This window comes from Sesamum indicum, linkage group LG6 (assembly GCF_026168435.1).
Source record: "Sesamum indicum cultivar Baizhima isolate 11 linkage group LG6, ASM2616843v1, whole genome shotgun sequence".
Taxonomy (NCBI): Eukaryota; Viridiplantae; Streptophyta; class Magnoliopsida; order Lamiales; family Pedaliaceae; genus Sesamum; species Sesamum indicum.
The window spans coordinates 26,479,848-26,750,997 of NC_142662.1; the positions used below are offsets into that span (position 1 = coordinate 26,479,848).

General features: G+C 36.2%; 45 protein-coding genes, 1 long non-coding RNA gene, 3 other non-coding genes and 1 pseudogene across 84 annotated transcripts in view; 23 read left to right on the forward strand and 27 right to left on the reverse strand.

Annotated features, from left to right (window-relative positions):
* Positions 1–916: 916 nt before the first annotated feature.
* Positions 917–3,039, reverse strand: LOC105163249 (small nuclear ribonucleoprotein SmD1a). 2 transcript variants are annotated; one of them, XM_011081530.3, is made up of 4 exons: positions 2,884–3,039; positions 2,716–2,792; positions 1,299–1,490; positions 917–1,208 (listed from the first exon to the last, which is right to left on the reverse strand). In XM_011081530.3, the coding sequence occupies exons 1-4, from the start codon at positions 2,895–2,897 to the stop codon at positions 1,147–1,149; spliced, it is 345 nt and encodes a 114-aa protein (XP_011079832.1). In that variant the 5' UTR covers positions 2,898–3,039; the 3' UTR covers positions 917–1,146. The 2 variants fall into 2 exon arrangements, with proteins under 2 accessions (XP_011079832.1, XP_011079833.1); XM_011081531.3 differs by having other exon boundaries at positions 2,889–3,017.
* A 1,304-nt stretch (positions 3,040–4,343) lies between these two features.
* On the forward strand, positions 4,344–5,662 carry LOC105163248 (putative aspartic proteinase GIP1). The gene has a single exon (XM_011081528.3). It carries the CDS (start codon positions 4,392–4,394, stop codon positions 5,589–5,591), a length of 1,200 nt encoding a protein of 399 aa, XP_011079830.1. The 5' UTR covers positions 4,344–4,391; the 3' UTR covers positions 5,592–5,662.
* A 1,060-nt stretch (positions 5,663–6,722) lies between these two features.
* LOC105163246 (Phenazine biosynthesis PhzC/PhzF protein) lies at positions 6,723–9,132 on the reverse strand. The gene is made up of 6 exons (XM_011081526.3): positions 8,902–9,132; positions 8,601–8,810; positions 7,772–8,080; positions 7,398–7,559; positions 7,099–7,182; positions 6,723–7,013 (listed from the first exon to the last, which is right to left on the reverse strand). The coding sequence occupies exons 1-6, from the start codon at positions 8,929–8,931 to the stop codon at positions 6,906–6,908; spliced, it is 903 nt and encodes a 300-aa protein (XP_011079828.1). The 5' UTR covers positions 8,932–9,132; the 3' UTR covers positions 6,723–6,905.
* Positions 9,133–11,326: 2,194 nt separating this feature from the next.
* On the reverse strand, positions 11,327–14,409 carry LOC148787966 (R3H domain protein). Its single transcript, XM_011081527.3, has 7 exons — positions 14,119–14,409; positions 13,912–13,982; positions 13,338–13,446; positions 12,963–13,045; positions 12,499–12,657; positions 11,946–12,047; positions 11,327–11,742 (listed from the first exon to the last, which is right to left on the reverse strand). Exons 1-7 carry the CDS (start codon positions 14,189–14,191, stop codon positions 11,590–11,592), a joined length of 750 nt encoding a protein of 249 aa, XP_011079829.1. The 5' UTR covers positions 14,192–14,409; the 3' UTR covers positions 11,327–11,589.
* Positions 14,410–15,439: 1,030 nt separating this feature from the next.
* Positions 15,440–21,703, forward strand: LOC105163244 (uncharacterized). 6 transcript variants are annotated; one of them, XM_020694548.2, is made up of 9 exons: positions 15,440–15,601; positions 16,621–16,939; positions 17,141–17,194; positions 17,304–17,432; positions 17,592–17,657; positions 18,092–18,157; positions 18,638–18,697; positions 18,807–18,990; positions 21,331–21,703. In XM_020694548.2, exons 2-9 carry the CDS (start codon positions 16,637–16,639, stop codon positions 21,357–21,359), a joined length of 891 nt encoding a protein of 296 aa, XP_020550207.1. In that variant the 5' UTR covers positions 15,440–15,601; positions 16,621–16,636; the 3' UTR covers positions 21,360–21,703. The 6 variants fall into 6 exon arrangements, with proteins under 6 accessions (XP_020550207.1, XP_011079827.1, XP_088737774.1 ...); XM_011081525.3 differs by having other exon boundaries at positions 16,742–16,939; XM_011081523.3 differs by lacking the exon at positions 15,440–15,601 and adding an exon at positions 15,620–16,267.
* Positions 21,704–24,288: 2,585 nt separating this feature from the next.
* Positions 24,289–25,957, forward strand: IPT3 (isopentenyltransferase 3). Its single transcript, XM_011081522.3, has one exon. The coding sequence runs from the start codon at positions 24,771–24,773 to the stop codon at positions 25,722–25,724; it is 954 nt and encodes a 317-aa protein (XP_011079824.1). The 5' UTR covers positions 24,289–24,770; the 3' UTR covers positions 25,725–25,957.
* Positions 25,958–27,706: 1,749 nt separating this feature from the next.
* LOC105163241 (Tetratricopeptide repeat (TPR)-like superfamily protein) lies at positions 27,707–28,459 on the reverse strand. The gene has a single exon (XM_011081519.3). The coding sequence runs from the start codon at positions 28,457–28,459 to the stop codon at positions 27,929–27,931; it is 531 nt and encodes a 176-aa protein (XP_011079821.1). The 3' UTR covers positions 27,707–27,928.
* Positions 28,460–29,452: 993 nt separating this feature from the next.
* On the reverse strand, positions 29,453–30,786 carry LOC105163242 (Ubiquitin carboxyl-terminal hydrolase family protein). Its single transcript, XM_011081520.3, has one exon. It carries the CDS (start codon positions 30,686–30,688, stop codon positions 29,453–29,455), a length of 1,236 nt encoding a protein of 411 aa, XP_011079822.1. The 5' UTR covers positions 30,689–30,786.
* Positions 30,787–32,787: 2,001 nt separating this feature from the next.
* LOC105163240 (DUF21 domain-containing protein At4g14240) lies at positions 32,788–37,674 on the forward strand. 5 transcript variants are annotated; one of them, XM_011081517.3, is made up of 14 exons: positions 32,788–33,045; positions 33,411–33,579; positions 33,727–33,803; positions 34,139–34,222; positions 34,300–34,413; positions 34,704–34,787; positions 34,996–35,067; positions 35,587–35,654; positions 36,076–36,163; positions 36,263–36,336; positions 36,420–36,762; positions 36,942–36,988; positions 37,097–37,181; positions 37,333–37,674. In XM_011081517.3, the coding sequence occupies exons 2-14, from the start codon at positions 33,486–33,488 to the stop codon at positions 37,402–37,404; spliced, it is 1,302 nt and encodes a 433-aa protein (XP_011079819.3). In that variant the 5' UTR covers positions 32,788–33,045; positions 33,411–33,485; the 3' UTR covers positions 37,405–37,674. The 5 variants fall into 5 exon arrangements, with proteins under 5 accessions (XP_011079819.3, XP_088737409.1, XP_088737412.1 ...); XM_088881283.1 differs by having other exon boundaries at positions 32,905–33,045; positions 33,222–33,579; XM_088881286.1 differs by having other exon boundaries at positions 32,905–33,045; positions 33,273–33,579.
* Positions 37,675–38,750: 1,076 nt separating this feature from the next.
* LOC105163239 (uncharacterized) lies at positions 38,751–43,602 on the forward strand. The gene is made up of 9 exons (XR_016065839.1): positions 38,751–38,916; positions 39,252–39,302; positions 39,602–39,761; positions 39,888–40,726; positions 41,106–41,279; positions 41,348–41,464; positions 42,114–42,293; positions 42,489–42,535; positions 43,019–43,602. It is a non-coding gene; the product is annotated as an uncharacterized LOC105163239 (transcript).
* An 855-nt stretch (positions 43,603–44,457) lies between these two features.
* On the reverse strand, positions 44,458–45,046 carry RTFL14 (ROTUNDIFOLIA like 14). The gene has a single exon (XM_088881287.1). The coding sequence runs from the start codon at positions 44,975–44,977 to the stop codon at positions 44,831–44,833; it is 147 nt and encodes a 48-aa protein (XP_088737413.1). The 5' UTR covers positions 44,978–45,046; the 3' UTR covers positions 44,458–44,830.
* Positions 45,047–47,399: 2,353 nt separating this feature from the next.
* LOC105163237 (putative glutathione peroxidase 4) lies at positions 47,400–50,987 on the reverse strand. The gene is made up of 6 exons (XM_011081513.3): positions 50,699–50,987; positions 50,521–50,597; positions 50,324–50,385; positions 49,975–50,093; positions 48,091–48,258; positions 47,400–47,889 (listed from the first exon to the last, which is right to left on the reverse strand). The coding sequence occupies exons 1-6, from the start codon at positions 50,750–50,752 to the stop codon at positions 47,857–47,859; spliced, it is 513 nt and encodes a 170-aa protein (XP_011079815.1). The 5' UTR covers positions 50,753–50,987; the 3' UTR covers positions 47,400–47,856.
* Positions 50,988–52,188: 1,201 nt separating this feature from the next.
* LOC105163360 (Tudor/PWWP/MBT domain-containing protein) lies at positions 52,189–63,347 on the reverse strand. Of its 2 annotated transcripts, none has more exons than XM_088881282.1 (12): positions 62,917–63,347; positions 60,440–60,516; positions 56,964–58,958; positions 56,392–56,848; positions 55,920–56,028; positions 55,676–55,785; positions 55,379–55,563; positions 54,796–55,264; positions 54,224–54,659; positions 53,937–54,116; positions 52,726–52,777; positions 52,189–52,640 (listed from the first exon to the last, which is right to left on the reverse strand). In XM_088881282.1, exons 1-11 carry the CDS (start codon positions 63,037–63,039, stop codon positions 52,752–52,754), a joined length of 4,167 nt encoding a protein of 1,388 aa, XP_088737408.1. In that variant the 5' UTR covers positions 63,040–63,347; the 3' UTR covers positions 52,189–52,640; positions 52,726–52,751. The 2 variants fall into 2 exon arrangements, with proteins under 2 accessions (XP_088737408.1, XP_011079974.2); XM_011081672.3 differs by having other exon boundaries at positions 54,224–54,680; positions 62,917–63,346.
* A 2,578-nt stretch (positions 63,348–65,925) lies between these two features.
* EDL3 (EID1-like 3) lies at positions 65,926–67,094 on the forward strand. Its single transcript, XM_011081512.3, has one exon. It carries the CDS (start codon positions 65,950–65,952, stop codon positions 66,826–66,828), a length of 879 nt encoding a protein of 292 aa, XP_011079814.3. The 5' UTR covers positions 65,926–65,949; the 3' UTR covers positions 66,829–67,094.
* Positions 67,095–69,060: 1,966 nt separating this feature from the next.
* On the forward strand, positions 69,061–78,282 carry LOC105163234 (ERD (early-responsive to dehydration stress) family protein). Of its 5 annotated transcripts, XM_011081502.3 has the most exons (14): positions 69,067–69,231; positions 71,571–71,791; positions 72,402–72,601; positions 72,758–73,097; positions 73,243–73,392; positions 74,043–74,178; positions 74,303–74,404; positions 74,585–74,704; positions 74,891–74,971; positions 75,187–75,527; positions 76,096–76,341; positions 76,848–77,172; positions 77,344–77,577; positions 77,819–78,282. In XM_011081502.3, exons 4-14 carry the CDS (start codon positions 72,784–72,786, stop codon positions 78,065–78,067), a joined length of 2,298 nt encoding a protein of 765 aa, XP_011079804.1. In that variant the 5' UTR covers positions 69,067–69,231; positions 71,571–71,791; positions 72,402–72,601; positions 72,758–72,783; the 3' UTR covers positions 78,068–78,282. The 5 variants fall into 5 exon arrangements, with proteins under 5 accessions (XP_088737685.1, XP_088737683.1, XP_011079804.1 ...); XM_088881557.1 differs by having other exon boundaries at positions 69,066–69,231; positions 72,402–73,097; XM_020694668.2 differs by lacking the exon at positions 71,571–71,791.
* On the reverse strand, positions 77,724–81,772 carry PAC (pale cress protein (PAC)). Of its 7 annotated transcripts, none has more exons than XR_016065915.1 (8): positions 81,357–81,772; positions 81,184–81,251; positions 80,845–81,039; positions 80,034–80,120; positions 79,703–79,753; positions 79,283–79,462; positions 78,584–78,892; positions 77,724–78,111 (listed from the first exon to the last, which is right to left on the reverse strand). XR_016065915.1 is itself a non-coding variant. In XM_020694669.2 (7 exons), exons 1-7 carry the CDS (start codon positions 81,457–81,459, stop codon positions 78,662–78,664), a joined length of 915 nt encoding a protein of 304 aa, XP_020550328.1. In that variant the 5' UTR covers positions 81,460–81,771; the 3' UTR covers positions 78,491–78,661. The 7 variants fall into 7 exon arrangements, 1 of the variants encoding a protein (XP_020550328.1); XR_016065912.1 differs by having other exon boundaries at positions 78,558–78,892; positions 81,357–81,771; XR_016065914.1 differs by having other exon boundaries at positions 78,545–78,892; positions 81,357–81,771.
* A 252-nt stretch (positions 81,773–82,024) lies between these two features.
* Positions 82,025–91,819, reverse strand: LOC105163233 (mediator of RNA polymerase II transcription subunit 33A). 2 transcript variants are annotated; one of them, XM_011081501.3, is made up of 12 exons: positions 91,318–91,819; positions 90,952–91,062; positions 88,936–89,283; positions 88,443–88,753; positions 88,280–88,371; positions 87,474–87,834; positions 86,839–87,049; positions 85,940–86,054; positions 85,532–85,693; positions 84,514–85,177; positions 83,754–83,960; positions 82,025–83,364 (listed from the first exon to the last, which is right to left on the reverse strand). In XM_011081501.3, exons 1-12 carry the CDS (start codon positions 91,593–91,595, stop codon positions 82,244–82,246), a joined length of 3,981 nt encoding a protein of 1,326 aa, XP_011079803.1. In that variant the 5' UTR covers positions 91,596–91,819; the 3' UTR covers positions 82,025–82,243. The 2 variants fall into 2 exon arrangements, with proteins under 2 accessions (XP_011079803.1, XP_088737682.1); XM_088881556.1 differs by lacking the exons at positions 90,952–91,062; positions 91,318–91,819 and adding an exon at positions 90,306–90,397.
* Positions 91,820–92,660: 841 nt separating this feature from the next.
* Positions 92,661–95,036, reverse strand: LOC105163359 (Exonuclease family protein). 4 transcript variants are annotated; one of them, XM_088881561.1, is made up of 6 exons: positions 94,894–95,036; positions 94,698–94,755; positions 94,321–94,547; positions 94,020–94,226; positions 93,468–93,548; positions 92,661–93,191 (listed from the first exon to the last, which is right to left on the reverse strand). In XM_088881561.1, the coding sequence occupies exons 1-6, from the start codon at positions 94,902–94,904 to the stop codon at positions 92,933–92,935; spliced, it is 843 nt and encodes a 280-aa protein (XP_088737687.1). In that variant the 5' UTR covers positions 94,905–95,036; the 3' UTR covers positions 92,661–92,932. The 4 variants fall into 4 exon arrangements, with proteins under 4 accessions (XP_088737687.1, XP_088737686.1, XP_088737688.1 ...); XM_088881560.1 differs by having other exon boundaries at positions 94,321–94,755; XM_088881562.1 differs by lacking the exon at positions 94,894–95,036 and having other exon boundaries at positions 94,664–94,889.
* Positions 95,037–95,613: 577 nt separating this feature from the next.
* Positions 95,614–96,480, reverse strand: LOC148787968 (uncharacterized). The gene is made up of 2 exons (XR_016065917.1): positions 96,195–96,480; positions 95,614–95,756 (listed from the first exon to the last, which is right to left on the reverse strand). It is a non-coding gene; the product is annotated as an uncharacterized LOC148787968 (long non-coding RNA).
* A 1,806-nt stretch (positions 96,481–98,286) lies between these two features.
* On the reverse strand, positions 98,287–100,183 carry LSM2 (Small nuclear ribonucleoprotein family protein). The gene is made up of 3 exons (XM_011081500.3): positions 100,024–100,183; positions 99,770–99,928; positions 98,287–98,696 (listed from the first exon to the last, which is right to left on the reverse strand). The coding sequence occupies exons 1-3, from the start codon at positions 100,024–100,026 to the stop codon at positions 98,577–98,579; spliced, it is 282 nt and encodes a 93-aa protein (XP_011079802.1). The 5' UTR covers positions 100,027–100,183; the 3' UTR covers positions 98,287–98,576.
* A 108-nt stretch (positions 100,184–100,291) lies between these two features.
* TRNAT-AGU (transfer RNA threonine (anticodon AGU)) lies at positions 100,292–100,365 on the forward strand. Its single transcript has one exon. It is a non-coding gene; the product is annotated as a tRNA-Thr (tRNA).
* A 704-nt stretch (positions 100,366–101,069) lies between these two features.
* LOC105163230 (BTB/POZ and MATH domain-containing protein 2) lies at positions 101,070–106,715 on the reverse strand. Its single transcript, XM_011081499.3, has 4 exons — positions 105,920–106,715; positions 104,529–104,877; positions 102,169–102,445; positions 101,070–101,564 (listed from the first exon to the last, which is right to left on the reverse strand). Exons 1-4 carry the CDS (start codon positions 106,345–106,347, stop codon positions 101,386–101,388), a joined length of 1,233 nt encoding a protein of 410 aa, XP_011079801.1. The 5' UTR covers positions 106,348–106,715; the 3' UTR covers positions 101,070–101,385.
* A 1,563-nt stretch (positions 106,716–108,278) lies between these two features.
* Positions 108,279–114,281, reverse strand: LOC105163229 (GTP binding Elongation factor Tu family protein). The gene is made up of 12 exons (XM_011081498.3): positions 113,976–114,281; positions 113,618–113,693; positions 113,375–113,467; positions 113,212–113,286; positions 111,971–112,075; positions 111,797–111,887; positions 111,504–111,709; positions 109,846–109,929; positions 109,597–109,659; positions 109,453–109,515; positions 108,861–109,101; positions 108,279–108,551 (listed from the first exon to the last, which is right to left on the reverse strand). Exons 1-12 carry the CDS (start codon positions 114,155–114,157, stop codon positions 108,481–108,483), a joined length of 1,350 nt encoding a protein of 449 aa, XP_011079800.1. The 5' UTR covers positions 114,158–114,281; the 3' UTR covers positions 108,279–108,480.
* Positions 114,282–114,498: 217 nt separating this feature from the next.
* On the forward strand, positions 114,499–118,827 carry DAL1 (E3 Ubiquitin ligase family protein). The gene is made up of 11 exons (XM_011081497.3): positions 114,499–114,915; positions 115,035–115,087; positions 115,968–116,092; positions 116,183–116,278; positions 116,472–116,609; positions 116,724–116,789; positions 117,406–117,518; positions 117,667–117,777; positions 117,870–117,913; positions 118,015–118,123; positions 118,398–118,827. The coding sequence occupies exons 1-11, from the start codon at positions 114,842–114,844 to the stop codon at positions 118,498–118,500; spliced, it is 1,032 nt and encodes a 343-aa protein (XP_011079799.1). The 5' UTR covers positions 114,499–114,841; the 3' UTR covers positions 118,501–118,827.
* A 12,982-nt stretch (positions 118,828–131,809) lies between these two features.
* LOC105163227 (RNA demethylase ALKBH10B) lies at positions 131,810–136,655 on the forward strand. The gene is made up of 7 exons (XM_011081496.3): positions 131,810–132,633; positions 134,441–134,571; positions 134,655–134,772; positions 135,118–135,234; positions 135,375–135,490; positions 135,609–135,763; positions 135,840–136,655. Exons 1-7 carry the CDS (start codon positions 132,096–132,098, stop codon positions 136,297–136,299), a joined length of 1,635 nt encoding a protein of 544 aa, XP_011079798.1. The 5' UTR covers positions 131,810–132,095; the 3' UTR covers positions 136,300–136,655.
* A 699-nt stretch (positions 136,656–137,354) lies between these two features.
* LOC105163226 (uncharacterized) lies at positions 137,355–139,200 on the reverse strand. The gene has a single exon (XM_011081495.3). It carries the CDS (start codon positions 139,094–139,096, stop codon positions 137,714–137,716), a length of 1,383 nt encoding a protein of 460 aa, XP_011079797.1. The 5' UTR covers positions 139,097–139,200; the 3' UTR covers positions 137,355–137,713.
* A 2,187-nt stretch (positions 139,201–141,387) lies between these two features.
* Positions 141,388–143,092, reverse strand: LOC105163225 (putative galacturonosyltransferase-like 4). The gene has a single exon (XM_011081494.3). It carries the CDS (start codon positions 143,015–143,017, stop codon positions 141,941–141,943), a length of 1,077 nt encoding a protein of 358 aa, XP_011079796.1. The 5' UTR covers positions 143,018–143,092; the 3' UTR covers positions 141,388–141,940.
* A 1,312-nt stretch (positions 143,093–144,404) lies between these two features.
* On the forward strand, positions 144,405–147,356 carry RRP4 (ribosomal RNA processing 4). Its single transcript, XM_011081492.3, has 7 exons — positions 144,405–144,660; positions 144,749–144,850; positions 144,952–144,997; positions 145,288–145,377; positions 146,094–146,159; positions 146,315–146,383; positions 146,575–147,356. The coding sequence occupies exons 1-7, from the start codon at positions 144,506–144,508 to the stop codon at positions 147,028–147,030; spliced, it is 984 nt and encodes a 327-aa protein (XP_011079794.1). The 5' UTR covers positions 144,405–144,505; the 3' UTR covers positions 147,031–147,356.
* On the reverse strand, positions 147,187–148,846 carry LOC105163223 (auxin-binding protein T85-like). Its single transcript, XM_011081491.3, has 5 exons — positions 148,680–148,846; positions 148,496–148,602; positions 147,803–148,009; positions 147,577–147,644; positions 147,187–147,487 (listed from the first exon to the last, which is right to left on the reverse strand). Exons 1-5 carry the CDS (start codon positions 148,756–148,758, stop codon positions 147,379–147,381), a joined length of 570 nt encoding a protein of 189 aa, XP_011079793.1. The 5' UTR covers positions 148,759–148,846; the 3' UTR covers positions 147,187–147,378.
* Positions 148,847–150,529: 1,683 nt separating this feature from the next.
* LOC105163221 (auxin-binding protein T92) lies at positions 150,530–153,036 on the reverse strand. Of its 3 annotated transcripts, none has more exons than XR_016066180.1 (6): positions 152,572–153,036; positions 152,074–152,180; positions 151,579–151,782; positions 151,362–151,429; positions 151,090–151,255; positions 150,530–150,910 (listed from the first exon to the last, which is right to left on the reverse strand). XR_016066180.1 is itself a non-coding variant. In XM_011081488.3 (5 exons), exons 1-5 carry the CDS (start codon positions 152,648–152,650, stop codon positions 151,147–151,149), a joined length of 567 nt encoding a protein of 188 aa, XP_011079790.2. In that variant the 5' UTR covers positions 152,651–153,036; the 3' UTR covers positions 150,530–151,146. The 3 variants fall into 3 exon arrangements, 1 of the variants encoding a protein (XP_011079790.2); XR_847893.3 differs by having other exon boundaries at positions 151,059–151,255; XM_011081488.3 differs by having other exon boundaries at positions 150,530–151,255.
* Positions 153,037–153,399: 363 nt separating this feature from the next.
* On the reverse strand, positions 153,400–155,895 carry RPH1 (resistance to phytophthora 1). Its single transcript, XM_011081490.3, has 4 exons — positions 155,513–155,895; positions 154,441–154,651; positions 153,845–154,014; positions 153,400–153,750 (listed from the first exon to the last, which is right to left on the reverse strand). The coding sequence occupies exons 1-4, from the start codon at positions 155,792–155,794 to the stop codon at positions 153,724–153,726; spliced, it is 690 nt and encodes a 229-aa protein (XP_011079792.1). The 5' UTR covers positions 155,795–155,895; the 3' UTR covers positions 153,400–153,723.
* A 2,782-nt stretch (positions 155,896–158,677) lies between these two features.
* LOC105163220 (piezo-type mechanosensitive ion channel component) lies at positions 158,678–176,146 on the forward strand. 2 transcript variants are annotated; one of them, XM_020694359.2, is made up of 21 exons: positions 158,678–159,385; positions 159,880–159,960; positions 160,181–160,340; positions 161,072–161,250; positions 161,877–162,033; positions 162,168–162,354; positions 164,448–164,563; positions 166,207–166,291; positions 166,433–166,648; positions 166,734–166,911; positions 167,505–167,633; positions 167,787–167,960; positions 168,090–168,323; positions 168,606–170,144; positions 170,741–173,214; positions 173,414–173,809; positions 174,064–174,222; positions 174,493–174,999; positions 175,213–175,354; positions 175,443–175,587; positions 175,755–176,146. In XM_020694359.2, exons 1-21 carry the CDS (start codon positions 159,337–159,339, stop codon positions 175,888–175,890), a joined length of 7,443 nt encoding a protein of 2,480 aa, XP_020550018.1. In that variant the 5' UTR covers positions 158,678–159,336; the 3' UTR covers positions 175,891–176,146. The 2 variants fall into 2 exon arrangements, with proteins under 2 accessions (XP_020550018.1, XP_020550019.1); XM_020694360.2 differs by lacking the exons at positions 158,678–159,385; positions 159,880–159,960; positions 160,181–160,340; ... (5 more) ...; positions 166,433–166,648; positions 166,734–166,911 and adding an exon at positions 166,951–167,267.
* A 449-nt stretch (positions 176,147–176,595) lies between these two features.
* Positions 176,596–180,201, reverse strand: EMB2804 (tubulin folding cofactor B). Of its 2 annotated transcripts, none has more exons than XM_011081483.3 (8): positions 179,934–180,201; positions 179,553–179,704; positions 179,180–179,298; positions 178,751–178,809; positions 178,383–178,442; positions 177,775–177,908; positions 177,143–177,212; positions 176,596–176,917 (listed from the first exon to the last, which is right to left on the reverse strand). In XM_011081483.3, exons 1-8 carry the CDS (start codon positions 180,033–180,035, stop codon positions 176,870–176,872), a joined length of 744 nt encoding a protein of 247 aa, XP_011079785.1. In that variant the 5' UTR covers positions 180,036–180,201; the 3' UTR covers positions 176,596–176,869. The 2 variants fall into 2 exon arrangements, with proteins under 2 accessions (XP_011079785.1, XP_011079787.1); XM_011081485.3 differs by having other exon boundaries at positions 178,383–178,424; positions 179,934–180,199.
* Positions 180,202–180,729: 528 nt separating this feature from the next.
* Positions 180,730–183,602, forward strand: LOC105163358 (PRKR-interacting protein). Its single transcript, XM_011081670.3, has 2 exons — positions 180,730–181,161; positions 182,987–183,602. The coding sequence occupies exons 1-2, from the start codon at positions 180,898–180,900 to the stop codon at positions 183,251–183,253; spliced, it is 531 nt and encodes a 176-aa protein (XP_011079972.2). The 5' UTR covers positions 180,730–180,897; the 3' UTR covers positions 183,254–183,602.
* A 386-nt stretch (positions 183,603–183,988) lies between these two features.
* LOC105163357 (reticulon-like protein B11) lies at positions 183,989–187,135 on the forward strand. Its single transcript, XM_011081669.3, has 6 exons — positions 183,989–184,254; positions 184,487–184,667; positions 184,942–185,083; positions 185,175–185,244; positions 185,323–185,499; positions 186,633–187,135. Exons 1-5 carry the CDS (start codon positions 184,203–184,205, stop codon positions 185,466–185,468), a joined length of 591 nt encoding a protein of 196 aa, XP_011079971.2. The 5' UTR covers positions 183,989–184,202; the 3' UTR covers positions 185,469–185,499; positions 186,633–187,135.
* Positions 187,136–187,335: 200 nt separating this feature from the next.
* LOC105163218 (methyl-CpG-binding domain-containing protein 4) lies at positions 187,336–188,629 on the reverse strand. Its single transcript, XM_011081482.3, has 2 exons — positions 188,465–188,629; positions 187,336–187,950 (listed from the first exon to the last, which is right to left on the reverse strand). The coding sequence occupies exons 1-2, from the start codon at positions 188,489–188,491 to the stop codon at positions 187,495–187,497; spliced, it is 483 nt and encodes a 160-aa protein (XP_011079784.1). The 5' UTR covers positions 188,492–188,629; the 3' UTR covers positions 187,336–187,494.
* Positions 188,630–192,028: 3,399 nt separating this feature from the next.
* Positions 192,029–193,377, reverse strand: LOC105163217 (methyl-CpG-binding domain-containing protein 4). Its single transcript, XM_011081481.3, has 2 exons — positions 193,212–193,377; positions 192,029–192,640 (listed from the first exon to the last, which is right to left on the reverse strand). The coding sequence occupies exons 1-2, from the start codon at positions 193,335–193,337 to the stop codon at positions 192,167–192,169; spliced, it is 600 nt and encodes a 199-aa protein (XP_011079783.1). The 5' UTR covers positions 193,338–193,377; the 3' UTR covers positions 192,029–192,166.
* A 781-nt stretch (positions 193,378–194,158) lies between these two features.
* On the forward strand, positions 194,159–194,240 carry TRNAS-UGA (transfer RNA serine (anticodon UGA)). The gene has a single exon. It is a non-coding gene; the product is annotated as a tRNA-Ser (tRNA).
* A 5,047-nt stretch (positions 194,241–199,287) lies between these two features.
* Positions 199,288–202,118, forward strand: LOC105163215 (DNAse I-like superfamily protein). Its single transcript, XM_011081480.3, has 4 exons — positions 199,288–200,444; positions 201,025–201,232; positions 201,326–201,455; positions 201,559–202,118. The coding sequence occupies exons 1-4, from the start codon at positions 199,576–199,578 to the stop codon at positions 201,822–201,824; spliced, it is 1,473 nt and encodes a 490-aa protein (XP_011079782.1). The 5' UTR covers positions 199,288–199,575; the 3' UTR covers positions 201,825–202,118.
* A 129-nt stretch (positions 202,119–202,247) lies between these two features.
* LOC105163213 (putative indole-3-acetic acid-amido synthetase GH3.6) lies at positions 202,248–204,998 on the forward strand. Its single transcript, XM_011081478.3, has 3 exons — positions 202,248–202,974; positions 203,352–203,459; positions 203,552–204,998. The coding sequence occupies exons 1-3, from the start codon at positions 202,682–202,684 to the stop codon at positions 204,879–204,881; spliced, it is 1,731 nt and encodes a 576-aa protein (XP_011079780.1). The 5' UTR covers positions 202,248–202,681; the 3' UTR covers positions 204,882–204,998.
* A 7-nt stretch (positions 204,999–205,005) lies between these two features.
* Positions 205,006–209,085, reverse strand: LOC105163214 (Major facilitator superfamily protein). 2 transcript variants are annotated; one of them, XM_020694253.2, is made up of 19 exons: positions 208,804–209,085; positions 208,329–208,564; positions 208,182–208,244; positions 207,874–207,963; positions 207,715–207,774; positions 207,563–207,628; positions 207,419–207,484; positions 207,196–207,271; positions 207,013–207,077; positions 206,836–206,928; positions 206,673–206,753; positions 206,488–206,572; positions 206,332–206,375; positions 206,175–206,237; positions 206,021–206,080; positions 205,891–205,944; positions 205,701–205,760; positions 205,505–205,619; positions 205,006–205,336 (listed from the first exon to the last, which is right to left on the reverse strand). In XM_020694253.2, the coding sequence occupies exons 2-19, from the start codon at positions 208,524–208,526 to the stop codon at positions 205,218–205,220; spliced, it is 1,458 nt and encodes a 485-aa protein (XP_020549912.1). In that variant the 5' UTR covers positions 208,527–208,564; positions 208,804–209,085; the 3' UTR covers positions 205,006–205,217. The 2 variants fall into 2 exon arrangements, with proteins under 2 accessions (XP_020549912.1, XP_011079781.1); XM_011081479.3 differs by having other exon boundaries at positions 208,793–209,085.
* Positions 209,086–211,966: 2,881 nt separating this feature from the next.
* RKF3 (receptor-like kinase in in flowers 3) lies at positions 211,967–214,357 on the reverse strand. Its single transcript, XM_011081477.3, has one exon. It carries the CDS (start codon positions 214,089–214,091, stop codon positions 212,199–212,201), a length of 1,893 nt encoding a protein of 630 aa, XP_011079779.1. The 5' UTR covers positions 214,092–214,357; the 3' UTR covers positions 211,967–212,198.
* Positions 214,358–218,240: 3,883 nt separating this feature from the next.
* On the forward strand, positions 218,241–221,553 carry LOC105163211 (receptor-like cytosolic serine/threonine-protein kinase RBK2). Of its 3 annotated transcripts, none has more exons than XM_011081474.3 (8): positions 218,241–218,795; positions 219,250–219,642; positions 219,740–219,991; positions 220,088–220,242; positions 220,469–220,548; positions 220,650–220,785; positions 220,885–221,034; positions 221,218–221,553. In XM_011081474.3, the coding sequence occupies exons 2-8, from the start codon at positions 219,267–219,269 to the stop codon at positions 221,392–221,394; spliced, it is 1,326 nt and encodes a 441-aa protein (XP_011079776.1). In that variant the 5' UTR covers positions 218,241–218,795; positions 219,250–219,266; the 3' UTR covers positions 221,395–221,553. The 3 variants fall into 3 exon arrangements, with proteins under 3 accessions (XP_011079776.1, XP_011079777.1, XP_020549858.1); XM_011081475.3 differs by lacking the exon at positions 218,241–218,795 and adding an exon at positions 218,816–218,892; XM_020694199.2 differs by lacking the exon at positions 218,241–218,795 and adding an exon at positions 218,899–219,004.
* A 979-nt stretch (positions 221,554–222,532) lies between these two features.
* Positions 222,533–229,486, forward strand: LOC105163210 (autophagy-related protein 18g). Of its 3 annotated transcripts, XM_088882295.1 has the most exons (10): positions 222,919–223,049; positions 223,800–223,961; positions 224,614–225,063; positions 225,636–226,052; positions 226,146–226,385; positions 226,494–227,309; positions 227,381–227,538; positions 228,093–228,226; positions 228,528–228,986; positions 229,112–229,486. In XM_088882295.1, the coding sequence occupies exons 3-10, from the start codon at positions 224,776–224,778 to the stop codon at positions 229,114–229,116; spliced, it is 2,517 nt and encodes an 838-aa protein (XP_088738421.1). In that variant the 5' UTR covers positions 222,919–223,049; positions 223,800–223,961; positions 224,614–224,775; the 3' UTR covers positions 229,117–229,486. The 3 variants fall into 3 exon arrangements, 2 of the variants coding, with proteins under 2 accessions (XP_011079775.2, XP_088738421.1); XR_016066258.1 differs by lacking the exons at positions 223,800–223,961; positions 229,112–229,486 and adding an exon at positions 227,780–227,919 and having other exon boundaries at positions 222,533–223,049; positions 228,528–228,542; XM_011081473.3 differs by lacking the exon at positions 223,800–223,961 and having other exon boundaries at positions 222,539–223,049.
* Positions 229,487–234,329: 4,843 nt separating this feature from the next.
* Positions 234,330–236,668, forward strand: LOC105163209 (uncharacterized). The gene has a single exon (XM_088881710.1). The coding sequence runs from the start codon at positions 234,689–234,691 to the stop codon at positions 235,880–235,882; it is 1,194 nt and encodes a 397-aa protein (XP_088737836.1). The 5' UTR covers positions 234,330–234,688; the 3' UTR covers positions 235,883–236,668.
* A 762-nt stretch (positions 236,669–237,430) lies between these two features.
* On the reverse strand, positions 237,431–241,268 carry LOC105163208 (transducin family protein / WD-40 repeat family protein). Of its 2 annotated transcripts, none has more exons than XM_011081470.3 (10): positions 241,074–241,268; positions 239,841–240,377; positions 239,537–239,656; positions 239,311–239,388; positions 238,884–239,060; positions 238,729–238,806; positions 238,387–238,562; positions 238,126–238,284; positions 237,967–238,027; positions 237,431–237,847 (listed from the first exon to the last, which is right to left on the reverse strand). In XM_011081470.3, exons 2-10 carry the CDS (start codon positions 240,267–240,269, stop codon positions 237,656–237,658), a joined length of 1,470 nt encoding a protein of 489 aa, XP_011079772.1. In that variant the 5' UTR covers positions 240,270–240,377; positions 241,074–241,268; the 3' UTR covers positions 237,431–237,655. The 2 variants fall into 2 exon arrangements, with proteins under 2 accessions (XP_011079772.1, XP_088737835.1); XM_088881709.1 differs by lacking the exon at positions 241,074–241,268 and adding an exon at positions 240,897–241,043.
* Positions 241,269–245,932: 4,664 nt separating this feature from the next.
* LOC105163207 (gibberellin receptor GID1B) lies at positions 245,933–248,069 on the reverse strand. The gene is made up of 2 exons (XM_011081469.3): positions 247,666–248,069; positions 245,933–247,130 (listed from the first exon to the last, which is right to left on the reverse strand). The coding sequence occupies exons 1-2, from the start codon at positions 247,702–247,704 to the stop codon at positions 246,138–246,140; spliced, it is 1,032 nt and encodes a 343-aa protein (XP_011079771.1). The 5' UTR covers positions 247,705–248,069; the 3' UTR covers positions 245,933–246,137.
* A 16,418-nt stretch (positions 248,070–264,487) lies between these two features.
* LOC105163356 (protein VAPYRIN-LIKE pseudogene) lies at positions 264,488–266,273 on the forward strand (annotated as a pseudogene).
* Positions 266,274–268,899: 2,626 nt separating this feature from the next.
* LOC105163206 (histone H2AX) lies at positions 268,900–269,659 on the forward strand. Its single transcript, XM_011081468.3, has 2 exons — positions 268,900–269,184; positions 269,271–269,659. Exons 1-2 carry the CDS (start codon positions 268,981–268,983, stop codon positions 269,496–269,498), a joined length of 432 nt encoding a protein of 143 aa, XP_011079770.1. The 5' UTR covers positions 268,900–268,980; the 3' UTR covers positions 269,499–269,659.
* Positions 269,660–270,843: 1,184 nt separating this feature from the next.
* LOC105163205 (histone H2AX) overlaps positions 270,844–271,150 on the forward strand; it is an 826-nt gene continuing 519 nt past the window's right edge. Inside the window, exon 1 of the mRNA XM_011081467.3 lies at positions 270,844–271,144. Within this exon, the coding sequence (XP_011079769.1) occupies positions 270,941–271,144 (204 nt within the window). The 5' untranslated portion in view covers positions 270,844–270,940. The remainder of the gene's footprint in view (positions 271,145–271,150) is intronic.

The following is a 271,150-nucleotide window of genomic DNA, read 5'->3' on the forward strand; positions in this document are numbered from 1 at the left end:
ATTTTATTTTCATGTGAATTTTTTTTAATTTATTTATAGTTATATCGATATATTAATTAAATTAAAAATATTATAATTTATTATCAATTATTTTAATATATTCATATATAAATTGAATTGATATAATATATAATTATATATATATAATTTAGTTTTGAGGATGTTGTCTTTACTTTCATCTTCTGTAACTATCTCAGTATCTTGAAAAAATAAATATTTTTCAATTATTACTCAGGTTTTGCTGATGTATCGAAATGAGGAGTTGAATAAATTGCTTCGATCCATATATCATCTTCTGGGGAGAATGGTTTCGTGAAACTCGATGTAAGTTTCAAGTTAATAAAACAAGCAACTTCTGATTAATTATTTTTGGGATTTTAAAAGGAAAAGGAAAGAAAGCTAAAAATTCGCAGAAAATCATATAGAGAAACAAGCCTTATCCGAAGGATAAAGAGCCCTCATTAATGACTTGCCTATACTATCTTCAATTCGATAAGCAAATACACCATAGAAAATGACTAGGCTGCCCCCCGTGACAAAACATGGATATGACTCTATGATGGAGCCACATACCAAATCCTTATTTCATGTCAAAGCAACTTTACATATTTGCTAGACATGTTGTGCCTTCAGGAAACCAGAATACCACAAGGAATTGAACTTTTTATAGAGATTGCTCCCTTGTATCATCTAATTAGAACTTTTCAGGTATGAAATTGAAGAAGCAGCATGCTGAAATTCACCAAGCACTGCAATTATTAGGCAAAATGCAGCCCTGTCTTTGGGGCGTCGAGGGAAAATTAAACTTGGCTGTCTATTATGATGAGGTTTCAACAGCCATGGTCATACTAGAGTCATCCGAAGAAATGTTTTTAAAGGAAAAAAGTTCACCTCTAAGGTCGATATGGCATGTAGATAGTGATAAGATCATCATATATTGAACCCACAAGACATGCAAAAGTACAAAATAGACCGTGTGAATTGAGCGGAACCTCACAAAAGTTACTAAACTTCCAATGATCTTTACCTGTAAACATTCCACGGATCAATACTCAGGTACCCGTACTGCTAGCTAGGAACATGCAATTCTTCAATACAGATGTTTACATGACAAATGCTACAAAAATGATATGATTGCAGCAAAATCTAGCGGCCTCTACCACGTCCACGCCCACGACCACGGCCCCTGCCACGCCCCAGAGGTCTCCCTGAAAAGGTAGATGATAGAACATCAGACACCAGGGGAGGTGAACATGAACATGAATCATAAACAAACCTAGAAGCAACTATGGTCATACCTGCAGTTGGCTTCTTGGGCTTGACTCTAGGTGTCTCTTCCACCAGCAATGTCTCAAGATTTAAGCTGTCAGGAAGGATGTAATAACGAATATTATTACCCCTTACACTCAAATGATCCATAGTCACTGGATTCTTTCCCTTCAAGATAAGCTTTACAGTCTTCAAATGCGTGTTCATGCTGATATCAACACCTATAAAAAGGAACAGAAATACAATCAGACTGCAATAAATATCCAGAATCATAGTTGTTAATAGCGCACGGCGAGGGCGCAAGCATTTTTATAGTACGGAATACATGTACTGAATAAATATATATTTCATACATCAATATATATTCACATCAATAATGCATAAATAAGTAAATATAAACACTAGAACTAATTTTAATGATAATACCATAAAAGAAATTTGCAAAATAAATAAGTCTTAGGAAAAATATAGGATTTCAAAACTTCAAAACATGCAAGATGATTAAACAAATCCTACATAATCATTATAAAACAAACACAAATCCAAATCTTCCCTAATCTCTAATTTCACTCATTTTTGCAAGATATTTTGATTGTTTTTATTTTATTTTTAATAAATTTACACTGGGCTTCGTCCACTTTTTTTTAGGCTCCATCCCTGAGGCGCTATATGTATAATGGCATCGCCATAAGCAACTCAGAGCCATTTTACAAAATGGCTCTGAGCCTGCGCAATGTGTGCGCCATGGCGGGCCGTTAATAACTATGTCTACAATATTTTTAACCAGATAAGCCAATTGCTTTAGGGTGGAAGATCAGTTTTATCATGTCTCCAATAATTATATTAAAATTATGTTTGATCTCGCTATGATCAACAATGAAATTTCCATGAGAACCTGGACTCATCTTACTAGAAAAAACCTAGTCCAACAGGAAACATTGTGTACAGCAAACGGGAAAGTGCTTTAGATAAGAATTAGAAACTAACGATACTTATGTTGTCTGAAAGCATAATCATAACACTAGTATCTTTCCCATGAACGAACTAGTCCACACATATTTCTGGAAAAACTAGAAACTAGCAATAGTGATATTGTTTGAAAGCAAAATCATAATCAGAACAAATGCTTGTCTAGCTTGCAGAATTCATTTATCAACATGAACCAACCAAAGATCTCACAATGAAGCAGGAATTCGCCCAACTCTAGTTCCAACTGGACTTGAAGGAATTTCTGAATCATCAAATTTTATTGACTTGCTCCAATTAAAAAATACTGCCCTTACTATATTCATTTGCAACAACAACCACAGTGCACAACCAATTCCTCTTCTCTCCATTTCCACATCTAATGCCGATAACGACAGTTAAAAAACTCACAATCGCACATAAAATTCCCCGAAAGATACAACAATAATCGATAATCGAGGTCTGGAGGAAGAGAAGAACCTGTAATGGTGCCGTGTACAACGGTGCCGTTCTTGAGCTCAATCGACACAGTCTCATTGTTCAATTTCATCAAAAACCTGATCAAAGTAAAATATCAAAAGACACATCAAAACATATTAGAATAAAAATGAAGCGGAATCAAAAGAACGTACTGAAGAGAAGACAAACCTTACGAGCTTCATTTTGGCGAGCGAGGGGCAGACGAGAGGAGAGCTAGGGTTTTGTACAAGCAACAACAAAACAACGCGAGGGAGAGCCTTCTGAAGGAGGAGAGGGTTTTAGCCTTTTAGGCTTCCAGCGACCAACTACTAAATTACCGACGACCACGACGGCGTCGTATTTTCGCTCCTGAAAACTTTTGGGCCTCCATCTCACGAATACTCCTCAATGGGCTGCCCCTCCTAATCCTAAGATATCAACCCCTTAAATTAAACCATTGAAAAGAATCATTGATGTTCGGCCCAATAAAAATAAAACACTAAAAAGCCCTTCAACATCTTTTTATTGGAATATTTACACCCATAATTTATAATTTATTTATACAAATCATTCATATTTTTTACAAATATTATAGAAATCACCCATAACAGAAAAAAAAAATAAAAAATAGTTTGTGTAATATTATTGATATTTTTTGTGGGTGTATGTATAATTTTTCAAAAGATACGAATAATTTGTGTAAATAGACTATAAATCCGATGAGAGGGTAAATAAATCCTAGTTGATCTAAAACACATATATATTCTAGTTTGCTTGCATTTTTATTTGAATCGGGTAAATCATAGTTAAGTCGGACCATACAATTGGCATTAAATTAGCAGAGCTCATACCACAGATCATAGTGACATAAATAGCCAAAAAATGAACCACTATAATAATAATAATCAACAGCGTATATACAAATTAAGTATAATTCAGTTTCTACACTAGCTAGCTTTTTTGGTCGGACCAAACACGCTGATATAACCATTGACACCCTATTTCATAGGCTTACCGAATAATATTCCTTAACCTAGGTGTTTCAGCACATGATACTAGCTATATAAATCCCGACATCATAATTTTAAGGCTTTATATTTGGATGAAATAACAATATTCTTGACATGTTTGTGGTACCTTGGAGAATATATAGTAAATTCTGTCATCCTTAATTCGTGCAAGAAAAATAGCCCAAATTTAAGGATGTACTTCCAAAATCAATGATGCCATCAGATTTGCCACAGCCCGATGAACCAATAGTAGCCACACCAACCGGGCATTCATCGGATCATCATCGTCCTAACCTCGCAGGTTGCGATTCCCCGCAAGCCAACAAGACCCCAAACTCACGCCTTCGTCCTCTTATCACCCGCTTACCTCACTCGGATATACTCTCTCTATTTATCTTCTATTTCATTCAATTTATGCATGTTACATTACGTACATAAAGCTGATGACATGTAATTTATTTTAAAGATAATTATGTATATATATATATATGATGTGTATGTTGAGTGAAATAGAGAATAGAATAGATTTTATAATAGAAAATTCAATTCGCTAGTCTATTACACCGACTTATACTTTCTTGACGTGTGGATGATCCACGTGTCTTCATTTATTGCATGCATGCTCCATGCTATTAACATCTATCCTCATGCAAACTCCTTACACTCTTCTGCAATATCATTCGAGACATGTCGACTTTCGTTCTCTTCTGTCTTCTTTCTCTCTTCTTTGGAGTTGCATTTCCAGCCTTCTTAGCACCCATTACGACAGACTTGCCCAGTAAAAAGTACATGCTGAGAATTTACCTAAAAACCCCTCCACAGCCCGCAAATTTACTTCTTGACATCAGCGCTTCCTTCAGTACTTTAGTCTACTGTAGTCACAGCCATTACAGCTCCTTCGGCTCCACTTCATGCAAACTTAGGTCTGCTTCTCCCGGTCCGGTTTGTTCCAGTGACTCGCTTTCTATGCCCGTAACCGACGGCCGGAATCCGGGTCAACTTGGTGAGATTCCGGGGTTCATATTTGCATGTGGCAAAAGGTCTTTACGCAAAGGCCTTGTTAAGGGTGCTGCCGGTTTAGCCGGTCTGGGCCGGTCTAATTTGTCGATCCCGGCGCAAGTCAGCAGTTTTTCCTCTGAGAACTTGGTGTTTGCGCTTTGCTTGTCCGGTTCACCCTCGGCTCCTGGGGTGGCGTTTTTCGGTTCAGGTGGCCCGTATTACTTTCTTCCCGAAATTGACCTCTCAAAATTCCTTAATTACACCCCACTCCTGTCGGATCCAGCTGGTAGTGGGAGCACGGTAATAAATTACTCCAACCCCTCGAACGAGTATTTTATTGGTTTGACGGCAATAAAAGTCAACGGGAAGGCCGTGAAGTTCAATCAGACGCTTCTGAGCATTGATGAGAAGGGATTTGGTGGGACCAAGTTGAGCACGGTAACTCCATACACCTCGCTGCACTCTACAATTTACCGGGCATTGACTGAGGCGTTTGTCAATGAATCAGCTGCGCTCAATCTCACTATAACACAACCTGTAAAGCCATTCAACGTTTGCTACAATGCGGATGAGGTTATGAGTACGCGCATAGGACCGGCAGTTCCCACCGTGGATTTTGTGCTGCAAGATGATGATGTGATTTGGAGAATTTTTGGGTGGAATTCAATGTTCAGAATCTTTCGTGATGGTGTGGATCTCTACTGTTTGGGATTTTTGGATGGTGGGCCTAACCCAAGATCGTCGATCGTGATTGGAGGGCACCAAATGGACGATAACTTGTTACAATTTGATCTGCAGTCCAACAGGCTAGGGTTTAGTTCTTCCCTTTTAGTACATGGTACGATGTGCGCTAACTTTAATTTTACAACCAACAATAACTTGAGATAGGTGAGAAGCAAAGCGTTTGTAATGATTGTGACATCCTAAATTCATGCTGATAAATAAAGTCGTGTTAAGTATCTGTAAGCTCCCATCTAATTATTGTTTAGGTTGAACAATTCAATCTACTAAGTTAAATCGGTGGAGTTATCAACTATGGGAATCTAATTGGACAAAAACTCAAAATGTCTATTTTGTCCGGATTTTAGCATGGCAAATTATCAATTCCCTTCATGTGCATTAATGAGCTAAAGTCATATTTGTAGTTAGATCATTTTACATGTGTATCATTATTTTGTGACACAGTAAATACATGATTAATTTTTATATAATCAACATAGTCAATCTAAGTAAACTAACTACAACTAATTCCGGATTTCTATATTACACATTTTAATTTTGATTTAATCTATAGCCTATTTATTCCACAATACAAAATAAACGGGTTTTGATAGCTATTATAATTGTCATTAATATTTAAAAATAATTTTTCCTATTGCTTGGGATTGAATTTATCTGATGATATCTATGTCTTCTTCTCTTTGAATTTGAATTTGCATGTCATGTCCTTTCAGCATAATTCATCAAAGAATACTCATTTGTATGTTAGAGCAATCTTTTTAGGTGTTGTTTACATGGAAGGACCGGGCTTCATACAATCTTTTAAGTTGTCGTTTACAAACAAGGATCGGGCTTTCTTCGTCACCCATCCTCTGCCTTTTTCTACAAAATTGATAGAAAAGTCACAAGTGCTATGATTTGCATTAGGTTGAACTTGTTTACCGTAAAAAATAAATTATATTGGGCTCTCTTTAAATTTTATTATAATACGAATGCTCTTTTAAAATTAACGATTATTTATTAATATCCCGTACAATCGATAGTCATGAGATATATTTGTTAAACGATTATTAATTTTAAAGAGATATTTATAATTTTTCAAATATCGATATAAAATATTTGCAATTATAACAAACTTAAGGAAAACTCCCTGTATTTTATCCTTAGTTAAAAGTATTCTTCTACAGTAATTTGCACTTGTCACCCTGAACAATGAGAAATAACAAAGTGCCCCTTGAAATTGGTAAATTGCATAAAATCCCCTATCTTATTTTGATGAGGTTGCCAAGACAACGAATGTGCTTGCTTGCCAAATTTTCATATAAAAACCTCGAAATGCCAATACATGTCATCCAAAGCTGTGCATATATAAGCCAAATTGTACAGTACATTGCATGGAATTGCATAAAAACCATTATTCAGAAATCATGTTATGTCATTAGACATTTGAAGCAGTTCATCCACTTGAAAGTTCTCTTTGATTTACACCAGAAGAGAACCCTCCATCACCGCCACTGCTGTGCCTCGAAGCAACACTCTTTGATTCTTCTCGTCAAGATGCAGATGTAGCACGCCACTTCTCGGCGATGCCTAATTCGAATGCATGAAATAAGCAGCTTTAGCACATCAAATCTGAATGTGCAAGAATGTGTAGTCACAGAGAGAATGTGTTTACTTGATATGCGATAAAGTCAGATTTCCCGAGCTTCTTGCTCCAGTAGGGCGCTAAGGCACAATGTGCACTTCCGCATACAGGATCCTAAACATGCAAAAATGGTGGCATATTATTCCTGAATTATTATTGTAGTCTGTACATATGAAATTGCAGCCCTCAGGGTCAGGTTAACAAGAGTAACATCATGGACTCGAGACAGTTCAAATATCTATATCATTGTATTGTGCTTTATTTTGGGCGTTCATACTCAATGTACATGGAAGGAGATAAGATATTTTCAAAAGATTACAGCATATTACCTCGTTAATCCCCAGTTTTGGGCAGAAAAAACGACTGAAAAAATCAAATCCTGAGCCCGCAGGAGCAAGTCCAGTAATGATAATTCCTCTGCCAGGACACTTTTGTATCTCATCAAAATTGGGCTCAAATTCGGCAACTGCCTCCCCAGATGGCAGCATAACCTGCCCAAATCATAGCATATGCATATCACTTTTTGCCAAAAAAGTTTTTTCACCTCTGTAGTGCAAGAACGTAGACCTTCATTGAGCAAGTTAACTTTTAATATAAAAGAAGATCCACTTCCATACTAAGTAGCTCTTACAAATAAGTAGCATAAATTAGCTATTGTTGCAAGAACGAGAACATCAATGTAACAACAAAGTGGAATACGCACAATGAGATCGCCGTCTGTAGTCGTGATCTCATTTACAGAAGCACCGCCCAAACTTTTAGAAATAGCTGAAACATCTCCAGGGCCATTGTACTGTGTTACTGGAACAACTGGAAAATCCAGTTCAATGAGGAAGCTGTCAGGTGCGTTACCATTCAGCGAGTTGGGCAAATCTAACACTTTGGTCTCAGGTACCCTTTTCGCCGTCAGAATCCCCGAGAGTGTCAGGAACTCAATTGTATCAGATTTCACCAAATTATACGCGAAGAGAAAGTGAGATGCAGCTAAAGTTGCATGTCCACAAAGTTTGACCTACAAATGAACATCAAACTCATCCATCTGCTTGCATTGACATTTTTAATCAAACATGAAGAATTACCAGAGGAAACAGGCACCCATAGTTTAAACTAGTTTCTAGCATGCAATCAAAACAAAAGAATTCAGACATTGGAACTGAAAATTGTCATTTTCCGGTACAATATAATTGAACATCAACCCACCATTTAAGGAAACTTAAACTGAATCCAAGACAGGGTCGTGTGTGGTTCTTGACAATTGACATCAGCTTTGGAGCATTTTTAACCAACTAAAAAACCAGATCAAGAATGTCTTCAATAGGTAAAGAGAGTGAGCAAAACTGAACTGGCCCAACATCATTTGATCACCAGTATATGGGCTATCAAGAGTAATTCACATAAACCCATTCTCAATGCACTATACCTCATCAAAAGCTATAAAAATAGAATTAAATTATAATAAAGTATTGAATTGTCAAATGACCATCACGATATGCTCAATCTGGAAGAATGAAGTGAAATAGTTAAGAGTGTACCTCAGCTACAGGAGTAAACCAGCGAAGTCGGAACCTGGGGACAGAACCGGTCAGGGACTCAGCCGAGTCGGACAACCGAGTCAAGTAGCAAGTTTCCGATATATTGAACTCACGCGCCACCAATTGCATCCACTCCTCGTCTCGCTCCTCCTCCAGCAGGCACACCGCCGCCGGGTTCCCCTTGTACGCCGAGTCAGTAAATGCATCAACCTGAGTTTATTCCATTTACAGATCAAACCCATTACAAAATCAAACATGCTATTGCGTGTGGATGAGCAGAAACAAATAAAAATCCACTCACGACGCAGTATCTGACGGGTTTCTTGGCCATGGTGAACTGCGCAGAGGAAATCAACAACAGCAAGACTACTGATGATAACTTCCCCGACTTTCAACAATCAGCTACTGCCCATTTTCGTAAACGAAGAATCCGATTATCAAATAAGATTATGCAGAGAAGTACTGGAAAATTGCTACCTGCCTCCAACTTGCTTGTTTGACCCGTTTTGGCGGATAGTCGTCGCCGCCTCAAATTGCAATGATTGGTTAAGAATTTCAAATGTGGAGATGAGGGTCCCCGGGCCGTAATTTGGATATTTTGGGTATTGGGCTTTGGCCCAGGCCTCAGAGTTGGAGGTAAATGGATATGGGCCAGAATATGCCAGTTCACCTTCGGCCCAAAGTAGATTATCAATAAACACGATTTTTTTTTAATAAATAAATATATAGTTGTCTGAAATATTTGCCAATCAAATTTAGTTTATACCCCTTAATCACTTTTCTCAAAACCCAAAGCAAAGACAGTAGGTCCCCAACGAGCAGTCCAACAGGATTGAGCTTAATGGCCCATCAACAAGATATTGTACCATTATTTTCGTACTTCCATTAACTTGATTCGCCCAAAAATAAATTCAATATAATAGGATGATTGATCAAAAAAATAAGGACTCACGGCATACATACTCCCAGCATCTTGAGGCATATCATACTAAAAAATCTAAAACAAACTCAGACTGAATCGGCAGCGGCTTGACCTAATTTTGCAGAACTTGAGTTGATTGAGAATAACTCACTCAAACGGTTATATCGTTGTCCAAATAAGTCTAAATCTCAAACTATTATTTTTTAGTTGGCTAACACACGTATTTTTAAAATGGTGTATCATATGTTGCAGCTAACTTTTGAAGTTTGCACCCCATTGACCTATAAGTAGAGTCCATACCCGTGATTTGTGGCACTCACCTTACAAATTTTTATTCTATTGTTTTAATTCGGATAGATAAAAAAAAAAAAATTAAATCCAATTATTTCAAGGGTCATATTTTTTTTAAAAAAAAAAATAGTAACTTAAAAAATATCTATAAATTTAAAGGAGGAATGAGCCTTCCATCACAGAAACAGCTTTTCCCCGGATCAACACTCTTTGATTCTTCTCATCCAAATCACTAACAATTTATATATAAATTGTCATGTTATGATGAGTAACGTACAATAAAATCTCTATAAATTAATAACCTTGGAACCATGAAATTTTATTAATTTAGAGAGATATTAATTTATCGATAAATTAATATTTTATTAATTAAAAGAGAGACCTTTTAAATTCAGCAAATTTAGTACATATGTATTGAAAATAAATGAATTCATATATGCTTCATTGATTATATTCATGCATCAATCAATTTTTTATAACTAATTAAATATATTCATGTATAATATCAATTTACTATATACAATTAACTATTATATTCATAGACACATGTATCAATTCATTGAAATTACTTATATACATGTTTACAGTAATTCGTTGCACTTAAATAACTATTATAACCAATTAAATATATTCATGCATGATGAATGAAACATATATTACATAAATCTCTATAGGATAATAAAATAATTTATAACACCCAACCATGTCTCATCATCTAAAAGGCATAGCAAAATCATCCATGAATGATTAAATGCGTAAAGCATTACAGACTTCATATTTTAGTAAATTACCTTAATATTTATAATTGTAATATTTATGAATTATTAATTTAGAGTTTTAATGGGACCTAATATTTATAAAGGAATTTTCCAAAAAATTATTATTTTATTATCTTATCGAATTTGATGATTTTTTACAAAGGCTCAAGTCAGGACCGGAAGATTTTATTATTTTAGAGAGTTTATTAATTTATAAAGGTTTTACTGTATTTATTATATTTATATAACAGTATTCGAGATTGATTTAGCTAAAAGAAACAGGAAGATGACCTCATCGCCATCACGAGTGGAGTATTTCACAAGCTTTCTGCCCATATCTGTGTAAGAATTATAGTGTGATTGATCTTTCGAAAGGCAGACAGACAAGGTTGCCCTATATTATGGATAGATTTCACCTCGTCCGACGTATTGAACACAGACAAAACTAACAATACGTACCACAAAGATAACTTCTCTTCACCCCCTGAGATCTCCATTCGACGCACACACATGTATATATTTTGTTTTTAAAATAAAATACATAATGACATTCTTATACGCATGAAATAATATTTCGGATGTACTATAAAATGAAATGAAATTTACAATAAAAAATCCAATCCAGTTTTTGCCTTCGACAAAAGATATTTGGTTATAGGATCTCGATCTCTAGTCTTCATTAAAGTGAATTACCCAACATAATTTGTAGTTAATTACTAATCAAAGCTTGGTTAAGAGAACTACACATTGTTCCATGCACCAAAGATGTCTCAACCTTATGATATAAGATACAACAAGACCCTGAAATCCAACAATTTTTACAGACACATAACCTGAATTACACTAGGATTACAAGGAATTCTTGGTCACTGAGCAATTATTAGAGTGATTAAATGATGGGAGTAACGAGTCATTACATCCTAGTAAAACCTAATCAAATGTAAAAATAGCACAGGTTGGTTGATTGGTTTGTTGGTTTTATAGTACAGATGATTGAAGGAAACAATGGCAGCATCAGTCACCAGAACCCTTCTTTTGCCATCTTCAGGAAGTTGGAGAGCGTGATGTTGGGGAGATCTGCGGAAACCGACTGTTTCTTCTTTATCCTTGTCATCTTTGAGGACTCACTGCCTTGCGTCTCTGTAACTGTGGTCGACACCAAATTATAGAACTGTCCAAAGGCAATTATGTCAGAAAAACGGGAACAAATCTTGGTTTCGAGAAATTTCACTCTAATTACACGACTTTGCAAGATTCAAGATAATTTGACATAAAATCATATCCGCAGCCAAGATTCTAGATATACAGAGAGTTATACATTGGAAATGCGGGCGTGGAAATCAATGAAAGTGAAAATAAAATCGAAAGATGTACTTCGCAAACACCGTGTAGTAGTAGGCGATGGAAAGGATCTTGAACGTGTAGCACCAGAACATCTCTGTTGCCGCTGTCCTTGACAAAAGCTCGGATGCATTCCTGAAAGCGATTATTGCAATTAGTTGCAGCAGGTGGAGGGAATAGAATTCATAAGCCAGGAAAAGAAAAATCCATAAATATGATAAAAGCTTGATGGATGGTTAGTTCATCTGCCTGAAGGGCATAAGGAAATATGAGGCTAAGTAGGATAAAATTACCGCTGTGAGAATATGAGATGTCATGGAGTAGTATAAAAGATCGGCTGCTGAAATACGAGACTAAGTACTATATTTTATTTGAACAGAAGAACAGTATTTATATGCATATTTGAATTGTAGTAAAGATTCCATGAAAATAAGTAGGAGAAGTTGAAGGTAAAATCATCAACTTCTGCATGTGCAATTACGCTATGATAAATACGACCCTAGTCCAAATTTTTTGGTGTAAAAAGTACTCTCTGGTTAAATAATAGGAAGTGAATATATGATTTTATCAAGCAAATCTCAAATACCTCGTATCCATTGATCAAGTCTGAAAGATAGCATCGACGAAGTGCCTCTCTAGTTCTACTATCTACCCGGTGCCAAGCAGTAAGTGTAGCGACTTTGTCAGCATCTAGCCGGTCTCTCCGCTTTGCCGACGAGCTTTCAAGGGATTTCATGATAGATGCCTACCAGAGCAGGAAATCACAAAGAGTTGGAGCATGTAGAGGATAATAGTCGGATACTAAAAGCAATATGTCACGATTCGGACAGAGAAGCACAGCATAATGACAGAAATCAAAACAACAAATAGAACACTCGATTTCTCTATCTCATGCTCAGCAAATAACAAATCATGACTTTTAAAATTCCCGATGTGGGACACATACATTGCAGATAGAAAGAGCTTAAAACTGGCCAAAATTAGGCTCTCTTTCTTTTTCAATATATAACAAATGCATCCCATTTGATAATGTAAATAAAAGCAGAGAACCTCCTTATCCATGTCTATATTTCTGAAATTATCCCACTCCCCCACATTTGTCATGCAAAACGGTGAAGGAGGCACATCATCACCTGCAAAATCAAATGATTGAAATCATCAAATTTAGCATATACCAAGCATCTGGGATGCTTGGACATTCATTTGCCCAGGGTAAATGCGTGAAGTGGGCACCATTTCAAAGGCACACAAACAAAGAAATCCTCTATGACCACATCGTCATGGCATGAATTTCAATCATGTAGAACTTAAGCATTTCTGTTATCTTTAACAACCTAATGATATACGGAGATAAAGATGCTTATCAACTTAGACGGTGTTTGATTTTAAAGGCAGTTTACAACTTTTTTCCAAGAACAAACTTACCCCAAGGTGGTGGAGCAAACAATCCTCTAATTTCGTCAGCATTCAAACGAGGAACAAGCTCCATCAGCAAACGATCATTTAACCATCTCCGCGATCTTCTGTTGCTAACCTACAGCGAGGATTGAGCATCAGCCCACTAGTTGCAAAACATTACATCCAAGTGCTCTTGGGCATGTGACGTAACATACCAGAAACATCGATTGCTGCGATTGTAAGTATCTTCTACTTTAAAAATTTTCACAGCCACCTTTGATATTACAAGGTACTAAAGTTTGCTTACTACCCTCTAAAGAGCTAAACTACAACAAGAATAAGATCCAATTTGCTCTATTAATGATTCATTATACTCCACTTTTTAATTCAACTCACTAACGTTGAAATCGAAAAATGAACCTTAACAAGAAACTAGTGCAAGAACACGCTTCATTGAATCAAAATCTGAATATTCATTCAATGTTAGCAAGATTTGACCATTTCAGAGCTGGAGCAAGTTCAATTAGTCAAGATCAAGACTTCATCAAAGAGGGATGCTAAATAATTCATCTCTTTCAATAAAAGAGACATGAGAAATTACTCTTCCAGCCAAGCCCTCAAGAAACTCGATCTTCTTCTCAATTTCCATCCCCCGAGATTTCACATTCCCATCTGCAAACCATATTGGACACAAAAGCCACCGCCTTTAGTAAAAAGAAAAAGAAACAAACACGGCCCAACAGGATTTTTCCTGAGATTAAACCAACAAATCAGCGGAAAGACAAGAAACCCATGGTAAAAATCGAACCTTTGGAATTCTCGAAGAGGGTGGCGTACATAAGAAGATCTTGCTCTGTCTGTAAAATTTCAGGAGTCGCCATGATTGCTCGGGTGGCTATAAGTTTCCTCCCTTCTCAAGGGTATGTTTCGGTTTCTGCTTGTTGAGCTTTTAGAGAGATATGGGAAGCTGGGAAAATCTGTTGAATCTCCGGTAGGAAGGAAATCTTGCAAGTCCTGAGGGGGGCTAATACCAAACACGGCCTTAATAGCAAGATGGAGAAAGAACTAGGAATATGCTTTTTGAGCCATTTGATCCCAAAACAACACATTGTCTCCTTTTTTCTTTAATAATATAATAAAGATTTTATGACGCAAATTATCCCAAAATTGGTGAATTGTGGTGCACAATTTTCTTTTCTATTGCAACTCTTTTCCACTAAATTCTTTAATGAGATTATACTTTAAATTAAAAAAATTGTATCACTTTTTAATATTAAAACGAAAAAATAATCACACCGCAACTTATAAAGTAAACTGACTTCACTTGCGAAAATTTCAAAAATATTTATGGGTCGAACAAAACGAAATCACTTTATAAATAAATTATCATTATATTTATATAAAAATAATTATATCAATTTAAATGAATCTTTAAACTCCGTTTTTTTCCCAAATATAAGTTTATGTGAATTGGCAAAGGGCTACTTCGGAAAAAACAACAGTGAACTGGAAATGGGCTATTAGGCCCAAGTGACTAATTTTGAATGACATTTCTTTTCGGCCCATACGAAGCCCATATGTGTTCAGCCTTTGAACCGAAAACTTAATATAATCAATTTTCACCGAATTTATTAATATTAAGGAAAAAAAATAAAAATTAATATTTATCTTCAATAAACTTAGTACTAATTTAGTGCAGGTTCAACTAATTTTTTCTGATCAAACTACCCATATAAAATATAAGATATACATTCTCATATGTATTAGCATGCGAAAATGTATAATGATAATTTTATTAGAAAAAAATTTGCTTGACCTTTTAAGTTAGTAATAAGGTTACTAGGAGTCAAATGGATTTTTATTTTTTTTTCTAATATCAGCAAATTTGGAGAATTTAAACTACAGGATGAATTTATTTATTAGATAAAACCAAATATATGAATGTTAAATATAATTTTTCAAACCACATATACGTATATTTATGCAAAATCTTAAGAAAAGACATTATAATAAATAATTAATATACAAAGTGTGGGTTGAAAGGGGTAATTTTGTCCATTCATTCAAATCCAACAAGAAGAGCATGAAAACCAGCTGCTGTTCGCCCTCTGCAATGCAATAGTGGCGACTCATTGCACAAACGTACCATGCACTTAAAACCTGTACGCACCCCTGCTCATTTTAGTTAGCTCATATCTCACAGCTCAACACACACACACACACTCTTTTCCTTTTTCTCCTCACGTTCACAGCGTCTCCTCTGTTGAACAAATATCCGAAGAGAAAAACCTGTAAGAATTTCTCCCAGTGTTTCCCCCTCACCGAGGCTGCTTTCCGTGTAACTTGATTTACGCTTATGTTTTATTTGCTCCGGCTAAGACACGGATTTTCTACCTACTTAGCATACAATATGGATGAAATCAAAATTTTAGCGGATTCGGATTAACATCCGCTTGTCTCTGCTTAGTCAATCTTTTCTTTGTTTGACTCGATGGATGGTGTTTTCCTGTTTTTTATTCGTATATTTGATGTTGCTGGGGGATTTCGGATACGGTTTATCCCCTTGCTTTTTTACATTATATGTAGTAATAAACAGGCACGCACACATTTTCTGTTTTTATAAGTTTTTATTGGAGTACGCAAACGGATGATTCTGCGGATCACTATGGGAAAAAGAAAGAAAACTCATTGTGGAAGGTTGAAATGCAGTTCCGCATATATATGAACTGCTTTTACGCACTGATTGCTGATTTTGGTCTGACTATGGGTGATTTAGCTAAATTTATTGTGGTTGTTTAATAAGGGAACATTAGGAGGATATTTACTGTATGGATTTTGTATAATTATCATTTTCTTTCAGTTGACATTCGATTGGTTTTTTGGCTTTTGCTGTACAAAGCAATGGATGTCATGTATGAGCGACATGATCACGGTTATTTGCTTTCTAAGGAATGTCAGTGAGTCAATACCCATCTCTTTAGCTATGTTTCATGGGTTATTATCATCATATCATGGTAAATTAATTTAATTCTCAATTTTAATTTCCCTAATCGATGCTGAGTAGTTGTACAATTCGCGCATAAAGAATCAATTCCGTCAAAGCTGGGTACGAGTTCAATGTTTGCATACCATCTCGCACCCTGTTTGTGCGACAACTTTGTTCTCTTTTTTGGTTCGAATTTTGCCAGACTCCTAGTGATCTGCTTCAAAATTTAATTCATTTTCTGAAATTGGCGATTTGCTTATGAACTTGCTGTTTTATGGATAGAGATTCCAACTGTTATATTGTGTTTGACATTTATCATGGCAGTTCTGAGCCTGATGACATGGAAGGACAGAATTGCGTACATGATTTGCAGTTTTTACCAATGGGTATTAATTGGATAGCAACTAATGCTTCTGGTTTACTTGGCGACTATGATGCAAGCCAGCACTATATCATGAACCCAGGAAGTAACTGGATCCATCCAGAACCTGTTCCTGTTCCCGAATGGATGCATTGCCCACAAACACCTCAAAATTATGTTGACTTTCTGGCTGAGAGGGGGTACACTGAAATCCAGAAACAAATGTCTTACGACATTTCCTCACAAGTACCTAGTTCTAGACTAGCAGATCCTTCTCACTTGGTAAGCCAGCATAACCATCTATACATAATGCTCGGTTACAAATGAGGAATTGGTACCACTGTGAAATAAGAGGATTTTAGAAGTTGTAGTTTTAAAGAAAAAAATCTTAGTTAATTTATTTACTGGCTCCTTATGTGTATATTTATATATGCTGAAAGTAAATCATATATGAGCTGTAATTTATGTACTTTGCTCCAATAGGAAGAATATTTGAGGCCACATAGTGAAGGAAATTTTATCATCACATGCGTCCAGGTGAATTGCTATAAATTTTTCCTACACAAAAAAAAAAAAAAAAACAGAAACCAAAAAATTGCGCTGTCAACTTGTTTCTTCTGGAACTCACATGCAATTGGCCTTGCAGAAACAAGGCTGGACAGAAGACTGTAGCTCTGCTTTTCAAGCTTATTCAAGTTCATGTGCTGCTGAATCAAAATACGCATCCGGAGCCCGTAGAAAAAGATCAAGAGAGAAAGCCTACGCTGCTGATCGTGTATGCATTAGTGCTTCAATCAATTGTATCACTTTCATGGAGTTAATTTACATCAAACAAACATATTAAAACTTGAACTGATTGATCTTTATGCATCCTGCCACTTAAAATGGGATTGTGGCCCAGATCAGCTTCTGATTTTCTGATTCTTCTTTCCAGTGTCGCAGATTGAGAATATCACATTGGCTAGATGCGTTACAGGAATTGGTGCCTCATTCCAAAGAAGTAAGATGGTTATATATATTTAACAAGAACTAATGTTTTTTTCTTTCATAGCTTTTCCTTGTTAGAGGTGAATATAAGTACTTTTATAGATGACCCTAAGCTGCTGGAGTCATAATCCTTCCACTGAAATATCCAGTGCTGTTAAGATAAATACTTTTAACAGCAGATGTGAGTAACTTCTGATTTTTTAACAGATGCCGGATTTAAAAGACCAAGGTTGACAAAATTTTCAGATCTTTATTTTTCTAATGGACCGACAATTTATCATACTTTGTCTTGGGAGGAGGTATCTGCCTACTGATACTTATGGACTACATTGTTCTGCTTCATGGAGACCAATTCTCTCTCCAATCTCCATTGTTATGAATGAAAATTGTAAAGGAATAGTTTGGTAATTTCTGAATTGGTAGCCACTTACAAGTTGTGGCTTGCAGGTTGGTAGAGCAGGTTTGCTGGATGAAGTCATTGACCATGTCCAGTATCTGAAATATAAAGTGAAGGTGAATTTTTATCCTAGTGATAATGTCCTTTCAATTTCGTCTTTTAACTCAAATTTAAAAATGGATCAGAGGAATTTCCTTAAACTGTTAAACTTCTATTCCCTCTACTAGCTTATATTTGGAGAAAAGCTGGTGTATGACATTTTATGGGTGAAACAAAATACCTGCTTACATTTGCTGGGATATTATGACTGATTAGACCTTCTAATGTTCTTCTAGATTATGTGTTTAAGTCAAACAAATGTTCTTCTAGATAATGTGTTTAATCCAAAACACCACATATGACAGCCTTTCACTTGGTGATTCACTTTATTGTTTCAGCTTATTCTCTCTCTTTTTCCTGCATTAGTAACATGTATATAAAATTGGTAATCATGGCTATAAGTCTGAACCAAGTTGTTTGTAAGATGTTGAATATGATTTCCTCAGTTTACTGTTTTTTCTCAAACGGACTCATTTTCCGGGCATTTCACTGTGCAGGATCTGTGCAGAAGCAGGCTAGGTGGTGAATCAACTTCCAATTCTTTTATTTTCCTTGAGGTACTATAAAAACCAGATTGCTTAAAATATATGGAACAATTTCATTTTATCTAAAAGCATTCCCTATTATGCACCCATCATTGACATCAGATGTCTTTGGTTGTCTCAGGGACATGGACATTATCTTGTTCAAGAGCAGATGCTTAATGGGCCTCTGGAAGAGATAATGGGGAAGTTCATTGATGTTTATCCTTCAGCAGCTACTGAATTGTTGCAAAGCAGAGGTCTTATAGTGATGCCTGTGAATTTAGTAGAAGGATTATGTGATCCCATGGAGACACTGGACATCCAAGGTTAGTTTTTTTTTTTGACACCAAAGTCCTGATTTATTGTACTCTTATTTGCTGTCAGTTATTTTTTTAAGACAAAGATCTTCTGATATCTATGTAATGACAAAGTTATAAGGGTGCAGTCTTGATTTTGCAACCAATACATGCTTTGTCTATATGGTCATTTGTTAGTATTCTTCAGTCTTTCCCGGACATCTGCTTTTACTAAAGTTTGTGCCAATTGACAGTTAATATACATGACATCATAGGTTCTTGCACCATCGAGTCTTTGGTTTGATTGACTTAATTATATTGAATCCTGGAATTAACCAATATCTTATGTCTGAATACAGCACATAGATCTTTGATAATGTACACCTCATCCAGGTTTGAATTTGTTATTCTTCTTTTTATCCGAGGTCGTTGTGATGAAGCTGTCATCTGAGATTAAAGATATCCTAATGCAGCTCATCAATACAATGTCGCAGAGTAACTTTTTCCCTAATACAAAAGGTATAGCAAATAGTACCAATATGGGAAAAGTATAAAAGAGGATAAGAAAGGAAAGGATGTATCAAACATAAAAATGATAAAAAAACTCTCCTAACACTTGCATAAAACTGCTACGAAACAAGTTTCCAGAATTTGGTGCAAAAGTGGATCATAGTAACATTATTTTGTTGAGTAAATATTACGTTCTTTATGCAAATGAGGAAACTATCAAAATTATACAAAATGATGATGTAAAACTATGAAAATTGTGGCTCTTGTCTATCAAGCAAACTTGGTCTCAAGCCCAGAGAATATTTGGAAAAGGAAAGCAAATAAATGATGAATGGCCAGTGTCTTCTTCTATTGGGATGCAAATATGTTTTCCCGTATCCAAAACTTTTCTGGCAGTCTTAAGGTGCTTTTGAAGGAAAATGTCGATAATGGAAATATTTGCTACCTCAATTAGCATTCCTTGCTAGAGGAGAGCTGAAATCAAGCCCCATCATGCAATTAAGGTTCACATATGATCGTAAAATTCTGATGTGCTACTTTAGTTTCCTTCTTCACTGATCCTCTTCACCCAATTTCAGTCCTCATTTTCCACATTTCCAGTTTTCCACGTGCATGATTTGACTTCTCTTCATAGGAACACAGCGTCCATGCTCTCTCAAAATCTAATAAATCAGCTACAAAGCATTTCAGCATCCGCTTAGCACGCTCTTGAAAATGTGAAAGTCAAAGGATTTAGTTTGCTAGACAACTTGAATAAAGTTGGCAGTTCACAGATCGATGAAATTGATACAACTTTTAACTAAAACAGTAAATGTTTGGCGCAGTTCTAGAACATCTATTTCCTCCAAAATGTTGATACTTTATGTGATTCTGTGGAGATGCATGCCTTTTCTCCAAGCTTGAGATTTGTGTTTAACTTATATCTATGATATTATTTAGGCATTATTTCTGTTGTGCTGAGATGTTTTCTGCCTTTTATTCTAGCTGGTTATTTCAGCTCTAGAAAGGACTTTGTGGTCCTGAGTATTACTTGGCAATGTCTTTTCTTTTACGTTTGGTTGCTCCATCTGAGTGATGCCTGCTATTGAACAAATAGAACAAGGGACAGTAAACAGCATCCTTCTGGCCTTCTGAAATATCAATGGCCAAAGAACAGATACTTAGAATGAGTAAAGGCAGGGAGATTCTTAAATCATTCTGTGATTAAAAGCTGGGACCAAGTAACCTTTGTCTGACCAACTTTCTGCCTCATTGGCGAAGTTCAGGTGAGGGGTGGTGACTGGCATCTTTTGATGCTAGCATGAGCAGCAAGAACCATAGGATCATACATGATTGTCTGTCATTACACGATGAAAAGTCAAGTAACCATGACTCCGTGCGTGGTCCTGAGCATCAAGCTAGACGGCCAGTTATGGTTATCTAGGAATTACTGGTCAAAACTTGCTGCATACCTTCAAAAGGACCACAACAAGACTGAATTTGATAGTATTGACATTCAACAAGACTTTATTTTTTCTGTAATTTGATGTAAACTATGTAATATGTTTGTCTTGAACTACTACTCCTTTTTCTTTTTTGTTTGGTTGGGGGGTAGGGGGTTTACTTGTTGGCATTTTCATCAGCAAGATCCAAAATGTTATTGTGATCACCTTATTACTCCGTGCAATATTGTAGTACTGTTTTCTATTGATTGACTTCACTTGTGATGATATGCTATAGTCCAAAGCATGCCGCGCTTAACTGGGTTCTGGAGAAGTGATGGACTGGTTTTAAGATATTGGCAGCTTTTATCTATCTAAAAGGATTTAACTGGGACTTCCAACTGATTTCTTTTTACTTCTTTTCTGGGTTTACATGCAGAAAAAGGTGCAGTTCTAATCTCCAAGTGATCATCAAGAAAAATATGGTACGGCGTAATTTTTGGGATATGCACAATTGATGTGATGTTAGTGCACAGATTGCCAACTGATATGACATCACCTTCTCATGAGTCTATTTATGGAGGTAAATCAAGTGGCTTTACTAGTTATTATATCTTTTGGTAGTTGGGTTGATACTGAGTTGCCTTTGGATGTTATAAAGTTGGCACGTTACAATTAGAATTAAACGAGCGCTAAATTGTTCAAACTCAAATATCAAGGATGAACATGATTTTTGACTTTGCCCGTGTTGATCCTATGCATACTGTACGTTGAGATTCTCTAGTTAAAACCTACGTGTCTTCATTGTCTTATATACGGAAGCTATTATCTCTATCATCTACCAGTAATTAGATGAAGATCAAGTGAAACATGGATAGATCAAGTTGACTATGATTTGTTATGCAGGCATGAAAAACAACAGCAAATCTTTCAAATTTGTGTAGTTTTGTTTCCTTTCAAAGTATTGGGATTACACATTCATAAGAGTGGCAATAGGGAACTGTTGCTATTTCATGTATCATCATAATAATTAAGTGATCATGGATGATGTAAGCATGCAGAAACTTGGAATAAGATTCCTTGATGTGATAGGTAAACTATATATTCATAAAAAATGAGAAGGCTTTTCCATGAGCTTGTGCTAAAAGCACGCCTAAAGATTGTTCCAACACATTTGATCCTTTTTCTATCATGCCTTTGCCTGATTTTCAAAATGTATCCAATTTACTATTTGATTTGAATTTCTCTGGATTTCTAATGTTCCAGATAAGGAACTATGTAAATATAGTGCTTAAGTTTGGACTTCCTATTCTAATCAAACAAACATATAAACATATATACGGGTGTTAGTCTACTTTTACAATATTTTTTTAAATTAATTATAACATACTTTTTAAAAAGTTATTGATTTTAAATATATACTGAATTGTTCATTTTCAAATATATGCACCGAAATATTTCATATATGCTCAAGAATGAATCCACTAATATATCTTTTAATTGTAAGGACCCAATTAAAGTTCGTATGTAACTATGTGCCATTTTCTCATTGGTTTTTTCCATGATATCTTAAATCTATTGCTATTACTATGTCAAGATACTAAATTATGCAAGTAAGTTCTGAAAGCATATTAAAATCAAAATATGTCTTGATTGCACTCTTGAATGCTAGAGATCAATCTACATAGAATGTGATAGTCATCACTATCTAATTATTGACATGGTCATGATGATGCATGATGGGAAAATTTATGGTTAGCCTTTTTTGGTTGAGTGGACTGATTCATCATATATAGGACTGTATCACATTGCATTGAAGCAAAAGGCCTATCTGTATAGTTTACTTGTTTATTTTTTTTATTTCTGAAAAAGTAATGATGCACAAGATATAAAAGAATGGACCAAAAAAGAAAACAAAAATGAAGAATGTTGATTCTTTTACCATGATGCAAGCAATTTCAAAGTTTTTGATACGCAGTTACACACATACATACATGTACCATGTCGTATAAAGATGTATACAACATAAGAAATTAGATCTGAATTGTATAATATCTTTTGTTACTCTTGTATCTTCATGTATCATTTTTTTTATGATTCGAAGATATGTATCATATCGTAGAAAGATGTGCGCAATAAAAGATGTTAGATTTGCAATGTGACGGTAGGTTCCTGATGTATTGAGGTTTTTGGAATTTTAGAAGCCAAAATTATTCATCCTTACAACAACTTGCAGTAGGGAATCACAAGTCTACTGGGTTCAAGTAATGTCTAATTTAGATATTCCTTTTCAGCATTATCAGAATAAATCTTTTTCCTTTTCCACGGATAACCTTAGTCAACTTTAAGGTTGAGGGAGAAAAAGGGACCATCAAGGATTCCATTCCATTCCATTATCAGAAATTACTGATCATTACCTTTTTCATCTCATTAAACCTCCAAATTAGTTTTAAGATACTCGAGTCACTGTGAATTAATTGCTCTAATTAAGAAATAGTTATAATTTTAGGAATGTAGATACCATCTTATTATTTTAAGTGAGAATGTTATTTTTTTGAGGAATAAAATGTAATTACATTTTCCAGATTGTGGTGGAAAACTAATTAGTTGGATTGGAGGAAAGCAGAGGTAGTCAAAAACTTCCATTTGGTATTTTATAATGGTGATGGAAGTGCTAAAAACAAATCCACCACCACCTATCTTCTCACAAAGAAAGAAATAGTTACTTACATTATCTTTTTCAATAATTAAGCTGAAAAGTTGATTAATGACCTGTCCCAACCGAAAGAGGAACAGGACATGGAAAAGAGAAGGGAATCAAAAGGACAAAAATGCCAAGACAAAAACTCATGGGATGAGAGTGTTCCTGTTCCATTAATAATACTACTCTCACTTGTACTTGTTGTAAAATGTTATCTCAACCCAACATACAACAGCATGAACTTTTTTCTCAAGAAACGATCAAAAGAGACTAATAATACCTCCACATTCCCATTAATAGATAGCCTATACTAGTATTCTTCCCCTCCTACCAGCCTTTGAAACCCACTCCTGGTTTGACTATATATATAGTTAGTTATATAAAACAAGTAGAATGTCAATGGGTATCTTTATTTGTTAGAAAACTTTCAGTTAGGGTCTAGTCCATGCGATACAAGTTAAACTTATACTTGTCACGTGATTGATATATTAAAATAATTTGTATTGATTGCACTTAATCAAATTCATTTGTAGAAAAATTATTCGTATTTCTTATAGTACTCATTCAATAAACAATGCACCATACTATGTAATTGATATACGTACAAAGATCATCTCATATTGAAGTTATTATTCTCTTGGAAAGAAAAATATAAAGTTTTGTTTTGATGTTAGTATTATTAATTTTGAAAGAAATATTAAGTAAATGGTTTGAGGACCATTTTGGGCAAGTTGGTGAGTTGACTAAGTAGAAAGTGAAGCCAATTGGCAATTGGCCTATTGTAATGTGTCTTCACTCGGAGGATCCCCTCCATAAATACTCGACTCCTATTGTCTCTATTCTTGCCTGCATTCATTCATCAACTCCTCTTACAAGTTACAACACACACTCTCCCCATTTATGCAATACGACTATTTCACTTCTTCTTCTATTCAAATTTCTTTCTTTTTATTACTTTGAATTTTGTATAAGACCATCCTAACACATTCTCCACTTCCCCATCTCATATAAATATACATGTCACAAGCCAGTTTTTCTTTTTATTGAAAATTAATAATTTTCTTGTAAATAAAGCCCATTTCTTTAAATAATCACTTCATTTTCCTTTCCATTTTTGGTTATTTCGCACTAATTCCTGAATTTTATTTTAGATTTAATTTCAGAAATAGAAAAAAAAAATGAAAATGTCACTGTCTATATCCAAACAAATACGACCTTTGTTGCACATTCCAAGCACTACCACGCTCCGTCATGGCCCGCTAAAGGACAAAGTGGTAGTGGTGATGGGCGCCACCGGTACCGGAAAATCCCGCCTCTCCGTCGACCTCGCCACCCGTTTCTCGGCGGAGATAATTAATTCCGATAAAATGCAGGTCTACCATGGCCTCGACATTGTCACCAACAAAATCACCGACGAAGAGCGCTCCGGTGTGCCCCACCATCTCCTCGGCGTCGTTGATCCTGAATCCGACTTCTCCGCCGCAAATTTCCGCACCATGGCTTCTATTACCATGAAATCGATACTTAGCCGCGGGCAGCTTCCAATGATCGTTGGGGGTTCGAATTCGTTCATCGAGGCACTTGTGGACATGAATTTTCGATCCAAGTACGAGTGCTGTTTCCTCTGGGTGGACGTGGCAATGCCTGTACTTGATTCCTTCGTATCTGATCGGGTCGACAAGATGGTGGAGAGGGGAATGGTGGATGAAGTTCGGGAGTTTTACAAGCCAAATGCCGACTATTCGAGGGGGATTCGGAGAGCGATCGGAGTCCCCGAGTTCGACAATTTTTTCCGAGTCGAATCATTTTGCGACGAGGAAACTCGGGCAAGGATTCTGACGGACGCGATAGAATCAGTAAAGATGAACACCAGCATGCTGGCGCGCATCCAACTGGAGAAAATTCACCGGCTGAGGAAAATCAAAGGATGGAGAGTGCACCGCCTTGATGCGACTGATGTGTTCATGAAACGAGGAGGAAAAGCGGAGGCGGCGTGGGAGAAGTTGGTATCGGGGCCTGGCGCGGCCGTAGTGAGCAGATTTTTGTATGATTCGGAGACGGTGATTCGTGGCGGCGTGACGGCGATGAGGGGTACTGTTGCTCCTCCGCTGCTGGCGACAGCATCTCATTAGGCAGCACGGTGTTGGAAGGAAAGTTCAGTATGATTGTCTGTGCTCTCAGTTTTGGGAATATTTCCAATTTTGTCCCGGCCTTCTTCATAGTACCACTTATGAAATAACGGAATTACCCTTATGGATGACCATTTGATTAGAAATATGGTTGTTTCATATGCGCGTGTATTAGATAAACTCCTAAATAAGTATATATTTTTAAGAGTAATAATGAAGCTTAAATTATGTCATTATATTATTTCTTTTATTAAAAAAATAAAGTAATTTTGATCCCGACGACATCCCAAAACTCATAAATTATCACAATACAAAATATAATGAAAAAATTAATTAAAAAAGAAGAAGCAGAATTTGAATAAGAATATATTACAAGGATGATGATAATAAATTTTGTCCTCTTTCTCTCTCCGTACATCCTCGGGGACGGAATTTGGACAAAAAGGGGGAAAACGAAAAAGGTGGAGGGTAATTTGGGAAAACTATTCACTGGAATATAAACAGTATGAGACGTGCGGGAACGTCAGCCCCACATCCATACCCACACCCCATTTAGGTCTCAATCATCACTACAATCACATCAATCATTCCTCCCTCATTTTCACGTTAACAAATAATTTCATATGGACCATATTTTTATTACAACTTTAATTTATGAATTTTTTGAACGTACAACATTATTATTTTCATACAAATAACACCCTATATTCAAATTATTGAGATTGCTTGAGACCACACTTTAATATTTTTATAATGTCTTGATTTAGGAAATTATTGTTTTTGTTCAATTTTATAGGTACTTTTTAGGTTTAAAATGCAAATCAATTTATAAATTAATTTTGTTTTTTTATCTTTTTATTTTTTGATCTGAGATTAATATTGTTATCAATAACCACTATACATAATAACCGTCGTGTTCTCAAGCCCTAATTGATTTTCATGTTTAACAAGTTGTATATTTGAAAATACAAATCTTCATGTCATGTTGTCCCCACATATATAATGAATATATTTTTACACTTAAAATATATTATAAATAAATATTTAAACCAACACATTATATTTCAAAAAAAAAAAAGAAAAGAAAATTTATTTAAGGGTATTACCAACTGACCAAAAACTAATGTAGATGTGTCAAAGGCTATTATTTGTGAATAAAAAAGAGCTTTTTTCTTAATATTACTATTGATTATGTGCAGATAAAACTTAATTCAGCTAACATAACTGAGGCTTCCAAAGTTGTGGGTGGCTGTTGATAGTCAGTAGATTTTAATTAATTTCTGATTTGTGATTAGTTATATTTGATCTTACGATATATTCGATTATTTGAAGAAGAAAAAAAGGAAAGCATGTTTGAGAAGAGTAGATATATATATATATATATATATATGCGGCGAATGGGAAAGCTTTAAAAGGCTGAAGGATTAGTGGCTGCAAATAGAAAGTGGTCAATTATTCCCATTTGTAGATAAGTTTGGAATATAAGCAAACTTGGCCCCAATCACTACTCCCATCTTTGCTAGTCATTTTCACCACCCCGATTCCATTTCTTTTCTTTTTCTTTTTTTTCTCCCGGAAGAAAAAATGAATGATTTTACTATTTATTCTATGAAATAGTATCAATTAATAAAGTCGTCGACTTATTCTAGACAAAAAATAATAATAAATTTTATCGAGAAGAAAACAATTATGAGAATAGATAATATTTATGTATACAAATGGGATTTGAACTGAGAATTTTTATTTGTGACGAGTTTCATCTCAAGGGACTCTGATGAATCGATCTTGTTGCTGAAGGTCATCTATGGTTGTCAATTTTGGAATTTGCATAAATTCTAACAGAGATTTACCCAGACAGACACCCGTTATCCTTGATCATATCAGAGAGATCAAAGAGATGATGGTGATTTTTATGCTCAATCATTTTCTTGATATGTAAAGAGATTGAGAAGATGGGCATATCTTTTCCCAGCAGACCCTTCAAATTCGTACGAAGAGACAGAATTAAATTTTCATAAATAGTAACATTTTAAATACTTAACGGTTTGCGAGTACGAGGTTTTACAATTTCATACGTCAAATACATGAAACGGAGTTTTGCTCTTGCAGAATGAAATGAACGTACTGAAGCTAATACATGCATAATACTAATAACTTGACAGAACTTTAATAGATATGCTCAGATGTGTGCAGCTGAGCAGGGTTAATCAGAGTGGCACCAACCTTGATCCGCAAGTGAAAGTAATATTGCACGTATCATCAACCCCAACAGTGTAATTGTGAACGGGCCTAGTAAGGAATGGAGGCAAGTGCACCAGAAGCTCACAAACGCACACATCGTCAACTTCTTTTAACCACCGACAGCAATCCTCTTCAATAGCTGTTTCTTTGTGCCCATGTCTCGAGTGTCTGTGACTGTGACCGTGACTGTGACCGTGGCCGTGGCCGTGGTCGTGGTCATGGTCGTGGACGTGGAAGTGGACGTGATGGTGGTGGTGGTGTCTCCTGTCATGCCCATTTGGGGATGGAGGAGCAGGCGTTAGTGGGGAATGTGGAGGGACGCGTGCATAAGGCAGCATAGCACAAGCATGATTCACCAATGCCAATTGAGATGCACAAAGAGGCGGAGGATCAACCCGAGGTAGTGGATGGTGTGGGATCCACTTGCTTTCAGCCGTTGGGTACAGTACCAGGAGCATCAGGGTCAGTGCTAACTGGAGTGTAATGGCTCTATCCATGTCCGGTATATCTCTTGGCTAGTCTGCAGAGAAGATGATCATGGAGATACGTTAGCTATTATGATACAGTCTTCCCCCTACTTATAGAATTGTTCATTCACAAGCTTTCCATGTACTTAAATTAGGTATAGTTTCAGGTTGACAAAGCAACTATAACAGAACAACACAAACGAAACAAGCGTGACGACGCATTTTTAGGCATAGAATATTTAACAATGCATCATTCATTCCGTGTGCAATATATAAAAATTAAGTTAGCTACTCGGGTTGGCAATCACCAAATTTGTGGAAGGAGAACTAATAAGTTCCCCAATCAAAAGGACTGCAAAATCTTCAGATCATCACATGACCTCCATTGTAACAAAACTTAGGGAGCAGCAGAGAAAATGTCACCTGGCACCCGAAAGGCATTTCAGTAATCAAGACCTGAGTTATCCCATTGACAATGTGTTGATTTGCAAGCGAATAGATTTTAACCATCAGAATATCATCTCAACATCTTTAGCCAAAACCAAAACACATGGATTACTACAATATCACATGGATCAGATTCAAGAAGTATAACACCATCAACAAACTGATTTGCCAATATGCCACATTACTCATTTACCCAGGACGGGGGTAGGAAATCTTCGAACGTGACTTAATCTCTAAATCCCCTATGACAAACTAATTATTATACTGATTTTAATATTCATTATGAATCACAGCAGTTTTTCCAACCAAAATAGCCAGATGATAGAGGATCCTTTTCCCTTTTAATATGCTAAAGCTTCTCACATTTATGAAACAACTGATAACAAAAATACGCAGGTATTTGCACATCCTGTTCATAACTTGTAAGGCTCCAAAAGAAAGATCCCGCAATTTGTATTATTTTCCATCAATTGTGTTGCAATAACATGGGACTTTCCATTATCCTCATCAAGCAATCCCTTCCCCAGTCAAACCTGCATTGACAAGGAGAAATTTCTTCCCTATGCTTGGCATATTTCAGCAATGTGCATCTTCATATAACTGAATCTGCTCATGATGATTCCATTCTTTGTTCCTTGCTGCCATCAGTTCCATGTCCTTCCGAATCATTTCTCTATGTATTCTCAATTGCTCAGCCCTCTGCCGGTGCCCCTCTTCTAGCATCTCAACAAACTTATCTTTGATCTCAAGAAGTGGATCACGATCAACTAACTCCTCACCCTTATATGCTTCCCTCAATATCGCAGTCCGAATCCCACCCTTCAGCGACATATAAAAGATCCCTGAATGCCTAGTAAATACACTTGTGAATGCATTAGAAAACCTATACTCCTCACAAAATTTGCCCAAGATTGGCACTGGGACCCTCTTATAAATTGAAAGTGAAAGCAGCTCGTGGAAAACTCCCACCATTCTTTTCTCCATCTCCGCAGATGCTTGATCTAAATGAGAAACATCCTCATAAGGAGAAATGTAAGGTAGCTCCATCCAATCCCTAATCCACTCTCTCATTTCCTTCCTGATAAAAAACCCTGGGGGAAGCTTCCAATTGAACCCTGGCCTAACTTTAACCCCCATCAACCTCGATTCCTCCTCTGCCCTCTTCTCAATAACCGACTTGGCAAACTCCTCATTCCAAGTAACCAACTCGAGGAATGACCTTCCCTCTCCGGGTGCCCCATGCAATTTAAAATACTCTGGATACTTGGATACCAGCGTCACCAGAAAATCATTCGGGAAACCAAATTCTCTCTTCACCTCAACCAATTTATCTGCACTAACAACCCTATCCTTCGCCATCATGAGCAATTTACACAATTTCGCCACGATCAACGGCTCGTTTTTCCCATAAATCATCTTCTCTTCTTCCAAAAACCGCTTCAGTCTATCACTAGGACGGAGGAAGGTGACTAAATCGGTTTTGGGCTTAACTCTGTCCATATACGTATCGAACAAACCCGGATTTTGGGCAAGAAAAGTTTGAATTCTAATGTGTAACCGAAGCCGCTTGCGGCGTTTTTCTAGGTACCGAAGCGCGATTATCTGACCTGGCTCATTCGAAACTTCTCTGACGACCCGCGCGCATAGCCGCCATTTTTTATCGTTTTCGATTGATTGATCTAATTTTGGATCCTTTCGCCACACCACTTTTAGACTTGAAATTGAGGCAGTGAATTGGAGTAGAACGCAGAAGGCTGGGTTTTGAGTATTTGGAATTTGGAAGAGGGAGGAAGTCCCGCATTTTGACAGCATTTGGAGATTTTGAGGGATTCGGACTCTAGGGTTTAGGGTTTTGTGAATTCTGCAGAGCTATGATTTGATTTGAGACGGATGAATTATTTGTTCGATACAATGGTGCTTTAAAGAGCGATTTATAATGGCATTTTCCTCAACAACGACTTTAGGAGTGGAACTTATAAAGCTTTTATTTCTTTCATGTGATATTATCAAACAATTTTTTTATTATCAAATAATATTATATTTTTATTTAATATACTGAATTTATATTATCGAAATATTTAATATTCACGATAGTACATGATACAATAAAAAAATTACTCATTCGAAAGGATCAATTTGAGATTTTTGTGCCTAACTTGTCGTAAATTGAAAAAAAAAAAATCATAAAAACGTGTTAGCACTCTGCTCAAATCAATAAACGATGATAAAAATAATTTAGAACTGAAAAAACATAATAGATAGTAGCAATTCAGTGCCATAATGTTTCGAGAAGGAGTGTTTTTGCGTGTATGAGTGTAGAGTTTTACTTTTTACTGAAAGAAGAAGAACCCTTTTTATAGCGGTCACCTTATCGATCGAAAATGTTTGAATAGCCATTAATTGTATTTATGAAATAACTAACTAATTGAAATTTTTATGATGAATAAAAAAGACAAACATTTATACTATTTATTAAGTGTAATTACATTCAATTGGTAAAATATATGTTCATTAAGTTACCCTGAAAAATACTTATTTTTATACAAAATGACATTTTTTTGTGATGTAGGCAAGCGTCCCACTTGGTTGCAAATGAGGAGTTTGAGTGGTTTATAGGTCCCAAGGCCTCCTCTCCTTAGCGAGACGGCTTTTTCAGGACAAATCTGTGAAGCTTCTATGAAATTTATAATGCGGACAATACCTCTGCAGCGATGTATTAGCAAATCACAAACCCCATAATTAGCGTCATTTGCAGAAACGAGGCATTGTGCCCCTCTCAAACTCCTAATCTGCGAGGCCAATAATATATGCAAATGCCCCACATTAATTGTAGATGAAAAGTTTGAGTGGCTTACAACTCTTTTAGTACGTTATTTCCATATATGTTGTAAATAATCCTCCTGATTATACACAATCATACGACAATATTTAGATAATAACAATTCCGTACAAACTTCTATTTTTTAAACAAATTGTGACTATTTTTCCAAAATATTACATAATCAATTCAACTAACACAATAATATTATCTTGTAATAATACATGTTTTTAAATAAACGCTTTGATTATTTTTCTAATAAAGTAAAGTTTAAACTTGAAAAACCATTAAGTGCAGTATGACTAATCAACCAAACACATCTCAGAAGGAAAACAAATCCAAAAAGACAAAAGTCGTTGAGTGCATTTTTTAATAGCCAACAATAGACAAATTAATTACCATAATTTAAAATGATAAATTTAAATAAATAAATTAATATATTAATGGAGCTCGAAGCCAAATTTGTGTCACGTGGGCGGTCTTGCCATCAAGACAAGACAACTTATAAACTTATAAAATATTCAGATGGACTTATAAATTTTTTAAAATATTTTATAAAATATTTAAAATTTTATAAGATGCTACAAATTATTTGACAAAATTTTTAGACACAGAGCTTATGCGCTATTAAAAAAAGTAAGGAGTTATTGACTTATTTATTATATTTTAGTAAGTTATTGATAAATTTTTCACGATTAATATGTTATAAGCTTCGTAATCGTATTCTATTCTAATATTTTATTATTTATTTTAAAAAAAGATATGGCATCTTATAAGATACATGAATTTATAATTTTTTTTTAATAAGTACAATTTTATATTTTAGATAGGGTCTAGATATAATTAACATAATATTTTAAATATTTTTTAAATAAATCAAACAGGCCTTTAATCTTGTATTAGTGAGATTGTGATCCAAGTAGACAATATATTAATGAATTTTGATTTAAAAATAACATGTGGATGTGGGCATGAAATTTAACTTAATTTATTTTATTAAATGGACGAAGTGGTTGTAAAGTCGCTATAAAACAAATGCTGAGGAGCCCAAAAACGTGTCAAATCGAATACCGCGATTTGTAGTATAATCAAAACTGACATTAAAGTATTTACACGTTACAGTTGGAGATTGCCACATTCCCGATTTGGTTCACTGCCTCTGCCTCCCTCCGTCCAACACAACCCACTCGCCGCCGCCTTTCATCACCTCCGCTCCACCGCCTACAGAACACCGTCGCCGCCTTCATTCATCTCCGGCGGCTTGAATATTCCAACCCCGGTCGACCCCGTAGAAGAATTACACCCGTCAAACTCTCGCACTTCAAAACCCAGCCACGTGGCGTCGGAAAAGGTGCCAGCCATCTACTAACAACTCCTCCCTTGTTACACTTCATTCTACCCCCACCCCACCCCACCCCGCCCCGCCTACCCCACCCCTGAATCTGAGTGTGTCTCTTTCTACTAACTCTACTACGTCACCACTTGTTCTCAATCTTTAGATGCATGTATGTTGTACGGTTTTGATAGGAACTAGGAAATAGAGGCTCTCCACTTACCCTTTTTTCTATTGGAAGTAAGTGAAAAAGGGGAGTCAACTGGGAACAGTGCACTCTTCTGCTGCTTTACTGCTGTTTTTTGATGATGGGTTTGAGCATGAATGCGGTGGCTGTGGCTGCGGCTGGGATACTCACGAGGGCTTTCTATGCGGATCCTCAGGACATCGAATTTGGGAATCCATGGTGGTTTGTGTACGCCAGTGTTTCGTGTTTCCTCGTGCTCTTCGCAGGGATCATGTCGGGGCTGACCTTGGGCTTGATGTCCCTGGGACTCGTGGAGCTTGAGATACTTCAGCGAAGCGGCACCTCAACCGAAAAGAAACAAGCCGGTATAGTGAAATACTGCCTTTTCTTTTCATTTTTCGGGGAAAATTGATTTGTGCGTTCACAGTTATTATTGGAAGTCGGAAAAATTTGTTTTGATATGAAAATGGGGATAGTTTGATGCGATTAAGAGATTTGCAAATTTTTTTCAGCAATTATTTTGCCGGTTGTTCAAAAGCAGCATCAACTTCTTGTGACTTTGCTACTATGCAATGCCGCTGCCATGGAGGTTAGTTGCAAATTTCTTTTGGGTTTAGCGCAGAATTATTGGTTGTGCTTTGGATTCATAGAGTTGGACCTGTGGAACTGAAATTGATGAAAAGTCTAATTCGATTAAATAATAGTGTTTTTATCTTCAATTCTTTGGTAAGAAATACTATGTAATTGTAATTTCTGCAATGAAATTTGAAGTGCTGAAAGCTGCGTTTGAGTTCCAGATGTCTTTTCGCTTCATTAGAATAGGTTTCTCTTCAAATTTCTTTTATATCAAGGAATATTAAATTATTCTCATTGCATTTGACTTGATTTAGAAATTTTACTAGCTCGGTCCAATGTTGTCTTCAGGCTCTTCCTATATATCTGGATAAATTGTTCCATCCCGTCGTTGCTGTCATTCTCTCCGTCACTTTTATTCTAGCTTTCGGTGAGGTACACTTAGTTCCTTTTTACGTAATACCCATAATTTTATGAGCCTGAAACTGACTCAAATTCTCGTGATTGAATAGATCATTCCACAAGCAGTATGCTCTAGATATGGGCTGGCCGTGGGTGCAAATTGCGTGTGGCTTGTGCGCATTTTGATGATAGTTTGCTATCCTATTGCTTACCCTATTGGAAAGGTAGATTTTACATCAAATATGCCGTTTACTTGCTCTATCTGCAGCTAATTTCTGTGTTCCGGAATCTGGTAGCTCGATGCACGTGGATTCAATTTTGCTCATGCAAGGAGAAGGATTCAAGTGGTTGAAATCATGATGCATTTACTTAGTATTTATGAATGTGATAAACTTTCACAGAGATACCTTATAGAAATAGGAGTATGATGTGCGATCAAGCTACAGTATTTTTGTTCTGCAGTAAACTGCATTGAAGTTCCATTGCTTGATGTTCAACTTCTTTTATGATTCAGATTCTGGATTGTGTCTTGGGTCACAATGATGCTTTGTTTAGACGACCTCAATTGAAAGCACTTGTATCCATTCATAGCCAGGAGGTACTCCATCTATGTTAAGAGTGAATTAACATATGGTCTGATGCATGCCTTACAATTTATTATCCGGAATTATAATTATAAACCCAAAGTATATTTATTTGGTTCATTAATTGTTTAGTTAACCACATTCCTTGTCTTACTATGTGTTCTTGTGTACATATCTCCTACTTTTAGTGTTCATGTTTTATTTTGGTCAATGTCATCACAGGCAGGTAAAGGTGGTGAACTTACTCATGATGAAGCAACTATCATCAGTGGAGCACTAGATTTGACTGAAAAGGTATGTTCAAGTACAGAAGCATTATTCTGCAGAACTTTTATTCTTCTCTTCTCTTTTCTCTTTGCTGAACTTACCCAGCAATGTTGCCATCTAATTTGACTAGTTAATTGATATTGCAAGCATGTTGCTTTTGCTAGGGGTTAATTGGAAGTAGTTACTCTTTGTTTCATCCCATAATTAGAACTAGGCACTTACTAAATAATATAGTGCAGTGTGATGGAAGATTTTAGTGCCCATTGGTGGGTTTACGTAAAGTTTAAAACACGAATAATCCTAAGTTTTTACCTTCTTCTTTACTTTTTCAACTGCGCTAGTTGTCTTGATTTTTTCCCCTCCCCAAAACCTCCCCAAAGTTGTTCATCCACAGTTTAAGATGCAACGATCAAGATCGAAAACCATCCATAGTTCACATGTTTCAATACATTCCATGAGGGATTATTAATTCACTAATCAATTGTTGTCCTACTGGTTTCATGAAAAACTGTGGAGATAAACTAAGGTTTCTTCAAATATATGCAGACTGCTGAGGAGGCTATGACACCCATTGAATCAACTTTCTCCCTTGATGTCAATTCAAAATTGGATTGGTGAGTATGGTGCTGTTTAGATTTGATTTGGCCTAAGAACAAATCTCTTGATCGCCAAGTATAATGCTTATGCTATGAGACTTAAGAGTTATTGCTCCGCCTCTGCATTATGTACTTTTAACCTATATGGTATTCTTGCAAATGATATCAATGCCAGCTTTTGCTGGAGCTACTTTTCTGTTCTGCAATCAATTTCCGACAGAAATTGAAACTTCTGGATAAGATAAAGCACTTGGCTTTTGAAAGTACCATCACAAGGATTCAACATACCTCGATGGACCTAAGAAATTACTCACTTCCATAGAAATAGTTATGAAGCTTTTAAATGACTATATTTTATTTTCTTTTACTATCTTTATCAGCACAATTAATTATGCTTGGTGGCATAAAGTTACACAGAGATAAATGCCCTAATGTGCAGGGAAGCTATTGGAAAAATCCTTGCTCGCGGTCATAGTCGTATTCCTGTCTATTCAGGAAACCCGAAGAACATTGTTGGACTTCTACTGGTCTGTGTAAAGTTCCTAAAATATCAATCGCCAGAATTATCTTTCAAAGGAATCTGTATGTTTATTCTTCCAAAATATTTTTGGCTTCTTGTTATGTAGGTGAAAAGTCTTCTCACTGTACGGGCAGAAACAGAGACTCCAGTTAGTGCTGTTTCCATACGTAGAATGCCTAGGTATATTCATCTTTCCAAATTATTCTTTCTTACTTTGCCTGATTCATGCACTCCATCACATGAATCAATCCATCATCTTACAGGGTACCAGCAGATATGCCCTTGTATGATATTCTCAACGAGTTTCAGAAGGGAAGCAGTCACATGGCAGCTGTAGTGAAAGTGAGAGAGAAAGAGAAAAAGCTTCTGCCTTCTAATGGTCCTAGGATAGTTGGAGAGAAAATGTTTACTAATGGGGATGCACAATTGAAAATCCCCTTGTTGGACAAGCATGATCGACAACCAAATAGCATCATAATCAACATTGAGAAGTCTCAACAGAATGGTTTTATGACAAACAGTTGGAGCCCTGTAGCAGAGGACATTGAAGATGGAGAAGTTGTCGGCATAATCACCCTGGAAGATGTATTTGAAGAGCTTCTGCAAGTAACTCTTCTTGTTTCAATTTCTTCTTCAAGTTATGATTGCAACTCATAGAAATTCTGATACGAGCTCCGCATTTTCTTCTTGTAAAACTATCTCTATCCAAGGATATTTTTTCCCAACCGAACCCTATCTTCCCCTTTGCCCGTTCATGTTTCTGATGCTGTCTGTCCCTGATACAGGAGGAAATAGTTGACGAGACGGATGTATATATTGATGTACATAAAAGGTGCTGTAAATCTCCTTTGCTTTTTCCTAAGATATTTGCTATCAACCATATCTAAGTTATTATGAAGGACTTTTGTAACAGTGAATTGTCTTATGACTAATATTGCAGAATACGTGTAGTGGCGGCTGCTGCAGCTTCATCTGTTGCTCGAGCACCTTCAACTCGTAGGGCAACTGGTCAAAAGTCATCAGCAGTAAGTTTTTCACAGCACTTGTTCATATTCTTTTTCTTGCCTTCTTGCGACATTATAGCACCTATAATTGCATTGTTGAAAGTCTTCTGCACTCCAAAATGTTGCAAGAACACGTTACTTTTCTGTTCCCATCTTGCTGAAACATTCTCAGGGAGGCCAAGGTAAGCAAGGAGCAACGACAAAGAAGCTGCAGGAAGACGGTATAATTCCCACAAGATCGTAAGAGGGATAATACGTTGGGATCATCTGTATCTTAGTATCTCAGTTTTGAATAGTCATAGTCTCTGTTAACTTCTTCGGTATATGTGCTTCTTCAGATTCTGTATGTATGTAATCAGGGACATCGTGTTTGGTGTGTGGGCTGCAAATATGAAGATTATTTTTCTTTCTTCTTTGCTTTCAACCAATTTGTGTAATAGTAATAGGAAATTGTGTCCATGCGGCGCTTATCCATCATTTATCATACAGTAGGACCTATTGTCCTCTTCAGCTACATACACGATTAATACGGGAAAAACAACACGATAGAGGGTGTTGTATTTTTCGTCTAAATTTAGCACATTTGTCCCATAGAATAAAAAATTTTAGGATTTTTTGTCTCATATGATAAAGATTGTGGCTTATTTAGTCTCATATGATAAAAGAAAGAATTGTAATATTTTTTGTTCCAAATGCCTTGATTTTTTAGTCTATAAGATTAAATGTGTTAAACTCGTAAATTATGGTATTAAAAGTGCAATACTTTCTATGATGTGGGACGAAAAGTAGAATTTTTCCCTACTAACTAATTGATTATTTTTTCGAATTTTGAATAGATATCATGAATCTAGAATTCAACTAGAACGAGTACAATGAATTTTAACATGTAATTGGACAAATATTTGTATGGTTGAGAGTGTATAATATAAAGTATTTCCATAATATTGTTTTTAGTTAAATTATTGTGAATCTTGTCCAATGAAACCAGCCATCAATTTTTATTTGGAGAGGATTAAATTAAATCGTTGGTAAATTGTAACTATAAATTTATGAAAGCACAACAAGGAGTTCCCTAAAATTATAATCAGAATTAATTTTCAGTTTGCTATAACTTCAATCAATTATACTTAGACATCCTCCAACAATTAAAAGTTATATTTTGGTACCCTGAAAGCTTTTAAAATTATGCTTGCACCCGTTTAATAATTTTTGTTGGAGGAAAGTGTAATTTTAAAATTTTTGGTTGGAGGAAAGTGTAATTTTAAAAATTTTTGTTGGAGGAAAGTGTAATTAACCCCAATTCAAAATGAATGGACTTTATAATCCTTCATATAAGCATCCATATTGACGAAAATACCCATCTGGTTTGCGCCATAGGATAGGACTTTACGCGCACTCCGAGTCCTAAGTAATCACAATTTCTTCATCTTCTTCACGCCTATAAGTATTTGTACACAGGAGAAGTCAATCATTTACTTTAATATATGAAGTCAGAATAAGAGGAGAAGTACAACCCAATTAAGCGAGAGGGAGAACAAAAGGCGAGAACAGGGTAAGTAAACATGTGCATACATACAAACATACGTATTATAAACCTGTGACCCATTCGTATTGAAGATTTTGCTGCGCAATTTTGGGTGAAATTCTCCGTCTCTTCCTTCATCTCTCTAGGGTTCTTATTTTCTGCTACTCATCGGCATTGTAATCTCATCAAAATTTCACATACTGATCAATGAAACAAACTCTATTTCCATAGGTTTGTGTTTTTTAGCTGTCCCTTTCTTTTTTATTATTATTTCAATTTTTTTTTATACTGGAAGTAGGCAGAAAGTGGTACTTTTTGTTGTATCCCGGTGCTTATTGGAATTCCGTCGTTTCATATTTCTTTCGATTCGGTTTTTTATTGTTCTCTAATGAAAAGTTGACGCTGTCTGATGCCAGGGTTTTTCAATTGATGCATGCTGTTAGACACTCTGTGCATGTGTATCTCTATTTGATTGCGTATTGTAGTTGGTGTATGAATGAATTTTGAGGAATTCAGTGTGATCGACTGTAAGTTTATTTTTTATTTTTACTTTTTTTTTTTTGCAGAAAATGGGGTTCAATGAAGTGTACAAGTATTTGCAGGAACTTTTCCCGATGGTAATTTCAGACCTTCATTTTCCAGAATGTTGTTTGCAGTAATTCTCATGTAGTTTGGTTGGTGATATTATTAGCACTTAGCGATGGCGCATGTATACAAAATTGTGGTTTGCAGTATGTATGAGTATGCCAAACATTTATTCCTATTAAATTTGTGTTGGATCATGGCTTAACTTTTATTATTTATAACACAGCTGTAGTCAGTGATCCAGAGGCTGAAAGTCTTATGTCATATTATATGAATCTTCTCAATTTGTAACAACTAGTTGGTTTCTTGTTTCTCGGTTCCTTATTCACAGGTTGATCCTCGTGCTATTAGAGCTGTTGCTCTTGAGCACAGCAATGATGCTGCTGCAGCTGTTGTGGCAGTGGTTGAGGAGGTCATCCCTTTCTTTATTCAAAGGTCTAGACCGAGTACTCCTTTGAGTCAGAGTATTTATGCGGGTGAATCCTCTGAAGGTAACAGTTACAATATTCAGATTTTATTTGATTGTTTACATGGTTCTTGCAAAATTATTTAGTATGTTAATATGTCACTTTTTAAGTATTAACTTCCCCAATTGTTTGGATTCTTAACTCAAGCAGCTCCTGTAGTTGTGCCTGTCGAAACTCGAACTGCAGATGCGGCATCTGTTAACACAATGGTCTCAGCTGAAGTGCAAGATGGTTATAATGTCAATACTGGAAATCAACAGTTTTTCAATGATGCTGATGATGAGAATAATGAACCTTTCTATGATACATATGATAGGTGTCATGAAGGAGATGATAATACCAATGAATTGATACTGTCAGAGGTAACTCATGAAAATAGGATCAAGACGAGTGCTGATGTGTTCTCTCAGGATAAACCTGTCATGTTGATAGATAAGAATGCAGTAAATACACTTCAAATTGAAGTATCAGGAGACCCCGGAATAGAGGAGAAAATTTCAGGTAGTAGTTGTCCAGGAAGCAGCATCAAATTTTCATCTGAGAGTAACCCTCATCAAATGCTGACAACAATGCACGATGTGGATATGGGTCTCAATCAGAAAATGAATCTTGTTCAGGAAAGGCAGGACACTTCAGGCCACCTAGAGAGGGATTCTGGAACTGCTACCGATGAAGAAAATAATCTGGACAAGTCTAGTGCAGATGGCAACAACTCTATGGACGAGACCGCTCTCTTAACTGGTTGTGATCTAACTATTACCAGCTTAAAAAGCAGTGCCCAGTTGGTAGAAGTCCCTCACATAGATGAAAGTAATTTAGATAAATTAGAAGTAAGTTTGTTAACTCATACTGCTTCCAAGATGGAAACTGAGAGCAGCATTTTTCGCCATGAAGATGAGCCTGCTTTAAATGCCACCATGTCCCAATCTAGTCAAATCCATAGTATTGATGTCCTTGAGGAAATTATTGGAGATGCAAGAAATAATAAGGTATCAGTAGTTTCAAACTATTATTATTTAGCAATCATCCATGGCAAATGTGTTCTACAGATCTGATGTAACTAGTAAACTGTGTGTGTGGTGGTACCTAACACCAAATGCATAGCTGGTAAATAGTGTCCTGATTGGTCTTTTACATGCTAGTTGGAGTTTGATGTTTAGACATTTTACCAATGATTTTTGTCACTTTGATGATATTTGGATCTCATTGACCGCCAATCTTACTGGGTCTTTTGAGTTCATGTTCACTCAAGTACTGTCTCTCCCAGTTGAAGTACTGTGGATCTAAAAGGAAACAATATTTGGGGTGAACCTTTGCATGCATGTCTTTTAATTTTTTATAATGCCTGACAAATGTAAAATGTTGCAGAAAACATTATTCATGGCAATGGATTCTGTTATCAGCTTGATGAGGGATGTTGAGCTTAAAGAGCAAGCTGCAGAACAAGCCAAAAAGGAAGCTGCAATAGGGGGTACTCATATACTGGATAAGGTTGAAGAGCTTAAACAAATGCTGCCACATGCGAAGGAGGCAAATGACATGGTTTGTCTCCTGTTATAGTATAGCATCCTTTAAGATGATATGGACCAACTTTCCCTTTTTCGTTTCAGCATGCCGGGGAAGTGTATGGCGAAAAGGCTATCCTAGCAACTGAGTTGAGAGAGCTTCAGTCTCGCGTGCTCTCCCTGTCAATTGAAAGGGACAAATCTCTTGCAGTTCTTGATGAGGTTGTTAAAGATATACCCATTTCTGTTCTAACATAAAAAATGCAATATTCTCGCCCAAAACATGTTACACATTGATGAGTTCAATGGGCAGGGTATATGCGATCTCTAAGTAATATCATAATTTGAGTTGTAGCCGTAATGTTCTGTTATTGATAAATTAGTTCTTAATTATTTGGAGCTGATACTTTTCCTTGACATTTTGTTCTCTCGTACCACAGCCACTCTTATTTCTTAATCTTTGTCTCACAAATAAATGAAATAGATAAATACAAACAGGGATAAAACAAATGGAAGATATTGTAGGTTTTCTTTTCCCAAGAAAGGTCGTATCTGCTCTGGTTCATTTTCTACAACTGTATTTTATTCATGTTTTTATCTTATTAAAAGGAATTTTTTTTTGTCAAATTTCACTCGTGTTCTCCTTTTTGTTTTCCTACTGAAGACACATCATCTGATATGTGTCTAGATGATGTACTAATTGCTTTCTGCTTAAGCACTGAGGTTCTTTCTGAATTTCTTTTCAACTATATCTTGGTCCATAGATTCTTTTTGGTTTTAGCCAATCTCAGTAAGCATTGAAATCGAGCTCACCAAGCTTTAAGGTTAATCATCATCACACTTTCTTATTCCTGTAAACATTTTCCTGCAGATGCGTCATACTTTAAAGGTGCGATTAGCTACAGCTGAGAATGCCATAAAATCTGCGGAGCAGGAAAAACTAGAAAAGGAAAAGGTTGCATGCAAAGCACTGGCTGAACAGGAATTAATTATGGAAAAGGTGGTCCAAGAGTCGAGGATCCTGAGAAAACAGGCAGAAGATAATGAAAAAGTAGTACCTCCTTTCTCTTAAGTGGTTTCTATTTCTATTATCTCATGTTGAGCCATCCATTTAACAAGGAATGAAGTTGCTGATTGGGACTTAACTGTGTGCGCGTGTGTGTTCCCTAACCCTACCCCCTTCCTATTTTGGTTGAAAAGTATTTGTAATCGGTTTCTTAACTCTTCTTTTACTGCTGTGTTGCAGTTGCGGGAGTTCCTTGCGGATCGTGGTCATTTTGTGGATATGTTGCAGTAAGTTACAGTATAAGTTTTCTGTACCTTTTTTTCCCTTTTCCTGTTCTTCCCCGAATTGGTTTTGCTTTCCCGTACCAACATCATTTCCTCTCTGAAATATTACATGCTGGTGGATCTTCTGTGGTTTTCTTGCATGTCCAAAACTACTGTTCAATTGCCCCAGAGTTCATAATGTAGCACTTCCTGATATCTTTTCCGGAAAATAGGAAGAAATACTAAAATAAACCACTGAGGCAACTCAGAAGTTTCTCTTTATTTCTGTCACCAGTTTGACATGTCCAAACTCGTCTTTTTTCCTGATCATTATATTCTCTTTGGAAGAATAATTTATTTGGACTTCCACGCCAGTTTTACGGCAACATGCCTAATATTGTGTCGAAGTCATTAGTTTTCATATATCATCATTTTACTACTATGTGCATGTAAAATGCAAGCTGACAAGCATCCTTTTTGTCTATTCTTTCCTGCCTCTTCCGCCAGAGGAGAAATAGCTGTCATATGTCAGGATGTGAGACTGCTAAAGGAGAAATTCGACGAGCACATCCCACTTAGCAAATCACTTTTTTCCAGCCAGACCAGCTTCATTTTAGCTTCTTCCAACACATCATTTAAAAGCCTGAGTCCTGATCAAGTGGAAATAGTACCTGAGAGAGATGATTCATTAGAGATTCAAAAGAAAGAGACCATAAACAGATCTTTGAAGAAGATGCAGCCAGAGAAGAGCACGAGGCACTGGTAGACGATGGATGGGATATTTTTGACAAACGTGAAATTGATGTGTGAGTAGGTGGCATGCCCCAAAAGATTGAAATCAAATTTCATTCCATCGCTTCTACTAGCTTTACTATTCTAACTTCCAGATTTTGTTAATAATATAACCTTTTCATTTATGTCAAATAGAAAGATATTTGCAAATTTAGCTACGTGTGGGACCAAGGGCAGTTTGATATGGATATCAAGAAATCGAACTGGCCAATGATTTGGGGCTTCTATTGTTAGATATGTTTAAGGCTAAAATGTGGCAAGTATCTTAATTTGCTGATATATGTTAGTTGTGTTCAATCTGCTATTAATCTTTGTATCTGGAGAGTTGATGATCCTACATCGAACATGACTTGGAGTCATCGTTAAGGAATCAGCTTTAGTGTCTCAGTTGTTTGCCCTCACCCCCCTGCATAAGGGGTTCTGTTGGTCATAATTAGATGATGTCTCAACACGATTGAACTATGTCGCTGCTGCATGATGAAAATTGCCCACTTCTGAATAATGCAACTAATTCTTTTCATCGGAGCATGCCTGTGGCCAGATTTGCATGAAAACTAGTATGCCATCTCCTACACAATTTTTCCACACTCGTTTCTAGTTTATTGTTGAGATAGAGTCAAGCCAGAAGAACACACATCAAGCATATATGGCACAACCCAATTACAGAAAAATTCCGATCTCTGTATTATTTCCTCAAATCACAGTACCAGAACATGCCTCCACTTGCAAAACCGACATCCCTCATTGCATAGAAATAACAATGAATACGAGTGCCAACAAGTATCCAATGTTCCACACCAGCAACCGCCATGGGTCTGGCCGTTGTCTTCAATTAACTTACCATATTCAGTATTGAAGAGCCCTAACATTTGAAACCAGTGATGACCTATTTAAGTCTCATTTATTCAGACATTATTTCGACTAATGCAAAGTAAACCGAAACAAATAGGATCCTAACCATATACTCAGGAGTTGATCAAAAGTTGAAACATTAATTCAGCGGATTCAGTTATTGCTATTGATGTTAATGCTGTCTGATCTTAAAACTCACATGTAAGAGCGCTGCAGTTTAACGTTAACTTTGTAGTAAAAGAGTTCATGGATTTCAGCTTTCAGAAACAGAAAAACTGGATAACTCATGTACTCACCCAATCTCTTGCAAATGAATCATGGTCTCCTTTCAGATTCTTTACAACATTCATATCTGTTCCATGGGAAGTACAGTCACATTACACCCTTGTCATAGCTAAAGAAAAATACCAAAATGGACTTGGTTTCTTTTACAGCAAAACCCCCTTTCTTAATTTACAGAAACTCCATTTCCAATATGTCTGTCCTAATCTATACTGATCAAGATGATAACATCACCCTTAATTCTAAGTATCAAACAAATAAAAACAAGAGAAAACAGCACTTTCTAGCTACTCTAAGTATTGTGTACTGTGGTGGGATGCAGCTGATCAATCCCACTTGCTGTAGAGCTAGCTACTCAGTATAACAATACATGATCAGTTATTGTAAGAATTCTCAGTCATGCCAGCACAGAAGCAACACAGTACATCTCCATATGATGTAAAGACGCGCCTTCTGCTCCCGGAGTTGTTTCGAACAACGTTGTACAGACCGATGTTTCAAACTCTTTCCGGCGAAAACTGAACTTGCGGCCATGTTCATGTGAACTCAACTTGGGAAGTCTTAGTTTTTTCTATTTTCTTGAAGTGGGAATGATTGTGCTGAGACAAATGTGGATTGGATTTATATATATAGTGGAAGCGAGTAGTGGAGATATGCAAATGGGAATCTTGTGGTGTATGAAAATTGATGGCCCTGTTGTAGGGGCCAAGGCTTATGGTTCATTCACTTCACTGCAAGACATTTAGATGACAAAGCAAAACTTGTAGTCTTGTCTCCTTGCCTACCCTACTTGATAATGACTTATTATCAACTTCTACTCATTTAGGGACATGCTGTTCCCTCTTACATGCCCTTAGATAAGGTTTCCTGTCCGAAACTAATAAATCTACATTATTTGATTATATTCAGGTTTGATTCATTTGAATTCGATTAAAATGCGTACACCTTATTACAATCTCGAGAACACTTGCTTGTTGGAGATATACAAATTATTAAAGTTTTCATCTTTTTGTTTCCATCAAGAAGTGGATATATATATATATAGGTTACTGTTCTTGATTTTTTTTAGGATAAGTTCTGGACATTGCTTGTGTAATAGATTTTTCTTTGATCATTTTGCAGTTGAGAATATAAAGTATATGAATAGGGGAACAACAGGAGGCAAAAAGACAACAGTTGATGGTAGATTTTGAAGATGTAATAGACAAACATGATATTGCATGAGTGAATTGCCTAGACAACGTACGACATCTTCACTTGTATAAGAGGTTAGTGTGTACACAGATGAGGAGACGACCTACACATTTGTTGGAGTTTAATATGGAAATAATTGGCATCATCATACCATAGGCTATTAATATTTTAGTATATAACTCTTAACATATTTGTTCCCTGTTTGTCCCCATACCTATCATTAATTCTACTAGTTTTTTAGGTTCATCATGCAACTAAACTAATCAGTTAGGTCTGAATCATGAATTCTATGACAAAAATATTTGTCCGAAGACGAGGTTGAAAATTTGACCTTACAAGAATATATTTCTTAATAGAATTGACCGATTTCTTACATTCTAAACACTTTTTGAATCATTAATGCAAATGCTGCTACGAAAATTTCTTACTCAAATTAAATTTAATCAAATCACTTTTCATAAACCGAACATCAATCACATAAATTTCATATTATGGCATCAAAACGGAACAAGGTAACATGAAATTTCGGTAGAGCAAAATTCTAACCACAAACTCCATGATAATGGGTCACAGCCCATGAATTGACAAGGAACTATCAATTCTTCTTGCATTTAACACGGCGTGGTCGTCGTGATCACGTGCAATCGATATTAATTGAAACTATGGCCCCAACTCAAATTTTTTCCGACAAGCCGGTCGCTCATCATTGCCGGCGTGACAAACCCTAGTTTGAAGTCATTTAATTGATTTTTTTTCTTTTCAAAAAAGCTTCATGTGTGTCTTCTTCCTTGTGACGAATTAATGGCGACTTGACATGGGCCTGATTTGTGACCCATTTGGTGGACACGTACTTGGCATTGACCCAAGATTTGGGCTAATCTGACTAGGACGTCTCACTTGGGCCGTGGGCCCAATGGGCCCGGATAAGGTAAAGGCCCCACTCCCACGTGATAGCCTATCTCTCTATGTTGAACTAAAGTGAAGCATATGAAGCTTCCTAACCTTATCTCTTTATCTCAATGTCAAATCTCCAATGCTTTAGCATCTATTCAACATAATTATTTATTTTTGTGCCATAACACTTATCATTTTTGTGTTTATTTATTTATTTACATCATACTTATAAGGCTTCAACGTTTATTTTTTATGAGATGCCCATAAGTTATAATTGTATCGGTGCTCGTCTTTTGAAATTCTATTAAATTAACAATTTTAATAATTCTTTTTTCTAAATTCAAATCGAGAGAAAATCGGATGTTGAGTGCATGTACATAATAAGTTGATGGACAAAATGCATATGTATCAATGATACATTTATGTGGATAATGGGAATGAAACAAGTGTGGTGGGGTGTTCCATTGAGAAATTTTAATTCAGATTGAGTTAATGAAACTCAATTTATGGCATATTTATAGTGCGTGTGTGTGCGTGTGTTGGTTTTTAGTTTCCCTATCCTACCCTCCGTTTCTCTATGGATGATACCTTTTTGGTTCCGGATGTCTAATGTGTGTATTGTTTTAAAAATTATGCAAAAATAAAGATAAAAGAATGCTGAAAATTCCATAAAAAATGGGAATAGAGAAAGGTCAGCTCCCATGAAATATGTTCATGCAAATCACTGAATATATATATATATATATACATATATACACCCCCAAACCTATAGAATCATTCATGAAATTGTTGTATAATTATGAGGCCAAGTGAAAATGGTCCAAGAATGGTGACCAGAAATATGAACTAAAATGAAATAATGAAGGTGGGGTAATGACAGAACAGTGGTTTCTTATGATTCAATAGCTACCGTCATAGTATAGTAGCAGAAGAAGCACTGCAAAAGGGATTATAGACAATATCCTTCAGAATTCGACATCATACCAACTATCAACAACCAACGCTACGGTGAATGGTCTTGTACCATCACAATCACTACTGTTTGAACTTAAACTAACTTCAAATACAGACAACAGATTACATAGTGAACCCGAGGAAACGAAGTTCACAAATCTTAAGGAAACAACACATGGTCCACAGCATAGCAGATGATCCGATCCACACCAGGGATATACAACCATGTTTGTATGTCACACTGACGAGGCCAAAAGTAACATAGCCAAATACACATCTAATTTGCTGCATTTCAGAGTTCACAACACGCATGCTTCCATTATGTGGACTATATAAGTTCAGTTTTCTAGTCTACGTCTAAGCTGAACACAAGTCACTCAAGTTTCTCCCAGAGCTTTTCTAATATCGTCCTGCAATCATAAAAGCGAAATAGCATGTGAAACATATGCTCAAAGAGATCCATAAGTGATACTCATGTGCATTTTTAACTTTCCAAGAGGTACTAAAGCAACCTGGTTGAAACACAATATTAATGTAAGTAGATATTACATGAACATGTTTGTCAACAGAAAAGGAGGGGGGTGGGGGGGGGGGGTAAGAGAGAGAGAAACCTCAATTGCCAAAGGTGAGGTGGCCGTTCCATAGCGTTTAATTACATGCCCATGTTTGTCAACTAGAAACTTGGTGAAGTTCCATTTGATGCTAGAACCACAATAACCACCTTTACTTGCTTTAAGGAATTTATAAACTGGTGCTGTATCTGGTCCATTCACTTTTACCTCAACAGTAAAACATTATCAATAAGTAATTGAAAAGTCGGAACAAACAACAAAATTGGGAAAGAGAAACATATATTTGTATGATATACACAATAATAATTTCCACTTTTCCATTGCCAGTATTCCAGCATCATTCTCTATCCAGCACCTTATGTTAGTTTGTCATAGAAAGACCAACACAGGTTTATATTCTAAAACCAACGAAAAGAGGGTTTTTGAACTAAAAGCGAGGGGGGGGGGTGGACCAACCAACAAAAATTAATGAGTAAGGAGCATGAAACTTCTGTTCCCACACTAAAGTTAGAGCAAAATGAGGGTAAATCAAACTAATGGATTGCCTCAAAGATGGATAACTCAAAAAAACTAATAGGAAAATTCCAAATGATTTGGGACAGAGTGAAAACAATTGGTGAAGGCTGCCCCTTGAGCATCCAAATAAAGACCCATAAACATATTTATGAAAACATAGAGCAACTAATCACCACTACTACTACCACCAATAAAGCAGATAGTGGACATCATTATTGGCCAGTCACCAAGTCTGAAAGAAGAAAAGAAGAATTTCCAAAGTGTAAATGGTTGGAAATATTCATTAAGGCAGTTGCTAATATTAAGAAGGTTCTACTCAACATTCAACTACAATAACTGGAAACAGATTATACTAAGATATTAAGCAAGATAAGACCTGTTACAATATTCATTCACACAAAGCAGCATATAATAAGATAAATTTCTTTCACAATTAAATTGTGCATAAAGATTTGAATAATATTCATGTTGCTCTAAGAACAAGTATCATCTGGATACACTTTTTTGCTAATCTGTAGCCCGTAGGCAGAGCGTAGCTGCAATAAAGCCTAACTGAACTTGTGAACATTTTTATTTTTCTAAATCTTCCAGAAAAGGGTTGGCTTGATTTGTGATAACCTGTCTGCATGGGATCCGATAATAGGTTTCAAATTCGAGGACAGAATCAGTTAAATAATGGAACCCGACAATGCTGCCGCATATATTTCACATGCCATTCATCAACACATAGTGAATTTGAACAACTCCTTTAGCCAATCTATAATGTACCTTTTCTCCATATCTAGACCAAACTCCAAAATTTACCTCTTGAACTACTCTACATGACTCTTGGTTGATGTAAAATTTGTTCATCCATAATGCGTTTTAGAGAATGTAGTTTCTGCACTTACTTGAATTAGCTCTAATATTTTCCAGTCTGCGTCACAGATTAATAAGTGTTTGATACACCCCCTATTTACTACTTTATCAGCCGAAATCCTTGCACATGAAGAATTCCTTTGCCTGATAACAACTCCGATATTTTCATGTTGACCAATCTATTTATAGGGGCGTGGAACTATAACTCCATTAGTTTTCTTTCCTTTTACTTCTCGTTGAATAGTACTTCAGTCAGCTCTCAGAAAGTTGGTTGCCTTAATGCTATTCCATTACATCAAACAGCCTTCCAGGGAATCCTTTAATTCAACTTCAAGTATAGCATGGCTAAAATTAAATGATTTTTTTTCCACACAATGGTTCATCAATATAATGGATCAATATTTCGAATAAACAAAGAACTGAGGCAAAGCACAACAGAATAAAACAACAAAAGCATTATCGAGCAACCTCAACATGTCCAATGCTAAATACTTCCAATAAGAAATATTTTTGCAAATCCCAAGAGAGTAACCAAATGAAACTACTTACCTTTTGAAAGATGGGATACTCAGCCTTGAATCGTGTGCAGGCAAATTGTTCTACTTCTTGGCTCGATCGTGGCTCTTGATTCATGAATTGATTGCATGGAAAGGCCAAAATCTCAAAACCTGAGATACAAAATCATATTAGAAATACAAGCACCCATGCAAAATCACTAGCTTCATTTGTAAAGCTCCAAAGACATAATAAAGGAAAACAAAAGTTTCCTTAACTTCAAATCATGGTTACAGGAAGAGAACATCAATGATTAGATATTGAAAGTGCTTCATCGATGAACATACCCTCCAAAAAACAAAAAGATAAATCGCAAGAAGCCAGGTAAAAAGAAGTAACTGACCCTTATCCTTGTACTTAGTGTAAAGTTCAGTCAACTGGGTGTAATTTGAGTTCGTGAACCCGCTGTTCAGCCAATCACACAGACAATCACAACGTGCCCAGATACCAACATACAAAATTCCACCCAGAAAGAAAACCCAACAAAAAAAGAAAAAGAAAAACGCAAAAACACATCAAGAAAGAAAAGAAGGGCCTCACCATTTGGAAGCAACATTAACAACAAGCAAGACCTTCCGTTCATAAATCTTCAGGTTCACGATATTACCTTTGCTGTCCTGTTCGAAATAATTAGAACTTCAGAAAATTTCCATAATTCTTCTTCCATACAGCAAAGGTAAATAATTTTACACCCAACACATACACAGAAAAAACGAACCTTGACGGTGAAATCGTGGAGGGATTTCTGTGGGACTGAAGAAGAAGCACCCATTTAATTCTTTCTACCCTTTTTCCTATCTACGGCGAACAATTCAGTGACCAGGTAATTTTCGCAGCCGAAGTTGACGAATGATAGGTGGTAAAGTGAAAGAGAGGAGTGCAGTTTGAATGAGCGCATGAATAATGTGAAAATCACGTAATGTATATCTCAGGCTTATCATCTTACAACTGCTAATGCTATTCAATTCATCCAACACACGGAAACTCCCTTTTTCTTGTCTTCCTATTGAATGTTGTTTGTATGTTCTTAATGGTTGTAGTCCTACTCTTTGTTCATTATCCTCTTGTTTTTTTAATGATTAATTACGCTTAAAAATGTAAAATTATGTTTTCCTTCTAATAAATTTAAAATTACATTTACACTTTTTTTTTCAAAAATTCATTGTTTACATATGAGATCTTTCGTTAGGGTTTGTATAAACATAAATCTTCAATGTCACCCCTAAATGTTGTCATTTAATAATTTTGTATTTGTAAAAAGAAAATTGTAATGAAGTTAATTTCATGCCATATATATATCATATTTATTTTTTTATAAGTAAAGAAACATATATGAGAATATTAAAGGAGAAGTAAAATTCAAAACTTATATAATTTTTTTATTTATGTTAGTGTTTTTCATCATACCCTAATAAAGAAGACCAGTATAAAAGGAGAATTTTTAAAAGGGATGCTAATGTAATTTCAAAAAATAAATTAGGAAAAAGAAATAAGTCTACATTTTCAAATAAATTCTATGTGTAGTCAATTCCTGTTTTTTTAATAAATTCTAGATAGCAAATTTTTGTATCTCATGTACGGACGCAAATACAACAATTTTGTACGTGGAGAAAACCCCACTTTCAATTGGAACAAATGCTTAATTGTCTAAAAATCCCAATAAATTTTAATCTTTCTTTGCTGGTTTTGGTTGAGCTCGAGTCGATTTATAAAAGATCATTCAATGACCCAAAATTAATAATCAAATTATTATTAATGATACATTATAATAAGTTTGATCAGATTTTATGGCATGCCATCCATATAGTTCTTGTTCAAAAATGCTAATCTATAAATTTACCTGGACAGATATAAGCAACTAGTTCTCTTTTAAAACAAATAAGAGCTTTATGCGTAGTGTACGAGTAATCGGCAAAGTATGAAACTTTAGTGATCTTACGTGGAGGCGGCTGTTCAATTATCTTCGGTCCTGGAAATTATAGCCAAGCGAAAAAACTATAAACCTCAGCATCTCTAGCGAAAAATATATTGAACACAGTTACATGTTCTGGGTAAAGAACTATATCAAAACTTAATCAACCAGTTTAATAGCACTAATTTCAAATTCAGAACTCAAAATCAAGAAGCTCAGTAGTACACACCATCACCATCACTCCCCTCAGCATCATAATTACTAATCACAGGAACATGATAAGTATTGGCAACGTATTTGAGATGCAAATTGAGCATGAATCATTCTGATCGACTGGGGAGGTAGAACTGCTCAAAATGTACAGCTAAGTTAACATTTTTACAATGGAGAGATGGGGCGCGAGCAGATATCACAGATCATTGCCTCAAGATTGATCTCAAATTCTACCAGCCTACAAGTATAAATTGTATGGTTCCGCTCAACAAAATTCAGAGAATTATAATCAATCAATACACAGGAGTTAACAGCCTAGGGGTAACACCGCATCTCCATGCCCAAATGGGACAGCTAATCATCTATTCATTTTGGACAGACGGGACAGCTACATACATATATATACAATCAAGCAAGGAGCATGACGTCCTTCTTCTTTGGCCAGAGCAAGGACAATATCTTTTAAAAGTCCCACAGTAGTCGATTATAAGAAGAAATTTCTCAGACGAGCCATAGCACCAAACAAAAATCCATCCTGTTCAGAGATGCCAAAATAAGCACATAGGGATATGTGATTCAAAAAATAATGGAAACCAAATAGAAAGGGTAGCGAATAATACCAGCTTGAAGCAGCTCCTCAGACAAATCATCTTGGTCTCCAAAAATTAGGACCTGAAACATAAAGCAATTAGAAAAATTCGCCAAAGGGGTAAGGCATCTATTCGTAAGTTTGAACAAACTGGCAACAGTACTTCTATCTGGTCCATCAATGATTGTACAAAACCAGTTACAGTTGAATGATTAGTCCTGCTTCATGGGGAGCTTGGTTCATCCCTCAGCCCAAAGACAAAATTAGAACAACAAACTTAAAATGTTCACCTCTATCAAGGGCAACAGTACTCAAAATAAAATACAGCCATCTCAAAGAAGAGCAAGCATTTATTTGCGAGTCACCTACGTGACACATCATCCATGCAAAAGTGACACCAACATATTCCACAATATTTGAACATAGCTTTGTAGGCCGACTTAATAGTCCAAGGACTCTTTTGGCTATATATATCCAAAAATCAGGTAGATTCTATCCACATCGATGAACTCTACTCAAACTTCATAAGGGAAGAAAACTTCATTGAGGAATGAAGATGGAGTAAGGATGTCAAATCTCAGGTGTACCAACATATATCATCTCTTATAGCAAATGTTAAACGTACATTTTTCCTCTTAGTAATCTTTCAAAGCCATTATACTCCAACTGTCATTCGAGTCATTTAGCTCATGTTCAGTCTATTCATCCACTAGTTCTCATACAACTACATTTACGGCCAACGTCGACCAGTCAACAGGTTCAATCATTTAATTTGCTTACAAAATTAGGTGGGGGTGATGTTGGAGTGGCATTCAAACCTCAATGATTTGTTTATTGCTAAACAGCACATGTACCTTGCAAACAATCATCCCAAATCCTTCATACTGAGTTTCTCAAAAAGTGTTTGGCAAAGTTATAAATGTCATCTACAGAATCCACACCTAATTGATGAAACTTCAGGAATATTAGCAAAGACGAAAATAGATATTCATCGTGATCATAGATGTATGAAAATATCAACATGATAAGCACTAGAGAACTATCCGACATATTGCTTGCTGCAAGAAATGTCAGCAAACTGTATTTCACTACAAGGCTGAAGAAGATTTTTCAATAGAATTCCAAACACAATCATCTCACACATGTTATTCTATTTAAGTAAATCAGATGTAATGAACTCGCAAAAAGTTGGCAAAATCAGATTTACTTTTTCTCAATCCAAGAAAAAGATTGATGGCACACCTCTACTTGCGACAGGAATAGGACCTTCAGAAGGTGGTCTATAGGGATCAAAATGTCTGTGGTTCATGGGCCGTGGAGGGAAATTCCACCTACTATTAGATAATGCTGGCTCATGCAGGCCACTGTACGACATGGGCGCGGGTGCATGTGCTATCCTGTTACCATCTGAATAGCATGGACCTGGGTAAGAAGAGGACAAGAAAGGTTCTGGATAAGCAAGATCCAAATTCAAAAATTAATCAAAATGCCCGAAATGCTAGAATACAAGCAGTAGAAGCCATAGTTACCAGGGGATGGAAATGGAGGCTTCCAGCATTCTCCAATATTGTCGCGTGGGCCATATTTATTTCTATCACGATCCCTGTAAAAGTTTCCGTTTTCTGCATTATGTGCACGGTATCTGTTGAGGTGGGAAGGAGGTGGGATATCTCTCCGCGATTGGATCCGTTGTTCTTGCACATATGAAAATTGATTTGAAGGAGCAGGGTGAGGAGGGCGCAAATGAAAACCCTTGCTGAAAGTATCAGTTGGCTGGATACTATTAGAACCTCGACCAGATAAAAATGAGGTAGGGTGATCACTGAATGAGGAAGCACTATTAGCTTCAGGCATCTGTCTCGGCAGCTTGGCTTCAAAACCCTTGTTGTCATGAACATGTAGATGGCCAGCATCCACGGTTGATGGGTTGACTCTGGACAAAGCAGACTGGTTCACTGCGGATTCCTGCACACTGCTGTTAAATTTCTGCAGCCGCACAAAGATCAAGTAAAACACATATTACTAAAATCTTTGGTAACTTGTTAGTACATGGTAGCAGTATTATAGAGAGGATGGGTATGGAGGAAGGACAAAGACAAACCTGAGAATTCGAATAAGGCTTTGAATTAGGACCATTTGTAACAGAACCAAGCACTGCAGGACAAGCAAATGATGGTGGAAGTGGAGGGGGGGGCGGGGGAGATCTTGACAAAAGAGCAGGTGTCAGTTGTACATCATTCGCATGTTGGGCGGTAAATTGTGCTGCACAATGCCTGTTAGATTGATTATGTAACATTTGTGTTGAATCTGCTCCACCAATATTACTGGTGGATGTAATTTCGACTTCACAACAGGGAGCCACATCCTCCATTTCAAGCTCACCATCTACATCTTCCAAGATATGGCTGCGTTTCCCAACTGCAGGAATCTGAGTCATTTCTCCATCAAGTTTTTCAGTATTATGCTCTGGGGTTACAGCCTCGAAGCTCTCTCCATCAGAATCACTTCCTCCACCGTCATCCCTCAGCATAGGAGGCATACAGAAACCAGGAAGCTGAATGCTCGAATTGCTAAAAGAAAAGGATAAAGCTCATTAGTGGCTGTACAAAGATATACCATCCTACCCAGACGTAAAAACATTTTTAATACAACAGATTCTTCATCTAAACTGAGGCAAGAATTACCTCCCATATTCATCAACCAGCATGCCCTCCATTTCTCTAATAGGATCATCAAAAGCCCTTTCATTTCTCAAGGGTCGACGAGAGCCAGCAGTAGGATATGAACCACAAAGGGCATCAAGCTCCCGAATATGGTGGCGAATTATGGGTTCGGGAAGAATCTTCCTCTCCTGCCAAACTCTCAAAACCTATCAATCAAGCCAGGAAAGAGAACATTATCACCATATATTATGAAACATAGGGATCATGAGCAAGAGAAAGGTCAAAAGTATATATCAAGACAGCGATTGCTCAACTAACTTTCAAACACTGCCTATGATTCTCACGGGAACTACTGCCAGGAGGGGCAGCAGCTAATAGTAAACGGGGCAACAGTGCCTGGATTGCAGAGGGATATACACCAGCATCACCTGAACAAGTAAACATATTCAGCATATAAAATAACGCAAGAAATACATGCTGCAACTGTACAAGAACTCAGGTACAATGCAGGCCACATGAAATAGATTAATTACCATAAGGAAAAAGTTAAATTTTAAGTTACCTTTCATGCCTCGAGAGCACTGAGTGATAGAATCCACAAGGAAAAACAAGTCAACTTTTTTGTGTAAATTTGACTCAATCTCCAAATTACGAGACAGTACTTCCACCACCTAGAGCAAAAAAAATACTAAATTATCACCAACGTGCACTCTATTAATATCCAACTTCATAGCTCTTCATGCATAAATAGTATTGAGATAGAGCATCCTAAAGAGTCGTTAGCTAGAAAACTTCTTGAATAAGGAGATGTGGGAGGAGAATACAATGAAGAGTTCCTACAAAATTAAGCAAGTTTTCCTATGGATCAATCAATAGAGGCCAAGTTGTGAGTTGTGACTAAAACATACAACCAACGAGCAGACAAGAATTAAATTGGAAATCATCCATGTTAAAGCAAAGCATGTGCCACTTTTTTAACTGGTCCCATCAAAATTGGGACCAATAAAATCTTATTATTACGAGGAGAGGTATACCTTGGTTGCTAAACCAAATTTTGCACAGTCAATTGCAATCCGCGTAGCTCGACCAATGCTATCTTTTGTTCTCGTCAATGATCCAATGACAGCCTCAAAGGATGATAAAGAATCTCCTTTTCCGCTAGACTTGCCAACAAGTTTAGCTTTTTCTAAATGGAACTGGACATCAGGACCGCAAGCACTACTATTTTCAAGAGAATGATTATTATCTGATGCAGATATATTGCATATGGAGGAACTGGGAGGAGATTCCCTTGCAACAGAGTCTGGCCCATCAGTCAACGACGAAGACTGAGTGACCGAAACTGCTCTATCATCCATCTGATCATCAGAAACAGAAGTAGAATGAAATAGAGATTGATGATAACAACTATTGAGAGCCTTCAGAGGAGTAACAGAGAGCATATTATTTGAATCCAATGATGCTGGCCTTGCTTCTTCCACAGACTCAGACCTGAAGATATGAACACAGAAAAGCAAAACATGGCACAACAGTTATACATACAATGTTATTTATGGGAAAAGAAACAGAACATAGACTGAGAAATGGTGCATATTCAAAACCTTACCTCTTGCCGTCTTGGTTATCCTCAGCTGATAAAAGATTCTTCATCTTCTGTGTGTCATCACCCTCGCCATCTGCATTGTCAGGCTGGATACCAGTGTTGATATTAGGTGAACCACCAGCAACTTGTTTGATTCTATCTAAATCCATCTGTGAAATTTCATGATCAGATTCCTTATCATTTTTGTTCAACCCTGATTGTTCAGTCGCACAGTGATCAATGGGAGACATTTTCAAACCGAGAGCACTGCTGTCTAAATGAGCCAATCGCTCACCAACATTAAGTGAATCTAGTTTTACATGATGCTCAATTTCTGCAGGGAACTCATTTAATGGGGACATTTTTTGACATTCAGTATCAACACCTTCCACATATTCGAATGAGTCTGCTTTACCACCATCTGATACAAGTTTAATAGTTTTTGCATCATTCTCCAATGTTTCCACATTTGGCATGGCACAGAACACAGAAGCACTCGACACGGAATCACCATTGATCATATTCCCCACAGCTCCTGATCCCAATTCATTAACAGCTTTCTTTTCCACCGACAGCTCAGAGACCTCTGGAATGGAAGAAGGAAAATACTCATTGCTCTGAGTATTCGGAGCTGGTGAACAACTGGATGCTCTTTGACAAACCTCGGCCACATTGGCAGACATGGCCTCCAAGGCCCGATGAAGGCGTTTGGATGGAGGTAAAGCAGCTTCCCCATCCACAAAATTCTTTCTAGCTTCCCAAAAGTGAGGCTTTCGAGCAGGACTTACACGTGATAAGCATCCATGAGTTTGATCTTCTTTAATGGGGGCAGATTTCCCATCAGCAGGAGCATCCACCTCACGGCTCCAGGGCCCAGAGGGCTGCGAAGTAACACTTTCAGGAGCAGCAGACCCTTTCTCCTCTTTATGAAGGAAAGTGATTTCTTCCTCTGCTGTCGGTGATGGTCTGCCCATACGAACTCTGGCTCTTTTGACTAAAGGCAAGTGTTCGTCACCATCATCCTTAACATATCGCTGCGTCAATTTCTCACTAAAACTGGGTGAAGCACACCCAGTTCTGAGCACTTCAGCATCTGAAGTTACTATATTGAGTTCAGCCGCCTCAACAGTATCAGTGTGGTGTCTTTTCCGATTACACTTCCTTTTCTTCTTAAGGATGACAGTGTTAGTCTGAAAGTCCAACCTATGACTTAACTCTGTTTCCTCTTCATCATTTTCAGTGAAAGGCTCCTGCTTGCTAGCCAAGTTGCTGGGTCCATCATTGGTACCAAGCCTATCAGCATCCACTGCCATAATTTCAGGATCACTCTCTTCGATGCTATCATTTGATTCAAGGGCATGTGAGTGGATGCCTTCTTCCTCAGAATCATCAGACGATTTCATAATCCTTTTACTTCGTCTCACAGATCTATCCTGCAATGCATTAGGACCCGAGCGCCTAGAGCTCCTAGTGTTATTAATAGAAGGCAGCACCATACCTCGGGGTCTACTTGCATCTCTCCTAGAAGAACTTTTTGACCTTTGAGCAAGCTTCTTCCTCTTGGAGCCACTTTTTTGTGATCGGGCAACATCAGTTTTGTGTCTTGCCAAATCAGTGGTACACTCAGGTGATCCTGTAAGCACCAAATTAGAAGGTGCCTCCACCAATGGGATCTCCTCATCATGCAAAGCATCTTCAGCTGCTGCAGCTACAGCAACTTCAGTTAGAGAATTCAAATCATTATTGGTCCCCATAGAAAGTGGTTTAACTGTAACTACAGCAGCTTCATCCTTCACAGCTTTAATCAAGGATTCCTCTGAGTTGTTTATATTGGTGATGTTAGTTTCCTCAGTGCCGTTAACCCTACTAACCTGGTCCTGTTCCTTCAACTTCTCGAAGCAATCAATTATCTCCTTTACTGCACGAACAAAATCAGCACCTTTTCCATGGCGTTTCCCCAAGAGAGACACTTTCTTCTCTTCTGTGAATTCTTCTACATCGGCAGGATTACAGAAGGCACTGTACAATAGAAAAAATTCTTAAAGAACAACACAGAGCAGTGTAACATTTGAATGAGAATATCAATACCAACCATGCACTTTAGATGTACCCTTAAACACACACTGCAAATAAACAGCCAGCTAAGCAATAACAAATTTATACATCACTGTTTATTAACGATAGCACATCATCTCTCTGTTTTGGTAGTTAGACTATAGTTACTATAATTAGAGATATGTGACATAATTCAGTAAGTGATGGAGCAAGAGTTCATGCAGTCAACACAACAAGCAGCTAAACTCCTGTAACTTATGAAAAACAGAGAGCTGCTTATTCATGAAAACATTGAGAAGGAATGGAGTTAAACATTACAAAGCAAAAGCAAATAGAAGCTATCAGGAACCTCCTGTTAATATATATATTCCACAGCCAACCAGCAGTGAAAATTTTCCACCCAGAAGAGCAAACTACAACCCATAACCATGCTGCCCTAATATCAGTTCAAGCTCCTCCTAAATTCTAAAAATACTCCAACTCAACACCCTAGTTGGCTGATCTGATTTTCTCAACTGGGGATCTCCTCTTGTTAAGCAATCAACTTATCAATTAAATAAATGGGAAATTTGTATTAGTATTGACGCCACCTGATTAATGACTGACCTCCATTGCTCCACTGTGCAACAGAACTCTCAAACCATAACTCCAGTATAACAATTTCCATACTTGTCAGCGATGTTCAGACATATAACTACTGTGGCTAAGATACTTGAAGAAGACCTCAATAAGAAAGTGCGGCAGCAAATGTGTACAGAAAATAAATTGTATCCAGTCAACTAAAATACATCACCAAAATTGGCTAGTGTATGTAGCAGCAAAATGAAAGAGACAATTAGTTCCCACACCATATGCTAACTAGAAACCAATGATGCGGCGGTCAGTTATTTCAGATTACTCTATTGAGAACCTAGTAAGCTTGATTCACCATACTAAGGTTCATGGTGAAGCTAACCTTTGCAAATTAACAGCTTTTGCCAATATTCAGTTCCACATATCAGAATGCAATTGTTCTGAGCTGCAAATTAATGATTTATACTAAGAATTATCTATAAAACCACTCCCACTGAAAGCAGGGATTTATATAAATAATTGATCAGAAAAACTAAGACTGCCTAACTTCTGAAGCCAGAAGCTTTCCAAGTGCCATTTTAGAATGGAAGTTAAAATATAAGGACAGGGGGATATTTGACGTGCAATCAGTCATGCTACTAACAAGAAAAAAAGTGACTAAATGAAAGTATCTACAAGATACATCAAGTGTATGTCATCAATCAAACATTATACTAGAAATTCAGAAGTCAAGATTTCCAATGATGAAAGAGAAAGATCTTCAACTTAACCGACAATCAAAATTTTGATGAGGAGAACAAATGCGATGAATCAGTCTAAGGGAACCTAAGGCAAAATATTTTGAAAGTAACAACAGAAACACGTGAGCTCACATTTGTTCAGTCCCAAAAAAGTAGACCACTACTTTCTTCCAATCAGCAGGGTAACCCCACTTCTCTGGCTCACTCACCTGCCATGGAGAAAAGAAAGAAACAATACTCAGTAAAACCACTGACCTTTCGAATGCGAAAAGAATCCACTAGCCATGAAAGCTAAAGTCATAATGCATGGAACCACTGAAGAGAATTCTATCTCAGCAAATAGAAACAAATGAATAAAGTGCGACTTATTCTACATAATAACTTCTCAAGGTCTCATGTCGATTCAAGTCACATGTACAGAGGGCCAACAAGCATAATAACTCATACAGTCACAACCCAGTCAAATCCACCACCAACCACCATGAAGCATTCTATTGCTATCACTTCACTAGTTGGTGCAAACAAGTTCCGGAAGTTCATAAAGTGCAGTGATGAGGGAAGATGTGGAAGGTGTACATTCACACAATTTAATTTTAGGGGTTACAGGACTTCGTGATCGCCTGGAAACCGTAGATTCTAGTTTTCGGCAGCATATGAAAGACGTATATGATGTCATGGACACAATTCGTTCTCCATGGTTGTGGATGAAAGACCTTGACTAATATGATGTCATGGAGCAGTGACATCTTTTTATCCATTCTATTGCCTCTTCTCTCATCAAATTCCTCCAACTTTTAAATGCATGATCCAAATCGATCTACTTTTTCATGACCCACAGAACGGAATTTTCTTGAACAGAAAGAAGTATTCATATCCCACTCCGAGCCAAACCATTCATTGTTTTGGTCTCTTTCCTAACTAAACAATATAGTCAGCCAAGTTCCCTTACAAGGAAAAGAAATGGGTGCTTGAGAATAGAATGCATATGATCTATTACAAGTGTTTAATTTCAGAAGAATTCATGCATTGGCCTGTAGCTTGCAAGTCAGGGATGTACAGATTCTCCTAACTTCAAGGAGCTCCAATCCCCCTCTACTCCACTGAGACTTACCTCTGACCAAAATGTGGAATGGTTTTCAGTATTAGAGAATCACAAGGTTTTGAAGAAATACGTGTAAAGTATGGCACGGGCAACCATTTGGTCTCTTACGTGGGGGAACCAAAAAATCTCTTTCAGTTTTGTTTCTTAACATCCCACATCAAATAATCTTCTTGAATCTTTGCAGGCTTAGCAGGGCAATTTTTTTGAAATGGCCACGACCAAACTTGCCTGCAATGCTCTGCTCAAATGATCGTCCATTCCATCATTCCACACTCTAAATACATCTTGACTACCAACCCTCTATTTCCTCAAGACCTTTTAGAACAAATAATGAATAAAAAGTTCCACACTAAAAGCATACTACATCATACAGGAACCTATGTGCAATCCAAAAATGATAATAAACGTCTATGTAAAAAGTCCTGAGATACAATTATTGTTCATATATCCCATCTCACAATTTAGATTCTAATATGTTGAAGCCTGAAGGGTGCGACACGCTAACATTGAGCTCGGACCCCTATAATAGAATGCTCTGGTTTAACGGGATACTTATTGAGAGAATATGCTTCCCTAAATGAAGAAAGAGAGGAGAATCTTCCCATGGTACAAATTGGGCAGTTGCACTAGGAAAGAGAGTTGGGGGGCTTCCTTAAGGTGACAGGACAGGGTTTGAAGAATGTCAATCCAAAAATATATTTGTAACATATTAAGTAGCCAACGCAAGGAAGATAAACGTATAAAGATAAAGAAAATTTGCAACATCTACCTACTTCAAATATCTTATCTGCATATATGCATTTTATTGAAAAAGGCTCACTGGATGCATGTATAAATTCTCTGGTTGGCCTAAAGGATAACGAAAAAAACACCTTTGGAATGACAGAAAGTCTTCACATCCTTAGTGAGGACACATGAATACAAGTTACAGAAGAACCAACTTTCTACTTTGATTACAAGCAATGCTATATCAATCCATTATATTATATGGGATATATATCACCGAAAATGTACCTCTATAATAATATCCACAAGTCCAATACCATCATCAGAATTTTCTAGCACCTCAATCACCAAGAAAGCTAGTTTGTTACGAGATCCATTCTGGACTGTATACATAATAGAGTACAGATATCCCAAAATTTAACTAGTGCCACAATTGTATCAAGAAATTACGCTAGTGCATTCCAACTTCTAAAGAATCCCATACATAACCCCTGCACATTCATTACTGAATCTAATTTTCATTCAGAGCATAAAGTTACTCTTATTATTTCAATTTTAAACAGCATGTTCATGCAGATATAAACTTCAAAAGGGACAAAACACACTTCTGAAGCTACAACTACAATTTTTAAGCCAGATCCATTGATACCAAACAACATATACAGAACATAAGTACAAAACCCAGGAACTGAAAAGCAGTAAAATCCAACTAACCAGTGGAAATAAAATTAAGAAAACTTATCATTGCGCCAAAGAAAAAACAAAAAAGATTGAGACATACTGTCGCAGGCCAGGCCGGAAATCCTTTGACTTTGGCAAGCACAAGATCACCGACCTTCCACTTCCGCCGAGCGGCGGCCGCTGCCGCCGCTCTGTTGGCACCTTTCCTTCGGCTGGGCGCCATTAATACACTACACCAACGAAGAATTCCCAGGCATTGGAAGACAAAATCAAGAAAGAACAAAAACCCTAACACCCTACTAAAAGTGTTTACAAGAAACCCAATTCAAACTACAATTGCCCTGATATAATGGTTTATACAGACTTAAATGAGTAGTTGTACAAAACCCCAAGCCTTATCGACGGATGGGAGAGGAGAAGTGAGGGGGGTTAGTGAAAGAAGGTTGTGGCTGTGGGTGAGTGTTTTGTGGAAGAAAATGTGAGCGAAATAGGAGAAAAACAGATATGAAATGAGTTGGTTTATTTGCAGCAGGGGGGGTGATTCTAACGTGCACCGGTGGCGTGCGGGATAAGGAGCGTCTATAGATACGAATATTGAGCCGAATCACTATTGGGCTGCATAATGGGCTTTCTATACTTGCTACAAAAAGATGGAAATAAAGGAGTTTCGCAGTTGGACTACCCAACTTTTCATATTTGGGCCGGCCCATAAGAGTTTAAGGTACTTGACCCAACTTTTGCATGCATTCTTAAATATATAAAATAAAATCCTAAAATTATTTTTTAAACAATATTATTACCAATAAAGTGGTTCAAATACCATCCACCTGTCCTAAAAACCAAATGTTTGATTCAAACATTCTTTCAGCACGTGCCAATCATCTACGATACCTTAAAATGGCAACTGCCCTATTTTTATTGGACTCAAAATTTATCATATTTTTTTTTTTTTTCAAACTCAAAATCTAATTTTTAATCCAGCATCAGGCATGTCCCGACTCCATACCCAATGGATCTAACACACAAAATCAAATTAATAATTTGTCCGTCTCTTCACTTAATGAATATCATTTTCTAAACAAATAAAATTAGAATTAATAAATTATTAAAAAATACTATTTATGTTGCAAAAATAGATATACAAAATGTTGATTTTCTTCCCCACTTCAAAATTTTACTATATTTTTCTAGAATTTTTTTTCATTATCCAAAATCATGAGATTATTGGGAATTCCTCTTATCATTCAAATATTGTTAGAACCATATATACTTGAAATATCTTATTTTTTAATTTCTTTACATTTCGAATTTTCTTGCACTCAAAAAAAAATAAAAATAAAAATTGTGGACAAAATATTTTGGAATAGGAAAAAATTATAAGAAAAACATCAAGAAACCCTACCTACACTCAACCACGCGTATTCGTCTTCTGTCCCTACCAGAAACCAATGTCAATTCCATAGGAATTAGTGGATTCAAGGTATGCCTTGTCCCAACATATATCGTACAAAGCCCAAACGTCGCAAGCTGTCTGCGAGGGTCTCTTTTGTCTTTTCCATACGAGGAAATTTAATCATTAATCCCTCAGGCTCAGGCAGACATATCTCACATTAACCAGACTATTAATTAAGGAAACCCCACTTTTAATGAACATTGATTTCCCCAAATTAATGATATTAATTGTTTGTTCCTAATTACATCATTAATCACTTTGGGTTATTTCTTTTGTAGGCAGGAGGGATCCAAGGTTTGTTAAATGGGAGGTACACATAATTTGATGTCTTTTTTAATTTATTTTTAATTTGTTTAAGGAAGTGGAAGCGGCTGCGCAAATAAAAAAAAAGAAAAAATCTGTAAAGTATTCCACCCGTCGTATTTCTAATTTAATAATAAAAATTATGTAATGTCTGAATTTATTCGTTTTTTTATATACATGTTTTAATTAATTGTATAATCATAACTTAAGATGCGGCAATGGAAGTAAAATGACACATTTGCTTGTCATGAATCAACTATAACAGCTAAAAGAGTATCTGCAAATACTTATTGAAAATAAATTAAAAGAGTGTTCTTGTTTTATAACTTTCACTTTTAGACAATTTAAATCGAGTTGATTCAGTTCGAAAATTATAAGCAGCTTACTTCCAGACATTCTAAATTCAATTATTTTTTTTTCACTTTTAATTTTATTTTTAAATACTCTCAACAATTATTACTGCTTGTTACAATATTTTTTTTACAACTTATTTTTATTACAAAAGTAGAAAGTTATTGCAGATACTTTTTAATTATTGATGAAAATAAATAGATGAATGATGCTGTTTTCATCTTATCTAAGATTTTTTGTACATTTGTGTGTGTTGTAAATGGAATTAGCGATGAAGGACAAGTAATAAGTGTACTTTAGGGTGAATCATATATAGTGACATGGTTGTGGGAGTGATGATTGTATGTAAATCCAACTGAGATTGATGTTGAAGATAAGTTGGTTAGAATTGGACAAATAGAAAGAGAGAGAGAGAGATTATTAGATTAGTATGGGAAATTAAAAAGAATGATTGTCCGAAAGAAAACTTTCACTTTCAAAATTCCACTTTCATAGATCCTGTCCGATAATTTAAAGTTTAAACCTCCCACCCCCCAATCCCGCGCCCCTCACCATGTGACAACACATGCAAACAGTAGTTTCCCAGTCATCCAAAAAGTCAAACTTTCTACGTGGGCTGCAAATACCTACCCCCACGTGTACCCCCACAATTAGTAGGTAGCACTAAAATTATATAAACCCAGATATTTATTGCTTCCCTTCCTCCTAATCCGCCACGTATTCCTCAGATATTTCGAGCCACGAAAATGATATCTTCTGCCCACCACGTGGCACCCTCTTCCTTCTCATCATTTCCCATCGCCGGGGGCAATTCTTGTTTTTTTCTTACAATCTTTCTCCACTATGTTTTCCTCAGGGCCTCAACGCACCAATCGCCTTCCGGTACGTGTTAGGTTCCCAATGATGAGAACACACGTATCATCTCCTCCTGGGTTTTGTTTGTCACTCATTATTTTCCCTTCTCCACGTGTCCTCCCCTGTTATATAACCCGCGTCGAGTCGACACCGTTTCAACGCCACTGGATAATGTGTCTCAAAATGGGTGAGAGTGAGAGTTCGAGCCAGATGCCCCGGCTCAATGAGTCAGCCGACTCTGGGATACTCAACGAGCGAGTTCTCATCTTGGTTTTTGAGTCTTTGAAATGGGATATCCATACTCTCTGCAGAACGGCGGCGGTCAACCGCCGGCTCCGCGCCCTGGCTAAACGCCTCCTTTGGCGGGAGCTCTGCTTGTACCGCGCGCCGCGGATGATGTCAACTTTGACAGAGGGCTCGCAGAGCAACCGGATGATCGGAGGCTGGAACACGCTGGCCAAGCTATTATTCTTCTGCGGCGGCTGCCAGTCGACTCGGCATTTCAGGCTGAGTCAGCCTTCCCCGGGTCATTTCGTTAAATCGTCCCGGTTTTCCAAGACTTCGGGTCGGAGCTTCCTGGCGAAGAACTGCAGAGGGGATGTCCTGTACGTGAGCGACCCGTGCGAGCACCCGACGGGGGACAAGCAAGACGACGTCGGAATATACAGAGGGGTGTTTCGGGCATTTATGAAGTCGAGGACACGGGACTTTCTGATAAGGAGACAGGTGGAGTTCGAGGCAGGGGTGAAGTGTCCGTACTGCGGCGCCCGCGTGTGGAGCATGACGGCGGCGAGGCTGATTCCCAGGAAGAGCGCGGCTAGGCGGCTGGGGTCCAGCGACGGCGCTCTAGAGTATTTCGTGTGTTTGAACGGGCACCTGCACGGCACGTGCTGGTTGGTACCACTGTCATCCGACGAGGACGCAGAAGACGTCGACGACGAGGATGATGATAGTATTGGTAGCGATGAGGACGACTACGATGACGAGGCTGATGGCGGGTCCGGTAATCACGATGATATCCAGGTTAGAAACGGAAGGATATGTTTTTAGAATCAGAGAGCTTGTGTAGGATAGTTTAATTTGCTGAAATCAATGAACTCATCAAGATTGTCCAGATTAACTTAACGGAGCCGTTAATTGACAGTTCCAAAATCATTGATTATGGAAGAGATTGAGGGTGAAATTAGGAGAAAGTATTTTTGTTGGGACTTAATGTATAATTATAATTGTATGGGAATTAAGTGGGCAGTCGAATGATTGATGAGAGAGCCTCTCTGTTTTTCTTGGACAAGAACTACACAAACTTTCTTTCTTTATTTCTCGAGTACATTATTACATTCCCTCTTCAGAGTTGAGTGTGTGTGAAGATTATTGTAACTTTTTTTAATTATGATTTAGATGTTGCATGCGTTTGCATGCAGCACCGCTGATGATTCATTTTGAATTTTCAGTTATATATTTATTTTTAATTTTCTCACAAATTTATTTCATTCTCTTCTCGTAAATCATAATTACTGCTCTCTTTCTTTTAATTTCCAATATTTTGTTAATATATATATCATGAGACCCTCATAATTCATTTGTTTTAGACTTAGCCAAAATTTACTTTGAGTTATTAGTTGGGATAGCCCACTAAATCACTTTTAATTTTTTATTTGCTTCATTTTGAATCGGCTCGATAATAGTAACTAAAGCTCGTTGTCGTAGTTCATTGCAATTGTATTGTAATCTCAAAGTCATCTATACCGCTTAAATTTCATTGTGTCAAGTAAAGGAGCACATTCTCCTCAAATTTATATCAATTAAGGATGACGTATAGTAGAAAAATATCAAGTAATCAATATTGTATACGTGAGCAATTAGAGATTAGGAGCAGATATGATTGCCGGCATCAATATATATATATATATGTAAAGATATTTGCTGAGTACGAAATTTTTTTAATTAAATTAAATTTTTTTGAACCAAATCAATCAAATGACATCTTATAAGGGTGTATTGCAATTTATCTTCCATATTGAAAATGAGCTTATTACTCCCTATGAAAAAAATATAGCGTAGTTTACTTCTTATATTTTTTAAAATAAAGCAATGAGGGGGTAAATCGCTTCATTTTTAAACTTATTGGGGGTGAATTATTGTATTTTAAAAAATATAAGAAGATAAATTACTATTTATTTTTTCATACGGAGTTAATTTGCTCATTTACGACATTATAAAAAAATTACTTGTATTTTTTTCCATCTTATAAATTTTACATTAATAAATATATTATATTTATTATATAATTGATTTGATGTGATTGAGTTAGAATTTTGTCGATAAAAAAGAGGGAGATGATTGAAAAATGAGTGGGAGAGGGGCAGCTAGCTAGCGTAGTTATTTGTGAATGGGCGTCCATATTCGCACCCAATGTTTGAGTGTTGTGATTTTAATGTGATGGCATGGAAGAGCATCTCGGGGCGGATGCAGATTGCAGGCAGGTTCGCCCAATTGATGCTGCCGTTGCTGTATCTCTCACCCTCTAAATTAATATTATGGATGGATGCCATAAATGAATGGGTTCTGGCCTGGGGATGCATTTTTCCCAATATTCTAACGTCACAATTTTTTATCTACTAGGTTGAGGTTCATGAATTAATTCATTTATTTTAATTTAAGAATAATTATATTTTTTTTATTGAGATTTGATGTAATTATACGTAATTTTTTTTGTAGTTTATAAAATTACATATAGCACCTCTAAAATTTGCTTCCGTTTAACAAATAAGTCCATTCATTAGTCAAATTTCATTAAATTTGCTGAGATTAACAGAAAAAAAGTCTATTGTTATCTTTAATTGACTTATTACTGATTTATTACGTGTCAAATAAATATTTGTAATCAAATTACCTTCATACAACTTCATGCATTAATGCATGGAGGAGGTATATCTTCAACTTGTAATAAGTCAGTAATAAGGCATATCGAGAGTATTACATCCTCTCCTAAGATTTAATGTAATCACACGTAAATTTCCTGTGATTTGAAAGTTACATTTAGTACCCACGAGCAATGTTTTAAAACCCAACTCGAATCGTCCGGTCCAACTGCTCAAACCGCTGACAGGGCTAGAAAACGGGTTGCGCGAAATACAAAAATCGATGGGAGTGAGAAATCGTGTTATTTTGAGAGAACCGTTTGACCCGATGATCGGACCACCAACCAGAGTGATTTTGACCAATTTTAGAAAGATGCTTAAATCTCTATTATCTCCTAATTTTCTTCCCCTTTCTTCAGTTCAGCTTCAGCCAAACACGCTCAAAGCCTCAAAGGCCAAAGTCCAAAGTCGGAAGCTCAATTTTTTCAGTCCATCTCTTCTCGCTTAAGTGCAGCAGCAACGGCGGAAACAACAGTAGTGGCAAAAACAGAAGCAGTGGTGGCGGAACAGCAACAACAACGGATGAGCGGAGGTATAAATCTCTCTTCTTTCTCTTTCTCATCGTTAGTTACTTCAATTATTTTTTGGCAATTTCTACAATCAATTAAGACAAAAACTAGCAAGAATTGTTGATGCAACAAATGCACTAGTAGAAATTTCAACTAAGAAAATAACCAAACCCTAAATATGAAAATGCAGAGAATTAATCCATTTTATGTTGGTTTCTTGCACTTATATTTGATCATATATAGTCGTGGAACGAACATTTTATCCTAATTAACATGACAATTTAATAAATAGAAATTTAAGTTAAAGTTTTATATGGTATTAATTCGATCAAAAACCAAGGATGAATTAATAATGCATGACATATCTATTTTATGTTACTTAATTATAAGCATATATTATTGAAAATATTAATTGCAAAGAGAAAAATACTTAAGAGACAAAATTTTTAAGTAAATTTATATTATTTAATTATTAAAGTTATTTTTATTTATTTTATAATTATTTATTACACATATATGATGTCATCGGTTCAACCATGTTTGGGCCAACGGTTAAACAATGATCCATAACCCACTAAATTTTCAGGGTTTTAAAAAAACATCGCCCATAAGGTCTTCTTCCGTCTAACAAAATGTTTTAATATATCATAAAATATTTAATAATTATATTCAAATACACATAGTATGTGTGCTGTATTATGGTTAAGACAGTACATTAATTATGTTCAAACATTACACGTATTTGGTTTTGTTCAACATTAATTATAGAACGGTATAATAATTTAATATTCCATAAACCGCATTGAGATCCGTGAATTTACACTAATCTTGAGCAACATCTGCTTTACTGATCATCAAATCAACCTAATGTCACACAAAATTGGCACTTTTCAAGAAATTGAATCACTGTACCACGTGTCCGTGTGGTGTTCCCGCGTTTGCTCCAATTCCCACGCACATATTAAGTTGTCCACAAAATTATAAAATTAGTCCTACAATTTAAAATCATTTCAGATTTAATCTCATATTTTATATAATTTTTAATCTAATTTTATATTTTGTTAAAAATTATAAAAAAGAATTTAAGATAATTTATCCCATGTGATATTGCAAATAAATGAATTATTTTCTATAAAAAAGGAGTAGAAATATACCCTCCTGTGTTAATTAAAATAAAGTAATTTATCTCATATCTATAATAGAAAATTGCTTGTATTTTTTCCTTATAAAAAGAGGTAGAAACATTAAAATTAAATAACTCCCTCCCACTAACAGACATTAAAGCTAACTGCTGAACATTTGTTTGACCCACGTACCCGTGATTTTTTCACATGGGTTATTCGTCATTAGTCTTGGCATTTTTTTTTGTAACTTTTACCGAAATATAGGGTTTTATAAAATGTGGGGTTAAATTCAAAATGATTATAAATTGTGGGATTAATTTCGCAATTTTGTTCAATATGCTATTAATTCATGTGGACATGACTGCCCTTTTAGTGAACTGTCAATGGCGGAGACCTCGGAGTTATATATGTCCAAAAATTACAATATGACAGTTGGGATAAGTCGTTGAAGTGGTCGGTTCAAGTTCAACTTTTTTCAATATTATTCCAAATGGAGATGCGCTATTTTACGTATAGCATCTCCTGCATATTCCGCCAATTGTACCCGCCTGCCGTGCTAAAGTTCAAGCACCAATCAATTGCGACAACCCGTATGTGGCTTCCATGTTTTCCATATATATATTATTTTTAGTTAATTATCCTTAAATTCTCTTTAAAAATGTAAAATTAAAAGCACGTACTTAAACACATTATTAATAATATTTTTTATTATTTAAACTTAATAATCCGGTGAATTTGATTGTGCGACCACGTTTTTCCTTCTTATAGTAAAATATAATCTGTTTAATTACACATGATTCAACGTTATTGATGTGGAATTAATTGGTACTGATGTATTGATTGAATTAATATATTATTTAATTTATTAAAATATCGATTTAACTGTTGATTTTCAGTTTCATCTAAAATAAAATAATTGGTAGGACTCAAATTTACTCACGTGAATTAATTAACATTGATGTATTACGCAGTTAATTAAAATATTGAGACAATCGTTAATTACTATTTGTATCTAAAAAGAAGAAAACGTAAGACTAGAATTTACTGACGTGAAATCAATTGAAATTTTTGACCAATTTTGGAATATATTGACCTAAAGGTGACTAATTATGGTAAAAGTTAAATTAAAGGTAAACCGCAAGGAGTCGTTGTAGGTACGCGGGCAAGGTGTCATATAAAATTAAGTGAGGGGTAATTTGGTCATGAGAAGTTTGAAAATTTGCGTGTTCTATCCGTAGGTGCAGTTTAACGTTAACAAAACTGTCATGAAGGGGCAGGGAACTCGCAAACCGAAGAACCCGTTGTCCGCCTCGAGCTTTTTGCCGCTTTCCCACCTCCGCCGCTCACCCCCCAAAAAGTTTCAATTCTGAGATGCCCTAATTCCGCCTCATTCTTGCATTCATCGAATTCAATTCATCGCCGAGGAGATTAGGGGTATGCATCTCGTTTTGCGCCATAGGTAAGAGACAAGAATTCAACTGTTTTGCTGGTTTGAAAAGTAACGGTAACAAGTATTCAAGAACAATAAAAGGGTGTCGTTTTCTTTTTCTTTTTCTTTTTTTTTTTTTGAATCTTTCGATTGTTTCTCGGTTGTTTCTTCGTTAGTTATGTCTTGAATCGGCGGAATTTGGGATAAGAAATTTTGATGTTTTAGGAAATATTTGAAATGATTGAATCCTTTTCGTGTCGTTTTGATTCTTTACCTAGTTTTGGACTGTACTAATACGTGATGATTTTATTGGTTTTGTCGTATTTCTGTTATCAAACATCTGGTTTCTGCTTCTTTGCGTCTTTCGGTCCCTCTGGTTTTCTTTTGGCTTCTTACGAGTCTTGCTTGGGAGACAACGTTGGTGTCAGACGTTAAGAGATAATGCTAGCAGTGTTTATCGATAACAGAGAGATATAGATTGTTGTGTAGTTTATTTCTGCATGCTTCTTTGCGGTATGATTTGTTCTCAGTAACTGTGTGCTGAATAGCACTCTGAGATTTTTGACTCATCCTCGATTCAATTTTATAATTTTGATACTGGAGTTGTTTGAAACGTGAAACCTGATGTTTGATTTTTCAGGTAATATCTGGTCATTAAAGGAGCAGAAATGTTCTAGGATATTCTGCAAGTTTTTGGAGCTCAAGGGGATCATTTAAACTGACTGACTAAACAAGTTCTTCTGCTCAAGGGAAGGCAGCTATAACGAATCGGGGAATTACCCCGATTCCATCAGTTTCAACTGTAGAAGATTATACCTCACTAGTGTGGAAGGTTTCCAAGTATGTATATTGTTTTGGGAGATCACGTAGTAGAATTGAGAGGAGATGTAGACCTTCGCCATCCTTTCTTTAATTCAATTTATGTGCATGCGCAGTTATATTCTCTTAATGTATCAACTTGGGAAGCCAATCTCACTTCTCTTTGTTCCGTCGCAGGTGATAAGTAATCCTCACATAACAATATGGCTAGTATTCAAGATATTAGCACATCGGCAGCTATCAATCTTTTATCTGCATTGGCATTTCTTCTGGCATTTGCATTTTTAAGACTCCAACCAATCAATGATAGAGTATATTTCCCAAAATGGTACAAGAAGGGTATAAGATCGAGCCCAAGGGGTTCTGGACCTATAGTGAACAAGTTCGTTAACTTAGACTACAGAACCTATTTAAAGTTCTGGACTTGGATGCCTGCAGCACTAAGAATGCCAGAGCCTGAGCTGATAGAGCATGCGGGGCTCGATTCTGCTGTGTATATAAGAATTTACCTTCTTGGGTAGGTGCAGAAGGTTTGGGCTTATGGCTTTAGTCTTATCATGTGGAAATTAATTTTTTTAGTGCTTAAACACATATAAAATGTTCTCTTCCTTATATTTCTAAATTCTCATGGGTCACGGTAATAAAAACAATCTGGAATGCAGATTGAAGATCTTTGTCCCTATTGCTCTGCTTGCTTTTGCCGTATTGGTGCCAGTCAATTGGACTGGCCAAACACTAGATGATGTCAAAGATTTAACATACAGCGACATTGACAAGCTCTCGATATCCAATGTTCCTGCAGGATCTTTAAGGTGACGACTAGACCTGTTTGCACCTCTTACAGTGATATTTATGTGAGATCATGGTTTCAGTTCTTACCTTAAAGGAGTCTCCGCACAGCCAAGATGCTCAGAGTACATTAGCAATGCTATTATGGCAAAACATGCATATGAAATAATGAAAATGATTTAATAAATGCCATATTATCATGTTGTGCTTCAACCATTCTGATTGATGACTTACACATCTTTTTTCTAACATCTATAGGATAACCCGCTGACGAAAGTTATTATAATTTATTAAGTTCATCGAAACTCTGTTATTAGAAAGAAATCCAAACTATTATATTTTACCTTTCTGATGTTTGAAATACAGTGTTTTGATTCTATACTGCGTCCTACTGTAGGTCAAGACTTTTGTATCATGAATCGTAAGAAGGGCAGCTGCCTGTTTAGATGCCATGAAAATGTTATAAGTTGGGTCATTGCTAGATACATTTCTTTTCTTAGAAGATGGTACCAGTGCCATCTTATTCATTAGATATAGGACTATGCATCTTTGTAGCTTTAGTAGATTGAAAAGGATGAACAGAATTTATTGGTTTGTTAATGTTTATTTCAGTTTGGATTTATTCTATGTTCTAATCTTTGGTAAAGCATATATTTTTCTAATTTTTATTCAGGTTTATCGCACACATAGTTATGGCATATATAGTCACGTTGTGGACATGCTATGTCCTTTACAAGGAATACGAAATCATAACTAACAAGAGGTTGCACTTCCTAGCCTCTGAAAGTCGTCGTCCAGATCAATTCACTGTGAGTTTGTAAATTATGCAAGCTATTTATGATGTATACTTTTTTTTCTGAGACTAGACTTCATTTTGGCCAAGAAAATTCTATTGTTTTAGCTGTGGGGATGATCATTTGGGTTTCATTTCAGGTCCTTGTGAGAAATGTTCCTCCAGATCTTGATGAGTCAGTTAGCGAGCATGTGGGGCATTTCTTTTGCGTAAACCATCCTAATCACTATCTCATGCATCAGGTTCGCATTTATGTTACTTCAATTATAATATTTGAAGAGTAAAGTCTTCAAATTAATCTTCGTGTGCCGTAAAGGGAAACCAGAAAGGGAACTCGAACTTGCAGATTACTTATAGAAGTTAATCTTGTATTTTGTTCTGAGGTTTTAATTCTACACAGCTCTTCAATAACTGGACTGCAGGTCATATACAATGCAAACAAGCTTGCCAGTTTGGTTGAGAAGAAGAAGAGTTTACTCAACTGGCGAACTTATTATGAAACAAGATATGAAAGAAACCCCAAAAACAGACCAATGACAAAGGTATAGTTAATGTTTTTAGCAATTTTTTTCTGTTTATTTATTTGTTCATTCGGAAATCAAAAGTTTTGACTATGGTTTTGGTTGCTCAGTGGAATGTGCTCATAAATAGTTTACTCAGCTGTTCTTGAATATATCCTCCACATGATTTAGAATAAACTTGTAATCTCATTTTCTTAAAGTTTATAGACAGGTTTTTGGGGCCTTTGCGGAGAATCTGTGGATGCCATTGATTACTACACGGCAGAAATCAAGAAGACAGTTGAAGAAGTAAGACTGCGACACTACATAATATGTAAACTTACTTTGCTTTTTAACTACCCAGATATACCTTCTTTTACACCATGGCCTGTCAATATTGCCTTATTGGTATGATTCAGAAGTTTGGCAGTACATGATTCCCAGGTTTGATGCGCTAGCTGATAACCAATTCCCTTAACCAATGTTTTTCGGCTACTTGACTGAGTTCTTTTCCTGGGGTACAGGAAGCTGCAGAAAGGGAAAAGGTCGTAAGTGACCCAAAGGCCATAGTTCCTGCAGCATTTGTTTCATTTAAGTCCCGTTGGGCAGCAGCTGTTTGCGCTCAAACTCAACAAGCAAGCAATCCAACTATTTGGTTGACAGAATGGGCCCCTGAACCACGTGATGTTTACTGGGATAATCTTGCAATACCCTATGTTGAGCTTAATATAAGAAAACTGCTCATGGGTGTTGCTATGTTCTTTCTCACATTCTTTTTCATGATACCTATTGCATTTGTACAATCCTTGGCAAGTATAGATGGTATCACAAAGGTTCTTCCGTTCCTGAAACCATTGATTCAAATGTAAGCTCATTTCTTTTAAGCATTTCTTTGTGTCAGTTGAATTGTCTTCCTATGAATAGATTTTGAGATGCTGAATTATCATCGTTGCATATCATGCCATTCTTGTCATGTTATTGGATCTCAACATACCAGATTAAACGAGGTTTTAGTTTTGAAGCATTTTCAAACTTGTCCAATGAATCAATTTTCTCAGTATGCCAAATATTGAAGTCATTAGTTAACGGTTAGAAGAAATAAGGTTTATGGTTTTTGTTTCTGTCCTCAAATAATTCCTCAGGATTTATCTAGAAAATTGAGTTCTCGATGACCATGTTCTTGATTTGTGGTTAGCAATGATCTGATATTCTGTAACCACATTCCTTGACATATAAGCCTGTGCACTAAGTTGAGTAAATAAAATGATGCTCCGGATATAGCACGCAAGCCAACTTTTGTATTTGGCACCATACTCGATTTCTTAGTGTACAATGCCGTGTTCTTTAAGCTCATTGGAATCTTTATCTTCTTCTCATTTTACTTGTGCATTTATTTCTTCAACATGTTCTATAATTGAGTTTTTGTTCTTCAGGAAAAAGGTCAAGTCTATTATTCAAGGTTTTCTTCCTGGTATAGCGCTTAAGATCTTTCTGGCGATTCTTCCAACAATTCTCATGATGATGTCCAAAATAGAAGGACTTAGATCTCTTTCATCTCTGGACAGAAGATCAGCTGCAAAATATCATTTGTTTTTACTCATAAATGTCTTCCTTGGAAGTCTCATCACCGGAGCAGCATTCCAGCAGCTCCATAAGTTCCTCAACCAATCCCCATCAGAGTATGTTACTGTTTGCTTCTAGCTTGATTAATTGCTAATATCACATCATTGTTAAGACTCAACAGGCATAACAACAAGAGAGTCTCTCATCTAAGCTTAATTGTATCGTCACCATCCATTTATGATTTCTAACTGAACTTAACAGTTCCTCTGTTTAGTTATGGAGATCTTGTATCCCTTACACAGCGTTGTTCTTCAGTGAAGTTGAATTCAACCTACACGTCGGCCAAAGTTTTGTTTGTTACCTTTACTACCTCTACCACTCATATTTTCCCATCAGTTTTAACTTGATGAGATGTCTGCAACAAAACTTAGCAATCCTGTTCTTCTTGTTTCAAGAACTCTAAAATTCTGTTATCCTTCCTAATTTCCATTGGATACTTAAATCATAGATCATCAAGTCACCAGCTCCCAATTAATACCACACACTAACTATTTGTTTCATGCTTGAAAATACCATGCCTCCCTGATCCGACGTTGATGGTTTAAGTTTTCCTACCTTGCAGGATTCCAATAACAGTGGGTGTTGCCATTCCAATGAAAGGCACTTTCTTTATTACTTATATTATGGTTGATGGTTGGGCGGGGATCGCTGCAGAGATCCTCAGATTGGTTCCTCTAATCCTGTTCCACCTCAAAAATACATTCTTGGTTAAGACAGAACAGGACAGGGATCAGGCAATGGATCCTGGCTGCATAACTTTTGCCTCATCAGAACCTCGCATACAACTATATTTCTTGCTGGGACTTGTTTATGCAGTGGTCACACCATTTGTTTTACCTTTCATCATTATCTTCTTCGCCTTTGCCTATGTGGTCTTTCGCCATCAGGTATGCTCCTAAGGAAGTCTCTGTATGGGGTTCATTTGAAGGAGCCCATTACCGAGCTTAGTCTCCAAACATTATTTGTTCGTGCTTTTATGCATTTTACAGGGCCAACTGCCACTTTTTCTTTCAAGATTAGGTTAGTAATGAGATTTTTTGCATTTACCCCTTCTCCAGATCATCAATGTATATGATCAGAATTATGAGAGTGCGGCTGCATTTTGGCCAGATGTGCATCGTCGTGTCGTTATAGGTCTAGTAATTTCACAATTACTGTTGATGGGACTGCTGAGCACAAAGAGTATAGCAAAATCAACTCCAGTGTTGCTCATACTTCCCGTCTTGACCATCTGGTTTCATCGATTTTGCAAGGGCCGATTTGAGTCAGCCTTTGTTAAGTTCCCACTTCAGGTTAGTGCATGCTGAATTTCTTTTATTTTTCATTGGACTTTATCATGATAAACTACAAGACAACTAGAGATGACAACATGTAGGGTCCGAGGTGGGTTTGCCAAAATTCGGAACCCGATCTGCTAAGAAATTATGCTATATCAGTCTTTTCAATCAGTTGAGATAAACTTTTATATCAGACAACGGAACTACGTTTATGTAAACTTGTGTGGACAATGAGATAAGTTTTGTGACTGAACAGGATGCAGTGGTGAAGGACACATTAGAAAGGGCTACAGAGCCGAACCTAAACTTGAAAGCTTATCTACAGGATGCTTATGTACACCCGGTGTTCAGAACCATTGAGATTGAGAAAGCAGCAGCTGTTGATGAGGAGGAGAACAACCCGCTTGTCGAAACCAAGAGAAATTCGCGCATGAGTAAAAGTGCTTCTACTGCTAGTGGCATCACTCCTGAAGCTGCAACAAAAGATGCCGCTAGACATATATGAGGTTTAACCATGGCACTTTGCTTGTGCTTCCTTATGCCAAGTCCCTGGATTAGAATGTCAATATTAGTGACATGGTATTGGATTATATGTTTCCCAGAAGATTAGACAAAGTCAAGATTGGGAAATACACTAGCTTTCCAATGGTCACTCTGTATTTATGACAATGATAAGGCCTCATGTATAATATATTCTTCCTACACATACTCATTATCTAATCTCTCTCTCTCCCCCCCTGGTGATGTTGGGTGGGTGTTAATTTCCAATTCCTAGGACTAGTTTTCGCTATCCTTCATCCACATGACAAAAGTTCAACATCTCGTTTTCACTTTTCTTCCAAGAGTTTGTAGAAAAAGGAGGTATTTGTGATTTTTCAAACAACAAGGAGATATTCGTAATTATGTCAAATATCAGGGGAGGTCGTAATTTACCCAAAATAGAAAGCCAAAAATGGGAGAAGAGAAGTGAGTATTACGTAACAATAGACACTGACTTGCTACAAGAGCTCCTAAATCTCACAGTAAGCTTTTGTTGGTTCTGGCTGGAAGTTCACCACTCATGGTCATGGACGATGACAGTAATCTCACGAAGCAATGACTACCAGGTCAAATTAATGGTCAGATCCAATAGAGCTTCTACTTGGTGTATGGCCCGTTGTTTCTCCTGCTGTTTTAACCTACTAGCAACTGATTCTGGATCAAGAGCTTGTGTATTTGCTTCGTCTTGCTCAGATCGAATCTCTTGCAGCAGTGCATCGACTTCTCGTACAAAATCTACCCTCAAAAGAACATCATCAGCCTCAATGGTTGGCCTCATTGGTCCTTGCTGCTAAACATAAAGATGGAACAACCAATCATTTAGGAAAATCAAATGAATAGAAAAGATAAACTTCAAAGCAGACTGATGCGCTTACAAAGCATGGAATATGTAAGCACACAAGGAGCAAAAACAAGCATGCAATCCGCAACTAAGGCATGAGGGAATTGGAAGGTTCATTGTAGGGGCTAGGTATTTATTAGAGATTCGTGGATAAATCAGTTTTAGTTACCGTATTATTCCTCTATTTGCCAGTCCAAGGGAAGCAAAAAATATGGCTGAAAGCCTTGACAGATTTGAGAAATTTATAGTCAAAAGCAAGCACAGAAGAAACCTGATAATAGCGCCTCATTGCGTCAGAAAATTCAAAATATAGAGTGATATAGCACATGTGAGTGACACCTTATCAATGTCAAATCCAGGTGGTACAAGAATGCTGAAGGGATCCTCTCTGGGAAAAGTTTCAACCATACGCTTCTTACATGCCTTTAGCCAGCCATCATCGTCAAATCCGTCATGCATATTCAAGAGATCATTAAGCAACCTCATTGCTGGAGTAGCCTCCCGTTTCAATATCTCAGTCTAAAGCATAAAGATGATATAGACAGATTAATACCATACTATATGATAAGGGTAAAAAATTGGCCAAACACCAACAAAATGGTGTCCCATCCAGGAAAAGGATGCAAGTCAAATAATGTAGTATCGGGCCAAATGGCATTACCAGGAAGCAACTGTCATTAGCCTGATATTGAAGTCTTCTATCTAAAAATCAATAACAATGGGAAACATAACAAGCGGACCTTCAGAAATGATGCATACCTCGACCCTCCTGTACAAGAGATCAAGACTTCTAACAGCATCCTTCTCATCCTGAAACAAGTTTTTGTAGATTTAAATTATCATACAGACACAAGAAAAATAACTGAAGAAGGATTAGGAAGCTCAAAAAGGTGTATCCTTGAAATGGTTTAAATGCTTCCGAGAACAAAAGCATGTGTTTGTGCTTCATATAATATTCCAACCTCATCTACTACTATTCATAACTGGAGTGCTCTTTATTGGTATGGCCTTCTTGCAACATGTTAAAAAATAGTGGAACCAATCATTTCCAGATACTAACAGACAACAGAGGCACTGCATGATAACTCACATCATGTCTAGCGAGATCTAGGCGATTCCATATCACCAACAGTACTAGTTCATTCAGTTCACCTTTCTCAGCAGCTTCCTCAATTTTCTGCAGTAAACAGAAAATAACTATGATCCAATATCACTTGAAACTTTAGCTAATATGATGTACTCACCAACAAAAAATATACACGTGTAGGATCAACCAAAATATAACTAATGGGGCTGAGGAATTCTTCTCTGAGGCGGAAAAGCATTAGCAACCGAATATAGAAATATCCATAGTGTCGAAATGGGAACAAAGTAAAGATGGATATGGAAATGAGAATAGGAATAAGGAAAGATGGGAACTGGAGTCTTGAATCTTTGGTTCAGGAAACAAATGGTAAACACAACATAGTAGGTATAGTTTCCTGCTGTAAGACAGAAGAATGAAATAGCATTTGAACTAGAAGTAGCAATTTGAGAGGGTGTAGACGTCCTCTGCATTTGACAACAGCCAAGATGCTAATCCAATGAAAATCACCAAAAGTTATTGATTTGAAGCATAGTGAAGTTCACTGCAACTCAGAATTAACTGGTGTGAAGAGAAACACCGGTAAAGGCACTTCCAATTTATCTGACAGTGGAGTTCAATCCAGCCGTCTTTAGTCTTTTGAGTTAATTCCAGTTCACAAGTTGCGATTCTCTTTAACTGAGATGAGCTTGCATGACTTCTCAGTTTCATTGACTTTGTTTACTTCCAAATAGAACTAGAGGTTTCCTCTTTAATACAGTTATAATTAAGGAAAGCATTCAACATAAATTTGAGCTAAAAAATGATTATAGAATACCTCTTCCACCTCTTCAGCCGATCTTATGAAGCTCGAAACTAATTTTTTGGCTTTGCGAAGCTCTTCATCTGGATAACTTTTCAGTCGCAACCCAATTTCACGGTACTCATCAACCTTTCTTTCCTCTTCCTCATCTTCCTCTTGCCGCCTCCTATGCAATTCCTTTGTCTTTTCCCTCTGCCTTGCTTGCCATTCCTAATCTCAAAAAGAGGTTACATTGGCTCTCAGAGAAAACCATGAAACAAAAACTTAACCACTGCGGCAGAATAACTTCACGAGAACCCACAAAAAGAAATCGCAAGAAGTGAGACTACTAAGTGAGAACACACACATACATACATCATCGTAATATTCTTTCGGAAGTCCGTATAAGTCTCGCTCTTCTATCTTCTTGCATCTAAGCAAAGCTGATATTTGGAAACAACAAGAAAGAAAAAGATGGCATCTTTCTTCAATTTTTGAATAAAGAAACAAACCCAGAAAAACAAAGGGAAAGAAAGAGCTTAGCTTACTCTTGGAAGTAGGTATCGTGGGAAAAGCTTTCTGAAATCCTGATAAGGGTGAGCAGGGCGGGAGAGCGGTGCATGTTAGCAGATAAAAAGCCCTTGTCTCCATTTCTTACCCAAAATTGCGCTATCCTCCTTTTGTCCGGGCCCCGGGGTTTAGCCTACCACTACCACCAGCCTTCTTAAACCCTTCCCAAGTAATCTGCTCTGCCCTCTGCTTCGCATAGTCAACTCTTTCTCCCCTTTTTCTCTACTTTCTCCCCTTTTTCTCTACTCTACTTTCTCCCCTTTTTCTCTACTTTCTCATGCTCAAAGATTCACGGTGCTTTACATCCAACTATTACATAGTTTAAAGAAAATCGATCAAACCAATCACATAAAAAAATATATTAACACTTACTCTAATTAATAAAATTCAACCAAACATAACAATTTTTTCCTAAATTATAAACATTTGAGTTGGAGTGTTTTGTATAAATATTAAAAGGTTTGAAAAATTAATTCACGTCTTAGAAAAAGTTTGAAGTTTGTATGAAAGAATATAAATAGTATTTAATATTATCTTTAGAAATTGTGAAAGTTACTTAAAAATAATTCTTGAAGGGGACAAAAAATTACAAGGACTGTGAAATTATGCCACTACAGGGAAAATACTCAAAGAAAAAAAAAAGGCGGAGCAACAAAAATTGAAATTTATTTGACATGTCAATATCTCCCAGTTCCAGCAGATACTTTTACATTTCAACTAACAGAAAATTCAAATTTTGTTGCTCTAGCTCCTAGTATTCATTAACATCATCTATAGCTAAACTAACTAAAACTTGTGACTAATTTATCTAACCCAAAAAGCAAAAAATCAAAAGAAAAAAATCTAAACAACTATAGGGCAAAATTCAGAATCCAGATTCTATGATCATTTCAGCAGCAGAACCCATAGCACCAATCCCACTTATTCCAAGAAGAGCCAAAGCTAGTTCTTCCTCATTCCATTGTTTCAGTCCCTTGCTAACTCTCTTCAAAACTTCCACATCAACTTCCAGCATCCAACTGGGGGTGCAGCTCACCATCAAACTCAGATAGCCTGTCACATATGCCCTCCAAGTGGCCTTGTTACAGCCAAGCGATATTTTTCCATCGAGGGCACTTGCAAGAAATTCCAAGTGCTTCCCCAGAACCGTGGATCGCCGCTTAGATGCAGGTGAAGCCAAGTCGACTCCCCATGCAAATGTTCCAGAAAATATGGTGAAATATGCGAGCGCATAGCCACCCAGCATTGCAACCATTCCTCCGGATTCTTCTCCTTTGAAGTCTGCCCCATGAACAGATATAAACCACGAGGGTAGCGTTTCTTTAATTAGAGACTGCACTGAAGTCAAACCACCCGTAATCCAAACTAAAGAAGCCCCCAAAGAAGCCGCAATCTTCACTTGACTCATTGCTGCAGATAGAGAAACCTGACCGTACTTCATGTTGTATTTGGTTTTCTTGAGCTTCTCCATTTTGTCTCTGGGCAACCCACTATTTGCAATATCTTTGACAGCATGCATTAGAAGAGATACTATTTCTTCAGTCAAAAACATGACATTTCTGACAGCTCGATGAACTCTTAAGTATAGTATTCCAGGGGCAACAGCTGAAATGCCACCTGCAAAGTGAGAACCAAAGCCGTGACCCAAAAGAGCACCCATGCCGCCGTTGCTTGCAACAGAAGAAGAATTTAACCCAAGGACTGTTGTGAAGCAGACTCTGATGAGTTGAACGACAGCATCATTACTGTGGTGGAACACAGTTTGGGATGCAGAGAACACAATAAAGTCACTCCAACGCTTTACCTTTTGAGCCCACAGAGCAGCTATTACAGGCATACATGGCCAAGGGCAACTTATGCCAAGGTTACTCAAGGCTGGACCAACCAAGTTTAAATAACGGTCAGTATCTCTGTCAAGTTTAAATGTGATTGTCAGACTCACAAGAGCTGCCAATGGTAGTGGAAGTGTCACTGGAGAGTTTCCCCCTACAAGGAAAGCACTTATCAGCATTACAGGGAATCTAGGATTTGCTTTTAGACTAACAAGTTGTTTTCTTTTTGTTTTTTGTAATGAACAAATTCCTCACTCCATAAAGACTCAGGGAGTCTCATGTTCTGCGACATTAATTAGATTCTTACAACATAATAGAAAAGAAAAGTTTTTAACCCCAAATAAATTGCTTTCATGACAAAAATTAGCATCAAACTTTCATGCGATAAGGTTTCATCATGCAACACCTTGTTCTTTGAACTAATTCTGAAATCAAATGTATAATGAGAATTCACCAAACAACAAAGTGCAGCAGAAGGAAGCAGGAGTGTGAGGCAAATAACAGATTTACTTAGGTTGTTAGACACCTATCTGTAAGGCGCACCTATTGGAACACATGGCACATTGACACCGGTGGCAGCTAAAATTTTCTTTATCTGTTGTTCAACCAGGGACAAATTTGCAGCAGGGCTTGGCCAGTCAGTTCCATTCATGAAAGCAGGCTTCCAAAGACCCCGAGTTACTTCTGCTGAAAAGTAACTCATAATAGTCGCCAAAGAAGCAGGAAGAAAATCAGCAAGATCTTTGAGCCCTGGGATAGATAAATCACGGTATTGTCTGTTAATATATTGACAGAATGCACAGTTGGAGAACAACACTATATCACTGAAAATAATAGAAGCAGGTTAAGAAGGTTTCTAATTTTTTTTTTCCTCATTCAACTGTGTATAAGAATTTCTGCCACTGATAAACCTATAACAGATTACTCGATGCGCACATTCACAAATAGATAAAACTACCATAAAAAATTTACATGATCTGACCTAGTGAGATTGTAGATGAGGAATTCCAGAGGTAGTTATACCTAACAGGAATAGCTGAACCTCCTACACTGAAATCAAATGATGCATTCACGCATGCAGCATTCTTGAAGCAAGAAAAACATACATGCATGCTAGTCATAATTGACCTCATGGCAGGCACCAGAATGTGTTTAAAATAAATGCTGTCTCTCGCATGCCCAAGTGCAAATGGATTTGATTAGCGGACTAAAGTATTTCCCAAATACAGCACTATTCATGGACCGAGTATAATTATTCTGAAAAAACCACAAGCACGACTGAATTATAAACATAATGACGAACCGGTGGTCAGTTCACGTGGTGAGAGTCTTCCATGGGCACAGGCAGTAAGGGCAGCATCAAGGACGAAGGGAACAGCCTCGAGAATATCCCAAGCAGGTACCTTAAGACGGAGAGAGGAATCATCGGATCCAGAGACAGAAGAGCTACTGCTTCCAGAAGTTGTAGGAGTCAGCGGTTGACCTCCTTTATTGATTTTTCTGAACATCATGTTCAGGAGTCCCTCAACAATCTGATGAACAGGATTTCCAGGTACCAGGCCGGAAAGAATAGAAACAATACATTCTTGATGCTTCCTGTACCAGCGCTTAAGTTTTGGAAAAGAATCAATGAATACGGGCCTTTTTGGAGAAGGATATGACAATCTTGACTGTCTACTAGTTTTATTTTGACTTTTTGCTGGGTTCTCACGTGAAGCTAACTGGGAATTGTGCACCATTAAGAGGTATTCTGGGGTTAAATGGGATCCCACTGGCGCAATATCTCCACTCACATGTTCCAGAGGTGGCTGATCAAATCTCCACAATTTCAGCAGCAGAGTAAATGCATTTGAAAATACAGCATGGGAAGAAATTTCCTCCCCTGTGTTAAGAGTCCACGACATAGTGGGTGCACAAGAACCAAAGACCTCACAAATTGGCATCAAAGCAGCTGCAAGTTGAGGAACCTGGAAATAGATAAAGCATAGTTGAAGTGTGTAAGCACATGGAAATAATATGAAAGTTTGCACGTCTCCTGTTTACCAATGATGTCCTCATGTTAACTATCACATAAATTGCTGTAGTTACATTTTATTTGTGTAACTACTGAAATAGGATCAAAAGATGGTCCAAAGAAAATATTTGTCAAAGTACTAAAAAGAATACAATATCTTACAGGTCTTGGATTCATTTGGCAACAGGCCCACAACCATAAGTAAAAGAATGTTTCCTAAAGGTCCAATTTATTGTTCTCTGTGTGGTAACAACTTCACAGATATAAAACTAGAAAGTGTAAATCAAATAGATGAAGTTGGACCCACCAGGCCATGCAAGGAAAAAATCTGAACAGAATCAATTGATGATATCCCCACAAGAAGAATATTCAGAAATGGAGCATAACCTATCAAATGGCTCTCACTCCCAGAAAAATCTGTTGGAACAGCTGGTGACAGCAATCTTGTGATCAAAAAGCTTGTATGTTCCTGTAAGCATAGACAAATCGACATTTTATCTTTTTGAAACAGGAACGTAGGAGTTATTAAAAAGAGAAACATTTAAAGAAATCCTGTCCAAAATGATGATCTTTTCTTGGGCTTCTCTTACCCTCCAGTTGAGGATTGTAATGAAAAATTAATAGGGAACCAGCCAAAACAAAAAGCAGCCACAATGCTTTGAACTCGACTAATCTGTATATTATGTCATTTTTTAGACAACGCAAAATTCATTACCTGTATATTCCAACCACGATAAAGAGAAGCCCCACAAAATATTGTAGCAGCAGAAATCTTCTCGTCATCCGTACCGCTGACAGCAATCTCATACATTCTCTCTATCTCTGCTAAGCTTATATCAAATCCACAAGCTCAAACTCAGTTGCCTTACAACTGGGATATATGAGAAAGGAGGATCTGGTACTGGTGAGGTTGAATTATAAAAACACTAACAAGCTCAAGCTTCATGTCTCTTACTAAGATGGGATAATAAATAAACAGCTAAGTCAACAATATAAAGGGCATAGTGTTCAACTGATGACAGTACCATGGTTGACGAATAAAAGGGATGTTTACTTGATCACGCAAACACAAAAAACCCAAAAATAACTCTTGTTCTAACCAATAACATATTATTTTCTTGCCAAGCCTCAGCCAAAACATGATTTAACATAATAGCATAGAAAAGTGCTAAATATCATTTAGTTCGTGTGTGGGTTTGGATTTTAAAGTTCATCTAACAGATACCAGAGTAACAGCTGGGAGTTAATTTGATACCCATCAATGAGGTTGTTTAAGCTACTGGTAAATTGGTCAACATTACTACTGAATTTTCTCCCCAATCCACCAACAAAAATTACCCAGAAAACAAACCCTAAAGGAGAATAAAAGAGTTGCCCATTCCCACTGTTCTTTAAAGTCTTACATGTCCTAATAATTTTGTGATCCCCATATCTGTTTCTCGAAATCCTTTTTCCTTGTAAAACAGGCAACAACATATTCGTGGGCTAAGCAAAACTAGTAAGCTCAACTGAACTCTTTAGAACTTCTTACTTCTTGGGTTGTTTTGCTTCTGAGGTAGTCTACATCAGTTAGCAAACAAAAATGTAACTTCCAAAACTAAAACTACCATATACCTAGTAGCTGGAGTTGACACCAATGCGCTAACCATTGGAGGAGTTAATGGTGACCCTTTCATCAATGATGACCAACCAGGCATTTGCCCAGAAATGTTTCGAGGAATTTGGTTCCATCGACCTTTTACATATCCAGGCCACAAATATGCAGACGTGTCCAAAACATTTCTAGCAATGCAAGCCTCAACAATCAGATGGCGGAGATTTCCAGCTGAAATTGATCATAAAAAAGCCAAGAGCAGTCAATTCACCGTAAGGAGAGATATGAAAGATCAAGAAAGATAAAGAGGTAAAGAGCTAAGTGATCAGAAATAAATCATTGCACGGATATAGCCCCCTGTTTACCATGGAACTGGAAACAAGAGATAGCAAACCCAAAAACAAATTAAAACAAAGAGCGAGTAATATGGACATACAAGAAACAAAGACACAAATAAAGCAAGTTAAAGTCCAGGATGTAAACAGTATAAAAAAGAAAAAGCATTATAAATTGCCTTAGTCAATATACAGACAACCAAAAAGAAAAAAAACATTACAAATAGTGAAATTTTAGAAAATAGCATTCATGACTCATACAAACAATTAAAAAGATGAAATATAATTACATGAAAGCAGGGCATACAAAAAGTACTCACAACAATTCGAGGGCAAGTCATTCAAGCTTATGCCATCAAGGTGCCCATTGCCAACTGTTAGGCCTGAAAGGAACATCATTGCTTTCACAGCAGCTTGATTAGCCAATGAACTTACAGGTGATGGAGCAGTCAATAACCCTTCGAAATCATCCAACCGCTTAAGGCTGGAAACTAGGTCTTCACGACGCTTTCCCATTGACTCAATAGTTTTTCTCTGACTAATAGAGTTTTGTTCTGTTTCACTACTCAATGTAATCTCCTCCTCTTCAACAATATTGACAACTGCAAGTGTTACAACAGACAATAACATGCACAAACAACTATCGATCCGAGGAACTGGACCCTCACTTGAATTCCTCTCCTGAACAGAGGCAAAGGAAAAGTGTTAGCATATTGCGTGTTTTGGTCTAGGGTGAGACAGAGCAAACAGTTTTTGACAATTTTTATTCTTTGTCCTGATAAGAAATACAAAAGTCCAAAAGAGCAAGAGAGAATATGAATCCTTGCTCGCCTATGATTTTTCTAAAGGATAGGAACCAGTATGCTAACACCTTCAATAAGTTTTGTGTTGATTTCCTTTTATGCAGATACAATAATTCATCATTTTCAGTGAATATGAACAGTTTTGAACAGCAAAGCAGGAAGCTGAAAAGTAGCTTCCGATCACTATTTCATGGGAGATCAGTTCAAATCAGCAAATAGAGCTTTACTTGAAACCTAAACAGAAAAATGAGGGCAATTTTGCAAAGATTTAAGACTATAATAGGGAAAGGTACATGTTTCATGTACTTTGGCTTAGCTCTTACCCTCTGAACAAGCCGTAAAGCTGCAGTCCACAAACCAAGAAATGCGTCCTGCCAAGTAGTCTGATTTAGAGCCTGGAGAGACTTCACTAGACCTGCAATACCAATCTGGGTCAATAAATGTATACCCACATTATTAGCTTTTGAACGCTATTAGAAATTGTACCTGTAAGAGTTTCAGCAGCACCAGTAGCCCTCACTTGTGATCCATCAATGGCATCTTCTAAATAAAGATCTATAGGAAGCCAAAGTGCTGAACGAACATGGCATTGACCAGCAGATGACATCGGAGACCTGGCTGTTACTGCATGAAACTGCTGCTGCGAATTTGTTTTACATTCACGAGACAGAACTTGGCGTGTGTTGGATGTCAACTGCAAGAGTGCCTCTGGAGAGATATTCTTCGAGTTTCTTAAAGATGACGAATTTGTGGCCAGCAGTCTCAAGTGCTGAATGAAGCATTCCCATTGCGTCGGCCTGAAAGAAATCAGAGAAATGCATGCTTCAGAGCTAGTATACAACCATGCAGAAGACAACAGCTCCTAGTTATAGGGCATATTAAGAGAAAACCATGCATTATTTGTCATCTGCTCAGATTATTTGGTGCTGAAGGAGTGCAAAAAATTTCCATGGAGAGGAGAAAGAAACAAGAAGCTTACATGTTCCGACGGGCCAAGTAAAGGAGCCGAGAAGTTACTTTGTTTCGAAAAAATTCACCAATTATTTCAATAGCCATTACAGTATTTATCTTACTAAATGCTGCCTGACGTTCTATTCTTTTCCCTTCAAAACCATCAAGATGATCTATTTCCATGTCTTGGCTTCTGATTGGCCACCTCGATTTCTTTTCAGGGGTGAGTTCTAGTAGGCCTTCATCATCCAGTGATGCATCAAGCAGCTCCCATACAATTGCTAGTATAAATTCAACAACAAGTAGCCCTGGTTCAGAGGACTGAATTCCAAATATTTGGTAAAATTGGAGGACATCATTAATGGATTCCATAGTCCTGCAATTCGATGGTTCATGTTATCAATCATAGCAACAGAAACTTGTTCCGATGCCAAAATAGTCAACAATTCAATTCAATAAACAGAATGCAGATACTTTTGTCACTTTCGAACTTCAATATCAGAATTTCCGGTAGAATTACAGTGACTAGAAAGATTATTTTAGAAACTTAATTCTCTAATAGTTGCCAATTAAGGAGACCAAACATTTTTTCTGAACATAAGCTTAGAACTCGACCACTTAGTATATTTTACACATACCCAGAGGATAATAACCATTTAAACAAAATCCAGAAGTTTCTCCAAGGAACGGATTAAAGCAAGAGTCAGGTTCAAGTGCAGTAAGAGTTAATAATAGATAACTTCACCAATTTGGTTGTCATTTTTGCAGCAGGAGAAATATTACAAAAGCATGTGTTTCTGGAGCAACAAAACACTGACTTAGCATTGTCCAACTCTAAGAACCTCATGAATGGCCACTATAGGATTCCATGCTTGCATGTAAATCCGTCATTCAAGGAAATTTACTAGAATTCAAGGAAACAATGTTTTGCTGACTGATCCAAACAGAGTATGAAATAACTAGCTTGGTCACTCAGAAATCAATTGATATAAATACATTGGAAGTTATTCAGACAATTAATTCCATCAATACCACTTAACAACTGGAAGATGCCACACATGAGAAGTTTACGAATGCTCATCCTCATAATAACAATTGGGAATAGATCTTTAGCTTTTCAAGAAGTTAAGGGCCAAAAAAATTGTTTACATTGAAACCCCAACTCCAGAATATTGGATCTTTACCCGTTTCAAAGTATAATCAGGACAAAAGATGCAGATGAGATGGGAAACTCTATATGTAAATAATAAGGAAATGTCAGATCTTAGATTTTCTGGGTAATCTTTTACTGATACTCAATGTAGATTAAAGAAAAAGCATGTGCATTTTTTCAGAAGTTTATGAGGTCAGATGCTCAAATTCACCCCGGGTACAAAAAGTTATACAGCAAATACTCACAGTAAAATGATAGGCACACTTAACATTTTGGAGCTTACGCATACGAGCATGGTGGGACCTTTTTGTCTAGTTCCCATTCCCTGAAAATGGAATTAAGCAAGCTAATGCAACAACCTATCAGGAACATATCTTTTCATATTTGAAGGTGAAGACAGAGCAACATCTACCAGCGAGCAAAGGTGAAAGGAAAGTAACCCAACTGGTAGGGGAAAAAAGGCAGTACAGGCTCCAAATAAATCTCAAATTCATTGACTGCTTTCTTTTGACGATAAAGAAGCCCACAAAACGATGGCTTGCATTCAATAACTACTTGACTTATCCGTCTTCAATCATCAACAAGGCCAAGTAAAAACATGTCCAAATAAGTACTCATGACTTGTGCTTGTATAATCAAGAAAATTCCACTTGATGACTCTTTGTATCATGAACTTCATGTGAAAAGCAATAAACACGTCTACCTTTCATGCATGTTTTAAGCCCATAACAGTATATAATCATTCAACAAGCAATAGTAGAAACAGTGACATAGCATAAGACACACAGAGAGCTCAGAATTTAAATTATCCATTGCTTCAATTATCACCTTCAAACATTTTCAGCAAATCAAAACCCAATAAAATACAGTTTAAAAGCAACAAAATATTACTTGTGATAGTTGGGACCATTGATTAGAGATGGCAGTGAAAAAGCATATCTCTTAAGTAGCTCCATATACAATCTATATGCTGCAGGGTACCTTCTGCGGCTTGGTATAACCCTGCATAATAACAACACGGCAGCTGTCTGAGCTTGTTTATGCATATATCTCCGTGATATACAGTTTTGTGGCATAAAGCATCCTATTAAACTAGTAGCATAACATTATCTAGGGAACTCAGTAGCACTTTCAGTGTACCTAATTGCATTATCAGACAAATATAGCCACAAGGATACAAGCCTACACGCGTTTGTGTATTATAAAAGTTTAACTGAACAGTAGAGGGGAAATGATAAAGAGGACGAAAAGAAATACCTAGTGGAGAGGAGAGCAAGAACAAGCATAGGGGGAACGATGCGAATTGTAAGCGCCTTCTCGAGGAATTTCCACGCGATTGGAAGATTGTTTGACCAGCAAATATGAGAAACGAGAAGCTCGGCAAGCTCGCCAGACGGCATGGAAACGCCCGCGGCAGTGAGGCTGGTGGAGAGCTGCATGGCCCACATGAGGGGGTCGGTGCCCCTCTCCTGTGAGGCCTTGGTCAGCTCCAACACGCCGTCCCAAAGTCGCTGCTTCACCCCCTCCGCCGCCATACGATCTCAAAATCACAATTCCACACCGAGAAATTGCAGGAAATTAGGGCAGAGGCAGATCTCAGTGCATGGAATTTTGGAGGGGGAAGAGAAGATTAAGAAGCTTCTGCTACACCAGTGGGGTGTGTGTGTGTGTAACTTGAAACAGCAGAGAGAGAGAGAGAGAGAGAGAGAGAGAGAGGGAGAAGAAAGCGAGAGGGTAAAAGACCAAAGCAGTCAATGTTGGGGGCGGAGAATATATTCTAATGTTTTCCTAATGTTATTTTTGTCAAATCTTTTACTATTATTATTTTACGTCTCTTTTTTTTTTCTTTTAATTATTATCACAAATACTTCCTAATTGGGATGTTTCCTTTTCAACCCTATTAAACCATACACTGTCCGCCTATTTGGGTGCATTTGCATCCATCAATTTGAATTCCACTTTGACAAGAATCTCTAAATTTTTAACTAAAACAGAATTAATTAATATTCGATAAATATAATTTATAATTTTTCAATTTAAAGAGTTCGTGTCTACAATTATATTAATCTCATTAAAAAATATATTTTTCTGTTTATGTTCTCAACTTCCTATTTTTTCTATTCTTGACTTTTACGTTATTTTTCTTCTCTCATTTTTTTCAATTATTTTTCATAATAAACTTTATATTTTTTAGTTATCTAAACAATATACATTTATAAAAATAATAATTTCAAAAGATATAGAACTAATTGTGAATTCACGTTTGAATGTGCCACACACAATAATATTATATTAACTGTATAATGTGAAATATTCAATATAATAAATTTTCGATGAGATGGTAAACAAAACAAACACCGATGAATAAAAATAAAAATACTATTCGTGATAATGATATCTTTTAGAAAAAAGATACACATACGAATTACACGTGTTTAATACAGGAACTTGCCCAATTTGAATAAAGCTATTCAAATTTAGATATTGCTTGAATTTTAATTTTTGTGGCGACATTATTTTCAGAGTGTTTGTCTTAAGACATATAATTGGAATAAGAAAATGTAACTCTAAATTATGACATTTTATTTTGTATGATCATCTACAGAAAAACAGAAGGATTCATTTCCTCAAATGTCTCATCTCTTTTCTCAAACAATAAATCCAAGCTATTAAGTATGAAAAAAATAATATCTATGTGCAATAATATATGTAAAAGTCCCTGGCAGCAGTGTCTTTTCCTATACATCATGCCAATCCATTCAAAAATTCAAAAAACATAGGGTCCAAACAAAACTTTTGGGGTGCAAAATCATGTCCATATGCAAGCAAACAATTGAATCAAGATATCATTATTAGATAGAGATCCATGCATCTACAATGCTTGCCGTGAATCAAAACACCAGCACCTGTAATTAGATTTTGAGATATTGAAAAGCTCCTCTGGGGTCATATTCTCAATTTCCCTGTAGTTCCATGAATCATGACCACTCGTCAGGCTTCGGGTACTCCGAGCAGCTAATGTGAATTCCATTCCTTTGGATTGGTGTTTTTGGGACCGTATTCTCTTATACAACCTCATTACGGATACGCAATCTTCATATGGATCGTGCATCCCTGTCTGGATATTATACCTGTTATGTCAAGACCCCATGTGAGATAATAGAAATGAACATTTTTCTTTTCTTCTGTTGGGGTGTGAGCATATTTTTTATGGGTTCCTGCCCTTCACTGCATAGTTAACCAGGTAAAGCCATCCCTTGCTCTATATACGATTCAAGGCCTCTTGCAAATTCAATACAATGAGATATATAACCGCTGTCTATGCAACTCTGACTACATTAAACTATATCTCGACATCAGTAAGGAAGACAGAAGACCAAGAATAATCAAGAGAAAAGAGAAGTTACCCAAGATAGGTCTTGATTAGGTATTTGAGCGAGTGGCTCACCAGATTCGTCTTCATTAGAGGAGGGTACTTCGCTGTATCCCTGCAGATTAGTGAAGGTGGAAGAGTTAAAACACATAATGTGTAGTATTTAGCTACATGATATTAAAAACTTTATTTAAATTGAAAAGTTTATTGACTATTGAAGCACATAAACAGATCTTAGTATTCTCCAGCCACATAAGGAGAATGGCTGGCCCCTAATTTACTAGGTCAAAGCAAGAAACATTAGCGGGAACTCTGACAAGTTGCTTTCGGAAAAATTAATCACCAAAGGTATTTGTCCGTTCAGAAACAACTTAGTTCTTTTTTTTACTTTCCTTCATAATTCCTTTCCTTTTTCTGACTGAGTGGCCAAGGATGGTAACTTGCTGCTTAATACAGATTCTTCAGTCACTAAAGGTTGCTCTATATCTTATCTATAATCTTCTACATCTCGCATGGACTATGAATCAATTTCCTTGTACTCCATAAAATGGTAATACAACCTTTAATCGCCACAGAATGAGTTTACCTCAGCAAATGATCAGGATAATTCATTTTTAGGCAATCTAGATCATGCTCAAGGCCATGACCAAGAAGAACTCTAGCTCGTCCACCATTCAAGCGTAATCTCCCAATTGACTCTCCATTATATAGAATCTGCAGAATTTTGTCCTGCACTTCCTTGAGTGGCATGGCATCTCTCAGATGGTCCTCCGTGATACCAGTGACCTCATACCTGAAGCAACGACTCTGTTTAGAACAATGGTCACTAAGCAAGTCATCGATGCCAACAGAAAATTTAAAAGGAAAAATATAGGAAAATCATATACCTATAATTGGTAACAGGAATTTGAGGTAGTACGTAAGTGTAGAAAATCAGTTTCTCATCCTCATCAACGAGGCATACCCTTGCACAGAGATCAAGTGATCCATCACTTCCACCACCAACCATTTCACAGTCCATTGAAACAGCCTCAGGATGATTCCCAATATCATTTTCAAGGTCTACTGGAGGATCGTAAATCTGTGATTCTGGGCAAGGCATCTTGATTGTTCCCTGTATAACAAGGTAAAATGTTGAACTAAGTACGCAAGTACCATGAGGAGGCAGTTTCACATAATAATAACTAGTTGTTATTGTGTACACAGTAAGCAGACATCCCATTAGCTCACGTCGGTGTAAAAGTAGAACTAAGTCCAAACTCACAAGTAGAGCAGGGGCAGGTAGGTAACATATGCTCTGGTGTTCTCTGAGAGAAACTGGGCTGTCAAAAATTCGCAAACAAAGCTTGCAACCTCTTTCAGCAAAAATCTTCGAACAATTTACTTTAGCCAGTGGATGTTACCATAAATAAATATGAAAAAGAAGCATCACGATTAATGATGGCATGTAAAACCTTAACTAGAATAGCATAATTCACCGGTTGTGTGCTCCCTTAGTGATTCAAAGGATTTGCAATGTTTCTGACATACACCGCATTTAGGTTGGTGAACAGAATGATAAGAGGTTTTCATATGCGCAATAAGATGCTCCTTTACTGCTTGAAACATGCTGCACACTTGTGCCTGGAATAAGACAAACATGTAAGCATGGTAGGTAGCTAGGTAATTCCAACAACCAAAAATAACTTGCGCTACATATGTGTTGACAATGGAGTAGATCCATGTAAATATTATGTGCTAAAAATTAGCAAAGGTTCATAACATATCAGTATGAATAAAGAAACCAGCGAGAGATAAACTTAATTTAACAATGTATGGAGACTTTACTAAATATAGAACTAATTATGAGCACGAATCATCGCTAACACACCTCACATGCACATCTCAGTGCATTTATCTGCAAGAGCGTTTGTACACTGCAGAAAGCTGCTCCCATTTCTTTCTTTATATGAGGACAACATCAAAAGCAGGAGGAAATTTATTAGTTTCTGTATTGATCCACTCAGGACTGTCATATCTAGTATCTTAAGCAAGTCTGTCCTACTCGTTTCAAAAGTTTCGGGATATTGAAGTAAGAAAAGAGAAGAACCTACAACTACAAGCCCGAGTGCAATGGCAAAAGAGATGAATTCTGTACTTGATGCATCCTCACAAAGACACAAACAGAAGCACCAGCTTACCTACACCTTTCTCCTCCTCAAGATCAGTCAAGAACTTTTCAGATCTTAGACAAAATGCAATTAGCAAGCAAACTTCCCGCCATTTATCGACATTCAATGCTCTGAACTACCCATGCAACGCTTCGAAGTGAATAATCAATCAGCTGCCGGGAATAAAACCAAAAAGAGTATCTAAGGCATTACATGTGCTGATTATATCCGGTAATCAGTACTCCAACAAGAAATCTAACATAACATCCACTACGATCGAAAATACCAGCATTAACTACTTGTACAAGAAGAGAGATGTCAACACAACAACCGTCCATTCAACAACAAAAGTACATCTGCTCAAGCCTCAAAGCAGTTCTCACATAGACGATTAATTGAGAAACAATTTTCTCAGCAATCAAAAAGCGCCAATCATCAGATAAGTAAAACTGCACACACACACACACACACACACACACACACACACACACAAAAAGAAAACTCCCAACAGCACATTTATATTCTCATTCCAAACATTGCCCTTTCTCCTGATTCATGAAATGATTCTCTCAGCAGTTTAACATAGAGTTTATTCAAAAAAAGCAAGAGACCTCGTCGTCGACGATGTTAGGGTTTTCGGGGGCTCCTCGCCGGAGTTCATGGCCACGCCGAGGCGGAAATTAAGCCGGAAAATGCGGAGGAATTGGTAGCAGGAATTCTTGTCAGGTTTAGAAGCTACGTAGCAACATTTCTCATAAACCCTTTTTCTTTACTTTCACTCCCTTTTCCATTTGTAGGAAAAATGTTTATATTGAACAGTTCAACTTTAGTTAAAAGTCGCTTTTTGGTACCGAATCAAGTCTTGTATCTGTGGAAATATTTTAATCACCTCTACTGGTTTCCGCATATAAATATCGGGATAATTATAGTGTTCTTTTCTCAAATTTTGTATAATTATATTATATTTAGTATTTTTAAATTTATTACTATTTAATAAATAGATCAATCAATCAGTAAATTCCTCAAACTTTGTTTACATTAGCAAATAAAAATAAGTAAATAAAAATTCATATTTACTCTTGATAAACTTTACATGCTTTAATATTGTAAGTCAGACAAATCATTCCCAATTAAACTATCTTTATAAAATTACAAATGTAACTCCTTACATTTATTAGCGTGTAAAGATATATAATATAATTTGATCATAAAAAAATTATATGACCTATAATATAAATTGATGGTAAATATAGACTTTCATTTATTTTTTTTAATAGTAACAAAATTAATAAATTTTAACTAACACAAAAATATTTGCCGAGAGTATTAGATGTAATTTTTTAAATAAAAAAATTATTACTAACACTCATATTCAAAAAATCCATTAATGTATTTGATATACATGAACACTTTTTAAAATTTCTTAAAAAATGAAAAATAATGTATTACTATTTATTTTCTAAATTCAGACAATATAATATTTTATCAAAATTGTACATACAATTCTTGATAAATCAATATACATAAAACTATCTTGCATGCGAGTCATACATTTATATGGTTGTGATTGTTGAGTCAGATGGAGCTTCATCTAATATAGTAATCCCTACCACATAAATCAAGTCACTTTAATATACTTTTTCTATAATATATAAAATTATGAAAATTTTCTTATTCCTATCAATTGGATTCGATTTTTTTATTTTAAATTCTATAGCATTTTTTATTTCATTTGAGATATATTTGTAATTATGACAAATTTTAAAAGAACTGATTCTAAACTAAAATAAATGAGGTAATCTTTTATATAGATGGTTTGTATTAAATATAATAGGACTTGATATAGAAAATTCAATCTGATTTCCCCTCCTTCATCCCTACACTACAATACAACCTCCACCATTCTCATAACCACTAGAACTATAGTTCTAAAATCCGGGCAAATGGCCATATGCACCTGGTGGCAGCTCCTCCACGAACCACCACGGATCATACTGATTCGACATGTGAAGCGGACCACATGAGGGTGGCGGTGGGAAACGCCCAAAAGAACCTACATGCAGGCCACCTATCACGAATGATGGTCGTCCTCCCAACAACAAGAACTTGTGTGGTGCTGAGAATAGTTAGTCTTGCTGTTCCAACGTAAATCTTGACTTCATGCTCAGCATTATGCTCGTTGTTGCTTGTAGGGTTCTTGTTCGAGAACAAGATTTTTGCGTGTTTCCTGTTCTCGCAATTGTCTTTGTGAGTGAAATGGCGACCACTTTGCCTCATACAAGACTCTTTTCTGGTTGATGTTAACTGAATACACCCCTAATTCAGAATCTTGATGCAATCAAAATATATTTGTTTGGTTGAAGAAATCGAGGGCGGTTATCATGTCAAGAATATCACACATTAATTAAATACAAATACATAACTAATTTATACACGTGCCAGCCTGTGTATATTCAAGTATTACACAACGACAATGCAGCATATTTATATGAACCTTTACACGAGTTTCCATTTGGCGGCTAACCAATTCTTCATCATTTCCTTCAATTGTTTTTTGGGAGTGTTAGACATATTCGCTTAATTTATCCTGTGGCTTGTACCACATATCTACTTGTTTCAAGCAAAGCATTCAATAACCTGCTTCACGCCCTCAAATCTCCACACACACACACACACACGCAGTAAATGAAATTTTCCCAGGAGTGCCGTCAAACAATCATATAACCACATAGCCACTCTTCAAGTTTATGGTACACGAGCTTGCAAGAAGAGAGTATACTCTCAACTATATCATAGTCATGCTAACAAATTTCAATATTTAGCGTCTCCATAGCCCCCATCACATTCCTCAATGCTGACTTACTCTACTTTCCAATGATTACCACAACGGCAAGATATTTCAGAATAATACAGAAAAAAAGGTCTCCAAGTTTTCCAATGAAGAGTCTACTACTTCTTCGAATTCATAACATACAGGTTGGAGACACAGAGAACTAACCGCCCCGAGCTTCTCTTCGGGTAGCATCATGAAGCAGTTCAACATCAACTCCCTCAGGTGGCAATTGGACATACCTAACTACGGATCCTCTGATGAAGCAGTTCCGAACTGAAAGCTGCCAGAGTAAAACACAAGTATATTATTGGAGCAGAAAAGTTAGAGCCAAAAAGGGAACCACCAAATGAGATGTCCACGGACACTCAGGTTGATGGAAACAGTAGCCTCTTGTATTGAGAAGAGGTTTATGCATGGGAAAACTAGAATCAGTTGTCAACACTAAAAAGAAGCACCTTGTAAGATCACAGAAGATGCATGGGAATTGAACTATGTTGCTTGTTGCCTGTTGATAGGGGATTGCATAAAAGGCTATGGATGCAAGATTAGAAAAAAGCAACAGTCATTGTCTACTTGATCCCCCAAAGAACAGTATCAACATTAAAAGACTTAAAAATAAAAATGGAAACTTCTCCCTGCCTTAGGAAATGAAATCTACACCAATTGAGTACCACTAATGAAAGCTAAACTTCAATCTAATAAACATGTACTATCTCGCGCCTGGTGAAGAAAAACATGACTTAACATTTCCATTCAATTGAATCGTATTAAATTGAGAAATTGCAGTAAACCTAAATCGTGGTTCTAAAAATGTTCAAATATACAGAGAACTGGCAGCCTCCAATTTGTGGTACAGGTGTTCCAGGATTAGCAGGCTTTCACTTTTTAAGTAGAAATCCTACGTAGGAACGGGTTCTGTAATACTAGTCCACATAAGTACTAAAACTGTTCCAAATGGATATAATCAGTTTTCATGATAACACTCTAGAAGACAAGAAGAAGAAATCGACCATAGCATTACTCATCCAGAAACAAGCTGGGAAATGAAGTTCCGTCTCAGAACCAAATTTCAACATATTCCCATCGCAAGTACCACAATCATCTCCAAAAACATTCCTAAGTCTTAAAGTATGCGTAAATAATTTAAAATCAGGACAGAGATTACATCTAGTTAAAGCCCAGGCCAAAATAGTAGGAAACTCATAAACCCTAGAGTAGATTCTCCTCCGAACGACAGACAAGAACATAAACCGTGAATGTATAAGCCAAAACAACTGAAAATATGAATGTTTTTCAAAACTTAAAACCCTAAACCCTATGAACAGATGGAATTTAGGAAGGGGAAAGTATTACCATATGGGGGTACTTGTCTTGATCGACAACCCTAGTGTTCTCGAGCTTAATGTTGAGATACTGATCCACCGAGTGAAGAGTGCCTCTAATTGCTAAGTCGTTCTTTAATTCCACGGTCACTTCTCTGCCTACCAAATCCTTGAAATACGAGAAGAACAACTGCAACGATGGAGCAAGGAAGCACGAGATTAATGCCAAATCGAAACCACAAACTGAGGGTAACAAGGAAGAGGCATGAGACAATAATCAAGTACCATTTTTTTAGGTGCGAGAAAATGCTTCTGAGATGCTCTCTGTCGATCACTATCAGGATTCAGGAATGGGGGCTGCTGGCGAAAGTGAAAGTGCGAGTGAAGAACCCTTGAAAAATAAGAATTGAGTTTTGCAGAAAGGACCCCCAAAGTTTGCTTGGAACGTGTCTCCTAATCGATATCTTCATAAACTGTTCACTGAATGCAATAAATTACACTTTTGCCCAAGTAGATTCGGTTATGTTATAACTTATCTCAACCCTTTCGGCAAGCTCTTGTAGCTCAGTTGGTTAGAGCACCCGTTTAGTAAGCGGGAGGTCTTGAGTTCGACTCTCAACAAGAGCAAAAGGCGCGTTCATGTAGTGCTACAATAAGAAATAAGAGTACTTTTTAGAAAGCAATTGTTAGTATTTCAGAAAAGACCGGATGGAATGTATTTGATTAATATTTTCTTTATAAATAAATGATTCGACGTGAAAAAAGATTGTAAGATGATGCTAATATGATGTATAAAACAAGTGAAAAAAATGTAATAATCATAATTGATACGATGTGTATATAAAATGTTCATAATTATTCAGATAAAATCTTCAAAACTTTATTTTCTACTCAAAAAATGTTTTTATAAAGGTACTTGAATTTGTCCACTGTTAAAAATTGACATTGTTTATTTTTATATGGCATTTTGATCAATTTGGCTTGGGATTTTGCTCAATAGCTTACAGTTACTGCCGCAGAAGAAAATAGCTACCCAGACAGTGAGGGCAGGAGACCAAAACACGTATCCGCACTTTAGGCAATTAAATCACATGGAAAGAGGAAGGTAAACACTGAAGTTGAAGACCTCAAGTTTACAGCATTAAATACTCATCAATCTTTATCACAATTTCATTTTGTACCAACAACTGAGACGACAACATTTCTTGATATTCTTTGGTAAGTAGATCATTAGAAGATAATATTACAGGATGTCTAATGCGCAGGCATGCCCAAGGCGATGTGGATACCTAGCGAACATATCTTACACCATAAGAATGTGCAAGACTGAATAATTTAAAAGTTCTGAAAGTCTTCTGTTAGCATCCATTACAGACGAAGTTTGTTAACATGTCCTTACGTGAGTTAGGTGAACCATACACAAATTACACTTCCATGGTGAAGTACAGCGAAGGTGTCAAGCACACGCACTAGAAAAGAGCCATTTTTAGCTCACAATAACAAAAGGAAACATAACGATCATTTACAACTGTGTCAAACTAGGTGGGCAGCGGGAAAAATGTTTATATATATATAATAATCCTAAAGAAGGATCTAAGACTATTCTCTTTATCAGCTAATTGGGAGTCAATATTGCTTGTAACACATTCACAGTCTTTGTTTCACACGTCTGCCATTGACATCACTTCCATCTAAGATACCTTCAATTCCTTGCTTGCCAACAGCTATAGAGTGCTCATTGATTCTAGCAACATACTCCAATAATTCGGTCAGGACATGGGGGCAGCTCTCTTTAAGGTATTCGAAACCATCCGTTTGCATGACAGCTGCACAAATTCAACATATCAGTGCCAGTTCACACATGGGGTTGAACAGTCCACTATTCCTTCTCCACCTACAACCCTTGCAACTTCGCACAGAAAAATAGGAGGCAGAAAATTTGTACAGAAGTAACATCATGAAATACTATACATGAATTACAAATCTCAATAAATTGTTTCGTGCATCTAAGGAGTAAGGACAACGGAGCACCCAATAACATATATATGAAGATTATAAGGTCACAGCTATTGCAATTTCGTTTTGCACAAATCACAATCAGATGTGGATTGCAAACAAGAAACGCCTTTGGTTCCTGTGTATTTATTGTGCACTTAGTGAATCGTTTTATATTTACTACTCAGCAAACCCAAGCACTCAAAGGCACGAACCAAGTAAGATGGTTCACAATATACGATTAGAACCCATAACATATCTGGAAAGATGGAAAATAAGCTTAAGAAGCATAAAACCTTGTACCCAAACTTAGTACAATACCACCAACCTAATTAGGACTCTTGGTGCATCCATACCCCAAGCTACTTATAAGAATTCACCTAATTGGTAAAAGATACCGAATGTAACAACTAAAATCAAACATAAAGAAAGTACCTCGGAGATTTTCAGGTTGTGCAACAAACTTGAGACAGACAGATTTCAGCTGGAAACAATGATGCTGTTCCGCTAGTGCTAGTGTTGTTGCAACAGTATTGATAGCAACATCCTCACAGAGGTTAGCCTCACATAGCAATCTGAGCCTATCTAAACCATACCGATCAGCAGCAGCAAGCAAATGCTGAGACATCAAGGTTGAGGCCCATTTTGAGTTGAGTCCAGTAAGCTCTTCCAAGTCAGGTAGTGCATCCCAGTACATAAAATGAAGTAGAGCCTGCAGGGTAAAAAAGACAGCAAAAGAAAGCAATTATTGCAAGCTGAGGTAATTACGAGTGTCAAGATGGCATAATAAATGACTAAAATAAATTGAAGCACAAGATTTGCCAGAAACTTGGCACATGGATCGTAATTCGATGTAATCAAACTGGTGGTCGGAAAAGGTGAAATGTTTCCAGTAGTTTATATACCTAATGAAATAAAGAAACAAGACAAAATGAGGATCCACAGCAACCTATTCGGGATTCTCAAACTTGAAATGAGACTGACAACACAAAGAACATGCACTAGTTACTACCAAATCCCATTAGATTCGTTTTACTTATAAACAAACTGAGAATTCCTTGGCCGGTCGTACAAAAAGATATTTTCAATGCAAAAATGAAATAGAAAACAAAGAAGATAACTGTGCAATGCTAGTGCACATGGATCAGCAGATCCATTTAATTAACACTTGCAAAAAAGGCCACAATCATTCTCTTTACAATTACTGGCTTCCAGAAACTGACTATTGATACTTCATGATGATGACTATTCATTGTCAATCAGAAACTCATCATAATCTATGCTTTGATTTCATTCAACTCATCAGAAGAGACCACAGGGTAAGTATCAATACTCATGGAGAAAACCGTAGTAGTCAATGGCTCATGGCGCACGGCGCGGCGTGCGCCTTTGCTAAGGACGGCACTAATGCACAAAAATAATTGATATTTATATAATTAGTATTTTTCATAGAGAATAATATAAAATAGTATATTTTATTTCTCATAAATGAGAAATAATATTGAAATCAGATTTTTAGTCTAATATTAGAAATTAAATATCATGATATCACCAAACTATTGATCAACACTAGTAGTATAATAATTTCAACAATAATAAACAATTAAATCTTACTACTTTACTAGTAATTACTAATTAAAATAGATAATAAAATATACAAGTAGAAAACAGAGAACAAAGAAAAGAGGAGAAAACGACAGAAACTAAGAGCTCGTTTGGTTGTGTTTCAATGAGATTATTTTCACTTTTCACTATTTGGTAGTTGAGATTTTGTTTGGTCAAGCCATTTTCATTGAGAATGCTTTCCTATTTTAATCTTGAATTTTTTGAAATTATAGGTCACATAGGTTGGTCATACTTGTCTTATCTTATCAGCATGTCTTCTCTTGTTTCAAATCAAATAAAATTGCTTTCTCTCCCAACCATTTTGGTCAACCCTCATAATTAATTTCTGTCACATCAAAAATACATATACCTATATTTTTAATTCTCACACTTATATACCTATATTTGGAAATAACTAATCCAAACATATTCTCAGTTTTAGCACAGAAACCAATAAAGCATTTTTACACAAATACAATTGTTAGAATCTGAAAATGAAAATGAACAACCAAACGGGCTCTAAGTTGTGCAAAGAGAAAACTGAAAAGGAGGTCTGAGATCTGAAAGAAAACGGAATAAGAAGAAAGAAAAAGAGCAGAAAATAAGTGAACATTGCTGGTCCTGAAGGAGAAAGTAATAAGCATGCAGGAGCCAAAGGGTTTTTATTGTTTTTTCCCCATTTTCAAATGGGCCCCGGCCATCTAGCAAAGGAGCCCCTGGCACGTGCCACGGCAACAGCCGAAATGGCGCCCAGGCGCGCGCCAGGGTGAACTCCATCGCCACAGCAGAAGAATGGCGATGAGCTTGCGCCTCTCATGGTGCACGCCATTAACTACTATGGAGAAAACGATAGTCACACAAATTAGACGACAATTTATGAAGATTATGTCTTGATAGATGGCAAATTAAGATGGACCTGAACATGGAAACAAGCATATCTTTGTCTATACATAAGTCACTCTCAAATGTCATTCAACAGTAATTTTTATCTATTCGTGCTGGCATCACTCTTAAGCAGTATATCATGGTTTGAATCAAACGGAGGAGCCAGACAATTAAGAATGCAATACTAAGGCTCTACCTAAAAGAAGTTAGTCTCTCAAAACATAATTAAGAATGCAATACGTAAGCACAAAAGACACCCCTTATTAGAAACGGCAGCCGCGGATGAAGAGAGACTGAGAAAGGACCTTAAACACAGGTGCCTCCATGTCTTCAACCTTTATACACTCTGAATTTTGATCCTTCATTGGACCATATAATTGAGCTCTGAACACAGGAGAACGAGCAGCAAGAACCAATTTATGACCATTAAAGGTTTCTCCATCAACTTCAAAAGTTACATCAGTTCCTTTTCCACTTTCCAGCAGCTGCCCAAAATGCTGACCGATGTCTGATGGGGGCAATGGTATTGAGTAGATCTTAGGCCCCTCTGTGTGAGACCTAACAACACCAACACAGCAATGAACTTGAAGACAATCATCTTTTAGGTAGTCTGATGCCTCCAGAGCAGTTCTTTTGAAAAACCGCTTGTAACCCCTGCGGCCAAAATTAACTTCTACATTATACTGACCATGACCATTTCCTTTTTTTAATTTACACCAACTGTCTTGCAACAAGAAGGTTGAATCACTTCTTTTACTTTATGTATACCACATCAAAAGAAACAAAAATGACAACTGGATCAACTGCATAATCCCATATCATTCTTTCACAAGTTTCAGTAACAAAATCAAATCATATTAACTCTTTACCAAGAAGCCCCATGGTTGTGGCTAATATTTTGAAGAAAACAAAAGAATTGTACTAAACACACCAGTAACTATAAATTGCCTACCCTAATAGCGATAGATCAAAGAAATAATGGAGGCATGCAACCAAAACAAATGCAATCAGGCATCCTCCACCAGTCATTTTCAAATAAAAATAAGTTGAATGCATTAAAAAGTGTCATAAAACCAAGGGACTTCCAATCCAGCATCGTTGAACTAGATGAGTACAGAGAATATAATTATCCTATACTTGTATGTTTACTGATAATACAATCTGGAAGAAAGTCGCAACTCCTTCGATCGCTGTGTTTAGTACTCACCACAATCGAAGTCAAGTCCTCCAAATAAATACTCTGACATGGTGATATATGTCTCACGCCTATTATGTGAAGCTCCTTTAACAATAACCTCTCTAAAAGGCACAAAATCCCCACAAATTGAAACAGCCTATCAAGGCAGGCAAACAGAATTTCATAATATGAACCTAGTTAACCCGTAACAACTAATAACAAACATGGAATACCCATCGTCCAAGCAATACCATCAAATGCTGAACCGAGTAGACTGAAATCCACAGGATAGATGCACTCAACACAAAAGCAGACAGCTAGCATACTTATCTAACAAGCCCACCTCAACTTGACCGCTTACATTTTTTTCCTATATTAATAACTAGGAAAACAAGATTGTTGGCAATTTAATATTAACTGAAATAGCTAAACTAGTCACACTTCATACTTTAAAATATTACACGAACTTGGAAAAAAAATCCAACACAAGACATCAAGAACAAAAGAATGAAAACCGACCACATGCTGCCTCGGTATTTAAGAGTGTAGGGCCCACTCTCCAACGTCCTACCGAAATGGCTATGAACCTTGTGCCTCTCCCTTCCACTCTGATCCAAAAGAGTCAGCTCAAAAAGCGCCCTCACATCCGTGCCCTCACTTGCCAGAGCAATGAAAAGTGAAACATAAGTAGCATTATCCTCCACGCTCTTCCCATCGGGATAAAAATAAATCGCCCACGCATACCCACCAACCATAAATGTATCGGATGCTATGTATTTTCCAATCCCAATACCCTTCGACAAGGAATACCCCGTGATCTTGAAATCGTGAGAGCCATTTACGGTCTCTGTTATCGACGTCGAAGTCGTCACAGCCGGTGAAGACGGCGATGCCGACGACGACGAGGGCTTCGCTGTCTCCTGGTAAACCCTACCCATTCCTACCATCAACGCTATAGACAATCTTAATATCAACAATGAATATCTGTATATGACAGAAAAAGAATCGAATTGGGTTTCTTTGGCTTAAATCAATTATTATATCAAGAATGGAAAATTTGGGCGAATTGAGGTAAGATCTGGCAGGAAAGTTGAACGGATTTAGACTGGGAGTAGACTTAGGGAAATGGATTAGGGTTTTTGATCCGGGGCGATTGCGAGGAAATCTCGGGCGTTCCGTTAGAATAGAAATGGACGAGACAAATTCCTCGATTTCTAGGGTTTCGGGTGGAGCCGACGACGAGGGTCGGAGCTTTTCTAGAGAGAGAAAGAGATGGAGAGTTTCCAGAGAGAGGCTAAAAATATTACTACAACCGCATCATGACCGGTATTTATAGTGGCAGCAAATTATTGCTCTGAGAAATATCACTGTACAAACGCGGTCGTGCACCACAGTCTGCACCCAGTACAAATGGTGCTGTTTCATTGGCAAGTCGACCCCAACTGTGACATTACGGATAGGGCCCACAGAATTAATTTGTGGTGCTCATTTGTTTCGCCAGAGTGTTTGTGTCGAACACGCTCACGCTCTGCCCGTGGAGCGTCGTGCGCGTGAATAGTTGGAGCCCTGAAAGATCCGCTGGCGATTAGGTGACCCAATAATCAGAGGAGTTTCGTGATTTCAAAATTGGCGACTTCAGTTTAAAATTGCTCAAGGTTGAAACACTACTTTAAATAGAAACTACGCTTCAATCCCGCTTTCTTTCCGTATACTTCTGTTTTTTTTTTTTATAAAAAGATAAAGAAAAAAATATGTGCTAAGGTGATAAGTATTTTCTTTTTTCCTTGAAAAAATTTGCACAATGTTATATTATGTAATGTATAATAATAACTAGTTCATACCATGTCAACACAAGTGAGAATTATATAAATTTATGAAATATAAAATAAATAAATAATAAATAATCAGAAATTTAAAAATAATATTATTTATATGTATAGATAATTACATAAGTATATTGAATATAAGAGTATATTTACATTATTTTACTAACCAAGCTTTACCTAAAAAACTGAATGAATATTTTAGATAAAGATAATCAATGGTATATTGCCCAATATTTTGTTTAAATATTATTAAAATATCAAAATAAAACTTAAATTGTATTACTAACTGATTTATCCAAAAAAAACAAATATCTAGTGAATCTTTGAAATAAAGATAAACAGTCATCCATTTATCTAAATTTAAGTAAAAAAAAATTATTTAATAAATTAACCTCACTTGTAATTACAATATATTCATTTCAGGAAAAAAACCAAAAAAAAAACTCAAAAGACGCTTGTGTAAAATGATAAGTTAATCTAAAATCGATCTGTCTGAGTGGATAAATCATACGTTGTGGTTAATGCGATTGAATTTTGTCGAAACGAAAATTGCATTGAACCGTAGAGTTCTCATGCAAGTCACGATAATGCAGATGGAGTGGAAGCTAGTCTTACACTTTGGCCGTGCTTGTTTGCTGAAAGCACAGATGTGAGAATACAAGATAGTGTTGGTTGCTATTTCTTAATCAATTAGCTAGATATCACTACCGGATTTCTCCTGCTGACCCAAGATCTTCGCTTCATGAATTTTCAAATTTACTCATATGAAGACGTTCAGTCGAATGTCGCTATAACCAAAACCAAGTTTCATTATGTAATCGTTTCTTCTTCTTCAGCCTGCTATTCCAATCAACACTAACCAAAAACAGAGTTGCATGTTAACATGAACGATATGACTGCAGATTTCAAGATTATAGCATAGGAGAGCAAAAATATTGTCACGCATGAACATTATAACAACGTAATCAGTACTTGAGGTAACAACCACCACCACGACATTCCAAAATTCTCTTCAATTCCAGTAAACAAAATAGATGTGATGTACATATGAATTATCTGGCATGCCAAAGCAATTAGTAAGATTAAGGAAAAATTTAATTATTGATGATACAGATGAAACCATTTTGCAGCAGTGGCATATATTAGCAATCGACATGCTCAATAACCTGTCTTCCCTGAACAAGAAACTCGTTCATTCTAACCCTCTAGTGAAAAAGGAAAACGGGCAAATTAAAACGCCTGAAATAAATTATCTCAACTCATAACTTTTGAAACTACTCCAGCACCAACAGTTCTGCCACCTTCCCTCAGGGCAAATCTTTGTCCTGCCATTAAGAAAAGAATTGGGTCACAACAGAGGCATCACAATAATACATCTAATCCACAGTTATTAAATTTAGGGTTTGGCAGCTGAAACTAGACGCATCTAATGTATTTCCTTCAGAAAATATATAACCAAATTGTTCACATTTTCCTCAGTGAATAATCGATGGCTAAGTAAACCATTGTAGAGAAAGAAAACCAACCTGCAAGTAATCATAGACGCTAATATACAGACACACGCAAATTGAATGGATCAAAAAACTAAACGCCAAGCAAACATTCCATGGCTAATACAACAAGCTTATACATACCTGCTTCAAGAGGAACTGGGTAAATAAGCTCAAAAACAGCAGTCACATTGTCCCCGGGCATAACCATCTTCACATTTTCAGGCAATTCGACCTTACCAGTAACATCAGCTGTTCTCATGTAAAATTGAGGTCTATAATTTGAGAAGAAAGCGGTATGGCGACCACCTTCCTCTTTTGTGAGGACATATATCTCTGCCTCAAACTTTGTGTATGTTTTTAGAGTACCAGGTTTTGCAATTACCTACAGACAATGATTCACACAATAAATAAATAATAAAAAAATAAATAAGTAAAAGAAGTATTAGATAACTACAGGCAGAATAGAGTTTGCTTTCATTGCTTGGTCCCAAATGGGAGTTTTACCATCCACTGCAAAAGCATTTATGTAATGGATTTTTGAGGATAAGATATCATATATCCAGATAACATATAAATGTTTAAGCACCTTAGTATAAGAGAAGTGGAAATATGAAGACATTGACTCATGAACGGAGAACTTATATAAAGAATAGACTATAGAGAGTAACCAATTAGAGTGACTGGTCACTACAAGTCCCATAAGAAAATAAAGTTGCCAGTCAAAGAGACTTACCATCCCTCGTTGGATCTCATCACGTTTCAAGCCGCGTAGAAGTAGTCCTACATTGTCTCCAGCCTGCCAAAAGGTAAAATTTGAAATAACTAATACATGCAACATGAAATGCATTAGAAAGGCAAGCAGAAACAGAACCCTCACCTGGCCAAAATCCAAAGTCTTCTTGAACATCTCAACACCGGTTACTGTAGTTTTAAGTTTGTTCTGCAGCAGAAAGACATGCCGGCATCATAATCCAGTTCACCGTATGGTGGAATAGCAACATATAACCCAACTCAACTGTATAAGAAGGCCCCAAAGCTTTACATAAAAAATGAAGCAGTAGACTTCCTTGAAAATACAAGAGAAGTGATGGAGCTAGATTAAGGTTTCAAAAAAACTGCTTCTCACCTGTGACAGTCCCAAAATCTCCACTTCTTCCCCTGGTTTAATTACACCCTGTTCTACACGGCCGGTTGCAACAGTTCCACGGCCCTTCAGAATACCCAAAAGAATATCAAACTTACACAAGGTACAGAGTGCTCATTAAAAAAAAAACACACATAAGGAACAAAGAAAACATTGTATTGAGATCTCTGTCCTATGTTTGGTTTTGTGTCTGCACACCTTCACTAGGTGTGCAGTAATTACTTTTGGTTTTTTTTTCTTTCTTCTCTCTTTCTTATTTTTGGATTTCTTTTCTCTCTCTCTCTTCTTTCTTTTCTGTCACTGTCTCTGCAGCTTTTTCTCTTTCTTTTCTTTCTTCTTTCTTCTCTCTCTCCTTTTATTAATTATTTTTTTAAAAATTATTTGTATTATATGTATTATATATTATTTAATATATAATATATGTGAAATGTAATTAATAATTAATACTAAAAAATAATTATTAACTTATGAAACCATTGATATTAAAGATATTTCCTATCAATGCTACTTGGTTAAAATATTTAAAACTTTTCTACCTAACGGAAATATTGTAGCAGTTGCGTACACTACTGACAATGTATCAATATTATATACCTAATTCGTATTTTTATCACTTCAGTTATCTATTAAAATATCAGTTCATATATAAAAATCTAATGAATGTATTTTCAACATGTTATATAGTGCATTTAACGCTTGATTACAAATTTTTTCAACTTAGACCATTTAAATCTTTTGTACTCATAATTTTCCTATTTCAATGAAATATTTGAGAAGTTTGAAAATTGAGGACAATATACCAATAATACATACTTAATTCTAAATTTTTTATTTAAATTTTATATATTATGTTTTTTCATTCCAAAGATAAAGTCTAACAAAATCATTTTGGAGACAATACTACAATGTATTTAATTATGCATTAAAATTATAATTATTATTTAAAATATAAAAAGAAATGTCTCAATAAAAAAAATTACTTAACATAAATATATATTATATTTCACTAACAAACAAAATACTATATACATACACATATATATTACTAAATATAAATATTAAAAAATATGATTTGACAATAAACAGTAACTCTTGTCTCCCAAGTCCCAACATCAAACCTACACCACTTATTTTACAATATTTTATATAATATCAAAACACAAATGCAAACATACCATCTATCTCAAAACACATACTTACTTATCTCTATTTTTTCTCTCTCTATCTCCAAAACACCAAAACAAAAACATTCAAAACATTAATCCAAACATAATGTGTGTTTTTTTGTTGAATAGCTATCATTGAGAAGAGATTTTGCACACAACAAAAACCCCAGAACCTCATCACCATTTGACAAAAGCAACTATCTTCTGAACTTAGGCTATTACAGATCATTCAACATTCCCAAACTTACCAGAAAGGAAAAAAACAAAGATTAACTAATAGCTGAATAAACTAATAACAGAAAACAGCAATATTAGCATGTGATCAGCATACTGACAGTAAATTATCAAAATGTGCAACTCCACTAGCAGCTGAAACTAGGAAATACATAGTGCATGTTTAGTTGAAAAAGACCTTGAAACTTGAGATGGATAGTTCTTGAGTAATGTGAAACATGTACAAAGTGTATCAGTTACCTGAATGGTAAAAACATCTTCAACAGGCATCAAGAAAGGTTTATCAAGTTGCCGTATGGGATCTGGAATATATGTATCTACAGCTTCCATTAATTTTAAAATAGCCTTTTTCCCAATTTCTTCATTTGTACCCTCCAATGCAGACAAAGCTGATCCTCGGACAATCGGAATGTCATCCCCAGGAAACTTATAGAAGTTAAGCAATTCTGCAAGCACGATAAGATGATGCAAATGAATTGCACCTGTCAAAGTGGAGAGTATAAGATTAAGACCATATCCAAAATTTTACTTACCACGTAGCTCCATTTCCACAAGTTCCAGCAGTTCCGGGTCATCAACAGCATCAACTTTATTAAGAAAGCAAACAAGTGATGGCACACCAACCTGCAGTAAGAGTCAAGGTTGATAACCTAAAAAATAGTGAAGGTTCTTTCTGCATAAGTCAAAATTCATGTCAAAGTGAGAACCTGGCGAGCAAGCAAAATGTGTTCCTTAGTTTGTGGCATTGGTCCATCCGGGGCAGATACAACTAGAATACCCCCATCCATTTGAGCAGCTCCAGTAATCATGTTCTGCATTATGGTTAAAGTCATCAGAACGCGAACCAACATCCACAAATAACATGATTAGCACAATTAATAATTACCCTTCTTTAGAAATTGAATTCAGATTTTCCTTGAATAGGCCAATACTAATTCTTTTATACACTAATAGTCAAAGATGCAAACCAATGGACCCATTTCAGAGGTTTTTCTCAAATTGTTCTATCAATTCATCTGTTTCGGTTTTTTGAGAAGATTTGATTACATGAGTTTGTGTTTAAATAGGTGGATTCAAACGTCAAGGCGATGTTAAACATAGAACGAAAAACCACTTCAACTGTAAAACCAAATATGACCAATAAGACCTCAAACAGATTTTGCTATGTCATCAGCTTCAGGTAATTCTCAAAATTGAGCTGGATCTGAAAAAATAACAGCATCCTATTATTCTTGCATCTTGATTATTCAATGTTAACCCTTAAGATTTATATTCTCAGGTTATGTTCATCTCAACAAGCACGGGGTCATCACTTGATTTTGTTTCCCCAACTAACCCCAACTAAAAGAAAAATGCAGCAGTCACAAAGGAACAGGTTCAGCGAAGATTCATGAGGTGTGGGAAACCTTGAGTGATTCTACATTAAGTAGAAAGATTCAAGTTTAGGAAAAACTTGAAAAACACAAAAATCACCACCAATCCAGAACTAAAACTAGCCAGTTTAGTAAGTCAACAAGCTCGCTCCAACAATAGGCCCTGAGGTGCTCAAAAAGATTTTTTGCTTAAGATCTATAACAAAAATAATCAGACAGGCACAATATAAAATCTTGCAGAGCTTTCTTCTTGCTTCTCGTGGTATTTGCATACATTTTTCTTCTTGGGAGCTGGGGGGAGTCAAGCACAAGAGAGCCAAAACCAGTTGAAAGGCACACAAGCTTAAAAGTGGGAAATGAATGAGAAAAACATGTTTCCTGGAAAATGTAATGGAAACTCAGATTGAAGGATGTTTTGTTCTGATACCAAAAGTTATTGAAGCCTTGACTAATAGCCTATTACCATCTTCAGAGCACATTTATTCACTCACTTATAGCAAATAACCAGGAAACAACTATATTGACCAAACAAAATTGATAACTGTAGATTAAAAAAAGTAGATTTTCGATCTCACTTTAACATAATCTGCATGCCCAGGACAATCTACATGAGCATAATGTCTCTTCACAGTTTCGTATTCTACATGTGCCTGCAAATTAACATACACTTTATTATTAAGCATGAAAAGCACTCCAAGTAGAAGAAATACAGGAAGAGCAAATAGAAAAGACTCCAACCGTGGCTATTGTAATCCCTCTCTTCTTCTCTTCAGGTGCTTTATCAATTTCATCAAAGGCAACAGCTTTAGCTTTCCCTTCTTCTGCTAAGACCTTTATTGGAGCAATTTCAGGCGCCAGGCAAGTAAAGTTACATATACAAGATAATAAACGGCACAAAAAAGCAAATGAGAGATATCAATAAAAATCAAGGATGGGAAAACTGTACAAGTACAAAAAACTCCTAACGATTTTCAATCCTACCTTGGTGATTGCTGCAGTTAAGGTGGTCTTCCCATGGTCAACATGGCCAATTGTACCCACATTCACATGAGGTTTTCTGCCATTAAGTAATACATCAGTAAATATATGCAAAGTATCAATTTCCCAAAACTAAAGTCCCAAATTCCAATTTTCAAGCTTTCGTCTATCCAAACGCACACCAGAAATCCAAAACCAAATCGTAATATTAATGCGTATAACATTCACGGAATGCAGAAATCCTCTACATGAATAAATAACCAGAATCATCATCTCAGGGCGCCGTTTAAAACGCCGGAGCAAATGACAGAAACGAATATAAAGAAATGAATACGTCCACAAACAAGAGTACGCGCTTTACGTGCGAGTGAAGGTGGCCATCGATCTCCACCAAGGGTTGGGAGACTGATGTGAAGCGATCGGCGATTCGGATGAAGAGAACGGCGAGGAGACGGCGCATCCTCGGCAGCATGACGAGTAAATTCGTGGCGAAAGAGCGAACAACCGCTTCGAATTCGGGTTCCTGACTGCCGCCGACGCCATTTCAGAGTAACAGAGCGAGACAGTGATCGGGGGCCGGAAGTGGGAAATACTTGGAGAAGAAGAAAGAACAGAGAGCTCAGTTGCAGAGGTTCAGGGTTTTAGGCCAAACCTTGCTAGGGTTTTCTGGATTTCGCCCAAGCTACGACGTCGTTATGCTGCCCGGTTATCAATGGGCTGGGCTGTGTAAGAGTACTTTTCTTTGTAGTTGGGCTTATTGGCCTATGGGCCTTGTAACTGGCCCATATTTAGCTCTGAGAAAGCAGAAGATGTCGCGCTTTTACACCATCGCAAAGAAGTAGCGCTTTTACGTAGAACAATTGGCTCAGCTTCGTCCTGTAGTTTACTCTTGGGATCTGATTCTGTGTTCTCTGTCACTCCACATCCCTTATGCAACCACCTTTTTCCTTCAATCAAACGCCTCTATTTCACCTTCGAGCCCTGATTTTCTTCCCTGTTTTTAATTCCCCTTTCGTGAACTTTTCTGGGTTTCTTATTTGATTTGCTCCTGTAATTCTCAATCCCTAATTCTTCAGCTCTGTTCTCTCTGATACAGTAGGTGAAAAATGGCTGTATTGTTTAGCTTCACGAGAATGCAGAAGAGCTGAAAATTCACTATATGAAAATAGGTATTCGACAGTTAGGGTCTTGTAGTTTTTTCTGTTAAGTTGTTGTGAATCATTGACGATGATTCCAGTTGGTGGAATCACTTGCTGCCTGAGCGCAGCTGCTCTTTATCTTCTCGGAAGGAGCAGCGGAAGGTGAACATAATGTTATTATTCTTTTTCCTTAGTCTTCATCTTTTTTTTGTATACTTTGGGTTTTTTGTGTATAGGGAAACATGTTTGGTTGATTTTTTATTCCTTTTGGGAATGTTTAGGGATGCTGATGTTTTGAAGTCTGTATCTCGAGTTAATCAGTTAAAGGACTTGGGTGAGTGGCAATTTCCTACATTTTATTGTATCTTTTTATAATTATTACCCGTACGTTTTAGTTCTTTAGCAATTCACTTATTAGGTTGAGTTTTACATTTGTAATATGTTTATTTGCATATTCTGATATTCCTGGTGGTTGTTGCCTGGTAAGTTAAAATTGCTCCTGTTTTTGGTCAATTCATATTCCCTTTTAAATTGATTGAGCCCAATTTCATTTTCTGTGTGGTGTTTAATGTATTGCTTCCAAGATTGAGCTTTAGATGCATGAACTATGAAATATGTAGATGAGTGCAAATTTGGTCTAGTTGACTACTTAAAATAGCAAGTACTATGGAGTATTGCAAAACCTTTTGTATAACATTAGCACTCTGTTTGCGGGCAATCGCCAGTGACTAAAATACCAGAGGAACTTCTTACTTTTGTTTGGCCTCAATGGAAAACTTGAAGTAAATGCTTGTTGAAACATGCTTATAGGTAATATTTGCTGATTAATCAGTTTTTTTTTTTTTAATTTGTCATGATATTCAACTAAATTCATGACTTTGTAGTGACTGGGATCTATTCACTAGAATGAAAATGCATTGAAAATCATCTTAGCTGCTTTTCCTTTTCCCTTCTGCTTTTCTCCTCTAAAACCATTGATCTGAAGGAGCGTGATAGATTTTCTGTTCCTTTTAGTTCTTATTTGTGTTTGAGTTTTTTGGGCTCACATTATAGAGTGGTTAGTAGGTAATTACTCTTTTGTGGGATCTGCAACTTTTCATGGCTGATTCTTCTAGGCTATTATGATATGAAATTTTTGGGTATTGTAGAAAATTGAACAAGATGTCATCATATTGTGGCTGCTCTTAAATTTCCTTAAATGCTTCTTTTTTCAGCTCAATTATTGGATGCGGCAAGCAAAGTGTTGCCATTGGTAGTTGCAGTTTCTGGAAGAGTTGGTTCAGATACACCAATTAATTGCGAGTACAGCGGTTTGCGAGGTGTGATTGTGGAGCAAACGGTAATTGGTTTAACATACCGTAAAAATAGTTGGAAATGAGGAAAGTAAACCAGTGAGATCTATTCTAACAAAAGATCCTGATGTTCCCAGGCAGAGCAGCACTTTTTGAAACATAATGATGCAGGATCATGGATACAAGATTCAGCATTGATGCTTTCCATGTGCAAAGAAGTACCCTGGTACCTTGTAAGACCTCCTGCTCTGACTCAACAGGATGCGCTCTGTTACCAATGCACACAAATCTGTTCTTTTGTAACGCACACATTTTTCTAGAAAGTCAAATGGTCAACATGAAATGCGATACTCCTTATGTGATGCACGTCTTACCTTTAGGGTTTTAGAGCTACATGATAACGGGGTGTGCTTCTTGACATACCAGGATGATGGTACTAGTCGTGTTCATGTTGTTGGTGCACGTGGTGCCACAGGTTTGGTACTAACAGTAGGAAGTGAGGTATTTGAGGAGTCAGGACGATCCCTAGTGCGTGGGACACTAGATTATCTTCAAGGCCTAAAGGTTTGGATTATTCTCGCATATTATGTTTTTCTTCTCTGATGTATGTAGTCCACTTTGCCAAACCTGTTGTATCAAGTTCTTCCAAGATCCAATGATGATGTCTTGTTCGTCTAGATGCTTGGAGTCAAGAGAATTGAACGTGTTCTGCCAACTGGTACGCCCTTGACAGTTGTTGGTGAGGTATGATTCTCCAAATGAACCTTTCTTTTTTGTTTCCCCCATTCTCGTCTCCAGCTGTAGATTAAAGAGTCAAAGCGGAACTAGACTGAAATTATTCCTTAATGAAGATACTTCAAACAATGACATTGGCTAGAAATCTGGGTAAAGACAAGGGATTATTTGGATTGTACTGCAACCCTATTTTGTTTATATTGCACTCTCAATTAATAATTCAATAGCATCGGACTATGCCTGGGTTATGCTTTTCTAGTAGGAATATATTCCCTCTAAAAATAGAGTTTGTTAATTTTCTTTTCAATCAACATTCAGCTATAAGTGATCCAGTCATACTCATCAATTATTATTATTATTCTAGTCTTTCATTTGGGATGGGTAGGGGGATGTTTGCGATGAAGAAAGATGGATGCGACCTTTGTTACTATTTTTTCGGGCAATCAAAAGTTGTGGAGTGTAGCTTGTTGATGATAGTTATGTTGATTTTGTGTGTGTGGTTTCCTGACAAAGAGAACATTCCTTAGTTTTACTTGAAAACAAACTTTTGTAGATGTTGGAAAAGTTCCTCCTTTAAAAAGTTGTTTTTTGTGTCGCTAAGTGCATTCTTTTCTTCCCTCATCAGGCTGTTAAGGATGACATTGGATCAATTCGAATTCAGCGACCCCATAAAGGCCCATTTTATGTATCTGACAAAACTATTGATCAGCTGATTGCGAATCTTGGGAAATGGTCAAGGTATATTGCTTGTCTCCTTTGATGTGCTCAATACATATGCACATTGCCTCAAACTGCTGAACTGTGGCGAAATAGAATGTTCTCCATCCTTTTATTACTTGCACGATGTTATGATTTCCATGTACTTGATATGCGTTTGTTCCTTCAGGTTGTACAAGTATGCCTCAATGGGTTTTACAGTGTTTGGAATTTATCTTCTTGCTAAGCATGCAGTCCAATATATCATGGAGAGAAGGCGTCACTGGGAAATGCGAAAGAGGTAACTTTTTATGGGTCATTATTGCCTCCATCTGCCTGAGTGTTCCTTCGTCCTTCTATATACCCTGATCTAATAAATAACTGTGCATGTAGGGTTCTTGCTGCCGCAGCTAAGAAAGCTGGGCAAGAGGAAGGAGGTAACTTGCCAAATGCCTAACTTCTTCTACCCCTATTGCCTGTGCCCCATGTGCCCAGTCATTAATCAAATTCTGCCTGGTCTTTCTGTCATGATTTGCAGGTTTAAATGGCAAAGCGGAGAATAGATCAGAAAGTACCAATAAAGACAGAATGATGCCGGATCTGTGTGTCATATGTTTGGAGCAGGAGTACAATTCAGTTTTTGTCCCGTAAGCCCTTGAATTTTTGCAAAAATTTTTCCATTGATAAATTTGCAAATTGCATAAACCTGCCTGTGAACATAATTTGGAACTTTTAATTAAGTCATCCTGGATCACAATGTGATCCCAGTTTTTGGACTCTAGTCACTCTACCATCAAATTGTGGATCATAAAAGTTGAATTCTAGGACTGAACAAGTTGTCCTCCTACTGAACTCATGAAAACTTTTTTCTCAGTTAAATTGGAAATCAACATTGAAAAAGTGTTATTGATCTACTCTCAGGTGCGGTCATATGTGCTGTTGTATGGCATGCTCTTCACACTTGACGAACTGTCCACTGTGTCGAAGACGGATTGACAAAGTCGTTAAGACTTTCCGGCACTGACATATTTCGGAGTTTGTTTTACCAATAAATGGTACTAAGATGACTGAGATGCTGCTCTGTTTGGCCTCAGGTTAGAGACTGCATTCTTCTCCATAACTGCAGTGGAGAATAATCTGCCAGGAAATTGCACAGCTTATGCGGTTTCCTGTTTCAGGCTATATTCACATATGCTGACTCTGTGTGCTGATCGTCTGTTGTTACTAAGGGACGTTCCTAGTAATTGTAAATAGCTGTGTTTACCTCCTTGTTGTTACTGTATGGTATACATGTATCGTCATGCCAAGAATTCAAGTTTGCATATGAGACATTTGAGAGAATGGCCAAGAATTCATGACTGATCCCAGTAGGACTGTAAGCTGGAAACAGAGTTTGGGGAAAATTGCAAAACTAGTCCCACAGTTTAGGGTCTTTTCATACTTGACCCCACACTTGGAATTTTAAAACTAATCCCTTATTCTGTTAAAAGTTATAAAAGGAGTTGAAAAATGCTGCAAAAAAGACCTCCCATGTTGCAAAAAGTGTCTTTTTTACAGCATTTTTGGATTCTTTTTGCAACTTTTAACAAAATATGGGGTTAATTTTAAAATTTCATAAAGCATACGGGCAAGTATGAAATAATCTTAAATTGTGGGACAAATTTTGTAATTTTACCTCAGAGCGCGCGTGTGTGTTTGTTTCTTTGATGCGTGTGCTGAGGGTAAAATACCAACACAATTGGGATGGTATTCATCCTACTAGGCTGATTTGTTTGATTGTGTACAAATATTTTTTCTTATAAAAAAGAAATATCTCAAACGTATTTACTTATTCATAAGAAAAACATATCAATGAAAAAAGGATGGGGACCTCGAAAAGTTTTCCCCACCTTCGGGTGCTAACAAAAAAAAAAAAAAAACATATCACTGTCACATTTTCTTTTTCTTATTTAATCAATTTTTATACATTATATTAACTATCATTATTATACTTTTATCCTCGACAAATCATATATTAAAAAAAAATTCATTTCAACTAGAATTGATTTCATCTTATCTTTTCTCATTGAGACAAGATGCCAAGCAAATCACATCCACTATCCTGCGAGTTTTTCATATGATACGCTGTCATTTCTTTTCTTGTCTCAGTCGAAAATTGAAGGTGATATAAACACGTTGTGCAGTAATAACATTCGGTCTAACTTCTCCAAGTTGATTCTGAATATGTCTGGTCACCGACTCGCCTATAATTTGCTCTACATGCAGATTCTGTCGGGCAGAGTCTTGAGCCACTTTCAGTTCATCATATGTGGTTTATTATGTGGCGTTAAGGAAACCTCATTATCTTATTGCTCCAGCTTTCTAAGTTTATTTCAGACTCTCTCAGTGGCTACTGCTGCCGCCAAGCCCTACCTCAACATTCTTATTTTGAAACTAAAGCGGAAAGAAGACAAACAACAAAAACAAGAATCTGATACTACTGAAATTTTGGTTTTTATTTATTCGGGTAAATCATCATTACAATTTACAACAACAATCTTAACAACTTATAAAATTCAACCACGAACTACCATTAAATTAGGCAAAATTTCTCCAGATTCTTTTAGTTCAAATCTCCATACTGACAAGAATTATCTTAAAATCTTTCCTCCGAAATGACAGCACTCCACCCCACTCCCACCTCACCCTCTTATTTCTTATTCCATCACGTGATCTATGTTATGCAGAACATTTTTTTAAATTAAATTTGATCGAATCAAATCAATCACATAGCAAGCGTGATATACTAGTTGTATAATTGATCACCTTTCCTAAATTATATATACCAATCATACTGTAAGTGTCTTGTACTTATTATATAATTGATTTAAATCGATTTTAACCTGATTTCAGTTGTGTCATGCTACCTTGACACATTTGGGCTTTCGGTTTTGGTTGATTCTTACAACTAAGAAATGACTGGATCGTAGACTTTGAGGTAAAAATTAAGACTGGAATCTGATTCCTATCCAACACCTTCTTAGTATCATCGACTCCACTGTTTCCTTCGTGGGCAAAAAGTATGTTGCGTTATTTCTGTGATACAATAAGACAGCTACAGATCTTTTCCAATTCTAGTCCCTCACCTCAATTCTTGTTATTACAAAGATTTCCACCCCCTCAAACTTATGTCGGCCCCTATGATTAAGACGGAGTTTAATTTTGAAAACAGAGATTAAGAATCGTTAATTAAAATATTGTGAGTTAAAGTGATATTGAACCATTACTGACATCTACCTCACTTAAAATGTAAACAACAGCAAGTTGTCTGTATTATGTCATGGATGATATATTGCTCGGAGATTTCAAAAAATTAGACATATCAAATATTGATATTCTTTGAACACCTATTGAATATGGGATTTGCTTGTTCGAAAATATATAGTAAAAAAAAAGGACAAAAAATGGATACTTTGTGTCCGACATATTTTAGAACACGAATTGGGCTTCTTTTTTTTAAAAAAAAGAATTAATTTGAAAAACTTTTGTGGCTAAATGAGAATAAGAAAAAGAAAACTTGAGTAGTTCTCGCACGAAACTGAAACATCTTCAATCTCTTTTCTGTTTAATGTTTTCTTGAATCTCTCTTTCATTCCACTTTTATTTGTGGATGAAATTACTGAAGAATCTCTAACCGTTCATAATAATTTTACTAATTTTAATGATTCGAAACTTTTCATTATGCATGTTATTTCAAGATTGGTAGTTATTTTTACTTTTGAAAATTACTTGATTATGTACATTTTTGAAGCCACGATATTTGGTTAAGAACTCAAATATGATTAAGACATACATGCGTCGATCTTTTCCTTCATGACATTATATATTTTTATATTATTAATTTATAATATATATATATATTATACGAAGTCGTGTTAGTGTCGAGCCGTGTCATATTGTAGTATAAGCTTTTGAAAATTTCTGTATGATGAGTACACCAAATGTCATAAAGAGGAATCAAAAGAAGCTCCATTAATGTTCAAAACTACTAAAAAATTACTTCATATGTAGATGGAGGAATCCACAAGTCCATAAGGAACAATTATTAGGTGGAAATTCCCACATAAAGTCGCTCACAAATATCCCTCTTTTTCACATTAATCTCGTGATTAAGCAGCTAATCATCCCTTAATCCCTCCTCCTTAAATTCCCACTGCATGTCTCATCATTTTCTCCTCATCACAACCTCAGCAGCAGCCAACATGGAACGCAATCAAAACACCCCTAACTCCCGAGGTGTGTGCAAGAAAATCTGCAATGCATTCTCCATCTCCCCTTTCAAAGCCAAAATCCACCGCATCTCCCACCATTCCAGCACTAATTCTTCTCATCACCCAATCCCACAACCTCAAATGACCAAACACAGTACCGACAGACCTGTCCCTGATGACCATGCTGTTAGAAGAGACATCCTGATTCTCAATGGTCAGAAGTCTGCATCCAAGACTAAGTCCTCCAACTACGACGATGGAAAGAAAGTGGAAGCAAGCAAGAGCAACGACAAGTTCTCTGATTATATCACGAAGGTGAAGGACAAGATGAGGACGTCGTCGTCGGCCGCATCGTCCAACGTTGCCGCTGCTGCAAGAACTACTACGAGAAGGGACAGTTTCAATGATAAGGTTATGAATTACATTAATCGTGCTAAGATCAAGATTAGGACAACGACAAGTGTGGGTGACGACAACGGGGTTTCCTTCAAGTGAAGAGTACTATGTAAAGTTTAATTTGTATGCATGAATAAACTATGAGTTTGAATTCAGCTTTGAGATGTATACGTTGTTGTTGTGATTGTTTGGTTGATTGAATAAGTACTGAGACAATAGTGTGTATTTGTTTAATGGGAATTTGTTTTTAATGTAAATTTCTCTTGTTTTTTTTTGTCTGTTTAAGGCTACATTTGTTGGAAATTCTTAATTAAATCAAATTAATCATATCACGAGTGTAATACACTTATCATGTAATTGATCACTTTTTTTGAGCTGTAAATCAATCATATTGTAAGTGTATTAATAATACACTTGTCATATATACAATTAATTCAAATCTAGTCAAATTCGATTCAGGTTAGAATTTTCCACATTTGGATAAAGATATCTTGATTGAAGAAAGTATTTGAAATAATAATTTCAAGTGACTTCATATAAAAAATTTAAAAAAATAAAAAATATTTCATACAATATAGTCTAAAAAGACTTGAAAATACTTTCTAATATCAAACGATTACAAGAAACTTTGTATTGCTCGGATGAAATTTCTATTCTTAAATCTATCAAATCAATATTTTGCAATCCAATCGAGCTCAAATGGTCGGACTGTCTGAACCGTTGACTGACTCACAAAAACGGAAAGCTCCAAAATACCTTTTTTATTTTTTGATTTTGCAAGAACCGTTCAACCTATGAATTGAATCAGACAAAACTCTAATTTTAAATCCGCCAATTCCAAACACAAATTGAAATTAGTTTGTCGGCCGAATTGCAGTTCTTCAGTCATAGTGTGGGCCTTCGAGCTTGGGCTTGCAATAAGAAACTGCACACTATGGGTTGGGCTTAGTAGTATCAATTTGGTGTGTTCGGCCCACTTAAATATTAGCCCAAGTCAAATTGCATCTGGACCAAAAATGTCCGAGTATTTAAATTAAGCCCGATTTAGTGAGTTGATTTTTGTACCTAACACGACTCGGAAATTAGCAAAAAATAGGCTCAAACTCAATTTGGTTCCATATTATAATGTTAGTGTTGATTTTACTTACTATTTTGGTATAAATTAATGAATGGAAAATATAAATAAATAAGGAATGTTATTATTTATGACTATTAATATTATTTTTACTTGTGTATACGTATTGATAAAATTTTATTCGATTTTCTCATACACAAGCCAAATTTAGATATTTGATTTTTAATCTTACTCTACTATACGATTCAAAATATTTATATTCGCCCAACATATGAAATTTTAGCCCAAAAAAAAAAAAAAGAATTTATTTCAAGAATGACATGAAATGGTTCTTGATGACAACGTTAATCACGAGAGCCCTTTCCTCTTAACATAAATAATAACATTGTCTCCTCCTATCCCCATCACAACTTCAAAATATTCATCTATCCAAATCCACGACATTGTTTTATATCAAATATTTGCAAACACTTCATTACATATTTTATTTTATTTTTTATGCTTGAATAAAAATTTGGACTTGTTAGTATATATACATACAAAATATCACAAAGTGTACCATCTATATAAATACATTAAAAAAATTTAAATTAATTTATTTTTATTTCAAAGTCTGTTGCATCTCGCCATGTAATGTCATAAAACGACAGCAACTTGCAATGTGGTGGGGGGTTTTTAATTAGGAATCAAGCGGACATGCAATGATGAAAGTTGGAGTTGACTTGTGCCACCTTACAGCCTCAGATTTGAAGTGTGGGGAAAAAACAAATATTTCAACGGTGTCTTAAAGAGTTTTTGAAGAGTAAAGTGCCTTTCAATATGATATAATAAGGAACAGAGTGGTAAGGCTACACGCTTTTCTTGGTTTGTTGCAACAATAATGTAATAAAAAATATTAGAAGCATAAAGTGATTTTTAAATTAATGCTAACTCTATGGTCCACAGATCTCAACAGTCACATTTAATTTAATTTTTTTTTTTTGAAAGATGATGATGACTATGTATTTTTTGTTTTTAAATGTTATATTCGATACTCTGTACATCGAGCATATGGATAAAATATATATTCTATTCGGTACATTCTAAATCTGAATCAATTTATAACATTTACAAGACTCTGTGTAGTGTATTTGTAAAGAATTGAGGTCAATGATCCATCCACCATCAAAATCAAATGATTGGTACATGTAATTCTGTGTTGTCTTTGAGGGAGACCTGTTTTTGTTTTTATTTTTGTTTTTGTTTTAACTTATATGTGTAAGAATGAAAGCAGCTATTTGTCTTATAAAGAAATTGTTGACTAAAAAGAGATGTTAAAAGCTCAATATGTAATATAAAATATATATATATTTTTCACTCACAAACAGTAATTTATGACATTATTGCACTAATTTTTTTCTTGTGTCAATAATATTCTTAATTTTTTTTATATATAATATGTTGATTTATATATTTTAAAATATAAAAATTATTTATTATATGCGAATAATAGGGATGGGATGGGGTTTAGGGGTGGAACTTGGAAGCTGAAACCTTTGTGTTTTGCAAGAGACACTATGTCCTTCAACTACATCATCCTTAAAAAGTCAAAAGTCAATTAATACATCACCATACCAATTAAAAATAAATTAATTAGTAATTTTTTCTAAAAAAATATAATATATTTTAACAACGTATAATGAATTAATACAAAATTAAATAAACATACTTTTAATTTATGATTACAAACATCTCAAACTACTTATTTCTACAACACAACCTGATTAACTCGCTCGGATTTATTCAATCCCAATAAAATAAAAAAAGATTGCGCGATCACCACTTTGATCTCGTAATTTCATTATTAAATGGGATTAATTAAATTTTTAAATCTTTCTTGAATTTTATTTTGATCTCCTTTCACGTGAACTTCATGAGGACTAAAATTGTATATATATCTCCCTTGAATGGGTCCAAAAGCTCCTATGATATATGCAAAATGACCCTTAAACATATTGATTTGTCAGTCGTCTTTTCATGTAATACTAATTAATTAAAACATTTTTAGCTTAATTATTATTCAAATTTATGAGTGCTTTGCACGTACAACAACCATTTAAAATATTTTATCAACTTTATTATAAAATTTATGCCCTAATTAAGTCTAAATATTTTACTTTTTTTCTATAAATATAATCGATGGGTATCAAGGGTTGTGTAATATCATTAAACATACATTAAAACAGCACGTATACGACTCAAACGCAGGGCATCTTTATTGGCCTAATTTCTTACACCTGTGCTTTATTATTACCAACAAATGGTAGAGGCATTTGTGTGTTTGGCTCTTTGAGGTTTCTACGTATCACACATACAGATATTGACAATGACTGCAACTTGGAACTCAATTAATCTTGACTTGTCAAAGAAAAGCAGTTAGTTCAAAAGATGAAAAAGTGTACTATTATTTTAAGCAAAAGCCCATGACATTGCATGACTTCCATGCCACATATCTATATTCATCCTACCTACTTTCATGTATCCGAGTTCTAATTGTTTGACGTGGTTTATGATTATATCAGTACTTTATTACGTAAGATATTGTTCTATTTATTTCCGCATGAGTCTCAAAGGCTCAACTTGAAAAGACCCTTCGCTAAGAAAATGAGATCTTAGGGCCTAAAAGCCACTCAAACTTCTCATTTTCGATCAATATAGGACGTTTTCTTATATTATTAGCCCTCGAAATGAGAGGGTTTGAGATGGGTACATGGCCTCGTCCTTGCAAATGGCGCCAAGTTATGCGCTTTACTACTAGATCGGTGTCCCATGTGCGAGGTATTATCTGATTCGATTTTACATGAGTCTCACAATTTGTTTTGAAAAGACATCTCACTAGGAAGATGATGCATTGGGGCTTATAAACTATATAAACACTTCATCTACAACCAATGTGAGACGTTTGTCTACATTACTGCTAAAGAAAAATAAGATGCCACTCCATTCATGTTCAAATAATGTAAGAATTAATCATTTCATATACATTTATTAAATTTTGGTCATATCATTAAAAAAAAAAAAGAGTATATTTTAAGAATTATTATAAAGATACTTAATGTCAATGTAATTTTTAAACCAAGTATTGTTAATAATGTACAGTAAAACCTACATAGGATTTCAAAGGTGTACACATCACATATCACACGTACACCATATACATTAACGCATGCGAAGACCAATTCCAACTCAAATATTGACATTTTTTATGTGCTGGTGCTGATGCTGATGCTGATGTTACTTATAGCCCTCTTCAATAACATTGAAATTTTAGGAATATTCGATTCAAGATTGACTGGAAACTGAATACTGATTTTGCGTACATAGACCGGTTTGTGGTTTAATTGAAATTTGGTCCTATATTCGACAAAATATTGGAAAAAAACATATCAGCAAATTGTCTCTCATAAATTAAGAACATGCCCATATTGTATAGATTAGTTTTTTTTCAGAGGCAAATTACAGCAATTCTTTTAAAATTTAGTATAATTATAAATTTCTTTTCATTATTTAAAAATTTATTAATACCCTCTCCTGATTTAATAGTTGGCTAAAAATTAACTGAATCCACTTCATCTGTTTTGGTGTTGAACTCACCAAAATGCTCTTAAAGACTGAAAATTAAAACTCGGATGATACACTGCTATTTATGTACTTTAATTTTATAAAAAACATTTCCAACATAGTATTATTGAATTTAATAGAACATGATGCATTAAAGATCATACCTATAATATTATATTAATTATATTTTCTTTTAATTTCTTTAATTTCACTTCAAGGGCTAGATATTTTCATAATTATACTTTGGATTTATAATTCTTAATTAGCAAAGGCAAATAGTTTTTGAAAAAAAAAATCTTGAAATTATCATATTTAAATTTAGGTAGTGGAGGTGATGAAACCACTTGTGTCTCCAACAATTCGGTGCTTTTACCTAAAATGCTAAAAGAGAAGTATCCCATCAAAGAAATTTGGGTGGTCCATATCCCTCCTCGTAAACGATTCTTTAATCTCCACCGTACAAACGCCTCCAAAAGCGAATGCGTAAAGTTGCTAAAAGACAATGGATAGATAAAGGAGAATCACTATCCAAATAGTGAATCAACCTAACAACCATTATCAAACATATATCCAATAATAGTTAAGTAATTTAAAAGAAAAAAATCAAAATATTATTGAAATTATTATTTTTAAATTATATATAATTAAAACGCATATACATGTATTTAAATCTACAAACACCTCCAAAAGACGCGTATTTTTACAGTTAAATATAAATAAATAATATGCATCACTCTTCTCGTCAAATTATTGCTATATGCATTTAGACTGTACGCATCACTACCAAATATTTTCTTCTTCGTCTAAGTAAAAAAGAAAATCGCTTTCTTATGTTTATTCAGTCAAATTATTTCATATAAATAAACTAAAAAAATGTCCTCTCGTATTAAATAGTGACAGGCGGCGTTGTCGTTTTTCAGTTACGTCTTTTATGGAAATATTGTAAAAATACTTAAAATCTTTACCTTTTTCGATCCTTTAATAACATTTGGTGCCCACATCAAATAATTTGCATAGTATTGGAATAGAGGGAGGATATAATTTTCATTACACCAATTTAGGTTGCTCCTTTTTTAGGGAAAAAATTCGAAAAATAATTAGTTTAATATTTTGGAAGAAATTATGGTAATACTTAGGTTGAAGCTTTTGAAATAGCGGCTCTCATGTGCGCTCTAACTTGACTTTATGCCTTAAAAAGGAAACGGAATCCCGCACTTTGGCCTCCGCATCTCACAGCTTTAGCTGCCTACCGCGCCGAGCCGTTGTCTTCAGCTTTTTTCTAAAATAAATGATATTTTCATTATTAAAAAAACAAACAATAATTATTTATTATTATTATTATTATTAGAAAAAATAAATAATTTTCAATGAGCTCTCCTGAAATTTGGCATAATTACAAATACTTTCTTGTAATTTTAGAAAATTACAAATACCTCTTGATTTTAACAGTCGTCTAATTCAAGTTTTTATGTATTTTGTGATGAAATGATCAAAATACACTTGTGGGCTATGTATTATAATTTTACTTATTTTAAAATTTTTTTTGATGGACTAAGTATATAAAATTTTTTAAGTTTATCCACCTCGCTTCATTTTCTTTTATGATATTTCGATTATTTTTTTAAAAAAAATACAATAAGGACGAAACTAACAATTTCAAATCTCCATTCAATAATTATATAATTTTCTTAAATATTGTGTTTGATTATTTAAATAACAAAAATATAATATAATTATATCAAAATTTATAAAAATTCATCGTAATTCACCCTAATAATAATATATAACAATATATGGAATTGTCCCCGTACAATTGTAACAAAAGGAATCTTGTTACACCGTGCTATCTAACCATGAAATATTTCTAATTCAGACAATTAATATTTAAACATGATTGAAATAATAAAAAAATGTGTTACAATTATTAATTATTATCCTAATAATTGGTGGAGAAGAGGTTGGCAACAAGCTTTCCTAATAAAGTTACTTTTACATTTATTCACTTTTAATTATAGTATTCCTTAAAGACAATATTAAATCATTTCATTTTTACTAAAGAAACCACTTTTACTTTAAGGAGAAATTCCATGGAACAAGACAGCAACCCTCTTTTAGCTGCAACACTTATCTCATATACTAAAAAAAATAAAATTAAAAGGTTGGTAATTTTTAGTACCCTTTTCATTTGTTATTATATAATAGATCGAGTTTCATTAGTTAAGTTTTACTGAATTTGTTGATACTATAAAAAAAATAAAAATTAATATTTACCCTTTATTTGACTTATTAAAATGTCAAATAAATATTTTCAATCCAAATTACCATTGTAAGGGTGAAAATATATCTTCTCATATGCATTGGCGTGTGAAAGATGTATAAGGATAGTTCAATTAGAAAAATATTTATTTAACCTGCAAAAGTTAGTAATAAGTCAACCGCGACTGCATATGAATTTTTATTTAATTTTTGAATAGATTGCATAAAAATGAGATGGTAAATTGATACAAAAAAAAGTTTAGATAACAAAGAACTGATCATTATTCAGATGACAAAATATAATTAATTCTTAATTTTTTGCTAATATAATAATACTAGATATAGTTTCTCATATTATAAAAAAGTTATGTATAATTCTATCAAATTTTAGGAAAAAAACAGTGTAATTATTCATATAAATTTTTATTGTATGTTAATTGAAATTTCACAAGTTATATAATTATTTATAATAAGAGTTGGCTCGAAGCCGGCTCCAGAAGCAAACAAAGTGTGGTGGGGGGTTGAAATGATATCCTACGCCAGTGGTGGTGGCGGTATGGAATCGCGTGCATGTGCGTAATGCGCTTGCCTTGGTGGTCACAATTTACCCGAAACGGAGCTAACCACCCAACTTGCCCTGGGGGCCCACTGCTCTCATCAGAGAGAGGCGTGGGCCCCAAATTGGGAACAATACGCGGGGCCCGCCTTGCCTAAGGGTCCGCCTCGTGTGGCGTAGATTACCATATGCCATAACATGCTAAAATACATAGCCCACAACCACAACCTCCATAACTTATAATTTAATAAAAATTATATAATCAATGATACATCTATTGTATGGTTTGTTTAATAATCAACGTAATTAGGGCCTAATTTATGTAATTTACTTATATTTAAAAATATTTACTTTCAATTTTCGTAATCGATCGATAATGAGAAACTACATATATATATATATATTAATAAATGCAATCAATTTTTCTATAATAGGTAGTATGTGTAAAATATTTTTTTAAAATAAAGCAAATTATCTTCAGACAGAGCAGTGATTTGATCAATTTTAAATAGGGCAACCTATTTAAGTAACACAGAAAGTCAAATTGCTTTTTTTTTTTTCTTTTATAAAAGATAATGTATTCATTTACAATATCACAAATATAATAAATTATATTAAATTATATATATATATATATATGTGTGTGTGTGTGTCAACTATGGGATAAAAACTAATTTATGTAGAGTTGCTCCAATATGAATTTGAGGATGACATCGTATTAAATGAGGTGGAATATAGTACATCTATAACTTGTTTTGTTTGCTTTTTCTTTTATTTTTTTGTATCTTTATATTGAATTTGGATAAAGACAAATTCAATTCCAATTGACTTTCTTTATTTTTGGATTTTTGAGGGTTTAATGTTTATATGTATATTGTCATCACGAATTTCAATTTTTATAATTCGTAAATCAATATAATTAATTGTTAGTTATTATAAAAGTATACAATATTTTACAAATCAGTTCAAATCCTTAATTTTATAAAGGAATAATTACACAACTCTTATATGGGGTTTGATATAATTACAAGTGGACCTCCTGTGATTTGAAAAATCAAATCTAATGTCCCTGACATTATTTATGTCTAACAAATAACACGGTATATTTGTAACAATTTATCGAATTTATTAATATTAGTACAAAATTTCAATAAAAATTATATTTATTCATAATTAACTTAGTACTGACTTATTGTAGGTAAAATAATTTTTTTTTTTTTTATCAAACTACTCTTATAAGGGTGGAGATATATAGTGGTCGTTTGGTGAGGAAAAAAAAATATTTAACTTACATAAATTATAATAATAAATTATTGGGAGTAACATAAGGATTTTCATTCAATTATTTTGATAATACTAATAAATTAAAAAATTTCGACTAACGAGAATTTATTTATTAAAACAAAATAATGTTAATGGTATTAAATATTTTTTTAAAAAATTACTTATAATTACATCATGGAGGGCAAGGTAATTATTTTAATTAAAAATTATAAATGTAACCTTAATTTCGTTCTCTCGTTGCATTAAAAGAGTTGATAAGATTCCTCGATAAAAAAGTGCATTAAGTTCAGAAAACCGACTTTAATTTGCCAATGAATGGAAAAGTTACTTCCACGTGGGATTTATCATATCACAAAATATTTTTTTAATTATATCAAAATTTTAATAAATCAAATAATATATCATATATTATTTAAATAAATTTTGAATAAAAAAATAAAATAAGTACATATACGATTCACGAAATTCAAATTCACAACTAAAATTTATTTATAAAACATCGACCTCAACTACCGTACATACTAAAATGTTTTGATAATTCATATGAAATTACAAGGTAATGCAGCGTGAATAGTTGATTTATTTAAGTAGAAGTATTTTGATTATAATCACAAATTATAACACGAGTTTTTGTACATTATTAATATTTTGTTAGGATCGTATTTACATGATCGCGTTTACAGATTCCACAGATTTTATAGTTAACTCGACTATAGCGAAATTAGCATATTTATAGAGAAGGATTAAGTATTAGTTTGATAAAATTAAATTTATAATACAGTCGCGTAAAGTGACGGATATTATATTTTAGTAAATTTTAAATTAACTATTAATTACTGTGCTAGTGATTTTCTTTTCTGCTATATATTGACAAGTCAGCAAGTGTTCCCCACAGGTACGGACATTTCCACCACCACGCTCTCCGAAGCCATATAAATCCACCTATAAAGTATAAACCCCCCACGCCCAAACCCTCGCTTTCATCACCACCCTTTTTCTCCAGTTTAATTTTTTCTGCTCTTTGAAAATCAAAGGGAATTCATTTCCCAGCAAAATTTTCAAGAAGCCTACTACGAAATACGGGCTGACGCCTAACGAATCATCTGATACTGACAAATACAGTTTAAGGGCATTCGAGAAAAGTTGAGAAAAAGGGTCCTTTATCACCTGACAAATTACGTACGCTAACCAGAGTGTTTGGAATGCCGCCGGCGGCCGGCGTATTGCCACAGGGCGATCGGATTCCAATGAAGCCAATGGTGGTGCCAGCGGTGGTGCAACAGCCTCAGCTTCCGATGATGACGGCGGCATCGGAGGCGTTCGCCAAAGACGCCATCATCGCGTGGTTCCGCGGTGAGTTTGCAGCAGCTAACGCCATCATCGATGCACTCTGCTGTCACCTCACGCAGCTGGAGGGTGGAGCCGGGGTGTACGAATCGGCTTTCGCGGCAATTCACCGCCGTAGATTGAACTGGATCCCGATTTTGCAGATGCAGAAGTATTACTCGATTGCTGACGTCACACTGGAGCTCAATAAAGTCGCCGAGAAGAAGAAAGCGGAGAATATTGACGTGGAAGTGAGGAAGATTCAGGAGGTGGTGGACGACGGTGACTGTACGGCGGCGATTAACGACAAAGAGAAACAGAAAGAGAAGAATCTGGAAAGTTCGTTGGAGAATAATGAAAACAGCGGAGGTGAGGTAGTGGATGAAGATTTCACGTCTGAAATTACAGACACAGGTAATTTTTCCAAGCTTTCTTCATTTCTCAATATTCACTACTTCTTTTCTTTTAATTCCATTCTGGTAATAAATTTCATCTATATTTCCATTTGATTTATAATTCATATGTTTGATATGGTTTCTTGAGTTTTTAGATCAAAACTAAATTTGTGATAATCTAAGAACCCCAGAACTGTTTGTTTGGAGGCCTCAAAGATTTCACATAATAAACGTGTTTTACCTTCAGGTATCTTTTCTCTTTGAACGTATTTTTTAATATATTATATTTTAAAGAATAATTAATTTTAAATAAAAACTACCCTCAGTTAAACTTTCATCGCTGATTTTTCATTCTGGAAATCAAATAGATAGAGAGGTATTTGATTTGAAGTTGAACTCGAAAAATTCTAACACCGATCACATTTGGCAAAAGTTGAATCAATTATATGATATTTGCAATGTAATTGTTTGTATGATATATAATTCAAGAGAATAAATAATGCACTCGTATTATGATTTAATTTATTTGATTTGAACAAATTTATTTTGTGTAAAAAGAATTGGTTGAATTCCGAGAAAAAGTGAATTTTCCTCCAGATAGCATTGTGATTTGGACTGGTGTAGACAGTGAGACTTTATGGAAGAATCCAGATGAAATTTCCAGTGCTATCTGGTGGATGTCATTTTTCGCTTAAAATTGATCAGATGCTTTTGAGTAAATGAGTTTTGTGGATTTTTGGGGAGTAAAAGCGGTTGGTATTTCCCCGAGGATTTGATGGACAGTTTTAGGAAATCGAGAAGTTCGTTGAGGGCTGTCAATGCAAATTTGGTTATGGTTTGCAACGTAATTGCGATCTTTGTTAACGGGAAGTCCACCTTGAGATGCGTGAGGTACCAGAGAAAAATCAAAAAATTATAGTTTTGTCCTTGACTTATTTGATGGGGCCGGCGGCGGCTGGTCTCAGCCGTTGATCTTTGACGGACGGCATGGCTGTCCGTCTCTGCTGGGCTTTTTCTCCATATATATCATTGGCCCACCACTGCTCCCTTGACAACTTTTGACTCGGATTTTCAACTCGTTGAGTCAACTCGCCATTGAGTACTCTTTGAAAGGTTGCTTGCTAGTGCTTTCCTTTTTTCTTTTGTCTGGGTATGTTAGTGGCACTCGGTACAACAAAAGTGGTGCCTGCCATCGTATCTTTTTGTTGTTAGCAAAGGCTGAGAATGTTTCCAGCGGTGGTGAAAGGGAAGTGATATATTCTTGTTCTAATTTTTATTCTAGAACTGCAAATTGCAAACCTTTTCTTTTTAGCATTTGAATAAAGAAAATGAGTTTAGGAAATATCTTTTAGGGAGGGAGGAAAAGGACAGAAGAAACTAGCAAACATTTAATGTTTGTGGCAAGTCCGAGGTTCAGTCTTTGCATTGTTCGTTAGTCCCAAGAGAAGTAAATGGTCCTTTAGTTAACACTGAACACTGAACAGCAGTGGCGATCAGTATCTCTGGTTACATTCACTGCTCTGCAAGTGGGCTGCAATTTTTATCTCCTTAATTTCCTAAGAATAGTTCAACTCAGAATGCTGCTAATGACTGCCATTTTTGTCTGTGTAAAAATAAAGATTTATCAACATTATTAAAATGTTTGATCCTTACTGGTTTGGTGATGGTAAAGGTTAAACTTGTACAAGAAAAAAGATACAGTCTTGACTAGGAAGCTTTTGAACTTGAGGAACGACCTTGTCAAATACAAGGAGAGAATTTCTGGGATTTTGTCTAACATTTATATCGGCAATTCGATATTCACACCTGTCTAATATTGAATGTAGGGTCTCAAGAAGTGCAGCCCTTTTCAGAACACATGGACCTATGTTCTAACCACGACCAATGTGAGGCGCGCCGTGAACAGATCAAGATGACAAAAGGGTTCGTAGCTAAGGAGCCAGTAAAAGGGCACATGGTATGCCCTTTGTTGTTTACTATTTTCCGCTTTTATTGTATAGGCAGAAGCATGATTGTTGATGGGAATACGTTGAATGGCAGGTGAATGTTGTTAGAGGTCTTAAGTTGTATGAAGACATATTCACTGATGTTGAGCTCTCTAAATTGAATGACTTTGTGAATGAACTCCAAGTTGCTGGTCGGAATGGTGAACTCTCAGGTGGATCCTGTGATTCGTGATCCTTTTATAGTTAAACTAGTTGTTTCCTTTTGGGCCAGAAGTTTTGAGATTGTAAAGGACATCTTCTGTAGGTTTGCTTGAGCAGGTTTGGGCATTCATTTTTTACTTTTAACGTTAAATACTACCTTATATTGATTGCACAGGGCATCTGCCAACCCCATTATGCCAATAGAAGACTATATGATATTGAATCTTCGTTATCCTATAAACTTTACTAGCTGGGATTTAATTTACACGACCACATCTTTCTTGTAAAAATGTGATTTATTCTGGGACTCTATTCGTGGTACGAAGGTCTAAATTCGTTTTCTCGATTGATTTCAGGGGAAACCTTTATTTTATACAATCAGCAGACAAAAGGAAACAGGAGAGAGTTGGTCCAGCTTGGGGTTCCTATTTTCGGGCACATAAAAGAAGATGAAACAAATAAATTCCAGAAAAGTATGTTTTTTTATAAGTAATCATCAATTTGCATACTTAATTACCCCAACCATGTAAAATTATGCAGATAATTTTTGCTGGTTATGCTTCCATATTTTGACAACAAATGGTTAAAAAACGTTTGGTAATTGCATTTACAGGCTATATTGAGCCAATCCCAGCGCTTCTCCGAGGTGTAATTGACCACTTGATTCAATGGCGTTTGATTCCAGAAAGTAGGAAACCAAACAGCTGCATCATTAACTTTTTCGATGAGGTATATATTGTTGACTTCACTCATTTTCTTTTTATTCAACAATGCAATTCAATTGTCTATTCCTGCATCACATCTCCATGTTAGAAGGGCGTGAACCAAGACAGTGCTTATTATGTAGGGGGAATATTCTCAACCATTTCTTAAACCACCTCACTTGGAGCAGCCTCTTTCGACCCTCCTCCTCTCTGAATCAACAATGGCTTTTGGTCGCATGCTTGTAAGTGATGGGGAAGGGAATTATAGAGGACCTCTCATGCTTTCTTTGAAGGAAGGGTATGTATCATAGCTACGCCTCCGTATGCATAATGTAAAGAGTAACCAATGGTTTTAATTCAAAAACATTTTTCAGGTCTCTTTTAGTCATGAGGGGAAATAGTTCTGATACAGCACGGCATGTTATGTGCTCCTCCCTAAACAAGAGGGTAAGCATTACTTTCTTCAGAGTTCGAACAGTAGACAGCAACCCATCGGAGATAACACCTTTGTCTAAAGCAATGACGTTATGGCAACCTGGCGTTCCATCTCCATGCACAATACCAAATGGCTATGAGCCAATGAATATGATCCCCAAATGGGGTCTCATGCGGACTCCTATGGTTATGTTAGCTCCAGTTCGCCCAGTGGTCATGAGCCCTAGAAGGGTTCCCCGTGGTGGTACAGGGGTGTACTTGCCATGGACCGTTGGATCACGAAAGCATGCAAAGCATCTTCCGCCACGCGCCCAGAGAGGACGTTATCTTGCTCTGACTTCCCCAAGTGACGCGCATAAACCTGAGACAGGTTGTGACTCAGGGGCAACCAGCCCTTAAAGGATGTGCTGTAAGTTAAATTGTTTCAGCATCCTTTGGAATTTTCAAGTAACTTGGCGAAAATCTCCTGCTCTACGAATGCATTTTCTACTGTAATTTCAGTTCATGTGGTGAGAACGAGTTTGTGCTTTCTCTTTCCTAAGGCAGCTAGGTGTTAACGTTGGTTATACATTTAATATCATGTCCGATTGGCTCTAAGCTCCAGAGAATAGTTGAGCTTCAAGTTAAGAGGTCTGCGGTGTAGTCCTAAAAATAGAGGGTTCTTGTATCAACTTTATCTCTTAAGGATGGAGTGCTTTTAGATTACAACTACGTACAGTTCCTTCTCCTCGTGCGAAAGCAAATACTTTGCCGTTCTTTTTTCCCCTTTTCTGGGCCAGATCAATTCTGTTTTCTACTCCAGAAATCTTTGTAGATTGTACGGTTTTCTGTAATATGAAGTCGCTTGGAATGAGCAGTAAGGGGTGGAGGTGAGTCTTAACAGGTGGCAACAACAGCAAGATTTGTACATCAATGTTGGTTTGAATTCTCTCCTAACAAGCAAGATCTCTTCGTCATGCATAAAAGAAAAGACAAACAGCTCGTGTTAATAAAAATCTCAGCTCTGCTGCCCCTCTTTCTCTCTCTTGTTTAGAACCTAGCTTCTTGAACCTTCGGAAGCATATGTGGTCGTAATGACGACTTTTCACAGTAGGTAGGCGTGATAATACAATTCTCTGCAAGTTCGAAGGCTAAATTGGAAAGCCAAACAAGAAAAGTAGATTAATTCAGAAGTACATCAGAAAGGAGAGCATTCACTCAGTACATCGGAAAGTAGAGAATTTAAAGCCACTCTTGCCAAATTCAGAAATTACACGCAACAAAAAAGGGAAAATGACAGCATTCCTGTGGCTGTACACCAGATTCTGGAAGTCAAGGTTCAGTGACTCTATAGGTTGGACCCATCCTGAAGTGAAAGATTAACTCTATAAACAGAAGTTTCAACATAAACGTTGTCTCAACAGCCACAGGACAAAATATGCCTACAAGGAAATTAATTCAAAGAAGATAATTAATTAACAGGAACAACAGTTTAGACGTTTGATTTATGAGCAAAATGGCACTGATACATCCAACAGAAACATTGTCGAGCCACATGAACAAGTGGGCCTTTAACAGACAATGGTAGAGGAACTAAGACCTCCATTTAGTCACAGAAAAAGACAAATTCACGATAAAGAGAAAATAATGAAATTAATTTCAGTTAATAATTTGAGTTCTTCTATTTACTACGTAAGAAGCCATTACTGGATAATTGATCTCAGTTTCTGACTCAACTGTAACAGTTTCTCAAATTTAATAGGTATCAAGCTCCAGCCAAGCTCATCCGCATATCAGCAACTAAATAATTACAGTTTTTATCACTGATATGCCATCAAGCTTTCACTGGCTCATCATCATCCTCAATATCCCAATTCAAATCCTCGTCATCTTCAGCAGCACTCAACCGCTTCCGCAGGTCACCTCTGTTGGGGCTCCCACCACGAGCAGTGGCTGAAATTCTTTTCTCATTACCACTCCCAATATCCTCAATTTCATCCCACCCCATATCCTCCTCCTCCACCTTTGGCTGATCACTAGACGCCATTTGAGCATCACTTTTTTTAACAAATTCACCTTTCTCCTCCATGCCCACTTTATCGTCTTTCTTATCTTGGACACTTTCTTCAGATTTCAGTTGCTCATCCTTTTTCACTCCGGCACCTTCTTCAGACTTGACTTCTTTCTCAACAAATGATGCATCCACACCAGAACTCTTACCCGACTCACCCACATTGCTATTTTCACCATTATCTTCGTCGACATTACCCCCTCCCTTCTCATATTGTGATCCAATGTTCACATCCTCTTGTTTCTCGACAATTTTTGAACTTCCATCACCTGCTGCATTATCTCCCTCTCCAACTCCTCCTTTCACCTTCAGATCTGCTTGATAGCCCCCGTTACCAACCTCAACCTCAACCTCATCCTCATCCTCATCAACATCCCATGACAACTCCTCATCATCATCAACTGAAATCACCCTCTTTACAAGATTCGCCCTCACACTCTCCTGCTGCTTGAGCTTATAAACTCTATAGAAGTATCTGCACCAAAAAATCTCAGGATCAACAGCACTTGGAACAACCCTTGTATAAACATCCTCCAAAACTCCATTTCCCACTATCAAACTGTCAATCTCATCCCTATTCTGCTCCAACTGAAACCCTAACTTCCACTTCCTATACTCCTCCCCATCCTCCGGCTCTTCAAGAAAAGTACTCGAATCACTTTGAATTGCACTCAACTGCGCCTCGAACCAACTATACCGACTCGAATTCTTACTTCTATTTGTTTCTGGTGTCTCGGGTTCCCCATCCGACCCAAAAAGAGCCTCTTTTGAAATGATCTCAGCCGTTGACTTCAGCACTCCGTCCAGCGCACCATGCGCAGCTGTAGCGCTGGCTTCCAGCGATGCTGGGAGATCCTTCACGGCTCGGCTCGCGGTCTCACGGAGTATCTCGGTCTCCTTCTTTAGACCCGACCCGAATTCCTCGAGATCCTTACGGTATGTTTCGATCAACGATTCGGATTGGACTGCAAAAGTTCTGATTAAACCCCCGAAACTCCAACCATCATCAGGACCTCCGTCAGCCACGTCGATCGAATTACCACCGTCACGAGGTGGTTTGAGTGCGGAATTCGCGTCAGATTCGCGAACAATTTGGGGATCGGGAGGGTCCGGATCGTCTGATAGAAGGGATTTGAAGAAATTCATAGCGTGAGTCGCTCAATTGAAGGATTAAGGGTTAGGGTTTCGGCAAGTTTTTATATTTCAAGCGTTGGTGTGAATCATTCCAAAACTGATTTAACTTCAACTAATTCTTACAGGTGTATTAGAATGTACGCACTTGACCTTTTGTTGGGCTACTATTGGGCCCTAAGCCCAGAACTTAATTGGGCCTATTAATTTCTATGCCCACTACCTAATTTGTTGATTGGGCTATCTATGAAAAAAAGCCTAGTGCTATGAATTCATATCCTAAATCACATGTTGACGTCACATCCACATGAATATTAATAACTATTTATTTATTATTTAAAATATTATAAATATCTCATTAAAATTAATTACAGTCTAATAAATACTTCTTATTAGGCCGTCATGGCTCATGAATGAGTATTTGTTAGTCGAGTCTTAATTCTGAAAGATATTTATAATTTTTCAAACAACTATTTAATAATCTTATGAGAGTCAATTGTAATTTATTTTATTATATATTAGCACACTTTTAAATTAAACAATATATATATGCTTGTCAATCGCGTATTACTATCAAAATATAATAGAATATCTATAGAATGTGGTTGATGACGGGTTACTTTGCTTCATTTGGCTTTTACTGCTAGAAGATTTAGTATGATGTAAAGTGAACAATCAGTTAATACAAATTTATGAATATAATCATTTTTTTCCACAAATGAATTATGAAGTATTCTTAAGTAGCTCAAGAAAGATGTGCATAATCAGCTAACAAGACAGTGGATACAAGCAAAGTTGCAAGGATAGTGCTGTTCCTGTTAGGGAATGAAGCATGCTTCAAGAAAGGTAGATATCATCAACTTCACTTTTCCATGCTTTGGTATAATCTGAGGCTGAGGGGAGTGGATGTTGATTCTTTCTAGCTGTTTTTATGCTTTTGACTGGCTAAAAGACACGAGTGAATACGAGCATCCAAACGATTTCAGTGTGAAAAAGGGGAATCTCTAGATTCAAATCACTCCTAGTATCGTTGCATTCTGCTTTTTGTTGCCTCCCAATTGAAGAATGGAATCATCTCGAGAAAGGCATTTTGTTGATAAACAGATTGGCAGGCCTTGTTGTTGGAAGACTGATCAAACTCACAGCATTCTTTGTTTCTGTTTTAGACAGCCCAAGAAGTTTCAGAAAATGGATAGTGATTCACAGTCTCCCGGCGTCTGTCAAAGGCTCATCGACTTCATTCTCAGTGTGCTCAATGGTTCCCCAGTTCCCTCTGGTTTGGTTCAAGTGCCTATTGAAGGAGATTCTTCAAGAAATGTAAAGAGTTCCGTTAAGCCAATCGATAAGCATAACGGTAATGTGGATTCTGGGATTGTGGTTGAGTTCAGGCATAAAGATGGCTCAGAAAGCTGGACTCAGATCAATGAACGTGGGGATTCAGTTCGTAGTCCAAAGAGAGATGGGCTAATTTTCGGCAATGATCAAACCATACTGCACAATGGTGCGAATAGAAAAGCAAGAAATAAGAATCATTTTGCCCCAAGCATCAATCACAAGACCCACAAACAAGTTCAAGGAAAAGAGCTGCAAGAATTGGAGGCCTTTGCTGGGAGAGATGCTCGCGGTACCGTCCTCAAAAAGAATGTCATGGTCAAGGAAAGTGAGGTAGAGGTGGAAAGAGTTATGAAGAAAGAAGCAGCAAGGGCGAATAACCAGCCTCATGAAGACATGAAACAGAGGCCCCCAAGGCGGCTGGGGCCTCTTCTTAGTGTGGACTCCAATATAAATGAAAAGTCCGATGCATATATCCAGAGAAGGAAGAAAGCCATGAGCAGAAACTACAACCTTGATCCGTAAAGGTCTTGAGCTCGTTCCACAGACAACAATATGAATCTCTACATAATTTCAAGACATCCAGAATAAGACTCTGTGTATGTGGTTCTGTTCCATTCAGGCTTGTAGTCCTCTTCCAAGCACAAAAAGTGAAGAGTGATTGGAATTTTGATTTTTCTTTTTGAAGTGGAGTTCCATATTATGAGAAGCGATAAATGTTTACAAACACCTCATTGAATAACTGATTCTAAGAAAATTCAACTTTTCCGATTCCCTGGTGTGACTCCTTTGATGCTACGATGGACGCATAATTGTTCACATCTCTCCTCATCCATTAATCGTCTTTTAAGCACGACATACACAGCCGAAAAAGGAAAAGGGTGCACTTGCAAAAACAAAAGAATCACATGGAAGCATTGGTACCCAAATATCAAGAAGAATACTCCAAAAAAAGTTAAGTCACTAAGTTAAGAGGGATGTGATGCCATAAGGAAAACTGAAAGAGAGGACACATGTACATATTTCAAGTTATGATACTTGATTCCAAGTACTATACACAACTAAATAGTATGAAAGGAAAAAAGTGAAAACAAATACACAAGTCCGATTAGAGGGTAATGAATTATCTGATTTCCAGAAGATCATCAAGCCCCTGAGTATCATTGAGCACTCAGCAAACTACTTTGTCCCTAAATCGGGAAACTATTTTGACAAACGCAGTAGTTGACACCTGCTAAGATGGGACTTCCTGCAAAATTGCTTACAATACTATCTTCCCTCCTCTTCTCCTCTGACCTTAAAATGCAAACAAAAAATAAAAAGATAAAACAAAAGCATGTGTGTGCTTTACAAACTCCAAGACCTTTTTTATGTATGTTTTGCTTTCCTAATTCTTAGTTAATTTCTTAATACTCCTTATGGTTTCATCTCTTTACCAACATCCTAATTAATATGCCATCCCCTTCACTATCTCTTTGAAATACCAATGTCTGACTAAGTAAAGGTCGGCTACGAACTATTTGATCATCATTCTTCAAAAGAATGCTTGGACATACGATAAAGATCATAAGGAGCCCATAAATGATCAACACTACAAGGTCTTTTTGAATCCAACCTCAGCCAAGGCTTCCCCTTGCCACTCCAATGAAGGAGGCTAATCGGGCCAGGATTCAAGCCCCTGCATTTTCCTTCAATATTATCACCACCCAATCCATGCTGATTCCACCTGTGATCAACAGGCTCAATATTTCCTGCCAAAACAAGCAAGAACGGTGGCAAAGAACCCAAGTGATAAATTCTCTTCTGCTTCTGAACAACCATCCAATCCTCAACTTTCTGAGTATAATTCCCATTTCTCCACTTCTCCACATCCACAACCATCACCCCCGTGTTGAAATAACAGGGCTGCCGCCCTTCAAATGTTCTCGACAACTCTGAGTCCGACCAGAATTCCTGGGAGAAATATCTCGTGAAGTTTGCGTGGCAATATTCTGGTGCAGCCAGGACATTTTCCTTCAAATCCACCCCCCAAAGCTTGGCAACATTATCCACCATCACAATATCAGAATCAAGATAAATCAAGCGCTTAACTTCTTGTGGCAGTATCTCGCCAAGATAAATTCTAGCATAGTTTAAGGGCTGGTCCAAAGCTTGCCGAATCGACTTGGAAATCAACCCACGAACCCTTTTCGCATCAAAGGTGTAAACTTTGAAACTGAGATAAGGGAATGTGGATTTGAGGCGTGACAATACCTCCGCCTCATGCCTCACCCACAGAAAATGGAAAGCCACATTTTCCGGGCAGGTGGAATGCCGCAAAATTGAGAGCACCGCCGCCATTGTTCCACGGAGATAGTTACCATCAAGGGTCATGGCAATATGAATGGTGGAGTTAAGGCTCGAGGAGCATGTTTCTCCATTCCTAAACTCCGGGGCCTCACGGAAAGATAAAGGGTATGTGATGACGGCTGCTGATGGCGGCGGGGCATGGAGCTCATCATGGTGGTGGTGGTGGGGGGGAAGCAGAAAGAGGAGGAGGAGGAGGAGGAGCAGAGACAGGAGGCCGAGGATTGGAACGGAGGCGTTGCTCCAGCAGAAGGCCATCCTGTGGTTATAATCAACGGGGAGGAGAAAAAAAGGCAGCAGCCATCAGTAGGAGAATTAGGTGTATGAGAAATGAGCGATAGTATTAGCGTTGGTGGGAGGAAGAGAATGATACTCGGAGGATCCATCATCCATGCCATTGCCATTGCCATTGCCAATCCCCATGCTTCAATAAATTCAAACGAATTATAAATTATTTCTATTTATACTAGTAATCCTGCTACATTCTATATACAATACAATACAATATTTGTATAAATTATATATATTTTTTCTTTTGTAGAGTTCAAATTACTTAAAATAAGATAAAAATATACGACCCAAAAACAAAAAACTATAAAAAGATAGTTACATAAATCAGTGAAAAAGTTTAAAATAATTAATTAATTTAATTTTTTTTAAAACTTAAAAGACCAAAATTAATTTGGACATCAAAAGCGCCGTCTCTCATAATATATAGTGATACTTACTAAATTTTTTACCACGCCACAAAGTTGAAGGATCTCCAAGAAAAATATTAAAATCAAAGGGGACTAACCCTGCAAAGCAATTGTTAGCACTTCAATGTGCAAGTCAATAATTTGAATTAAAGTGATAATAATGCTGTTGAATGATGATAAAATAGTATATATTCACATGGAGTGCAAAATATGAGAATAAGGTAGCTTGAAAACGAAAGAGAATAAGTGAGAGTATAACAATGAGGAATGATATTACCAAATGACTGCACGATATCTCTACTTATAAACGTGTATAGAGCATATTCAAGGGTGGTTACAAAGTTACATATGCTGTTGGAAAACTCATTGAGTTAGCTATCATTAAAAAAAATATTGTTTGTGATTCGGATAAATATTGAAAGAGATACGAACGTTTTACCAAGTTATGCCAGGTTTGCTGAGATTTACGGAAAGCTACTAGTGACTTATCAACTCAATTTTCGTCCAATCTGTGTGAATCTAGATGAGATTTGTTAGTTTGACGTGTCTTGATGTGTTAGCAAATTATATAATATCGACTAGCTGTATGATGATATGTCCAGTTGAAACAACCTTATTTCTTGTGCTTACAACCAGTTAGGTTGCTGTGAATTGCTTGTGGGCTTAATTCATAAAAAGTTTAGGAAGCATCATAATGTGCAGATGGATATATATGTCTGCTTTTAGGTATATTCCACAATAAATAAATTTTGGAAAACAGAAAATAGATTTTCTCTAATTCAAGAATTAAACAAGAAAATTAAAAGTTAAAGGGTTTCTTTCTATTTTATTTAAACAAAATTAAGTCCAGAAGCAAGTCCAAATATAAGCCCAAAGAGATTTAGTCCATAGGCCCAATTCTACAGAAACAGGGCCGGTGAGCTTAGTGCTTTTCTATCAATATGGTAGATTAATGAATGTAGAAATCCCCGAAATTTTCCCAATCCGCAAATAGGGTTTTAACTAGGGTTTTACAGATCAAGATCAACACACTCTCTTTCAACACACAATGAGAGGATTGCAGTTGTCATTGAACAAAGGCCAGAAGTTGAGACTTGATAGAGCGTTAGAACGGTTGGAATCTCTCTCCTCTAAAGCAAATTCCGACGCCTCCGTCACTGTTGCCGACAACATTTCCGTCGACTATGAAGACGCCATCCTCAAGTATTATCAACTGAGTAATTCTACATTTTTTGTTTTAAAATGTGTCAGAATTTGGGCTTACTTTATATTGAATCGGTGGGTGATGAAGGGGCCATGGGACGGCGGAGATGGACGGTCGCGTTGTGGCGACTCTCTGTGGAGTGGTGGAGCGCGTGAATAAGCTCGTCTATGTTCGGACTTTGAGGGCGAGGTTTGATTTTTAGTGTCTGAATGGAACTTTTTTTCTTTCCAAGTTCATTCTATGAAGATTGTATTTTTGGCTGAACGTTTTGATGTTCTATTGTGATACAGGTACAAGCCTGAGGTTGGTGATATCATCGTCGGGCGTGTTATTGAGGTGGAAAATAATTAATCCAACTTTTTATCTGTATGGAATATATAAAACCTTTTCAGAATTCAGATAATTCACAGTCTGCCATTTGAAATAATGTTTTGAACTGGAAGTGATCTTTAGGTGTTTATCATCTATACATTTCCCTTTTCTAACTATTTTTTCATTTTCTTTAATGAATTTAATGATCTCATTGTACTAGTTGTTATACGATGAATAATTAAATATAATCTGCATGTAGTGTAAAGTATGTGAAGCATAATGTTGTTATCAATTTCGACCTTTCTTCTGTCAAGGTTGCACCAAAGCGCTGGAGACTGGAGATCAACTTCAGTCAGGACGCAGTGCTGATGCTTTCTTCAATGAACTTACCAGATGGTATCCAGGTATCTTTCAATCTTATGGATTAACTTTTGATAAGCATCCTATGAGCAATGTGAGAGGAGCCACAGTTGGTGGTTGTTTGGGTTTCAGCTTGTGTTACTTTCAGATTTCATGTATGTCTGATTCTTTGATATGTTCATAAGTTTCATCTCTCTACAAGTGCCTGGAATGTGTATAGTTCTGTATTTATTGCTATTGTAATTTAATGATGTTTGTCTTAGCCTTGGCAACATGTCAAATGAAGTAATATTGGGAAAAATAGATCCATCCCGTGCATGCAATATTAAAATCAATTCTACCAATGTTAGTTTTTGGATTAGTTTCACGCACCATACATGTCGATTAATTAAATTAATGCCTCATCAAGCCCTTTTTCCTTCTCTCGTTTCTTGATCTTATAAAGACAGAAACTGCATATAGACCAATGATAGGAACAGCTTATAGACTATATCTGCTCTCCTATTCTAATTGTTGATGATAATGTTGAATTTATAGATAAGTGTTCTTGTTGTTGCCGAAGCCATTGACTATTATTTGTCAGACAGCTGTTAATGCTACCATTACTGCTGCTTACACTCTGGCCTTTTAAGAATAGATGCTGATTTATCTTTCCACTGAAAGTATAAAATGGTCAAGTTTATAGTTGAAATTGAATTGATTGACTGATGAGTTACTTTTTGAACACATTTTAACCTGGTTCCATGCTTTTCGTTTTCAGAGACGGAGAACTGCAGTTGATGAACTGAACATGCGCAGCATATTTGAAGAAAATGATGTTATATGTGTAAGCTTCTTGGATATTTACGCGTATTGACAATTCTGATCTCCCTCCACTCTTAGTGCTTGTAGAAAAAGACCAATAAACTGATGATGCATCTTATTTCAAGTCGCCCTTTCTTTTTGTCTTTCAAGTTCCTAATAGAATATATTTCAATTTAGGCTGAAGTTCGAGGCTTCCAGCATGACGGCTGCCTACACCTGCAAGCAAGAAGCCAGAAGTACGGAAAGGTGTGTTTATCATTCTGCCTCCCCCAATAGGTGTGCCCAGCTATGCTTCAATGGCCATTAGTAAAGTTCATTTTGTTGTCTGTTATACTATTGAAAATGATAACCTACCTGTAATTGTTGCAGTCATTTGTCAGAGTGGATCAACGAGGTTTTATCTTCATCTAATCATTTGTGATTTTTATTTTCAACAGCTCAAGAGAGGTCAACTACTTACAATTTCCCCTTATCTAGTGAAGAAGCGTAAACAGCACTTCCACTACCTAGACCAATATGGAATTGACTTGATACTCGGCTGTAATGGATTCGTTTGGGTTGGTGAACATGTTGAAGTGAAAGATGACATGGTAGAGGATCTATCAAACAAATCCGAGCAACAAAATGTGAAATCTTGGAATATGATGGGTGATGAAGAAGTAGAAGAAATATATACACCACCTGAGACTAGACAAAACATATGCAGGACTGCTAATGCCATCAGAGTATTGTCTACCTTGGGCTTCATGATTACAGTAGAAGTCGTCATGGAAGTTGTCAATCTGAGTATCTCTTTGGATCTTGACATACATGAGATGCTTGGTGCAGAGTTCTATGTTATTGTTGCTGAGAAAGAAGCCGAACGTAGAAGCATGTCGACAAAAAGGAGATGATTACTCAGAGCATATTGCCGAAGAATGATTTTATTTTGGCCAAAAGCCATCGAGCAAAGATCCTATAGGTGTTTCTCTTTTTAAGCTACTAACAGAGAAGAGCTATTGTTGTCAATGTTGGTAGCACCGTACAATAGCTTTGGAACACCATTCATGTAATGGCCGAAGCATCAGTTGTTGTCTTAGTTAATATTAAATTTCAAACTGATTACATGTAAGAACATGTCTCCCCAGATCAGTGAGGATAAGGTCCAAAAAGGAGACTCCAATTGCTAGGCCTCTCTAGGTACAAGAAAATATCAAATTTATTGAGCCTTTTTGTTGAAGTTCTGCCAAAGGAGTTGTATATCAAAGCTCATCTTTCTTCGGATGCTTTTGATAACATTTCTCATCCCAAAACATGGGAAATACCATTTTGGCAGCAGTGTGTGGCGTGAACCAGTCCTTGTACATGAACCTGAAATCAAACAAACACCGGAGCTTAGTAATAGGACCATTGCACTTTGTTCTTCCACAAAGAAGAATACAGACAGTATCATGGCTTACACTTTCATAGGTGGCTTGGATATGGCAACTAGACATTGTAAATCTTCATGTTCATTTGTGTTCCTGACCTGCATATAGCAAGCAGGAATTCACATTCAACAAAAACCAAATGCAGTCAAAATCATTAATACATGCCTTAAGTGAAGGGAAGGAAACTAAGATATATTAGATCATGTTGAAGTTCTTATCTAAGTCATGGATCAAGAAAGAGAATCAACCACTGTACCTGATGAACAATACCACCTGCAACATGAAATGTACTATTAGCAAAGATGGGGTACTCTTGGGGAGTTCCAGGATGGTCTAGATCTGGATTAGACGGCGCGATATACAGTGTCCCGCTACCCTTTAGAACCACAAAGATTTCCTCGCACGAGTGCCTGTGAATCGGTGTTCCAGATCCTGGAGCAACTGTGTTAAACCATACCTCGACCTGTCACCAACCACAGCAACCTTAACTATTCGAAAACAATAATGTCAATGCAAAAGTGCTAGGGACAGAATCAAGATATAATTTTCTTTCTTTTGGTTTCATTTGAACAAAAACACGATTCACTATCAATGTTTGTAACTTTTACTGCCTTTAGTAGGAGCTTCTGAACTAACTGAGTTAAATGGTAGATGCCGGAGTTAGAGTTTAAGTTATGATTTATGAGTTATTGAGTTCCTTCTTGAGGAGCTTTCTCTAGACTATAATAGAGCTCTTAGCTGCCTTATACAGCCTTCAAGAGTTAGAAACTACTTCTAGGACTTAAGAGCCCCCGGACCAACATCTGAGAGCATAATCTCTCGTCCATCAAAGTGCAAGGGCTTCCCTCTGTTCGGATTCATCTTCAGGAAGGAGCTTGAGAAACTACAAAAATTTAATTACACGACAAATGTCTTGCACTTATCGTAGACTAGCTTCAAAGCTTTTTACCTCCTTTAAACCGTGCATGAGTGCACCGGCAAGAGTGGCATGAGATAAGCCTGCTCTACCAAAGCTGCCCTGTTCCACCTCACTGATATTCCGCACTACATCAAATCCTGTATATTCAACGCAAAAACAAACAACAAAATCAGCAAAAATAGGTAACAGAAAGAAGAAGAAACTGAAAACTTGCCGTCGTTTGCACAGCCGGAAGCGTCGGCGGTGGCTGAGAATAAGAGGGCGGTGAAGAAAATGAGCCATTGATAGTCCATCGTTTTGCTCCAATGCTTTGCTCAATGCTCACTCTCTCTCTACTCAAATATTATACTGTTTCTGTCCTTAATTTGCTCAAACATGGAGTAGATGTTGCCTTATTTATATTATTATTATATATAAATTTATTTTTGCAACTTTCCATAAGTCGTCATGGATGACAACTCATCGAATTTTGTTTCTTTGATTTTTTTTTCCTTAAATACAGTGTGGGATTGTTATAAAAATCAGGGTCCGTTTACTTCAAAAATCGTATCAAAAGAATAATAAAATTATCATTTACTAAATGAAAGATAAAAAAAGTACTGTATAATTAGTCATGTGTTTATTTATATGTATTATCGAAAATGGATAAATTCTATCAAATATTTACTTTGATATATTCACATGCTTTTGGTAGAAAAATTACCTTTGAGCCATTATTTATAAAATTTAATAGACAATAAAATAATAATTTATTGGTGTTATCATTATTATTTTATTGCTATTATTTATTTTTAATTTTATTATTTATTGCTATTATTATTATTATTATTGCCATTATTTATTATTATTATAAATAATTAAATATTATTTACTAAAAAAAATTATTGTAGGAAAAATAATGATAAAAAATAAATAGTTTTTGAAAGAGAATTTTTAGATTAGGAGAAAGAGGAAAAAAAATCTTAAATAAATATAAATAACTTTTACCAACTGTAGATATAAAAGAAAAAAAACGGTGGATATACTAAAATAATGCTCTCCCTCAATGTATAATTAATTTAAAATTTTAATATTAATTAGATAAATAAAATATTATAAATAAAAAGAAAAATATGAGACAATATTGAAAAAAAGAGATATAGAAGTTGACAAGAGAGGAAATGGGGAGTTGAGAACACTAAAAAAAGAAAATAAAATTAACAGATCATAAAATTAAAGATATCAACAGAATACACTTCAATTGTATAAAGGTGTAGAGAGATAACCACAAAATAATGAATCTAATAATTAATTATATATTTTTATTTGTATGTAAAATTTTGAGTTTATTATATTAAATAAAATTTAACAATATTATAAGACTATCCCAAAAAACATCAAAATTATTAATATTTTATTAGAAATAAAATATAAAAAAACCAATGAGTCATTGTATGAGATGACAACTCCCCATAAACCATTTTATAATAATATTCTAAATAAGCCTAGCATATAACGAGGACAAATCTCAACTTAAGATGGGACCCACAACATGTTTACAGACAACCAAATCATTTATTTAGGATTAAATTCTGAAATATTAAAATTATCACACAATAAGACAAATCAATCATTATTTAAAAAGATCCCCAACAACTTCTTGCCCCCCTAAATTATTAGCAACTTTCATAAGTTTTTATAATCATTTTAGTTTTTCTTTAAAGAAAACAAGTTGGTTAGCAAGTCCTCCTCAACACACTCTATTAAACAATTGCTTAGCCTTCGGGGTGATGAAGAAGTAGAAGAAATATATACACCACGTGAGACTCGCCAAAACATATATGCTGGGCAACTAATGCTGGGCTGCGTTTACTTCAAGTGATTAGCTTGAGTATTATACATTTAATTCAAATTTATCCTATTACCTATTTAATCGAACAATGGGGAGTATTAACTACCTTAGACTTCATTATTACAACAGCAGTCATCATGGAAGTTGTCAATCTGAGTGTCCCTTTGAATCTTGACATACATGAGATGCTTGGTGCAGAGTTTTATGTTATTGATGGAGCTGAGAAAGAAGAATGTCAACAAAACTGAGATGATTATTCAGAGCATATTGCCAAAGAGTTTGTCAGTGTTGGTAGGACAGTACAGTAGCTTTGGAACCACCATTCATGTACACAATGGTTGAAGCATCAGTTGTTGTCTTAACTAAGATTAAATTTCACACTGATTACATGTAAGAACATGTCATGTATCCCCCTGATCAGTGAAACCAAGGTTCAAGTTAGTAGCAAGGTTGGCAGATTGATCTTGTGCCTCCAAAATGGCGTGGCTTAAGACAAGCTCCAGCACCAATTCTAAGCCACAGGGTTAGGTTGATACAGGGTCTTTGTAAGACAAGATCTCCACACCTTGGCCATGCTCAGATTGCTCGACCAATTGTTAGCTCTTCTTCATTAACTGGTAATAATTGAACACAACATCAGACCTAAGAAAATCGTGAGCCCTCCAAGTAATTGACCAGCATCTCACACCGACACACAAAATATAGGTTTTTTCTGTACAGATATGAAGAGTCTCAAAGCACATAACATATTTGATGACATACAGAATGTCCGCTTCTTGACCTCTCTACGTACTAGAAAAGATCAAATGTACTGAGCTTTTTAGTCCAAGTTCCCCAAATGAGTTGTATATCAAAGCTCGTCTTTCGTTGCACGAGTTTGGTAACATTTTTCATCCCAGAAGATGGGAAATTTCAATTTGGCAGCAGTGTGTGGCATGAACCAATCATCGTATATGAACCTGAAATCAAACACCAGTAGCTTGGTGACAAGACCGTTGCTCTTTCTTCTGCCACAGAGGAGAATACAGTATATCTTACAAGAGAAAAAGAAGGCGAACGGCTTACAATTTCATTGGTGGTCGGGATATGACAACTAGAACTTGTAAATCCTCTTGTTCATTTGTGTTCCAGACCTGCATATAGCAGAAAGCCACATTCGTCAAAACCCAAATGCAGTCAAAATCGTTATCACCTGTCATAAATGAAGGGAGATTAAGGTCTATTACAGCGTGTTGAGGTTGTATCTAAATCATCGATCAAGAAAGAATATCAGCCACTGTACCTGATGAACATCATCAACAGGAATATGAAATGTACTATTTGTGAAGATCGGGTACGCTTGTGGAGTTCCAGGATGGTTTTGATCTGAATTAGAGACGAGATACAGAGTCCCACTACCCTTTACAACCACAAAGATTTCCTCGCAAGAGTGCCTGTGAATTGGTGTTGCAGCTCCTGAAGCAATTGTTTGAAGCCATACCTCAACCTGTCACGAACTGCAGCAACCTTAATTATCCAAAAACAATAAGAAAATGCACAAGTGCTAGAGACTCGATGAAGATATGATGAGACAAATACAAAGGAAACCTATTCTTTCTTTGGTTTTGAACAAAAACAAGATTCACTATCAATGTTGTTTGGGATTTGATGTTTGGAAAGAAATAGGATGCAGTAATAGAATCTTATCTTTCATTACCACACCGTTGAACATGTCTAACAAGTAGATGAAATTCACAATTTTCCAAATACAGTTGCAGTTAACTTGGAAGCTTTTTACCTCCTTTAGACCGTGCATGAGTGAACCGGCAACAGTCGTATGAGATAAGCCAGGGATACCATAGCTGTCCTGTCCCTCCTCACTGATATTCCGCACTATATCAACTCCTGTATTATAGTGCAAAAACAAAGGGTTTAATGTAATTTAAACCCTATAATATTGCAAATGAGCAACAACAAAATCCTTGGACAAGCTAAGCTGTTTCATTTTATGAAATATACGAGTAAATTACTGCATTTCAAAAAAAATATAAAGAGGTAAATTGCTATTTATTTTTATAGGTTTAATTTGCTCGTTTGTCATACGAGAGGATTGCTTGCATTTTTTCCCAAAACAAACAATAAAATCATTAACTTCAGCAAAAATAGGTAAAATAATTTGAGGAAGCACCACTATACTTCTTTAAAAAATGAATGACGTCTAGCAATGCAGTCACACACACACACACACACACACACACACACACACACACAAAAGCAGAATTAACTGAAAACTGACCGTGGTTTGCACAGTGGGAAGCGTCGGTCGTGGCTGAAAATAAGAGGGCTGTCAAGAAAATGAGCCATTGACAGTCCATTATCTTCCAATGGTTTGCTCAGTCTACTGAAATATTACTTTCTGTTTCTATGGTTCTGTCTGCTCAAACATCGAGTAGCTGATTTATCCTCTGGCACATCACAAATGTCGACAAGCATTCTTAAGAAGGGGACCAGCAAAGCGTGTATTTCCCTATGATGCGTTTCCGATCATCGAAGGTTGTACGTCGGGAGTTAACGGGCTTGGAAATAAGCTCAAAATCTGCACAAAAAGTGCCGAACTTGACGAGCGTGAATAGTCCAACGATCAAGTGAGAAGGATATAGTCCCACTGTACGAACAACGTCTGCGCTGTTTTAGATGCACCCGTGTGTCGCCAATCTCACTTTTTCCACTGACCTGTGTCCTTCAAGCCCAGTTCGGTTGGGCTTCCAATCGGTCTCAACTGGGTAAGAATCCGCTTGGGCCTTGGGCTAACTGCTCTGTGCCCAATTGGCCTTTTCAATGTTTAAGCCCACATCACAGTAGTTCATACAATTCATTCTAGATTCAGACATTGATCTGATCAGTAGTTGTATGTGTTAGTAATAGCGATTGGAGATAGAAAATTGTGAAAAGAAAAGAACATGGAAATTTTGGTGTCAACCTTTCTTCTGTGATATGAAGTTGAAGGAAAGTGGATCAACTTACCCTTCCCTCCTTTCACGGTATTAGAAGTTGGTTGTTCAGGTATTGAAAAATCATTGCATTGTGTTCAGATGCTAACGAACCATAGGTACCTGTTCAGAAATGCGACAACCTCAAAGATAAACCTCTCACAGGGTATAATTCTTTAGTACAACAAGAATTTGTGTTCTTCCTTTCTATATCACATCAATGTTTCTCAAACATCTGGCAAAGGGCATATATAAATAAAATGTTACAATCAAAGGCCAGCTGAAAACATCATTATGTGGCATTTTCCATCTTGCCCAGATAAACCAGCCAATATGTCGTCTAACGTCGAGTTAACCTATTCTTGGCTCAAGGTATGGAGGTATCCAGGATATTTGAGACGCTAGCTCGTCAACGGGTCGAACCAACATATACTCTCCCCATCCACAATGTATAAATGCTACTCTTTCTGTGAAAGCCATCCAAGCTGCCCAGAAAAGATAGTAACAAACTAAATAATCATAATAATAATGATGAAGGCTGAAACAGGAAAGGATGTGAATTGCTAATGATATGTATACCTTCCACGCATACATCCCAAAAAAGGCTATGGTATCTGCAGACCAAACTACTGCAAACGATTTCAAGAAAAATGGGATTATGACGTTAAGTAATGGAATAAGGAGGAAGAGATAATTGAGGGCTTCTTTCTCGTTCTTGGAGCAGTCCCGTGCACGAAGAGAAGGAATAGCTGAAACAGCAAATATTTTCTTTATCAAAGTGGAAGACAAATATCACTCAAATGCCAATAGCTTTTAAATAACGAACCAAGTATATTTGGCAGGACACTAAAATTGTTCACAAAGATCTACCATTAATAACGACATGAAACAAGAATTTCGACAAAGTTTTGAGTTGTTTAATGAAATAATTGCTCATAAGTCAATGTCTGAGCCATCTTAAGTCCCAAATCACATATTTTTAATTCAGAACAGAAAGGATACTATATCAAGCTAAATTATATATATCTTTTTTTAGTTTCTCCTATCTTCAACTGTCTTTCAGTAGCATCCAAGAATCCTGGAGGAAATATGTGCAACACAACCACGAGTGCCTAAAAATTGATGCCTGATACAGAACTAATATAGTTTCTAATGAGAAATGAAGCGTTGCTTACTGAACATCCATATCGACCACATGCCCATTAGTCTCCATATGTCTGGTTCATTTGAGGGAAATATGAGATTGAAAGAGAGAGCTCCGCCAACTAATAGAGAGGCATATCCTTGAACCTCAAAAACAGTGTATAAAACAGTGCCTGGTACGGCAGGATTTTTGCTTGCAGTGGAAGCTCTCGGTGCAAAGGTTGCAGCAGTCTTTTGGACCACCTGTGAAAGAGTGATGCATACAGATTAATAACCACAGAAGCAAGGACTGGGCTCCTCCAACATTAGGTGACTAACGTGTGCTACTTACCAATTCCAATTAATAATGTAATGAATACCAATACAGGAAAGTCGTTCATACTGCGAATAAGACAAAGATGAAAATCTAATGACATGACATATAGATGCCACAATGTCATGTACAGAGAACTGAGAACTAGCCCGAATATGAAACCGAAGAACTGTGACCTGAGAAATAAGCAAGATAATCATAGTTGTGTCAACATTAATGTGAATAACCATAGAAGCATAGTATACTCATCTAATAAATTTCTTCTCGAAGTTGTCCGTATTCTTGCACGTTAGTCTACGTAGTAAACAATCCCCTCTTGCCCACAAAATCAATGTTTCTGCAAATCAATGCCCTAGTTTTTGCAAGTTAAACCATATATATGTACATTATTTTTCATGAATTGCATCTATATCATACAAGCTGAACTTTTATACTACTATGTTATCAACAGATTAGTACTAACAAGCAGTTTTATAGTCAACCTAAATTATTTCGTTATATGTACCGACACAAATTCTCATTTGTGCCTAATGCTGCATGCTGACATGTAACCAGGACATCTATCTGAATTATATGCATAGACCAATAAATAGAGGGGCTTTTCTTGAAATCTTACAACAATGTCCTACAGATGAAAAATCAATTCACACACTTAATCAATAACCAAAACCCAGTCTCCATTTGCTTAATCTATCATCAAACAAGGACAGACAGCACTGAAAAACACAAACTGAAACATAACACATAGACCCACTAGAAATCAGAAAATAAAAAATAAAAAAAAAACTCGCCTTTTTAAGATCTTTGTCGAGTGCTGGAGCAGCGGATGTCGGCCCACTTGAAATCTTGCTGGTTTCTTGAGTTTCTCTTTCTTTCACGGGTTCTTGATCAAGGTCTTTCTCAGACCATTTTTCTGTTTCTGTCTCTAGCTCATTTGAACTAGCTCGAATTCTGAAACCTCTGAATTGAAACCCGGTCCTGATTTGTGCAAGATTTCTGGGAAACAAACACTGGGTCGGAGGAAACCTTGAAACTTGACCACTGCAGAGAGACGTTGAAGCTAGAGCAGCCATCTTTGTTCAACGTTGTTGTAATGGGAGTTGATAACTTCTGTAAGGTGAGAGGAGTTCCGCGGTTGGAACATGGAACCGGACATTCTTCTCCATTACGACGTCGTGTTGGGTTGATGGAAGGTAACATAAAGATTATGTTTGGATTAATGTTTTGGGTGTTTTTGTTTTTGTGTTTTGGAGATAGAGAGAGAAAAATAGAGATGAGTAAGTATGTGTTTTGAGATAGATGGTATGTTTGGATTTGTGTTTTGATATAATATAAAATATTATAAAATAAGTGGTGTAGGTTTGATGTTGGGATTTGGGAGACAGGAGTTACTGTTCATTGTCAAATCATGTCTTTTAATATACATATGTGTATGTATATATTATTTTGTTTGTTAGTGAAATATAATATATATATTTATGTTAAGTAATTTTTTTTATTGAGGCATTTCTTTTTATATTTTAAATAATAATTCTAATTTAATACATAATTAAGTACATTGTAGTATTGTCTCCAAAATAATTTTGTTAGACTTTATCTTTGGAATGAAAAAACATAATATATAAAATTTAAATAAAAAATTTAGAATTAAGTATGTATTATTGGTATATTGTCCTCAATTTTCAAATTTCTCAAATATTTCATTGAAATAGGAAAAATTATGAGTACAAAAGATTAAATGGTCTAAATTGAAAAAAATTGTAATCAAGCGTTAAATGCACTATATAACATGTTCAAAATACATTAATTAGACTTTTATAATACATTAATTAGACTTTTATATATAAACTGATAAATTTTAATAGACAATTGAAGTAATAAAAATACGAATTAGGTATATAATACTGATATATTATCAGTAGTATATGCAACTGCTATAATTTTTCCGTTAGGTAGAAAAAATTTTAAATATTTTGACCAAGTAGCATTGATAGTAAATATATTTATATCAATAGTTTCATAAATTAATAATTATTTTTTAGTAGTAATTATTAATTATATTTTACATATATTATATATTAAATAGTATATAATACATATAATACAAATAATACAAATAATTTAAAAAAAACAATTAAAAAAAGGAGAGAGAAGAAAGAAGAAAGAAGAAAGAAAACAAAGAGAAAAAGCTAACAGAAAAGAAATGAGAGAGAGAGAGAAGAAATCCAAAAATAAGAAAGAGAGAAGAAAGAGAAAAAAAAAAAAAAACCAAAATTTACTTCACTCCTAGTGAAGGTGTGGAGACACAAAACCAAACAAAGTTTTCACTATGTTTGCTTTCAATTTTGTTTTATCTCTGAGATGGGCCAAAACATGGACAATGTTTGCCTTGATTTGTTTTGGAAGTTTTGGTGGTGTTTTGAGATGTTTTGAAACAGTGCCTCTTTTGTTTTTTATCAAAATAAATCTACACCTACAAATAAAAAAATTATATTCATACTCATACATATATATAAATATATATAAAAGAGACATGATTTGACAATGAACAGTAATTTTTGTCTCCTACTAAACAACATCAAACATATCATACTTATTTTATATTATTTCCAAAAACAAATCCAAACATACACACTATCTCTAACACATTCTTATTTATCTTTGTTTTTCTCTCTCTATCTCCAAAAAGTATATCAAAACAAGTTAAAAATGAAACCAAACATAATGTTTGTGTTTTGGCCCATCTCTAAAATGGGCCAAAACACAAAACCAAACATAGAGAAAGTTTTCACTTCTTGCAAGAAAATCCTTGATATAATTTCCAAAAATATCCAAGAAAAAATTTGTATATCCACAAAAACACATTCTTTTTTGTTGATTTATTTCAATCCATAAGGATTAATGTAAATATATACTTTCTAGCTATTTATATTATTAATTAAGTGTGAATTTAGAGTGACTATTTTGATTGTTATAATATGCATGAACTAAATATCCTGAAATATATTTATTTATTTTATAAAATAAATTTCACTTTTTTCATTCGAATTTATTAATAAAGGTTTATTTATAAACATTGTAAATTAGTTCATCTTATCGATTATAATTAGTTATTCATTTTATTTTTACTTTCTTTTATTTAATTTAAATAATAAATTTAAAGTGTCCATATATATCGAGTGTGTTTTAATTATCAATATATATACAATTATGTAATTAATATCCATGTTTGAAGATAGTTATGTGGCGTAGGGGTTATTTTTAAGATTTTAAAAGTTTACACGAATGTCCCAAGTCTTTCATCGATACCAAAGCATGTCAAAAAAATTTGCCTCTTATATTCTGCTCATATTGACCCCATCGAGATTCTATTGTGTACGATCATCTTTGGATTAATGATTCACATGAAATCATATAATTCGTGATTTTTATAATTATTAGAATTTAGTTGTAAAAAAAATCTGACATGAAAAGTTAATTGAAAGTAAATGTAATTTTTTATTTAATTTTTTTTATTAATATTAATAAATTCGGTGAATTTTGATTAATAAAAAGATCTATTGATTTGAAAAAATCAACTGTAGGAGTAATAAATATAATTTTTTAAATTATAAAAAATTCATGTATAATTATATCAAATTTTAAGGAAAAAAGAGTATAATCATTCTTTCAATTTAAGTCAAAACTCACAAAAAAAAAAAAAGAAAAAAACTAAAAAAAGAAAGAAAATCACCCGACCCAAAGGCCCAATACTGCCAAATGACAAGAATAGCCGTCAAAGGTTGACGTTTCCTTATTTGGAAAATCAAACAAAATGACAAGAATACCCATCAAAAAGCGCATGCTTTCTTATATGGAAAATTAAGCGAAAAGACAAGAATACCCATGAAGAAACGATGCTGTTTTCTATTATGGAAAATCCAGCAACGTCTCTCTTGCCTCAACGGGAAGAACACAACGATGTCCTGGCAAACACTTCATTTTACAGCGATTTTGACACATGCTTATTTATAATTTATATATAATAATCCCCCTCCAATTGATGAATTCAATTTTCACAGGCTGGAGATCACACTCTATACTACAAGAATTTTCACCCTGTATTTTCGTATAAATCTTGATCAACTGGCGCTCATATTATCAAGGACTCAAGTCCCATTTTCTCGAACGGGTAGAAGTAGTGCATTGATGTTGAGTTCTTACAGGAAAATTATTGGTGCAGATTCTTGATGTTTCTGCAGATGGCTGTTTCTTGATCAGACGGGTTTCTTGTGTTTCTTCCTTAGTTCTTGATGAGAATGAAAAAACCCGTGCCATGAAGTGCATTGCCGTCAAACGGTTGGCACATGTTCTTGATGTTTGTGCTGACGCCTGTTTCTTAATCAAAGGGGTTTTTTGCCCTTGTTCTTGACGAGAATGAAAAAACCCGTATCCTAAAGTGCATTGGTATGAGTTCTTGAGGGCAAATCATTGACACATGTTCTTGATGTTCCTGCCGAAGCATATTTCTTGATCAAACGGGTTACTTTTATTTCCTCAGTTCTTGATGAGAATAAAAGAAGCCGTGTCCTAAATTTGGAGAAGACATGATATTGAATTGTAGAAAGTGGCAACAATGAGAAGTATCTTGAGTGGGCTCCTGTTGCCATTGCTGCTTTTGACAGGTATGGGTGAGCTTTTTCTTTGATACTTGATTGCTGCTGATTGCTTACGCCCCAATTCAGTACAAGATTGCTTAAACTGATCATGCCCTTGAAATTTGAAGAGAACCGGATAGGATAGGCCATGCCCGAGAACACATCAACGAAATAAGTTGTATTGACGCTGTTCTTATCTTTGTCTTGATAGAATAGATATGCTATGAAAACATTGCAATATAGAAACAGGGATTTGAAGAAGGAAGAACATATTATTTGTCCATCTTTGTAGACTGAAGCATCTTTTTTTGCGTTTCCTCATATCAGAAGCTAAAGACCTGTTGACACTTAAAACAAATTGTTCAATCTTTTAGACTATCACTCCTTAACATGTATCCACTAAACAGGTATAGTTGTTCTGTATGACATGTTATGTTTAAATGCTTTTCAGTGGTTATGTATAAGGATTTTCTTGTTTTTGATTATACTCTTCTTCATTACAATCTGCGTTACTTTTGCAGCTGGGTTAGTGAACTGGAGTTTGATTTCTCTCATCAACTTGCTGACTTCTCTTCTTTTCCGGTTTACTGCCCCAAAAAAAGGTAACACTTTGGTTTGGAATTGAATGAGGCTACTTTACCTGATCATCTTTTCAACTTTATGAAATTTATCAACTTCATTTTATTTGTATATGCTCATATGTAGTTTAGTGGTATAACTTGCCGATTTTCAATAAGCATAATGGCAGTGTTCTTTTCTCTAGTGTCTAACCAAATATTGGGGTTTTCATCCTACCCACTTTGTTTTCTGCAATTCCTGCAGAATTTCGATTCAGAAGAAGAAATCTATCTTTGTGGTTTGTTTTCATATACTCTTCATTTGTGATACTTCTGCAAGTGCTTTTTCTTTCTATATGCGCTTCTCTGGATCCGCAGTGGAGCATTGCAGATGCCTGGTGGATAAAACTACTTGGACTTATCAAGTAAGATTTTCTAATTTCCATCTCATGGCTGGTTCTCCATTCTTCAATGATCTAAGCTCCACAGACAGATCCAAGATACTGTCCATTTCTTTTTTTCTTCTTTTCCTTTTGTGTGGTCTAGGCAAAGTTTTGGTAAAGATCCATAAATGGCACCTATCATGAACTACAAGTACTTAAAAGCATGTCAATTTCTGAATGAAGCATGCATAAGTTGCAATACAGAACCTCAAAAAGAAAGAATCATATGTAGCATATAAAAGGACAAAAACCATATTAACTCGAAGAAATAGAGAAACAAACACAACTTGAGAGTCAGGCACCATGCAATATCAGAAAACAAAAAAAAAGAAAGAAAGTAAAAACTTCACAATTTGATACCATTTTGGAATAGCAGTAACTTTGATGGTTAACCAACAATTCAACTGTGACTAAGGCATGAGAGATAATCCAGCATTTTTTTTTTTTTTTTGTAGAATTGACAGTGTTACATATTAAAACATCCATATTTTAGTACCAAGGGTAATTGAATTCTAGACATAATGAGTTAAAAAGTGTTTAGAAAAGTAGTATAAGATCCAATGATATCCCAAAAAAGGGTAATTTCCTCTAAAGTTTTGAGCTCGGCATTTACTTAATAATAAAATATTCTAATAACAGTCGTATTGAACATGTAATTAATAATAAGATACGAGACTTCCTTAATAACTATTCAATATGGTATGCTTTTGCAGGGGCCCCTCCTGGACGTCTCCCAGAGTTATCTACTTCCTGGTTATAGAATTATTAGTTGTACTTATTGCTCTCACTGAGATCAAGAAGGACAAATTTGGCTTTGTAGAATTTCAAGGTTCTTTCTGGCGTTCTGAAGATTCTTTCTGGGTGTACTTGTCTTCAATTGCTAAACATATAGGTTTGTCCAAGTTGACTGTGTAACCTCTCTGTTTCTAACGATGTTAAGCGTACTTCTTTCCTGCATGTTATTACACTTGAGACAGTAGGTGTGCATTAAATTTGAAATTGTAGATGGCATTGTCCAAAACCCACAAGTGGAGGCAGAACACTGAAAACTACTTTTGAGGAATATCTCTTCGTACTTTTTGTGCTAAAGGTGTTTTTATAATACTCATCTTGTTGTCTCATGGAGTCTGTAAAATGAAAAGGTTGTAATATGATAATCTTATGCTTCTGGTGTTGTTTGGGAGGTACTAATATAGAAACAGTCTTGCTGGGAAATTATTAGAGACTGAACTTCATCAAGGTTAGATCTTTTATTGGGGTACTTCACTGCATGCCCAAAATACGGGGCATGCAATATCATTTATGAGTAACTTGTTCCAAATTTTGAATTGAACAAAAATACGTGCAGAAACTTGGTCTGGTAATTTTTTCCATATTCGTTAGTTAAAGGTTTAGAACTTTGCTTTTTATTTTTATTCTTATTCTTTTGGGTATGGAATAAGTAATATTGAATATCAGGTTTTCGGTTATCTATTGACTATCATTTCTTTCTCTTTTTCAATTTTCTCCAAATCAAAGGCTATCGTCTTAGGTTCGCTTCCTGCTTGTTGCTGCCTGCAGTTCAGTTGGTTTCAGGGATCAGCAATCCTTCTTGGCTATCTTTACCATTTTTTGTTTGCAGCTGTGTTGGTCTTGTTGATTGGTCTTTAACAAGCAACTTCTTAGGTCTTTTCAGGTATTTTGCCCTTCAGTTGTTACAAGTTTTGTCTTTCGTTTGAAAGAGATAATCTTGCAAATGAAAGCTCAATTACTTAAGTTTGACTTTCAGTTTTGCATCAGACCTAATCTTCTTATATACATGATTTGAAGGTGGTGGAAGCCGCTCTGGGCTTACGCTGGCTTTAGCATTTGCTTACTTTATGTGTATCAGCTTCCTGTTGGGTTTCCGCATAGCTTTCAAGCAATTTCTAACTCAATCGGTCTATACAAAGTATCCATTGATTCTGATTGGCAACAAATTTGTTCAGGCACTTCCCTGATGGTGTTCTACTATATGGTATGCTTTTGTTGTCTTAGTTTCCTACTCAACCTCTAGTTTCCCATGTTCACTATGATAATTTAAGGTATGTACTTAACCATTACTTTTCATATTCCATGATCATTATCAGGCCCTTTTACATGTTGTGTTGCACCTGCTATACACAAAACCTTTAGACAATGTAAAAATCTAGTTCTCGATATGGACCAAGTATGAGCCATGTCTACCTTGAAAAATGTCTCTTAATGGTGTTCTGTTATACATTTTTGTCATCTTATACAACTTGACCTCTACTTTTCCATGCCGTCTGTGATCCTCATAATTGAACTTGAAATTATGTACTTAAATATAGTCCCTTTTATTTTCTGTGATAGTCATTAGGCTCTGATTTGTCTTATGTAATTCATTGCTTGTCATATACAGGACAATAATGTTATAAAGCACAGTGAAAAAACATTTAAATCTTGATTCTAATGGCTATGGACCAAAACTTGGTATCTGACTTGAAGAATTATAAGTGTGAAAGCAAATGAGGTCTCAAAGTTAAACAATGTAATAAGACCCCCATGTGGAGATACAAGAAATCTAGGTCAAGTATTGCCCATCTATTTCTTCCATAGCGGGATCCTTTTACCGAAATTTGACATGAATTGCAACATACTGGTAAATGTTCACTTCCACTGGCATGTTGAAAAAACAACTCATTCAATTTGGTTAAAACAGGCCAACTTAGTGATGCTTATAGGTAGATGTCCGTTTATCACTTTAAGGAAACTGTTTTTTGGTTATTTTGTAAATACTGATAAGCAAAACAACATAATCACTACATTGTGGTTCTAGAAGCCACATAAATCATGTGTGGAGGAAAATCACTGTGATTCTTGGAATTTTTGCTTCTTCATTAGCTTTTATCAGAAGAGAATGAGGTTTTGATTTGAAGAAATCAACTCAAACTACTTAGCCCTGGAAAGGATAAGGTCAATCACATCCAGGAAATATTGAAAAAATGTCATAAGAGTTTTGATGCTGTTCTATCAGAGGCATGAAGTATAAATGGGATTTAGGTTTAGGAAAAAGGTAGGAAGAGGCAGGAGGATTTCTTGCTATAGGTTCTAAAAAGGACTTGGACATTATTGATGATGTGAAGCAGCGTGAATGAATTTCATAAATCTTTTCCCTTTTGGCGGATTGATTTCTTTTTGCAGTTCTATGCTTATGATAAATGGTGATTAGAAGACTATGTAAGGGTAAAGGTAGAGTATAACTCCAAGCCATAGTTTTAAATAATGACCGGAAAAAGTGCTCATAGAAATTGTTTATGATTTGATGTTGCACTCGCTGTAAGCATATCCTCAACCCATTACCAGTTCTCCCTAGATGACATAATATACATCCATTCCTTTAGATATACATCCACACTCCCATTCAGAATGGTTTTTTAGACACTCCACTCTGCTAGGAACAAAGCCTACTGCTAGTCCACTATCAGTTCCATTATCATTATGTCGTAGATTTATAAGTTGATGCACTTTGGTAATTGTGAATATCGCAAGCTTGGTCTATATTTTCTTTGAATGTGCCTTTTTACTTATTAAGAGGAACTTGAAAGAGAATCCAATCCAAATATCACTCCTTTATGCAAGGTAGCACACTGCTCTGCATTTAGATCAACCTTACTCTCTGATTTGCCAATCAAATCAGCTCTCAGCTGTATGTGTATCATATGCCTGGTGAGACTGATTTGTGTAGCGTGGGGTAGGTAGTATGTCGAAAAAATTGTAGAAGTTACACATCTCGCTGTTAGGATTATTGAAGGGCTCCTTTGCTCCCTCCATTCCTGCCCTTGTTCCTCAGCCTCCTCTGTTCCCTTTACATACTTCTGAACTTTAGTTCAAGATCTCCTCCTAATTGCTTTTGTTTGTAATATTTGTCTGCATTATGGTGATTTTTCTTTTCTCTTGAAACGGGCAGATTCTCACAAGGTAGTTCCTTAGTTATTGAAATATAAAGTTAACTACTACAGGATGAAGTCCATCTCCAGTAAACACTTAAGTGGTGAGCTAAAGATGGACTTTGAACAAGTAATAACTGATTCCGAAATATTTATGCAGCTGTCATGTGTGAAACATGATTTAGAAGACATGGAATTCATCATGTCACTGAGAGAAGGCAACTTGACTGAGCAACTTCTTCCTTCAAGAAGTTCCTTTTTTGTTCACCAGCTGAGGTAAGTGCTACTCAACGGACTTGTTTTAGCTGTTGTGTAGCACCTAGCTATGTGGGAGTTTGTGTACAACTATTTGGCTAACTCTAGGAATGCAAGTATCATTATACGAATGTAAATAATGTTTGCTTTTCTATTAGCAACTATTATAGACAGTTTCTACATGCTTAAGTTCTTATTGATTGTAACTGAAGGCTTGTTCATATTTTTCTTGATTAATGAAGAATTGGAACATGTTATTTACATGTAAATACAATCATAACTGATATATATGTCAAGAGCAATGGATTCGCTTTAAGTCATTCTTAGTTTACCAGCCCCCTTTGGCTTATCCAGTTGAGCACCAAAATGTGGATTATCTTCTAATTATTTAATTAGACTTATTATTCTAGTTAAACAAAGACAAATATAGTTTCTCTAAGTTTCTTTGATTTAAGGGTAAGTTACAACCATCTCCCCTGAGGTTTGGCATAAATACAAATATCTCCTCGTTGTTTGGAAAAGTACTAATAATTCCCCTGATTTTAATGGCCGTCTAACAACGAGCCCAATCTGTTAGGCTTTTACTAATTTTGTGGTGAATTGACCAAAATGCCCTTCTGGATTATGAATTATAATTATATATATATATTATAATTTCTAAAATATTTTTTGAACTAATATTCCCTATAGATTATTTATTTTACCGACCCCCAAATTCTTCTATATTATTTTAAGTGTTTTTTTTTAATTTTTTTATAAAAAAAATTAGCAAGGGTAAAATAGTAATGTTCCTTTTACAGTCTAGGGACTACATAATTATTTTCTATTTGAGGGGGATTTTGTAATTTTTCAAACAACGAGGAAGTATTCGTAATTATGACAAACTTCAGGGGAGGTAGTTGTAATTTACCCTTAGTTTAAATTGAATTTACTGTCAAGTACTCTTGAACTTAAGTGAAAGTTGCATAATGTATAAATAGAATGAAAATAAATCCCAATATGATATTAAGTATACTTTATCTTTAGTATACTTGCTCCAAATTGAAAGATTTGAAGCAACATAGTTTACTGTACTGTAGAACCTCTGTGATAAAATCAACCTATAAACAATTCATATCCTTGATTTTTCATGTATATTGGAAGAAACTAATTCCAAAATTTCAATGGCCATTTAAAGAAAATTTAATCTTAGCCACAAAGGATGGGACTTAACTTTAATTTAAAGTGACATTGAAAAATTATAAGGGAGAAAAATCTAATTGATGAGATTGAGAACCAAGAAGATGATAAAGGCAGTTGAATAGATGGGTTTTAATGAACGTGAGCATAAGCAGTTAAGTGCTTGAAAAGTAAATTTTGACTCAGGCCTTTAATGCATCTCTTGTTAGGTCATTGAAGAGGAAATCATTTGTGTGTCAGAAAATTGGTCTGTCACCACAAACCAGAACTTATTAGTGAAAATCCTCTTTCTTCTTAAATAGCATAGATGATGATGATACTCTCTTGGTGTGTTTCTATCACAGTGCTCTAAGTTTCACTCTGGTAAATTTTAGCATGAATTAGACATTTTGGCTGAAGATTGTTTTGTCCCCTCACATTTTTCATTTTTATGTTAAAGTTTATGGCATATCACTAGTTTTTTAACTTGTTCCTGTTGATTGCAGGTCTGGTGTAAGGCATACCAACATTTTATTAAGGGGACCAGTTTTCAGGATCTTTAGTATCAACTGGTTTACATATGGCTTCCCGGTACATGATTACAAACTCGATACTATCAACCTTGATAGAAACAAAGATGTTAATAGTTAATGTTTCATGCTAACGTAATTTTACGCATGTTCTTCACTTTTCCTTTCTTATATTATAAAGCTTTAGATGTAAATATGGCAGATATCCCTGTTCGCTCTTTCATACTGGAGCTTCCACTTTGCAAGTATTTGTGCATTTGGATTACTTGCATATGTCGGCTATATTCTGTATGCTTTTCCATCTTTGTTCCGTTTGCATCGGTTGAACGGCTTGCTTCTTGTCTTCATTCTCTTGTGGGCTGTGAGCACCTATGTTTTCAATGTGGCTTTTGCATACACGAAGTTGAAAGCTGGAAAGGTACTTCTTATCTTATACACCTTCTAGTTGGGTTTTGTAAAGTATCAGTTCGAGCAAAATTGATAAAGTTCTCCTTTCTACTTAGGATATGGAGATCTGGGAGATGGTTGGATTATGGCACTATCCTATACCTGGTTTCTTCCTTCTAGCACAGTTCTGTCTTGGGATTCTTGTAGCTCTTGGGAACCTTGTAAACAACTCAGTATTTCTATGCCTATCAAATGAGGAAAGGCGGTTATCTACTGAGAATGAGACTGAGGAAGGTGGAAGTCTTTTTCCAGCATTGACAATTAGAAACTAAATTGTTACTGGAAAATAATGTACACCCATTTGCTTTATTTCACTTTTGGCCTACATGTATTTCACTTGTGATCACTACTGTAATTGCCACTGCTTGAATAGATGCTGCTTAAGTGAGTCTTGCACGAGCCAGTTGTGGTTGTTTGACTGCTAACCTGTGTGGGTTGGGTTGCCCTTGTAATAATTTCTCTTGGCTTGCAATTCTCTGCTTTTGAGAAAGCATATTTCTGGCTCAATACTTATATTGGAATGGCCCATGTTTAATCACCTTTCCTTGCGCTACTTGGTTCATGCCGTCTTAACTAGCTGGGGTTCTCAGGTTTAGAGTCACCACAAACTTCTTTAAGTTTCCTGTGATTTGTCATTTTAATTAGGTTTTAGATGGCACCCATTATTTTACTCTTATTTTACTCTGATCCCGTTATTGTAGACAAAGATGGACGTATTATTAGTGTTCCGCTCATTGTTATGGTTGTCCTGCAATTTCTTTTCTGCTGAAGTCACCTTCGTTTGACATTAATCCTGATTATTTTACTTATTTCATATACAATTGCAGTAAAAGAAGATGCCAAAGTCTTAATAGTGGCTACAATTGCTTGGGGTCTGCGCAAGTGTTCTCGGGCTATTATGCTTTTGCTGATTTTCCTAATTGCTACGAAACCTGGTTTCATCCACGCTGCTTATAGTATGTGAAACTCAGAAACATGGATTAGTTTACATTTCCTTTTTATTTTTATTTTTTTCTAATGACCTAGTGTAATTGAAGAATTGGAGATTTATTGCAGTTTAATGCTGTTCAATATTCTGATTGTTAAATAAATTCTTTGTTTCCTTTCAGTGATATTCTTCTTTGCATATCTTTTGAGCCATAAGGTGAATAAAAGGATGCGCCAATCTCTTATTCTTCTTTGCGAGGCTCATTTCGCAATTTTGTATATTCTTCAGCTGAATCTGGTCTCCAGAAAACTGGAACAAAAAGGTTCTACTAGTTTGGACGTGCTATCACAGTTAGGTAAGGTTTATTAACCTTAATTTTTTAAGTGTTTGGGTAATTGCATTAATCAATTTCTTTTCAGCAATTTTCCATTGTATTCACCAGATCTGACTTTTGTCCTTTTTACTTGGCTGCAAATGCATGTAGGTCTCCTTGAAAGTGATAGTTCGTTGGACTTCCTGGAAATAGCTATACTTGCATGCTTTTGTGCCATTTATAACCATGGATTTGAAATGTTGTTCTCATTTTCTGCGATTGTTCAGCACACAGCCTGTCCTCCAATTGGATTTAGCATCCTGAGAGCTGGTCTAAGCAAATCAGTTCTTTTGTCAGTTTATGCCACCTCCAACATCAGAGACAATTCTGCAAGTTGCTCTCATGGTACTGTAACTCTATGCAAGTGCAGAATAACTTTATTCAAGGTTAAATTGTCAACATTCCCATTTAGTTCACATGTTACAACTATATTTACCTTCACAGTTTCTTTAGAGAAAATATGCTAATGCTTTAAGAGTTCTGTAACCTTAAGAACAATCATACTAAATGGGTTCCTATAGTTTTTTGGGGAGACTATACGCTCGACCTAGCTCTTAGTTGCGATGGTTTTTAAAGGAATGAACTATAATTATTGTATTTCACACGTGCTCATCTTTTTTCTTTCAGAAAGAAGGGTAGCATTGTATCTGAATGCAATTGGGAAGAAGGTCTTGTCTACATATAGATCATTTGGAACCTATATTGCGTTTCTCACCATTCTTATTGCAGTCTACCTTGTCAGACCCAATTACATATCATTTGGTTACATTTTCCTTCTCCTTGTCTGGATCATTGGAAGACAGCTTGTTGAGAAGACAAAACGGCGTCTATGGTTTCCACTCAAAGTATATGCAATTGCCGTTTTTGTCTTCATTTACATCCTAAGCATTTTCCCCACTTTCGAGACATGGATGTCCTCAAAGTTCGATCTTCTTGTTAGCTTTGGCTATAATATGGAAGCTTCTTTGTCTGAAAATCTTTCGGAGTCTTTAGCAATCATGATTGTCATGCAACTTTATAGCTATGAGAGAAGACAAAGTGAACACTTGAAATCGCAAGATCCCGATCCATTGCAGTTGGGAATATCAGGGTTCACCAAACGATTTTTGATCTGGCACAGCCAAAAGATTTTTTTTGTTGCGCTGTTTTACGCATCATTATCTCCAATAAGTGCATTTGGTTTATTTTATCTTCTAGGTCTGGTCTTCTGTTCAGCATTGCCTAAAGCGTCCAGAACCCCGTCAACATCATTCTTAATTTACACAGGATTGCTGGTGACAGCTGAATACCTATTTCAGATGTGGGGTAAACAGGCTAAAATGTTTCCTGGTCAAAAGCACCATGAATGGTCTCTTTTCCTGGGTCTACAGGCTTATAGACCGAGTTTTGAGGGACTAGAAGCAGGCTTGAGGCCAAAAGTGCTGGTGATTGTTGCATGTACTCTTCAGTACAATGTTTTCCGCTGGTTGAAAATGATCCCTAGTTCTCTGTTGAATGTAGATGGATCAGAGGAGCCTTGTCCTTTATTTGTTTCAGCAGAAGATCTCTCTCACCTTGTTTCAATTTCTGATCAGGATAACCCGTCATTATCTGGATCTAGGGAACTGTCTTCACAAATGATGGAACAAAGTTATTCATGGTCATCTTTCAGGCCTCATATTTATCAACAATCTGAGGGTTCGTCGTCCCACAAAGGTGCTTGTGATGGCAGCAACAGAAAATATGATTATATCTGGGGAACAATGACTGAAAGTTACAAGTGGAAGAAGAAACGGATTGTTGCCTTGAGACAGGAGAGATTTGAAATGCAGAAGACAACGCTAAGAGTTTATTTGAAGTTTTGGACGGAAAACATGTTCAACCTCTTTGGCCTTGAGATCAATATGATAGCACTACTGCTTGCCAGTTTTGCTTTGTTAAATGCGATTTCTATGGTCTATATTGCATGTCTTGCCACTTGCATTCTCCTGCCACGCCCTATCATACGTAAACTCTGGCCGATATTTGCCTTTCTGTTTGCTACTGTTCTTCTGGCTGAATACTTTGCAATGTGGAAGAGCATGATGCCTTTGAATCGACAACTTGCCACTGAGAGCAATGCACGCTGCAATGATTGCTGGAAAAACTCAAATATATATTTCTACTACTGTGAAAAATGTTGGCTGGGTATGTGGGTGTGTGTGCGTACGTGTGAGTGCTTTTTTCTTTTTTACTTTGTTAATTGCTACTCGAGAAACTATTTTCCTGTATCTTTATAATTTTTTGGTTTCTCCTCTTCTCTTTCTTTGTGCATGTATAAATACTTGGTTTTTGGAACAAAAATAGCAATCACATTAAATAAGAATGTCGCCAAGATTGTTCCTTTAACAAGCTTTCATGTTGGGAATTTGATGAAAGGCTTATTGGATAAAGTTAGTTATGGAAGTTACCTAATTTTTAAGAGCTATGCTTATATGTATAATGGCTCATCTATAAGTCCTACACCGAACTTGTTTTCTGAGAAAGCTCTTGCATGGAGTGTTGGAATCCAATAAAAACAAAGCCAGTACATTATGCTGTGCAAAAACTGTCAAAGGTACACATGATCTCATGTAAGCTTCTAAAAGCGCAATTTGTTTATGTATTTTACGCTAAAATTTCCTTCCCCGACTGTGAGGGTTAGATTATTCAGGAGCAATTCTAATCAGAGGTTGCTGTCATGATGTTTTTTGCTGAATTCTATTTGTTTTATGCTCACTTAAGTGCATTGCTTTCTTTGGCAGGTCTTATAGTTGATGATCCTCGCATGCTAATCAGTTATTATGTGGTCTTCATGCTTACATGTCTCAAACTCCGTGCGGATCATGCATCTGGTTTTTCATGGTCATTTACGTATGAGCAGATGGTTTCTCAGCGTAAAAATGCTTTTGTTTGGCGAGATCTCTCATTTGAAACCAAAAGCATGTGGACATTTCTTGATTATTTGAGGGTTTACTGCTATTGTCATCTATTGGATCTAGTACTTGCTTTGATTTTGATAACGGGTACCTTGGAGTATGACATTTTGCATTTTGGATACCTGGGTTTTGCTCTTATTTTCTTCCGAATGAGGCTTACCATACTGAAGAAGAAGAATAAGATCTTCAAGTATTTGCGCATTTACAATTTTGCTGTAATTGTTCTCTCTCTGGCCTACCAATCCCCATTTTTTGGTGATTTTAGCTCTGGGAAGTGTGAAACAGTTGATTACATTTATGAGGTGATAGGATTTTATAAGTATGATTATGGGTTTAGGATTACCTCGAGATCTGTTCTGGTAGAAATGATCATTTTTGTTTTGGTATCATGTCAGTCATATATGTTTTCTTCCTCGGAGTTCAATTATGTATTTCGATATCTTGAAGCGGAACAAATTGGTGCAATTGTACAGGAGCAAGAGAAAAAGGCTGCTTGGAAGACTGAACAGTTGCAGCACATACGCAAATCTGAGGAGAATAAATGTCAGCGTAACTTGCAAGTGGAAAAAATGAAATCTGAGATGCTCAACCTTCAAATTCAGCTACATGGTATGAATTCCACTACAGCCTATGGCAATGAATCACCCACTAATGGAGGTGTGAGGAGGAGGAAGAAAGCTTCACTTACTATGCAAGACTTTGGTAACTTTGAGAAACGGGATGGCAGTATCGATTCTGATCAATGTTTCTCATTAAATATGAACGAATATCCCAGTAGCGTAAGAGGGGAAGGTCCCTTTGTTGTAGACTTTACAAAGCACTTAATGGAAGCTTCTTTTGGTGAGATAACTGAACTTGAGGAGTATGCTGGTGACAATGCTGTTAATGATTTGGACAAATCAAAGAAAGGTAAAAGCCAATCAATAGAAAACTCTTTAGCTTCTGCTGTTCAGCTACTAGGTGATGGTGTTTCCCAAGTACAGTCAATTGGAAATCAGGCAGTTAGCGATCTTGTTAGCTTTCTGAATATTGCATCTGAAGACTCTGATTCCAATGAGCCCTCATCTTCAGAAGTTTTAAATGACAGAGGAAGCACAGATATTAAACAAAAAAATTTCAATCGTTCTTCCTCGGTGCAGTCTGAGAAGAGTAGAACTTCTGATTCTGCCAGTCTGCAGATTGGACGGATAGTCTGTTATATATGGTCCCAGATGAGATCGAATAACGATGTAGTGTGTTACTGTTGTTTTATCATTGTTTTTCTCTGGAATTTCAGTTTGCTTTCCATGGTTTACTTGGCGGCTTTATTCCTATATGCTCTATGTGTGAATACTGGGCCAAATTACGTCTTCTGGATTGTCATGCTTATCTATACAGAATTTAATGTTTTGATTCAGTATTTGTACCAAATAATGATCCAACATTGTGGTTTCAGCATCCAGTCTGGCCTTCTGCGAGAGTTGGGGTTTCCTACAGAAAGGATAACCTCATCATTTGTTATCAGTTTGCTACCTCTATTTTTGGTGTATTTATTTACTCTGATACAGTGCTCTATAACTGCAAAAGACGGAGAATGGTATTCGGTTGGGTTCAATAATTGTAAAGGGGGATTTATGAACTGCAAGGAGCTTCAATCTGGTTCCAGCTGGAGTGAGAAAGCAAAGAAGGTTTTCAATTTAATGGAACAAATGGTTGAAATGGTAGTGTGTAGCTGTTCTAAGCACTGGAAATCTCTAACACAAGAAGCAGAATCTCCTCCGTACTTTGTTCAATTGTCCATGGATGTCAAACTATGGCCTAAGGATGGGATTCAACCAGAGAGGATAGAATCTGGAATAAATCAGCTTCTGCAGCTTGTGCATGATGAAAACTGTAAGAATGAAAAGCCTAATAATTGCCCTTGTGCCAGTAAGGTTCAAATTCAAAGCATTGAGAAGAATTCTGAAAATGCAAATGTGGCCTTGGTTGTTTTTGAGGTGGTGTATGCCTCGCCATCGGCCGAATGTGAACCAGCAGAACAATATAACTCTCTTACTCCAGCAGCTGATGTAGCGAAGGAGATCCTTAAAGCAAGATCCATGGGACTTGCTGAAAAAGTTGGATTTCCATACCCTATAGTCTCAGTGATTGGAGGTGGTAAAAGAGAAATTGATCTTTATGCCTATGTCTTTGGGGCTGATTTGGCCGTTTTCTTTCTTGTGGCCATATTCTATCAATCTGTTATAAAAAATAAAAGTGAATTTCTTGAATATTATCAGCTTGAGGATCAATTCCCAAAAGAGTTTGTATTTATTCTAATGGTAAGCAATGTGTCTCTCTGTCCTTCATTTGGATTATCTTGTCAATTGGAATTATATATCATTTCTACATGAGTCTCTGAATCATGATCTTAAAAGAGTCAACTTGATTTCTGATTTTCTCTAACGTACCTGTATTCCCTTGATTAAGCAGCACTTCTTTATTTGGTTCCTTAATCTGCTTGGTTCTCTTCTCATGCAGATAATCTTCTTTTTGATGATTGTCGATCGTATCATATACTTGTGTTCATTTGTGACTGGAAAGGTTATCTTCTACCTTTTCAACCTCATACTGTCCACATATGCTGTCACTGATTATGCTTGGAACATGGATGGTTCCCAGCAGAATGCTGCTGGATTTGCCCTTCGAGCTATATATCTTACTAAAGCAGTTTCTCTGGCACTACAAGCAATGCAAATTCGACATGGTATACCTAACAAAAGCACATTGTATCGCCAGTTCCTCACCAGCGATGTTTCTCGTGTTAACTATCTAGGATACAGGCTGTATCGTGCTTTGCCTTTTCTATACGAATTGAGATGCGTCCTTGATTGGTCGTGTACAACTACATCTTTGACAATGTATGACTGGCTGAAGGTAAGTTCTTCAAGTTTACATTGGTGACTGCTCTTACATATAATGCATGTCTGGTGAGGGAGGGGGAGGGCTGAGAAGTGAAATATTATTAGTTCCCTGTGAAATCAATGGGTTAAAATTCATATGGAACAGGGAATATTTGCTAAAATATGTCTGGGGTGCATGTATTCAGCCTACTATTTGGTTTAGTTAAATTTCCGAGCTACAGAAAATAAAGTTGAAAATAGAAACTGATGTTTTTATATCACTTTCAGTTGGAGGACATAAATGCAAGCTTGTACCTCGTTAAGTGCGACAATGTTCTGAATAGAGCTACTCATAAACAAGGAGAGAAGCAGACAAAGATGACTAAGTTTTGTAATGGCATCTGTCTGTTCTTTATATTAATCTGTGTTATTTGGGCTCCGATGATGGTAAGAAAAAAGACTTGGTGTTTGTCTTGTTTGTTTTGGTGTTTACCAGATATTTAAATATTCTGATGTTATTGATTGGTTGGATGATTTAATATGATGTAGTTCATTTCATCGTTTGTACCTCTTCTTTTAGAACATAGGTGAATTTAAAAAGGTGATTAGGCCAATTATTTGATATTAAATACAAGCATGTTCTCAGCAATCAGACAATAAACAACACTCATAGGATTTGTATATTCTTATGAACAAAAACTGACCATTCTCTTACAGATGTACAGCAGCGGTAATCCAACAAACATAGCAAATCCGATCAATGATGCCAGTTTTCAGCTTGACATCAAGACAGCCGGTGGAAGGCTGACCTTGTACTACACAACTCTCTGCGAAAGGCTTGCATGGGATCAAGTCGATTCAAGTGTTGATCTTGATCCCCAGCATTATTTGGATTCCTATAATGTGAACGACATTCAGCTGATTTGTTGCCAAACTGACGCAAGTACCCTTTGGCTTGTCCCGAACATGGTTCAGAAGCAGTTTACTATGTCACTTAACAGTAGTGACATGGAAATAAAATTTTCTTGGGTTCTTACAAGGGACCGGCCAAAAGGCAAGGAGACTGTCAAATTTGAAAGAAGTGTTGATCCATTAGATCTTCCAAATTCATCAGAAGTTGAGGGGGTTCTGAATGGTTCCTTCAGCAGCTTTAGGACTTTCAACATTTATCCAAGATTTTTCCGGGTCACTGGTTCTGGAGAAGTTAGACCATTTGCAATGGAGGTATGCTTTTGAATCTTCTTTACATAATAATCCAGCAATACATGCTAACAAGTTCAAATGTACCTTACTTTAGGGGCTGTTGTTAATCTCACACATTGTCTCTAGATTATCTAGATTATATAACAATGGCTCAAATCAGGGATCGACAGGATGATTGTTGCCCTTAACTGGGATATCAAAAGTAAGAGTGATTAAGTTATCAATTATGAACAGGTAAATGATGTCAGTGCGGATCTTGTCTTACATCACGAGAGTTCCGAGTGGTGGTCGTTCCATGATATCAATTCTTTGGATGCATTTGGTTGTAGAGGTTTGTCGGGGCCCATGGCTGTCATTGTATCAGAGGAAACCCCACGTAAGTATCGTCTCTTCCATCATGTATGAATATTGACCTAAACAATAGTTTAGGATGTGGCAGTGTTAATAATCCACTATTATTTTAGAGGGATTTCTAGGTGAGACTCTCAGCAAATTCAGCATCTGGGGTCTCTACATCACATTTGTACTAGCAGTTGGCCGGTTTATCAGACTGCAATGCTCTGACTTGCGGATGCGGATACCGTACGAGAATCTTCCCTTATGCGACAGGTAATACTGTTATCACAATGTTTCCTTGGATTAGTGGATATGAAACAGTATTTTATACTTCCTTTCTGAGTTCACAATTCACTTGAAAACTGTTCTTGCTGATTATACTGGTTTCTTACTGCACATGATCTATTCTGTTAAATACTATTGTTGACTCCCCTGTCCAGGCTGATAGCCATCTGTGAGGATATATACGCAGCGAGAGCAGAAGGTGAACTTGGAGTGGAAGAGGTTCTTTACTGGACACTGGTGAAGATTTACCGGTCACCACATATGTTGCTCGAGTATACCAACCCCGACTAATTCTTGCCGATCAACAGCAGTAGCCCTTTTTGTACCTTGACATGACAAAATGCTGACCATAGGATCAATCGACTAACTTCCTGTTAGAAGGTGAGCTTCCCATGTCTTTGGAGTCATGGGCATTGGGCATGTAATATATGGATGCAGAGGCTACTATACATGATACAGCCTTCCTTATTCTAGTGAAACCTGACAAGTCTGTTATTTGTATAGCCTCATTCTTTTCCATATATCTTATCTTCTGACAGTAAATATATATGTACCAAAAGGTGAATGCAAGAATAGCTTCTTTCTTTTTCTTTTTTGTTTTCATTGCATTTTTGCAGGGCTTCTTTCAGCATCTACTTTTCACCTCAGACAAGTCCACTTTTTGTGTCGCGACTATTCGAGTAATCGACGGCACTTGCAAGGAACGTGCAATTTTTAACCTTTCTTTACAAGTGTAATGCTTGGCTTCAATCAACATTTTGTAGGAGTGAAGTGTGTAATAAACCTTGTTCTCAGACATTGAGCTTAGTTTAGGATCGCTATCATCAAATTTTATAGGATGAAAATGGAACCATTTACATATATTCCCTTTGAGATTTTGACGTTTCCTGACCCGATATCTGCTATCTTCATCAGAAACTTTATTATAATCTGCCAAGAAAAATGACATCCATGCACTTAACAAGTTCTGGTAAAACATAACATGTACAATCAAAATAATCATCAACCAAATATGAGTGGCACATTTCATCTGTTGCTCATCGTTCAAAGTGAGTGAGTTCTTAATAGATTGACTATCAGATAGGCTGCAACCATATTGGTATAGTCATAAGTAGTACTCTAGAATTTTCCCACAGAAAGGAGTTAATCAGGCTTAGCTCCAGGAAGCTCTAAATATGTTACATTCCATGTTAGTATATTTCCCAAAAATACGAATATGAATGTTCTACAATTTTACTCTCATAGATGCTGGATGTGACCTAAGCGCAACTCATATTTCGTCTTCCTCAAAAGGATCTCGTTCTGGAAAGTCGCCAACCTGAAAAAATTCGAAAAAAGAACAATTAACACTGCACCCATTCTCTCAGACATGGAGAGTAATCTCAATTAGATTAGACGAAAATTTTCAAGTGGGCCTCTAATAATTTTTATTATAATGATGGATGCCTTCTCTTTCATGATACCAGAATCTAGAAGTTAATAATATGAATAGTTTTTTCTTTTTTTTGGAAAGTATACTAAGAGGTTGTTCCTGAGCACAAACCTTTACTTTATCTGGTCTGACCATTCCACCACAAAGAGGGGGACAATCAAAATATCGCTTCCCTTTTACCCTGCAAAAATCAATACGGATGATGCAAATGTGTAATGGTCTGGGCAAACTATCTAAAATGTGTCCAATAGTCAATCAATCTTTGTTAACAATACTAATCAGATTTTAGTAAACCAACAATCCCTTTCCTTCCCTGTCATATACTGTAAGTCTGATAAGATACGAATCACACAATGAGTGTGACTCTATATTGACGATGTTATTAACCTTCTGTAAAGACATCATAGATTTCCTTTTCTGTAACTCCTAAATATGAAGGATGGCTCAAACAATTTTATCACAATGACAAAAATTTCCAGTACCACAATGTCCATATACTGTTTCATTCAGAAAGAAAATTGAATTTTGAAACCTAATTACCATAAGAAAGACAAGGACAGGAGAGCATGCCATCATGCTCAGATTGATACCTAGACATGTTTTTCATTCTATGTTTACTTTACTTCAGATAAATACTCTACAACTTCATGTTTTATGGCAAAGTTATTAGCAGCATGAGACTTGGTGGTTGTTAATTACTCCGAACAGTGTAGGGAATGTGTATGAAGCTTAGAATCACATACATGCCATCGTGCTTTCCCAGAGGTTCATCATACTGAATGCCAACCCAAAAACCAGGTGCAAGAGTTTCTGCCCGACCTACAAATTTGACAACCCCTCTTTTCTCCCCTGGTTCAACTTGACATCTATCTCCCACCTAATTTTAATCGACAACAAAAAGAGTAAGAGCAAAAACAAATAGAGTTGCACCAAAATCATCAATATTTTTGCACACCATGAAAAAACAATAAAAAATCAAAAGAAATATAACCAAAAACTGGGGATAAACGTAAAAAGATGCATTTCAACAACATATATGCTTGTAGTCTATCTAAGCTTTTCAAAATCTAAGACATCAAGATGCATTTCCATTACTCCAGGCTCGCAGCTCAAACAAGCCATTCAGCTCAATAAAATCGGCAACAGGCAAACCGTCAAAAAATTGGCAGTAGAATATTATATCTAAATGTGACGATCTATGCTTAGTCTATATTCTTAAAGTTTGAAACATACAACCTTATGAAAGACTCTATAACTGAAATGTGCAGTTGCAGGGTGAAGGACCACATGCAAATTTTCGAAAGTTACAACCTTAATAAAAAAAAGAATGAAAGAGCTTAAGTAAACCAACCTTTATGTTTGCACAAAGATCCTCCATGTAGTTGTCTGGAATCTGTTTGTAAGAAAGAAACTAAGACAACAAACATGATATAGATCCCAAGCAAAGGAATAAATTAAATTATAGCAACCGCTTTAGCAATCATTTGCAACACCAAAAGCAGCAATTACTGGATTAGTTCCAAATAGAAAATGAAAAGTCGGTGAGCTTTTAAGACAGAAAAGGTTCCACAGTAAATTGAAAATTCCATCTTAAAGTCCTTTTTCTTTGTTAATGAAGACAAAGGAATATTCTTGACCAATTAAAAGAATATGACCCTCCCAGAATCTTGGAAAGAATCAGAATTTTATAATAAGGAAACCAAAGAACATAATGCATACTTTAGACTCTGGATTTGGATGTTGATGTCCAATTTTTTCCTTAAACTTTCTGAAAGTACCTGAAACACACAATAATCCAATTATTTGGGCCTTACTTCATCAATAAGAGGTACAGTAAGTAATTTGCTGATGTAGATGTATATTGTAAATTTACGATATGGGCATAATGCGGCATTAGTGTGAAAGTAAAATTTGAACGGGCAGACATAGATACAGAGAACAGAACAAGCCAAGTAACTTGACAAATTTCATTGCATATGATTTAACGATGAGATCAAATTCTAACTAACAATATCCTCTCCATATCTGTAACTAACTGAAGAAGAATTTGGTCTTTGAAAGATGAGAAACAAGATCAAGATCTTGAGAGTTCTATCTGATGCTAACTTGTAACATATACAAATTCAGCCAGCAAAGACGAAGACATACCATCAAGTTTGTCATATGCTTCATCTGAGATTTTATATTTCTCCACAAGGGATGTATCTTCCAGCCAACCACCAGATGTTACTGATGATGGATCAAGATCAATGATATGCAGCCGAAAACTAACAAAAGCAAAAATGGATAGCCCCAATATTAAAATAACAAAAGCTGTAGCAATAAACAGAAGTGTAAATACACTAACCTCAATACAAGTGGGGTGGAAAAATTAAAGTAAAATCAAGCAATCATCCACTAACTTCCCCGTTTGTTTCAATTCCACACACACAGATGAACAAATTTTTATATCCACTTCTTCTTTTTGTTAACACAAAAAGGGTGTGAAGAAGATTGCTGAAATGTAAAGTCAAGAACTAACCCATCTTGCGGAGAATAGAAACCAAGGGGCCTCGTGTTATCAGATAGATCTGAAACTTTAGCACCACTATCATCGTAAAGCTCAAGGCACATAGAGTCAACAGAAGTGCCACACTTTCTCCAGAGTTTCTCTTTCACAGCTTCTACTGTCATCTGACAACCAATACAAACATAATGCATCAAACACATATGAAGCAAGCTGAATAATCAATCAGTACGGTCACATGCTACTCAATGAAAGCAAATACCAAGTTCTTGGCTCCGCAGGGTATTTAATTGTATTTCATGAATAATCAATATCAAAGCTAGAACCAGTACTATGTAAAGATGAAAATGAAAATCAGCGTTGGCCAAAATAAAATGATTGGTGGAATGGACTGACTTGTAGAGAGAACCGAACATCAGCAGAAAAGCTCTTGATGTTGGAGTGAGTGACACGTAAAAGAACGGATTCATTCCCTTGAATCTGTAACTTATTGGCCATAGTTTATTGTTGTTGTTCGAATTGTAAGTTGCCGATTTGATTCTCCAGATCCCTAGGGTTTGAATTTGGGAAAGTTTATAGCACCATCGCCGGAATCTTAAGGAAAGATAACAAATTATAAACTACAGTACTTTGAGCTCCAGCCCTAGACAATTAATTCAGTTTGGATTTAAATGAAAATGTGAATTTGGGGAAAATAATTTCAAACAATCTGTCCGATTAATATAATAAATCATTACAAAATAAATTAAATAAGCTTGTTTAAAGTGATGTGAATTCCCATTTTAAAATTTAAATGCACGTTTAATAAGTATTTCATCGTTATAATTTCAAATTTATATGGTTTAATTAATATTAATTTTATAATGATGATTGATTTATTTAAACTTTTTTGTAATAATTAAATATATTTCTAGAATTCATACGGAAGCTTCTACTTTAGTGTGTCAAATGAAAAGGATGATAACAATTTACCTAAATTTAAAGAATTCAACTGTTATAGAAAAATTTAAATAATTAATTAAAATTAATAATCATCATTATAAAATTAATATTAATTATAACAAATGAAATACTTATTAAAGGTGCATTTAAATTTTATAACGGGAATTCGCATCACTTTAAGCAAGCTTTTTTATTTATTTTGTAATTATTTATTATATTAATAGGACAGATAGTTTGAAATTATTTCCCCAAATTCATATTTTCATTTAAATCCAAACTGAATTAATTGTCTAGGGCTGGAGCTCAAAATACTGTAGTTTATAATTTGTTATCTTTCCTTAAGATTCCGGCTATGGTTGCTATTAACTTTCCCAAATTCAAACCCTAGGGATCTCGGTGCTCTACGATAAAATCGTTGATGTCATCCTCGTCGGGAAGGGCGACGTCGGTCGCCGCTGGAGACTTGCAGGTGGTTTCAGTGGCGGACAGGTCTCCTGCCGCTCTTCCTCCCCCGCCTTCTTCTTCTTCATCTACCGCCCTAGTAGAGTACAAGCCGCCTGCTGCCAACCCCGAGGACGAGGACCTCGAGATTAAGCTCCGACGAATTATTGAATGTGTTCCAGTTCGCGTTAGCAACACCTCTGGCAGTTCTGCCGGGTCGGGTTCCGGTGACTTTCATCAGGTATGGAGTACTATGTGACATATAAATTGAAGTTTTATGGTGACTATTATTTTTTGTTGGACATTTTATGGTCGACTTTGCTTTACCGCCAGTGGACAGGCTGATAAGAAGGCAATGTTTGTGAATACATCTTTGGCACCTTCTTGTTTTGTTCGGGACAAAATTTTCAAGCAATTGTGGACGAGGAACTGTGAAATGCACTAGATTGTTGTTCATTGTTTTGGGTTTATATGTGTTTAAAAAAATGTGATGGAAGTTATTATTTCTTGTGATTGGTGGAGGAGGTGGAGCGTTACTCTTGCATAAGAATAATAAATTGTGGTGGTTTCTCTTGTTACTTTCAGAGACTTAAACACAGATTTGAAAGATCAGTCATGAGATCCAAATGCATCACACTATTGCATCTCTAGTCTTGGGGCTATATTTGTATGTTCCTTGAAGAGAATCAATTCATATGTGGACAGAAGCATATTTGTTCCCTATTTCTTGGAACTATAAGGCTTATATGTCGGTAATGTTCTCATTGTATTTTAGTTACTCAGGAGACAGATGTGTCAACTGATGTCTGATCAGTCTTGAAATTGGTTTGACTTAAACTATTGATTATCACAGCTGTTGGGAACCTGATCTCTGTTTTGGTGTTCATTTGCTAAAGTTCTCCTGGGACTAGCGGCCTTGATGCTCCTCTGTTTTGTTCCTCTAGGCTATTGTCATGACCCAAGCATTCGGCAAGGGATATATTTGGAGTTTGATGAAAACAAAATAGGAGTGATAGTAAGAAACAGAAGAAGCGTGATACCCATCAAAGTTGTTACATTGGTTTAGTATTTTCTCATTCGCGTTTTCCTTTCATTGTGGAGATTAGTGATGGACCTGATGGTAGCTTTATATATAGTGGAATAGTGTGTAAATCCTAACCAAGCAGTTAATCAGAATTCTACTGTCTCATCAACTGATTTCTCTATCTTCTCGTGTCCGTCCTCTTCTAATAATTCTTTCTCTCAATCTCTGCATTATATTTCTCTCGATTTTTCTGTTATCGTTCCTCTCTACATTTTACTACAAGTATCATGGCATCCGTTGATATACAGTCTGTCTATGAAGCGCCGGGACATAACAGTTATTTATTGAAATACTAATGATTTACGCTTTCATTAATCAACTCGGAACTGCAAAACACTTATGCCTGAGTAAGTATTGATGTAAGGCTATGGAGAATGCGTATGGAACTTAATTCCTTACTGAATGTAAAATTTACAGATTGATTTATGAGCACCGGAATCGATCTATGAATCTAAAGGATTTGAATTAATTCAGCAGTGCCATATACTACACAAGAGCACTTGGTCCATGCTTTATCAAATAAAAATGAGTTCTGTTAAAATTATATTTTGAACTTTATGTGGAGATTGAAGTTCAGTTTTTCTTTGTCCTTTAAGCTGTTCATGTTTTAATCTCATGGAAGACTGGGCCACGCCCCTGGTAGGAGTTACATACATGGGTCTGTCATTTTTCGTTCATCTGTTTATTGTAGGCTGAGCTGAGCTCCTACTCTGAGAGGAGCAAGGACAAGAATACAACTATTTCTTTCAATTTTCTATTTATTACCCCGTCAGTGTTTGCATAACCAAGTTAAGTACTACGTCTACTCAGTCATTTTTCATGTTTTCAGTGTATGCCATGTACGGCCGTTTTGAAAAAGTTTACATCTCTCAAGAACAGTTTATGTAGACCCCCTCTTTTGTTAACTTAATAATGTGGCTGATGTGTTAGCTGTCTGTGGAGTTGAACTTTAGAATTTCTCATGGGGGTGTTATGGTGACAGTATCGTCAAATGAGACGGAAAGAACAAGATAGGCTTGCAAGGATGGATGCTGACTACCAGAAAAGGAAAGAAATAGCTGAATTCAACCAGAGAAGGGAAGAGAGATTAAAAGCTGCGGAGGAGCGGACAGCAAAAAAGCGCTCAAAACGTCAGAAGAAAAAGCAGAGGAAGAAAGAAAAAAAGAGCAAACCATCTACAGGTGGTGATGAGCATCAGAAGGAACAATCGTCAGATGAGGATGGAGACTCAGATAATGGGGAAACTTAGAGGCGATTGAGTATCATCTTGTGCTCATATCCGGAATCTCTGTGTAGTTGCTTGGAATTAAAAGTGGGCTATTGGCACTTTTCTCTTTGCACGAACAATGATCAAGGAAATTAACTAGTGTTTGGTTTAGAATCATTATCATCCCTGTCAATTGGCAAATACATTATCTTGTAGCTTTGCATAATCTTGTATTCAGAAACTCCAACACTGTAGTCTTTTATGTTTGTAGTGCTCCAGCTCTAACGGTATGTTTTGAATTGAATTGAACATGACACAGTAAATGTAATACACTGGCAAGCTGGTTTCAGATGCCTACTGAATTCTTGTTAAGAATTCCTTTTTCAGGTAATAGAGTGGTCGCATCAACAAGGCATTGGACGTTTGGTTTTTAGATTAAATATAGGGGATTTGTCATTATGCTAAATTTAAAAAAAGTCTGTTGAAATTTACACATGACATGCATGCAAATATCTGAACCACCCCCAGAAGTTAGTTGAGCTCACCAAACGCAACTGCAGAGTTGTTATAACAAATTAACAATTGCTTCTTAACAAGCAATGTTTCAATCTGTCTTTTCACACTTTCTTGTTTACATCTAGTTGAAGTTTTGCTTAAGCTAAATATTAGTATTAGATTAAATAAAAAATCAAATAAATTTTAATCCAACTAAATATAAATCAATTCCTAATGTCTATATATAAATATTTTGTTTTTGTAATTAATTAAGGATATCGAAATAATTTATTTTACTCTGACACATTGAAGCAGAACCAACTTTTTAAGCTGTAGATCTGATTATTAGTAAATAAAAATCGCACTTGCTTTTCTACTTCATAGTAAAATTGCTAAATTTTCCATCATCTCCCTCTTCAAATCTCTCTCTCTCTCCCACCATTCTCGGCCGTCCCTATCGTACTTTCCGTTTCAGCTACCGGAGATTCTGATCGCCATGGGAGAACCTGTTCAGTTCTCTGTTCATACCGCGCTTGGCGGTGGTGAAGGTATTTTATATACACTCACTCTTGTTATTCTGATTACAATCCACATACTCATCAAGATCATGCGTGCGCCAAAGTAGCTGCCCGTCCAATGCGATTGTTGATCCATTTCCATTGAATCGTTAATGGCATGCACATTATAGTGTGTTTTCCTTTCTTCTTCTTCTTCTTTTCTTTTTTTGAATTTTTAACTTCAGTAGTGTTGATGATTTTTTTCCCCTTCTCGTGAATGCAGTTGCTGACGTCTTGTTGTGGAAGAAATGGCACCAGAGCCTCACTGTGTTTGTTGTTTCAACTGCTCTATGGTTCCTATTCGTGAGAGCTGGATACAATTTAATATCCTTCATATCGAATGTTTTGTTCTTACTGGTCATAATCTTGTTTTTTTGGGCTAAATCTGCAGCAATTCTCAATAGGTAAATGCATAAAGATACCCGTATTCATATGCTTGGTATGCTTATGACCTAGTGTTTGGTCATTCAATTGTTATTATGCTACGTTGTTAGCACAACTTAATTGGCTAATCATTATTTTGAGTCTTACTCTCAAAGTTACTTGGTGGTTTTTTATTGAAATATATGAGGATTTGCTCTTTGGCTTCCTTCACTTTTTACTCAGTTTGGTGTTCTGATTTGTAGTTTATTGATTATTTATGAAATCTGAACGTGTGAAATGTTTGAATGGCTTTAGACCTCTCCCACCTATCCCTAATCTTGAGGTTACTGAAGAGATTGTTCTGATGGCTGCTGATGAGACACGGGTCTGGGTAAATTATGCATTGTCAATTGCACACGATATAGCAATCGGTGGAAACTTGAGACTCTTTTTTCAGGTGTATAGTTGTGTTGCCCTCCTGATTGATGTTTCACCAATATGATTATGCACGACTGATGGAGGGGGTAATACTTGGGTTTTCTTTGTAGCTTGCTGTAGGCTTGTCGGTTGTTTCCTGCATTGGTAGTTTATTCGACTTTCTTACACTGGTCTACATTGGTAAGTCTACATTTTGTGTAATGCTATTCTTGCCTTTTCTGCTTGGTTGATAATTTTATTTTGGCATCATTAAAACAGGTGTTCTTCTTTGTCTGTCACTGCCTATATTATATGAAAAGTACCAAGATCAAATTGATGACAAGCTGAACGCAGCATATAAAATAGCTCTGGTGCAGTACAGCATAATTGATGAGAAGGTACGGAGCAAGATTCCATTGCATTAACACAAGGAGAAGAAGACCCAGTAGACTCACTGTAATTTCTGTCTCTCTCTCTCTCTATATATATATAAATTTTTTGCTTTGTCTCTATGTGAATGTGTGTATAGTTGTGCTTTGTGCATGTGTGCAAATTTTTTGTATTGAAACATGCAGCAAAAAAGTCATGTCTAGTATACGGTTGCCTCTCTTAGACATTTCATTCGTGCACAACTAATTTATTGCTAGGCTGCGAAACCTAAAAAAGTATATTTCTCTAATAAATTTATATGGAAAAGTAAAGTTATATTATTCTCAAGGGGGAGCAAGACATCAGAAAGCCTATAAGAGTTAGGCACTTTAACTATTTCCTCTGTAACAATTTGTTCTTGATATATTCTGCTTCTACAGTTTGTGCATGAAGGAAAAAGGATGTTCAAAATATTTGGCTAATAAAATTATCTAATTGAAATTGGAATGAATAATAAAGATGCAAGCAAGACTCCAGGACTCGTCATTCCTATTCGTGAAGCGTAGGCTATATGTATTTTAATTTTCATCTCTTTTAAACTTAAAATAGTTCTTAAGCATGCTGATAAGTTCTCTATAAAATGAGCTCAATTGGCTTTTAGTACATTGTAGGAAGTCCTACATGCCACCATTTGTGAGTATGAGTCCGGTCAGAATTTCCTATTTGGTTTCTATTACTATTAAAAGACGCTCCAAAATGAACACTGAGTTTTTCTTAAAGCTATTAGGTAGTAAGCATCCTGGTTTATGTTTTTCCTTAAAGTATATAAAAATGCACATAGAAGATAAGTTGTGCTTCAGATTTTATATAACTATGACTATGTTACAGCATTCTACATACTTCTTGGATGTGTGTTTGGCTCTGTCTGAACACTAACTTCCTATACCATATAACTGAGATGGAGGAAAAGTGTACTAAAACATGTGTGGTCTCCAATCTCCAAACTATACTAGGACCTAGAACACCGAACTTTGCCAATCACACATAAACTTGCATATTTAATTGGCATTTTTGAAAGCTTCAGGTAGAGTTTGTCGTTTCACAACCAGAAATATTTGTCAATCTGAGAAAGTTTCATGTATTGGTTATGTATCATCTCAGTATACTGTTACAAGGTTGTGTATATGTTTTCATCCCTAGTTTGTCAATGAAATTTGCAGGTACTTTTTGCTGATTCCTGGCATTTAGCCTCAGATGAAATTGATTTTGAGATCCAGCAGGACGTTTGCTAATCATGGCGAATGGAGACTTTAGTGTCACATATTTTCTTCCACCATTCCAACTCATTGATGGTAATGTTGGTCAAGTTAAAGCCATATCACACGCTTTCCCTCCTGGTGATATGCTGAGACTAACGAGAAAAGTAGTTTCAGATGTTGGAGCTTTATGAGTTCACAAAGTTGGCTTGTGCAGTTATACCACTTTCGCATTTTTCATCTGCAAGTATCCAATTATAGATGAGAGACGTGCTCGAACTTTGCTGTTAACTAATATTGATCTTTATTATCGTGCCATGATTGTAAAATTTTCATTCGAATTTTGTTTCTCTTTTTTCTTTCTAAATCTTTTGTTATTTCATTTATCTCATGTATCTCTAACTTTACCGAAATAGTACATTGTTGCTTAGAAATATTTTCGGTGGATGCTATACCTTGATATTCAAGCCAATAGCAATACATAATTCTTCAGTTTGTTCAGCCATTTAACCATTTCTGTTTTCTATGTCACAATAGACACTCATCCCCTATTCTCTGGGCCACCACGAAATACAGGGTTCAGTCTTGTGCAATTGACATATAATATTGACATTGTACAAAGTTTTGCAAAGGTTAGGAATTGAAGAACTTACGATGCAGAAACAACTTGTCCTTCAGAAATAGTCAATGCCATATATCAAATGGAACCTGATGTCTTAGTTATTTCTAAGTTAAAATGTATACAGTTCTTCTGTAAGACAAAGGGGGAACGATTTACAACAGCAATAAATGGAAGCAGACACACCCATAACCAATTCCTGTTAAATCACGCCTTCTTCACTAAATCGGGAGGAATAGTATCCTCCATGATCTTTGGAGGAGTGAAGCTGAAATCTGAGACTAAGACGTCCTCCTTGTACTCAGGATACTTGTCCAAGAACCTGGCAACTTCAGCCAAGGACCTAAGTCTTTTCCCATTTGGGCTGTCGTAATAGCAGTCCATTTTGGAGAAATCTTTCCGCATAACCAATTTCCTCCTGAAACCGGCAGGGCATTTGGGAAGGTTGGGCTTGTCGATGACCCAAGTCCTGGAGTCATCGTACTCTATATCAGCCGGATCATCGCAGGAAATGCCAGGTTTCTTGCTGCAAACAAAGGGGTCTTCTGCAAATGTGCTTCTGATTTCTTCAAACTCTTCTTGAGTTGGTATCACCCTCCATTTGAAGCATTCCCCACATTGCACACTCCATATGTCAATGAAATTGCTAGTATTTACCGAATGCTGTTACAAGAAACGCATTGATCAAACATAATTTTTATCAACTGAAACTAAGAATTTAGCTTAAAGCAACCGAGAAATACATCGTTTTGATCCAAGGTCTTGAGATTGTTCAGTAAACCAAGAAAAGAAAGAAAAAGATATGGACAGACAGAAAAGTGTTAGATTCGTGGAATTCTGTAAAATAAGTTCCAAGAATAAAGTGGGCCTGTGGCGCATTTCATCAAACAACTAGACATTGATGAAAAATGAGACAAAAATGGAATTGACCAGAGCAGCAGAAATCAGATTCATTGGATTTTATTGAAAAATAGAGTAGTTGGAAGTGCCCATTTCATAAAAAAGAAAGAAAACAACTGATTTACACTAAAATTCAGGTAGAAAACTAAATGAGCAATCATTTCGTCAAACACCTAGAACGGCACAACAAAAAGAAACAAACAAAAGAGGACTAAAATCACAAGAAATTCCACAGATTTACCAAGAGAAAAGAAAAAAGAAAAGATCAAAAGAGTACCCTTTTAGATTGCTGGCCCTCCTCCATATCAGCGTCTTGAAATTTCTCCCCTTCCCTCAACCAGCAGTCTCCGTACTCGCCGAGGTTTATACACTACCTATGTACTCACCATACCAAATTATTCTCACATCCCAACTGCAAATCGTAGATTTTGATACGTCTACATACGTATACGTTTTCCTTCAGTACGGTAATGTATATTAATCTAAATACCCTATTTACCATTAGATAAATTACATTTTTTTAATTTTTATAAAATATTTTATTTGTGCACATTTAAAATTTATAAAAAAAATATCTTAAATAATTTCAGTTGTGACGGGTTACTTATTATATTTATCTTATTTGTTTTATATAATTACATAAAAATAATAAAAATGTACATATTCAGTGTGTTTGCATAACTAGTACTTATTATTATTTTCTTGCAATCCAACTGATTGTCTCTCGCTTTTACTACTTTTATGATTCTCTTTTCTCCAATATTTAATTTATATTGGTGATGAAAACTAAGATAGAAAAGGTTTTGAAAGAGTCTTGTAGGCATTATTGATGCCCATATCAAAATGTATGTGTCCAATTCTGTGCATTCATAAGAAAATTATATACAATCTTGAAAGCCACAGCAATTTCGACATTAATGTCACCTTAGTTAAAATAAAAGCATTTTAACAAGCAATTTCAGTTACAAATAATCACAGTATTGAGATATGTCGTTGCCCTGCATGTAAAATTCAATATATATCCCCACAAACAAGCTTCAGAGTTTAATAGTCTCTTCGCTCAAGTTGGAATGATTCTTTGAGTTTCTTCTTCAACAAAGTCTCAAATTATCAAGGGTGGGGGGTCGGGTGGGGTGGCACCACAATATCCATACTATATATTAAGTGAGAGCAACTTTTTGATGTCTCCCTTATTTCTTTACGTTTTTTTTTTTTTTCTTTTTTCTACTCACTAACTTCCATATATCTCCCATTATTTGCAAATAGTGAAAAGTATTTTTTTAAATAGTGATTTATTTATAATTAATATTTTTTCTCTTTCTCTTATTTTAAATATTATCTTAAAAATTATTTATTTTTTTAATCGTAACAAATGAACAAGGTGTTGATAATAAGTTACACCTCCCTGCATACTGAGATTCCTTCTGTGTGGAAGACAAATGCAAATTGCAAACTAATTCAAGAAACCTTAATAAAAATGATGAAATTTACTTAAAATGAAGACCCTAAACATACGGTAAGATATTGAGTTCTTTGTGTATGCAGTCATCATTGGTTTCTCCATTGGAGCAAGCATTCTATGAATAGAAACAATAGTATGAGAAAACGCTGATTTGTTATTCAGCATTGCTCTTCAGGAATGAGGGGTCAGTTCAATTCAATTGCCGCAAGTATCTTCCAGCTCGGACCAACAACTCAATTCAGAGATATCTTTCCCCAGACGATCACCGTTGCTCTTGCACGAACAGAGAGGTTTTGCTTGAACTTTTCAAGTATGGGTTCTTTACATGCATGCTGGTAATCTCTTCATACCTTCTAGGATTGGTACCATTCTCAAATGGTACCCATCTACCTCCTCGGATAAGAAACAGATACATTATTTGAGTCGGAAAGCCAAACTGCATCCAGCATGCAAATAGTTACTAATGCAAGTGAATTTCAACAAGAAAAGATCGAAAATACAAGAGATGTGAACAGGGCATGGCAAAGAGATTATATCCCATAATAAGACTTGAATATCCAAGATTAGTTAAAAATGAAAACTGTAAATAGAAGTGGAGTTCAATTGAAAGAGAACTTGAAATTGAACAAGGACTTCTTATTTGGGGAATTTAGATCAAACCAAGGTTTACAAGAATAATCAGCTTACCTCCATACAAGCAACTCATGCTTTTATACACTTTGAAGAAAGCCTCTCAGTACAATCACCTGAAGCTCCTAGAAGGATAGCTATATTAGGTTTCACAATGTTCAAAAGTGAGGTTAGCTAGATATGCAAAATAATCACAAGTCAATTCCGCACCATTTTTTCCTGCAGAATGTTAGTAAATCAATCCAAACTCCAATGTTGTATCCAAAAAAGGCAGCTGAAACTTTGAGTCTTGCTAGTGTAACAGTCCTCAGATGGCCAGATAGAAGCAGTTTGCAGGTAAGAGGTACCCCCACCTAACAGTTATTAGTATAATTTTGAAAAACACGATTACAAATGTTCAGCTATTCTTTTATTTCCAGTTACCATGAAAACAAAGACTCCCTTCAGTTTTTAAGACCAAAGCCTCCAACCATGCTTCAAAGGCTTATTGCTTGTCAACTCTATATCCCTTCTCTGGGACTGCTGTCTTTGGCATGTTAAGAATTCAGATACAATGAAATTTGAGCACAAGTCAGGTTAATGGATATAAGTTATTTAAAGTAATCAAAACTATTTCCCTAACTCAAAGAACCATAAAGTGCCTGCCATTGTCTATACAAGACACTGACAATGCATATGCACCTCCAAACAGATGACAATCTAGACATTTATGGCGTATTGATGCATCAAAACCACTAGTGGTCTCCTGAAATTGACACTCATCTCTTTCAATACCTTAGTGCTGTTCATTTCTGTAAATTGTGCATTCTAACATCGGTAAGAAATATGTGAATTGAAAAATCAAATGCTTCTACATTTAGAATGCTTAACAACGTTACAAGAGACATTCAATATTACAGTAGTAATCTGTTCACATTGACACTTAGAAGAATGTTGAATGATCAGATAAAAATTGAAGATAACAAGGATCCAGCACACGCATCATGAAGGAGACATTACATCTGGCCACAGGAATTCAGGCCTTCAAGTGGAAGCTCAACAATAATAGTTAGCCAGACTACAGAGAAACTTTTGCTGTCAAATTGTAAGTGGATCCTGGCTACTCTATTTTGCATCTAAATCTGCGTGTCTACAAACCCATGTGCATATGCCTGGGAGAAAAGGTGACCGACAAAGGAACATATTCTGTGAGCTCTTAAGAGCAGAAGACTCTTAATTACACTCTAGCACTTATACAGAGTTAACATCAATATTATGTTGCTTACGTTGGAAGAATATATGTCATTCTTAAAACTTTGTTTCTCATTGAAATGTAAACTTCCATTTTGAGAGACTTAGTTTTTTGGGCTAGTAATGCATCAAAACTACTCTAAGCATTTGAGACTCATAGTGACTTGCGCAGGATTGTATAATGGTGTTCAGTATCCTGACAATTATATTTCCATCTGTATATGATCAACTTTGCATCTTCTCACTTGAAAAGAATATTACTTGATTGGTTCAGTAGCCACGACAAATTTATTGACAATCCATAATCTTCACATTTTAACTACAATATCATGTATAAATCAGCTATTTCTTGATTCATGGGTTTCTATTCCAATAATTTGAACACCTTTATTTCCTTGTTTCTTCTTACGGGTAACCCTGTTGAAGTATACTGAAGAAAAATAAAGTTTGTGTTTGCATATAGATCGTATATATAAACGGAATTTATTATTGTGTCTTTTTTATCCTTGGGCAAAACAATTTCGGCAATGAACTTTCATTTATTAAATCACAGGCACCAGCTGAAAGGTCCTTACAAAAATAATGAATAAAGGTATAAAACTAGCATAAGAAGATAATTTAATACATAAACAACCCTTTCAACCAGCAGTTTAGTTCTCAATCAACCTGACCACTTGATCCCTTCTTACCAGCCACATTTTGTGGAAGAGTGTCAGCCATGATCCTTGGAGTACTGAAACTAAAATCTGCTTCAGAAACATCCTTGTACTCCGGGTGCTCCCCCAAGAATGCAGCAACTTCAGTGGAGGCCCTGAGCTTCTTGCCATTTGGAGTCACATAATAGCAATCCATCTTCGAGTAATCCTTTCTCAAAACTAGCCCCCTCTGGAAACCAATGGGGGTTTTGGGGATATTTGGCTTGTCAATAACCCATATGCGCTCACCGCCATACTCAAGATCAGACGGATCATCGCAGGACACGTTGTGTTTCTTATTGCAAGTGAAGGGGTCCTCCGTGAATTTTCTTCTAATTTCTTCATACTCTTCTTGGGTTGGTATTACTCTCCATTTGCAGCATTCTTTGCATTGAGCAGCCCATGTATCGATTGTGTTCTTCAGAACAGGAGATCGCTGAAACAAAATCAGATAAGAGTTAGGTCAAGACAATTAGGCTACACGGAATCAAATCAAGTGCTTGAATATAAGTTTTTTCTCCCCGGGAAAAAGGATACAGACACTTTAATTGTAGAAAAAGGGGAAAAAAATATTTTCAAACAACCAAAAAAAAAAAAGAAAAAGAAAAAACACTTAAAACAGAAATCATACCGTCTCTATTCCTGCTCATTAGTTCAAGCAAGTATACATGCAAATGTTCAGATTGTACATAACATAAAATCTGGGTTTTTCTCCTGAAAAATTCGTTGCATCAATAGAAAATTGGCAAATAACGAAACCCCAATTATCAGAAACAAAATCCCACGAACCAGAAACGGGAAAAAGTGAGAGAAACAAATCAGCAGGATGCATACACAAAACGTTTCCCCGGATATCAATCACAACGAAATTAAGAACACACATAAATACCGCCGATTTTCTCCACGGCGCAACACATATATACCAAAATATTAGGTTAATTCAGTAAGACACAAAGATTTCTTTGCTACAACTTCAAACAATGTAACATAGAAAATCAAGAGAATACCTTCGAAATTCTCTTCGTCTTCTTCACTTGGGACTCCGGTGTGCAAAGAACCTCGGAAATTCGCTTTGTCCTCTGCGTTTTGTCCTCCGTTGTGCAAGGTTTTTCTTCCTCCGTGGGCGAATCCATGTTTTCACCCGTATTACCCTTTTACTGCTGTAGAAGCGAGCAGTGGTTTTTATATGCTGGTAATTCTTTCTTCTTTGAGGCTCAAATTATAATTTTATTGCAATTATGGTCCCTGGTAATTTTAGACATTACAAAATTAGTCTAATATAGATTTGTATTATGACATGGTCCACCCTAATTCTGATGTGGACTATGAATTCCAATTAACCTCAAATTTTTGTACTTGAAAACTAATTATCAAATAATGCAAATCATAGGTAATCTTAGTTAATTGCTTTCCAAAAAGAAGGAAATTATGATAACGTGTAATTCTGTAAAATTTTTTGAATTGAAATTTCTATTTTAAATCATGTTGCATCTTCTATCTTATTTAAGATATAGATGTCACGTGTATAAAGATAACATCATATATTTTATTTAATAAAAAATTTATATATATGACGTGTACATGTTAAGGGTCGAAGGGTTGGCGTCAAAAAAATAATGCTTCATCTCGGTGCTGAGAGCGAGTAAATACGAAAGGCTATTGTCAGGAAAACTTTAAGCACCTCTTTCAGAATTAGTATTAACTTGACCATAAAAGACTATCGCTAAGAAAATACTCAGACAACTCATTCTTTAGGTTAGACAACATTATAATTTTAAGACTATTAGTGGAAATAAGCGTTACAAGTTGACAATTAGAGTGAGGAGTTACAACTTTAGTGTAATAGGAATGTTTGTTTGCAGCATGTGCTGTTGTTAACTCTTTCTATGTGAATTGTTATCATATTGAAAAATAATTGGATAGGAAGAAGACTAGATCTAAACGTTGCAAAAAGGTCGATATGTCCGAGTGGTTAAGGAGACAGACTTGAAATCTGTTGGGCTTCGCCCGCGCAGGTTCGAACCCTGCTGTCGACGATCCGTTTTGCCGTTGGTTCCCTTTTTCTTCTTGATCCTATTCCTGAATGAGTTATGCAATTATATTATTCATTTATTGCAAATTAATACTGTTCAAGCTACCAACGGCAATGATTCTTGACCCTTTATTTTTATTTTTTAATAGTTAAAATGATCAATAAATATCAGATAAATAAAATTTAAACGACATCTATTATGTAGTAGAACAATATTTCATATATATAGTGAGGTTTGAACCCATAACTTTTATGATTTCGTTAGTTGAGGTAGACCTCATTCGCAATGATCCTTAACTTGAGTGATGAGTTAAGGGCTTTTTATTTACTTGAAATTTGTTGATTGATTTAGAAATATTGTGCATTGAATATTACAATAATAATATATTGATAGTTTTATAATTATGGATATATAATATATATATATATATATAGAAGCTAACATTAATTGTTGTTGATGAATGAATGATATAGATGTGCATAGTAGTAACAGCAGAGCAGTCCGAAATAAATTGGAAGCTGAAATTGATTACAATTAAAAGTTGGTTGTTTACTTCACAATTGTGGTCCAGTCCACATATGTGGATCCATCCATCACTATACATCAACTCCCTCAATTTGTATTTAATCTCCCAATTCCCACTCAATTAATCACCTATTAATTACCATTTAATTTGTTTATGCAAATTTAATCAACCAAGCCCCACTCAATGTATACCCCACTGCTTTCTAGATTTTATATCTACTTAATTAATTAGAATAGATCGTCAGTCATGCCTTTCTCGATTAATAAGATTGAAATATCATAATCAAAAAATTATAAATTTGAATTTGATGGATGTAATAGCATACATACGTCTACTTCTATAGTAGTTTCTGATCTCTTTGTCTTGTTTTTGTTCGAATGCATTTGTATAAAATAAAATAAGAAAATGAAATAAAGGGTGTATTTTATCATAATGGCCTACCCAGAAACAATTGGTGTAGTTGGGACAACCTGGTAAGAAACATTTTGGTTAAGGTTGAGCTGGCAATTTGAGACCAACACCCTCTCCCTCTCTCTGTTAATCAACACTAGGACCATTGTCATCAACTCCATAACTACACTTTTACTATTTACACACATACTCATAATTAAATACATACATATATATATATATATAAATATAATATCATATATAGATATATACTCTCTCACACACACAACACACAAAGAGAAAGGTGTTGTGTATGATGAGAGAGAAGGCATGGGGAATTAAGAAGAAAAAAAAAGGCATGAGGGGCAATCATTTAGTTGAAGAGTAGGTAGAAATATATGTAGGGGGGGTATGGAGACAGAGAATCTGAGTAATGGTGGTGAATTCATTAAGCTGACAGCGAGATGCATTGTGGCTGCATATATGATATTCCATAGCCCTAATGGGAATCCCCTTCCCCCACAACCATACAAATCATGAAAACCTCCCTTTTCTCTCTCTCTCTCTCTCTCTCTATATATATATATATATATATAATTTATTTCAAGTTCTGTAGGGCTTAAACCCTTCTTCCATTTGGCATCTTCCCTACACACCCTGCCACCCTAATATATATTCCACCCACACACTCTTTAAAAAAAAAAAAAACCCAAAAAAAAGAAATGAGGGCTAATCATATCTATATGTATATTAATATTTAGGAATAATCATATTTACACCCCTTAGTCTATGATTTTTTTATATAAACCATCCTTATCTTTTAGTTTATTACACATACATCCATCAAATATCAATATCACTTACACAAATCACCCTTTCTTTTTTGAAAATTTACAAACACATCTCTTAAAAAGGTTAGCATCATTACACAAACTACCCCTATTCTTTTGTTGTCAAAGGTAGTTTCTATAATTATGCAAAAATAGGGATGGTTTGTGTAAACAGACCAAAAGTCAGGAATATAAATGTAATTATCCCTAATATTTATTAACAGCTATTCTTTTAAACGTGAGAAAATATAGTTACTAGCTGAAAATGAATTGTTTTGATTCATGGTGTTTACGAAAATACAATCATTTTAAATTGATCATTGTGTGACATGATCAATGCTTTAGAGAGAACAGAATTAACTGAAAATCATTCATTTCGACCCAAAAGTGTGGCGCTTTATGGATCAAACGCAGTCACCTCATATTGATCGTCTTTTTAACAGTTTTATGTTGTCAAGTATGCAAGGAAAGAGACAGTCGCAACTAAGAATTATATCGTTTGGTCTAACAATAATGGCTTGGTCATAATATAGTTTAATTTTTTCAGTTAATTAGAGTAAATTACAAACTATGATTGATTATTAGAATAGCAATGAAATGGATATGTCTTTGGTCTGATCCCACAGCTGTACAGTATGGTCTGATTAGCAATTTAAGTTGACATAGACAGAAAATAGATGCATGGTTTGTTGTGCTTCTGTTGCTTGTTGCTGCATGCATGCTTCTTCTTCAATGCCTCAATCCCTCTTTTCAATTTATTTATTGTAATGGCATGCAAAAATATGTGGTCCTGCTCTTGCCCAATCTCATTAATCATCACTATCTATATTCTATTATTGTGTCCCCAAATAGGGCGGGGGATCAGATGAGTGTTAATCGAACCAACGTTGTATTTGTTGAGAGATCTTTAATTAAAATTTTTTGATGTTTAAATGAAGAATAATTTTTTAATAAATGATGTACTCTGAGCCCAAATGGCTCTAGATTATTTATACGGGTTCATGTGTTGAGAATTTATGCTTTCCAAGTATGGAATAATATTCGATAGTGGTGAGTGTGATCCGATCTGAATAAAAAACGCTAAAATATTTCATCATGTTTGAACATTTGAAATTTTATGCGGGTATTTTTTATTTTTTATTTTTCATAGTCTTCTTACAAGACCCATCATGAAAATTTATAGATTTTTATTTATATCATAATTGGAAGGTCTAATTAGGTAGTGGGCCCATTAAGATTGTATTGAATAATAGGCATATTTCAGTAGATTGGAACTTCTGATGCCGTCTGAGATTTTCTCATCCCATGGGCCGGCAGGCACAGGATCTACATTGCAACCAAACAAACTAAATTTTCTTTTCAGTGCCTTATTATTATTATTATTATTATTATACTTACACACACTCACACATATATTGGCATTTCAAATCAATAATAGATTTTATACACATAATATATATCCGTTAAATAAATTAAAAAAGATGCAGCAAAATTTGAAATAAAAACTTTAGTATGACGTTTTAAAAAAAAGATTCAATCTAACCTTTTTACAGAACGATTGATGTTAGATGGTGAGTAGGTGCACTTTCACCTAAATAATTAATAGTCGATTTTGAATTATTTATTGAGTGGACTTGAATTTTTATCAGAATATGGAAATTAACTTAAAAATTAGGGCACGTTAAGTTTGTTAGTGGACCCGGTATTAAACTGTTCCTCCAAATTGCAAAATAGAGATTTGAAGTTAACTGAAATGAAATTAATGATTAATGTAGCTAGATATCGATTTGGATTTATGTAACATATTCATGATCATGTGGTACTGATAAAGACGGACAATGTCTTGTTTCTACATTATTTTTCATGAATGTACATATAAAAGTGTCGATGATTGTGATTTTCATCTCGTCCCAATGAGAAAAAATGAGATGTGATGAGTTTAGTCAGAATTAGGACCATGGTTCTTATTAACTCATCATATTTTTCAATATATTTTTTTATGCCAATTTAAAAAAAATTAAAAAAATAAATAATCAACATACTATCTTAAAAAAATTAAAACGAAATACGGATTTAAACCGGCTGGAGTGGTCTCGGGTGCTAACTACCCAAAATGTCGAAACTTGAAAAATAAAGAAAATAAAATAAAGAAAAAGGGTGCATGGGAGTTCAGTCCGCCGTGTTTTGGGTGACGTGGCGTCCCATGCATTGCATGATGAAGTTTTCTTAAGGCTGTGTTTGTCTGTCAAAGCCCAGCTTGTCACCCCCATTAATTAATTAAACGTAGAAAGTACTTGTGATTGACAACAGATGGGATAGTAAGTTTTATAATATTAGGGAGCAGTTAGGCCTACCTGTTTTTCGATAATCCAAATTTCTGTACTGTCCAAACGCGTACTTACTCGCCTTCTCATCCTCTTGGAGCAGTTGGGTGGTCTCTTGATATGGGTCAAATTTCAATAATTTTGTCTTTTCTTGATCTATATTTTAATTCATTTCGAAATTATTAAATATTCAATTAACAAAAATGGTTAGTTGGGAATTGTTTGGTTTGCATTATATAGATTGTCTGGAGACTTTGCTTGATTTGGATTCTACAAGCACAATAATATGTGCCAAACGCGTCAGTAAATAAATTATGGATTATTATTTTTATTTATTAGTAGTATTTTGAATATTATGGCTCATAGCAAAATTCACCCAATTTACTGATATTAACAAAAAAAATTGAATGAAAATTAATATTTATCCCCAATTAACTTATTGCAGGTCAATTTTTTTTTAATTTATACATATATTTACACGTTAATGCATGTGGGAATGTGCATTTTCACCTCTATAAGAATAATTTGATCATAAAAAAAATTATTGGACCAATAATATCAACAAGTTCTATGAATTGCGACTAATTGAAAGATCCACTTATAGAATAAAAACAAATATCTAATTGTAGGGGATCTACTTATAGAACGAAAATAAATATCTAATTCTAAGGGATCTACTTATAGAACAAAAGAAAATATCATGAAAATTAGATGTAATTTTTCAAACCACATGATAGTGTAATTAGCCCTAAATACTTTTTTTTTTAGATATATAGTATATTTAACATAATTTTTGTATATGTATTATATATATACAACGTATGCGAGATGTAATACCATTTTATAATAGAAAACTCGGACGGTTATATTATGATAAAAAAAAAATAGCGATAATAAGTAGATTAATATTTGTAGAAATAAAATAGAGCGGAAGTCTTTTTGCATGTCAAACTGCACTCTCTTTATTACAGTACTAATTCTCATCAATTTAATTAAAGGAGTGAAGAAGCCAAAGATTGAGCTGCCCAAAAGTCACCATCCATCCCACTTCATTCAGCACTCCAGCCTCAAGCAATCTCAGCTCCATCCAAACACTCTCCAGACTCTCTCTCTCTCTCTCTCTCTCACACACACACACACACAACTATCACTGCATTTACATTTCCCCAATAATCATTCGTGTTTCATGCTAGAAATGGGGTTGGTAGCATAACAGAACTTCAACTCTACTCAAGTGATTGAGAAGCACCAAATTTTCTTGCACAGTAATGCTCAAACTGTTCAACAAAAAGCTCAGGCGCCTCTGCTCAAGACTGGGATGGCCGGGTCGCCGCCGCTCTCGCCCCAAGATCGTCGTTAAGAAGTTTGGAAAATCCAGCTCAAGAACTCGCGCCGATCAAAAGGAATCACTGAACAGCATCTCTTCTGCAGTCATTCATCCCAGTATTGAATTGGGAGGCTTAAAACCGATAAGGGTCGCAACATTTAATGCTGCCCTCTTCTCCATGGCACCAGCGGTCCCTAATTCAGGCAAATCATCAAACAGTTTGGACTTTGGAGAAGTCCAAGAGTTCTCAAGGAAAAATCTTGGGTTTGATCACAGTACCAGAGGGGCAAAATCCATGAACGATCGCCCCAAGAGCATACTGAAGCAGTCTCCGCTACATCCCATGAGTGCGCAAGACAATCTCTCCCGGCAGCAAAAGTTTGCGAAATCAAGATTAAGGGTCTCGATAAATTTGCCCGACAACGAGATATCGTTGAAGAGAAGTGGGCAGTTGAGTTTCGACAAGCTGGAGGATTCATCAGGAGGGAGCAGCATAAGCAAGATTCTTAAAGGGAAGACTCCGTTGAGGTCAAACAGCATGTTCACAAGCACGACAAACTATGGCGATATTGGGAGTACCAGAACAGTTGTTGAAGTCTTGAGAGAGCTGAAAGCGGATGTGTTGGCTTTGCAGGATGTGAAGGCAGAGGAGGAGAAGAACATGAAGCCTTTGTCTGATTTGGCTGCTGCTCTGGGGATGAACTATGTTTTTGCAGAGAGTTGGGCTCCTGAGTATGGGAATGCAATTTTGTCCAAGTGGCCGATTAAGAGGTGGAAGGCTCAGAAAATCTTTGATGACACAGATTTCAGGTTCTTGATGAATTCCCTTATGCTTCTAATTTAGTTTCTTTCCAAGATTTTTTATAACACAAATGTTTTTCACATAACTTTGACTGGGAATTCACTGAACACACCTGAGTATTAACTACTGTCTGTTTGTCTACCTGTTCTGTTCTTTCAAGTTGATAATTTTGATGTTTTCTGGACATTAATTGGTGATTTCACACACAGAGACATACATAAATTTTGAAAAAAGAAGGGAAGAAGAAAGGAAAAAGGAAACTAGCAGCAATAAAGATTAGCTGTAGAGATAAAATACTAGTTTTTATTGCTTTCCACTACCTGCTACAGCTAGCTGGTTCTCAGAAAGAAAGAATCTTGCATGCGTGCTTTTGTAGGGGCAAAAGGAAGATGAGCAATTTGATGAAAAATCTGAATTTCCATGTTAGCTCTTGAAATAGTAAATGTGGAGGTTTCCTTTCAGCAGCGTAGGCAAATGAGTACACCAAAAATTTAATGATCAAATGACAGAACACCTACCAAAAAGTACACCATAAAGTCTTAGAAATTATAATATGATATGATACGTAGGTATTGGCATTGAATGCAGGAATGTATTGAAAGCCACCATTGATGTCCCTCAAGCAGGAGAAATCAACTTCTTCTGTACTCTTCTTGATCATCTAGACGAGAACTGGAGGATGAAGCAGATCAATGCCATTATCCAGTCAACCGGTGTGCCACACATTTTAGCCGGTGGCCTAAATTCCCTTGACGAAACTGATTACTCCCAAGAAAGATGGACAGATATCGTAAAGGTGAATCTATTGTTTTCTATTGAGTTCTTGATGATTTCTGCTACATGAACCATAAGCCAAAATGTCTCAAATCCTTCTGATCTTATGTTGCAGTATTATGAAGAGATGGGAAAACCGACGCCCAAGGTTGAGGTGATGAAGTATCTAAAGAGTAAAGAGTACACAGATGCCAAGGATTTCGCAGGAGAATGCGAGTCTGTTGTAATGATAGCCAAAGGACAGAGTAGGATTAAACCTTACCCCCCCCCCCCCCAAAATGGATATTATAAATTTCTGAGCTATATATGTTCCTTCAGCTGTGTCTTAAAAGTTATAAAATCGTGCAGGTGTACAAGGAACGTGCAAATACGGGACTCGAGTAGATTACATATTATCATCAGCAGATGCACCTTATAAGTTTGTTCCAGGATCCTACTCGGTGCTTTCTTCAAAAGGAACTTCCGATCATCACATAGTGAAAGTTGACGTGATCAAAGTAGGTAGTGGCCCTCAAGAATGTGTGAGTAGGAAGTCAAGGCAGCAAAGAACGAGAACGGTGAAGATCACACATTCTTCCTCTCCATCAAAGGGTATTTGGAAGATACATTCTTGAGGGGCTGTATAAATTGGTAAATTTATATTTGCTTTTTTTTTTTTTCTTTTTATCTTTGGGCTATTTGCTGAGTTGATTTGGTGATTGAGAGAGAGAGAGAGAGAGAGAGAGAGGAGAAGTGGTGGAAAGATTTTAGGGCTGGTTCCTTCTTGTTCTCCATTTTAATATATTGTTTTTCTTACACTGATCTAGATGGAAAAAGGTGATTAAAGAGACAATGTAACCATGGTTGTATGGATTGATTTGTAGACAAGTTCTTCAGGAGAAGTGGTGTTGTCTTCATCTTCCTCTTTACTGTGTGTGGCTTTTCTGGATATTAGTTGATATGCAGTGAATTGCACTATATAATATGCTTTGGTCTGTATTTTCAAGAATGCTGCCATATTTTCCTTCAAAAGGTTGAGTTGAATAATTTGACCCATCTATTTCCAAGTGGGTTGAGCTGTTGAAAAGGAATAGTGATCGGTAACAGGCTTTGAGGATAAATCAGGCCATCATAATCAAAAGCAAACAACTTACAACGATGTATTAGGCAGCTTTTCCAACCCAATAATGAAAATAAATGGTCTTTGGAGTTTGGATGTACGTATTTGGGCTCCTCAACTTTGAATTCAGGGTCCAAGTTGAAGTCCAGCTTTTCTAAGTGGGCTGTCTTGAAATACACGCCCAATGGGCTTAATTTGAGAAGCCCTATACTCAAAATAAGTCCAACCATTTCTTTCTTATTTCCGAAGAGTGGTCAGATTCCGACACTGATCAAACGAAAATATTTCCGTTGTCTTCGGCGTGACATTCACCGGGAAATCGCGCCACCTTGAGAAAACGAGAAGCGGTTTAAAGAATACTCCGGCCAAAAGATGACGGACGATCAGGTCATCGATATGCTCGAGGATACTTTCCTGGACGCCACGAGGTGCCAGCTCGAGACGCTGAGCACCATCCTCGAGCGTAACGGCGGCGTCAGTTATCTCCAGCCGTACCTCCGTGGCTACAGTGCACCTTTGGACGCCGCCACCTTCCGCAGCGTCGTCCCACTCTCATGCTATGATGACTACGCCAATCACATAAGCAAGCTCGCTGATGGCGTTTTAGAAGACGATCATGGTCAACCCCGGCTCTCCGTTGACCCGCTCCTCTGTTTCTTCTACAGGTAATATGCTCATTTCCACTTTCCTCTTTTCTGTATTCAGTTTATATACGAACCAAACTTTGATGCTTGTTAGATTGCATCGGAAAAGGAGTGTAGGTTTTACAGTTTTCAACGAAAGTTACATACCGATTTGGTGAAGGTGATGTTGAATGGTGAAGAAATAGTGATACAGTTAATATTTTCTGGAATTGATCCTCCGGCAATTTTTCATTGAGGAGTATTGTAAAATGTAAATTCTACAAGACTTATTTAAATCCTCTGAGTTCTTCCTTTCAAGTATGGAAGGCCTTATTCAGTTGTTTTTTTTTTTTTTTTTTTTTTTCGCTTTTCTGATCTTTTTCTGGAAGGGAATCTAAGAATTGGGTGTTGCATTACAGTTCAGGGACAAGTTCCATGAAGCCAAAACTAATTCCTTGTTTCGATTCAAAGCCTGGAAGAGCAGTCTCTTCTTTAGCTCATCAGGGCAGTGCTGCAATTCTTAAAAGGTACAAATCATGTCTTTTCAGTTTTCTTTCATAATGATTTTGCTAAAATTGCCTGCCTCATGGTAGAGTTTGTATTCTAAACCTGTGTGTAGGTCCTTCCCACCCAGATCATCAGCAAATAAGGTTTTGGGATTCTTGTATGCAGGTAATGTAACACACACAAAAGGAGGATTCATGGCAATGGCTGCCACTGCATTCCCTTTGTACAGCAACAATCCAAACGCATCGAGGTTCCTGTCCGGTTATGTCAGCCCGAAAGAGGTTTTTCTAGGCACAGATGTTAAACAGCAAATGTACTGTCACCTTCTTTGTGGACTTAGACATTTCGATTTAATAGATGGTATTAGAGCACCATATGCTGCTGGCTTGATCAAAGCTTTTGTCCTTCTTGAAACACATTGGAAGAAGCTGTCTGAGGATCTGGAAAATGGGCTACCAAGTTCAGAAGTTAGTGATCCTGCAATGAGGCAGTCTGTTATTGAGATTCTCGGAGGGCCTCGACCAGATTTGTCTGAGAGAGTTCGACTAATTTGTGAAGAAACATCATGGGGAGGGATACTGGGTAAGCTATGGCCTAATGCCCGCTATGTCAAGTCTGTCACCTCAGGAAGCATGGTTCAGTACTATCCAAAGCTCAAACACTATGCAGGGAAGATATCGATATTAGGTTCGGACTACTTTGCATCAGAGTGCTGTGTTGCTATCAACTTGGATATAGTACAGCCGCCGGAGCGCACCAGCTATGTGATCCTCCCAACTGCAGCTTATTTTGAGTTTCTTCCATATGATGTCGAGAGATCTTGTGTGAAAGATGAACAAACTGTTGAGCTCTCTGGTTTAGAGGTGGGGAAGTTGTATGAGTTGGTCGTGACGACTTTTAGAGGACTGTATCGTCTCCGTTTGGGTGATATTGTGAAAGTTGTCGGTTTCCATCACACGTCCCCACAAATCGAATTTGTCATGAGGGCTCCAAAAAATTCTGCCGAAATAATTACTGAAAAGGATCTGTTGTCTTCCATGGGAAGTTTTCAGCTTCTGCTGAGAGACGAGTTGGCTGCAGAAGTTTTGGAATTTTCAAGCTTCATGGACTTGGAATCAGAACAGAAGAAGTTGAAGATTTTCATTGAAGTGAAAGACGAGTCCACTCTATTGCAGAATGACAAATTTACAAAATCAATTGATGCTCTAAGAAAGTGTTGCTCAGTTCTTGAGGATGGTTTGGGCGTCATATATCAGGTTATGAAGGCAAGAGGAGAAGTTGGCCCTTTGTCAGTGTCGATCGTAAAGCCTGGTACTTTTGATGGGTTGCTTGATGAAGCCATAAAGAATGGGGCACCAGCAAGCCAATACAAACCTCCCAAGATTGTTAGAAACTGTAAACTTGTCGATTACTTGGAATCGTCTGCTGTTCTCTCTTTGTAACTTCAGTCATCCCATGTTTAACATATTTATGATTCCGAGAATAACATGATTATTATAGTGAAAAAGTTGATGACTTGTTCTTTAAAATAGTGAAATACATTGACCATCCCCAGCCAACCATGAGTACTTTGTATCCTAATTCATCAATAATGAAATTGCCAGTGCTTACAGAGTACCTTATGCGTCCAGGTACAGTCACATAATCAATGCATGCTTTGCAACTAATTCTGACAGCAACAAGGTGTACCTTTCAAAGCATGCATCTCTCACAATGTTGAATGGTTGCAGAAAGAATCTAATGAAAAGATGTCTGCCAAGAGATGCTCCTCAAGCTTTTCATGAAGTGTTAATTGCTGCCTGTATCTGTTCCAGGGTCCTTCCTTTGGTTTCAGGTACCACCTTAATCACAAAAAGAATGGCAAGAGCATTGACTGCAGCATAAAGAATGAAGGTTCCTGCAACCACATTTCAGACAGTAGATTAGAGCCATTATATTTCCTTGTCATCATTACAATTGTCATTATCCTTAAGACCATAACTATTTTGTTGCTTGCATGCAAAGGTGAAGACATTGAAGTTTAGCACCTTCAGATAGAAATGTTGATTCAAAAGTAGTTGTTTACCATAGGAGCTCCAGCTCATGAGAAAATTGAAAGTGTAAGAACAAGCCCATGCTCCAAACCAATTCACCAACGTTGCAAAGCTTCCGGCAACTCCTTTAATGTTTATCGGAAATATCTGCAGTAAAGATAATTCTTAGCCTGAAATCTGGATCTTTCATCAGAATCTATATAATAGGTTCGGGAAGAGTTATCATACCTCAGACATCACAACCCATGGAACTGCTCCCATTCCAGCTGAGAAAGCCCCTATATAAACCTAGGTTGCAGAATACAGCTTATTGGATGAAGGGTTCTTTCCAAATATGTTTTCTAATTATTCCTTTCGTTTTGGGAAGGATGTATTTGTGAGATTGATATTGATAGCCAATTTAACTTTAAGAACTCACCAATATGCCAGTCACAGCAAGTGCAGGAACTGCAGCCAGTGCAAGTCCATGTTCCTGTCCGGAGTATTTTCCTCACTCAGTCACATTGTGTAGACAGGAAAAACAGAAGAAATACTGAAATATTTACTACCTTCAGATAGAATGAACTCGCTGTCAGCAGACAACCTAGGACCAGTCCTGCTCCAGAAATCTAGAGGAAAAGACCACATTTTCTTAAATTGTTGATAATGCAAAACAGAGTTCGCTATACTCCTATGAATCGTGGCAGCTATACTGAAATTTACCACTAGAAGTGGTTTTCTTCCAGCTCTGTCGATTAAAGTAGCACCTAGTGCAGTGATTATGACCTGATGGAGAGAAAATATATGCACTTGATTAAAATCCATGCCCCACTTTCCCTTGAAATTGTTTCGATATCCCCAACGTGAAACTAGTAGCTACCTGAAGAATCGCATAGATTATAGTTCCAATATCGGCTGGGAATCCTGTGATATTACAAATGAGAGATAGCAAATGATCTCAATATGAAGCTCAACCCCAGAATTAATATTTTCTAGTGTTTAGTTTTAAAGAAAATCATCGCTCGTGGTTTCTTACCTGAGGACTCGAAGATACTGCTGGTGTAGAAACAAACTCCATTTATTCCTCCAAATTGTTGACAGACCATGAGCCCAACTCCTATCTGTGTGACAGATTGATTGGTTTTATAGTTAAGCTAGAGCTTAGACTTAGGCTGTCAATATTAGGAGAAGAACTGCTAGATGAAGAACAAAGTCTCATACCGTAACTGACCGCAGATATCGCCTTTGAAACAAATCAAGCAGTCTGGCTTTCGGCAGCCTCTCGAGAGTTTCTATATAATCCTGTCAAGCAAATAAATGCCATCTGTGAATCCTATGGGATGTCAATGAAGAGGACATTCACGAGTTTTAAGAGTATGGATACTTGAATTTCAGCTGCCTCAGCGGATATATCAGCATTCTTTCCACGAAGTCTCCCCAGTGAAGCTTCAAACTCTTTTTGGTTTCCTTTTTTTGCCTGAATATTTTACTTGCAAGTAAGCTTTTCTGCAATCTTTCAATAATAATGTCCAAGTAGTTATTCTTGCACTGGGATTCTTACCAGCCATCTTGGAGACTCCGGAATGATAACGAGACCGAAAAGCAGAACAGCACAAGGGACTATGCCTGGACCAGGTTAGAAGTGAGTCTCTTGGTGAATATCTAGTATCTTTATTTGGAAAAATTGTCTCTTTTTCTTTTACTTCGCATGGAAAATATAACTAGGATTTGTTGCACAACATACCTACTAATGCTAAAGCCCTCCATGTTAAAAATGTGCCTATGATGAAGGATACTGATACTCCAGTACAAATCATAAGCTACAGTGTCAGGAGGAGCTAGTAAGTTTCATCTATTAGCTGTCGCGCCAACAGTCATCGGCTGATAGTGACCGCTCACGGCCTGTAATATTGTATAGTATTTGCTAACCTCTTATGTCAAGAAAGGTGAATTTTCTTAGGATTTACCTGGTTTACAGTTGTCAAAGCTCCTCGTAAATCCTTGGGAGCAATTTCAGCTATGAATACTGGAACCTATCAACCAAGAAAGAAGGACATGTAACCTCTATCTCTAGTAAGATTATATGCCTATTGGCAGGTCAGCAGATTTACCACATAAGAGAACACTCCCATCCCATATCCAGTTGCTAATCTTCCAATGTCCAGAAGCAGAGCCCCCTGTGCAATTATAAGACATGCTAAATTAAGTTCTTCCTTGATGTTTCTAGTCAAATACTAGATATGGTAGATTTAGCCATGGATACCTGGGCAAAGTAAATTGATAGCCATCCTGCTGTACAAAATGCACTTGATACTATCATTGCCTGCTTGCATTCAGATTCAATAGCTCTAACTATTATCAAGTAGTTCAATATCCTAGATAATGTAGTAATATGCACTTTTAAGAATCCCAAAAAGTTTACCCCTTTCCGGCCAATGTAGTCTGCGATTTTACCGCTAGTGATTGCACCAATCATTGCTCCAAAAGTCAGTATGGAGCCAAACAACGAGTACTGCAAAGAAAAGTCATAGAAGAGTTCAAAAAACAGGCTTAGGATTGAATCTTGGAGCAGTATGTATCTATGAGTAGTTCTCAATCAATAGTGAAAACATCCAGCTAATAATAAATGCTCTTCATTCAGATAAATTAGATGAGATGGTACAGAATTGTGAAAACAATTCTGGCAACCAATGACTACTACATATAGACTATACTGTGTTTTCAACCAACCTCTGCGAGGGATAACTTTACATCTTCTCTGATGGCAGCCTGTGTAGGTGATGAATAACCTGCCTGCAAAGTGGGAAAAGGGAATTATCACAAAGCTGCTAAAAATTCCAATGAGCGAACAAGTTTTGTAAGGAACTTATCACATACGCAGCATCCGAATGCATAAGAACCACAGACTGCAATAAATGTGGTGAGATACACCATACATCTCTCCTCTTTGCTGCTTGTCTTCAAGGGCTTCTCTTCATCACCATTTCCGGCTATCTCCACTCGTGAAAGAAGTGGAGCTCTTATCTCTTCCTGCACACAGCTTTCACCATTGTCTGTGTCTTCGTTGTTAGCCATGCCTGTCTTCTGCTATTCTTCACTTGCCAAAGTGGATACTTCAGGAAAAAGAACAAAGCATGTGATTAAGGGAATGAATAGGACTAAACAACAAAGTTTGTGGGTGGCGGCTTAAGTTCTAGGTGATAATTTATAGTATATAAGATGAGATGCAATCATTTTTATATTTCTTGACAGATCTGCCCTCAGCAACAAGGCATTCAACCTCATCATCTTGAGGTGAAGTTCAAGATTATAACAAAATAAGGTGACATGATTTATCGGACCAAGTAGATACGTGTGGAACAGAAGCAACCCTTTGGAGAAAGTCCTTTGTCCAAGGAAAGAAAACTCTCCAAGAAGTCTAGAACTAGTTAAAATGTTTATATTTGTCCAACATTAGAAATAACACTTTTGCATTTCTTTACATATAGAGATAGGAAGGATCAAAGAGGATATTTATGAAAATCTATCATATTATTGTTATCCTCTTTTCATGCTACTGAAAGATGTATGCTGGATAATGATTGCCAGACAATCTTTATCCTATCTTCTAATTCTTTGTGGGAGTATTGAATGTTATACAACTGCTTAAAATTGACTTCCTTGGCATATAACATTGAGCAGCCAAATAAAGTCAAGAACTACTCTTTAAGTCTTTGTTTCCAACTCGAACACTGATTCATCTATATTAGATGTGAAGCCCACCCCACCCCACACACGCATACACCAGTTTGAGCAGCAATACAAGTAATAGATTGGTGATAGTTTTGTGAAACGTCGACCGGCAGAGACAACAGTGATGGTCCCTTATTACAAATTTTCCAAAAGACTAGATTTCATTTGGGTGATGCTGATGCCTAACTCCAGTTGCCCCTCACTCAAAATGAATGGCTGGAACTCTGTACCCAATCAAGCTGAGCTAGCAAGAGTCATATTTTTATTAATAGGTACACTGTTTACATGTGATGGGTACATTAGTTAAAACCCACAACAGCCAAGAAAGGATAGAAGATAAGTCCTCAACAACAATTGAAAACTCAAGGGCCTTGTTTTTTTCTTCTAAGGCATCTTAAAAATGCAGACAAGCATATCCCCTTTTATTACATATAGCTTCACAGTCAAGAATCTTGAGATGTAAGAGTCTGTACATGATGTTAAGTTAGCAAAAAACGTTACATAGAACAATTACAAAGTTGGATGTGATGTGCAAATTGGCAAAATATCTCCACCTACCAAAGTTTAAGTTCCTCACCTATCACTTTTTGGTTGATTCAAGACTTCTGGCTCAGTACTTCTGAAAAGGAAAAAAAGAGGAGGAGACATGAAAACTTTATATACAACCTTTGCTTGTGGTTCTTCAGAATTTCCTCAAATGAGAGCACAAAAAGGGATCTGTGCTGCCTTCTTGCCTAATTTCTGCTACATAAATTTACTGGTCAGGAAGGTTGTAGCATGTATTTACCATGACCAGTGAATTAATAAGAGAAAAATTATAATTTTAGTAATGTAATTTAGGGTTTGTGGTATTTTTAGTTCTTTATAAATTGATTTTGCACAATTTAGTTTTATAACTCTAAATGTTTGGCAATTTCAGTTATTTTTTCAATCAATTTGAACAAAAAACTATATGTGGCTTGACCCAATTAAATTATAATTTTAATATTGTAAATCAATTCGTACAAGATAAAAAATGTCAACTCCCCTAAGTTACAGGAATAACGTTCTGGGATCAAAATTGCAATTTTATTGGGCTATGTGCAAGTCATGTGCAATTTTTCAGCCAAATTGGCCGAAAAAGGATGAAAATAGTCAAAATTTTAAAATTACAAGACTAAATTACAAAAATTAATTCGTGCATGGTCAAAAATACCATCCCATAAATTACATTTATTTTATTATTTTTTTATTGAATCTCTATATAAAATTGCACCTTTTAATAATTAAAAAATATTAAATTATTTGAATATATAAATAAAATTAGTTAATAGATTATAAGTTTAAATTAAAAAATTATCACACTTCTATAAATTATTTGAAATTATTTTAAATTAAAAGATTTTTATAACTAAGTTTTACTAAAATAGAAATTAAAAATAATTTATGTATTTTATATAAATCTAATTAAAATTAATAAAATAAAATTAATTTATTTATTAAAAAGATATTTTAATTATAGGTGGGTTAGGGTGGGCATGGCGGTGTAGTTGGGGAAGAAGGGATATTTTTTATAAAATAAATAATTTAATAATTTAAAATATCTTTTTAATAAATAAGTTATTTATTTATTAATTCTAATATAATTTATATAAAATACATAAGTTTTTAATTTTAATTTGAGTAAAGTTTAGTTATAAATAAAAATAAAGGACAAAAAATCTTTTAATTTTAGTAATTTTACTAAGGGATAATTTAATATTTTAATTACTAAAAGGTACAATTTTATATAGAGATTTAACAAAAAAAATTAATATAATAATTTATATTTAAATTAAAAATTAGCATAAATAATAAAAAAGTATATGGGCTTAAAAAGAATCACTTTGATACCCTTTCTACTTTTTAATAATTACAAAAACACCCCTAAGGATATTTCTGTTATTAAAAAGCTATTTTAAACATTGACTTAGTAAATAGGAGTATTTTTCGATTTTAAAGGTTGACAGGAATGATTTCTATAATTTTTCAAAAAATAAAGGTGATTTATTTAAAAAGAGAATAGGTGAGTGGTGTAATTAACCCTAATTAAATAACTGTTTACATTATTTTTGTTGGTGCAGATTCTTTAAAGTTGTTGGTCTGTACAAGCAAGACATTCTGAGATGTTATGTACATAGGAATCCTAAGTGAAAACAGGAATCCAAATACGGTTAAATTCTAAACCGGACTGTACATTTATGAATCACATCAGTCACTTGGAATATTAAAGTGATTTTCAAGAAAAGAAGAGGGCAATTTAAGTTTAAAGAATTCAGCCCTTTTAGTCGTGCAATCACTGCAAGCTCATGTGCATCAAACACTAATAATTACTAGGATCAATTCTCTTGTACATTTATGAGATTTATTTCACACTCCACCCTTGGTTTTATGAGATTTTAAAAATGACCCCACGTTCCAATAAAAATGGCAAAATGAAAGCCAAAAGCATTGCAAATTTGGTTTCCTTCACCAACTGTCGTTAATTTTAAAATTCCGTAAAGCGAAGATCAAAGTGTGAGAGAGTAAATGTGTAATCTTGGGGTATATGGGGCATGAAATCAAAGTATTTTGAGATGGTGGGCTGAATGTATGAAGCAGTGAAGTGCATGTTGCTCTGGATTCAGTTCAACTGCCTCAACTGTGTTATTAAAGGAGCTCAGGAACTAGACCTGTGTTTCGTCTCAACACTTCATATGTGGATTACTGGAAATCCAAACGAGAAACATCAACTCACACTCGCCGGTGCAAACATCACATGCACATTAGAGGGATCATGCACTCTCAATATCACTTTGAATCTATATATCAGTTTACATAAGGGTATGAGTGATTCGAGTTCAATGAATCACACAACTAATATAAATCAACAAAAGAATGAGCCAACCATCACAGCTTGAGGAAAGCTAATTACGTTGCAGTAGGGACTTCTCACCCAAGAAAAGATGAGCCGCCTTCCGGATGCTATCTACCACTGTGGTTCCCATCATCTTCGTTCTACCTTTCCGAGAGATCTTGCTCCTCAAATGTATAAGGCTGATAACCAGCAGGTGTCGACAAATGACCTGACCCGCTGCTACTCACTGATCTCTCAATATCATCAATATTTGCAATAAGAGAAAGTGGTCTTTCAGGTATTGATGGAACAGGCACGTCCATGTCCAGCATCTTAACCACCTGGTCCATTGTCGGCCTAGCATAGAGTTGTGGGTGCGAGCACAGAACAGCCACCAAAACATACTTCTCCACCACCTCTGGGGTACCCAAATCCGGCATACCCTCTTCAACCACATCCATTGCTCGCCCTTTTCTAACCAACGACCAAGCCCAATCCGCCACTAGAGTTGGTTGCCCGTCGTTAACAGCAATAAGAGCTTTCTTGCCGCTCAACAGCTCAAGAAGAACAACCCCAAAGCTATAAACATCACTCCTCTCAGTCAACTGTCCATATAATGCATACTCGGGCGCCACATATCCCATCGTCCCAGCAACTCTAGTGCTCAAGTGTGTCGTTCCCTCAGGAGTAAACTTTGCCAAACCAAAATCCGCTACTTTAGGCTCAAACTTCTCATCCAAGAGAATATTGCTAGCCTTAATGTCTCTGTGAATAATCGCCGGCTGAGCGCCATAATGCAAATAAGCTAGCCCCCGAGCCGTTCCAAGTGCTATCTTCTGGCGTGTAGGCCAACTCAATTTCTTGCCCATCACCCCAAACAAATGATCGTGGACACTCCCATTCTTCATCAAATCACACACAATGATCCTCTGGTGACCTTCTAGAGGGGTCGTTGCTGTGCAATACCCTCTCAAAGCAACTAAATTTACATGTCTAACACTTGCGATGACTTCTACTTCATGTGTAAAACTAGCATCTCCAGCAGCCGAACAATTCTTGAACCTCTTCAAGGCTACTTCAGACCCATCCGGCAAAACACCCTTGTACACATTACCATACCCTCCTTTCCCGATTATATTCTCTCTCGAGAAATTCTTGGTCGCAGCCCTAATTTCATCGAACGTGAACCTAATTAACGTTGTACTCGCGCTAATTGACTCCAGCCCAGAACTCACATTAGTATCACTTCTCATGTTATTCCACTTCCGTCTCGAAATTCTAGCCCTTCTCCGCCGTAACAACCAGAAACCAGAAAAGCCCAGAAGCAAAACCACACCACAGATCACCACAACGACAGCAATCACAATCTTCTTCTTTTTCTTGCCACTAGAATTAGACGACGTGAAATCGAGATTAAACAAGCACTTGGCCGTACCTTCATCGGTGGGCCCGAAATGATTGCTAAAAGCAGCGGCATAGATAAAGGGGTAAGCAGTACAATCGGAGACGTTCCCAATTGAGGGCCCGGGGAGATAAGACGCCTGGATGCTGGAAAGCGAAGTGGTACACGAGGCACAGGGGGAGCTGTTGAGGAGGGACTGGTTGCAGGCGGCGGCGACTTCGTCGAGGGCGGATGGCGGGACGGCGGCCTCGAACTCCGAGCGAGTCGTGATGTTCATGCAACCGCGGGCGATCCACGGCGTCTGGAAGCCGCAGCGGCTGCGGATGTTGAAATTGGAGACATATTCGTTGACCAGCGACTCGTAAGCATCCCAGCAAGACTCAGCCGACTCGAAGGGGGGAAGGAACGAGTTGGTGAGACGAAGATACTCGGATTGAACAAGACGGAGGCCTTGGCGAATGTACTGACACTCGGAGCGGGTGTCCAAATTCGGACGCTTGGAGTCGGGGGCCAACCGCCGCAAGACGTCAAATTTCAGGGGGCAGGGGGAAGAAACGGTAGCATTCTGGAGGAGGGTCCGGCGGGGAGAGAGAGCGATTAACAGTTGGGAAAGTGAGAGCAAGAACAGAAGAAGAAAAATGAAACGACACATCTACGAGGTATATTATGCGGTGATGCAAATTGCAATTGATGAAGAAGAGTAAACGGTTGTTTCATTTAGCAGCAGAATCAAGAATGGAGATAGAAGAGTGGAGGCGGCAGCAGGTTCTGAGAAAAAGAGGAGACGACTAAGTGGGAGTGGAAGCAGAATGTTTTGACTATTATTATACTTTACTATTATGGAGCAGAGTTGCAGTTGAATTGAGGGTCCTTCTTTCCAGTTTCCACCACTGTCGTCCTCAAGACAACATGACTTCGTTAGCTTCTAACTTCCAATCATGTAACTATTTTTTGTTTTCTTTAGTTTATGATAAATTATAATGTGTACAAGTTGACATGAGTTTTGAGATACAACTCATTTTTTGAGTATAAATTTCATCATCCCAATCTGCTACTTTATTTATTCATCGTTTTAATTATATATATTAGGTCTGGGCAATTTATCTTACACAACCCAATCACTGTTGCAATAATATACAAATTCCTCTTCTGCAACAAATCTTAACCTCCAATTTAACAAAATAATATTGTATTTTATATTTATTTTAAAATTAAATATTTACTCTTTTTTTGTTGGTCTGTAAAAGTAAGTATAGAGGGATTAGAGAAATGTGGGCTTCCATGCATGTTTGAAAATTGACTAACAATGCTCGTGCTCTTGCTGGCCTGATAGTTGAGAGGTTGGGCCTCGACCCAATATAAGCTGGGCTAAGGCCCAAATAGTAAAGGATCACTTATTGGGCTTTCTTAAAAATGCCCACTTCATGATATATTTTTGCGAACCACGTGTCATTATTTTATTTTTTATTTTTTATAATTAATCGTTGTGGCATGTCATTCCTGCATGCATCTAATAAATAATTTTTTATATTTTAAAAATAGTGTAAATAAGATCAAAATATGCAAATCAATACGTCACACTAAAAAAAATAAAATAAAAAAAAGAAAAATAATTTATTAGTTAATGTATAATTTAAAAGGTCGAATAAGTTAATTACCTTATTAGTTGAGGGACATTTTTTACTTTATAAAATATTGGTACGACGAAGCCATTAACCACCATGTGTAAGTATAAACCCTCTTTCGTGTTTATATTGGTATAGATAATTAAAGGATGAAGTTGGCTAAGTTGATGGAATTTCTTTTACGTTTACAGTCACTTTCTTGCGAGATATTATAGTAATTCTCTTTTAGCCCTTTCAGGAATTTATTTCTATGCTATCCCCATAGTAATTTAATGTAATAATTTCATCATTAGCAATTATTTTATTTTTTTTGTATAATAGAATTATCAATGATAATTTTTAAACCATGTTTTGTATTAGCACCATCTAAAAACACAAAAAATTACTGATTAATAGTGGATCTTAATTCTGAAGGTTTGAGCCTGTCCGCGTTATATTCAAGCTCAACGACCTCATATCAAAATTTTTAAATAAAAAAAAAGTAAATTATACAAAACTCATATGTATAATGATTGACGTAATTATGAATATCTTCTTATTGTTTAAAAATATACAAATTTCTTTCAATATTTAATGAAATTTGTAATCCTCTAATGAAGGTCTAAAATTGTCAACTTTGCCCTTTCATTATTTTTTTAAATAAATTTAAAAAATATTAAAAAGTCGGACGAGGTGAATGCAAAAGAAAAGAATTTTTAAAAAATACTCTTAATCCATAAGAAATATTCATAAAATTTTAAAAAAATAAGTGAAATTAATTCATAGTCCGTTGGGACATTTTGGCCAATTAATCACAACAAATGGATGAAATCTAATGAAGTCTAATTATTAAAAGACTGCTAAAAACCAGGAGAATATTGATGATTTTTTAGATAACAAAAAAATATTTATAATTATGTCCAATTTTATAAAACTCGTTGTACTTCTACTCAATAAAAGAATTGACCTTGAGCAACTGTCAATGTATACAAATTCTACAAACCATGTAAAAAAAAAAATATTTTTATATTTTTACACACATTTATAATTTGACTAAAAACGATGCTCAATATATAGTTATTTTAAAATTGATATGATAAATCCTACGATAATATGAGGAGATGAATTTTTCCCATAAATTATATTTATTTTTTCTGTTTTGTTTTAATGTGAATATTGACAAGATGGACTCATTTTAAATTATGTTTTATATGAAAATCTAATTGTTAATCTTTTATTTCTGATTGTAACATAAAATACATTAAAAGTTTGACATGTTTCAATATTAACATGGCATGTCATCTTTCAAACTCAAATTCAAAACAAGTCACCTAACAAAAGCAAAGTTAGTGGAAACACGACTTCTACCTTAATTAACCTCACCTCACATCATTATGAAAATGATATTTCTAAAGCTCCTTTAACCACAATTGATTATATTTGATCCGGGTCATTGATCGTTAGCTACCTTATGCCCTCAAAAGGATAGGGAATCCAAGAGAAGATGGCAGATGGTTGGGCTCGTTGTGTGGATCTCAACCAAAATCCTTCGATATTCAAGTCGGTGAAGTATTCGAGATAAAACAAGTAAATCAAGATACAAACTCAAAGCAACCTAAAGTGGGTTATGGGTACAATAATATCTTACCATAAATAGACTAAATATAGGGTATTTATAGTGTCTGAATGAGTCCACTTGCATGCTTGAAAGATCCACTCGTACTCTGTCACGTGTCGTCATCTTAGCCCAATCATGTCATATAGATCAACGGTCTACAGGCACGGGTCGTGATCCGGGTCAGGACCCATGATTCGACCCGACGTCATCAATAGGCAAGTTTTTTGGGTTAGGTCGCGGATCCAGGTCGTTACTTGAGATCCGACTCAATATGTTGATTCGCGGATCTTTGGATATATTTATGAAATAAAGACTTATTTTGAGGGCAATTTTGCCATTTTTCGACCCAAATCTCTTAATCCTCCATCAATATTATTTATAATCTTTATAATTATTTATTTAATAATTCGTCTAGTAGACTTAAGATGTACGAAACTAGTAATAATGACAGGCGTAATAAAGCATGGAAATAAATTAATTATATGGATGATGAGTAGATAGATCTCATCATACATAGTTGTCAACATAATTAAAACGACAATTAAAAGCGTTAATCGGATAAAGATGCAAATCAGTGGTTGAAATGATGAACGGAGTGATTAGAACACGTTTGGGGGACCCAGATTATTATAAAATATAAATTAGAAATTACGTTGCTGCATCAGTTAATTAAACATTTCATGATTAGAGCTTCTTTTTAGAGAACGAACATTATATTCTGGGCAAGCCTAGAAATTTAGTTTCTTTTAGTTTGATTCCACGAATAAATATATATACAATAAATTTGGTCATGGCCCGACTTTAGTTTATATTTTTTTTCATAGTAAAAAGTACCATTTACCCTCTGTAATACGACGAATAAAGAAAAAATATTCTTGTAAAAAAATAATAACAATTATTTTTTTGTATTTTAAAAAATAAAGCAAATTATCAGAAGAGTTTTTGCTCATTTCCCATTTCATAGGGACATATAATCTTATTATGTAATAATCTTTGCAGTTTGCAGCATAATATGAAAAAAACAATTGTATATTTTTGTAGTGTCAATATAAAAAGGAATAATGTTGGTTTGTCTAACAGAAATTAAATCTAATTTTATCAAAATTTCAAGAGTTTATATTATAATTTCACCATATCCTAAAAATATTTGAGTGCATGTTTTTATGCCAGTCAACCATACTTGACCCAATTTATCGGAAAATATAAACCCAATTCATAGATAACTAAGCATGTCGTATTATTCAAATTTATAATATAATTCACAAATATCAATATGTTTTATCATATACACATTATTTATATAATTTTAAATTCATGAACTCGGTATCTTATTAACCGACTTAAAAATATTGGAATACACGAACTGGATGGCTCTAACCTTTATAATCTGAAACGATCAAAGACCCCGGTCAACACTATTAACTAGTAGCGGTCTCCCAAAATCATACTAGTTAACCTTAAATTTCACATTATTAATGAATCCACGTTTCACATATAAAATAATTCCTGTGGTTGTTTGTTGGAATCGTACTCTAGATTTTAGAATGGCTAAACTTGGTTGACCAGTGGAGCCGAAACGGTGACATCAATGAACAGCACGTGGGCTCCTGCTGCAGCCCAACACCGTGTCTGACTCGAATACCTCAGCCCTGCCCTGGCACACAGACTCCGACCGACGGAGAGAACATCGAAAACCCCCCCATCTTCTCCTAGGATTTCGCTTTTGCTTTTCGTTTTTCCCTTCAGATAAAAGGCAGAGATCTTTTGGTGGGTAGTAAAGTGTGGGGCATGTTATGTAAACACAACAGCAGCAGCTTGTCTTCGAAGAATCACCTTACGTAATCATCATCTCCATTTCTTCATGCACACTTAGCGCTCCACCGACTATAAACAACAACGAAAAAGAAAAAGTGAAAACCAAGTGTTTCCAGGAAAAAAGGGTTGTGAGAACAAAACCCACAAGTTTCAAGATTTGTTTTGCGCTGTAAGAACAAAACAAGAACCACCACTCTGTTGCTACAGTCCTTATCTTCACATTGTCTTGTTTGCATCCTATGTCCCGTCCGCCTCTGGGTTTCTTTTTTGTCTGGGATTTCTCGACAGAATTTCGGGTACTGGGAGCTTCTGTTCTATGGTATGAGTCTCTTTATGCTTGCTTTCTCATACTGCGTACGTATGGTATTACTGTCGCTCGTGCTATTGTTTTCTGTTTTTGATGGTTTATCTCAATGGTATCATTAGAAATTTTCTTACCCCTCTGCTAAAATTCTCTCTGATTCTGCTTCCCGAAATAATCAGCCAAGTTTTGGAGTGAAAGATGGCAACTTTGTGATTTGCAAATCAGTGCTGTGTTCTCCATCCTTCTTTAACATTGATTTCCCATTTCCAACTTTTGCTACCATTTAACGATAAATTCTGCCTTGTCTTTGTTCTTATTGAAGTTTTCGCAGTATTAGGCTGAAAACTGATAGCCTTAATTTACTTTGTTTCTTGGTAGACGTGAATGCTCTGTTAGCCTTAATTTGCTTTCTTTCTTTCTTTACTTCATGAAAATCTTCATTGATTTTGCTGAAACTGTTTCTTGGTAGAGTTGTGAATTTGAAGTATGGAGAAAGAGAAAGAGAAAGAGAAAACAAATGTTTATTCACCTGATACTGTTCTGGAGGACTTCTTAAGAACAGCAGAATCTGAAACGGATTCATCAAAAGCAAGTACTTCGGAATCGGAAGCAGTCGATCCCAAACCGGCTTCAAGATGGGCTGTATTTTTCCAGTTGTTGAGATTTAAATCAAAAAGAAAGTTAGCCACATTACATCCTCTAAATGCCCTTAGTTTATCAAAAAGGTTTAGTGGTAGCATGAGGGAGGAAGTTTGCAGCGTGTCGAATCCCCTAATAGATGCTGATCTGAACTATTTTAAGCCTCAATGGAAGAACTTTAGCTTCTCTGAACTCCAAACTGCGACCAGCAACTTTTGCCAAGGTTAGCTCTACGTAACGTGTGTCGCTTTTATCCTTAAATTTCGAGAAGCATCCTTTTATTAGGGAGTCTTGTTAATGTTATTTATTGTCTTGAGTAGGATATTTGATTGGAAAAGGTGGTTATGCTGAGGTGTATAGAGGCCGTCTACGTGGGGGGCAGCTTGTTGCGATCAAACGTTTGATGAAAGGACCCATGGAAGAAAGGATAGGGGATTTTCTGTCGGAACTTGGGATAATGGCGCATGTTAATCATCCCAATACGGCTAAAGTGATAGGCTATGGTGTTGAAGGTGGAATGTACCTTGTCCTTGAATTTTCTCCCATTGGAAGCTTGGCCTCTATGCTTCACAGTGAGTGTGACGTCTCGGGATTTGCTTTCGTTTATTTCTGCCATTCCGGTGATTTCTTGGGTCTGAGTTGAGTTGTTTTTGCCTTTTGTTTTACAGGTTCCAGGGATAAGGTGGAGTGGGATATTAGGTACAAGGTTGCAGTGGGAACAGCTAAGGGATTGCTGTATCTTCATGAGGGTTGTCAAAGGAGGATCATTCACCGAGATATTAAGGCTGCAAATATATTGCTTACGGAGGACTTTGAACCTCAGGTACTCCCGAAAAATGTTTCTGCCTAGTATGGGAATGATGTTTCCTCTTCTCTGTTCTTGCTTATTTGATTATGTCTTATTTAGTTCTTGAGTCTGGTTAATTGGTGGAACATAGTTGCTAGATCTTCTAACATGTGAATTATGAGTCAAATATTGATAAATCTTTTAGTAAATAAATCAATCGATGCCCGTAAATAGCCTGAGTAAATTGTTACTTTCAATTCAGATATGTGATTTTGGCCTTGCGAAATGGCTGCCAGATCTCTGGACTCACCTTACTGTTTCAAAATTTGAAGGCACTTTTGGGTATGTAGATCCTGCTGTTTCCCTGTTATTATTTGATCTATTTCAGTGCTCCGTCTTCGTTAAAACTCTAGAAAGACTGCTCCTAATCATGGTCTATGCAGTTATCTAGCACCCGAGTTCTTGATGCATGGAATAGTTGATGAGAAAACTGATGTTTTTGCCTTTGGAGTCCTCCTGTTGGAACTTATTACTGGGAGACGAGCCCTTGATTACTCGCAGCAAAGCCTTGTTATGTGGGTATGCCTACACCTCCTGTCCCCCTGTGCTACTAATTGCAACATGCCTTCTTCTGAACAGCATTTGAAAAGTCGCTAATGCTGTTTACTTGTATGGTAGGCTAAACCCCTGCTGAAGAAGAACAAGATTAGCGAGCTTATAGACCCCTCGCTCGCTGAAGCCTACAACCCCATGCAAATGAATCTCATGATTTTGGCAGCTTCCCTTTGCGTGCAACAATCTTCAATCAAGCGCCCTCGAATGAGTCAGGCACGCTCAATTTCAATATTTTGCCTTCTTATTTCTGAACGGCACCTTGGACAATTTAATTGGCCCTTCTCCTTTCTCCTTATACTGCCTGCCTGCCTGCCTGCCTGCCTGCGACATTATCATCATAAAATAATGAGCGACATTAAAAACGTGTATTGATCAACAACCGGTTTGTGGATGCAGGTGTTGCTGCTTCTAAGAGGGAGCTGTGGGAGCTCAGACATTATAAAAAAATGTAAAAAACTATCAAGTTGGAAGAAGTATTATAAGGAGCTTTTCAGTGCTGAAAAGTACAGCTTCGGCCGAGGCGTAGGCGTAGGCGGTTTAACTCTGCAGACGCAGATGGCCATTGAAGCTTAAATGGCACACTATTTTGGTTAGTATTAGCATATCTATAGATGTAGAGAAGTAGGCATTTGCTCAGAGACCAAAATTCATCATAGGACTAGACACTGTTATGTAAAATACAAGGTGGTTCCGATATTACATGTAAATTATATTTGCAGCTTCTTTACTTAACAGTTATGTTACCATAGCCCGGTTCAAAGGTCCATCTAGTCTGGGGTCGGGCCGGGTAGGTTATCAAGGAATTGGGCCTGGTATGGGATTTGAAACCTAACTGCTGTTAGCGTTAACCCTACCATATACATCATATATACATACACCACAAATGTTGAATCTGTTGATGGGGACGTGGAGTAGGGCTCCTTCTTGATTGGCAAAGGACGCAACAGCTATTCGATTCGAGTGCCTAATGTACTTATCCTTTTTGCCTTTCCCAAATTGTGTCTGCACGAAAACAGCTGTTGTTTCTTTCTTCCTCTACCTTTCTTTCCCTTTCTCCGCACCCAACGCTAATCTCAAGAATCAAGACTTTCCAATCAATAATCAGTTATTGAAGATAAACTTGGATCATGAATAGCAGTGTACCTTTTATCCTATTTACTTAATTCAAAATATAAAATTGTTCCCCCCCCCCCTCCCCCCTCTCTCTTTTTAAAATATACCAATCATTATATCATCCATTATATGATAATTATCTAGTAAAGCACATTGCGGGCATCTAATATTAGGTGATGTAGCTTGCAATTGTGTCTCGTTGTCCGTTTTGATTTCGAATAAGTCTTATAAATTTATTTTGAACAAGCTCTACACAATTTTCTATTCTAACTCCTGAGTATTACAAATTTATCTTGAAACAACTCTAAGGTTTATGAATCGTTCAACCCTTTTTTTTTCTTTGCAAAATGGATAAATTAGATAATTTAAGTAGTGAGCTCTAAATAGATTTATTTATTTCCAATAATGCATTGGTGTTAAGTTTGGTAAGTATTTAGTAGTGTGAAGCAAGGGGCAAAGGCAGGCTGCAGTCAAAATTCAAACAAATAGTAATAAATGTAGTAATAATTTTGTAAAAGAGAGAAAAGGAAATAATTCACAGTGAAATTTTGTTTTTTCTTTTTAATTTTGAGTTTTAGTCTGGGGATAGATTTGCTTACAGAGCAAACAAACACAATAAGCGGAGGGGGATCGCGTGCGGGTATATATATATGGAGGCCGAGTCCAGAAACAGTAAAGAAAAGCATTCGCTTCAAGTCAAACTCCGAAAACTCACCAAAAACTAGCCGATTAAATTAGGAAAAAATCGGAAAATATTGCGACTGTTTCGCGTCGGTGTCTCATTTATCCGGCGAGCGTTGAATTTGATGATCGGAAGTACGGCTGACGCGTCGGCCTGTGCGGCGGTGCACGACGGCAGTGGACTAGAATCGGAAGTTACCGGTGAGGCGGCGGTGGTTGGGAACGGTTGAGAGATAAGTAAGGATAGTAAGGAAAAACTGTATCTAAGAATGAGGAAAGGCAAGGGGAAGAACAGCAAACTGCTGCCTAATTCCTTGAGAATTATTTCTTCTTGTATCAAAACGGTGTCGACGAATGCTAGCACCGCTGTGCGCTCCGCCGGTGCTTCTGTCGCCGCCTCCATTTCCTCTTCCGGAGACGATCGGAAAGAGCAGGTCTATTTTTATAACTTCTTTCTAAGTGTATTATCTGCAGTTCCGTTTCGCGTTCGTTTTTTCCTTTTTGTAAACGTCTACTTTCTTGCGATTCTCGACTTTAGTGGTTTTGTGATTCGTCTAATTAAGATCGTTTCTGTTATTGTATTTGGTCGTTTCTTGTCTTGATTGAATTCGAGTTGTTAGTTATAGAAATTTGACCTATTTTTTATTTTTGATATATAATTTAGAAGAGCTGTACAAATTCCATTCTGAAGGTTTCATAGCCAAGGCCACCTGTTTTTTTCTGGAGTGTGCTATTCTTTCTTCGCCGTGTTTATTGTATCCCTTTACTTCAGGATTTCTTGGTTTGTTTGAGATGATTTCTATCTATAAATTAATTGTTTGATGTTCTTGATTGAATTAAAATATTAATACGAATCTTATTTTCTTAACTTCACAAATCATTTAGTACTTAAACTGATTTTTGTTGATCTTCTTAGTTGATTGTGTTTTTGATTTGGTTGGAGGCGATAATTACAAAATACCATCAGTTGTTTTATTTGTGTTTGTTATCATGAAACATATGCGCGAAGATGACATCTCTTCTAAATGGTAAAAGTTATCAGATTGTTTGTCTCTTTGTGATCATAAAGAAATTGTGTCAATACTGCTCTCCTAAATCGTATATCTTCGTTGATTTTCTTGACCATAGTCCCTTAGTTTGAGTTCTTATAATTGAAATGATTTCTTTTGATATCTTTACGGCAGTTTGTTTGCTTTAGGGTTTGATGAGCAAAGGAAAAAGGTCAGGTAAAGGGAAAGAGAATCATATAAATTATCAAAATTTCAAATTATGTTGATGTCTACGGAAAAATAGGAAGGACGGACATGATGGCTGCTAGAAGGAGGATAGATTGCCAAATACAATAGGTTTTTCTCTTGAAAAAGCTTTCCTTATTACGTGATACTTTCCTGCAATTTTTTTTCCTTAATACCCAGGAAACAAAAACCAAAGTTGTTCTCCATATGATTTTCTGTTTCTTTCCTCACCAAAATCCTCATGCCCACACAGGGTTTTACTGTTACAATACACTTGATTGACGTGTAGTAGTGCTTAAGTATAGAAACATTCAATTGTTTGTTTCATACTTTCATTGTTATCATTTGGATGAATTGTGTCAGAACTTCATTTTAAAATGTAAATTTTCTGGGATACAAGCATGCCTTTTTCATTCTTAATCATCTCTTCAATTCTGAAAGAAAGCAATACGACAATGGCCCTTTGTCAATTTGTCTCAGGGTGGTGTGGTACTCTATTTTTAATATCTAGCTATCGTATGACCTGACTAACTATATTAAAATACATTTCACACTACTATGCAAAAATTGTAGGTGCTTGTATTGTTTATTTAGAGTCAACATCTTAAAACTCCTTTACTCAAAATTAGCAAAAAAAACTCTTAATTGTTGCTTTCATCTTGTCATAGGGTCAACAGTCGTTTGGTTTGCTTCTTTGATGACAACTTGTTGTTAATCAGGTTGCTTCAGTTGTTGACATACAGCTGACCTTTCTGTGAATCAGGTATTATGGGCTGGCTTTGATAAGTTAGAGCTTAGTCCAACTACCTTGAGGCATGTCCTATTACTTGGTTACCTAAAGGGTTTTCAAGTGTTCGATGTTGAGGATGCTTCTGGTTTAAGTGAATTGGTTTCCAGGCGTGAAGGACCAGTTACCTTCTTACAGATGCTTCCAGCTCCTGCAAATTGTGATGGTACTGGAAAGTACAGTTCTTGTCATCCCATGCTGGTTATTGTTGGAGGAAATGAGGAAGAAAGAATCACCCCACATACTGTGCCAGCGCATGTCAGATGTGGTTCAGCAGAGTCATCATACAGTTCTTTTGACCCCCCTAGTTCTGTTCGGTTTTACTCAATGAGATCGAATGAATATGTAAAGGTCATTGACTTTAAGTCTGCAGTATTTATGGTTAGATGCAGCCGCCGAGTAGTAGCTATTGGTCTTGAAGAACAAGTAAGTATTTGCCAATATGAGATTCATTGATGTACCACTTCTTATCACACACAAAAAAAATGTAGAAAAAGATAAAAAAGAGAGAAAGAAGCAGGTAGCTATTATCATGTAGCATTTCCTTTAACTAAGTAAGATGCCTACGAAATAGTGGGACAAGAAATCATCATTTGTTGGCTTTTAGTCTTCATATTTCTTTTCCCTTATTATGAAACCTTGATGCAACCTTTCCTTTTCCTGCTTGGTCTCTTCTACTTTATGTTTTGCATTTTCCGTATACGGCTGTGGCAAGGGGCATTAGGTTTTGTATTTTTCTCTCAGTTATCCTGCCTTAGGAAACATTATGAACACTAAGACAAATTGAAGAATTGCCTAAATTACAACCACAGACTTTCTTATGTGTAGGATATATAGTTGTTTCGGCAGATGTGGTCTGGTACAAATAAGATATGACGGATGGTTTTAACTTTGTTTATATTTGTTAAGCATATGTAACGTGCTGATACATTCACCTCAGTTCAGATTTTTACCGACACTGATGAGATGAGGGCCAATTTCATCTATATTTTGAGCAGGTTTACTGCTTTGACACCCTTACTCTTGAGAAAAAATTCATAGTTGTCACCTATCCTGTTCCTCGAGTTGGAGAGCAAGGATCTTTCGGGATCAACACAGGTTATGGTCCAATGGCTGTGGGCCCAAGGTGGTTGGCTTATCCTCCTAATCGACCATTCCTGTTAAATACTAGTCGGGTGAGTCCAAAGAGCCTCACGTCAAGTGTTAGTCCATCGACATATCCTGGCAGTGGCACAATGATGGCGCGTTATGCAGTGGAATCCAGCAAACACTTAGCTGCTGGATTACTCACATTAGGAGACATGGGATATAAGAAATTATCCAAGTATTATCCAGAGCTCCTTCCTGAAAGTCCTAGTTCTCCAGGCTGGAAAGCTGGGAAGCTAGCAGCATATGAACCAGAAAATGCTGGCGTTGTAAGTGCTAATAAAGTATAAACTTAATGATTAATAAGTTTAAACTTAGTCAGACTAACATTCTCTTTTCCTTATTGAATTTGTCAAATGCAGGTTGCCGTGAAGGACCTCGTTTCCTCTGAGATTATATCGCAATTTAGGGCTCATACGAGTCCAATATCTGCTTTATGTTTTGATCCAAGTGGGACCCTTCTGGTTACTGCCTCTGTTCATGGAAATAACATAAATATATTTCGCATCATGCGTTCTCACAAAGCCAGTGGATCAGGTACAGGTGACTGGAGCACTTCTTATGTCCATCTTTACAAGCTGTATCGCGGAATGACTAGTGCTGTAAGTATATGCTCACTGCTTGTTTTGCTATATATTCTGTAATAACATCTTCTCTTTCTAGGTCTCAACATTTTTTATTTTCTTGGCCTCTGTTAATTTCTTCATCAGGTCATCCAAGATATCTGCTTTAGTCATTACAGTCAGTGGATTGCTATCGTATCATCAAGAGGAACTTGCCATATATTTGCTTTGTCCCCCTTTGGGGGAGGTGATGGGTTTCAAACACTACATGCGCAAGGAAGAGGTACTTCTCTGTTTTTAGCTTCGACTCCACCATGGTGGTCTACTCCAACTTTCACATTGAATGAGCAACATTCTTTGCCCCCACCTTCTTGCACCCTCTCTGTTGTCACCAGGATAAAGTGCAGTGATTCTGGCTTGCTTAATTCAGTTAGCAATGCTGCTGCTTCAATGGTGGGTAAGTTATGGGTTCCATCTGGAGCTGTTGCTGCAATTTTCCACAAGTCTAATTCTACTGGTTCACTGGATGTTAAGTTGAGTGGTAGTTCACTGGAGCATATCTTAGTTTTTGCCCCATCAGGCTTTGTGGTTCAACATGAAATTGTGTCCCCTATGGGGCTTGAACGAAGTGAGAATAAAACTGAGTCTATGCCAGCTCCACAAGCCAATGCGCAAAGTGAGGAGTTAAGGGTGAAAGTTGAACCTATTCAATGGTGGGATGTGTGCAGAAGATTAGATAACATGGAGAGAGAGGAGTGTATTTCTGGGAGTTTCTTTGATGGATTGAATGATCCTGAGATTGATGATGACTCCAAAATGGTTTTAAAGGAGAATCCAAGTGCTGGAGAGAAGAAGCCAGGTAAGACTGATTCACTGAAGTCCTCTGAGAGATCGCATTGGTATCTTTCAAATGCTGAAGTGCAAATAAACTCCTGCAGATTACCCCTATGGCAAAAGTCGAAGGTACTTCTGCTTTGATATTCATGTTATTGGTTCTATGGTGGTTTATATAACTAATCTGCATTGTTAATTAGATGCGTTTCCACTTAATGGAACCTCCAAGAGCAGAATGTTATTTGGGTGGGGAGTTTGAAATTGAGATGGCTCCTTCACATGAAATTGAGATAAGACACAAGGATTTGTTGCCAATATTTGACAATTTTCCGAGAGCAAGATCTGGCTGGATTGACCGGTGAATACCTTTTACCTTGCTCTTATTCTAGGTTACATCTTCTTTGTCTTATTCTTGCATCGTGTACACAATATGCACCTGATTCGGAGATTGATTTTGTTTCTTCTCAAGCAGTTGGTGGAAGGATCAATTGACTGTTATGCTGGCTTCTGCATATTGTTGTTATTTGGATTTGATATTAAGATTGTATGATTATGGTAGTTTCTACTTGGATTCTTATATAAGTTTAACTGGTACATAGAAGTGCTGCAAGTGCTAATTCTAATCAACCGTTTCGACTACTCGGACCTGAGAAGCTCACCATTTTACATTATTTATCCCTCTATATGCAACTAAGACATATTGTTATACAACGGTCTTCTTGTGGTGCATCATTTAGTGGTACGATTATTTTTCCTTAACTCCTGATTATATATGAGCATCTTTCTCCATAATGTTTATTTTGTTTACCTGGTTGTATTTTCATATTATTATGTGTTATCTGTCCCCGTGTTATGTCTTGCTCAGAAAAGTACTGTCAGGTGTACTGGCTATAACTTCATTGTTTTATGCAGATCCATAGCTTGTGAGGGAAGATGTCATACTGCTTCCTCTAATAGTTGTCAAGCTAGAGAAAAGACCAATGAAGCAAGTATTATTTGTCATTCAAAGCCACCTTCATTTAGTTCTACTGAAAGCTCCGAAGGAGGTAAGATATATATCCCTTGCATCTTTGCTAAATTATATTCCTATGAAATTGTTGAAGTTCTCTTTTGTCTCCCAGTTTAAATGTAGTGGTTAACTTATAGTTTACGGAGCAGTTGTGCCGTGGATATGGCACCACTTTGGATAATTTCTTTTACTGAGATTGATGGTCTTACTGATGTGTTTATTGTTGCCTAATTAACTGCAAGAAGGATCACTCTTCCAAATTTCAGCCCTGCACCTTATATGTATCAATTATTATACTCTTTTAGGTCCCAACCTCATTTTCTTCACTTTTTTACCAGGGTCATCTAGACGAATGGAGAATTTGCTTGACTTGGATCACATGAGCGTTGATAGATCTCCAATACTTGTTACCCATGCGGCAAGTGACTTAAACACGGAAAGAGATGAGAGTGGCAGTTTCAAGGTTTCCTTAATGGACCAGAGATATAGACCCATTATTCCCATTCCCTCTGTAAACAGCCACGTCAATTTTCTTGTTGATCATGCTACCATTAGTAGGTCATCCTCACTGGGCAATGAGATTCCATTATTGAATGTTGACAATACTGACTCAGCTGTAGATGTTATGCCTTCAAGGACTGAGGAAACAGTAGATTTTGCGCACTTATTTAAGGAAGAGTACTGTTATAAGCCTGAAGTTGGGACTGATGAGATGGGTAACAGGGGTAATAGCCATGAAGAGGGAAAACCCGAAGATGAAGGATGGATTGGTGGGATGTTTGATTTTTCTGAAGAAGGTAGGACTCTGAAGTCGAGATGCTCTCATCCAGTCTCTCTTTGTGCTACTTAGTTTCATTAGTTCTCCAGCTTTTTAGCCTTGTCTTGTGTCTGATCTGGTATACATTCTTTTCTCTGATTGCAGGCTAAGTGATACTTCTGCCGAAAGAATACGGCGCGTGCTTGGATATGATATTTAAAAATTTAATTTAGTTGTACAAAGTAAATTCCAGTTTCCTGAGTGGAAGGAATGTGAGCAATTATACCACATACGGGATAACCTGTGGTTTGTCCCTCTTTAGTGTGTACACTGTTGTATATAGAACATTCATGAAAGTTCTGGAGGGGGTCATCCCAAAGGATGAATTTCGACTCCGGAGTATGGATTTATATTTGCTTTGTTTCGGATGTTGGATCCATTATGTAGAGATGACTGATAACAAGTGTTTTCCCATTTGTGTAACAATTTTTTCCATGAAAAGAGAATGAAGAGATGAAAATTTGAACAGCAGTAGAACAAGCGGCTTCCTAATCATGAGCCTCTCTTTTTCCCTTTCACCACTTGTTTATTGTTTGTAGCAGGGTATCGCCATGAACAACTCTGGTCCTTGAACGATCAGATCAAATCAGGCCAGCTGATTGTATCACTGCAGGCAACTTGAACAAGTGCTGAAGGGACAGTTTTAGATGTCCAAATTTCACAATTTGGATGACAGATGTTCAACTTGAAGAAGTTGAACAGGTTTGGGTCCTCTTAATACATCATATTATTGCGTCAACCCTTTCAGGTGATTAATCTCTTTGGCATTTATTTTTCCATGCTTGTTCTTTCTTTCCGTAATTGGTCTATGCTTTTTTATATTGTTGACCAACTGCAGTAGTGTATGGATGATTGTTTAGTTGCGAAGTTCTAGTTTGTTTATCTTCTTCTGCCAAATAGTAATATTTGGGAGCTTCTTTTTGTTTCCCAAAACTGGGGATAAGTCCAAGCCCCGAGTTATTGGGCCGACCCATGATCACGTTGGCGCCCATTATCTTTCTTATCCTAGCACTATTTTGACTTTGATATTGCTTTTTCTGTGGGGACTCATGGTGCTCTATTTTGACGGGTCGTTTTCTTGAGTTTTAATTGGTTCCAATATTTTTGGTTATTTCCGTTTTCCTTAACATTTTTGGCAGGTTTCTAGTAAAGCTCAAAGGGCACAACAACAGTGTTTTATAGGCAAGATTTCTATCCCTTGCTTTTTTTTTTTGCCCCCGGTGAATCTTTTAGCACCTTTTTTTTGCTTTTTAGCATGCTTGTTGTGAAGTCCCTGTAACTTGTTACCGTTTTGGGACCTTTTACAGCTACACTTTGATACATATAGTCCATCTTTCTTTTTCAATATTGTTTTTTGGATTTTTGCTTTTCAGATTATCAGAATATACCAAGATTTTTTTCTTGCTTTTCCAATTCCCAAATGTTTTATAGCTAGGGGTAAATTGCAAGAATCATCAGTAGAATGCACAAGTATTTGTCCGTAAAATTTACTGAAATAATTTAATTAAAAAAATTCTTTATTTATGATAATTTTCAAGTAAATTCAGAATGGTTATTGTAAGGAAGGCAACTAATATATTTGTGAGTTTTGATTATTAAACCTATAAAAAAGAAGACTGAATTATTAGATTCTTAGGTGATCATGAGAAAAATAGTTGGATGGTGTAGTTTTCACCTTTACACGGAAACATATATGAGGGATTTGAGACGGGTTAAATGATTCACCATTTTGTTTGGCAGGCACGTTCTCTCTCTCTCTCTCTCTCTGAATTTTGAGAATCAAAACAATGAAGAATGGAGATTGGGTGGACACATCCGAGAGTAATAATTTTTTGAAGCATAGCTGGATGAAAGAGACATCATACCTAAGCTATATAAATAAAAACACATGACATTCTTCTAGCGTGGAAAAACAATTAAAAAACCATGGAGTTTCAGGTAATTATATTTTTTTACATCACCAATGCAAACCCTTAACCACATTTTTACAACATTTTAAGTTTCCACATCATATATGTTACATTTTATATTAGTCCAACAGTAAGCAAAATAGGTTTTTAGATAGGGTCAATTTGACCTTAACGTGACATAAGGTTTGCATATTGTTTTTATTTGATTGGGGGTTTTCTTTGTTTTAGCTTTTGTCCCTTGTATTTTGGTTTAACCAGGGTGGGAAGTATGAAATGATGATGGGGCTAGTTTGGTCGTTGGGGTTGGTGCAATGAACACACATCCCCGTACAATAACTCATTGATAGGGCCATTTCATAAGCTCTTCCCAATCCCATCCAACTTCTCTTTTGGTTTCATAACTTGATTTCCATACCTATTCTCCTCTGTGATAATCATTTCCCCACATATTTACTCCAACTTCTTTTATTCCATTTTTCACAAACTCCAATTTCCCTTCCTCTTTCGCATTTTTACTACTCTCACAATTAATCCATGGTGCACCTCCTGCTTATTAGCCATTCGCACTGCATGTCTGGTTCGTATTTATGAATTGGCCGCTCCGGATGTTATTATCTGGTCTACAAATCTGTCTTCAATCTAACCTTCCAAGTTCCAACAACTATTTCATGGGAAATTTTGCTTCAGCTCTACATTTCATTACGTAATTCGTATTTATTAATTATTCAACACCTTTTTGTTTGTTTTAGAAATAAATTGTGTAATACTTGTGTTGTCTCAATCATGAACTAAATACAAAAGGTAGAGCGAAATTTTGCTCCGACATGGATCATTAGCAAATTCCTAGTTAGTGACAAGAACTAAAATCCTAAGAGCTTATATCTCATTATTATAGACAATATTAGTTGCATACAGTGCAGCACAAATCTAGTTGATGTGACCATTCGTTTACCTTAGTGCAAATATATGTTGCTCAAACTATATAAAACTCTTATTTAATTTAATAATCCTAAAAAATATAGTAACAAATCATTAATTAATCTCAGAATGTAGTTCTTGCTTTTATACCCGCCAAACCAATGGTGTAGTAGTGCAGGCAGTTGAATGGTCCTCCGACAATTGAAAGCCCAGCCATATAGAGATGAGATGAGGTTTAAAAAGAATCAAAAAGAAAAAGCACTCACAAGTCACAACGATACCTTAACTTTAAATGGAAAAAACACAAACGAAAAGAAAAAAGTTGTGTTGTATTCAACACCGTTTCTCAACCTCAAAATTATTTTTGCATTGAAGTTTAATTTGGTTGAGTCGACATCAAGAAAAGATTCTGGACTCAAATCCAGTTCCCCCATTTATCTAATACGAAGAAAAAAAAAGAAGCGCACAAAAAAGAAAAAAGAAGTCGAAGAAATTTATCCATTTTAATTTGTAAGGAAGAAAAGGGATTTGCCCATCCTCCACCGAATTCTCTTGTTTAAAATGTAAATGCCAAAAATATTCAATACGTCGACAACGACATAGATATACCAACTTCGTTCAAATGCTGAAGCGCATAACAAGTGTATGAATGTTTGGTTAGCTAATAGGATTGCTCTTGTGAATAAAATATATTTTTTTTCTTCATATTTTTCGATATAAGAGTTTTTCATTACAAACATTAAGAAGTTTATATTAAAGAAAAAGACTATCAAACTCGAAAAATATACAACTCTGATCGATTACTTAACGATAAAACTGTTAGGTTTTCACCTCATAGTGATGAGCCCAAAAAGAATTATAGCGGTAAAAAGCTCATCATTATGGGGTGAAACTTATTTCTGCTGTTTGGAGAAACTTTTTTTCTGTCAAATAAATTGCTATATTTGTGCTGAAAATTTTCTGTCGATATTGTCATATTTCTGTTGTGAAAATTATCTGTCATTTTACGCTTCTACTTTCTATTGTGAAAATTTCCGATGATATTATTTTTATTTTTTGGAATTATTTCTGCTTGGTGCAAAAATTTTTGTTATTATTATGCTTAGTGCAATATTATTCTGCTTAGTGCATCCTCTGACCCAATACCCGATCTCTCTGTTAATACTCACCTAGTCGGACCCCTGAGGTCGACGGGTATCTGGTCGAACTTGGCTTGGGATCCCCTTATTACCGAGTGACTTGGGGTAGTAATTGAACTGAAGAATGCATTTCAAAGTTGCTTATAAACTGCTTGGTGCATCATTATTGAAATTGCTGAATCTTTTTAATTTTGCTAAATGCATTATTATTGAAGAATATTTTGGTGTCCAAATGATCCTGTTGTGTGCAATATTAATACTTAGTGCATTAAAGATGTTCTTTTGTGGATGTTGTGGCTTTGTGTTGTTAGTCTTTGTAACTTAGCCTAAGTGGTTGGGTTTGAGCCTCGGTGGCTCTGTGTCTTTGTGGTTATGCTTCGGTGGCTGCCTAAGTGGTTGGTTAAGCCTATGTGGCAGTTAGACTTATCCTCGGTGGTTACAAGTTTATAGCGTTACTATTTCTTTTGGTTATTTGCTTGGTGCAAAAATGACTTAGTCTTATTTGCTATGTGCAAATATTATGTGTTGTGTGTTGCTTAGTGTTTGTGATATTATCTTTTGAATCTTGTTGCTAACATCTCTATTTTGCAGGAATATATGACAATGATGATTGACAAATCAATTTTCGAATTGGGTTATTTTTCGGGTCTTGGTACAAGGGGAGAATTGTTGGGACCATCTTTTAACAAAAATATTGTGCTGATTTAGAATTAATTCCAAATGATTTTTTTTATTGTTAATCGATTTTAAAATGAAAATTTAATCGTGTGTTAAAATTAAGAATCTGGTACTCAATATAAGTATGTTGTAAGTTGACAATTGGTATATAACATTTAGGTGACGATGAAACTACAATGATCAAATTAGATAATCTTTTAATAAATTCTAACGCTAAGTAATGGTTAAATTTTTTTAATTGAAATAGTCACATAATGTTTATCCCACTTAAAATTATGAAAAATAAAAAATGAAGTGAGAGCTGATGCAGTTGCTGGGGTACAGTGTGGGTGCAGGCTGCACCAAGACCACGGGAGACACGATTACATGAAACCTTGATCGGACCACATCCAGCTGTCACTTTAACCTCCCCCCACTCTTACGTGGCACGATTCTGTTACAGGTCACATTTATGACGTGCCTCCGCTGGTCACCGTCCGCCATCGCAAAGAGAGACTCCTATGGCCCGAACCCGAACCCGTCCCGTGAAATACCTCCCGCGAAACCCGAGCCTGGTTTGTTACCCTCCACTCCGAGCCTCAGCTGCGGAGGCTCGGACAGCCGTTTGTTTCTCCGAACCTCCTCTATTGCAACAAACAAAAACCCCAATTAATTCTAATCCCCGAAATAAAAATTAAAAAAAATGATGGGAATAATCAACAAACCTTCCATATACTCACACGCTGGGCGGCTGGAGAACAACAATCCACAGCCAGCCACATTCCCCATTTCTTCACCTTCTCCCACAAGCTATACAAATCCAAGAAAAAAAAAAACCATATTTGTTCTTGAATATTGCTCAAAACTTTCTTTTTTCCTGATGATGATTCCTTCCATGTGAAGCCAGTGCCAGTCTGCATTGATTTTACCTCTCTCTCTCTCTGCAACTTTTGATGCTGCCTCCATTAAAGCTTCACGGAAAAGCACTTTCACAAACCCTTTATAAACCCCCCTGCTTCTGCATTGCATTTGAGTTTGACTAACAGTAACATCCCAAAATGATGTGCTTGTTGAGGAATCCGTGTGCCCATGGTTTCCTCTTTTTGACCCATTTGATTTTCGCGCATGCAATGCTGGACCCAATTGATTTCTTGGCATTGCAGTCGATTCGGAAGAGCTTAAACGATATGCCAGGATCCAACTATTTTGCTTCCTGGGATTTCACTTCCGACCCCTGTAATTTTGCCGGTGTTTACTGTGATGGAAATAAAGTGATCGCCCTCAATCTCGGCGATCCACGCGCCGGGGCGCCCGGTCTCACAGGGAGGCTCGACCCCGCCATCGGTAAACTCTCCGCTCTAGCTGAGTTAACCGTTGTTCCTGGTCGGGTCATGGGGTCTTTGCCCCACACATTGTCTCAGTTGAAGTACTTGCGGTTTTTAGCTATCAGCCGAAACTTTATCTCCGGAGAAATTCCGGCGGGCTTAGGTCAGCTCCGGGGCCTACAAACTCTTGATCTTAGCTTCAACCAACTAAGTGGAAGTATCCCATTTTCCATCGGAACTCTGCCCGCCTTGTCCAACGTCATTTTCTGCCACAATCGGCTCTCCGGCTCAATCCCGCCGTTCGTTTCTCAGTCCCTAACTCGGCTTGATTTAAAGCACAACGATCTCTCCGGTTCTCTTTCCCCACATGGACTTCCATCCTCCCTCCAGTACCTCTCATTGTCATGGAACCGGCTCAGCGGCACAGTTGACAGGGTACTGTCCCGCTTAAACCGGCTAAACTACATAGACCTGAGTATGAACCAGTTCACAGGCTGTATCCCGGTGAATTTGTTCAGTTTCCCAATCAGTAACCTCCAACTGCAGAGAAACCAGTTCTACGGTCCGGTCCAACCAGTGGATCAAGTGAAAATCGAGACGGTGGATCTCAGCTTCAACCGGCTGTCAGGCGAAATATCCCCAATGTTCTCGACGGTCCAGAACCTGTATCTGAATAACAACCGGTTCACAGGCGAGGTACCGCGTAGCTTCGTGGAGCGGTTGTTGTCTGCGAGCATACAGATACTGTATCTACAGCATAATTATCTAACCGGGATGGAGATAACTCCGAGGGTGGAGATTCCAGTGAGCAGCTCCTTGTGCCTACAGTATAACTGTATGGTCCTGCCCGTACAGACGCCCTGCCCTCTCAAGGCTGGCAAGCAGAAAACCAGGCCTACTGCACAATGCGCACAGTGGAAAGGGTAAGATGAGGAATTCACACTCTGTTTCTGATGATGCCACATGGGATTTGAGAATTCTTGGAGTCAAATAATTTTGCTGGGGTTATCAAAAATGGAAAAAAGGAAAAAAAAAATTAATTTAAGATGCTTATTTTTGGGGTGGTAATGTGATGGGAAATTCTTACTCGGATATCGTTTGATCAGTTATATGTCAATTATAATACACTTATCGTGTGATTAACGTACAGTGGGAAGTGATTAATCACATGATAGTTGTATTTCGTTTGTTATGTGAATAGTTTGATTCGGACAAATTTTGTCTGGGTAAGAATTTTTCATGTTAGGTGATGAGTAAAATTTCAACTGTGGATAAATGAATCAAACACGGAGTCTAGTAATGAGCGAGCTGCGATTTATGGTTGCAAAAATCCTTTTTGTAATTAGTACACTCTCAAATTCTCAATAGATTTATTTAATTACTTTATAATACTTTTTTATTCTTTGTCCCTTCAAATTGTTGTTGAGGAGAATGATGGAGAGATCTTATAATAATACTTATAGTGTGATGGATACACCAACGTCAAAATGTTGACGGGTTTGAAGTTGTTGCATATTATGTTTGAGAGTCATAGATAATAATACATGGGACAGATTGATTCAGTTGGTCTTCATTCAAGTTTTTGTAAATATAGGTTTGTTTTGGGCGTCCTTTTGTCTCAGTTCTTGCATTGCACAAAGTAAGAATGATTTGTCAATCTTGATGGTGAGGGCCACTAAAACAGATTTAAGTAATGATATGATTCTTGTTTTCTTTCTTTGGCTTATGAAGGAAGAGTGTTTGGGAAATTTTAATTCACTTTGGATTTTATCTAATTTGAATTAATTATAAAGCAAGTGTAATACATTTGTCATATAATTGATGTATAGTTTAATAAAAGGGATCATTCGTAAAATAAGTATATCAGACTCATTTTATGATTGATTTGATTGGACAAAATTTTGATGTGTAGGTACTTTTTCAAATGTGTGTCTCCTGGTGGGGAGTAAGGGAGTTGAAATAAGAGCTTTATTAAAGACATGTGTGCAATATATAATATGGCTCCCACTTCTGATTAACCCATTAGATGGGCTCTATTAATCATATCTCAATTCTGTCTTGTCCATGATTTTGTTTTTTGTTTAAAGTCAAATTTGCTTTTAAGTTTTATTTGATTTGAGTTGATAGATTGGAATTTAGAATTATTGGAAAAAAGTCTCATCAAGAATTTAAAGGTGTTAATCTGTATGTTGTTTAGATAAAGCAGTAATGGGAATAATGCAGCTGTGATGCAACTTGTTTTTATTTAACTATGAAAAGGTTAATGATAGAGTGATGGTATTAAGATTTAAACATTGATTGAGATTTAAACACCATTAACGCTGGCTTGCTTTTGTGTAGCACAAGACCAAATAGATTTATAACCTCAAATTCCACTCCCTAAGGAGATTCGAGGAGGCTTTGTGTATAAGACCCACACCCACACCCACACCCACACCCACCTTTATATTTATTTATACACAAACACAATCCCCATTGCACAACAATGCAAGAAGCAGTGTGCTGCATTTACTCTCTTAATTACTGCATATCAGCATTTGTCCAAACCACCAACGCCCTTCTTCCACACTTCAACTGCATAAACTTGTAAAAATCTTCCCCTTTACTTATGTACATTATTTCATTGCACATCCGAAGATGGCTGCTTCACATTTATTTGACGTCCATGATACTATCAACTCCTTTACAATGGAATCGTCGTTAGTAAAACTGTCTCCTTCCAAGTATTTTCTTGTTTGCTGGAGGTGGGGACTCTCCGTTCCCGGGGAATTCCCATTTCACAACATCTCCATCCCATGAAGAGCTAACTAACATCGGATATGTGGGGTGCCAACTGCAATCTCTCACCGTCGACTTATGGTGCTGCAGCTTTGCTACCTGTGCCCCACTAACCTGAAGTTCAAAGTCACCATATATCGGAAACAATTAGTATGCCAAATCAAATCAGAATCATAATTCGGTGGTTACAAGAAGAGGCGTCTAAGACAAATAATTGTAAATGTAGTGCATACCAAATCGTAAATATAGATGCAGGAATCATGAGATCCAGTGTAGATGTACTTCTGTCCGGTGCTGCAAAAATACAATGCATTTTGATTTTGCTAGGTAGATCTATTCATGTTGATGAGGAGAATCAAAAGTCTTGTAATCTTGAATTCCTAGCAACTTACCTGTATTCAGGCGAGAAATAACAGCGGATCAGCGTCCGCAAGACTGAGTGACCTTTATATGTTGCTATCGATTGATCATATGGATGCTTTAGGTCTCTTGCTTGCGGTGGGTGGTCCATCCATCTGTAATCCCATTCATAATTCCTGTACCCGCGGTAACTGAAAAGGGAGCACATAGTCTAAGGCAAACTAATGTGCACCTAATATTCGAACATCAAAGGAATTCGTATATAGTTCAGACACGCCTTGAAGGAATCATACCAATTAGCATTTGACGACATTTTCCGTATATCCCACAGTTTAATAGATTGATCTTTCCCATTGGATATGAGATAACGACCATCTCGACGGGTATCAATAAATGTAATACCTTCAAGGTGGCCCATCAAGACACCTGCAGGCTTGCCTTTCGCTCTAAAGCAGCGTCTGTCCCAAACCTATATGCAGCAGCAAGTTGTTTATTTCAAAGAAACGATAGACTATCTTCTCTTTCATTACTGTCTTCCATAACGTAGCAGTTTGAGCAATCAAGTTTTCATTTCTCTCAAATCTTGTTCACCGCTCAAGGGTGGTTTAGCTTCCAGTTAATACAAATAGAATTACCTTACAGAAATTGTCATCACTTCCTGAATAAATTAGATGACCGCTTTCATCAGCAAAGCATACAGTGTTGACATCAGACTGCATGACAAGAGAAATATGTATAAGCGACAACGAGACAATCTTTCGTGGAGTCTAGCAGCAATTATAACATGTACCGTATGTGCTGAGATTCGAAGGGAGACTTTTTTCGCTTCAAGGTCATAAACATATATATCCTCGTTGCTGCTTCCAGCGACAACTTCTCGCCCATCAGTTGAGAATTTCAGAGAGAAGATTCCAAAAGAGTATCCCCCCTCCTCAGGCGAAGAGAAATCCAAACCTTCATGGATTTCCTGCACAGTAAAGGCCAGACTTTAGCGTAGAAAAGGAACCCCATGTTCTCTCTAATTATGCAATTGAACATGGAAATCAACATAACAACTTCAGGCCTTGATCATAGCTAAAACCCAAGATGGAGCTGGGGGTTGAAGGCCTGGTAACATTTATGTCCCCGACAACAAATCTGATCCATATTATCCAACCATGAAATTTTATGCTGTGGCTTCAGGAATACCAAAAATAAAGAGAATTTGAACTTCATACAGTGATGTTCGCAAGAGACTCTTTGGTGGCAGATCCAACATTGACAATATGGACGATAGGTGACATGCTAGCATAAACCTGCATTTATAGCATTTGAATTCAAGAGATGTATCAAAATCAAATTACCACAAACACTTTGAGGACTCATAATATTCAAATGCTTCAAATAATTATGACTTGAAGCAATTTTACATGATTTTCGAATCAATAAAAGAAGAGAACTTACAAGGTGTTTTTGATCAGGTGACAAGGACGTCTCAGTAATTGTCCATCTCAAGCTTCTGGCAAGAATGTTCTTTTGAACTTTCATGCCTCTTTCGACGTCATATATTCTGATTTGACTTCCCTGGTTCAGAAGAATCAATAACACCAATAGTTAATGATTTCAAGATTAGGGATCAAGGAAAAATATGGACTTTAGTTACACTGGAATGGATTGCCTATATCTCCATTAAGCAATATAAGTTCCATCCGAGAAGTTTCCTTGTGATGTATTGTTAGAATCTGCTTTTTGCAGAAAGCAATAATACCTGAAATGCAGCAACAAAAAGTGAGCCGTCAACGGAAAACTGTGATACATAAGCCCTGGTTGACATCTGGTCCACAACCCACGGACCATTAACTGGCAAATATTTACTCAAAACATGACAACAATCTCCTGATGAGAACTTCCCTCTTCCCGAAAGATTTGCTTCTCGGCCAGCCAACATCTTTACAGTTGAAACGGGGAATACACGCTTCCCTGGCAAAACTCGTCTCAGGTTGTCATGGGGTCGTGATCGAAGCTTTGTCAACTGAGCAATGTCATGGTCTAAGGAATTGAGCTGCCTATTGAGGTGAGAGCTACTGGCAACATCATGATTGGAGCTGGAACCATCAAGAAGTGCAGAGTCCATCTCCAATTTACTAAAAGCATAACCCATACTTTCAATGCTAGTGTTGTAATCTACAAGAAACATTTTAAATCGCAATCACAGCAGCAAAAATTTCATGTGTTGGACACCCCAAAGATGGTGGGCTCTTCATATCACTCGATAGAATTGTAACCTTGCCAAACCAGCAAACACCTGTAAATTAAAGCCCCAAAGATATTCATTTCTACATATGATCAATTGGGTAGTGGTAATAAACTTTTGTTTTCTTTTGTTGGTGAAAAGCGTAAACTAAATGTAATGATAGATAAGCTATGAAGTTGCTTCAATGCTACATCATGGAACAAAAAACAAAAACAGCTGAAAGGGCAAAGGACTTTGGGTTCAATCAACCCAAGATCCCTTTTGATATTTTTCTTTTCCTTTTAATTCATTGCAACTGGCCTCCGATGTATTTGCTTGGTGTAATAATTAGTGAAGGAACATGAACCTATTACCTAAATTCTCTCATCCCTACAAATTCTCCTGTCTTTCCTATCTTCTTCCTCTTCCTCCCCCCCAATCCTATTTTCTACCCCAAATCTCTCAATCATTTCAGTTTTTTTCGATTAATTCTTTCATATTATCATGGCAAAGTTCTTTAAAAGAATAAAGCACTTGCATAGTTTAAGTTATCAAGTATTCCAAGAAATAAGCAAGACTGCAATTCTTGACCCGAATCAACGTATTTCCCAAATCCCGTTTCAAGAAACTCAGAGAGTCACCCTCATCCAACTTCAACCCAAAAGCAGTCTCTTAAATCCAACAAAAACCCACAGAGACAACAGTAATAGAAAAAAGAACCAAAAAGAAAAAGGACCAGAATCATAAGCTGAGTCACTTCCCACTCACCTCCATAAAGGTTTTCTTGCATAAGGGTGAGCCTATCAAGGGGATGATGATGACGATGATGCAAGAAATTGGATGTTTGTTACTTAAAATGGAGATATTCAGAGTGAGATTTCTTGTTGGGCTAAGGTCAAAGTCGTGGCCCATGGGTATGTGTTTGGGTTTGGTGTTGTGGTCTATGGATTGGGGAGTGTAGCGTGGTGGTTCGTGCTTCACTCCATTCCAATGTAAATTCCTACATGTCATCTTCACTGCAGTGTGTGTGTGTGTGTGTCTTTTGTGATTGTCCAAACGGCAGATGACTTTAGACTTTTTCTGGGTACATTACATGAATGAAAATAATAGTGCCTCTGCACCAACCGTCTTTTTTCTTTAGTGTGTGTGTGTGTCAGATGTCCTAATCTTTACTCTCTATCCATTTCAGTATAATTTTCGTCTAGGACACATTTTTATAGTACTACTAATTATTTTTTTCTGTTTGTAGAATATACTCCAAGTTTTATAAGATTACTTTACACAAAAAATTAAATCTAAACTTCAATATAATATTGGGTCAGACTCTACATTCCAACAGTTATTATTCTCTATGTATCATATCTTATAAGGTGGGGAAAAAAAAAACCTTCTTGTTTTTTATTCCTTTTCAAAGTCAATATTTTTATCACAAAACACTCTTACTGTTATAAATAAAAAGAGCGATGGTTTGATCGTCAAGTTCAAATCTCTCTTGAAACAAATATAAGTGTTTAGTATATCTAGTTTATAGGTAGTGTCGATTGAATTCATATCATCATTTAAAAAAAAAAAAAAGAACGTATAAATATATCATTTATTTGCAAGACTATTGATTTAGGGTGGGGGGGGGGATGGATAGATAGATGATAGATGAATGAGTAGGTCTAATGGTGGTCCATCCATTTAACTCCCATCTAATTCCACAAACCAAACTCAAAGGGTACTTAGGTTTGGGTATTTATGTTTATAGCATTCAGCCTAACTTTGTTGTTTTGCTACGTCCAAATAATTGTCCTTTCTTAGTACTTTCAATCTCTTGCAACATAATTTTAGTAGTATGTAGTAATTGTGTTGGTTTGGCCCAAAATGACACGCCACCTACCTTCAATATATGGGCCCCGAACTTTTTATGAAGCCCAAACAACACTATGCATTTTACACATAAAAGAACCCCATCATTCACATTCAATCCCTCCAAAACCCTAATTCCCAAATCATAAAATTGCTACACAAATTCAATCTTTTTCACATTACTAGAGATTTAGGCATCCCCTTCTTGTTTTCTGTCTTTGGGCTTCTCTTTATGGGGTCGGAGTCAAAGCTAATAATATTTTGAGACTAATTGGACTAAAACATCATCTCTTGTGAAATATTCTTCTAAAAAAACGTGATAAAACCAAAACAAATAATACTTTGTACAATAAAAGCACGAGTTAAGTCTTAAGCTGCATCAATTTTATCCAAGTGGGAGCGTCTCTTACCTTCTCCAATAGCAGTCGCTAAAAATTGTCCTTTTTTTAAGGTTGTTTTTTTGTTCCTAGAAATAACCTAAATTTTATGGATAACACAAGTCTTTAATAAGTATACGTAGTTGGTGATATGCTGTGATTACCCCACCAAGGAAAAGGCGTGGCCTGCGCGAATAGCGATTCCCAGGCAATAATGAATGAAGAAAAACAAAAGCAATTATTGACAATATTTGGATTTTATATATATATATATATATTCACTTCAAAGCAATGTCTTGCACGTTTGGTTTTGTATTTATTGGACCATTTCCATTCCTTTGCCACGTGTTAAATTCCCATCAAATAAAAATCTTTCGATTATTTTGTCTTTTAGCATTTGTCCTCATCTGTAAATCTCAAATTATGATCATCTCTCTCAACATCATCCTCATGCAAAACCAATCACTTAATCATGACTTCAAGTTTTATTGTATCATTTATTATAATTTATTTTATTGTTATTTATTATATTAATATATTAATTGAATCGATGTATTACTTAATTGATTGATATATTAATTTAATTATATAATACTGTTCTTTGTCAAGACTAGAAAATAAAAATAACTATTCACACTTGAAATTTGAATCACACTAATTATTTAATTGATTGAGAATTTTATTTCGTAAAATAATAGTCATGACAATATGACGACGTCACAATTAACGAGCATTTGTAGTATAATTTTATGTATAAGTGTAAATTGATTTGTGTAACTTATGTTTAAGATACAAACTAATTCATTTAAATTTGACTCAAAGATTAAATACTGCTAATAATATTTTACAAATTCTGTAATTTTATTCCATATATAGACACATAATCTATAAAATCCAATCCTACTACTTATTTTATTAATCTTGACAGCTTATATAAATTTTCAAAGGTTTATAAAATATTTAAAAAATAAAATTATTAATTAATCCCTTAGAGAGAACTGCATATTAGGAAGACGGGGTCTGTCCGAATCTAAATTGGTTAAATGGTAAATATAACATACTTATTATATGCTTGTTGATATAATTTAGGAAGAATGGTCAATCATATAATATCAATCGGTTGAATTTCGTCAGATCTAATTTGAGTTAAAAAAAAAAAAAAGAGAGAGAGAGGATAATTACACTCTCATTCCCTGAGGTTTGGTTTAATTATGTCTAAATCCTTTGTAGTTTGAAAAATTATATTTAACACCTCAAAGATTTGCTTCCATCCAACAAATACGTTTTTCTATTAGTCAAAATTTATCGAATTTGTTGATATTAGAAAAAATTTGAAAAAAAATCTATATTTACCCCCTGATTAACTTATTATTGATTTATTGCAAGCCAGATAAATCTTTTTATGACCAAAACACTGTCATACATCTTCACGCATTAATGCATGTGAAGATATATATTTTTATTGTTATAAGGGCAGTTTAATTGAAAAAAAAAAATTGATTGACGTACAATAAATGAGTAATAAGTCAATTGAGGGTAAACATCAATTTTCATTCAATTTTTTTTTATAATATCAGCAAATTCAATGAGTTTTTTTATAAACGGAGGGACTCATTCGTTAAATAAAAGTAAACATCATGGGTTCTAAATATAATTTTTTAAACTATTACTGAATTTCAGGTGTAACTACATTAAATTTTATAAAAAGAGTGTAATTATTGATTTAAAAAAAAAAGAAATAAACAAGAAAAAAAGAAAGAAGGGGTTGGTAAGTATGAAGATTGAAGGGGCAGGGCAGCGCAGGGAGTAGAGAAGAACAGACTAATGAGTGAGACGGTGACAAGCAATTACAAAAGCCTCAACACACAATTATTGTGTCTTAATGAAACTCGCCAATGAGATCACACTGTCACGATTTTCACACACTAATAACGCCACAGCTAATCACATAAAACGACAAAACCACCACCACCACACCAAAAGTTAAAATAATGCAAGAAAACAACAAAAGTGATTATTATTATTATTTATGAATGAAGGAATGGTGTATTAATTAGGAGATTGTTTGTTGAGTTGAGAGGAGTAATAAGGCAGAAAAGTCAAATGTGAAACAGTGGGAGGTAAGAAGGGATTTTGTCATTTTGTGGGGTTTTTGTCCAAACTCTTAGCTGTTTCTAGTCTACCATTTAGTGCCCATAAAACACACTTGCCAAAAAGCAATCCCAACTACTATAATTTAAACTATGTTTGTTGGGGGAGCTATTTTTCAAAGTGGTCCCTCTCCCTCACCCTTCATCATCATCACTATCACTTTGCAACTCAACTCATATTCTGTGCGTTTTGATTTTATTCTAAAAAGATAATTTATTAGAGAAATAAGATTTTCAAAGTTATAATCAATTTAATGTAGAAAAAACAATAAGGGAGGAGGTGGGGGTGCCAAGAATTAATCAAATCAACGTCAGATGATAGGGAGGTGGAATTGTTTGGACTCATGTCTAATCATTTTAATTGTTGTGTGGGGGCAAGAAGATTGTGACGTGCTTCGTTGGTGGAGTGTTTGTGTTTGGCGTTCGGGGGAGAGACACACAACGGGCCTCTCTATGGTCCACCACTTTCAAAAACGCCGTTTTCAATTTCGCAGCAGCTCACCAATTAAAGAAGCAACGACTTTGGACAAAAGGAAAGCAACTCTCCGTGGTCTTTTTGTTGGCTTTAAGATAGTGAGTGATGAGCCATCCATCCATCCATCCTGGAATACAACCATAAAATCGCATTTTCACCCATAAAACTGCCAAAGAATCACAGACTAAAATCGCATTCCATTCCGACATTATATAAGAGTGCTCCCAAAATGGTTATAAGAAGAGGAAGAATAGGAATGGTGGGGGAAGACGTTTCTGCATCAAATTTTCCCATGACCCACACACGCTTGCAACACAGACCAACAATTGCTTGAAACTCAAATTTAGATACTGCCCATTTCCAAGCTATGGGGATTTCAAATTTACACACTATTCTTCTAATTAGTATTATAGTAAACATACATAGTAAGCAAAGTCGGCTGCATAGCGTTCTTGTTAGATATTAACACAAAAAATATTTATATATTTCTAGACGTATAAGTACAGATCACAATACCATGGATTTCCCAATCCATGTATTGAATTAGTAGTTTCTATCATTAACATGAATACCCTCGCCGCCTCCTACAATGCCGGAAGTCGGGCCGTGGGGTAATCTTGATATCGAGTTGCTACGCTGCTTAAGTCCATAACCGAGTTATAATACTAATAGCTGAGGTACCGTGGTCTCTGAGCTCCCGATATGGATTCCTCTTCCATGGAAGGAGCCAGGTCAGCCTGGCGACAATTTTCAAGGAGACGATACTGCACCAGGTGCAAAACATCATATCACCGCCACAAATGACAAAGTTATCAACAAAAGCAGTAATTTTCTACACAACCATATAACTACACACCACCGCTGCTGTTGCTGCTGCTGACGAAGGGAGTGGAAGAAGAGCCGCGAAGTTATTTGTCAAGCTTCGATTATGTATGGCTGCCTGTAACTGAAGTTAATTAAGGTGATTTTGTATAAACAGTTAAGAGTGGATAAAGCTTGTCATCTCGTCCATTAGGCAATGGAAATGGTCGTTGTTCGGCAAGAAATAGAATCCGATTGTTGCCTTCTCGAGATAAAGGAGTGTGACTTCTTGCCCGGACTTCTTGAGGCCTTCGACATAACGCAACTGCCAGTCCTTGAGAAGATCCAATCCAGCCACAACGATGAGGCTTTTCGGAAAGTTAAGCCCCTCAAGGCTACGACTCCTGGGGCCAAATACATTACATGCTGGATGGTCCCGATCTTCCCCTTCAGGAAGGTATGCTCTCCAGTACCAATCTCTGTCTTGGATCCTCACAAAGTATTTCCCATCCAATTTTCTCTCGGATTCTGTTCTCTCTTGCCCGCCAAACAACGGATGAAGAAGAATATTACCCAACACCTCAACACCGGGCTCTTCCGCTGCCCGAACAGCAACATGATGAGCAATATTACCACCAGAACTATCCCCCGCCAAATACACATGAACCTTAGAATCTTTCCCACTCCGAAGCCATGATCTCGAGCTAACCCACTTTAGAGCTGCCCATCCATCATCATATGCACACGGGTACCTGTGCTCGGGCGATCGACGATAATCCACAGATACCACAGCAGCCTTGCAAGTCTTGACGAGGCGCCGACAGAACGTGTCGTAGATAGCACTATTGGCTGAGGAATGAACGAAGCTTCCGCCGTGGAAGAAGATGATTACGGGTACAATTTCAGTAGTACTCAAGGGCTTCTCCAGTTCAACAATCCCCCATTGAGGCTCATTCTCATTGGCAGCCAAATAAACTCTGCTGAGGAGGCTTGTGGCCCGATCTACAACATCAAAAGAGTAAACCCCATCAGCGGGATTAGCGTTTGCAGGCACTTTCCGGTCAAGATACTCATTCAGATCACGGTTGAATGTGCCGTCGTCCCGCCGGAGCATGTTGTAAGCAAGCTTGAAATGTGATATCAGAATCCATGTATTAAGCGGAACCACTCTCTGCACAAAGGAAATGAGGACAAGCTTTTAAGTTACTCAAAGTGTTTGAAAAAACAGAGCACAAAATAGAAGTCAAACAGAAATTGAGAAGGAAAAATTGCACAAATATACACAAGCACCCCAAATCAGTATTATCAACTCAGTAAGGTAATCAGCTGTAAAGGAAAATTCTGAAAACAAAAAATAAAATAACATGCACATCCATAAAAAGAAAGGAAACTGGAAAGTAGAGAAAACCAACTAAAAAAAACCCAACACTCAAGCATGAAATCGGTTTATGGGGACTGCTAAATCAGTAGCACAGAGCAAAAAAAACAAAGTGGAAGGAGAAAATAGAAATACAAACAGAGATAAGCACCGCAAAATCAACGGGAAAGATTCAACCTTTCACCATAATCACAAACAGCAATCAACTCTTCCTCGACCAAGAAGCTCAACCCACGAGATTAATCGCAAGAATTAGAGGAAAGAGGAATAAAATTCAAAGAACCCTCTTGAGAAAAGACTTGTTGTCAGAAGTGAAGACAATAATTACCTTTGATTCATTAGCATTTACTTCATTACTGCCTGCCATGAGGAGTTGCAGTTGCTAAAGAATCACTCTTTGGAAATCCCACACGAACACGATGATCTCCTCGAAAGACAGATTGATGATCTTGATTATACTGCTAATATTACTTATCACCCCCCGAGTCTGTTTATGTGGCCTGATACTCCACTTTTTCACTTTTCTCTTTCACTGTTCTCTTCCTGGTGCTTGAGCTTCTCTGAACAACAAACAAAGAAGGAAGACACTTCTGCAGATATGCAGAGACAGAGGGATTCAGTTTCCCATCCCAACCCAACTAAAAAAGATCAAGAGAAGAAAAACACACAACAAGAGAGAGAGAGAGAGATAGAGGAGAGGGTAATAAATAAATAATATTCGGAATTAAAGAGAAAAAGAAAATGGAAAAGAAGTAATAAATAGTGGAAAGAAGGAGAAAAACGAAGCTAACGTGAAATTACTATAATGGATAAGAGAGAGAATAAGTTATGTTAGAGAAAGAAAGAGAAGAGAGTGGGGGGGGTGGGTTGGAGTCAAAGGCAAAGGCAAAAGCAACTACGGAGGTGAGGCGGAGACGACAAATGGGAGCGGCCAAAATAAACTGTCTGAGTAGGCCCCACCATTATAATATAATTCCAATTTGGTTCACTATTATGTCCATAAATAATAATGTTTGCACCTGCCTCTATTTCACACTCACAATTCATATTAAGCCAAAACTACAAAATTATATTCAAATTTATTGTCTCATTTTTGTTTATGAATTTTAGTTGTATCTTTTTATTTTCAAAAAATACATCATCAATTTGAATTCATTGAAGTAAAAGAAAAAAATATTACAATAGTAAACACCCAAATTGGTTAAAAAAAAAATCATCAATCGCACTCTTCGAATGGAACTAGTGATGAATATCACTTTTTTAGCGGTCTCGATATTTAAATTGAATATTTTACAATAATAAGTGACTATTACAAATAATATTTAAAGGTGGGCTGCTATACGAGGAGAAAACCGTCGTTTTGCTGGAAGAAAGCACTAATAGATAAGCTCAAATATTTCTTATTGGTTCCTGTCAAAAAGGATGTCGTGTTTTTAATTTTTTAAATTTATAAAAATTAAATTTTATTGAGATCATGAGTTCGAATTTCAGGAGACGTATTATTAGTAATATAAGCATTTCTTGCAATATATTAACCTAAAAAAAAGATTGAAAAGTAGATGTAGATAAGATGTGATTGGAGTGATGGTTTTGGCTGAGAGCCAAAAGGGGGATTACTAATAGTATGTTATTAGAAGGGGCAATGGGCAAAGTGGGTATTGGCAAGTGCAGTTATTACGACGACAACTACTCCCATTCATCATCTTTTGTTTGTTTTAGGTTACTTGTTCCGTTTTTGTTCCCATTTGGATTTTGGTGTCTTTTCCATGTGTAGGGAGTGGTGTTAGCAATCCCACTAGAAAAGACAAACCCAATATGTATGTATGTATGTTAGTATGTATGTATGGTCTCTTGACTCTCTTCTCTTGGGAGTATCAATTTTCAAAGACAATACGCTTTTTGGGATAATTGCACTTTTTTTCCCTGTGTTTTGATGTAATTATACATAGATTTCTTATGGTTTGAAATTTTTATCTATTAATTTTTAGGTTTGTTTTTGTCTAACAAATAAATTATCTGTTAGTTAAAATTCATCAAACTTGCTTATATCAACAAAAATATTTGAAAAAGTCTATATTTAACCTCTATTAATTTATTATTGATTTACTGTAGGTCAAATAAATCTTTTTATGATCAAATTACCTTCATACGTCTTCACGCATTAATGCATGTGAGGAGGTATATCTTCATCATTCTAAGTATAGTTTAGTAAAAAAAAAATAATTTGACCTGTTATACGTCAGTAATAAGTCAATCGAGAATCAATATCAATTTTCATTCAGTTTTTTTTGTTAATATCAGTAAATTCAGTGAATTTTGAATAAATGAGGGATTTATTCATTAGACGGAAATAAATCTCACGGGTACTAGATGAAAATTTTCAAATCACAAAAAATCTACATATAATTACACCATACTTCAAAAAAAGAAAGTGTAATTATCCTATACTCTTCTCCAATATATGTAATACAGTTTGCTTCTATTGGTCAAACTATCATGTGATTGGCCCTGTTTTTTCTTTATGGCCTTAACTTACAAAATATCAAAAAAAGAAAAGTCATCTCAAAGTAAACATACACTTTCCCATCACTTTTATAAATTACCATTCACATTTTAATTTATAGTATGACTTTTTCTACAAGCCAATGCTACATTATTTTAAATTGTACCAATTGAAAATTATTATTGATTTAGCTTGAAGATATCACATGTACAATTCTTTTCATTCATTTTCTTGTTACGACTACATATTTATTGCTTATTATTGAGTTGTTTATTCACAACTCTCAAATTGATTATCAAATTTCGTTCCACAACTAGAAAAAATAACTTCAACTGCCGGGAACAAGCAATAGTCTCACTACGTTGCTGAGTCGGGCGTTCCCTGAAACCAAGCATGTGGACATCAAAGGTGTAGCTGTCTGCCTACCCCTTCGAATCAAAAAAGCAACGTATTCTTACGACGGTCAAAATTTATTGCGACTCTTTATCATCAGTAGATTTTCTCATCATTCAAATGTTAATTTAGGTTTTTTTTTCATAAGTAGTTGTATAGAAGTAAAAATTAAAATGAAATTGAGGGAGTGTGAGGTGAGTTGATCACAAATTGTAGCCGAATATAGAAATACATCCAAAAGGGTGAAGGAAAAAATGTTTTGGAAGTAGCCAAAAGGGGTGTGTACTTGGAAGCAAGCAAGACTTTAGCCTTTAGCCTTCCCTTCCACAAAAGAGAAGAAATCAAGAAGAAAAAAGGAAAGGCAGACAGCAATTTTTCCTGCGTGCGCCGGACGCCAACCCTCCCTCCTAGCCCACGTGGCGATAAATCGCTTCACCCCACGCCCACCCTCGGCCTTCCTCATCAATTGACCAAAAAGTCCTCCACCTCCCTCCTAAACCACAATCTTACCACGGAGGAGGCGCGACACGTGTTTTGGCGTGTAGCGTTAAACGCGTGACTGCATGTTTTTTGTCAGAACTTCCCAACTCGTGGGCCCCGCACACCTTTAATTTTTTCGCCCCTTTTCGTTTTTCAATAATTAAGTATTTATTATTTCGTCTTTTTTTTTTCTTTTGGAGGGGAGGGGGGGCTTTGAAATTTGTCGTTCTCTGGAGTGTAATTATATATTACCACGTAGGTAATGGCACGTGATGGTCATGTGAGGTCGGGAAGGGGCCCCTCCTCATTTAGAGACGAGGGATGGGTCCCACAAGGGGGACATGATGCCCTCACAGCTTGAAACGTGGGCTGCTGTGATCTTGAGACTTTGGATTGGACTGATGGATACAATATCCAGAAAGAAAGAAAGAAATACCAAAAACTACATCGTATCCGTACTATACAGAGACCCTATCAGCCAAACGGGAATTTCTTTCTGGTAAATTGCATTTCAACCCCTCCAAAATTTGAAGTTTTTCAATGGACTCCCCATAGGAAATAAGCAGATCAACACGTAAGGTGCTTTTTATCTAAATGTTGTGGGGTTTATTGCAAAATAAAAAAATGTGGGGGGTAAATGGAATTTAAACACGAGTTTTATATCGTACTGAATACATGTAACAGGGTGAGGGTGAGGGTAGGAGAATGCAATGATGGGGTAGGGAGGGCCCTAACACATAATGCTCCACAAACCAACAAAAAGTTGATATATAAAAAGATCACACGAGAAATGTGGAGGGAATGGGATCTTCCAAATACCAAAAATCCGAGGTTGCTTGCTCCAATAAATACATTACATGCCCCTTATTGCCAATTCACATCACCTATCCCCGCACATTCATACTATCTCCCATTCCCCACTTTTATGAGCCATTATAATAATAATTATTAAAAAATAATTAGGGTAAATTATATTGATATTATCTTATATCAGGTTAAATTTATATAAATATCTTCTTTTTTTTATAAAAATAGAGTTATATTTTTTAAAGTGTGTACGTGTAATATGTAGGTGTTATTACAATTATAACCTTAAAAAGTGTAGCTATAATTTTATAGAAAACAGTAAGTGTTTGTGTATTTTGACCCAACTTTAAAGGGTGTCAATTTACCCTAAAAATTATTGTGGGTTCAAATATCACAAATATGGGTATATGATTTACTTTTATAGTTATTTCTTGTTATATGTTTTTTTTAATATATTGTTTGATTTGGAATATTAATGTTTTGAATCACTTATTTGAATTTGAATATACTAAATAATATTATGCATCAAATAAAAAAGATATACTCCCAACTTTCATTTATGATTTTCTTTTCTTTTCTTTCATATATATATATGTAATCTGGAAATATTCTTTTAGTACATGCATACTTTGGTGCGCCTCACACTTATCATATGAACTATAAAGCAAAATTTCGAAACTCACAAAAGAAAAAATAATTATAGAGTCTATATATTGAGAAAATGAAATCATTATCGCGCCTATTGCCTTACTTCCTCTAACTTACCTTTTTTTTTTTTACAGTAAAAATATATTAAAAATTAATAATAGCAACAAACTTTTTAAATTTTACATTTCGATTTGAAACAAGACTACTATTTTAAAAGTGAATTGAAAGCTATAATTCCATAAAGACTGAACTACAATTTATTTTTTTAATAATCAAATAATAGCTCATGTGCATAAAAATAAGGTGGTTCAAAGAGTTTCGAGGGTCCATAAAAGAAGAAGAAACAGAAAGTCCACGACACCCTTTAGGAGACCTAGGACATCCCACCCCTATAATGTCCCCAGGAAGCCAAGAATGTTTCAATCCACAGTTTAAATAGGTAGGCCTAAACAGCCTAAACAGCCCAAGAAACCCAAGAAGAAGGGAGGAGACTAGGGACATTCCCGACTCAAACGATGATTAAAGCCCGAAAAGGTATTCGACCCAAAAGGCCCGCACACGTAGCAGCCCACTCTCCCACGTGAGCCATCAGCAACCACTTGAACCACATCAGCCCTAGCAAGAAGGACTCCCTTAACAGCTAGAACTCCTTACAGAAGAGAGGTCTCCGTAGACAAAGAAGACTCCTTCTAACGTACGTCCAAATACGAATAAGGAGCTCTTAACCAATCTCCATGAATATCAAGGGAGTGGAATAGACCCCCAACTAATTGGGGCACTCCCCTATAAATACAGGTTTGGTCTCTCCAGACGAGGGATACCCCAAACACCTTTTCTACACCCTTCTTACTCTTTAAACTCCTCTCTCATTTTCTAAACTATCTTTTAAGCTCTCTCTAAACATATTATCACTTGTTTTTACATTTTTCATCAATTTTATTCACAATATCGCGACTTTAAATTAAATTTACCTTTTCACTTTATTCAATCTTAAATTCAATACTAATTTGGGCGTCGGAGTACTAACGCCTATTTAAACGGAAATCTACAAACGATTGTCCAAATCCATTAGACATTTGCATTTTTTACACGCATCAAATGAGTATCACCTTATTCAAAATGGAGACTGATTACATGTGAAAACATTTGTGCAATTTTAGACGAAAATAAAAGAATATTTAAGTTTTAGAAAGATAGCATTATTCGAATGGAATAGGAGCATTTATGCCGGTGAATGTGAATGTGAATGTGAATGTGATGCATTTGGTAAGGATAAATAGAAACAGAACAGGTGTGAAATCTAGATTATTTGAATGGATTGGATTGGACCTTTTCTTCCCTTACTCAACAAAAATATTTGAAAAACTTGTACTTTTGATCCGATATAAGAAAAGGTACAATTGTATTTTTTATTCCAAAATTTATAGATTTAGCACATTTGATTTTTTATACTAAAAAATTATAGTATTTAGTATAAAAAATGCTTTAATTTTTTATTTTATGAAACAAAAAATGCAATTTTTTATTGTATGAGACAAAAAGCACAATTTTTCAAATATTTTCGATCTCCTCATTTCTTGCCATACACAACAAATAACAAATTACTTTTCTTCTAATATATTGTTCCTCTTTTTTCACAAACCCATATTTTACATTTATTTCAAGAAAAATGAAAAAAAAAAAAAGAGGCAATAAAGAAACAAAGGAAGAGGGAAAGGGGGCTTTTAATTACTTTAATAATTAATAAAAAAAGATTTGGTGGGCATCTCTCTGAATATTAATAATAATGGATGCGAGTGATAATAATAATAATAAAGAAAAAAGGCAATTCCGAAATATAGTAATCCTAAGTTTCTTTAGACGTGCAGTGCAGTGTTTTGGATAAATAGACAAGGCCCCAACTCTGCTTATTCCCAAACACAATGCCTCCGGTTTTTCCATACTTTACACTTGTTTAAACCATACAAGTGTTGAACAAGTCACCCCCAATTTGGACTTTGGAACATCATTCCAAATTATTTACAAAATTACTATTTATTTTGTTCAAACCACAATTATACCATCACTTTCTCTTTAAATATATGAGGCCAGCAAAAAATGCTCGAGTCTAGTTACAGTAAATTATAATAAAATTTAGTGATAGAAATGAATAGAGTGTGAAATTCAAACTATTGGCTTTAGAAGTTGTTATTTGTAAGTAAGACCAAAATCAATATGAACAAGCTAAAATCTCTTATTTCTTCGGGATGAGGGAGCCCCAGCTAGCATGTGGGCTCTTTGGTTTTCAAGAAAATAATTATCTTTAGTATGAGGAGATTTCCAACTCATCATCTTCTGTGGCCACGTATCCTAATGAAACTTATTCCCATCTTCAGTCTTCACGTGATGTGGCAAGATCCCATATTTTTTACGATTCAGTTGGAGGCCTTCCTTATCGAGTAGGGTTCCTTTATGTGCAGACATGCGATTACCTTTGCATAAGGATGTCTCCAGCTCAACCTTTTTTGTTATCACATGTCCTAGTTTTGGCGATTGAAATTTATCTATTTGAACAAATTTTTGGGTGATGTGGAACATATAGTACTATGTGGATTTGGCACTTGAATAAGGTTTGCTGACTCTTTTAAGATTTATGTGGTCTTGAATTTCTCTTTATTTCTTTTAGGTGATTTGAAGCCTCTCGAATTATCTCAATTTAACAATCATCAATATAATAATAAGAATAAAATAAGGAGTTAAATAGTGAAGAGTGTAGTTGAGGTAGATAATTAATTAGTTGGAATAATAATAGTAGTTGTTTGTATTGAGGAAGGAATGAAGGGACAGTGTTGGGGAATTTTGTAGTGATTGATTGTCGTATATAGAGGTGGCTAAGCATGTGCCACACCCACACCCACACGCACCGCACCAAACATATTGGCATGAATGTGATAGCTCCACCTCCTCCTCCAGGCCTCCCCCCTACACTTGTCCTTTAATACATTTGAAATGAAATAGTATTGATAATAAAAAAGAAAGCATAAAAAGGGGAGGGGTGGGACATAGAGAGAAATTGGCGTGTAGTGTGTTAGGTCAAGAAGTGGGAACAGGGTTTGGCTTGTTGTGCAAAAGGGGTGAATCCCACCAACTGGAAAAACACCTTCACTCATTACTCATCTCTTCATTTTTGGACCTCTCACTCCTACTGTTCCTCCTTTGTCTTTTTCCTTTTGTCCCTTTTTTCTTACTTTCTTTTCTATTTCCATCCCCTTCGCCACTTGAGCCCAAACAATTAAGGTGTGCCTGTCCCTCCCCTTTCTTAATTAATTCAAAATGCAAGTGCATGAATGAAGGGTGATGTGCATTCCCGGACAATTTGATGTCTTATTATTACAGTGCATTAAAGAGGGAGTCAGAAAAACTAACAACAATTACGCGTCAACCTGCCTCCCCTCCCTCCTCCCTCTTAATTCTCTCTCTCATTATCTTGTTCTGACCACCGTCCAATATTATTAACATCCCTACTACCCCTACCCCCACGTTGCTTCCTGCAAATTGCAATACCTGCCTTGACATTGTTTATGTCGCGTTTCTAGTTACGGCAAAATCGTCTTCCTCTTTCTTCTTCCTATCAATAACATAGATAACTAGAAGTTGGTGTGAGTGTATGGGAATCCTTTTCTTTTGACTTTTTCCATTCCCCCATTACCCATTACCCATTTGTTCACATCTATATGTATGTAACTCTTGAGATTCCCATGACATCCCTTTTCTTCCTTCCTTCTTCTTTTTGCTTTTACTTTAATTTCCACAACTTATACACTTACCTCTTCTTATTAAACCCTTTTAAGTTGTCCATAACTTTTTCATTTGTAATATCTTGGGTTAGTTACACTTTCCGAATACCTAAACCAGTAAATTAGACACCGTGGGCTTAAGAATAATGGTGAGTACATTAAATGAGTGTATAAATCACTTGTCCATGGCATGGGGATAATTACGGGCCACAAACAACGTCAGAGCGACGTGATCCACTTACAGCCGTCAATACAAGAAAGATTGGACGATTGAATTGTGTGATGACATCATCAAGTCGGGTTAGACGCTGAATAAAAATATATACATCCTAGAATGTTGGTGTTGGACCTCAATCACCATCAATATTTATTATAGAATTTAAAGTAATAAAACTACTTTCTCATTTTATAATTATGTAATTTCTTCAGTATATTAAAATTATTAATTATTTTTTATTAAAAAAAAGACTATAGAGTAATTTAATTTATTAAAAAGAGTAGAGAAACAAGTGTAGGTGTAAATAAGAGTAGAATGAAGGCATACGCATATCCATGAACGTGTAACAACTCCATCCATGATGGGGATGGAGTGACGACTGCCATGACGGGAACATAGACAGTGACTAGAGTTTGGATGTAATGTAACTAATCCCAACCACATCATAATTTCTGAAACCCAATGCAATTCCAAGAATACACTGTCTCATATTTTAAAGGATTAATTATTCTCTTCTGAAAAAATAATAATTTATTTTTTGTATTTTTTAAAATATTGCAATTTATCACCTAAAAACACATGGGGTATATTGTTTGTTGGGAAAATTTGGCCCAAACCAAAGGTGATGGGCCCTCACTTCGGACGGCCAAATCACACATGGCCCTGTGGGCCACTTACTCTCTTGACCCGACCCACAAAAGGTTCGACCCATTGACCCTACATATTTATACCTAATCTCGGTCAAACCCTAACTCATTTCTGCCTCTTCCTTCTCCCTCCCGAACCCTGGTCTCTCTCGTCTCTTCGGGTTCTTCCCATAACCCCTGGAGTCCTGTGTAACCTCCCCTTCCCAATAATGGCCGTTTCCCGGCCATTAATGGACAGCCCGTTTATATGGCTGGTCTGTTTTGGTTCGTGGGGATAAGCCGAAAACCGAACTCTCTCTTCTCCTGTCTCTCTGATACTCTGATATTGCCTTTGTGGCATAAGCCTCCGTGGTTATCTTAAAGCCTTTGTGGCATTCTCCTTTGTGGTTGAAATAGAACCTTTGTGGTTCGGTTTGCCTGAGTGGCTTGTGTGATTTGAGCAACCAGTGAGGTGCTCAACCTTTGGCCTTGTGTAGGCCTTGGGTTTTACGGCTCCTGAGCCTTACAGTTGTCTTTGACCCCGTTTATTGTTATCTTATTGTTTCTGGTTTATTTCTGGTTTCTGTTGTGCTATTCCTTAGATTACTTGTAATTCGTTATAGGAAAGCCTGTAATATTAAGTTATTGTTAATTTCTGTAACTGTGTAACGTGTTGTAATTGTGCCGGAGATCGATCCACTCCTTACAGTGGTATCAGAGCACCAGGGGGTGTCTCTGGCTTGAAAAGCCAAAACGGTAAACTCGCTTCAACTCTTAACTCTTTAAATACCGGTCCCAGTGTCCCAACCCCTTCCCTACTCACCTCCCTTGGCCGGGCTCGAGAAGCCGTCGGGTATCTAGTGGAGGCGTAGTGAAGGCCCCTGCAAATTTTTTCTTTTAATTCCTGTTCTGTAATTATTTCTGTGATTGGGGATTTCTCTGCTGTTTAATATCTGCTCCTATCTTTTGAACTGAGAACACTGTGTACTGTGAAACTTGCTGAAAATGTCTGGTTATAATTTACAACCGTTTGATGGTAAAACTGATTTTAGTATATGGCAGCAAAAAATGAAAGGTATCTTAATACAACAAAAGGTTTTTAAAGCAATCGATGGAAAATATTCTGAAACAGTTTCTGAAGAAAAACGGCTTGAAAATGATGAGTATGCTTACAGTTCTATTATCTTAAATTTATCTGATTCTGTAATTAGGAAAGTTGGAAAACAGAATTCGGCTAAAGAACTTTGGAATAAACTTGAGGAACTCTTTACTGAAACTTCACTTCCTAGCAAACTTTTTCTGTTAGAAAAATTTTTTAGGTATAAACTTGATATTTCTAAAAATATTGAAGAAAATATTGATGAATTTACTAAATTAGTTCAGGACATTAAATTAACTGGAGATAAAAACATAGATGATTATACACCTATTGTTTTATTAAATGCTATACCTGAGTCTTATAGTGATGTTAAGGCAGCAATAAAATATGGCCGTGATAATGTGTCATTAGAAACTGTTATTAGTGGCTTAAAATCAAAAGAAATGGACTTAAAAACAAATGCTCCTAGTACCAATAGTAATGAGGTAAACTTTGCAAGGGGAAGAACTAAGTCTAGGAGTAATGATAGTGATAAAAATCATAAATACAGAAAACATAGTAAAAGCCGTAGTAGAAGCAGGGGAAGAAGTCCATCTAGGAGTAAAAATCATAATAAAAGAAATGATAAAAAGGATTATAAGTGTTATAATTGTGGGGGTAGAGGACATTTCATAAAAGATTGTAAGAAACCAAAAAAGAATAACCAAAATGACTCTGCAAATGTTTCTGAAGAAACTTCTGATGAAGTTTATATGATTTCTGAAACTAACCTTGTTGATAATTCTAATAAGTTTGAATGGCTTGTAGATTCAGGGTGTACTTTTCATATGACTCCTTATAAAGATATTTTGATGAATTTTAAAACAGAGAAGTTAGGATCTGTTTCTATGGCAAATCAGAAACTTTGTGATGTTCTTGGTTTTGGAGATATTTTTCTGAAATTTGAAAATGGTTCTAAACTTACCCTTAGAGGTGTTAGATATGTACCAGACCTTGCCCATAACTTATTATCTTGTTCAGCCCTTGAAGAAGATGGGTTGGAAGGGAGATGGGGTAAAGGGGTAATGAGAATCACCAAAGGGTCTTTAACCATTTTTAAAGCTGAAAAGAAAAGAAATCTCTATCTTTGCAAGGTTCAATATGATTTATTCTCTGGAAATGTGTCTGAAATTTCCAAATCTGATTTGTGGCATAAAAGACTTGGGCACATAAGTTTAAAAGGACTTGAATTGCTGCATAAAAATGGATTTCTGCATGATAAACCTACCATTTTGAATTTTTGTGATGAATGCATTCTAGGAAAACAGCATAAAGTCAGTTTTCCTACCTCCTCATATCCCGTTCCCACTTCTTCAAAATGCATATTAGATTACGTGCATGCAGATGTGTGGGGTCCTGCAAATATTGGCACACATGGTGGTAATAAATACTTTCTTTCTATTATAGACAATTATTCCAGAAAAGTCTTTGTGTTTCTTATGAAACAAAAATCTGATGTTTTTGAGAAGTTTCAAAGCTGGAAAAATTTAGTTGAAAATCAAACAGGTTTTAAACTTAGAGCTTTGAGAACTGACAATGGATTAGAATTTTGTAATAAACAATTTTCTGAACTTTGTGAAAAGTATGGCATTAAAAGACATAAAACTACACCCTATACCCCACAACAGAATGGTGTAGCAGAAAGAATGAATAGGACCTTGCTGAATAAAGTCAGGTGTCTTTTAATAAGTTCAGGATTACCTAAAACTTTTTGGGGTGAAGCACTGTTAACTGCAGCATATCTAATAAATAGATCACCATCTGTGCCTTTGTTTGGAAACATCCCTGAAAAATTATGGTCTAACACTGATGTTGATTTATCTTCTCTTCGCATTTTTGGATGTTCTGCTTTTTGTCTTGTGAATGGTGATAAATTAGATCCTAGGTCCCAAAAATGTGTATTTATTGGTTATCCAATAGGTGTTAAAGGTTACAGATTGTGGTTAAGAAACCAACCAGGTTTTAAAGTAGTTGTAAGTAGAGATGTAATCTTCAATGAGTCTGAAATGCCTTGCTTGAACACTGCTTCTAAAACCACTGAGAATTATAACATTGAAAATACCTTTAATAAGGTGGAACCTAACACCCTAGATAACCAACAAGGGGAAGATTTAGGAGATAGAGAAGAAAATCAAGAAGATCATAATGAAATAGAAAATGAAGTCAACTCTGAAAACTCTTACCAACTAGTAAGAGATAGGGTACCTAGGCAACGTAGAATTCCTACTAGACTAAGAGACTACCACTTAGCTCTAAATGCTGAGAATATTGAACCAAATTCTTATGAGGAAGCTTTAGAAAACCCACATTCAAAAGAATGGTTGTCTGCTATGCATGATGAAATTAAAGCTTTAAAAGAAAATAAAACATGGGTCTTAGTTCCTAAACCTGAAAATGTCTCTGTGATTGACTGCAAATGGGTTTTCAAAGTAAAAGAAGAAGATAACAAGAAAAGGTTTAAAGCTCGATTAGTAGCTAAAGGTTTTACACAAAAAGAAGGAATAGATTATACTGAAATCTTCTCACCCGTAGTTAAGTTTACTACTGTAAGAATTCTGCTTGCTTTGGTTGCTCAATTTAATTGGGAACTTAAACAAATGGATGTAAAAACTGCCTTTTTGCATGGAAACCTTGATGAAAAGATTTATATGTCTCAACCTTATGGCTTTGTTGACAAGAAAAATTCTGATCTTGTATGTTTGCTTAAAAAATCTCTATATGGACTTAAGCAGTCTCCTAGGCAATGGAACAAAAAGTTTGATCAATTTATGCATTCCTTAGAATTTAAAAACAGTGCATATGATCCTTGCCTGTACTTTAAGTATGTCAATAATGTGCCTATTTTTCTTGTCCTATATGTAGATGACATGTTAATTGCCAGCTCTTGTCTAAGCATGATTAAAGAGTTACAGAAAAATTTGTGTAAAATTTTTGAAATGAAGGATTTAGGAGATGCTAAAAAGATACTTGGAATGAACATTGAAAGAAATAGGTCCAATTCATCTATTTTCTTAAATCAAACACCTTATATTCAAAGTATTCTTGAAAAGTTTTCTATGTCAACTTCTAAACCTTCTTCTGTGCCTCTTGCTGCTCACTTCCAGTTAAGTAAGGATCAGTGTCCAAAAACTGATTCTGAAAAAGAAAAGATGAATAAAGTGCCCTATTCTAATGCTATTGGTTCTGTCATGTATTTAATGGTTAGTACCCGACCTGATATTGCTTATTCTGTTAGCTGCTTGAGTAGGTATATGTCAAACCCTGGCTCACCCCATTGGGAAGCCTTGAAACATCTTTTAAGATATCTTAATGGTACTAAGAAACTTGGTATAAACTTTTCAAAAAGTCCTAATGGAGCTAAACTTGTTGGGTATGTAGATTCTAACTATGCAAATGATAGAGATAGCAGAAAATCTACTACTTCATACATTTTTACTTTATGTGATGCATGTATAAGCTGGAAGTCTCAGCTACAAAACATTGTGGCCCTTTCAACCACTGAGGCTGAATATATTGCCACTACTGAGGCAATAAAGGAAGCCATTTGGTTAAAAGGATTACTTTCAGAAATTGGTTTTCTAAAAGAAAAACTCACTGTTTTCTCTGATAGTCAGTCAAGCATCCAACTTTGCAAAAATCCAGTTTTTCATTATAGGACTAAGCATATAGACGTAAGGTACCACTTCATTCGAGATGTGATAAATAAAGGTTTGATAAATCTTGAAAAAATAAAGTCTGCTGATAATCCTGCTGATATGGGCACTAAAAGCTTATCTTTGGAAAAGTTTAAAAGCTGTCTTGATATACTTAATATCTGAACTGTTATTCTGTAACCAGTTTCTTTCTTGCAGGGACCATCCTTTAGGCGATGATGAAAGCCTGAAACCCACCACCTTGGTTTGGACCAAGGTGGAAATTGTTGGGAAAATTTGGCCCAAACCAAAGGTGATGGGCCCTCACTTCGGACGGCCAAATCACACATGGCCCTGTGGGCCACTTACTCTCTTGACCCGACCCACAAAAGGTTCGACCCATTGACCCTACATATTTATACCTAATCTCGGTCAAACCCTAACTCATTTCTGCCTCTTCCTTCTCCCTCCCGAACCCTGGTCTCTCTCGTCTCTTCGGGTTCTTCCCATAACCCCTGGAGTCCTGTGTAACCTCCCCTTCCCAATAATGGCCGTTTCCCGGCCATTAATGGACAGCCCGTTTATATGGCTGGTCTGTTTTGGTTCGTGGGGATAAGCCGAAAACCGAACTCTCTCTTCTCCTGTCTCTCTGATACTCTGATATTGCCTTTGTGGCATAAGCCTCCGTGGTTATCTTAAAGCCTTTGTGGCATTCTCCTTTGTGGTTGAAATAGAACCTTTGTGGTTCGGTTTGCCTGAGTGGCTTGTGTGATTTGAGCAACCAGTGAGGTGCTCAACCTTTGGCCTTGTGTAGGCCTTGGGTTTTACGGCTCCTGAGCCTTACAGTTGTCTTTGACCCCGTTTATTGTTATCTTATTGTTTCTGGTTTATTTCTGGTTTCTGTTGTGCTATTCCTTAGATTACTTGTAATTCGTTATAGGAAAGCCTGTAATATTAAGTTATTGTTAATTTCTGTAACTGTGTAACGTGTTGTAATTGTGCCGGAGATCGATCCACTCCTTACATTGTTATTTTTTTTTATAAGGGGGTAATTTACACATTTGTAACATTATAGGAAAGTAACATTGCATTTTTTTCCTTCAAAATCCAGTCCCGACCACTTGATTGGATTAGTAGAATCGTCGCTCGATCCATAAAATAGTATGATCTAGTTCACAAAATCGGACTAACCTCTTAAAATCGTTCTATTTTTTATAATTGGTCAAATTGTTCATTGAACAAAACCCAATTGACTGATTCATGAAATTTTTTAAAAATTTCAAAATTTGATACAATTTAAAACTGAATCCATGACATTTCATATGAAATTAAGAAAAAGTACCAATAAACCAACACCTATATTATAATAATTATTTGATTACCTAAGTTGCTAATTAAATCATAATTGATAGAATATGATTTATATATTATTTTAAGAATGGAGGATGCTAACTAGTTATTGAAAATAAAATTTAGTTATAGCTTAATTATACTGGTAAATAGTTTGTTATTTTTGCTATTACACAATTATTCAATTTTTATTCTTGGTCTAAAAATTTTAATATATTGATTTTACTATCAGATTTTGTTGCACTTATAATTCCTCATTAACTAAAAAAAATTATATTTTTGCATTTTATATTATCCTTTTATATATTATTTTTTTATTATAACATAATTATGACATCACTAATTCGATCATAATTTCTCCAACAATTGAACCAATAACCCTTGACCCCATCGATCTTCCAACTCTATCAATGATTCGAGTTTTAAAATATTGAGGATCCCAACTGACTCGGCCCAGGCCCACATATTTAAGCCCAAATTTGTACACAAAATAAGGTATAGGCCCAACAAAAATAAAGCCTTTTTATTTGGGCCATGTGGAGCTGCTCAAATACATATCTTTTCAAATACTTATGCTGGGTTTTAATTTTTTACGAAATTATGAATTAATGAGTGATCATACGATAAGATGTAGAAAAAGTAAAGAGTCAATAAAATTTATCTGCTAATTTTGATAGTTAGAAAATGATGAGGAAACTGAAAGATGAATGGAATGCGAAGATCAACGTAGATTTTGTTTTGGTTTATATTATGCAGTCATTTTGATAATTTTATTAAGAAAATAAAAATAATCGTTCCCCATATAATCGCTAATTCTTTTCTTAAGAGAAATAAATATTCCTATAGAATGCGTAATTCATTTTTTTTTATTTAAATCAATCACATATGTAGGAATGAACTTGTGAATATCAATTTAATTACCACTCTATCCCTATATACTGATCATGGGCTAATCTTATCTTATAATTTACAGTGCTTTATCCTGCAGAAAATATAATTTTTTGCATATTTGAATGGTTGTGGTGATCAAGTTGGACAATGTCCTGAAACTTGTAAAATTTATAAAGGGTAAATTATAGTGGGTTCTCTTGAGGTTTGCGATAATTATAAATAATCACTCGTTATTCAAAAAATTACGAATATCCCCTAAAATTATAAATACCTAACAAATATCCATCTCCTATAATGAGGTATTTGTCAGGGTAATTTTAAATTTACAAACAATAAAGAATATTTTAATTATAGCAAAATTTTAAAAGATAATTTACCCAACTATAAAATATCAAAGTCTTGGAACCACGTAGGTGAAAGGAAAATGGCAAGTCCCCAAAATTCATAAACAATGGAGAAAAACAGCCAGGCTGCTCAATATAAAATGAAGAAAACATTGTTTTTGTTGTATGATTGACCACTTTTTCGAAGTTTACACCAATCACACAACAAATATATTGCACTTATCATATAATTATTTTAGTTTGAACCGAAGTGGGTCAGAATTTTCCTGAATGAAATTGGATTTCTCCATCCTTTTTCTCACAATAAGTTGAAAAGCTGCATGTACTTTTCCCTCCTCAAGTTGGGCTAAAGGTATCTTCCTCAGTTTTTCAATTTTCTCAATTCATCCACCATCAAAAACAGGCCAAATCTTGATACACAAACACACTGCCATTTATAACACAAAGTCATAGTACATACCAAACAGAAACAACCAACTCCATAATAAACACCACTCTCTCCTCCGCAAATCGTGATCAAGATCAACCAACTTGGAGATCATGGACAGGCTAATCAAACCCGACGTGCAGACGGTCGACTTGTTCTTCAACAGAGGCGTAAAGTGTAGCCAGACTTTCAAGCTAACCAACCTGATGCACGCCATGCCTGTGGCCATTTCCCTCACAACTTCCAACCCACAAATCCTCTCCTTCCACCAACCTTTCTCTATTCTCCCACCTCTCTCAACTTCATCATTCCTTATCCAACTGAACAAGCCATTTGATCAGCCTCCTCTCTCCACTCCTCCGGCCACAATTCTAGTACGATCGTCCACTCTTCCCACTGGAAAAGCCCATCAAGATGATCTCCGTCGCCTCTTCTCCAAGCCAGGGCCGCACATATTCAAGGATGCAACTCTCCCTATCCACTTTGTCGGGCCACAGGCTGCGGAGTTTCTGCTCACGTCTTCATTTGAGACCATATACATCAATTCTGTTTTCTCAAAGGCAATCTCTTGCTGTGATGAATCTCAGCTCACTTCTTTGCTCAGCGTGGCTGCTATTAATGGGAATTCCCACTTCATTTCGGCCCTGATTGAGGCCGGAGCTGATGTTAATGATAGGGATCCGGAGGGAGAGTCCATAATGTCCTTGGCTGTGAAGTCAGGAAAAGCTGATGCTGTGCAAGTCCTGATTCAATCTGGTTATGTAATCGATAACATGATTGACCGTTTTTTACACGTTGCCGCGGCTATGAACAAGGTTGACATACTGGAGATTCTCTGTCTCAGCTACATGGATATCGACTTGGATTCAGTAAATTCTCGGGGCCAAACAGCCCTTCACCTTGCAGCAATTCATGGTCAAGTTGAAGCCATGCAGTTTCTTGTTTCAGTAGGGAGCAATGTCGATAGCACGGACTGTTTTGGCTGGAGTCCCCTCCATTATGCTGCACAAGAAGGCCATTTTGAGGCAGTAGAGTTCTTGCTAAACCACTTGGTTTATTCAAAATACGCGGTCACTAAAGAAGGCCAGACTGCGTTTGCCTTGGCAGTCGAAAGGGGCAACTCGGACCTATACGATTCTTTATGCTTAGGGGACCTGTTGCAGAGAGCTGCAAGAATAGACGACGTGCATGCGATCAAGAGTTGCCTGGATCAAGGGGCTGACATTAACGGAAGGGATCAAAACGGTTGGACTCCTCTGCACAGAGCAGCATTCAAAGGGAACATTGAAAGTGTGAAGGTTTTGGTTAGCCAAGGAGCTCGTGTTGATGTTGTCGATGGCTGGGGCTATACGCCTCTTCTACGGGCAGTTGAGGCCGGAAATGTGGAGGTTGCCGTTTATCTTTTGTCCCGTGGGGCTAAAGCCAACCTCAAGAGCCTCAAAGGGAGGTTGCCCTGTGACTTTGAGTGTCTCAAGAACCATCCTTCTCTTGTGATCCCTTTAGACCAAGCGAAAGAAATGGATTAGATCTTGACAAACGTACCATGGTTTTAGGCCTTTTTGTTAGTCTTTTGCTGTCTCTCTATGTACAGTTGGTGATTTTTCTTGCAGTGTTGTATGTTTTTGTATGGTCTTAGAATTGCATTTTGTCCGACTCCATGGTTGCTGATTCATGTACATCCGAATTCATGGGGATTTTGTGATCCGAATTGAGCATTTAAAGTTTTTATGGATTAAAAATTCCAAAGAATCAAAGATGAAGTATACTATTCAAAGCACTAACCAGACTCTTCCAATAATTCAAAGTTAACTTATCTTGCTCAAACATGTGAGTGAGTCAATTATTTGAAGATTATTAACAATTATAGTCTCTTTCATCCAAAATTCAATACTTCTCCCATCTCTAAAATAATGCATGAATTAGTTGTAATGTCATTTCATGCTTACATAGCTAGAAACAAAACTCCACTTTTTGCTTACCTAATTATTGTTATTATTAAATCTCTTATATATATAAGTATATGATTAAGTGGATTTATTAATATATTTCAACCGAAAGTCCCGTTAATTCAACTCAACATCTAACATAGTTTATATTCAAATTCAAATACAAATACGTGCTATCTTATTAACGATGATAAAGAAATACTTTGTACAAGTTTGACTAATAAAATAAAACTATTCCATTCTTGATCTCATGTAAATTTCCTTGTCCTTGTTAGGCAAATTTAAGTTTTAAAAATATCAAAGTCTCTTTCAGTGCCTGATTTTGCTTCAGCTCTAATTAGAGTTGGTGGTAAAATAAAGATGGTTTAAATGGTTCCACAGTCACAGATCCCATTTTCAGACATTGCTAAAGACAAAATTACACTTTTTGCTACCAAAACTCAAACTTAGGAATTGTGGGAGATAAGGAATCTTAGTCCTTTCAGATGCCAATGTAATAAGCCAGCCAACATATTAAACCCCAAACCCAGTAAGTCAAACTTATGTATATCAATTAGAAGGTTGATTCATCAGCCAAATGCTTACAGATTTTCAAATTAACATTTATTATATACTAAAAATTATTGTAAAAGCTTCAACTACCCATTCAATCGGTATATAAAATAAAAGTGTCGATTATTACAAAGATTATTGTTTCATGAGAATAATCATTAAATTTCAATAGTTTTGATCGCAACAGATTAATGAGAGTTCCATAATATTGGAGGATGTTCGTTGTGTATAATTTATGAAAATATATGTGTTGAATTTGAATAATATTTTAATACAATGAAGTCATTCATGTTTACAATAGGGAAAAGAAAAATGTATCTTCATGTATTGTTCTTTTGCAGTTTTTGTTATATAAACATAATTTATTAAGGGCTTAATTGCATTTAAAAATCAATAAACTTTTTTTAATATTTTGTCTAAGAATGTGGCATATGGATATTATTAATTTTGATTATCCGTATGATCCCTCTTATCTTACGCTTTTATTAATAATAATAACAATCTTCTCAATCAGAGAAACATAACAATATTGAGTTGTGGGCCTCAGAGGAGAATATTGAGGTTTTAATATTGGGTCGAAAACATCCTAGGTAAACCCAATTTATATAGAACAGGCCCATTTTAGGACTTGTTCCTCTTCTTAGTCATTTCCATTAACAATCTCAGTGGTCCAATAGGGAAGAGCAATGGGCCGCACGATTTTAAGAATAAGCCCATTTTTAACTTGTTGGGCTTTTGGTCAAGCCCATTGGCATTCTGGGTGGCCTGTTAATAATGGGCCGCACAATTTTAAGAACAGGCGACCTTATTGGGCTCAGACCCAACAGCCCAGCCAATCTGGGTGGCCCAATAATGAATATTAATGGGCCGTATTGGACTCGGTCATGCCCATTAGCAACCTGGGTGGCCCAATAATGGATATAGTCAGCCGGCCGCGATAGTTTAAGGTCAATAGTCAAGGCAATTTGGGCGGCCCAATAATGAATATTAATGGGCCGAGTGGTTTTAAGAACAGGCCCATTTTCGACCTTGTTGGGCCTGTACTGAGCCCATTAATAATCTTAGTGGCCCAATAATGGAGAGTGATGGGCCGCACTATTTTCAGACTTGAGGATTCTTTAAAAGAAGCGGGAAATGAGTTTAACAGCCACGGTGGCAATCCTTTGTAACCACCAACAAACCAATCAGGATCAACAACTTACGATGCCACGACGGGCTTTTGGTCAAGCCCATTGGATTCTGGGTGGCCTAATAATTATGGCCCGCGCAATTTTAAGAACAGGCCCAGTTTAGACCTTATTTGACTCGGTCAAGCCCATTAGCGACCGGGGCGACCCAATAATGGATATAATGGGCAGCGAGATTTTAAGGTCAGACCCAATTTAAAATTTGTTGGGCTTGAAGTCAAGTCTATCTGGGTGGCCCAATAATGAATATTAATGGGCCGAGTAATTAAGAAGAGGCCCATTTTAGACATTGTTGGACTCTGACAAGCCCATTTGCAACCTGGGTGGCCCAATAATGAATATTTATGGGCCGAGAGATTTTAAGAACAGGCCCATTTTAGACATTGTGGGCCTTTATCAAGCCCATTAATAATCTCAGTGGCCCAATAATGGATATTGATGGGCCGCGCTATTTTCAGACTTGAGGATTCTTTAAAAGAAGCGGGAAATGAGTTTAACAGCCACGTTGGCAATCCTCTGTAACCACCAACTAACCAATCAGGATCGAGAACTTACGATGCCACGATGGAAATCCACGTGAAGCACAAATCCACCAATTAGAAGACAGATGATATCCTATATAATCGTCGCTCGCCTCCATTTCCATACACAACTCAACCGAACTCTTGTAAGCATATTCAAATCTCAGAATCACTCCAGAAAAATAAAAGAATTTCTCCAGAGATCATGGGTGAACAAATTCCGGCAACGAAGTCCGTCGGAGGCCGGGGCAAGGCTAAATCCAAGGCAGTCTCTAGATCATCCAAAGCCGGCCTCCAGTTCCCCGTTGGCCGAATCGCCCGTTTCCTCAAGAAAGGCCGTTATGCTGAACGTGTTGGGTCTGGCTCGCCAGTTTACCTTTCCGCCGTCCTCGAGTACCTCGCCGCCGAGGTGTGCGGAGTTCGATAATGTGTCTCTCAATTGACCTTCTTCTCTTTTGGATGTCTGTTTTGATGTTGCGTTTTTTTGTATGTTAGGTTTTGGAGCTCGCTGGAAATGCGGCGAGGGATAACAAGAAGAATCGGATTATTCCGAGGCATATTCAGCTGGCTGTGAGGAATGACGAGGAGTTGAGCAAGCTGCTCGGATCTGTTACAATCGCGAACGGCGGCGTGTTGCCTAATATTCATCAGAATCTTCTGCCGAAGAAGACAGGTGCTGGTAAAGGAAAGGGTGAAGGCGGATCTGTTTCTCAAGAATTTTAGTTGTATCTGCGCTTAGGTTCTTCTTAGATATCTAGTTTAGTAGTTGTTTTGGTGGTTGGAACTTGGAATCGTCATTTCAGAAGAAAATGAATATTTTGTTGATATGATCATGATGTAAAGTTTGTGGGCATTTGGTTGACATGATCACGAATATTTACCAACTCTTCTCTATTTCTGATTCATTTTGCTAGCAGTTGAAAGTAGCAAATAGTAAAATTGTAGAGACAGATTAAGCTTTTATTTACCATTTCTGGTGAAAAATTTTGGTTTCAGTCTTGAAAATGTTGGAGAAATTTAATCAACCTTCTGTTTGTGATACAAAACTGTTCTTTGGGATTTGGATTGAAGTACAAGAAAGTGTTTCAGAAAGTGGATAAACCCATAAATGTTAATTGAAATTTTTACTTGACCTAAGTTTAGTTTAGAATAAACAAATTGTATTGTACCTGAAATATTAGGGATACTAAATCTTGAAATAAGTTTATAGTTGATGAGTTCACTTTAAAATCATTTACCAATAAATTACACTCAAATAATTCAACTTCACTCTTCCGTCTCTACTTTTATATATTTACATAAAATATATGTTTATGTAAGAACCATCTTTTTTATTTTATGGTGCTATAAAAAATTTGATTATTTCATCATCACTTTTTTTTTATAGAAAAAAACAACATCATGGTAGCATTAAAGGTTAGAATAATAATGAACTAAACAATTAGGTAAAATGAGCGCCATAATTGAGCTGTTAATTGATGATTCAAACCTTTTTGTTTTAGTTTATTGGTCAAGAATAAAATAACTAAAGTGAATTTTGTATGTTCGATTTCGAAATACATGACATGATCAATCAATAATTTTTTTTAAATGGTTGTGTACTCTTATTATAAGTGTTCGAATTTTTCCTAATTAATAATAGGAACAATTATACTTTCTTTCCTAAAGTTCAGTATAATTATATGTGGATTCTGTGGTTTGAAAAAAAAAATAGATTTAACGCTTTTGAAATTTGCTTCATTTTTGTCGGACGGAAGCAAACCTAAAAAATGTTAGATATAATTTTCAAACTATATGAAATGTATATATAATTATGTTAGATTCTAAGAAAAAGGAGCGTAATTATCTCTTAGAAATAAGATGAATTGTAAATTTGTAAGCTGAATGTGAATAATGTTTCGTTTTTAAGGCGCGAAAATGGTTTTCCAAAAGTCAAAAATTTCAAAATCGTTTTGAGTATTCGCTCCACTTATACAATGCCACGCTGGCGATCCTCGCTCCACTCTATCAGCCAATCAAAATCAGGCTTTACTCTCTATATAAGGCTCTCTGACACACACACATTCATTCCGTCTTTGTGTAGGATCTCTCCGCTCCAAATCTGTGCAGATTACGGTTTCCTGTAATTTCTAGGGTTTTTGAATCGCTACTAACTGTATTGGGAGATGAGTTCCGCCGCCGCCGCAGCAACCAAAGGTGGCAGAGGCAAGCCTAAGTCCTCCAAATCTGTTTCGCGTTCCTCCAAGGCTGGCCTCCAGTTTCCCGTCGGCAGAATCGCTCGTTTTCTTAAAGCCGGTAAATATGCTGAGCGTGTTGGTGCCGGTGCACCAGTGTATCTCTCTGCTGTTCTGGAATACCTCGCTGCTGAGGTGAGT

Excerpts from the sequence above, each read along its gene's own strand:
- LOC105163249 (XM_011081530.3), bottom strand. Across the intron at positions 1,491-2,715 it reads TGTACACGGCACCATTACAG|GTGTTGATATCAGCATGAAC; the intron begins GTTCTTCTCTTC and ends TCCTTTTTATAG. Across the intron at positions 1,209-1,298 it reads GCCCAAGAAGCCAACTGCAG|GGAGACCTCTGGGGCGTGGC; the intron begins GTATGACCATAG and ends CTACCTTTTCAG.
- LOC105163248 (XM_011081528.3), top strand. The coding sequence starts at position 4,392 with ATGTCGACTTTCGTTCTCTTCTGTCTTCTTTCTCTCTTCTTTGGAGTT.
- LOC105163246 (XM_011081526.3), bottom strand. The coding sequence starts at position 8,931 with ATGGCCAAGAAACCCGTCAGATACTGCGTC. Across the intron at positions 8,081-8,600 it reads GGTTTACTCCTGTAGCTGAG|GTCAAACTTTGTGGACATGC; the intron begins GTACACTCTTAA and ends GTTCATTTGTAG. Across the intron at positions 7,183-7,397 it reads CAAAACTGGGGATTAACGAG|GATCCTGTATGCGGAAGTGC; the intron begins GTAATATGCTGT and ends TTGCATGTTTAG.
- LOC148787966 (XM_011081527.3), bottom strand. The coding sequence starts at position 14,191 with ATGGCGACTCCTGAAATTTTACAGACAGAGCAAGATCTTCTTATGTAC. Across the intron at positions 13,983-14,118 it reads CCTCTTCGAGAATTCCAAAG|ATGGGAATGTGAAATCTCGG; the intron begins GTTCGATTTTTA and ends TATGGTTTGCAG. Across the intron at positions 13,447-13,911 it reads TTGAGGGCTTGGCTGGAAGA|GTTAGCAACAGAAGATCGCG; the intron begins GTAATTTCTCAT and ends TCCTCGCTGTAG.
- LOC105163244 (XM_011081523.3), top strand. The coding sequence starts at position 16,212 with ATGGATGTCATGTATGAGCGACATGATCACGGTTATTTGCTTTCTAAG. Across the intron at positions 17,658-18,091 it reads TGGTGCCTCATTCCAAAGAA|GTTGGTAGAGCAGGTTTGCT; the intron begins GTAAGATGGTTA and ends TGTGGCTTGCAG. Across the intron at positions 18,158-18,637 it reads ATCTGAAATATAAAGTGAAG|GATCTGTGCAGAAGCAGGCT; the intron begins GTGAATTTTTAT and ends TTCACTGTGCAG.
- IPT3 (XM_011081522.3), top strand. The coding sequence starts at position 24,771 with ATGAAAATGTCACTGTCTATATCCAAACAAATACGACCTTTGTTGCAC.
- LOC105163241 (XM_011081519.3), bottom strand. The coding sequence starts at position 28,459 with ATGGATAGAGCCATTACACTCCAGTTAGCACTGACCCTGATGCTCCTG.
- LOC105163242 (XM_011081520.3), bottom strand. The coding sequence starts at position 30,688 with ATGCTGTCAAAATGCGGGACTTCCTCCCTCTTCCAAATTCCAAATACT.
- LOC105163240 (XM_088881283.1), top strand. The coding sequence starts at position 33,333 with ATGATGGGTTTGAGCATGAATGCGGTGGCTGTGGCTGCGGCTGGGATA. Across the intron at positions 35,068-35,586 it reads CACTAGATTTGACTGAAAAG|ACTGCTGAGGAGGCTATGAC; the intron begins GTATGTTCAAGT and ends AAATATATGCAG. Across the intron at positions 36,763-36,941 it reads TATTTGAAGAGCTTCTGCAA|GAGGAAATAGTTGACGAGAC; the intron begins GTAACTCTTCTT and ends TCCCTGATACAG.
- RTFL14 (XM_088881287.1), bottom strand. The coding sequence starts at position 44,977 with ATGAACATGGCCGCAAGTTCAGTTTTCGCCGGAAAGAGTTTGAAACAT.
- LOC105163237 (XM_011081513.3), bottom strand. The coding sequence starts at position 50,752 with ATGGGTGCTTCTTCTTCAGTCCCACAGAAATCCCTCCACGATTTCACC. Across the intron at positions 50,094-50,323 it reads CACTAAGTACAAGGATAAGG|GTTTTGAGATTTTGGCCTTT; the intron begins GTCAGTTACTTC and ends TTTGTATCTCAG. Across the intron at positions 48,259-49,974 it reads AGTATCCCATCTTTCAAAAG|GTAAAAGTGAATGGACCAGA; the intron begins GTAAGTAGTTTC and ends TTTACTGTTGAG.
- LOC105163360 (XM_011081672.3), bottom strand. The coding sequence starts at position 63,039 with ATGGCGCCCAGCCGAAGGAAAGGTGCCAACAGAGCGGCGGCAGCGGCC. Across the intron at positions 58,959-60,439 it reads TTTTTTGGGACTGAACAAAT|TGCCTTCTGTAATCCTGCCG; the intron begins GTGAGCTCACGT and ends TCTATTGTACAG. Across the intron at positions 54,117-54,223 it reads GCCTCCATTTCCATCCCCTG|GTCCATGCTATTCAGATGGT; the intron begins GTAACTATGGCT and ends CTTCTTACCCAG.
- EDL3 (XM_011081512.3), top strand. The coding sequence starts at position 65,950 with ATGTGTCTCAAAATGGGTGAGAGTGAGAGTTCGAGCCAGATGCCCCGG.
- LOC105163234 (XM_088881557.1), top strand. The coding sequence starts at position 72,784 with ATGGCTAGTATTCAAGATATTAGCACATCGGCAGCTATCAATCTTTTA. Across the intron at positions 74,179-74,302 it reads GTCGTCCAGATCAATTCACT|GTCCTTGTGAGAAATGTTCC; the intron begins GTGAGTTTGTAA and ends GTTTCATTTCAG. Across the intron at positions 77,578-77,818 it reads TTGTTAAGTTCCCACTTCAG|GATGCAGTGGTGAAGGACAC; the intron begins GTTAGTGCATGC and ends GTGACTGAACAG.
- PAC (XM_020694669.2), bottom strand. The coding sequence starts at position 81,459 with ATGGAGACAAGGGCTTTTTATCTGCTAACATGCACCGCTCTCCCGCCC. Across the intron at positions 81,252-81,356 it reads CACGATACCTACTTCCAAGA|CTTTGCTTAGATGCAAGAAG; the intron begins GTAAGCTAAGCT and ends TCCAAATATCAG. Across the intron at positions 79,754-80,033 it reads TAGATCTCGCTAGACATGAT|GATGAGAAGGATGCTGTTAG; the intron begins GTGAGTTATCAT and ends AACTTGTTTCAG.
- LOC105163233 (XM_011081501.3), bottom strand. The coding sequence starts at position 91,595 with ATGGCGGCGGAGGGGGTGAAGCAGCGACTTTGGGACGGCGTGTTGGAG. Across the intron at positions 85,178-85,531 it reads TTTTTTCCTTGCATGGCCTG|GTTCCTCAACTTGCAGCTGC; the intron begins GTGGGTCCAACT and ends ATCTATTTCCAG. Across the intron at positions 83,365-83,753 it reads TGTGCCATGTGTTCCAATAG|GGGGAAACTCTCCAGTGACA; the intron begins GTGCGCCTTACA and ends CTTTCCTTGTAG.
- LOC105163359 (XM_088881560.1), bottom strand. Across the intron at positions 93,549-94,019 it reads TATCCTGATCATTTGCTGAG|GGATACAGCGAAGTACCCTC; the intron begins GTAAACTCATTC and ends ACTAATCTGCAG. Across the intron at positions 93,192-93,467 it reads CTAATCAAGACCTATCTTGG|GTATAATATCCAGACAGGGA; the intron begins GTAACTTCTCTT and ends TTGACATAACAG.
- LSM2 (XM_011081500.3), bottom strand. Across the intron at positions 98,697-99,769 it reads AAGACAAGTACCCCCATATG|CTTTCAGTTCGGAACTGCTT; the intron begins GTAATACTTTCC and ends TTACTCTGGCAG.
- LOC105163230 (XM_011081499.3), bottom strand. The coding sequence starts at position 106,347 with ATGGTAGGAATGGGTAGGGTTTACCAGGAGACAGCGAAGCCCTCGTCG. Across the intron at positions 102,446-104,528 it reads TGGAGGCACCTGTGTTTAAG|GCTCTACTTCATTTTATGTA; the intron begins GTCCTTTCTCAG and ends TTTACCCTGCAG. Across the intron at positions 101,565-102,168 it reads ACAACCTGAAAATCTCCGAG|CTGTCATGCAAACGGATGGT; the intron begins GTACTTTCTTTA and ends GAATTTGTGCAG.
- LOC105163229 (XM_011081498.3), bottom strand. The coding sequence starts at position 114,157 with ATGGCGTCGGCGGCAGTCAGGAACCCGAATTCGAAGCGGTTGTTCGCT. Across the intron at positions 112,076-113,211 it reads GGCATGCAGATTATGTTAAA|AACATGATTACTGGAGCTGC; the intron begins GTGAGATCGAAA and ends ACCATAATGCAG. Across the intron at positions 109,516-109,596 it reads AGACTTTGGATTTTGGCCAG|GCTGGAGACAATGTAGGACT; the intron begins GTGAGGGTTCTG and ends ACCTTTTGGCAG.
- DAL1 (XM_011081497.3), top strand. The coding sequence starts at position 114,842 with ATGATTCCAGTTGGTGGAATCACTTGCTGCCTGAGCGCAGCTGCTCTT. Across the intron at positions 116,790-117,405 it reads CCTTGACAGTTGTTGGTGAG|GCTGTTAAGGATGACATTGG; the intron begins GTATGATTCTCC and ends TTCCCTCATCAG. Across the intron at positions 117,914-118,014 it reads AGCTGGGCAAGAGGAAGGAG|GTTTAAATGGCAAAGCGGAG; the intron begins GTAACTTGCCAA and ends CATGATTTGCAG.
- LOC105163227 (XM_011081496.3), top strand. The coding sequence starts at position 132,096 with ATGCCGCCGGCGGCCGGCGTATTGCCACAGGGCGATCGGATTCCAATG. Across the intron at positions 132,634-134,440 it reads GTCTGAAATTACAGACACAG|GGTCTCAAGAAGTGCAGCCC; the intron begins GTAATTTTTCCA and ends TATTGAATGTAG. Across the intron at positions 134,773-135,117 it reads TCGGAATGGTGAACTCTCAG|GGGAAACCTTTATTTTATAC; the intron begins GTGGATCCTGTG and ends GATTGATTTCAG.
- LOC105163226 (XM_011081495.3), bottom strand. The coding sequence starts at position 139,096 with ATGAATTTCTTCAAATCCCTTCTATCAGACGATCCGGACCCTCCCGAT.
- LOC105163225 (XM_011081494.3), bottom strand. The coding sequence starts at position 143,017 with ATGGCCTTCTGCTGGAGCAACGCCTCCGTTCCAATCCTCGGCCTCCTG.
- RRP4 (XM_011081492.3), top strand. The coding sequence starts at position 144,506 with ATGAGAGGATTGCAGTTGTCATTGAACAAAGGCCAGAAGTTGAGACTT. Across the intron at positions 145,378-146,093 it reads ACTTACCAGATGGTATCCAG|AGACGGAGAACTGCAGTTGA; the intron begins GTATCTTTCAAT and ends TTTCGTTTTCAG. Across the intron at positions 146,384-146,574 it reads GAAGCCAGAAGTACGGAAAG|CTCAAGAGAGGTCAACTACT; the intron begins GTGTGTTTATCA and ends TATTTTCAACAG.
- LOC105163223 (XM_011081491.3), bottom strand. The coding sequence starts at position 148,758 with ATGGACTATCAATGGCTCATTTTCTTCACCGCCCTCTTATTCTCAGCC. Across the intron at positions 148,603-148,679 it reads TTCCGGCTGTGCAAACGACG|GATTTGATGTAGTGCGGAAT; the intron begins GCAAGTTTTCAG and ends TTGAATATACAG. Across the intron at positions 148,010-148,495 it reads TCATGCACGGTTTAAAGGAG|GTCGAGGTATGGTTTAACAC; the intron begins GTAAAAAGCTTT and ends GGTTGGTGACAG.
- LOC105163221 (XM_011081488.3), bottom strand. The coding sequence starts at position 152,650 with ATGGACTGTCAATGGCTCATTTTCTTGACAGCCCTCTTATTTTCAGCC. Across the intron at positions 152,181-152,571 it reads TTCCCACTGTGCAAACCACG|GAGTTGATATAGTGCGGAAT; the intron begins GTCAGTTTTCAG and ends ACTATAATACAG. Across the intron at positions 151,783-152,073 it reads TCATGCACGGTCTAAAGGAG|GTTGAGGTATGGCTTCAAAC; the intron begins GTAAAAAGCTTC and ends AGTTCGTGACAG.
- RPH1 (XM_011081490.3), bottom strand. The coding sequence starts at position 155,794 with ATGGCTGCTCTAGCTTCAACGTCTCTCTGCAGTGGTCAAGTTTCAAGG. Across the intron at positions 154,015-154,440 it reads GTGGTCGATATGGATGTTCA|CTATTCCTTCTCTTCGTGCA; the intron begins GTAAGCAACGCT and ends TTGCTGTTTCAG. Across the intron at positions 153,751-153,844 it reads TTGGGATGTATGCGTGGAAG|CTTGGATGGCTTTCACAGAA; the intron begins GTATACATATCA and ends TTTTCTGGGCAG.
- LOC105163220 (XM_020694359.2), top strand. The coding sequence starts at position 159,337 with ATGAGAAGTATCTTGAGTGGGCTCCTGTTGCCATTGCTGCTTTTGACA. Across the intron at positions 162,034-162,167 it reads AACTTCTTAGGTCTTTTCAG|GTGGTGGAAGCCGCTCTGGG; the intron begins GTATTTTGCCCT and ends CATGATTTGAAG. Across the intron at positions 170,145-170,740 it reads CTGTGAAAAATGTTGGCTGG|GTCTTATAGTTGATGATCCT; the intron begins GTATGTGGGTGT and ends TTTCTTTGGCAG.
- EMB2804 (XM_011081483.3), bottom strand. The coding sequence starts at position 180,035 with ATGGCCAATAAGTTACAGATTCAAGGGAATGAATCCGTTCTTTTACGT. Across the intron at positions 178,810-179,179 it reads AGCATATGACAAACTTGATG|GTACTTTCAGAAAGTTTAAG; the intron begins GTATGTCTTCGT and ends TGTGTGTTTCAG. Across the intron at positions 177,213-177,774 it reads CTGGGAAAGCACGATGGCAT|GGTAAAAGGGAAGCGATATT; the intron begins GTATGTGATTCT and ends TGATTTTTGCAG.
- LOC105163358 (XM_011081670.3), top strand. The coding sequence starts at position 180,898 with ATGTCATCCTCGTCGGGAAGGGCGACGTCGGTCGCCGCTGGAGACTTG. Across the intron at positions 181,162-182,986 it reads GTTCCGGTGACTTTCATCAG|TATCGTCAAATGAGACGGAA; the intron begins GTATGGAGTACT and ends TTATGGTGACAG.
- LOC105163357 (XM_011081669.3), top strand. The coding sequence starts at position 184,203 with ATGGGAGAACCTGTTCAGTTCTCTGTTCATACCGCGCTTGGCGGTGGT. Across the intron at positions 184,668-184,941 it reads TCTGCAGCAATTCTCAATAG|ACCTCTCCCACCTATCCCTA; the intron begins GTAAATGCATAA and ends GAATGGCTTTAG. Across the intron at positions 185,084-185,174 it reads ACTTGAGACTCTTTTTTCAG|CTTGCTGTAGGCTTGTCGGT; the intron begins GTGTATAGTTGT and ends TTTTCTTTGTAG.
- LOC105163218 (XM_011081482.3), bottom strand. The coding sequence starts at position 188,491 with ATGGAGGAGGGCCAGCAATCTAAAAGG. Across the intron at positions 187,951-188,464 it reads AGGGCCAGCAATCTAAAAGG|CATTCGGTAAATACTAGCAA; the intron begins GTACTCTTTTGA and ends TTCTTGTAACAG.
- LOC105163217 (XM_011081481.3), bottom strand. The coding sequence starts at position 193,337 with ATGGATTCGCCCACGGAGGAAGAAAAACCTTGCACAACGGAGGACAAA. Across the intron at positions 192,641-193,211 it reads AGACGAAGAGAATTTCGAAG|CGATCTCCTGTTCTGAAGAA; the intron begins GTATTCTCTTGA and ends ATTTTGTTTCAG.
- LOC105163215 (XM_011081480.3), top strand. The coding sequence starts at position 199,576 with ATGCTCAAACTGTTCAACAAAAAGCTCAGGCGCCTCTGCTCAAGACTG. Across the intron at positions 201,233-201,325 it reads GATGGACAGATATCGTAAAG|TATTATGAAGAGATGGGAAA; the intron begins GTGAATCTATTG and ends CTTATGTTGCAG. Across the intron at positions 201,456-201,558 it reads AATGATAGCCAAAGGACAGA|GTGTACAAGGAACGTGCAAA; the intron begins GTAGGATTAAAC and ends AAAATCGTGCAG.
- LOC105163213 (XM_011081478.3), top strand. The coding sequence starts at position 202,682 with ATGACGGACGATCAGGTCATCGATATGCTCGAGGATACTTTCCTGGAC. Across the intron at positions 202,975-203,351 it reads CTCCTCTGTTTCTTCTACAG|TTCAGGGACAAGTTCCATGA; the intron begins GTAATATGCTCA and ends GTTGCATTACAG. Across the intron at positions 203,460-203,551 it reads AGTGCTGCAATTCTTAAAAG|GTCCTTCCCACCCAGATCAT; the intron begins GTACAAATCATG and ends ACCTGTGTGTAG.
- LOC105163214 (XM_020694253.2), bottom strand. The coding sequence starts at position 208,526 with ATGGCTAACAACGAAGACACAGACAATGGTGAAAGCTGTGTGCAGGAA. Across the intron at positions 207,964-208,181 it reads TAAAGTTATCCCTCGCAGAG|TACTCGTTGTTTGGCTCCAT; the intron begins GTTGGTTGAAAA and ends TTTTCTTTGCAG. Across the intron at positions 206,573-206,672 it reads GATATCTGCGGTCAGTTACG|ATAGGAGTTGGGCTCATGGT; the intron begins GTATGAGACTTT and ends TCTGTCACACAG.
- RKF3 (XM_011081477.3), bottom strand. The coding sequence starts at position 214,091 with ATGTGTCGTTTCATTTTTCTTCTTCTGTTCTTGCTCTCACTTTCCCAA.
- LOC105163211 (XM_011081474.3), top strand. The coding sequence starts at position 219,267 with ATGGAGAAAGAGAAAGAGAAAGAGAAAACAAATGTTTATTCACCTGAT. Across the intron at positions 219,992-220,087 it reads CTTGGCCTCTATGCTTCACA|GTTCCAGGGATAAGGTGGAG; the intron begins GTGAGTGTGACG and ends TTTGTTTTACAG. Across the intron at positions 220,549-220,649 it reads AAATTTGAAGGCACTTTTGG|TTATCTAGCACCCGAGTTCT; the intron begins GTATGTAGATCC and ends TGGTCTATGCAG.
- LOC105163210 (XM_011081473.3), top strand. The coding sequence starts at position 222,885 with ATGAGGAAAGGCAAGGGGAAGAACAGCAAACTGCTGCCTAATTCCTTG. Across the intron at positions 227,310-227,380 it reads CCCTATGGCAAAAGTCGAAG|ATGCGTTTCCACTTAATGGA; the intron begins GTACTTCTGCTT and ends ATTGTTAATTAG. Across the intron at positions 227,539-228,092 it reads AGATCTGGCTGGATTGACCG|ATCCATAGCTTGTGAGGGAA; the intron begins GTGAATACCTTT and ends TGTTTTATGCAG.
- LOC105163209 (XM_088881710.1), top strand. The coding sequence starts at position 234,689 with ATGATGTGCTTGTTGAGGAATCCGTGTGCCCATGGTTTCCTCTTTTTG.
- LOC105163208 (XM_011081470.3), bottom strand. The coding sequence starts at position 240,269 with ATGTTTCTTGTAGATTACAACACTAGCATTGAAAGTATGGGTTATGCT. Across the intron at positions 239,061-239,310 it reads AGTCTCTTGCGAACATCACT|GAAATCCATGAAGGTTTGGA; the intron begins GTATGAAGTTCA and ends TTTACTGTGCAG. Across the intron at positions 238,807-238,883 it reads TTCGAATCTCAGCACATACG|TCTGATGTCAACACTGTATG; the intron begins GTACATGTTATA and ends CTTGTCATGCAG.
- LOC105163207 (XM_011081469.3), bottom strand. The coding sequence starts at position 247,704 with ATGGCAGGCAGTAATGAAGTAAATGCTAATGAATCAAAG. Across the intron at positions 247,131-247,665 it reads TAAATGCTAATGAATCAAAG|AGAGTGGTTCCGCTTAATAC; the intron begins GTAATTATTGTC and ends TCCTTTGTGCAG.
- LOC105163206 (XM_011081468.3), top strand. The coding sequence starts at position 268,981 with ATGGGTGAACAAATTCCGGCAACGAAGTCCGTCGGAGGCCGGGGCAAG. Across the intron at positions 269,185-269,270 it reads TCGAGTACCTCGCCGCCGAG|GTTTTGGAGCTCGCTGGAAA; the intron begins GTGTGCGGAGTT and ends TTTGTATGTTAG.